This window comes from Schistocerca cancellata, chromosome 8 (genome assembly GCF_023864275.1).
Source record: "Schistocerca cancellata isolate TAMUIC-IGC-003103 chromosome 8, iqSchCanc2.1, whole genome shotgun sequence".
Classification (NCBI taxonomy): domain Eukaryota; kingdom Metazoa; phylum Arthropoda; class Insecta; order Orthoptera; family Acrididae; genus Schistocerca; species Schistocerca cancellata.
This window is the reverse complement of record NC_064633.1, coordinates 260,326,854-260,615,211: the sequence shown is the minus strand read 5'-3', so window position 1 is coordinate 260,615,211 and position 288,358 is coordinate 260,326,854. Positions and strand designations below refer to the sequence as shown.

General features: G+C 41.5%; 1 protein-coding gene and 2 non-coding genes across 3 annotated transcripts; 2 read left to right on the top strand and 1 right to left on the bottom strand.

Annotated features, from left to right (window-relative positions):
- The first annotated feature begins 2,778 nt into the window (after positions 1-2,778).
- Trnar-gcg (transfer RNA arginine (anticodon GCG)) lies at positions 2,779-2,853 on the top strand. Its single transcript has one exon. It is a non-coding gene; the product is annotated as a tRNA-Arg (tRNA).
- A 39,380-nt stretch (positions 2,854-42,233) lies between these two features.
- Trnas-cga (transfer RNA serine (anticodon CGA)) lies at positions 42,234-42,308 on the bottom strand. Its single transcript has one exon. It is a non-coding gene; the product is annotated as a tRNA-Ser (tRNA).
- A 68,251-nt stretch (positions 42,309-110,559) lies between these two features.
- On the top strand, positions 110,560-244,312 carry LOC126094804 (myrosinase 1-like). Its single transcript, XM_049909373.1, has 11 exons — positions 110,560-110,779; positions 128,560-128,693; positions 143,301-143,435; positions 144,198-144,320; positions 162,337-162,520; positions 187,183-187,277; positions 206,502-206,649; positions 216,421-216,569; positions 231,862-231,996; positions 234,125-234,231; positions 244,048-244,312. The coding sequence occupies exons 1-11, from the start codon at positions 110,578-110,580 to the stop codon at positions 244,172-244,174; spliced, it is 1,539 nt and encodes a 512-aa protein (XP_049765330.1). The 5' UTR covers positions 110,560-110,577; the 3' UTR covers positions 244,175-244,312.
- Positions 244,313-288,358: the final 44,046 nt, after the last annotated feature.

Here is a 288,358-nt window from a genome sequence, read left to right as displayed (position 1 = left end):
CCCCTCTGTGTGCGGTGCGAAACTTGGCCACCTGTTGCCTGAAAGTGCGTACGAAGCGTTCTGCTTCTCCATTGGACTGCGGGTGAAATGGAGCACTTTTAGTTGACGAATGCCACTGCGTTCACAAAACTATTCAAAGTCACGTGAAGTGAACAGTGGTCCGTTGTCCAACAAAAGTGCTTCGATGCAAAATATTGAAAGGTGCACTTGATGTGGTAGAGTTCATAAGCACCGTAAATGGGAACTTGCTAAAAAGAGTCTACCACAATGAGCCAACTAGTGTTCCAAAATGGTCCAGCGAAGTCTATGTGCACTCGTTCCCGTGGCAATTGAGTCTTAGGCCAAGCTGCAAATGTCTGTGGCGGAGCGGACTGGTTCTCCGAGTATGCGCGACGCTGTGGCGTCATCTGTTCAATGTTGGCGTTCAAGCGCTTCCAAGTACAGTGCCGGCTGGCGTGGAATGTAGCTCTGAGCACTATGGGACTTAACATCGGAGGTCATCAGTCCCCTAGACTTAGAATTATTAAACTTAACTAACCTAAGGACATCACACACATCCATGCCCAAGGCAGGATTCGAACCTTCGACCGTAACTGCAGCGTGTTCCAGACTGAAGCGACTACAACCGCTCGGTCACAGCGGCCGGCAGTGCCGGAGCGCTGTTTAGTGCAAACAATTTCCCAACGGCCTTGATGAGCAACACTTTGGGAATAAGCACACGCGATTGTCCACTGTCATTTTGAACTAGAATCACACTTTATTGAACTGAAAGGCCACGTAGGGGTGCAAAATATGGGCGCGCAACTTAGTTCGGGATACTGTTAAATGAACGAGGCGAAGACGTACGAATATAATGCAACAAAATCTTGAGGTCTGGGTCTGCTTCTGTGGCCTCTGCGATTTTTTTGTTCTTCAGGGGAAAAAATTCCAGCAATTCGGAGTACTGCGCATCGATTTGGCAACAAGATGCGGCAGATGCATTAAAATTAGATTCTGAGCCAATCGGAAGGCGAGATATGGCGTCTGCATGGCCATGCTTTGCCGTAGGTCTGTCCGTCCCATTAGGTAAATGGTCAGCGCGTTGGAATGCCAAGCACAGGGGCCTGCGTTCGATTCCCGGCTGGGGTGGAGATTTTCTCCCTCATCGACTTTATGTTGTGCTGTCTTCATTTCATCCCCATTGTCGACACGCAAGCCGCCCAATGTGGCGTCGCACTCAATAAGCCCTACACTTGGCGGCCGAAATTCCCGCCTGGGAACTCCCGGCCACTCACGGTATACGACCATTTCCATTCCCATGCCGTAGGTCTGTACACAATTTCATACCGATACTGCGAAAGCAACAGTGTCCAGCGTTGCAATTTTTGAGCAGTGCACGTAGAAACCAGCTTTGACAGATGAAACAAGAACTGTAAAGGCTTATGATCTGTCACTAAATATAACTTGCGACCATACAAATAATGATCGAATTTTGTGACACCATACACAATTGCAAGGATTTCTTTTTCAATTTGAGAATAATTGTACTGAGTTTGAGTTAACAACTTTGAAGCAAATGCGATAGGTGTATCTTACGCGCCAATTCTGTGCGAAAGCACATCGCCGAATCCGTAAGAAGAAGCGTCGACTTGCAAATCTACTGGCTTGGCAGGGTCCAAATGCTTTGAACATCACTAAACAAAGGATTTTTGAGTTTGTGAAATGCGACTTGACAGTCCTTAGACCACACAAAAGGTACATTTTTGCGACGCTAGCGATGCAGTGAAGCCGCGATCTGAGCGGCATTCGGTGTGAACCGAGTGTAGAACGTCATCTTGCCTGTTACTGACTACAGTTCAGGCACATTGCTAGGAACAGGCGGGTAGTTCAGTTTGAAACAAGTCAGTTTTAGAGACGACACTTGAGTCCTGCTCCTGACAACACTCGAAAAAAGAGCACGCAAATTGTCAATGTTTTCCTCTGGTGTACGACCTGAGACAACAATATCGTCAAGCTAGTTTTAACAAAATGGCACTTTTGCAGTCAGCTGTTCCAAGTCAGGTTGAGAAATAGCGGGTGCCGAAGGACTGCCAAAAGGCAAATACTTGCAGCAAACACTTTCTATGATCCTTCGTCCAACGGAATTTAAAAATAGGCATCACTCACATCTATCTTAGAAAAGCAATATCCTACAGCAAGCTTATCCAGAATTTCCTCAGGGCGAAGTAACGGATAAGTGTCAACTAATGTCTGTGGGTGCACTGTAGACTTGAAGTCAACAAAAATGCGAATGCTACCAAAAGGCTTAGGCAAGAAAAGCAGAGGACGTGCCCATAGACTTGCTTGAATTGGAATTATCTTGAAATTCTTTCAATTCACTGGCAACTGTGTCTCGTAAAGCAATGGGAACGGGGTGGGCCCGTAAAACTTAGGCTGCGCATTGTCTTTCAGTGTAACATTTGCTACTAAGTTATTAGCTTTTCAGAATGAGATTTTCACTCTGTAGCGGAGTGTGCGCTGATATGAAACTTCCTGGCAGATTAAAACTGTGTGCCCGACCGAGACTCGAACTCGGGCAAGTGCTCTAACAACTGAGCTACCGAATCACGACTCACGCCCGGTCCTCACAGCTCCACTTCTGCCAGTATCTCGTCTCCTACCTTCCAAACTTTACAGAAGCTCTCCTGCGAACCATGCAGAACTAGCACTCCTGAAAGAAAGGATATTGCGGAGACATGGCTTAGCCACGGCCTGGGGGATGTGGCAGAAGTGGAGCTGTGAGGACCGGGCGTGAGTCGTGCTTCGGTAGCTCAGTTGGTAGAGCACTTGCCTGCGAAATGCAAAGGTCCCGAGTTCGAGTCTCGGTCGGGCGCAAAGTTTTAATCTGCCAGGAAGTTTCACATCAGCGCACACTCCGCTGGAGAGTGAAAATATCATTCTGGAAACATCCCTCAGGCTGTGGCTAAGCCATGTCTCCGCAATATCCTTTCTTTCAGGAGTGCTAGTTCTGCATGGTTCGCAGGAGAGCTTCTGTAAAGTTTGGAAGGTAGGAGACGAGGTACTGGCAGAAGTGGAGCTGTGAGGACCGGGCGTGAGTCGTGCTTCGGTAGCTCAGTTGCGCCGGCACGGTAGCTCAGCGTGTTCGGTCAGTGGGCTGCGTGCTCTCTGTAATAAAAAAACTGAGTCAAAGAATGAACGATGAACTTGAACGGATGTCTTGTGACGTCCGCCCAGACCAAACGCAACGACCAATACCGAACACAATGAATTAAAAAAAAAAAAAAGTTGGTAGAGCACTTGCCTGCGAAAGGCAAAGGTCCTGAGTTCGAGTATCGGTCGGGCACACAGTTTTAATCTGCCAGGATGTTTCTTATTAGCTTTGTAAGTATGCTGTTCAGGTTTTTTATATTGGTAACGCCACATAGCGCTCTGTATGAAAATCACTGACTGTGCTGTGTGCAGTCTGTGGCTGGTTTGCATTGTTGTTGGCTATTGTAGCGTTGGGCAGTTGGCTGTTAACAGCGCGTAGCGTTGCGCAGTTGGAGGTGAGCCGCCAGCAGTGGTGGATGTGGGGAGAGAGACGGCGGAATTTTCAGAGCGGACGGTCTGGACGTGTGTCCATCAGAGACAGTAAATTTGTAATATTGGATATCATGGACTGATATATGACTTTTGAACACTATTAAGGTAAATACATTGTTTGTTCTCTATCAAAATCTTTCTTTTGCTAACTATGCCTATCAGTAGTTAGTGCCTTCAGTAGTTTGAATCTTTTATTTAGCTGGCAGTAGTGGCGCTCGCTGTATTGCAGTAGTTCAAGTAACGAAGATTTTTGTGAGGTAAGTGATTTGTCAAACGTATAGGTTAATTTAGTCAGGGCCATTCTCTTGTTGAAAGTCAGATTGCGTTGCGCTAAAAAAAAATATTGTGTGTCAGTTTAAGCACAGTCATGTATAATTTTTCTAAGGGGACGTTTCAGCTTTTCCCATTCCTCCGGAAAATAGTTCAGGAAATTCTTTAAGCAAGCTAGCTGCATTTATTTTCGCATCAAAAGCCGATATGGAAAGTAAGTGTCTTGGATGCTGAGACCAAACAAATAAAATGCATCTAAACCGAAAATGTTCGCACTGTCTCTCGATTTCTCCTGGTGTGAGATTCGCATGTGGAATGCAAACTACACTTTCCAAGCACTGGAATTTTCTGTCCACTTTAAGTAGTGAAGTGCTTCTGTATTTAGAAAGGCGTGGTGAGCCTAACTGTTCGTACGTGGCGCGTTTAAGCGAGATTACTGAGGCGCCTGTGTCTTACTGAAAGTTAACACGACGGTCAAGAATGCGTAGTAAGACAAATAGTTTGTTAGAATACCGTTGCACAGTGCTACGGCCAAAATGAGGCACACCCTGTTGTGGGTTTCGAAAACAACGTTCACTTCATGTGCACGCGCCTGGTTTTTCTGGTAGCGGGCAAAATTGGCGTGTTTGTGCTATTGCATACAAACTGCTTGGACATGGCCTTTCTTCCACACGTGTAACACGTTGCGTTACGTGATGGGCAGTCTTGTCCTTTATGGCGAGCAAAACATCTAGGGCAAGACTCAGATAGATTCACAGTCCTGTTTACGTGTCGACGTGGCTGTCCGCTCGCGCTGCTGTGTACGCGCTCGCTGTTGTGGTGCGTTGGGGTGATCGCTGGCAAGGGGCGACTCGGCCCGACAAATCGGGTCCTGGTCAAACTTATCGGCCGCTATGACATCCGAATCATATTGCTCTAAGATTTGCAACACCTGAGAAAGTGAAGAAACTACTTCAGGCTCTGTTCCAATATTCTACTATCGGGGACTTTATATATTACAGCGTCTCGAAACATGAGGTCACACTAAAAGTGGCCACAACTACACTTAAATTTACACTTCCCAGTCATGCCCATTAATTCCGTATGCCACGGACGGTACGTCTGTTCCGACTTTTTCTGCAAACGAAAGAACTGGTATCTGGCTGCAGCAACTTGAATTTGCTGGTCAAAATACTTTGTTAAAGCAGCGCTTGCTTCGTCATATCTGAGTTCGTCGGGAGACTCAATTGGGAAAAGCTTTTGTATTAACCTCAACACTGAGGACACTGCAGTCGAAAGAAAGTATTGCAACTTCACAGTACACTGAACGCGATGACCTGCACAATGAGCTTGGAACTGTGTCAGGTATTCGTGCCATTCACCTTTTGTGTCAAACTGCTGAACGTAGGTATGCTGGTCTGCAGCACTTGTTGGGTGTGTTGGTCGGCCTGTTGTGCGGTCGCCGTTGCTTGTACACCCAGAAGTTGTTGTACCGTCGTCAGTAAGGCAGCTATTTGTTGGTTCTGAAACTGGTTCAAATGGCTCTGAGCACTATGGGACTTAACATCTATGGTCATCAGTCCCTAGAACTTAGAACTGCTTAAACCTAACTAACCTAAGGACATAACACAACACCCAGTCAGTTCTGAAACTGAAAAGCTTGTGTTCCGTTACAATGGCCGTCTGCTGCTGTAGCGCGCGGGGTAGCCGTGGCTTACACAAATACATTATAGCGAAAAACAAGCAAACAAAGCCTCTGAAAACAGAAATTTGATTTCTTCTGCGGCTCCCCTCCTAGAATACATGCAAAAACACGGCAGAAAATTTGCAATTAGAAACCCCTGCAATCTGAAACAAGAGAAGCAAGCAAATTCGTCTTCAATGAAACACTCTCGTTGCCACTGTTGCTTTCTCTTTAGTTTCTTATAAGTCGTCTCGTTGTCTCTGTACAGTTGTACCATGGGAAACAAGGAGAAGATGTTGGTTGCTGGCCGGTATCCTCATTCTATAACACAACCTGCACGCAATTAATAACTGAGTTTTTTATTCACAGAGAAAGAGCTACTTTAGTTTCCACGTGCTGTGATACAAGTTCTTTTCTGTATAGTCCACGTAGCCTCAATGCTGTTGAAGTAGAAGTCCGCAATGTTCATTGTGTTGCCTGATTTGGTGCTGGACGCTAAGTTTGTGGCTCCGTCTCGGTGACCCGCTGGAACTCCACGGCGTATAGACTCGAACTAACTGGCGTAACAGGCTCGTACTAACTAGCTGACTAACTCATACGAACTGGCTAAAGTGGCCCTCCGGTGCGCTGCGGCGATCATAAATACTCGCGGCTGAGAGGGAGTCGGCGGCGTGCTTACAGCGAGTCTTGTCGTTGATGTCTGTCGATACTCTCTTAACCTCTATGGCGTGTGGTGCACTGGCGACAGCGGACTCCAGCACAATCTTTCATTGCGATCTTGTTTAATTATATTCTGTAGCCTATACAGACGCGATAATCTCCATTTTTCATATATATATATTTACAGCTACAACAGGGCTAACATATTCAGATGAACTTGGTTCTATTATTTGTTAATTAAGCCTCATCTGGAATAGGCTGTCAACAGCTTATTTATCTTCTGGTGACAATCTTTTGGATCTAATAGGTGTCGGTTGTTGTTTGCTCATAACAATATTCATTCTGGCGTCAGTGGACTTTGTCTTTATTGGGGTGTAACTGGTCATTAAACCTTCGATGTGTCTCTTTGTTTCATCACTAACAGAGATGTCAGTACCTAGTTCTGGTTTGTCTGCTACATTGCAACACATAAGATGAGCTTCCCTTTCTGGCTTCCTAATAGTAACTGCGCCCTTGGTTATTAAAACTTACGCTTGATCCAACAAATCGTTTCCAACTACCATTAATAAACTCATAGTGCCTCTAGAAACCACATAATTATCTGTTGCAATTTTCACAGCATTAATCTCAACAATTCATGTGGAGAGACTACGTTTTTCCCAAATTCTGTCAACACTACACCTGTTTTTTTGCAAACTCGAAGCACCCATAATCTCATAAACACCATGTAGTAATAGATTAAGTTAAATGCCATGGTCAATTATCACCTTCAGCTCTCGGTTAAATATTCACACATTTTTAAATTTACTGTTCATGATACTCTTTTTAACGCCGTTTGCATTCATTGTTGCCTTTTGATGATTCTTGTCCGTCATGCTTTCAGATAAGGTGTCATTTAAATTCTCTGCAATTGAACCATATCTTTCCCTTCCTTTTGACCTGTGACCACCAGCACTACAATTGAAAAACTTTTTGCTTGGATCCCAAGCTGCGTTTTTAGTATTTCTATTACTTGAGTCTTTAGCATCTTTCTTAACAGAGTTTACATTTTCATTGCCGTAACTTTTACTTCTTTTCTGCAATGAATTCGCAGTTCTCTCGTAATGCCTCATTTATTCCTTAAACTCTTTTACACTTTCAGCACCATAAAACAGAAGTTTTGTGCCTGAGCTGCTTCTAGCCCGTCAGTTACATACTGAAATAGTGAGTCGTTATCAGCATGGACACGGCTGGCAATTTCCTTCATTACGAGAAAAAAATTATTAAAACAGGATCTTCCCGTTTCTTCTTTTATCGAGATAGCAATTGGTGGATTTACGCAGAACTTCTTTTCGTCGAATTCTGCCTGCAAAGCTGTCTTCACTGCAACCCACGATGTCAGACCCTTCTCACCCTGAATGATAAGCTTAGCTAAACTCTTAATTAGTTTTTTTTGCGAAAACAAGCACTTACAGCGCTGTTTCCTCGAATTCCGTGATCCACTTTTTAAATAGGTATCCGTCGCCGCTGCTAAATGAGTTAAGAGCACCCTCGACGTCACGGAATGAAAGACAAAATTTAAATTGATCTTGGGAATGCGGTGACAATCTTGTTTCACTTTTATCACCTTGTTGTAAATTTGAATCTTTTTCCGTCTTCTTTTCGAATCAACTCGATCTTTCTTCGCTACTCATTTGAATTGGCTCCTCTTGTTCGGCATCGACATCATTACCATCATCTTCACATTTTACGTCGTTAATTCTCACTGCAAGTTGGTCGATGTTGGACACATAACAACATTTCTCGACAGTCATTTAATTTTTCGTCCGACTATATTTTCAAAATTTATTGCAGATTTATCGCTTCAGAACATGGTGCTTCAATGAATGATTTCTTAGCTTCATGTTCACCAGATAGTGATTGAAAAGTAAAATCTGAAAATTCTCTCAAGCGTTTCCAAATTCTTCTATCATTTGGAAGTGTTTCGAAAATTAATTTAGATAGAGAACTGAGTTTATATTTTTATTTAATTTTTCCACTTCGCCTAACGTTGCCATTTCTAGATTTTTCTTCTTTTTCTTTCGTCGGCTATTTCTCTTTTCGTCACACTTAAAGTTTCTCGTTGCGTCGCTCTGCTACTGCTAATGGTCATTAAAATGTGAATCCTCGTAATAGATATAAAATGACCATATTTACACATCGCAGACAAAATTGCACTCAGGAAAGTTCGTCGTAAACGTTGTAGATTAGGCAACAACAATGCGTTGTCACTCATTGAGTTGATTTGGGACAGAACCCCCAACATCTGTTGGAGAAACGGCTCCACTCGCATGAAGAACTACTTAGTAATATCCCAGTTATAACTTCAGTACTGAACTGCCAGAAGAAACAAAAGAACTTCATGAGCAAATTCGTGTTTTTTCCGTGAATATTGTCTCTAAGCTGATCGTAGGTTGTGCTCCAAAAATGGACAGCATAGAGACAGAAGTGATGACACTTTGCAGCACCTCACCATTATGCTGCAGGACAATGCTCAAGCATTGTGCAAGGTGTTATGGATTTGTTCGACTGATGGGCTGCTAAGTGCTATACCACCTACTGTACTCTCCTGAGTTAAGCCCTCGTGAGTACAACTCGATTTCTAAATTGAAGGAAACACTTCACGACATTCGCTTCAGAACTACAAATTCATCGGGCAATAGACCGTGCCACTCGAACTGTCAACACAACTGGCACTGCTAAGAGTATCCTACGACTTCCACATCGCTTGCAACGGGTTATACACAATGCTGGTGACTACTTTGAAGATCAGTAAAACTTTGAAACATGTATCTATTTTGTACGAGCTGTAAATAAATAGTCGCCACTATTAACGTTCCAAACCTTGTATATATATATATATATATATATATATATATATATATATATATATATATATATATATATATATATATATATATATCAATGCGAAGGACGCTCCTAGTGTGTCTTTAGTCTATGCATGCTTGGAACTGTGCTTTGACATTTACCTTTCAACAGATACTCTTGATACATGAACTAGAACCTGTCCGTGTATGTGAAGTGCTGAACTACCCATGAACAGGTTTTAGGGTCCATGTACACTGCACACAAGCAGCCCACACACAAACTGTTATTAAGAGTCGAAGGGCGCGTCAGCTCTGTGCATTACGACCTGTGCAGCGTCAATCAAGGACTTGCCAAGCCGATTATTGATTTCATGTGTGTATGATGTATCCACTGTTGATTTCAACTGAACAGTGCATGTCATGTGATTAACTTAATAACGAAGCTAAGTGAATGCTTTTGTGCTGGTTACGGACAGCTACAAAATATTACTCGTGGCAATATGTACCGCAAATCACATTATGATCTGCTTCTGAAACAACTCAATATGTCTGTTAATATCAACTAAAGTATTAAATATTGTTTTCCCCGGGTCTACCTGAATTAATTAGGTCAAGTCGTTGAATTTGTGAGCTGCAGTGCTTCTGCCAGTACGGCTAAGATTTATTTTTCGTGTGAACTCCTTATCTGTTGCAGTGGATAACGGTGAACTGTTGCTGGTCCTTACTGAGAGTCCTTTTGCGGGTACCACTTCACTTTCTGGGGTGATTAAAGACCTAACAGCACTGTAACTGACTAAAGTTCTACACTGCTTGCCTTGGTTAAACATATATTGTCTACAAGGAATTATAATGATTGTTATGACTATAATGAATTCAAGGAATTATAATGATTATTATGACTATAATGAATTCACAAATAAGTCATGAAGCTAATAAGTATCGTATTCTGCTCATGATGTAATGTTAGTGACGATTAAATATATTGTTTATATGTTCTGTAAAAGTCAAACAAATATACACTGTATTCGAACATCAACAATAACGAAATTTACATGTTGAAAATTAACCGTGAAACTTAAAAAATTTTGACTGTACAGAAAACAATTACAATAAAAAAATAATCTTTACTCCAAAGTTTAAAATAATCCAAACCCCGGCAGTGCATCTTATATAACGGTTCATAAACACTCTATGTAAACGCTCTTTGCATTGAAAGAGATACCTTCACCATTATAAGACATGATTCAGAACTGCAGTATAGATTTGTTTCACTACCTTTGATATGAGCTGGCCTCATGTATATTCTGTAACTTATAATTTGAAGAACGGCATATAAGTCTGTGTTCCCTAGTCCTCACCTACTTGTTCTGTAAACAAAGGCAATAAAATAAGATCTATACTGTATGTAACAGAAGTCATTGGCCAAAAATATAGACTCATAACAAACAAAATACTGCAAAATGGCAAAAGCCATAGACCATAGATAGCATAGACTGCGCTTGACGTCATTACACTGAAACCAACATCTACGTCACGTGACTCGGAGCAGGATGCCGAATTTCTATTATTACGCACTGTGTGTAGCGGAGCTGACAATTACAGTTTCTCATTTACAGCTGAAATCAAGCATTGATTTTAACAGTTATTACTATTACAAAGGTAGTAGTGCAGTGAACCTTTTTTTATCCGAGATTCGTAATATTAATGCGATGGTTATCGTTTTTTACATGTGGCCATGCCGGCCGCGGTGGTCTCGCGGTTCTAGGCGCGCAGTCCGGAACCGCGCGACTGCTACGGTCGCAGGTTCGAATCCTGCCTCGGGCATGGATGTGTGTGATGTCCTTAGGTTAGTTAGGTTTAAGTAGTTCTAAGTTCCAGGGGACTGATGACCACAGCTGTTAAGTCCCATAGTGCTCAGAGCCATTTGAACCATGTGGCCATGTGAAACGTACGGACAGTTTACAAGCAACAAAATTATAGTTCTTAAGTGAATACTTGTTTTTGTTGCACTGTGAGTCTTTTAGCCCACTGTTTCCACAAAATAGCAGTTTGGCAGGCAACATCACTCAACAAAACTTGTGAAATATTTTGTTGTGCTGGTTTTTACGCAAATTAAGCGTTTATATTTTGTAACTTTCCCACTTAGTGATGCCGATATGTAAAGCAAGTAAAAGGCTGCCAGTTTACGTTAAAAAAAATCTCCCGAGGGAACTTAACCGGTTCACTCAACAAGAGCAGGTTTTGTAGGTATAATTAACAGTCTACATTCATCTTAGTTGTGTATGACGCTGTCAGAAGCTGATCTGCACCACGAAGGACTTTCGCACTGGCATATATAAACTATCTCAGTACTTGTGAGAAGTTTTTTTTAGTGTTATGACAGGTCATGGATTAGCAGAATATCAATACAGGAGTCTGAAGCTGCTTCCAACAGATTTTTGGTACACATTCAGATTGGAGCATTTACTAGTGCTAACTGCTCTGCCACTGTAACAAATAACGACTATGATTACGTATCTCATCCCGTTTCTTATACTTTGTAATTGGCTAGGAAACCGAGCAAAAGGCTGGAATGCCACATTTGGTAAATTTCACCATGTTGTAAAATTGCTAGGACTGGTATCTTGAACAGAAAAAACAGTGGTGTCTTTGCTATTATATCCAATGATCGTGTTTATTTGTGCAAAATGATCCAGAAAGTAGTAGACAAATGTCCATTTTTATACGAAAAATCGTTTTAAGAAATTAGTTACCTCAGCTTTGCAAGACATAAGGAATTATGTTTTCCTTCATCTGCATAAACATGTTTCAAACGGTCCGCCCCTTAATAATCACATTCTTTAACTGAAAAAAGCTGTACACCTTGAGTATTGTAAAATAAGGCTACATGATTAAGTGAGACTCCACAGGAAGAAACTACAGCATGCTGTGAATAGAAGTGTCCAAATCAAAATAGTTTTGTTTAATAATACGTGATTTTGTGATTGTTTTGAAAACAGAATCACATACACATGTGGCGGCACCTACAGCTGCATAAGTCAAGTCACATACAGGTGAACTGTAGTTTTGTGTTTGTTTGTGTGAAGTAAATTAATGAATTTGTGTCCCATTCTGTAAACCTGTAAGCCTTCTCTGTATTTTTCTTAAACTCTGTTGCTGCCAAGTGAGAAATTAATGCTGTATATGTGTTTCAGTGCGTAACTCAGAATAATAGTTTCCAAATTTGTAAGTCTTAAAGATTTATTATCATTTTAATTTTTAAGATAAACTAACTATTTTTTTCTTCTACCTCATCATACAGAGTTTCCACGGCAACAAAAATTGGATTAAATAAAGCTGATTCTGAACGATCTTTTTTAAGTGATATAGCAATAAATTTTCACAGTACAAGGATATACATTTTGCATAAGTGCTGTTTTTCTGTGATAAATTAAGTACTTGTATTATTACCATCAGTACTTCCTTTTTCCTTTTGCGTTAACTGCTGATTTTAAAACTTGGCACCAGGTCAGGCAGTGAAAAGGTTGCCATCAGAAATGTGCTCTCCCTGACACTTTACGAGAAAAAGCTGCCACCTTAACACACATAATATAGACTACTGCAGATACTGAAGTTACGAAAATGATAATATCCTCTTAAAAACTAGGTTGACAGCACTGCTACATGTGTGACAATAGTACTATAGTTCGTTGAATTGTCAAAATCAGTGTTGATTTCATTTATAAACGCCATGTTTACTATTTTAGCATGTCTGCCCCCATTCTTGGGCAGTATGGCATTTCGGTATAAAATTGTTAACTACATGTTTATTTGCTTTGTTATATCTGTAAAGTAATAGGTGATCGATGTTTCACAGCGATACTCTATTCACTTCGTCTACATCGATTTAATGATTCAATTATTTAAACCATGACATGGTAAAATTGCCTGGTGCCCATTAGCGCAATCATCTTTTTTCGGTTTTTTGAGTCTTCGAGAGGCAAGTAGGACGAGCGACGTTGGCACCATTGACTTGAGAAATAATTACGCTAAAACGATAGTGGAAATATTTAAACACATTAATCACGAGGATTTTTATCTTTCCAAAGCAACAATTACGGGATTTTGCTGTCTTGATTGTTTCCTGTTTTATCTCATGACCGAACGATCGGGCCATTTACTGCTCCATCATTAATTATCTCATTATTGACGTCGAGCTTGCGTCTTTTGATAACATTGACCCTTGAGTTTGTTATTTGGTTTTTTCTTTCACGTCATCAGATATTTCACGTGAAGAAGATCAATACCTAGGTTCAGGAGTGTTACGTCAATACTGGCGAGTTGTATCTGAGTAATTGTGTATTATTTCCTGGAGCATGATACGCAAACGTAAGCAAATCAGATATTGAGATTTTCAATTTATATTAGTAAAATTGAATCCAGCCAGTATTTACAAAGATAATTACTTGAAAGGTTATCTTCCATAGTACTTTATGCGATTTCGTTCAATGGGTTAAATTTACTGTAATTTCATCAGTTTCGCTTAACACTACATTTTAAGAGAGGTAGTTTAACGTCTATGGCATCCAACATTTTGGTTATGAGTGTATGGATGTGAAAGATGAGGAGATTGAGTAAGACTTTCGACTTGTGCTTTTACATATCACAGATCATCTTCGTAAGAAAGACATAAATGTATTGACTTTGAAAGTTGCTAATACAGATACGTACCATTCCTATCAATTAAAAAAGTTTTTGAGAGTAACACATGGTAGTCTCATTCATGCTCATCAGTAGGCTGTTGTATGTGAGCACTGTCTGACTTATTTTTATTCCAGAAAGAAAAGATATATGCAAACTTAGATGACTGTGCACAGCATAGCCAACCAACAGTATAATGCGTAGTGAGAAGAATGAGTATGTAAAACTTATGACGTAGCAACAAGCTGAAACGTTTTTTTTAAACTATGCAGGTATAGTATGTGTGTTAGAGACGGTTGCTACTTGCTGTCATAGTAGTAACTCCGGTTCGTATTTCGATGGGGTACATTTAGCCATACTGTTCAGTATAGCCTACTACATACACAGTGGCTATTGTGAGGGAGCACTGAGTTTAAATTGTGCAGCTGTATATAAAGGCTGGGACTGTGAATGCGTTTTCATTATACAATAAAAAGATCGGTATAAGTCAAGACGAATAATTGGCATTTCACATAACAGAGATCTGTCGTAACTGCCGAGAACCATTTAAAGGAGTTGATTTTTAAAAGCAGAGACCTCTGCCACCGTATTGGTGAAAGTCTGAGTGCTGTCCATGCCAGCTGAAATCAGAAATATCAGCATTGTGAGGCCATGTCTTGATGACAAGCAATGTGAACAAACAATAATATATAGTGGTAAAGAAGGTAAAATAAATCAAAGTCAAATTTCTCTGCTGTCATCGAATATGGAAAAATGTAAATCATTAGGAAGAGTATTGCAGTAATGCACCAAGACAGGCGATGCCACATTAAGTTATGATTTATAGATTCACTTACTGTTTTGATGCGTCCCCTCGAAAAGCATGTATCATACGTGAACTCAGATGGACACAAGATAATGAGGACATCTTTTCATGGTGATTGTGAGTTTACCTTAGTCCTTCAGAAAGGAGTTTCCATCGGAGTATGTTTTCACTGGAAGATCATTTACCTTCAATTGAGAAGTTTACATACTTATTAACAGGTGAAACTATAACAGAAAGGGAGTATTAAGAGCCTACCGTGTGTGGATTGTATTCAAGTACAAGATACTAGAAGATTATTCACATCTACAGTATATTTGAAAATTGATGTGCTACTGCTTTCAGCTGGGTTCAAAAACTTTTATGCGCTATGTGTTAAAATGTATGATGCTACTCATCAAATAACTTCACCTCACTTGGCACAGGATGCAAAATACTAGATGAGTATTACAGCTTTTTACTGTCAGTGAACTACTTTAGTTTATCTAAGGAAACATAAGAGGCTCCGTTATTCATTGTTGATACAAACATTTTGTTACAAACAATAGCTCCATGGCTAGTTATTATAAGAAAATTGTCAATTTTCATATTGTATGTGTTGCTATGAATAGCCTTTATAACTGGTCAATGTTACACGCATATCTACATCTGCTTGACTACTCTGAAATTCACAGTTAAGTGCCCAGCAGAGATTTCTTCGTACCATCTTCAGGCCAATCTCTAATGCTTCCACTCTAGAACAGTGCACGAGAAAAACTAACAATCATTCCCTGCGAACTCTGATTTCTCTTATTTTATTGAAATGATGATTTCACCATATGTAGATGGCTGCTTACAAACTATTTTCGAATTTCGAGGAGAAAGTTGGTGTTTGATTTTTCTTGATTCTGCCACAAAAGGCCTCTGTTTTAATGACTGCCACTCAAACTTGCGTGTTGTATCCACGACAAATACCCTATTTCGCGGTAGTACAAAACGAGCTACCCTTCTTGAATTTCTTGATGTCCTCCATAAATACTATCTGATAGTGATCCCACATGACACAAGAAAATTCCAGAAGAGGTTGGGTAAGCGTAGTGTAGGCAATCAGTTTAGTAAACCCGTTACAGCCTCTAAGTGTTCCACCAATCGATCACAGTCTTTGGTTAGCTTTCCCGCAACGTTATATATGTGATTGCTCCAGTTTAAGTTACTTGTAGTTGCAATCCCTAAGTATTAAATGAATCCACAACCTTTAGATTTGTGTAATTTATTGTGTAATAGAAATTTAGCAGATTCTTTTTTGTACTCATGTGGATGACTTCACACGTTGCGTTATCTAGTCAATTGCTAATTTTTGCACCAAATAGATATCTTGTCTAAAGCATTCTGCAATTGATTTTGATCAACTTGCGACTTTGCGGAATGCTAAATGACGGCATCACGTGAAAAGAATTAAGATGGCTGCTCACATTATCTCCTAAACCATTTATGTAGGTTAAGAATATCAGGGTGCCAATAATGCTTCCTTGTGAATCACCAGGTATTACTTATGTTTCACTCGATGGCTTTCTATTAATTACTACAAAGAGTGACCTACCTTACAAGATACAAAGAATCCAGTTGCACAAATGAGATAATATTCCATACCCCCATAATATGATTAGAAATCGCTAGTGAGGAATGGTGGCAGAATCCTTCTGGAAATCTAGAAATACAGAAGTAATTCGTGATCCCCTGTCGATAGCACTCATTACTTCACGTTAATAAAGAGCTAGTCCAAAAGAACGATGTTTCCTTTATCCGTGCTGACTGTTTGTCAATAAATTGTTTTCTTTGACGTAAGTCATAACGTTCGAACACGAAATATTTTCCAGAATCTTATGCAAATCGACGTTAGTGAGATGGGTCTGTAATTCAACGGGCTACACCTGTTTCCTTTCTTGACTCTTGCTGTGACCTGCACAACTTTCCAGTCTTTAGGCACGGATCTTTCAAGTTGACGGTTGTAAATGATTGCTAAGAACGCTGCTTTTTTTCAGTTTATTCTGAAGGGAACCTAATCGGTATACGGTCTAAACCGGAGGACTTGCCTTTATGAAGTAATTTAAGCTGCATCGCTACAATGGGGATATACACTATGTGATCAAAAATATCCGGACACCTGGCTGAAAATGACTTACAAGTTCGTGGCGCCCTCCCTCGCTAATGCTGGAAGTCAATATGGTGTGCAACACCCTTAGGCTTGGTGGCAGCGTCACCGCGAGGACCTTCTGAAGAAAAGGAAGCAGGAGAGGAGACTTGTTTTAGAGAGCGAGCAGATACCAACACAGGAAACAGCCCTTGGATTTCAGTCCACGCCGTGGCGGCACAGTGGCAAAGAGGAAGATCGCAGTGGCCGGATTACTTGCGACATGGCTTGGCTGGCCACACTTTGCTTCAGGGCTATCTGGCTGGTCGTTTACGAAGCAAAATCTGGAGACAACGAGTTTTCCTGTGTGAGTGAGTTGTGAGACATGGCTGTTCTAAGCTGGCTGGATGCCTCCAAATATTATAAGTTAGTGTGGAATGCTGTATTTACATTTGACCGGTGGGTCTGGACATTTTGCACATTATTTGCTTTAAGTTTTCGTGCATCTTGCATTTTGTGCTCAACAGTAACCGAAATATCACTGTAATCACGACTTACATCAGCAAATGTAATGCTCTCTGTACCAGCGACTACCTTAACCAAATCGGTTACACTTACAGGTGTCTCAGAAAATATTATTCGCAAACGGTCATCCGGTCACATCGCTTTTAAGATCTTCTTTCGAAGCTCGCCCTTCATGACCTGAACAATCAGAGCCATTCTGGCCATGCCATTGGAATTTGCTGTATATTCTGTGCTAATGTCTCATTAAGTCACTACACGTAATAGAAATGCTGACTAATTAAATAATTCTGTGGTGTCACCGCCAGACACCACACTTGCTAGGTGGTAGCTTTTAAATCGGCCGCGGTCCGCTAGTATACGACGGACCCGCGTGTCGCCACTGTCAGTAATTGCAGACCGAGCGCCACCACACGGCAGGTCTAGTGAGACGTACTAGCACTCGCCCCAGTTGTATAGCCGACGTTGCTAGCCATGGTTCACTGAGAATTACGCTCTCATTTGCCGAGACGATAGTTAGCATAGCCTTCAGCTACATTTGCTACGACCTAGCAAGGCGCCGTATTCAATTGCTATAATACTTCTGTATCATCAAGAGCAATGTTCTACAAATGTGGATTAAAGTTAAGTATTCCAGAAGCTCCGTACTTTTCTTTATAGCATTCATTACGTATCCTGTTTCAGACCTCACGCCAGCCTGCGTGAGCTTATAGCGTGCATTTCGGCCTCCTCTAAAAACAGTGTTGGCAATTCTGCCGACACTTCGTATTGGCGACGAGTAAAAAAGGGTCTTGTTCTTAATACTTGCTGCACTAATTGACTTGTCATGGCTTCGCCACATTCTCCAGATGTACTGTCCGACTTTTATCGCCTGCAGAATCAGCAGACGCATGCCTTATTGGATGCCCTTGGACAGCTCGTCCAGGGTCAACGTGCAATGCAAACCGATGCGGCAGCCGCCGCTTCACCGCTACCACAGCCACAACATGCTGTTGCACCCCAGTTTCGTCCATACGATGCGGCAATGGAAACATGGACGGAGTGGTCACGCCAATTTGGATTCCATCTCGCCGCCTACAGCATTCAAGGTAATGAGCGGCAGCCTCACTTATTATCGTGTGTCGGTGTCCAGACGTACAGAGTGATAGTGAAATTGTTTCCCCGACACGACGTTGCAACTCTGTCCTACGACGAAATTTTGTCTGCATTGGATGCCTATTTCAAAAAATCAGTTAATGTAGTTGCAAAAAGGTATACGTTCTTTCGTACCAAACGTACTGCCGCTCAGACTAATCAGGAGTGGGTTGCAACTTTGCAAGGCCTTACAAGGGATTGTGCTTTTGAGTGTGAATGTGGACTCCCTTATTCAGATACTATGGTGCGTGATGCAATTGCACAGAAAGTTTCTGATGTTCGCATAAGGGAACAGATTTTGAAACTAGTCAATCCCTCCCTTCAACAAGTGATAGACATATTGGATAGGCAAGACACACTTGACTTTGCTCAGGAATCATTTGAAACTTCGCCAGCCGTGTGTCAAGTTAACCGGCCCGCTGGGCGAGCTGCACGGAACTGTAAACAGCCCTCGCGCCTTTCTGCGCAGCCACGTGTGCCGCGCAAGCACGCAAATGCAAAGAAATCATGCCCGCGGTGTGCTACTAGACATTCGCGTGAGCATTGCCCGTCACGCCAGGCTATTTGCTTTTTCTGTACTAAGAAAGGTCATGTTCAGAGTGTTTGCCAGAAAAAGCTTAGAGCGGACACTCACAACCATTCCAGGCCCTTTGCTTCGCGCCGGAATCGAACCACGAATACTCGGGCTCGTGAACCTTTGCCCATGGACATTCATGTAGTTAATGCCACTCCATCCAGTGCTTCTCTCTCTAACAGTGACTGTGTTCGTCCCACAAAAAGTGTGCGTCGACATCGACGGAAATCCCGTCATGTCGCAGGTGATTCTGTACCAGTGTCAGTTCCCGTTGCACAAAACAGTCGCTCTTGTCGTCAGCACGACGATAAACTTTTTGTAGATTTGGACTTTGACGGACAAGTGATACCATTCCAGCTCGATACCGGAGCTGCAGTTTCATTGCTCAATAAAGACACGTACAAACAACTGGGCGCACCTCCGTTGCGTGCCGCAAATGTTAAGCTAACTACATATTCAGGTCACAAGATCCCTGTGTTAGGACAGTGCAGCCTTCTTGCAACATACAAGGGACAAACAAAACTTGTGCCATTTTATGTGCTTCGTTCTTCTTCTGCGGTGAACTTGTTTGGTTTAGATTTATTTCAGTTGTTTAACTTGTCTACAGTCAATCAGGTCCTATCAGTGAACCAGACTGTGCCTTCAGCCAGTGTTTCTCGTCTCTGTGAAGAATTTGCAGACATTTTTGCACCGGGCCTTGGTTGCGCTAGGAACTATGAAGCACATTTGGAACTGAAAGTCAACGCGCAACTGAATTTTTTCAGAGCGCGCAATGTTCCCCACGCATTGCGTGATGAGGTCGCAAGAACATTAAACGATTTAGAATCACAAGGTGTAATTGAATGTGTGCAGGCTTCTCTCTGGGCTTCACCGTCAGTAATTTTGCAAAAACCTTCCGGAAAATTGAGACTTTGCGTGGACTTCAGGGCAACAGTGAATCCACAACTTGTGACTGCAACTTTTCCTTTACCGCTCCCGGAAGATCTTTTTGACAAACTGTGCCCGGGTAAATATTTTTCAAAGTTGTACCTAGCAGATGCGTACTTGCAAATACTGGTGGACGACGAATCCCAGCGCGTATTGGTGGTTACAACGCATCTTGGTTTGTACCGATTCAAACGACTGCCATTCGGGTGTGCATCCGCCCCTGCATTGTTTCAGCAATATTTACAAACTGTTTGTGCGTCGGTCCCTACTGCTGCAAACTATCTGGACGATATTGTGATCTCCGGAAAGACGGAAAACGAACATTTAGACAATCTCCGAACATTATTTCAGGTCTGGCGACAAAATGGTCTTCGCTTGCGGAAGGACAAATGTGTGTTTTTTGCTCGGGATTTGCCATATCTGGGACATGTACTCAATGCCCAAGGCATACATCCCAGTCCAGAGCACCTTCGTGCCATACAAGACTTGCCTTCGCCGCAGAATTTGAAGCAGCTACAGGGTGTGCTGGGTAAAATAAATTATTACCATCGCTACATCCCCCATGCCTCTTCCATTTCAGCTCCGATTCATCGCTTACGCCGTAAAGGTGTTCCGTTCGTCTGGACGACGGAATGCGAACGCGCCTTTCGCCAGTTGAAATCGGCGTTGCTTCCTAATACTTGCCTTATGCCTTTCGATCCCCAGAAACCCCTTTTGTTGATGGTCGATGCATCAGATTTTGGGATCGGTGCTGTGCTTGCGCACAAAGATGGTTCGCATGGTCGCCCTATTGCCTTTGCGTCCAAATTGCTGTCGTCTGCGCAAGGACATTATTCATAGATAGAGAAAGAAGCTTTGGCTCTCGTATTTGGTGTTACCAAGTTTCATGATTTCTTGTATGGTCGTCACTTTACCATCATCACAGACCACAAACCTTTGACATCACTTTTTCATCCGAACAAGCCTGTACCTCCACGTACAGAGCAGAAATTCATTCGCTGGTCTATTTTCCTCTCGCAGTACCGCTACGATATCTTGTATCGGTCCACTGCTAAGCACGGAAACGCCGATGCGTTGTCCCGTTTGCCTGTTGCCGAGGATAGACCATTCGATTCCTCCGAACTTGCTTGCATGTTCATTGATGCGGAAACCGATGAGGTGGTCGAATCGTTTCCAATTGATTTTCGTCGTGTAGCTACAGCCACAGCTGCAGACCCTGTCCTTGCTACCGTTTTGCGTTTTGTTGCTACGCAATGGCCCTTGTCCAAGTCACGGATCGAGGATCCATTGGTTCGCAGATTTTTGCTCACAAGGAGAGACTTTTTGTACGACTTGGTGTTTTGCTGTTGCGTTCTGATAATGATCAGTCCAGGGTCGTGGTCCCACGTTCGTTACAGTCCTCTGTCTTACAGCTTCTACACCAAGGCCATTGGGGTATAGTGCGAACGAAACAACTTGCTCGTTAGCACTGTACTTGGTTCGGAATCGATGCTGCGATTTCGAATATGTGCTCTTCATGCATGGCGTATGCCGAACAACAATCCGCGCCACCGCGGAAATTCTTTGCATGGCCAAAAGCCACTTCCCCTTGGCAACGCTTACACATAGATTTTGCTGGTCCATTCTGGAATGCTCGATGGTTGGTTGTTGTCGATTCATTCAGTAATTTTCCTTTTGTTGTCAGGATGTGTTCCACGACGTCTTCTGCCACCATCCAAGCGTTGTCCGCTATCTTTTGCATTGAAGGTCCTCCACAGACTATTGTTTCCGACAATGGCCCACAATTCATGTCCGCAGAATTTCAGTCATTCTGCAAGGCCAATGGTATTCAACATCTGACATCCGCGCCGTTTTCGCCTCAGTCAAACGGTGCCGCTGAAAGATTGGTCCGGACTTTCAAGTCACAGATGTTGAAATTGAAAGAGTCGCATTCTCGGGAGGACGCGTTATTGCTCTTTTTGTCCTCGTATCGCTCTCAGCCCCGCGATGGTCGCTCGCCGGCTGCGTTGCTCCATGGTCGTCCTCATCGAACCTTGATGTCTTTGCTGCATCCGCCGCATCAGGTTCCTGTGCAGTGGCAGACACTTGCTTTTGCTCCCGGCGACGTTGTATACTATCGCAACTATCGAGGTTCACGGCGTTGGCTCGCCGGGCGCATTCTTCGCTGCCTAGGCCGCGCGGTGTATTTGGTTTTGGGGGCCTCTGGTGAGGTGCGTAGGCATCTCAATCAGCTGCGCCTCTGTCGTCGCCTGGGCTCTGCCGCTCCCCGTCTGCTTTCAGCGACGGTGCCGTCTGGTCAGCGCCCTGGGGACCCATCTACTGGCTCGCCTCATCCCCAGGTGTTACCGACGCTGCCTTCCATTTTGCCACATGGCGACGCGCAGTTGCCGCCACCGCCTGTTCTCTCGCCGGCGCCGCCCGCAGTGGACGCGTCGCTGCAGCCGCCGGACGCCTCCCTGGGTCACGCGCCGCCGATCGCTTCCCGTGACCAGATGTCCTCCGCCATGGAACTCTTGCCCGCTCCGGACCAGCTGTCGTCTTCGCCAGTCGGGTGCTCCGACTCGATGGAGGTTGACCCTTCGGCCCCTCCTGACTATCTACGGGCGCATACACCTCATGTTGGCGTGAACCCTGGACTAGGTTTCCTGGCGTTTCCTAGCTCCCCTCGGACCGAATGGCCGGATGCGGGTGGCACCGCCTCACTTGTTGTTCGGCTCCCCACCTCATCGCATACGCCATCATGGGGTCCTCCCCACGGCGGGCGGAAGCCTTTTAACCCTTTCCAGCCCAACTTTTATTTACTTGTGGGAAAAAATATTTTTTCGCGTATTTCCCTACATAATGATTGTAATAATATATATTTATAAGAAATTTTGTAATTTTTTTGTTTTTGGAGGGAAATTTGGGATGACTCCATGTGGCATCATTGGGCAGGATTTGTTTCCTTCAGTCAGGTGGTTGGGATGTCACAGTGCTTGGTAATGGAACTTGAATGAATATTTTAATTACACAATTTGATGCAGTTTATTAAAGAAAAAATAGTACATACAATAATGCAACTTGCATTTCATTACAATTTTATGTTTTTTTTTATAGCATTGTACATTTCAAAATCGTACTCAATTCCACTATAACCAGCACGGGCAAAAACTTTTATACCCCACTTGTGTGGTTTGGTTTTTACGTACTATTTCAGGGATGAATGACCTTTGAAAGAAATGATTAATTCATTAGCTGAATGATATTTCTCAGGTTCAATAATTGAAAAACCTTGTTTGATTTTGTCAACAAATGGTCTCACCTTGAACAGTTTGCCATAATTAGGGACCTCTCTTCGTTTCATTTTAGTGTTGTCATTCACATGCAAATAATTTCTTAGCTTATCAAACCTATTTCTAGGCATTGAGCCCGCTATTGGAGAAAATCTTGTAGCCTCTGCCCAGCACATTCTGTAACTAGGCATTTTCACAACACCTGCTAGGATGTTTATCCCTATCTACTTTTCTGTTTCACGTACATTTGTATCTAAGGATGCACCTGTTTTCTGTGTGCAGTATAGATTAGATTGCTCCACTAGGTTCTGGATAATGTCATCACTACACATTGTTCTGAAATACTGCGAAGGTGTCAGTTCATCCTCTGGAGGGTCAGAAAAAACTGCATTACGTAATGTGTCCACTTCTTCAATGTCCTTCATTCTCCACCGAAGATCCTGCTGTGTATCACACTGAATTTTCTGAGCTGAATGACTTGGTGCAAGGCTTGGCTCAGCAAGTAATCTTCAAGCTAAGGGAACATCATCTTCATCATTGGCTTGAGGGTTCAGAATTTCAACCATATCAAGGTCCATTCCTTGAAGAAACTATATATCCAGTGTAGTAGGGTCCTGCTGCCGAGCATTTTCAATCTCTTCCTCCACATCAGACGTATCAAGGTGCAAATCAGATAAATCACCTTCGAGAAGAAGCAATATTTCTTCTTCTGATAATGATTTATGATTGCGAATCATCTGGTAAACAAACCAGGAATGTTTGACTAAAGCAGCAAAAAAAAAAAAAAAAAAAAAAAAACTGGTAAATTATATCAATAAAAATTTTAACATATTAATATTAGTTAGTATAATAAAGCTTCAAAAGAAACTTGAAAATATTAGAGTTACAGATCATGGTAAACTTTAGTCGAAGTTATTGCGTGTACTACATTTGGTAACATAACAAATGCCCAATGATGCCAAATGGAATCACACATGTTTGTGACTTCCAAGCAGAAAATTACCGTAACTAGCATTATTTTCAAACTGTTTACTAGTTAATTTACACTTTCAACAATAATTTATTAGTGCAACTTTTATATTAGTTTGCTTCCTTTACCTTGATATAATATTTTGAAAGTCCTGCTGGATGCACTGTACCGTAGACACCATGCAACAATAATTTTGTCAAGGCATTGTAACCTGGTGCTCTCTGTTTTAGCGAATTCACGGTAGCCAACCTAAGAACAATGAACTTTAAAAAGCCCTGCACACATGTTTATAATCTTTGGACAAATAGTTTGGCATTAGGAAAAAGTTAAAATGATGATGCCATATGGCATCACTGGGCTGGAAAGGGATAATACAACCGTTCGCCGATTTGCGGGGGAGGAATGTGGTGTCACCGCCAACACCACACTTGCTAGGTGGTAGCTTTTAAATCGGCCGCGGTCCGCTAGTATACGACGGACCCGCGTGTCGCCACTGTCAATAATTGCAGACCGAGCGCCACCACACGGCAGGTCTAGTGAGACGTACTAGCACTCGCCCCAGTTGTACAGCCGACGTTGCTAGCCATGGTTCACTGAGAATTACGCTCTCATTTGCCGAGACGATAGTTAGCATAGCCTTCAGCTACATTTGCTACGACCTAGCAAGGCGCCGTATTCAATTGCTATAATACTTCTGTATCATCAAGAGCAATGTTCCACAAATGTGGATTAAAGTTAAATATTCCAGAAGCTACGTACTTTTCTTTATAGCATTCATTACGTATCCTGTTTCAGACCTCACGCCAGCCTGCGTGAGCTTATAGCGTGCATTTCGGCCTCCTCTAAAAACAGTGTTGGCAATTCTGCCGACACTTCAAATTCCTAACCATAATTGATCGTCTATCCCATACAATCCTTACTCTTAACTCCCCTAATGTATCACAGACGAGGGCACTAATCATATCGCTCAACAATCTCAGGAGATGGTGTACAAAATTTATAAAAGTACTCAGTGCTGGAACTTAAGAATATTAGCTTGGTTGTCTAAAGAGGACAGAAAACAACTACAAGCTGACTATTTACTGATTATCAATACCACGAAAAATCGTCAAAAGTGGATTGGCAAAATGATGCCCTATACAAGGTGGTCCATTGATAGTGACCAGGCCAAATATCTCACGAAATGAGCATCAAACGGAAAAACTACAAAGAACGAAATTCGTCTAGCTTGAAGGGGGAAACCAGATGCCATAGGTCAAACGAATATCGACTGCGTTATTTTAAATAGGAACCCCCATTTTTATTACATATTTGTGTAGTACGTAAAGAAATATGAATGTTTTAGTTGGACCACTTTTTTCTCTATGTGATAGATGGCGCTGAATAGTCACAAATTTATAAGTACGTGGTACACGTAACATTCCGCAAGTGCGCGAACAGCAGAACGTGTTGATGGCCGCGGCCAGCCGTCTTCAGGCTGCTGCCGCGGAGTGTAGCGGCAGTGGGGAGTCGTGCGTCGCAGGGTACACCCCAGGTGTTACATGCTTCACACACTGTCCCTGCTGTCGAGACATCTTCGCGGGTACCGGGCGCGGTTGGGTCACCCTCTCCCCAAGGGGAGTGGCGGGTTCAGCGGCGTTCGCGGCGCACGAGGCGGAGGGTCAATGTGGAGGCTGGCCGTGTGGCATCGCCCGCTCTGCCTGTGAGTGGACGTGTGGCTGCTCCTTCAGCAAGGTCCGAGCAGGCACACGGGGGGAGGGGTTTATTAGTTATTGGGAGCTCCAACGTTAGGCGGGGGATGAAGCCCCTTAGGGCAATAGCGGAAAGGTCGGGGAAGAAGGCCAGTGTTCACTCTGTCTGCTTGCTGGAGGGTCTCATCCGAGATGTGGAGGAGGCCCTGCCGGCGGCGATAGAGAGCACTGGGTGCACCCGACTGCAAATTGTTGCTCATGTCGACACCAATGACTCCTGCCGTCTGGGTTCAGAGGTCATCAAATGGCTCTGAGCACTATGGGACTTAGCAGCTATGGTCATCAGTCCCCTAGAACTTAGAACTACTTAAACCTAACTAACCTAAGGACATCACACACATCCACGCCCGAGGCAGGATTCGAACCTGCGACCGTAGCGGTCACGCGGTTCCAGACTGAAGTGCCTAGACCCGCACGGCCACACCGGCCGGCTCAGAGGTCATCCTCAGTTCGTACAGGCGGTTGGCGGAATTGGTGCAGGCGGAAAGCCTCGCTCGCGGGGTGGAATCAGAGCTAACTATTTGTAGTATCGTTCCCAGAACCGATCGCGGTCCTCTGGTTTAGAGCCGAGTGGAAGGCTTCAACCAGAGGCTCAGACGATTCTGCGGAGATCTGGGGTGCAAATTTCTCGACCTCCGCTATCGGATGGAGAAATGTAGGGTCCCCCTGAATAGGTCAGGCCTGCACTACACGCCGGAAGCGGCTAAAAGGGTAGTGGAGTACGTGTGGAGTGCACTTGTGGGTTTTTTAGGTTAGAGAATTCCCTCCCTAGGCCCGACAAGACGCCTCCTGAGACGCGGCAAGGTAGGAATAGGCAAAATGCAACAGGGAATAACAATGTTAATCTGCTAATAGTAAACTGCAGGAGCGTCTATAGAAAGGTCCCAGAACTGCTCTCATTAATAAACGGTCACAACGCCCATATAGTACTAGGGACAGAAAGTTGGCTGAACCCAGACGTAAACAGTAATGAAATCCTAAACTCAGATTGGAATGTATACCCCAGAGACAGGCTGGACAGTGAAGGGGGAGGCGTGTTTATAGCGATAAGAAGTGCAATAGTATCGAAGGAAATTGACGGAGATCCGAAATGTGAAATAATTTGGGTGAAGGTCACGGTTAAAGCAGGCTCAGACATGGTAACTGGATGTCTCTATAGGCCCCCTGGCTCAGCAGCTGTTGTGGCTGAGCACCTGAAGGATACTTCGGATAATATTTCGAGTAGATTTCCCCACCATGTTATAGTTCTGGGTGGAGATTTTAATTTGCCGGATATAGACTGGGAGACTCAAGAGTTCATAACGAGTAGCAGGGACAAAGAATCCAGTGAAATTTTTTTAAGTGCTTTATCTGAAAACTACCTTGAGCAGTTAAATAGAGAACCGACTCGTGGCGATAACATCTTAGACCTTCTGGTGACAAACAGACCCGAACTATTTGAAACAGTTAACGCAGAGCAGGGAATCAGCGATCATAAAGCGGTTACTGCATCGATGATTTCAGCCGTAAATAGAAATATTAAAAAAGGTAGGAAGATTTTTCTGTTTAGCAAAAGTGACAAAAAGCAGATTACAGAGTACCTGACGGCTCAACACAAAAGTTTTGTCTCAAGTACAGATAGTGTTGAGGATCAGTGGACAAAGTTCAAAACCATCGTAAAATATGCGTTAGATGAGTATGTGCAAAGCAAGATCGTAAGAGATGGAAAAGAGTCACCGTGGTACAGCAACCGAGTTAGAAAACTGCTGCGGAAGCAAAGGAAACTTCACAGCAAACATAAACATAGCCAAAGCCTTGCAGACAAACAAAAATTACGCGAAGCGAAATGTAGTGTGAGGAGGGCTATGCGAGAGGCGTTCAATGAATTCGAAAGTAAAGTTGTATGTATTGACTTGGCAGAAAATCCTAAGAAATTTTGGTCTTATGTCAAAGCGGTCGGTGGATCAAAACAAAATGTCCAGACACTCTGTGACCAAAATGGTACTGAAACAGAGGATGACAGACTAAAGGCCGAAATACTAAATGTCTTTTTCCAAAGCTGTTTCACAGAGGAAGACTGCACTGTCGTTCCTTCTCTAGATTGACGCACAGATGACACAATAGTAGATATCGAAATAGACGACAGAGGGATAGAGAAACAACTAATAATCGCTCAAAAGAGGAAAGGCCGCTGGACCTGATGGGATACCAGTTCAATTTTACACAGAGAACGCGAAGGAACTTGCCCCCCTACTTGCAGCGGTGTACCGTAGGTCTCTAGAAGAGCGTAGCGTTCCAAAGGATTGGAAAAGGGCACAGGTCATCCCCGTTTTCAAGAAGGGACGTCGAACAGATGTGCAGAACTATAGACCTATATCTCTAACGTCGATCAGTTGTAGAATTTTGGAACACGTATTATGTTCGAGTATAATGATTTTTCTGGAGACTAGAAATCTGCTCTGTAGGAATCAGCATGGGTTTCGAAAAAGACGGTCGTGTGAAACCCAGCTCGTGTTATTCGTCCACGAGACTCAGAGAGCCATAGACACGGGTTCACAGGTAGATGCCGTGTTTCTTGACTTCCGCAAGGCGTTCGATACAGTTCCCCACAGTCGTTTCATAAACAAAGTAAGAGCATATGGACTATCAGACCAATTGTGTGATTTGATTGAAGATTTCCTAGATAACAGAACGCAGCATGTCATTCTCAATGGAGAGAAGTCTTCCGAAGTAAGAGTGATTTCAGGTGTGCCGCAGGGGAGTGTCGTAGGACCGTTGCTATTCACAATATACATAAATGACCTTGTGGATGACATCGGAAGTTCACTGAGGCTTTTTGCAGATGATGCTGTGGTGTATCGAGAGGTTGTAACAATGGAAAATTGTACTGAAATCCAAGAGGATCTGCAGCGAATTGACGCATGGTGCAGGGAATGGCAATTGAATCTCAATGTAGACAAGTGTAATGTGCTGCGAATACATAGAAAGATAGTTCCCTTATCATTTAGCTACAAAATAGGTCAGCAACTGGAAACAGTTAATTCCATAAATTATCTGGGAGTACGCATTAGGAGTGATATAAAATGGAATGATCACATAAAGTTGATCGTCGGTAAAGCAAATGCCAGACTGAGATTCATTGGAAGAATTCTAAGGAAATGCAATCCGAAAACAAAGGAAGTAGGTTACAGTACGCTTGTTCGCCCACTGCTTGAATACTGCTCAACGGTGTGGGATCCGTACCAGATAGGGTTGATAGAAGAGATAGAGAAGATCCAACGGAGAGCAGCGCGCTTCGTTACAGGATCATTTAGTAATCGCGAAAGCGTTACGGAAATGATAGATAAACTCCAGTGGAAGACTCTGCAGGAGAGACGCTCAGTAGCTCGGTACGGGCTTTTGTTAAAGTTTCGAGAACATACCTTCACCGAAGAGTCAAGCAGTATATTGCTCCCTCCTACGTATATCTCGCTAAGAGACCATGAGGATAAAATCAGAGAGATCAGAGCCCACACAGAAGCATACCGACAATCCTTCTTTCCACGAACAATACGAGACTGGAATAGAAGGGAGAACCGATAGAGATACTCAGGGTACCCTCCGCTACACACCGTCAGGTGGCTTGCGGAGTATGGATGTAGATGTAGATGTATTTGCTTCGTGATACATTACCCGTGTTAAAATGGACCGTTTAACAGTTGCGGAAAAGGTCGATATCGTGTTGATGTATGGCTATTTTGATCAAAATGCCCAACGGGTGTGTGCTATGTATGCTGCTCGGTATCCTGGACGACATCATCCAAGTGTCCAAACTGTTCGCCGGATAGTTAGTTATGTAAGGAAAAAGGAAGTGTTCAGCAACATGTGAAACGTCAACCACGACCTGCAACAAATGATGATGTCCAAGTAGGTGTTTTATCTGCTGTCGAAGCTAATCCGCTCATTAGTAGCAGACAAATTGCGCGAGAATCGGGAATCTCAAATACGTCGGTGTTGAGAACGCTACATCAATATCCATTGCACCCGTACCATATTTCTATGCACCAGGAATTGCATGGCGACGACTTTGTACGTCGTGTACAGTTCTGCTACTGAGCACAAGAGAAATTAGGGGACGATGACAGATTTTTTGCACGCGTTCTGTTTAGCGATGAAGCGTCATTCACCAACAGCGGTAACGTGTACCGGCATAATATGCACTACTGGGCAACGGAAAATCCACGATGGCTGCGACAAGTGGAACATCAGCGACCTTGGCGGGTTAATGTATGGTGCGGCATTATGGGAGGAAGGATAATTCGCCCCCATTTTATCGATGGCAATCTAAATGGTGCAATGTACATTGATTTCCTACGTAATGTTCTACCGATGTTACTACAAGATGTTTTACTGCATGACAGAATGGCGACGTACTTCCAACATGATGGATGTCCGGCACATAGCTCGCGTGCGGTTGAAGCGGTATTGAATAGCATATTTCATGGCAGGTGGATCGGTCGTCGAAGCACCACACCATGGCCCGCACGTTCACCGGGTGTGACGTCCCCGGATTTCTTTCTGTGGAGAAAGTTGAAGGATATTTGCTATCGTGATCCACCGACAACGCCTCACAACATTCGTCAGCGCATTGTCAATGCATGTGCGAACATTACGGAAGGCGAACTACTCGCTGTTGAGAGGAATGTCGTTACACGTATTGCCAAATGCATTGAGGTTGACGGACATCATTTTGAGCATTTATTGTATTACTGAGGTATTTACAGGCAGTCACGCTGTAACAGCATGCGTTCTCAGAAATGATAAGTTCACAAAGGTACATGAATCACATTGGAACAACCGAAAGAAAATGTTCAAAAGTACCTAAGTTCTGTATTTTAAATTAAAAAACCTACCTGTCACCTAGTGTTAGTCTAAAATTGTGAGCCATATGTTTGTGACTATTACAGCGCCATCTATCACAAAGCGAGAAAAGTGTTCCAATTAAAACATTCATGTTTATTTACGTACTACACGAATATGTAATAAAAGATGGCTGTTCCTATTTAAAAAAACATAGTTGATATCCGTTTGACCTATGCTAGGTTTGACCATCTAGCGGGCTAACCATAGCGCCATCTGCTTTCCCCCTTCTAGCTAGACAAGTTTCGTTCTTTGTAGTCTTTTCGTTTGACGCTTATTTCGTGAGATATTTGGCCCGGTCACGATCAATGGACCACCCTGTATACTCACTTACTCTCCCTCACATCCCATTATTAACCTAAACTAACCTCTTCTGTATTTTCATAAGATAATGACTTCTTGCTTACTCCCAAAGGAAGTGGTATCCAATTCTAACGCATTCTGCTTCATCAGTAATCTCACAGTTCTACTCTGGAATTCATTAAAAACGGCAGCCTGAACCTGATTAGTTTCAACGATATAATTTCCCAGATAAGGTTACATCAACGGCTAATTTGCACTTGTACACGCTATATCTGTATATTGGACAGATTGTTAAAATGCACAAACTGAATGTTTTCTCCTACATTCGAGATGGAGGTTGCACAAGCAATTAGGGCGGCACTCGCCTAACCAATATTACCCGCAGTGACAGCAGATACGCCACTGCCTCGCACAGCCGTGCACTCAGCTCAGCGCTACTTCGCTCTCCCGACTGTATGCGTATTGAACATTTGTAATGGAGTTGTTCCTTCTATAAGGACGTTAGTCTCATGACAGCCTTCGGTTCCGTAGTGCACTAGAATACACCTAAAACACACACAAGCACAAACAGACTCTGCCTATAAAAAACATTCTTTTTAAATTGTCTCCAATGATGCTTCATAGAAATGAACTAGTGTCCAAAATTAAAACAACGAACTCAAATTTTGCAAGGTTGTGTATGTTTTGGCACAAAACAGTATAAATAGTGATTGCAAAGCAGCAACAATGTAAAGAACACAGAACGTAACAGCTTCAACACCTACAACGGTAAACAAAAATGTTCTTCGTTTTTTCCAACTTTGCACAAATGTTCCGACAACTGGTTAATGTACTCAGAATGGGGTGGTGACCACCTCTGGCAGCAGTACAGACCTGACAACGTCGGGGTATGCTGTGAATGATGTAATCAGTCTCATGTTGAGGTAACAGCGACCATTCTGCCTGCAGAGCTGCTTGCAACTCTTGGAGAGTAGTTTATGGATGCTGACGTGATGCAACCCGTCTCCCTAGTGCATCCGAGACATTCAAATGGGATTCAAATCGGGAGAAAGAGCAAACCACACAACGTGTGCAATATCTTCCATTTTCAAGAAAACGTCAAAGATCCGTGGTTTATGAGAGCGAGCATCTACGAAGTCTGGGCCCGCACCATCTCGAAACGATCGTACTTAAGGTCCCAAGATCTCGTCACGGTACCTGAAAACAGTTAAAGCTTGCCGATTCACTCCTACCATTTCATAGAGGCATGTTCCAGTGGACAACATTATCCCTGCCCACGCCATTAGGGATCTTCCGCTATTTCTGCCTCTTTCAACAATGTTTAGGTCTATAAATCGTGTTCCACGTTCCCTCCAGATGCGAATCCATCGAGAATCACTCTCCAGATGAAATCGGGACTCATCTGTGAAAAGAGCGTTCGGCAGTCCAGCTAGCATGTTAACGAGTCCACTCTAGACCTTCCCCTTTGTGAAGACGCGTCAGAGGTACACGTATAGCGGTCTCCGACAATAATGTCCACTCTGACAAAGTCTTCTGTACACAGTTTGCCTCGATACACCACGTCCAGTGGATGTTACGGGTTCAGATGCCTGTTAACACGCAAACTAAGACGTTACCTTTTCTTACAGTCAAATAACGGTCCTTTCTTTGTGATGTCACACGTGGTCAGCCCAGCTCTGGTCTTCGGGGTAAAATATCGGTCTGCATAAACTGGCACTATATCCGAGAAACAATAGGACGATTCACATGAAACCATCGGTCCACATCAGTTTCCAACTGTGCAGCTTCTATTCTTCCTACGGCCGTCCACTTCAGAGAGTCTGCTAGGAATCTTCTCAGTACACAATCGTACGGACATCTGTTGACAGCCGGTCGTGGTGGCCGAGCGGTTCTAGGCGCTTCAATCTGGAACCGCGAGACCGCTACGATGGCAGGTTCGAATCCTGCCTCGGGCATGGATGTGTGTTATATCCTTAGGTTAGTTAGGTTTAACTAGTTCTAAGTTCTAAGGGACTAATGACCTCAGAAGTTGAGTCCCGTAGTGCCCAGAGCCATTTGAACCATCTGTTGACAGTTTGGATGATTGTATCATGAATTAGATACAGGACGGAGAGATAGCGGTTTGTTGCTTTAATTTTGGATACCAGTGTAATTAATTCAACCAACTCACAGAGAACCACGCTCTGCAGCCACTGAAATGGTCATAATGCAAGATGCTTGGGGAGTAGCAGGACCAGGTCTTCAAATACACATCATTCGCACCATCAAAACATTGTTTACTTAAGTAAGCCAAAACTGCACTAAGTAAAAATTACAATACAATCAAATGCCAGAAGAAGCCCAGCTAATTTGGCCTTACAATGATGCAAATGTTGGCAGGACTCAAACCCAGATCTTACAGTTTACAATATTGGATGATGCTTTAACAAGATATGGCCAAGTAGCTCAGTGACTAGTACTTCTTAAACATGGAATTAAAATAGATTTAGCAGACACACAGTAACCAGTTCACAAAGTAGATGGCTCCTTCGAGTTCCCCAAACTGACATTTGTACATTGCCTGAAAGCATAAAATAATGTTTCAAGGTATTAATAAATAATTTCATCCCCGCAGATACAACAGGAATGAGTTAAAACAACAGTGCTTTTATGTTACGCCAATAGCTGTTAGCTCTTGAATAGATGACGAAGGGAGCCTAATCAAATAAAATCAAGCAAAGGTAGAGCGCCAAATAAGACAAGTTATAAGAAATCAGCTTACCAAATCATAACATCAAACTCATTCACAAGGAAAGTTCAGACCATATGCATCACCAAAAGCTATTGTCCCGATTCGTACTGGGACATAAATGACAAATAACGAATTTGAACCATAAGACCATAACATTAAATCCCAATCAGCTATCACAAGAACAAATTAATGGGCAGAAGTCATTTAAAATAAAAACTTCAATAATGCAATAGCAATGACGACCAGGTAGAAGGGAACATTTGAAAAAATTGAAAAACAAATAATCGTCAGGAGGACTGATTCAGAGGTCATTAAAGTCAAAACAACCTCCGGTGAAATTAAAAGCTAAGGGTGGGTTGGAGTGGGGTGGGGGTTGGGGGGTAACATTCAGAGTGGAGTGGGAGTTTCACTGTTACGCGCAAAATACAGAGCAGGTATCTGGACATAGGTCATTGAAAGCCTCTATAAGGTGACATGAAAGAAAAAGTAGCTGGAGTTAATATGGATGATTTAATGAATCCAGCATTAGAGTTAGAACTGAAGAGAGCTCCAGAAGACTTGAGATCATGTGAGGCAGAAGGGATTGATGAAATTCCAACGGTATTTTTGATATCATAGGGAAAGTGGCAACCAAACGACTATTCAGATTGGTGTGTAGAATCCATGAGACCGGCAACGTACACTCAGAATTTCGGAAGAATACTATCCATCGTTTCCGAAGACAGAATGAATAGATAAATCCGAAGACAATCTTTCAATCAGATTAACAGCTCATGCATCCAAGCTGCTGACAAGGGTAAGAACGGAAAAGGAAATTCATGATTTGTTAGATGTTGATTAATTTGGCTTTAGGAAAGGTAAAGGTACAAGAGAGACAGTTTTGACGTTGTGCTTGATATTTGAAGCAAAATTTAAGAAACATCAAGGCACTGTGGTAGTAGAGGGAGCTGTAGAAGGCGGATGCACCCACAACAACTTCCTATACTGCTGGAAGATGCAGTGGCTAGCAGCTAATGAACCATGAGATAACGCCATGTCTGATACTGGGCGTTGTACAGACTTACACTATGTGATCAAAAGTATCCGGATACCTGGATGAAAATGACGTACAAGTTCGTGGCGCTCTCCATCAGTAATGCTGGAATTCAATTTGGTGTTGGCCCACTCTCCACTGTCGCAGGCATACGTTTAATCAGGTGCTGGAAGATTTCTTGGGAATGGCACCCTATTCTTCACGGAGTACTGCACTGAGGAAAGGTATCGACGTTGGTTGGTGAGGCCTGGCTCGAAGTCGGCGTTCCAAAACATCCCAAACGTGTACTATAGGATTCAGGGCAGGACTCTGTGCAGGCCAGTCCATTACAGGGATGTTGTTATCGTGTAGCCACTCCGCCACAGGCCGTACGTTATGAACAGGCGCTCAATCGTGTTGAAAGATGCAGTCGCCATCCCCGAATTGCTCTTCAACAGTGGGAAGCCAGAAGGAGCTTAAAACGTTAAGGTAGGCCTGTGCTGTGATAGTGCCACAGAAAACAACAAGATAAAGCCCATCCATGAAAAACACGCCCACATCATAACACCACCGCCTCCGAATTTTACTGTTGGCACTACACACGCTGGCAGATTACGTTCACTGGGCATTCGCCATACCCACACCCTGCCATCGGATCGCCACATTGTGTACCGTGATTCGTCACTCAACTGTTCAATCTTCCAATGTTTAAGCGAGGCGTCTTTTGGCATTTACCAGCGTGATGTGTGTGTGGCTTATGAGCAGCCGCTCGAACATGAAATCCAAGTTTTCTCACCTCCCTCATAACTGTCACAGTACTTGCGGTGGGCCTTGAGCAGTTTGGAATTCCTGTGTGATGGTCTGGACAGGTATCTGCCTACTACACATCACTACTTGCTTCAACTGTCGGCGGTCTCTGTCAGTCAACAGACGAGGTCGGCCTGTACTCTTTTGTGCTGTACGTGTCCCTTCACGTTTCCATTTCACTATCACATAGGACCCAGACATGTTTAGGAGTTTGGAAATCTCGCGTACAGACGTTTGACACAAATGACACTCAATCACCTGACCACGTTCGAAGTCCGCGAGTTCCGCGGAGCGCCCCACAATCTTTAATGTCTACTGAGGTCTCTGACATGGAATAGCTGGCAGTAGGTGGCAGCACAATGCACCTAATATGAAAAACGTATGTTTTTTGTGGTGTCCGGATACTTTTGATCACATAGTGTATTCTGCGTGCAGCATGGTTGGCTGAAGTGTCTCCACGAGCCGTAGTTGAAACAGGGAGAGGTTGATCGACATTAGCCGAGACATTTCAGATGGAAAGTGGAATGCTGAGAAGATGGCAATATGCGCAGTCAACGGTCAGCATGGCGTACTGCCAAGATATCGCTATCTGGGGACCAGACGTATTCTCACTTGGTGGCCAGAGAAGATGTTAATCGCATCCAGATATGGAGAAGAATATTTTTGTTACTGCTGATATATACAGAGAACTAGGATATGCTTTAGTCGCCCGCAGTGTTTTCTTGGCAGCTGACAAGCTGTCTGTTTGAAGTTACTGTGGGGTGGGTGAGTAACGTTATAGTGAAGACAGCCATGGTTACGTATATTCATTACAAAGTGTTCGTTACAAGATACGGTATTGCACAGCGTGGCTATGGGGGCACAAGAGTGTGCTTTTGGCATCGTGTCTTATCTCCACGCTGAGGTTGTGTTCTAACACCGTACCAGAAATATTTCTATATTCTGTTTGTAATCACGCTGAAGGGGTGTTCACCTATTGTACATAGCTATAAGTTTTTTGAATACTGAGTTGCTGTTGACTCGGTAACGTAGGTAACCCTTCTGTATGTAGCATTAGCGAGGTCCTTGGTAGTAGAAGTAGAACCTGTTGTGGTTTCATTCAGTATTGTACTGTGTTTATATGATTACACGGTTGTAACGTACTAGGGCCACAGTGTATGAATATTGAGTTCTGTTTTCTGTTGTTCTTGCTTGGTACCCGTTTGGCTGTCACAGGAGTTGAAACATATTTGTGTTGAATATGTGCTGCATTGCTTATGAAGTTACTTTGCTTATTTTTTGTGTTATTCCAGTTCCTACCTAAACATTAGCTCTGAGAAGAATACCACTGATTTATTACTAAGTAACTAACATGCTACTGATGTCATTGCGTTCACGTGAAAATATTAATGTCGGTAATAAACGTTTTCGTAAAATAATCCAGCTCCTACACAGTCTCCAGCTCAAAACCCACGCCAACAAAAACCTGCGCTACACTCCCCTTCAGAGAATGATAGCCACCCTGTTGTGACTTGGCAAGACAGCCAAGCCACTAGGAGGAGGAAGCCGAAAGGCACGCGTTTAAGCTCACGCAGGCTGGCGTGAGGTCTGGAACAGGACTAGGACTTTTATAGTAGCAAAGAACCATCGCTAGCAAAGTCGGCTGTACAACTGGGGCGAGTGCTAGGAAGTGTCTCTAGACCTGCCGTGTGGCTGCGCTCGGTCTGCAATCACTGACAGTGGCGACACGCGGGTTCGTCGTATACTAGCGGACCGCGGCCGATTTAAAGGCTACCACCTATCAAGTGTGGTGTCTGGCGGTGACACCACACACCCCATAAATTGGATACGTCAGGCACATGATACGACATACGTTCATTCACGGTCACTGAAAGTTTCCTGTAAACTATACAATTGAGCGAATCTTAGAGGCTGGGGTAGGTCTCTGCAAAGACACTGCGTACAGGCAGGTTCACAGCATACTTAAGCACTTAATTATGGCCGGCCGGTGTAGCCGAGAGGTTCTAGGAGCTACATTCTGGAACCGCGTGACCGCTACGGTCGCAGGTTAGAATCCTGCCTCGGGCATGGATGTGTGTGATGTCCTTAGGTTAGTTAGGTTTAAGTAGTTCTACGTTCTAGGGGACTGATGACGTCAGACGTTAAGTCTCATAGTGGTCAGAGCCATCCATCACGTCGACAAGTGGTATAAATTAAAGCACCCTTGTCTGAACCGTAATTAATTTTCTTAATTAACACATTTGGAATGTCAGATTGCAGTAGAATATTCTGCATCTACGTACATACTCCGAAAACCACCGCATTTTGCATGACGGAGGGTACCTTGTTCCATTACTAGTTATTTCTTTTGCTATTACACTCGCAAATTGAGCGACAGAAAAGCGACAGGCTATATGTCTCCGTAAGAGCACTAATTTCTCTCCATGGTTTCCCATTTGAGTTCATGAAGAATCACCGTAATACTTGCTTGTTTATCGAACTGACTGGTAACAAATCTAGCAGCGCGCCTCTGAACTATATCGATGTCTTCCTTTAACTTAATCTGGTGGGGATCCCAAACACTCGAGCAGTACTCAATTCTATACGCGGTCTCCTTTACAGATAGACCAAGCTTTCCTGAAACTATCCCATTAAACTGCAGTTGATCATTCGCCTTCGCTACTTCTATCTTTTAATGCACGTTCCATTTCATAACGCTCCCAATATATTGAGGCAGATTGAACAATGGGTAGAAAATGCTCATGTGAACCGACCACAAGTGAGTTATCTCGATTAAATGAAGAGAGGAAGAAACGAGACACGTCCAGTTACAAGATCAAACAAAGAACACATCAAGCCAATGACAGTTGTGGCGTAGATACAGCAAGAAATACTTTAGTGCAGACGGATAAGATAGCTGTCTAAATAACGGCGACCAGAATGAGGCCATCAAAGGGCCTTCCAGTATAAGCGGTCAGATGATTTACGACAGGGATACGTAGAAGCCAGCCAGGAAGTCTGATATCAGAATGATGCCAAAAGACCATTCATTTGCTAGTTACAGTTTTACCGGTGACATAGCTTTTCACTTAATCCAACAGAAGATGTCGTCACACTTGGCAGTGACCACTCAGTTATTATATTTCCACGTTCAATATATTCCTACTTAGAGGGAATTCTCTATGACCTGTAACGACTGAATGTCTTGTAAAACTGTTTCCGACTACCTGTTTCTCCATCATGTGGTAAGGAAACCGTGAGGTGAAGGTAGTAAGGTAACGGTGTGTGGCTGAGTTAAGTCTTGTAATAAATTTGTTTTGTTGGACGTTAGTGTTTGAAAGTGTCAGAAACTATCTGGACATAAACAGCTGTAACTGATCTAAAATACTGCCATTTAGTGTTAAGAGGGACGGTGCATTAGTTAAAATTGGTACCCAAAACGACAATGTGTTGGTGTAACTTCAAAAAATTCCAGTGTCAATAACAATATTTATTTGTAACCGTTTTCGGCTTTCAAGAATGGTTACGACAGCTTTGTAACATACGAAAATATACCAAATGCGACAATCAAAATAAAACATGAAAGCTACAGACAAAGTAATAATAATGAAATACGTACGGAAAATATTACAGATGTGACATGTGTCATACATGTTTTGAGATAAGGATAACGAGAAATACATGTACTGCCACTAAGATCTAAAGAGATTAGGTAAATCAATTTTAACAAATGTGATCATTAACATGGGGACTGAATGTAACAATGTAGCAAGTAATGTGTAATCTAAAAGGATGGATTTGGCATGTTGTTCTTCTTCGACTCAAATGGACTTTGACTTGTTTTGTTTCCAGCTTATACTTCGCTTGCTATCGATGTTCCACTCAGACCTCATGTTAATATTCTGTTTGGTCACGTTTGTTAAAACTGATTCATCTAATGCCTTGAGAGCTTAGTGGCAGTTCATGTACTTCGCGTTAACTGTATCTCAAAACACGTATGACGCATGATACATCTGTAATCTTTTGCATAACTGTTGGGTTGTTACTACTTCATCAGTAGACTTCATGTTTTAGTTTCACTGCCAAATTTGGTCTATTTCTGTGCGTTATATAGCTGCCGTGGAGATGACTTCTTGACTTATGGGTGGAAAATAAATACTATTATGGGCAACACAATGTCGTCCATTTTTTGAAGTTTGTACGATGTTTGTACAAGCAAAATTTAAGTGGACAACTGGTGATGTAACACAGTCTTATATTCCATGTTTTAGATTTTACGTGAGAATTTCTTGGCTGAAGACACTCGAGCCCATGATGGGGCTTGATTATAGCAAGACGTGCTGCTTTATTCATTGGATGTCTCTTTATCTATAGACCCCACAACTTTTTACAACGAGATGGCCCAGTAGGAATACAGGTTTGTAAAATTCACAGAATATGTTGACAATACACCTAAAAATCTAGACAGAAGAAGACTTCCACTCCTCTGAATCAGATGTTCCAGACTCACTGGAAGTTATCGCAACCTATTTCCTGCTAGAATGACTTCTACGTTGGGCGTAGGTGCAAAATTTCTCTTATGAGACATGAACTGAATTATTAATTACATTTTTAAACGTAGGCTTCAGCGGCCGTTGTCACAGTCATTAAAATTCTTCTGGGTTATGTACCGCAATGCCAGTTATAAAATTCAGCCGTGATACCGAGAGCGTGCAGACAACGGCACCCAGGTTGATGCTGCATTTCTTGACTTCCTGACTTAAATGTGGCATTCGTTACAGATTCACACTGATGTTTAATAGACAGAGCATTACCTTGCAAGTATTGGGCGGGATCTGTGATTTCATCCATAACTTCCTTGGAGTTAGAACGCAACACGTTGTTTTCATGGGAACAAAGTCGACAAACATTGAGGTAATTTCAGGAATAGATTGAAGCCGACTTGATACAGGACGTATCACTCATTGCGAAGCACGCCAGATGTGATATCTGTAGTTGTTGCTGCACGTTCTGAAACGATCTGCCAGATCTCACAGAATGTGCTTGTTCTTGCGGTTGGAAACCGCAGCACTCTCAAGTGGCAGTTGTCGACAGCATCTGAAAAGCTATTCACAAAGTTTGTTTACGGAAATTGACGCTCGTACAACACTTGCGTTAACTCTCTTAGCAGCCGTTGAAGAAGTCCGAAGAATATCGCGAAGGAGATTCTGGACTCGTCGATGGCTTGAACAGCCAATTGTTGGTGGAGGAAAACTACAAACACTGCATAACTATCTGAGATACATACTAGTAGATGTTATTCGCTAATTCAACTGAATTTTCATCACATTTTAATTTAAATCGAATATAGATAAAGCACAGTGTCTATTATCAATTTGCAAATGTGTTATATCCACGTTTTCGATGTTGTACTGGCTAACATCACTCCGAAGTAACGTAATTCATTATACAGGTTTCAAGATAGATATTCGATTCGTAAATTAATTCGAATGGAAGATGAAAATTTTTTGAAACTACTCACCACCATTTAAAAAGATGTTTACCGGCAAGACAATAACATGAGGCAGACGATAAAACCAAGAGAAGGTACATATCTTTCCACAAAGTTTCGCAGCAGCAGAAGTTCCTAGTGAGTTTCCTTTCTGACATAAACTTCCAGTCGTAGCAACATTTCTGACCACCGGGAAAAAGTTTATAGCGTCGCAGTCTGGCTATCTAGCGGTAGAACTGTGTGTACTGACGTTATATAAAAAATCTGTTTGGGCTGCGCTGAAATCCCACCGAGTGCGTATTATTTGTCTCAATCAGGTCAAGCAATTACATGCTCTCCGGCGTATTTAAACACAACTACACTTAGGGATATATCAGTTTCTATTCCGGTATTAATCATAGCTTCAGTACATACAAAACACCAATATCTCCACTAAAGCTTTTCAGTTTACTAGAGCCTAATAGTTCGTAGCAGAGCGATAATTTTTAATCCGGCAAAGAGTACTTATGCACGCCGCGTTCCTTGGACAATCAATGTCGTCGCACAGACAATTATTTACTGAGTACACAATATTGAATGGATCGAAAGAAGTTATTAACGCAGTAATAACACTGAATGCTGGTTTATTGCACTATTTTCACATCCTAACGTTGCCGTAAGGAAGTAACTTTTCCTGTCTGGGTGGAATTAATGACGTATACTTCAGTCCAAGATATTATGCAAATTCCAGAGTCCATTAACCGATTTTTCACAAGTTAATTCTTTTCTCACAATTCGGTTTGAAAGTTTAGTCTCTATATCGGTTCATCATTAATAGTTTCTAACTCTGGGTAATGTCCAGTCTTTTATCGAAAATATTCAGTTTAAGACAATTTCGAATATTTCACTATCTGGATTCTACGTGATATCCTATTTGAAGTTACTGATTTACTTCTTACAAGTTCAGTGCGTCGTAGTAGATCGCAAATCTTTAGCGTTCGAAAAACAATCTCATCGCGCCCACGTATAGGAGCACTCGCTGAGGTACGACTTGTCCCGGCAAACGCTCGCAACAAAGTAACAATACATGGCTCTTTCTTAGGTATTACACACGATTGTCAAAGAGTACTCACAAGGAGTATTCTTTCAGATCGTACGTCCTACTCCGTGATTTCTAATTACGGTACTTTGCGATCTACTATGATTTTATTTTGAAACTAATGGGATTCTATCTTTTTTATTCTTGAATGAAATTTTCACTCTACAGCTGAGTGTGCGCTGATATGAAACTTCCTGGCAGATTGAAGCTGTGTGCCGGACCGAGGCTCGAACTCGGGACCTTTGCCTTTCGCGGGCAAATGCTCTACCAACTGAGCTACCCAAGCACGACTCACGCGCTGTCCTCACAGCGCCATTACCTCGTCTGCTACCATCCAAACTTCACAGAAGCTCTCCTGCTCTTTTTTATTTCTTTCTTTTTCAAAACACTAAGCCTAGGTACTGAATTTCTTTTCTATCTACGTGCTACTATTCAAGGAACATTATTCCAAAAGGAAATTTGCTTTTTTTGTTTTCTTTTTTCATTTGTGAAATTTGGAACTTGATTTTTGGGACTTTTGGGCTTTGGGGTACAATTTTTATATTCTTCATTTTTCGTCCAGAGGAAGCGGCGTTACAAGTTACAGTCGTTGGCCTATGCAACAAGAACTGGAACAAATACGTATTTACAATTCGTAATATCAACTATCACAGATCATATTTCCATCGAATTTATTAAGGAAGTCTCAGGATATCTTACCAAACAAAATAGTGATGGAAAATGGAGGTAGCTAAACGCATAACTGCTACGTTTCTCTTGATAGTTCACTATAATATTAATCACATTGGAGTTTCAATTGAAAAGCAGCGTTTAAATTATATGGTATTCAATTTCTACAAATGTCTAATCGTTGTAACTACAGATGTCATTAATGATGCTTGAGAAAACAAATTGAACTGATGTTTTTCTGCACATTTGTAACTTGTAGAATTGTCACGCGTCCGGACAGGCAGCAAAGACGATTTGTTGAAATCTTCAGGTGGTCCCTAATGACGGCTGCTCTGCTACTGTCGGCCTCTTTTATCCGCCGTTACCCCCTCCACCACTCCTCTCTTATCGCTATCCGTGTGGCCGCCGCGGTGGATGCTGGCGGTGGCTGGCTAGCGGAGCCCGGCTCCGAACGCTGGTCTCCAGTGTCTGCTCTCTCGCTGTCGGCTTTGCACCTCACTGCTTTTCTTTTTCTAGGCTCAGTGCAGACTTCCACGGCTGGCTCAATTGTAGGTCACTATCTTAGGCCACTGCCTTTATTAATCAGACCACCTTGGACATATCTCAATGGCCTTCTCAAGTTGTTGTGGTCCATAGTATGGCCATTTTGTATACTATGGGCAACCACGGCTGGAGCCATGGGAGCAGAGCAGCAGAACTGACAGGAGCGGAGCAGCAGACATCAACGGCCATATGAAGGTGAAAACAAATCTGTTTGTTGAAATATCACTGAGTATTTACGGCGTGACCCGGCTGGCCACCTGAGAACTCTACAACTCAGAAAATATGCATGGAAAACCTCAGATCTGTAGGCGCCCCAGTGGTCCCGGTCGCCTTTGGTGGACTGGAGGCCGAGCGGTGACCTCTCCAGTTGTCAGGATGCTACGAAATGACGGTGGACACGTCAGAAACGCCAAAGAAGCATTATTAATTCATGACACCTTTATTCCGGCCGAGTACAATGTGGCCCGCGTAACACAGGCTGGCTGAGCTTGGTGATATCAACGACCTTCCTCGAGTCTTCGCTGACTCGGAGCGATGACACCAGCTCCGGGCCGCACCAGTCTTGCTAGTGGTGGAATGCCCTGACTTCGGCCGCGCTTGGTTGGCGGCGCCCGGCTGGTCGGCCAGCTCGGCGGCGGACAGGAGGCCGCTGTGCGTAGGAGGCTCCGGGTTGGAGTCCCGGCGCTGTCGGCACGAGAGGCGTTCTCGTAGTGCGGAGTGTACTCTATCCCACCCCGTCTTCTTCCCTGCTCCTCCTGGTGGCTTGTCCCTGGTAGACAGGCGGAAAGGGCTGCAGTCCCCCAGCATCGTCGGCTCACCCGGTTGTGACGGCAGATGCACAGGGCCTAGGCCCCGCACAATCTCGACGATGGCTCACTGATGTGTTCAGCATTGGCGGCGAGTTAGTCTGCCGTGATGTCTGCTAATCCTGGGCTGATGATTGACAGCGGCAGCAGAGAGGACCAGAGCTGGTACTGTCCCCTCATGTCTGCTGCTAGATGGGCCGCCCTTACTGCAACATCTCCTTAATAAAGATTAACATGTCGATCACCGAGCTGAGCGCTATGCAGCGTCCCAGTACACTACTAACTGCAAGTCTAAGTGCGAGTACCTTGTTGCTATCAAAGCTGGCGTATTTAAAGGAAGCACGAGCGACGTTCTGACGTCATGCTCGTTTGTAATGAATGCATTCGTTCCACTTATACTGCTGACTTATCTGTCGTACTCGCCCCTTAGGTGTTCTTGTGACAGAGTTACGTGTTGTTATGACAGACTTACGCGAAGTTGTGAAATGAATTACAGCTGATGCTACACCTCTGTCTTATACTCTACGAAAGTCTCCACCTAACACAAACCCGCGTGCTAAGCAATTCTCTCTCGCCTGTTGTGTGTAACCAGGCCATTGCCCCTGCGTGATGACACATTCCGACGCATGCGCAATCCTCTTAACTCTTGGCTAGCCTACTGTCTCTGGCTCTCGGCATAGGCAACGAAACTTTGACAATATTCCACGTTTCCAGCTCTTTACTATTCCGCCACACTACAGATCTCATATCAAGCACATTTAAGTGGAGGAAATGCTTCAACAGGTGAAGATGTTAGACAAGCTGCAGAAAAGGAAGCAGCGACTACTCTGCTCACTCGCATTCCCGTTTAGATGTCGAAAAGGTTGTTTGATAGCACCTTTCGGCAAGATGTCTCACCACGTAAGAACTGCAGCGGCATTATTCATCACAAGACGAACCAGCCTGAAGCTAGTAACAAAAAGAATCCATTCTACGCTCCACTTCCTGGATACCATTTCGAAAAAACTTTTGCATATCCGTCTTTAGATAGCTTCAGTACTCTCTCCTATCTGATGGGAATAGGTTGATGCTTCCACATGGGCAGAGGTGGAAAACACACGAAGAAGATATACAACCAAACAGACTTCGAAGTATGATTACCTTTCAGCACGACAGAAAACCATGCAAGAACCACTTAAGCGATCTGTGAACAACTTTAGAGGAAGAACGATCAACGATGCAGTGATGTCGGTGCTCGGGACAGGTATCGACTTCGCCTCGACTCTAACATCGCTACCGATTTGGGAATGGTTCAAATGGCTCTGAGCACTATGGGACTCAACATCTGAGGTCATCAGTCCCCTAGAACTTATAACTACTTAAACCTAACTAACCTAAGGACATCACACACATCCATACCCAAGGCAGGATTCGAACCTGCGACCGTAGCAGTCACGCGGTGCCAGACTGAAGAGCCTAGAACCGCTAGGTCACCGCGGCCGGCCCGATTTTGGACATCGTAAGCAATGTAGAACAGGCTACCTAGGCTCTGTCAGCCAATGAAGATGAAGAAATACGCCATGAAACGTGCCGATAGCTCACAAAGGGCGCACCACCGAAGAGCAACATTAAAAAGGTTGAAATAGCGGCCATCCGCGGATTACGTACGATCCTGAGTTAGTCATTCTGCCTATTGATAAAGAAAATGCTACGGTATTACTCTTGCGTTCAGGATACAGGCTAACAAGAAAAAGTATGGACTTCTCGGCGACGCAGTGTACAGGAAGAGTAAAGGTGGTCTGACAAGTTTCCTCCACAGAAAAACCATCTAACTTCTTCGTAGTAACTTCAATGCAAAAACTGTTAAGAATTTTCTGCCAAGAGTTACTGCATCGCCACGACTGTATGAGGTGCCAGTGGTCAAGAAAGAGGCTATTCCACTCAGCCGCTTAATTAGTAATACAGGAGCAACATACTGCTTTGCCAAATACCTGACCTCTCCTGAGTCCATCCACACTTTCAGTCATTTTATATAACTTCTACAAGATATTAGACTGAATGATAGTGACCTGTTCGTGAATTTCGATGTATCGAACTTTAGCAGGGTACCACTATAGGACTCCAAGGAACTGAGAAGCAGCTCGCTTCAGTATACTACCTGTTCGATGCAAATTATTATAAACAGACAGAATGCGTCGACATAGGATGTTCCCAACCATAGACTGTGGCGAATTTGTTCGTGGAGGATTTCGAGGAGACGGCCCGGGAACAAGCACAACCAACTTGTTTATGTCGTTACGTGGGTGGCACATTTGTCATTTGTCCACGTGGACGGGACAGTTTAATTTCTCAGTTAGCTGAATTCGTTGTAGCCTAAGATGCGATTTATCACGGAGGTGGAACAGGACGGCGGCCTCCCATTTTTTGACGTCCTAGTGAAACGGGAACCTGGAGGGAAACAGGGACCCAGCGTGCACAGGAAACCTCCACAACTGTATCTGCATGCCTCCAGCACTCACCACAACTCCCATCGTGAATGAGATTTAAGCACGCTGGTTCACAGAACACGATACATCTGCAGTTAGGACAGCCTTCCAACTGAGCTGAAGCATCTCGAGACGACATTACGGAGAAATGGGCTGCATTTAGACAACAGCAAGAGGAAAAAGAAGTGCGCTTTTCTTCCAGAGAAAGCGGCACGATCGTGGGGCGACGTAATGTTATATTAAATGTGTATTTCGGCCACACCCTGGCACTACTAGGCTCATTGACGGATGATCTAGGCCGGTAAATAACCAAGATTCTACCAAATCTCTTGTCAGTGCAGGAAAGCGTATATTGGGGAAACTGTTGGCACGTTAGAGAGGTGCCGTAAACATAGGCGCCACACTGGATCATGCCTGACCTCCAAATCAGCTCTGGCCAACCATAGTGTGAAATCTGGCCATACTATGGACTCTGGGACTGTGTTATTAAAAAGGCCATTGAAATCAGAGTCCAACATGGTCTAACTAATAGAGATAGAGGCCTAGAACTGTGTCAGGTGTGGAACCCTGTACGGAGCCAAGAAAAAGGAAAGTGTTCCGGTACAATGAGGTCCGCACCCAATAGATATAGTGCGGACACTGGAAAACTGAACCGTGTGTCGCTAGCCCAACCACCGCCAGTGTCCACGCTGGTGGCCACTCTGATAGCAATATGCGGGAAGTGATGGAAGGAGCAACGGCCAACGTAAATAGAATGCTGACAGGAGCGGAGCAGCAGTCATTAGGGACCACCTGAAGACGACAACAAGCCTGTTTTTCTGAAATATTGTCTAGTAATTATCCGGGTGGATACCCGAGTATTCTACAAGACAACTTACTGTTTTAGTACCCAGATTGAATAGTACATACTATTAATCTCAGGTGGATTTGTCTACTTGATGCCAGTGGTGGCTTATGGCAACCAAGTTTCGTTTCATTCATCTGAGGCAGATATAAGCTGATTAAACATATTTGAACTGTAAGTTGAAATACAAGAGCGGTAAAGTGTTTTGCTCGATGTCTACGTACAATCAGCTTAGGTACCCGTATGTGCATTAGCTGACAGTAAAATGCCGCTGCTCGGAAGGCTGGAACGAGCCGCCTAGTGCCATGTTATATCACGACAATCATGAAGGGCGTAGCGATCTTCATGCTGGATGCGTGTCACGGCCAACAGATTCGGCGCGCAAGATGTGAATGTAATAAAACACCAGTTATCCTGAGATTAGGCAAAAGCCAAATCCTGTCTCCGTGAAACTGGAAGTAATCAAATTATCCATCAGATTTCTGCGACTCACTAAGTCTACTGGTCAGGGACTTCGTCGAAGCTCGGAGACTACCTGAGTATTACTGTCCATCTTACGGAAAAATCCATTCACTTCAGACTACAGTAAGTGAGGAATGAACAGATGAAGCTTTCTAAAATTTCTGACTGATATGTAGCTGTAAGGACGGTTAATGCCAACATTTTCAAAACTTCCTCTGCTTTGGGTTTTAATACCTCTGTTCTTTTCTCTCTCTGTTAAAATCGCGTTAAGACCAGTCGTAACAAATGTTGTTCTGAGAACATGCCAGCTGTTGCTGGCGTTCAACTAATACCCTCTTTACACTGTCTTTTTGAGAGATAGACTTCCTAGGCTATCCCTAATCGCTGCTTCCCTTGGAGAGCCGAACAGTTGAATTCTAGCACCTGTTTGGTGGTGTGAAGAGGTCTCTGACGTTCCGTTAGGCTCAACTGCTTGAGGTCATTCCACACTGTAGTGTAGTATTCGTCATCAAACGTAATCTGTTTGTAAGCAGCTTCTGCTAACTGGACTTACTCCGAACACAAGCAATTATTTTTCTTCTCATGTCACCTTCTTTGCTGGAAGATCACGAAATTTTTCCATAGTCAATTAAGAAAAATTCTTGACATTACCACGGACCAAATCTCCTTTAAATTCTGTCAGTCAATCTACACGCTGAAGGGATTACAAGATGGACAGTGCCCTTTCTGTATATTTCTGTACAATCGTCAAGAGATGATTAATGATATAGAAATAGAAATATCGGAATTTATTGGGAATCATTCTTGGAAGTGTGCACAAAGGGCACATGTGAAAAACAATTTTCTCAAAAGTCAAGCATCTGATTTTGTTTCCTCATCTGATACACGGTATTGGCCTGATGCAAATGTTTAAAACAGCAAACAAGCAGCTAGTACGAAAAAGACTTACGCTTCGTGGATAGGGAAGTATAAGTCATGTTATATGGCTTTCTTTATTTACTTCCAAGACCGGTTAAAATTGTGCATTTCTTATCATTTACGTATAAGTCATGTTATATGGCTTTCTTTATTTACTTCCAAGACCGGTTAAAATTGTGCATTTCTTATCATTTCTCGTATTTTCGGTATACAAGCGCTCTCAGCCGTTGTCCCACAGGCAAATTCTTCAAGTATTACTTTAAGCAGTTGTACAGTCGTGAACAAAACGAGCGAGACCCCTCGCCTTTTCGTTATGCTGATCCGCACGGCTTTAAAGTCTGCTACACAGCATAACAGGCAAGGCGACGAAGTGCTACCAACATACTATGCACAGGCGTGAAATTGACAAACTATCTGAACTCTTTTAGGCTGTTTTCAATAATCTGTAAGACTATATTAATGCTGATTAGTGTGTTAAATACAACACGTAAATATAAGACAGAACTGAAAAAAGAAACGCTGATTGGTATGAACTGTACCAATAAAAATGAATTTCAACTTATCGAGATAACATAACTGTTTTAGTAAGACAAAGAACCCCTGATCGTTACGAATTAGCAAAATATTATCCGCATTCGGCCGCGAAACGGTCTGTGTCAACGTTCAGACCAGTCATACTGGATTACCGTTGCTGACCTACCATGAAAGTGTGCAAATTTAGCAATGCGTGAAGATTCATAACGAAATTCAGTTAAAAATCATTGAGTGCCACACTTAAGTCAATTCCATTATTGACAGAAGCGGAAAAAGTAGGGAGTAACAAGTATGAAATTCTACAAGAGTGTCATATTGACATGCACAGGGCGCCAGTACAGAATAAAGGTAGCGATAAAACGTATTGGGGGTGCGAGAATTTCTTAAAATTGCTTTACTGATATTCTACCTGCCTCCATCGAGATTAGAACCGAAAACAAACCAGACCTTCCTTTCACTATGCTAGCAGACAACCCAGGCAACCAGCCCTCTATTATTACCCCAGACATGAATAAGCCGGCAATTTCGCAATGAAAATCGTAAAATGATCTGCAGATTCTGTAGCATAGAGCTTTCTGGGCACAAAAACATGAATTTCCTTCCTTTATGTCACCGCTTATTTGACAATCATTCGGGATGTTTATCGAAATAGCAAAATACTGTTATCAGAGAGTAAATTTAGTAGGATTTTTCTGCACCACCCCAGGAAATAAACGGCTACACAGCTGTCAAGCGTATTCTACACTGTTTCGAATTCTCCACTAGACTCGCCACAGCTGGAAAACGTTCATTACCCTAAGTGTTTCTTAAGATAGCTAGCAATGGGAATGTTCGCACTTCTAAACAGCGGTAGCATTAATACTGGGATGTGAATTACCACGTGTATAGGCAAATGGATTCTATTTGCGTACAGTTTTAGACATAAAAACTGACCGCCGGCCGGCCGCCACAGAGAGTAAGTTCGAGTCTATTCACTTAACGTGGGCAATAAAACTGACCGGTCATCTGCACAATCTGGCAACACTGTAAGATGCGGAAGTGTTAGGAGGAAGTGTTGTCTACTTCCGAGATGTTCTCGGATTGTGTGAGCCCTGGTCTAGTGCTAGACGGCACGGTAGCTCAGCGTGTTCGGTCAGAGAGCCGGTTGGCCTCTGTAATAAAAAAAACTGAGTAGAAGGATCAACCACAGAACTTGAACAGAATGTCTTGCGACGTCTGCAACGACCAAACACAACGATCAATGATGAACACAAAAAAAGTGGTAATCGTCATGCATTCTAAGCTTATGGTCGCCTGTTCGCGTCCAACAATTTTTTTTTTTTTTACCACACTTCGGTCTAAAGTTATGAGTCTGATTGAGCATCGAAGATAATTCGCTTAACATTCTACCCACCAGCAATAACAAGTATTCCAGAAACAACTCCCCACGACAGCTCGTGGCTGCGCCGCGATCAGAACAGCTTACGCTCGAGCGTTTCCTCGCGCTGCAGCGGCTACCGGCCACCGGCCAGACGCCACCCGCCGCCTGAAATCCGGCGCCGCCCATGTGAACGCGGCGCCACGCTGTCAGTGTATGTATCAACTGTGTTTGAAGCGAGTGCTTTTGGTAAAAATACGCCAGAAAAAGATATTCGTGTTTCAAAAAAGATCGTTCTGGCATGAATGATTTTCCGCATTAAGGAAGTCTCGACTACTGATATATGTGATAGATTACCATTTAACCATCATGCGACATTTGCATTCAGCAGGCAAAGTTCAGGAGTCTGGTGTAGGAGTACTGCATGCTCTAATTCGAAACAACAAAAATCAACGGAGTGACTATTACTGAACATCATCAGGTCACTCATCGAGCATTCCTATGCAGTACTGTTACTGGTGACGTGTTATGATGCCTTTATCGTTAACTTCCTAAGGAGAAATGAAAGGCTGAGCCCCACCAAAAGACGTAAACTCGAGGAAAGAGTAGTGTGAACATAATACACTCCTGGAAATTGAAATAAGAACACCGTGAATTCATTGTCCCAGGAAGGGGAAACTTTATTGACACATTCCTGGGGTCAGATACATCACATGATCACACTGACAGAACCACAGGCACATAGACACAGGCAACAGAGCATGCACAATGTCGGCACTAGTACGTGTATATCCACCTTTCGCAGCAATGCAGGCTGATATTCTCCCATGGAGACGATCGTAGAGATGCTGGATGTAGTCCTGTGGAACGGCTTGCCATGCCATTTCCACCTGGCGCCTCAGTTGGACCAGCGTTCGTGCTGGACGTGCAGACCGCGTGCGACGACGCTTCATCCAGTCCCAAACATGCTCAATGGGGGACAGATCCGGAGATCTTGCTGGCCAGGGTAGTTGACTTACACCTTCTAGAGCACGTTGGGTGGCACGGGATACATGCGGACGTGCATTGTCCTGTTGGAACAGCAAGTTCCCTTGCCGGTCTAGGAATGGTAGAACGATGGGTTCGATGACGGTTTGGATGTACCGTGCACTATTCAGTGTCCCCTCGACGATCACTAGTGGTGTACGGCCAGTGTAGGAGATCGCTCCCCACACCATGATGCCGGGTGTTGGCCCTGTGTGCCTCGGTCGTATGCAGTCCTGATTGTGGCGCTCACCTGCACGGCGCCAAACACGCATACGACCATCATTGGCACCAAGGCAGAAGCGACTCTCATCGCTGAAGACGACACGTCTCCATTCGTCCCTCCATTCACGCCTGTCGCGACACCACTGGAGGCGGGCTGCACGATGTTGGGGCGTGAGCGGAAGACGGCCTAACGGTGTGCGGGGCCGTAGCCCAGCTTCATGGAGACGGTTGCGAATGGTCCTCGCCGATACCCCAGGAGCAACAGTGTCCCTAATTTGCTGGGAAGTGGCGGTGCGGTCCCCTACGGCACTGCGTAGGATCCTACGGTCTTGGCGTGCATCCGTGCGTCGCTGCGGTCCGGTCCCAGGTCGACGGGCACGTGCACCTTCGCCGACCACTGGCGACAACATCGATATACTGGGGAGACCTCATGCCCCACGTGTTGAGCAATTCGGCGGTACGTCCACTCGGCCTCCCGCATGCCCACTATACGCCCTCGCTCAAAGTCCGTCAACTGCACATACGGTTCACGTCCAAGCTGTCGCGGCATGCTACCAGTGTTAAAGACTGCGATGGAGCACCGTATGCCACGGCAAACTGGCTGACACCGACGGTGGCGGTGCACAAATGCTGCGCAGCTAGCGCCATTCGACGGCCAACACCGCGGTTCCTGGTGTGTCCGCTGTGCCGTGCGTGTGATCATTGCTTGTACAGCCCTCTCGCAGTGTCCGGAGCAAGTATGGTGGGTCTGACACACCGGTGTCAATGTGTTCTTTTTTCCATTTCCAGGAGTGTATTTTACATCTGAAAAATCCAAAAGTGTGTTTTGGGCTACGAATTCTGCCCCCCAGGGTGTGTGCAACACAGATGGAATTTTTTGCCAACAACTCAGACACCTTTCGGTCGCAGTGTAAGAAAATCGAGCAACAAAACTACATCACCTGTGCTACTGCATGATAACGCTCTATGTTGATTTGAGAAACAAAACTATCCAGGAAATTGATAGGAAAGTCGTCTCTCAGGCACTTGTATTGATAGGGAAGTCCTCTCTCAAGCACTTGTCCTTCTCGTCATATATTTGTAAAATTTTACCTTTCCCGCTCTTGATCGATCAACCGTCAAGGCAATTCATTTCTAGACGAAAATACTCTTAAAACTACTCTGGTTTAATGACATCGCTAGAACCAGTAGGTTTCTACAGGCGTAGAATTTGTAAACAACTTTAGCATTGTAAGATCGTTTTAGATATCGTGAAAGAAAATTCTGCTGCTGATTAATTTCTCTTTGATAATTACTGTTGCGTTTAGTAAACTAATGGAAATGCAATTAAAATATTCACTGTAGTAATAGAAATTAAATTCAGCTTACTACAGAAACATCACGACGGCAGTCTATCTTAATAAAGCATTAAGTGTCTGTGAGACGATTGAGCCTATTTTAACACGAATTAGTAGGATATTACCGACTTTTGACTTCGAAAAGATCTGTATTTATTTCATTTCCTCTACCATTCGTTGTTGTTGTTGTGGTCTTCAGTCCTGAGACTGGTTTGATGCAGCTCTCCATGCTACTCTATCCTGTGCAAGCTTCTTCATCTCCCAGTATCTACTGCAACCTACATCCTTCTGAATCTGCTTAGTGTATTCATCTCTTGGTCTCCCTCTACGATTTTTACCCTCCACACTGCCCTCCAATGCTAAATTTGTGATCCCTTGATGCCTCAAAACATGTCCTACCAACCGATCCCTTCTTCTAGTCAAGTTGTGCCACAAACTTCTCTTCTCCCCAATCCTATTCAATACCTCCTCATTAGTTACGTGATCTACCCACCTTATCTTCAGCATTCTTCTGTAGCACCACATTTCGAAAGCTTCTATTCTCTTCTTGTCCAAACTAGTTATCGTCCATGTTTCACTTCCATACAAGGCTACACTCCATACAAATACTTTCAGAAATGACTTCCTGACACTTAAATCTATACTCGATGTTAACAAATTCCTCTTCTTGAGAAACGCTTTCCTTGCCATTGCCAGTCTACATTTTATATCCTCTCTACTTCGACCATCATCGGTTATTTTACTCCCTAAATAGCAAAACACCTTTACTACTTTAAGTGTCTCATTTCCTAATCTAATTCCCTCAGCATCACCCGACTTAATTTGACTACATTCCATTATCCTCGTTTTGCTTTTGTTGATGTTCATCTTATATCCTCCTATCAAGACACTGTCCATTCCGTTCAACTGCTCTTCCAAGTCCTTTGCTGTCTCTGACAGAATTACAATGTCATCGGCGAACCTCAAAGTTTTTACTTCTTCTCCATGAATTTTAATACCTACTCCGAATTTTTCTTTTGTTTCCTTTACTGCTTGCTCAATATACAGATTGAATAACATCGGGGAGAGGCTACAACCCTGTCTTACTCCTTTCCCAACCACTGCTTCCCTTTCATGCCCCTCGACTCTTATAACTGCCATCTGGTTTCTGTACAAACTGTAAATAGCCTTTCGCTCCCTGTATTTTACCCCTGCCACCTTCAGAATTTGAAAGAGAGTATTCCAGTTAACATTGTCAAAAGCTTTCTCTAAGTCTACAAATGCTAGAAACGTAGGTTTGCCTTTTCTTAATCTTTCTTCTAAGATAAGTCGTAAGGTCAGTATTGCCTCACGTGTTCCAACATTTCTACGGAATCCAAACTGATCTTCCCCGAGGTCGGCTTCTACAAGTTTTTCCATTCGTCTGTAAAGAATTCGCGTTAGTATTTTGCAGCTGTGACTTATTAAACTGATAGTTCGGTAATTTTCACATCTGTCAACACCTGCTTTCTTTGGGATTGGAATTATTATATTCTTCTTGAAGTCTGAGGGTATTTCGCCTGTTTCATACATCTTGCTCACCAGATGGTAGAGTTTTGTCATGACTGGCTCTCCCGAGGCCATCAGTAGTTCAAATGGAATGTTGTCTACTCCCGGGGCCTTGTTTCGACTCAGGTCTTTCAGTGCTCTGTCAAACTCTTCACGCAGTATCTTATCTCCCATTTCGTCTTCATCTACATCCTCTTCCATTTCCATAATATTGTCCTCAAGTACATCGTCCTTGTATAAACCCTCTATATACTCCTTCCACCTTTCTGCCTTCCCTTCTTTGCTTAGAACTGGGTTGCCATCTGAGCTCTTGATATTCATACAAGTGGTTCTCTTCTCTCCAAAGGTCTCTTTAATTTTCCTGTAGGCAGTATCTATCTTACCCCTAGTGAGACAAGCCTCTACATCCTTACATTTGTCCTCTAGCCATCCCTGCTTAGCCATTTTGCACTTCCTGTCGATATCATTTTTGAGACGTCTGTATTCCTTTTTGCCTGCTTCATTTACTGCATTTTTGTATTTTCTCCTTTCATCAATTAAATTCAATATTTCTTCTGTTACCCAAGGATTTCTATTAGCCCTCGTCTTTTTACCTACTTGATCCTCTGCTGCCTTCACTACTTCATCCCTCAGAGCTACCCATTCTTCTTCTACTGTATTTCTTTCCCCCATTCCTGTCAATTGTTCCCTTATGCTCTCCCTGAAACTCTGTACAACCTCGGGTTCTTTAAGTTTATCCAGGTCCCATCTCCTTAAATGCCCACCTTTTTGCAGTTTCTTCAGTTTCAATCTGCAGTTCATAACCAATAGATTGTGGTCAGAATCCACATCTGCCCCAGGAAATGTCTTACAATTTAAAACCTGGTTCCTAAATCTCTGTCTTACCATTATATAATCTATCTGATACCTACTAGTATCTCCAGGATTCTTCCAGGTATACAACCTTCTTTTATAACACGAATTAGTAGGATATTACCGACTTTTGACTTCGAAAAGATCTGTATTTATTTCATTTCCTCTACCATTCGTAAGTATTATAAAAATGTGACTATTCATAGATAAAATTATGTATGCACAACAATATGTCGGCAGAGAACAAAAGTGGCATTATGAATTTGGCAGTACCGTAAGGTTTTCGCTCCGACACTAAGAGCTACTGAAAGTAGCGAGACGAATTTTGCTCGAGCGTTGTCTTACGATTCCCTTATTGAGTTTTTATCAGCCTGCTTGTAGCTGTGCTACAAAAGAATTAAAAATCTGGCTTTCAGCGAGTCTCGAAAGGCGAACGAAAGCAGCTTGCGCCTGTTAGCTAAGCATGTTACCTGCGAACTTGTTTTTCCTAAAGTGGGAAGACATCATTTTGTGGTTGAATTGTTGGCAAATGTCAGTCAGACGTGTGCCGTTGGTCTAAGCGTTTCGGTGTGTTGAATTTATACCAAAGATTTTTCTACAGGTTTTTTTCTGTCCCAAATAGAGAGTTGAAGTCTCCCATTAGTATTTTCACGTCATCTTGGTGAATTTTGCTCATAGCATTTTCGAGTGTGTTCAAGAATTTTTCGACATTTTCGGTGTTTTTCTTATTTTCGATGTTGGTGGGGACACGTGCATTGATGAGTGTATATTTTTTACTGGGGCTCTGAATGAGCATAGTCATAACTCGCTTGTTGATGGGCCGGCCGCGGTGGCCGAGCGGTTCTAGGCGCTTCAGTTCGGAACCGCGCGACTGCTACGGTCGAAGGTTCGAATCCAGCCTCGGGCATGGATGTGTGTGATGTCCTTAGGATAGTGAGGTTTAAGTAGTTCTAAGTTATAGGGGACTGATGAACTCCGCTGTTAAGTCGCAGCCGGCCGCGGTGGTCTAGCGGTTCTAGGCGCTCAGTCCGGAACCGCGCGACTGCTACGGTCGCAGGTTCGAATCCTGCTTCGGGCATGTATGTGTGTGATGTCCTTAGGCTAGTTAGGTTTAAGTAGTTCTAAGTTCTAGGGGACTGATGACCATAGATGTTAAGTCCCATAGTGCTCAGAGCCATTTGAACCTTTTGATTGTTGATGGGTGTGATTTCTTTGACAGAGTTGATGATAGATCTGTGTTCGAGAAATGCAATGCCGAAGATTGGTACGCCTTTCGCTACCTTTTGTTGTATTTTGCTCTTGAAGATGCAATGGTTTCCCTAATGCAAGGTTTCATTGTTAGTTAGTCGTGGTTCTTGAGGAGCAAGGATGAGAATTTTTTATCGGTGGATTTCTTTTGTGAGATTATTTAGTTTTCGTGTGTGGATCAATGTATCGATGTTTACTTTTAAATGCATGTTTCTTGCTTGTAGGGAAATTTGCCAGAGATCTTCGATATTCTCTGCCGTGCTAACCTGGACTCCCCAGAATCCGAAAATCCAACTGCCGCCTGTCGACAGCCGGTTTGTGTACCACCTGGGGTAAAGTTGGCTTTGCTTGCATAGTTCTTGTTTGCTTGTGTTTCATTGGTTTGGGTTGGGTGATACCAGGTCCGGACAGGACCAGAGGGTGTTGAAGGCTTTGAAAGCAAATATTTTCAGCCAAGCTCATTGAGCTAACAGACGGTGACCAGAGTAGCGGTGATTTTCACTCAGACGTGTCTGGATTTTGGGTTCAACGGATTTAGTAGCCGTTCAGGATTGTGTTAGTATTTGGTTCACCCCTAGTATCTGATTTCCTCGGTACCACACATATGCGGGAGGGTTTCCCCTATCCGCCACACGGGATTATTATTATTATTATTATTATTATTATTATTGTCATTATGTCATCAGCAAATCCGATATGGTGTATCTTCCCACCACTGAAATCGATGTGTATTGTTCGATTCAGTATTTCCATCACGTAAATGTGGGTTATAATTACGTTACATTGCTGCTAGTAGACATATTTCTCACTTTTTCTTAGACAGTTGTTACCTGCTACTCCATCATAGGAATTTATGTGCGCAGTATTATTGCAATACAGACGTTCAAATTATCCGATTTCTGTAATTTCATTTCGATACCAGATAGTTCTAATTGGATTCAGCCAGGCAGTCTTAATGTGGACATCCGGCTACGACTCTCATCATATGATAGACTGGGTAAATCACATTCTTAATCGGACTGTTGAATATAGATCACTTATCTATGACAGGGCCTGAATTCGTAAACACTGTGGAAAATAATAATCCAATGTGCTTATTACAAATACGTAATTTAAATATAAATATGTGAACTAACGAGTTAGCAGTTTATTTACAGGAGCAGAGCCCCATCCATCATAGCAGAGCAGTGCGAGATTGGTTTCAGGGCCAAGAGAGGATAAAGCTGCTGCCGTTTGTTCCACGATCATCAAACATCAACCAGATAGAGAATTTGTGGGCAGAGGTAACAAGGCCATTGCCACGTGGATCTACAAAAGGAAGCGACCTTTGGACAAATATAGAAAACATATGTTGGGAAGTAAACCATCACGCTAAACTGTCGACGACTAATGAAATCAATTCCCCTACGCCTTCGAGAAATCTTACGTAATGATCGTGGATGGGTTGGTTACTAAAAGTATAAAAAATGTTCAAATGTGTGTGAAATCTTATGGGACTCAACTGCTAATGTCATCAGTACCTAAGCTTACACACTACTTAACCTAAATTACCCTAAGGACAAACACACATACTCATGCCCGAGGGAGGACTCGAACCTCCGCCGGGATCAGCCACGCAGCCCATGACTGCAGCGCCCCAGACCGCTCGGCTAATCCCGCGCGGCTACTAAAAGTATACACGTCCACAAAACCCATGTGGACAATTGTCTGATAATCGGTCAAGCTTTGCTTTGTCGCAGCTCTTTAGCATACAAGTACATTTACTTTCAGGCTCCTCTTTAAATCTCTTGCGATGCAAGGTAATTGAAAAAACTCATCCACTCGACGCCAACTGAGGAACTGACTGGTGCATGTGTTGTTCAACACGCAATAGTTGTCACCCTCACTGGAATCAATGACTGTCTGTGTGTGTGTGTGTGTGTGTGTGTGTGTGCGCGTTTTCTTGTTCGTGCACAATCTGAATCAATACTATTAACATTAGAGAGACAACCAACAATGAATAATTCATCAAATATGACTGTAAAGTATTTTAATGCGATGGGAAGTTACAAACTGAATTTTCAACCAACCCACGTCCTGCATTTTACGTTAAGTAAGATTTATTAACTCCATAGTATCGTTAGCAGATACAGTGCGCTCTTGTTGTCGAGGCTCGCGACAAGCGCAGCGATCAGCAGTGCCCAATGCCGCCGCGATTTGTTTATGTTGGCTGAGCGTGGACACTGCAGCAGACGCTTCACCATAAACAGAAAGAAATCACCTTGGCTCTGACCGCAGTGAGCGGATATCACTGCCTGCGTGTTCTTAAAGTAACCAACGTGAGACTCTACTCACAGGTGCCATGGAGCAATTGCAACGGGTATCATGTCATTAGTCATCAGAATATTAACCAGTGATGAAATGTCCATTCTATTTGAATCCCAAGAAAATAGCAACCTTCTCACAAACGAATGTGAGGTGTTATCAAAATTTATCCAACATACAAAAATTAACTGCAGGGCTTTCATGTATGCAGTAGTAGCACACAAGGAAATATTATGTCTTGGAAGCGTATATTTCATTTCCTCTTCTCATATTAACGCGCCCGCATCTCGTGGTCGTGCGGTAGCGTTCTCGCTTCCCACGCTCGGGTTCCTGGGTTCGATTCCCGGCGGGGTCAGGGATTTTCTCTGCCTCGTGATGGCTGGGTGTTGTGTGATGTCCTTAGGTTAGTTAGGTTTAAGTAGTTCTAAGTTCTAGGGGACTGATGACCATAGATGTTAAGTCCAATAGTGCTCAGAGCCATTTGAGCCATTTTTATTAACGCCCTTGTTTTAGTATGAAGTGGGAAAATAAACACGAAAAACTTAAGTTCCTGAGAAGCATATAAGTCATTTCCTCTTCTCATATCATAACTTTTGTTTTAGTATGAGGTAAAAAAAACAGTTTACGGTTCTGAAACATAAAATGACACCAGATTTTTATCGTAGGCGCTATCGGAAACGCAAAAAGCTGGGAGCTGTCCATTATTTTGTCCAGAAGTCTGTTTCCTTTCATGCATTACTCACGCTAGGAGATTCTTATTTAAGGACTTGTGGGCATCAAGTTCTTCAGCAGAACAAGCCTTATGTTATTGTGCTAATTACGGCATGGAAAAAATGCAATAAAGACGAGTTCCCCTGGAGCACATGTCTGTATTCAGCAATGACCGCCAGCTGCCACAACACTTCACAGAATCCTTGCGGCAGGTAACACAACTGTGCGTACACTTCAGATTTCATTCAGTAAGACGTCAGGAGATTCAAGTCGTATTCAATCCAGAATGAGGTGTTATTAAAGTAGTTGAACGTTCTAGCAATTGACTTACTTTGACTTAATTCTTAATTCCTTTGGCCCCTATGGGGGCATAGGGCATCCAGGAGAACTCGCCATCCGTCTCTGTCTTTGGCCATTTGCCTCAATTCTGCCCAGGTCTTGCCAACTCTTTTTGCTTCCCCTTCCACTGTCCTCTTCCATGTGCCCCTTGGTCTTCCTCTCTTCCTTGTTCCCTGGGGATTCCATTCCAATGCTTTTTTCTCGATGGCTCCATCTGGTTTTCTCAAGGTGTGCCCCAACCAGCCCCACTTTCTCTCTCGTATCTGGTCTGCTATAGGTATCTGGTTTGTTATTCGCCAGAGCTCCTCATTACATATTTTTTCTGGCCACCAGATATTCATGATGCGTCGAAGACATCTATTTATGAAGCTTTGTAACTGGGTTGTTATCTTTTTATCCATTTTCCAGCTTTCACTGGCGTACAGAAGGACGGCCTTCACATTTGTATTAAAAATACGGATTTTTGTTTTGTATGTGATATTTATATTTTTCCATATTGGATACAATTGTATGAAGGCAGCATTTGCCTTTTTAATGCGGTTTTTCACGTCATCTCCAGCTCCGCCTTCTTCCGCCACTACACTACCCAGATACAGGAATGAGTTGACAGTCTCCACTCGCTGCTCACCTATTAACAGGGGCATCTCCATGTTACCTGAATTTACTCTCATTTCCTTTGTTTTGCCTGTATTTATCTTGAGGCCAGCAGTCTCTGCTTCTTCTTTCAGCAAGCTTAATTTAGCTTGCATATCAGTCAGCCTTGGAGCTAATAAAACTATGTCGTCTGCAAAATCCAAATCCTCCAGACGTTCGTGGATCCCCCACTGGATTCCTCGTCTCCTGCCTGCTGTGACTCTTCTCATAACAGAGTCTAGAATGAGTAGAAAAAGTGTTGGTGACAAAATGCAACCCTGCCGGACTCCAGTTGTTACTTTTATGGGCTCTGTCATATTTCCCTTGTGGAGTATGCAGCATTCGTAGCCATCATATAGATCTTTTATGATGTTTAAGATCTTCTGTGGTATGCCATACTTCCGCAACACCTGCCAGAGCACTTTATGTTTCACGGAATCGAAGGCCTTTTGAAAATCAATGAATGCCAGGTACATGGTTGCTTGGAATTCTTTGCTTTGCTCTAAGATGATCCTAAGAGTGTTAATAAGATCAACACAGCTGCGTTGTGCCCTAAAACCGGCCTGTTCTTTACGCAGTCGCTTTTCAAGGGATTCTTTAATTCTGTTTAAAATAATTCTGGTGAGGACCTTACTGGGCACTGACAACAATGTAATACCACGCCAGTTGTTACAGTCTGACAAATTTCCCTTTTTTGGGAGCTTTACCACCAAGCCATTTTTCCACTCCTTTGGAGATTTCTCTTCAAGCCAAATATGCTTCAGCAAAGGATGGAGCATTTTAACAGTACTTTCAGTATCGGCTTTTAAGAGCTCCGGTGCTATGTTGTCTACGCCTGGAGCCTTTGTATTTTTTAGTGTTTTCAAGGCAATCCTAATTTCGTCCATTGTGGGGCACTGCAAATTTATATTTTGGTCTTCTTCGACTTCCTCTGGAACATCTCGTACTTGTTTCTCTTGGTTGTCTTCACAATTTAACAGTTCCCTGAAGTGCTCCTCCCATCTCTGTAGCTGTGCCTGTTGAGTTGTAAGCATCACACCATTCTTGTTCTTAACTGGTCCTTCATGTCTGAAGTTCTTCATTGACAACCATTTGGTAATGTTGTAGAGGTCTTTCATATTTCCTTGTCTTGCTGCCTCTTCTGCTAATTTTGCTTGCTCATCTATCCATTTCCTTTTATCTTGACGTAGCAATGTTTTCACTTTTTTGTTTGCCTCCATGTATTCTTTATGCGCTTCGCTCTTCTGCGCTCTTGTCTTACAAAAATTTAACTTAAGTTTTAGTTCTTTCCTGTGGCTGATTTCATTCCACGTAGCATCGGAGATCCATCCCTTCCTTTGATGTGCCTTAAATTCTAGGATTTTTTCTCCCACATCTAAATAACAGTTCTTGATTTTTTGCCAGCACGTTTCAATTCCCTCTTCCATAAAGTTTTCTTCAGAGAGGACCTGGAATCTGTTTTGTAGTTCAAGGGCAAATGTTTCTTTGATCTGTTGGTCTTTTAATCTTGCCACCTCTATTTTCTTGCTCCTATGATTGAGCTTGGTTCTATTTGCCACTATCTTCAGTCTGAATTCCTCCAAAACTAAGTGGTGGTCACTTCCAACGTCTGCCCCTCTTCTATTTCTGACATCTAACAGTGAGTGTCGGAACTTCCGACTTATGACTATGTGGTCTATTTGATTTTCGGTAACGTGGTCTGGAGAAACCCATGTTATCTTATGGCAGTTACGATGTGGAAACAATGTGCCTCCAATGACTAGGTCATGTTGAGCGCATGTATCTATCAACAGTTCACCATTTACATTCCTGATCCCCATGCCATGCACGCCCATGATATGTTCAAGCCCTTCATTTTCTGAACCAACTTTTGCGTTCAAATCACCCATTAAAATTTTTATGTCCCTAGAATTTATCTGTCTAAGAACTCCGTTAAGCTCTGTATAAAATGCATCTTTTAATTCTCCTTTAGCTATTTCAGTAGGTGCATAGCATTGAATTACAGTGACATATCGCACATTTGTTTTAAAGCGTGCGGTTATTATCCGTTCTGAGACTGGTTTCCACTCCAGTAAGCTCTTCTTGCTGCTTTTAGATAGTAAGAGCCCTACACCATTCTTGTGCATCGCGTCCTCACCGGTCTGACCCGCATACAGCAACACTCCACGATTTTGTGTTTGGAATTCCCCAGATTCTGGCCACCTTACTTCCCTTAGTCCCAATATATCCAGTCGATAGTTCTCCATCTCTTTTTCAACTTGTCTTAGCCTTCCTGCCTCTCTCAACGTCCTTACATTCCAAAAACCGATACAGGTTTTCCTTTTCAGGCCAAAGGTCATATCCTTAAGATCCATCCGGCTGTTTCTCCTTTTAGTTTCTGCGATATGTGTTTTTTGGTGGTGCGGGTTATCAGCCCACAGCCCCCGAGTGTCCTTGTGGGGCTGCCACCTCATGGCCTGGACACCTGCCAAGGTTTTATTTCAGGGCCTTACCCCTTAGATAGCTTGTCTTCACCACGACTACAAAACGCTATCCATCCCTTCGCAGAAAGGCCTATGTGCATCAACGTTGTTCTGGTTTCCAAGGATCTTCCGCTGTCCACATTAGGGGACTGTGTCTGCTGCCACACAATCACAAGGAGGAAAAGGAAATGAAGGGAATGTATAGGATGGGACAGAACAGAATAGGATAGGACAGGACACTAGACGGGACGTTGTGAGACACACTTTGTCTGGATCCTCTATGGAGACCTGTCCGGCTTGGGAGGCCCTGCCGGTAGTTACACCACCGCCGGCATAGCCCTCCACTTCATTGGATCACACAAACCCCCTCGCCCACACGGACAGTGTTTCGTTAAGGCGGTGTCTCCTGAGGGGGTTCTAGCAATTACACTTCTATAATTCCCATATGAGTATTCCGATAGCCAAAAGAACCCGTTAGTGCGGAACCATCTGGAACAGCATTAACATCAAACTGCAAGAACTTGAGACAATATGTGGACTCTTCTCTTCGCTAGGTGACCTATTACTGACATTTATGATTCTCTCCGTCCTAGGCGTAATGGAAATGGAACTTAAGAGGCGCTTTCCGCTATTCTTGACAAACATGAGAATCTTGTAATCACTGCGAGTTACAACTGCGTGATGATAATGGTTCAGGTTGTCAGTAGTTGTGGTGGTGTTACGCTGTCAAACTGCTTACAGCAACGTTAATGGTGGTGCACATAATTTAGCGCTGACTACCTACTCAAGTAAAGATAGTGTTGTGGCGTCGTCGCTTGTCTTCATTTGGCCTCAGCTTGAGTAATCCGATTTAACGAACATAGTACTACATTCGCGGGCGGCTAATGATACAGTATGACTACAGAGATCATCGTGCGGGTATTACATTAATTCTGCAATGAATTGCTTAAAAAATATTACCCTCAGCTATGCAGCTGGAATGACTCATTACTCTATGTTGCACTTGGTTAAGTGATCAGTTCGCTGCAATCCTGCTTCTACTGTTTGTAAATACTTGTATACTTCAAAAATGGTTCAAATGGCTCTGAGCGCTATGGGACGTAACGTCTGAGGTGGTCAGTCCGCTAGAACTTACAACTACTTAAACCTAACTAACCTAAGGACATCAGACACATCCATGTCCGGGACTGGAGACGAACCTGAGACCGTAGCTCTCGCGCGGTTCCAGACTGTAGCGCCTAGAACCGCTCGGCCACCCTGGCCGTCATACTTGTATACTGACCATTCGTTATTTGACTAAATACGATCTACAGTCTAATTCGCACGTATATGGCATGGGTTAGCTCCGGCATGAAGGTATGACTAAGGATTGGATGCCGTTGGAGTCCCGTTATTTTGATGGCAAGACAAATGTTCGCAAATCGCCTCTATTGCCTCAAAAAACAATTGCATCTTAAATATCGAAGGACCGACGTCCACACTGTCACAGCCCGTTGAAATACAGCAACCGACTGAGCTTCGAACCCAGACCTGCTGCTTACTAGAGTTTGAGAAGACTTTCAGCACCACGTAGGCGGGGTCGAAAATCCGAGGCCTGGCCACAATGCCTCCCCCATACCTGTCACTGAGCAGCTGCATTATTCACATGTATTCCACGTTTGCACTCATATATTCCTTTAAATTGTTGAACAAAATTGAAGTAGTAATTAAGGTAAAATAAATTACAGATTGTCGCCTCCAATGGCGTGCGTTCCTTGTGGAACATAACTTATAACAGTGTACAGGGTGACGGAAAAATAAATAACAAACATTCATTCAGAAATATATTCACAATTTAAGTTATTATGCACTGGATGCATATGAGGTCTGTAAGGAAGTCATATATTTTTCAACAAATGGAAGAAGTTTCGGAGCCGGAGGGGGTTTGCCAAATTAGAACAGTTCTGATTTTAGAACCAACGTAAAAGAATACTCCAGGAATAAAAAAAGTGAAAGAATAGTATTCTGCTTCTAATCAATAAAACTGTCCTCCTCTTTGTAGCCCACATAAAGCAATAGATAAAAAAAATTTTAAACCATTCTTTATATTTTTTATTCTTCTTCAGCTTAAAATGTTCTTCTGCAATATAAAACATGCACTCTTCTAAGTTCTAAGTTTTGTTTATTACGACGTAAAACACAAACTGTCCCAGAAGCCACGAATAACTGTTATTCTTAGCGGACGGGTAACATTTCCAGTCGGGTTGTAAAGCTTCAGTTATCGGTATATGACTTTCTGCGGTTCTGTTGATAGTGCTAATTTCTTCCTAGTTACGTTCCAAATTCTGATTCTATTTTCACATAAGAAGGTGTGCGCTGCAGTTTCTACAAGCCCACATTTGTCGCAGTATGAAGATGGTCTCAATTTGATTTTTCATAATCGTTCCGCTGTGGGTATGATTTCGTTTACAACGTGCACCATACGGTACTGACTCTAGTTGGTATAATTTTATTGTTGATATTTTTCCAGACGTTCCTCCAGTTTTTTGTAGGTTAATTCACCGGAATTGATTTGTGTAGACGATGTCTGGTAATATAATCACAGACGGTTCTAGTGTTGGTGGAAGTCTTATACAGCTCCAATCGCCATAGTACTTTCGGACGTAATCTAGACTGGCGTGCTACATTAACAGGAGCGTTCCTATCTCCAGGATCTAACGAGGCGAACAGAAGTTTCGTTATGCCTGTCTTAGTGACGTGTATTAGTTTAAAAGCACGTCTTTAATTCCAAGTCCTCTGTTTTACCTCTGCAATGTCGCCGTGTGGAAGGGTACTTTGAAGATATTTTGTTTCCACACATACGAAGATGCTACAGCTAATATTTTATGTGCAGTAACCTGCAAACTTTGTCCTTGCAGTATCGGTAAGACTGCTGCGACGTGATAAATTTTGCTAAGTATGTAGGTATTTATAAACTGAACTTTCTGCAGTCAGTCTAATGATCGCATGTCATGGGCCTTCAACAAGGTTCCGATGACTTTAAGTTTCCACTCCCAATTGTTCGTGGCCATGCGCTTGAGATTCGCCCTTAATCACAATCCGAGTTGTAGTCTCTCTTCAGTTACATCTAACCAGTGCACACCTATTGCACTATTGTAAGAACCTTCATGCAGTATTTTGGATTTAAAATTTTGTAAATTTGTGGTGAGAACTTATGGGACCAAGTAAGCTTACTTTTTTCATAGTTCCACACAAGTTCTTCCTGTTTTCTCGATTGATCTGTGTTCAGTTTTTCAAGGCCTATCCACTGTGCCATCTTATAACTAAATCTGAGGGGGTTGCGATGGGGATGTTCCCTCGTTAGTGGTATTGTGTGTTGGTGGCGTTGCCAGTTTACATACTGTGCATATAACACACAATAAATGTGTTGGATGCCTCCTGTAATCAGTTTACTTGAAAAACGTTTGTTGTCATCGTAATTTATGTAACTGGCTCTCCGACTTCCAATTTGACAATTTGTGGAAAAATTGTTTACCTTGCTAGTCCTAGTTTCAAACATTGTCTGACAGAAAACGTAGGCATGATGGAGTCAGTAAAAGCAATTATTCGCTATTATAGCAAACTTTTGAATCCACTGAACACTTGAATTCTCTATATTGATTCTGAGAGTTTTGTTATTTCTCTTGTTATTTACTGTCTCAATGTCATCCGTGAGAATAAAATTAAAGGCAGTTGGATTGGGTTTCTGATCTATAAACTATGATTTAATATTCTGCGCTGCTAAATAAAGTTTGAAGGTTATATTCTTTACGTAAAACAGAGTATCGGTTTCCGTCCTAGGATTGACGATAAACTTCAGAAAAACAATTACAGAATAGTGGCATATCGATTATGGCTCCTCACCATCAACAATAGTTGTTACCCATAGTTTCGTATTTGCTATTTTACCGTCGTTACCCTTTAGAGACCAACCTGATCTTTCCACAATGCCATTTTTGACTTGCTTCTTAATTTGTCCTATAACTACAGATTTGTTGGAAATATTAACTGTTAAATACGCTATTACACAAATTAAAACCTTCCAGTTATTCTTCATATCTTGAAACTTACTACCGTTGACTTTCACTGAAGAAAAGATACATGATAATAAAATGAAATTAAAGATTAGAATGTCAAAGCATAGTGTGAATGGTTAAAATGAAATGAACTAAAAATCATCTTGTCTAAAACACGTTACTCTTCCAGAGAACTTCGGCATCTCTCAACATTTTTTACACCTCTGATGTTTAGCCACATGTGGACAAATAGTGGGTTTCATGATGCAGCACTGTTTAGCCGTCACAAAATAAAGCCTCAAAAATCAGTAAATAAAACTATTCTTCTACTGTTGCTCCGAATCGCATATACCAACCGCCCTCTGCTGCGACAACGACTCAAAGTCTATTGGGTATTTGATTTTTCTCTGCTTTTTCGGGCCTCTTTACCTATCCTTCTAGCCCAACCTTTGGTCTCCAATTACGCCTTCATCGGCGAGCTTCTCCTCAATATTTTTCATTTGTGCTGAATTGTTTTGTACCCTTCTTGCATATACACGTGTGTCATGTATTTTTTAGAGACTGCATGAATATATAAGGTGTGTATTTCTTCTCTTGTCAAATTAAATATTACATATCTTACTGTGAATTAATTTGTTTGTCCACATTCCACTTACTGCGTTTCCTTGAAATTATATAAAATATACGTGTGTAAATAAAGAAAAACACTTGAAACAGCTGTTGCAGCTGATTGGTGAAGGGCTGGAAAAAAAAACACCTCCGCTGATGCTGCTTAGTATCGCGTATAGCCTCCTTCGGCTTCCCAACAGCTCGAAGTCTGTTGGGCATTGAGCCCTCAACACGAGTCACATAACTAGGAGATTCAAGTAACTCATTCCAAGCGTCATGAATCACATCAGAAAGCTGTCGGCTAGTCGACGGTGACTGCCCCTTTTCTCGTATTACTCTGACCATTTCTGCCCAAATATTCTCAATGGGATTCAAGTCAGCTCCTTTAGGTGGCCATTCCATTACAGTAATATTACTGTGGTCGTCGAACCACCTCTTAACCACACGTGCCATATCAATAGGCGAGCGATCTTGTTGGAACATGATCTGATCATCGCCAAATCTTGCTGTCACAAAAGGCAAAATCACGTTCTCCACAATTGATATGTAATTGCGCGCATCGAATCTTCATTCCACTTCCCACAGGAGCCCACACCCTTCGGCCGACATCCATGCCCATGCCGTTACCGACTCCCTGCCACTCCTTCAGCAACTGTAATATATTTTTGATTATACCTAGCACCTTTAGGCCGGTAAACAAGTACTTTTCCGGTTGATGCCGTAGAGAAAACTTTTTCGTTCGTGAAAATCACTCGCCTCCAAAACTGAAGAGGTTTTGTCTACATTTTCAGCAGCATAAGCAAGGCGAGCTTGTCTGTGGGAAACAGTCAATGTCTCTTTCACAGCAGCGCTTCTTGCTCTCACTCCACCTTCCCTTAGACGACGAGTGACGGTCTTATTGCTAACATTGAGACCCAAAGTCTGCTGAATTTGTCGTGCGTTGACAAATGGGTGGTTCTCACTGAAAAGGCGTATCTGCTGATCCTGAGCTGCTGTTGTTTTGCGGCGACGGCCATGAGGCCTCCCATTCAGGTTACCACTCTCTTCCTTTCGTCTGATGCACCTGGCTACCGTCGACTTTGGAAGACCCATAGTTCTTGCTGTATAGCCATTTGAAGATCCCTCTGCATGGAGTGCTATTATACAGCCCTTGTCTTCCTCAGCCTGATGGGCCATTTAGCGTTGACTGAATGATTCGTCGCGGTTAATATCTGCTGCGGAAACAGCGCTAGTAGGAAACAGACTGCCTCCTCCACGACGGCAGCCACAACGCAGTGGCCAAGTATGTGTAACACGGAAATCGATGGCATAAACGAGAGGTCGCAAGCCCGTACCCGTGTCATTACATAGTGGAGCAACTTAGAATCTGTAATTTTTCTCAGAAGGGACTGGTCCATTCTTGTCATGTCTTATCCTGATAAATATTACATCAAATGAAATGTTTACGTTTTGCGTATGCGGCAGGCCTAAAGTAAGAAACATTTCTGAAATATATGAGGCAACCTGAAGAACACTTCGTGAATTTTAGCTGTAGAAGGTTGCCTTATAAGAAGGAAAACGTGTTTATCCTCGCTCGCCGTGTTTCCAAGTGGCGCAGTTTACTCTGAGGCATACATAATTCTCGCCAGGCGTAAGAAGCGACTCTACTAACGAGGGGAAGTCGCCAGGTGTCATAGGCTGATTGTCCGGAAACTTTGCTCAGTGAAGGAGAGGACAAAATAAGCGAACATGTGTTTCGACTTATGAGCAGACACTCGACCGTTTCCGAGAAAACGACGGTTAAAGTTATCAACGCGCTCTTGCTATAGTGTAGATACCTTCTGCAGCTGAGAACGTAATTGAAGCGGTGGCTCAGTGGCTATCGTCGTTCCTTCTTAACTTTGATTCCCGTGTTCGAGACCATATTGGGTTTTTTTATTATTATTTTTTCGTGCCTCTCTATCAGAATTAACTACGAATGTTTTTTCTAATTTATGTTGAAATAATGTTGTCATTATTCGCCAATTAACTTTATGTGTAATTAATGAATTAAAAAAATAATAAACGAATGAGACAAGCTGATCTAAAATCATCTGGTCTGCCTCACGTATAGTTATATCCAAATGGTTTATAAATGTTAATCTACATCAGATCCGATGATGGCACCTTTAGTGTGTTGAAACCGGTTACCCAGTAAACAGTATTTAAGCGATCTTGGCTTCTGAATTATTTCTACAACAGAGTGATCGCCCCAGTACGCACTATGTGTTCCCGTTTTAACTTATTTCTTTACACAGTAAATTAACTGACGAATAACGACAACAGTGTTTCAACATAAATTGGAATAAACATTCGTAGATAATTCAGAGAGCGAGGGGAGGGGGGGGGGAGGAAAAATTGGGTTTCGAACTCGCAGCGCAAAGTTCCGAAGTCGCTATGGTAGCCGCAGAGCCACCGCTTCAGTTGAATCCTTACCCGCTAAGCAACACCGCATTGAAAACTTTGACCGTCGTTTTCTCAGAAGCGGTAGAGTGTAAGCAGATAAGCCGAGACACGTGTTCGCTTATTTTGTCCCCTCTTTCACTGAGCGAAGTTTCAGCAAGATCGGGGTATGACACTTGGCGTGTCCCGTCGTAAGTGGCGTGCGTTGGGATTCAGTAGACAGATTGCGTCCACTTTCCTCGACTACTCATTGACATGTTTGGAAACTTTCTTTCTTGTAGTGGCACTTTGCATTATGAGGGCTGATTTTCCTGATAACGATCTACTAATGGACTTTGCTCCTAATTTACGTTACTGTGTAGTAGACCTACTGCAACTACTTAAACCGGTAATGTTTGTTTATTTGGATACTCCGCTTCTTAGTTGCTACATTTCGCTACAATATTTTCCTTAGTTTCAAAACGGCAAGTTAAGATGACCACTGCAACTTGGTATCATCAGTAACAATTTAATACTTTGAAACAGTTATATGTGGTGTAGGAGGAGTGTACTCTGTTGAATGAGGAATACATTAAACACGAAAGCTGCGTCCAATAACAATAATTAACTTGGCTCTGAGCACTATGGGACTCAACTGCTGTGGTCATAAGTCCCCTAGAACTTAGAACTACTTAAACCTAACTAACCTAAGGACAGCACACACAACACCCAGCCATCACGAGGCAGAGAAAATCCCTGACCCCGCCGGGAATCGAACCCGGGAACCCGGGCGTGGGAAGCGAGAACGCTACCGCACGACCACGAGATGCGGGCAATAATTAACTTCCGGTTACATGACAAAACACAAGTCGAAGCACTGTCAGTTCATCTCAGTACCCAGTAAAACTCATACTGGAACGATCGAAAACATACTTTTGTGGGGAAGGCAAACGAATGACTGCGGTTTATTGGCCGCACACTAAGAATACGCAACAGGCCAACTGTAAACACTACCTACACTACGTTTGTCCGTCCACTGCTATAATATCCTTGACAGACGTGATTGACTGTGCACGCAAAACCGTCCAAGGAACGGTAGCACGATTTGTAATGTCACGAAACAGGGGAGAGAGGGTCCCAGATTTGATAATCGAGTTGGGGTAATATTCATGAAAACAAAAGCATTTTTCGTTGCTGCAAGATCTTTTCACGAAATTTCAATCACCAACATCTGCTCTGAATGCCAAAACATTATTTCCTCGGGAACTTACACAGGAAGAAACCACAGTAATAATGTAATTCAAGGCTCGCAAGAAAAGATTTAAGTGGTCCTTTTTCCCGCACACTGTTAATGAGTGGGACGGTAGAGAAATAGTCCGAACCTTCTTTCAGGCACGTAAGTCTGGATTGCAAAGAAATCTTGTTGATGTAGTCATGTAGATGTAACAACGAAATTATGTTGTAATTGCGACATGTGACTTTCATTTGATTTGAACAACGAGGTTGTTTGCTGTTTATTTACTTTTTGTTCATTAGTTTCAGCCATATACGAACACCTAGGCGCGTTAAATTTGTATTAAAATAAAGTGTGATGCATGGACCAATAACAATAAATTCTTACCTACTTGTTATGGTACTGCAATGTCTGCCAGCGTCTTCAGAAGTGGATATCGCATACGACGTTCCTAGGGTGTTTATAAATGGATATTGCAGACGACTTAGAACAAAGTTTGAATGTAGCTTCGTAAAAGTTCCGTGATCAAACGATCTGAGTTGCTGGCGAATACAGTTTATCCTCATTAGACTATATATTATCATTATACATGAGGTGAATAGGGTTCCGCCGACTTAGAACAAAGTTTGAAGTAGCTTCGCAAAAGTTCCGTGATCAAACGATCTGAGTTGCTGGCGAATACAGTTTATCCTCATTAGACTATATATTATCATTATACATGAGGTGAATAGGGTTCCGCCGGGTGCTGTGGCCGAGCGGTTCCAGGCGCTTCAATCACGAACCGCACGGCTACTTCAGTAGCAGGCTGGAATCCTACCTCGGGCATAGATGTCTGTGATGTCCTTAGGCTAGCTAGGTTTAAGTAGTTCTAGGTCTAGGGGCTGATGACATAATCAGTTTGGTCGCATAGTTCTTGAAGCCATTTTTCGACCTTTCGCGTAAATTTTCTTTACATAAACGGCCGTATCTTTAGATTGCGTTGACATAGAAGCTCACTTTCTTACACCACCAAGGGACCGGTTACCCCAAGAAGTGCGATGCATTTCCGCTTATTAAGTCCACCCGTTCAGGAGGTAAACGGGTTTTAAAGGTTGGGTAGACCGATAGACGGTCAAGAAAGTGAGACTTGTAGGGTTCCGTTTTTACCGGTTTAGGTGACGAAATCCTAACAACAAAAACAGCTACGACAGCTACTGAAGATGAGGGCCGCATAAATAACACCCCCTACTCTTTATTCGAAATGTTCTAGTTGTAGTCGATACATCAGCATATTAATCGTAGCTACTCTTTCGATCCAAATCATGTTTACAGGAATGCAAATAGAATCCATTTGCCTATACACGTGCTAATTCACATCCCAGTATTAATGCCACCGCGTTTTAGAAGTGCGAACTTACCCATTGCTAGCTAGCTTAAGAAACACTTAGGCTAATGAACGTTTTCCGGCTGTGGCGAGTCTAGTGGAGAATTCGAAACAGTGTAGAATATGTTTGGCAGCTATGTAGCCGTTTATTTCCTGGGGTGGTGCAGAAAAATCCTACTAAATTTACTCTCTAATAACAGTATTTTGCTATTTCGATAAACATCCCGAATGATTGTCAAATAAGCGGCGACATAAAGGAAGGAAATTCATGTTTTTGTGCCCAGAAAGCTCTATGCTACAGAATCTGCAGATCATTTTACGATTTTCATTGCGAAATTGCCGGCTTATTCATGTCTGGGGTAATAATAGAGGGCTGTTTGCCTGGGTTGTCTGCTAGCATAGTGAAAGGAAGGTCTGGTTTGGTTTCGGTTCTAATCTCGATGGAGGCAGGTAGAATATCAGTAAAGCAATTTTAAGAAATTCTCGCGCCCCCAATACGTTTTATCGCTACCTTTATTCTGTACTGGCGCCCTGTGCATGTCAATATGACACTCTTGTAGAATTTCATACTTGTTACTCCCTACTTTTTCCGCTTCTGTCAATAATGGAATTGACTTAAGTGTGGCACTCAATGATTTTTAACTGAATTTCGTTATGAATCTTCACGCATTGCTAAATTTGCACACTTTCATGGTAGGTCAGCAACGGTAATCCAGTATGACTGGTCTGAACGTTGACACAGACGGTTTCGCGGCCGAATGCGGATAATATTTTGCTAATTCGTAAGGATCAGGGGTTCTTTGTCTTACTAAAACAGTTATGTTATCTCGATAAGTTGAAATTCATTTTTATTGGTACAGTTCATACCAATTAGCGTTTCTTTTTTCAGTTCTGTTTTATATTTACGTGTTGTATTTAACACACTAATCAGCATTAATATAGTCTTACAAATTATTGAAAACAGTCTAAAAACGTTCAGATAGTTTGTCAATTTCACGCCTGTGTATAGTATGTTGGTAGCACTTCGTCGCCTTGCTTGTTATGCTCTGTAGCAGACTTTAAAGCCGTGCGGATCAGCATAACGAAAAGGCGAGGGGTCTCGCTCGTTTTGTCCACGACTGTGCATGACACTTTTTCTTGCGGGAAAGATTTCTTCCAACCAATGTAAACAGATCATAAAACGGTTAGCAAAGTACGACAGTGCAGTGTATCCTGACTGTCAGCGGAGAACCTAATCAGATAAGACAGATTAACTTAAGTGTTTATAACCCTGACAGTAGCACGGTCGTCAATAACAGAGCGATAACGCGTAATGGCTGAACATTCCACATGTCGAGAGGACAGATTTGTCAAAAACATTTTCAACTGGAAAGTATTGTTTAGACAGGAAGCTATTTTGACATGCGTACCGGATCGACTTTAATCATAAACCTCGAACGACCGAGTATAAAAAAGATTATGTTCGATAGTTATTTTCTGGTGCTACATCCTACTTCTGACAGCAACTGGCTTTCCGAGAATCGCCCGAAGATTAGCGAATTCGTTTGGAAGCAGCACAACTTCACAAAGCCATGGATGAACGTGTGAAATCAGCTGAGCAATATGGAAGTGAAAATAATATTTCAAGTATATCTCAGTAACGGAGGCATAAAACAAACTTTTCTTCGTTTTGGATCGTCATCAGGAAGACAGACAGCTTAATGTTTCTTAACGTAGGCACACCAGGATCTGTACCTCAGTTGTTTTATTCTTCAGTTGTTAAAGGAAAGTCGAAACGTCCTGTTTTTTAAAAAGGAATTTTGGTAAATAGCTTGTCGAATATATATAAATTTCCAATAAGAGTAAATTATTTTCATAATTCTGAAAGCATACCAAAGTCTGTTGAAAACAGTACGTCTCCAAACTGAAAATAAACAGCACTTAGAGATAATTCACGGTATTTCAGATATGCTTATTAACACTGTATTGATAAGGCTTTTTCAGTTAGTAACTTTTCAGGTACATCTAGTGAATAGCAGGCCCAGACTAAGATAAAAGCCAGACGACTTCCTGTTTTTCTCTTTTCGCAAATTATTTCTCCATCTGGTACAAGTTAACTGGGTATCTGAAACCTTGTTAATGCTCCATAGAATGACAATACCCTTTCATTTTCCTCTTCCCGCAACGCTGCATTGTATAGTTTGTGAACTCCTTCGGTGAAGCTATCGTTTCATTACTTTTCTCCTTGACTTCTCTGACATCCATTCTAAGAATACTTCTTGTCTGTAAATGATTTGCTGTAAAACATTTCCTTTCAGCAGGGATGTGTTGCTGTTTTGCAATGATGATGTAATATCAGTACAGCGGATTTTTATTTTCCATTTCTCTAGTATACCACATTCTTTCTTTCACTAGTCTTACCTGTGTTGTAACATGTCTTCAGAACATCTTGGGGTCTTATGTGGACAGATATATTCAATTTTGATTTTGATAGTCTGGATGATCTCTTGGAATGATTCCGTTCCTAGAATTTCCTGTAATTTAAGCTGCCACTCTACAGCAGATAGTGCTGTCTGAAAAGCCTTTAATTTTTTCTTATTTATGACCATTTTGTGAATACATAATTAGAATGCCAGGAAAGAGGTGGTTCATTATTAACTCTGTTTGTATAAGGTTCGACGACTAGTCGAACTTCATTGGGTCAACTACAGTTGCTACAATCCTTGCTGTGGTGGTACCAGAATGGTGGAGGAATGGTTGGTTTGCCTGATTAGCTTTCTTGTATTCCTGTATTTTAAGTGATTTTCTATGTGCTTTTATTATAGCCTTTATTCTTTCATTGACATATCATGTTCCATAATTTTCATTCCTCTGAAGAAGTCAAGATATTCATTAACGGACAGAAGGAGGAACTATAGGCTGTTCATGTAAAGCGTACAAATAACAAACAATGATAGGGGAAAGCAGTTGGTTTGAAAAAAAAAAAAAAAAAACAGGGAAGCATTTAGTGATTTTCTATGTGTTTTTATTATAGCCTTTATTCTTTCATTGACATATCATGTTCCATAATTTTCATTCCTCTGAAGAAGTCAAGATATTCATTAACGGACAGAAGGAGCAACTATAGGCTGTTCATGTAAAGCGTACAAATAACAAACAATGATAGGGGAAAGCAGTTGGTTTGAAACAAAAAAAAAAAAACAGGGAAGCATTTAGGCAACTCCATGCTAAGCAATTAGACAACCTTACACGTTTGAGATCATAATCACACTCTGCAGTAGTTACAAACTCGTTAATGTGTGCAATAGTGTGAACTGGAAAGTGCTGATAACTCTGATAAAATGTGGGAGTTGCTAGTAAGGTACTCTTTTAATTTGATCTGTATATCTTTGGATTTACGATTTTCTACTTGATGTGTTTCAGTGACATATTAGATTTTTTAGTGAATGTGCGCTAGCAACTGTTTCTCTGTTTCCACTTAATGTATCTCTGGAATGTTTTAAGAGGAAGTTGTATTGTAAGAATACGCTTATGGTGAGTCATTTAATTCTCACGTTGTGTGTGTCGTTAGTACATTTATTCCTATTGTTCGTGTTGTAAATTATCTGTGAATGGTTTAACTGCGTCAGCATCTGTGATTCTGAGTAATTCTACTTTCTCTCTTCTTTAGCTAAACATCACTGATGAAGATGCTTAAATGGTGCCTTATGACCATCATCGCCAGATAAACCACTTACTATGGAGTTTCATGAGAGGCACATTTTTCATGAGAAAGAGCTGAAATAAGAGTAAATTACCAATCACTGTTGCTATTGGCCTTTATTAGTCAGGGTTATAAATATGGGAAAGAAATCAAAGTTTTACGATAGTGCCATTTACCAATACATTCAGTATGGCACATACAATGATACGAATGCGTGTCTGTTCTTTCGAACGTCCCCAAAAGGACAGACACCATGCAGAATCCGCAGCTGTGAAAAATTATATGTAAGTTGAAGGGAGATCACTGCTGTCAGTTGCAGTGGGACCTTAAGCGGAATGAGCGGCGACGAGCGAAAATGTATACTGGGCCGAGACTCGAACCCGGGATATCCTGCTTACCAGGTAGGTGTGGTAACTACTACGCCATCCAGGGCACAGTGTTCTGGTACCCGCGCGGACTATTTCGGCACGCCTCACAGCCGATCCTCATTCCCACCGATCACCACCTACCCGCAGTCCCTCGATCGGGTGAGGCGTGCCGAAATAGTCCGCGCGGGTACCAGAACACTGTGCCCTGGATGGCGTAGTAGTTACCACATCTACCTGGTAAGCAGAAGATCCCGGGTTCGAGTCCTGGTTTAGTACACATTTTCGCTCATCGTCGCTCATTCCGCTTAATGTCGCGCAGCCGCTGATAACAGTGACCCCCTTCAATCTACACATACAATGTGTTCCTAGTTATTGCTACTAAGTACTGTTAGTACTCTAATTACCTGGTGTCCAGTCTGTGCTCGTAACTGAAAGTGACATCATTGGTCGTTACGTTCCACTACAAGTTTGTGTTCTGGGAGAATTACAAGAAGTTATGTAATTACCTCTTGATCCTGGTTTACTGTATACTGCTGAAAAACTAAACTTTTTGCTTAATGTTGGATGAGTGTTGTGTTATAAAACGCATTTGGGTTTCTAGTATTCAAGAAATTAAAATATTTTGTCTGAATTTTAATTGTGTTCTGATTTAAAGACATAGCTATGTTTGTACAAGGGATCAAACAGTTCAGTATCTTGTAAGGCGTCAGACGTTTCGTAAAGGTCTACTGATTTATATTGTCCAGTAACTTTTCGTTCGCTGTGTGGCCCGAAAACGTGTGGTATTCCTCATCGTTCCTACCAGAGTTCTGAGTTCCCAGGAGTTTTTTTTTTTTCGAAGATCAAAGGATCATTTTGGACAACAATTATTGTACACATTTCTACAGAATCTTTTAGGTGATTTATACAAACATAGCTATTTCCGAAACCATTTTGAACATTAACTACCTTTGAAACTAATTTTAATGAACGTAGGATGAAAAAATGAGGTAAGTGCATTATTATGAAATTAATAGTACCTGACAGAATTTTCAGTTAAAGATATGAAAGTCACGAGAACGTTTCGTGTTTAAAGTTTCTACAGGCATAGAAAATTAGGGAAACAAAAGAGCTTTGTCGTGTTTTCTGGTTTAACGAACGTTATTTCAGGAGATGCAAAATTCCATCAAATAATATGGGTTCCTTGGGCATTCAGAACATTTTGAAGGATAAGTGGAGACGAAAATTTACTAAAATGACGGCGAAAATGGATCCGTGTTGCTTGATTTGAAGAGGGAAACGCCTATCTGTCCCTTTCAGACCCGATATTTCTTCTGGAGGCAACAAAATTTTTCTTGATGTGGTAATGCTCTTAGCTGATTTTTTAAAAATGGTTTCAGACCGTGGTTTATACAAAAATATGTACCCATTTTCAAAACATACTTCGTACACTTGGCTTCATTTTTTGACTGCAAAAAAGTTAAATCCACGAAACGGGAGAGAAAAAACGAAATTAAATTTTTTTCTGGAGCATTAGTGACATTCGGGTAAGGGGTGAGAAAGAAGAGGAAGTGGGAGAATACAAGGTCTACCTGTCAGGAGTCAAAGCAGGAATAGCACAATGGGGTGTAGGGCTTTACATCAGGAAAGAAATGGAACCCAGCGTAGTTGCAATAAGGTATGTAAACGAACGACTGATGTGGATAGATTTGACAGTGTCTAGCAAGAAAATTAGGATTGTGTCAGTATATTCGCATTGTGAAGGGACAGATCAAGATAAGATGGATAGTTTTTATGAGGCACTCAGTGATGTAGTTGATAGAGTAAAGGACAATGACAGTGTTCTGCTCATAGGTGATTTTAACGCCAGGATTGGAAATCGAACAGAAGGGTATGAAAAGGTTATGGGTAAATTTGGAGAGGATATGGAGGCCAACAGGAACGGGAAACAACTCTTGGATTTCTGTGCCAGTATGGGCTTAGTAATCACAAACTCCTTTTTTAAACATAAGAACATTCACCGGTATACTTGGGAAGGCAGGGGAACCAGATCTGTCATTGATTATATAATAACAGATCAGGAATTCAGGAAGGCTGTGAGGGACACACGTGTATTCAGGGGATTCTTTGATGACACTGATCATTATTTAATCTGCAGTGAAACTGGGATTGTGAGGCCGAAAGTGTAGGAGGTCAAGTCCATATGTAGGAGGATAAGAGTGGAGAAACTTCAGGATAAGGAAATCAGGCACAAGTACATAACAGCGATCTCAGAAAGGTACCAGTTAGTTGAATGTAGTCAATTACAGTCATTGGAAAAGGAATGGACAAGGTACAGGGACACAGTACTAGAAGTGGCTAAAGAATGTCTTGGAACAGTAGTGTGTAAAAGTAGGATGAAGCAAACAGCTTGGTGGAATGATACAGTCAAGGCAGCCTGTAAAAGGAAAAAGAAGGCGTATCAAAAATGGCTACATACCAGAACCCGGGTAGACAGAGAAAGTTATGTTGAAGAAAGAAACAAAGCCAAACACATAATTGCAGCATCCAAGAAGAAATCGTGGGAAGACTTTGCAAACAGGTTGGAGACTATGGGTCAAGCTGCTGGAAAACCATTCTGGAGTGTAATTAGCAGTCTTCGAAAGGGAGGTAGGAAGGAAATGACAAGTATTTTGGACAGGTCAGGAAAACTGCTGGTGAACCCTGTGGATGCCTTGGGCAGATGGAGGGAATAGTTTGAAGAGTTGCTCAATGTAGGTGAAAATGCGAACAGTTATGTTTCAGATTTCGAGGTAGAATGGGATAGGAATGATGATGGAAATAGGATCACATTTGAGGAAGTGGAAAAAATTGTCAATAGATTGCAGTGCAATAAAGCGGCTGGGGTGGATGAAATTAAGTCGGAACTCATCAAATACAGTGGAATGTCAGGTCTTAAATGGCTACACAGGGTAATTTAAATGGCCTGGGAGTCGGGACAGGTTCCATCAGACTGGACAAAAGCAGTAATCACACCAATCTATAAACATGGAAACAGAAAAGATTGTAACAACTACAGAGGTATCTCTTTAATCAGCGTTGTGGGTAAAATCTTCTCAGGTATTGTTGAAAGGAAAGTGCGAGTATTAGTTGAGGACAAACTGGATGAAAATCAGTGTGGGTTTAGGCCTCTTAGAGGTTGTCAGGACCAGATCTTTAGCTTACGGCAAATAATGGAGAAGTGTTATGAGTGGAACAGGGAATTGTATCTATGCTTTATAGATCTAGAAAAGGCATATGACCGGGTTCCGAGGAGGAAGTTATTGTCGGTTCTACAAGATTATGGAATAGGAGGCAAACTTTTGCAAGCAATTAAAGGTCTTTACATGGATACTCAGGCAGCAGTTAGAGTTGACGGTAAATTGAGTTCATGGTTCAGAGTAGTTTCAGGGGTAAGACAAGGCTGCAACCTGTCTCCCCTGTTGTTCATATTATTTATGGATCATATGTTGAAAACAATAGACTGGCTGGGTGAGATTAAGATATGTGAACACAAAATAAGCAGTCTTGCATATGCGGATGACTTAGTTGTGATGGAAGACTCGATTGAAAGTTTGCAAAGTAATATTTCAGAGCTAGATCAGAAATGTAAGGACTATGGTATGAAGATTAGCATCTCCAAAACAAAAGTAATGTCAGTGGGAAAGAAATATAAACGGATTGAGTGCCAAATAGGAGGAACAAAGTTAGAACAGGTGGACGGTTTCAGGTACTTAGGATGCATATTCTCACAGGATGGCAACATAGTGAAAGAACTGGAAGCGAGGTGTAGCAAAGCTAATGCAGTGAGCGCTCAGCTACGATCTACTCTCTTGTGCAAGAAGGAAGTCAGTACCAAGACTAAGTTATCTGTGCACCGTTCAATCTTTCGACCAACTTTGTTGTATGGGAGCGAAAGCTGGGTGGATTCAGGTTACCTTATCAACAAGGTTGAGGTTACGGATATGAAAGTAGCTAGGATGATTGCAGGTACTAGTAGATGGGAACAATGGCAGGAGGGTGTCCACAATGAGGAAATCAAAGAAAAACTGGGAATGAACTTTATAGATGTAGCAGTCAGGGCGAACAGGCTTAGATGGTGGGGTCATGTTACACGCATGGGAGAAGCAAGGTTACCCAAGAGACTCATGGATTCAGCAGTAGAGGGTAGGAGGAGTCGGGGCAGACCGAGGAGAAGGTACTTGGATTCGGTTAAGAATGATTTTGAAGTAATATGTTTAACATCAGAAGAGGCACCAATGTTAGCACTGAATAGGGGATCATGGAGGAACTGTATAAGGGGGGCTATGCTCCAGACTGAACGCTGAAAGGCATAATCAGTCATCAAATGATGACGATGATGATGATGATGAGTCCAAAAGATGAGTATTTGCAGTAAATTGTCAGAAAAAATTTACATGGTCGCACAAATCGTAGAAAAGTTTTGTTCCGTTATTTTACGGAATGGAAAAAAATTTCTTTGGTTTAATTACAAGATTATTTAGGAGAAAGAAGCACGAGTAAACTGATAGAGTTTCAGATCAGAAACTAGCGGTGTAGGACGTAGCACCCTACATGGCCGTCAGTAATGGAGATTCGTATCATGATACCGTCTCTTAACAGTCTGATGCAATACCTGACGTCCTGTGAGCTCTTCGATCGTCGAATTCCGTTCTGGAGCACCAGTCTGCTTTCAACTGCAGGTGGTGGTTTAAGTCGGCGCTAAAGAAGTGTGTGGCTTTGGATAGGAAGAGATTTCTCTACTTTCTGGCAGCTACCTGAAGCGGTAAGGACTGCCGGTCTTGAGTGTCAGATGTTGGTGGAACTCGCCATCTGTAGTATCGTCGACAGAACTGACAGAGCCGAGGGCAGGTCTGAATCAGAGGCTCAGACGGTTCTGTGACCGTGTAAGTTGCAGATTCGTCGACTTGCACCACTGGGTGGTCGGTTTCCGGGTTCCGTTTAACAAGTCAGGGGTACGCTATACACAAGATGCAGCTACACAGGTGGGACGGGTGTGTGTGAAGGGGACTGTGAGTACTTGTTAGAAAGTCTCGCGAAACTACAGAATGGGTTTCCATCTAAAAGGCTGCAGGGCAAACACATGAAGGTAGACCTAACAACAATCTGTATTGTAGTTGTATATTGTCGTAGTTATGTTGGGAAACAACCAGAGCTCCAAGCGCTAATAAGAAAACACTGACGCTCAAATCGTTGTAAGTATGGAAAACCAGCTGAAGCCTGAAGTAAGTTCAGAGGAAATTTTTACGAAGGACCTAATCGTGTTCAGAAAGGACAGATTCAGTACTGTTGGTGGTAGAGTGTTATTTACTGTCAGAAGTAATTTATCTTGTAGCGGAAATTGGTTCCTCTCACCGACCCTCCTACTCAGATGATACAGTTGCTGAACAGTTCAAAGAAAACTTGAGTCTCACTGCAAATACGTACCCCCGTCATACAATTATAGTAGATGGTGACTTCAGTCAACGTCCGATATGTTGGCGAAAACCACACATCAAGAAAAGTTTTGCACCAACTCGATTCCGACAGTTCCGCAACCTGCGCAGAAAATTGGAATAGAGATCAACATAAACATCATTTCCGCTTTTTTTATTGCTCATGAAAACCACACATCTCATGTAGTACCACAATACTGCGAGACCTTCAGTGGTGATACCTCTAATACCCAGTAGCACATCCTCTGGCATTGATGCATGCCTGTATTCATAGTGGCATACTACCCATAAATTCATCAAGGCACTGTTGGTCCAAATTGTCCCACTTCTCAACGACGATTCGACGTAGATCCCTCAGTGGTTGGAGGATCACGTCGTCCGTAAACAGCCCTTTTCAATCTATCCCAGGCATGTTCGATAGGGTTCATGTCTGAGGAACATGCTGGTCCCTCTAGTCGAGCGATGTCGTTATCCTGAAGAAGTCATTCACAAGATGTGCAGGATTGGGGTGCGAACTGTCGTCCATAAAGACGAATGCCTCGCCAATATGCTGCCGATATGGTTGCACTATCGGTCGGAGGATAGCATTTACGTATCGTATAGCCGTTACGGCGCCTGTCATGACCACCAGCGGCGTACGTCGGCCCCACACAATGCCATTACAAACCAGCTGGGAACCTCCTCCATGCTGCACTCGCTGGACAGTGTGTCTAAGGCGTTCAGCATGACCGGGTTGCCGTCAAATACGTCTCCGACGATTGTCTGGTTAAAGACATATGCGACACTCATCGGTGAAGAGAACGTGATGCCAATCCTGAGCGGTCCATTCGACATGTTGTTGGGGCCATCTTTACCGCACTGCATGGGGTCTGGTTGCAAAGATGGACCTCTCCATGGACGTCGGGAGTGAAGTTGCGCATCATGCAGCCTATTGCGCACAGTTTGAGTCGTAACACGACGTCCTGTGGCTGCACGAAAAGTATTTTTCAACATGGTGGCGTTGGTGTCAGGGTTCCTCCGAGCCATAATTCGTAGGCAGCGGCCATCCACTGCAGTAGCAGCCCTTGGGTGGCCTGAGCAAGGCACGTCATCGACGGTTCCTGTCCCTCTGTATCTCCTCCATGTCCGAACAACATCGCTTTGGTTCACTCCGAGACGCCTGGGCACTTCCCTTGTTGAGAGCCCTTCCTGACACAATGCGGACGCGATCGAACCGCGGTATATAATGGTTTAACTACAGACAACACGAGCCGTGTACCTCCTTCCTGTTGGAATGACTGGAACTAATCGTCTGTCGGACCCCCTCCGTCAAATGGGCACTGCTCATGCCTGGTTGTTTACATCTTTGGGCGGGTTTAGTGACATCTTAAATAGTCAAAGGGACTGTGTCTGTGATACAATATCCACAGTCAACGACTATCTTCAGGAATTCTGGGAACCGGGGTGATGCAAAATTTTTTTGATGTGTGTAGTTTAAGATCGGTGGAACCGGGGTGACGCAAAATTTTTTTGATGTGTGTAATTTAAGATCGGTGGCAGTCATAAAAAGTCATCCGAAATTATAACGAATGCTTTCCCAAATCTTATTTTGAACAATTAGATCAGGAGCCCACTGGAAGTGTAAATTGTTGCGAAAACATACTTCACCTCTAGGCAGCAAACAGTCCTGAGGAAATAGGGAGCATCCTAACAGATACAGGGAGTAGTGACCACGAGGTTGTAGCGGGAGGGAATACCGTAACTTCCAAACCCATAAAAAATAAATATTTAAAAATGTCAGATAAAAATTAGCTTGACGCGTTCCTAAGTGACGATCTCTACTCCTTCCAGTCTGACTTTGTAAGCGTAGATCAGATGTGTTTGAATCAAAAGACATATTATAGATGGCAGTTGATATGTACCATCTAAATTAAAAAGAGGTGATACTGATCCCCCACGGTACAGAAAACAGGTCAGAACACTGTTGCAAAGGCAACGTGAAACGTATGACAAATTTTAAAGGATGAAACATCGCCAAGATTGGCAAAGTCTTACAGAATCTTTAAATTAAGCGCGAACTTCAGTGCAAGATGTTTATAATAGTTTCTAGAAGGAAACTTTGTTGAGAAATCTGGCAGAAAACCCAAAGAGATTCTCGTCGTATGTGAATTTCACCAGCAACAAGACACAATCAGTACCCTCACTGAGCGATAACAATGATGGAGTTACTAAACACAGTTTTCTGAAATTCCTTCACAAAAGAAGACGGAGTAAATATTCTAGAATCCGAATCGAGAGCAACTGCCAGCATATATAGTGAGAAATAGGTATCTTCAGTGTGGCGAAGAAGCTTAAACCAATTAATAAAGACAAGGCCTCTGATCGAGACTATACACGAGTCAGGTTCCTTTCATAGTATAACTTCATCCTTAGCAATCATATACAACTGCTAGCTCGTAGTAAGATCCGTATCCAAAGACTGGAACATTATACAAGTCACACCAGTAACTAAGAAAGAAAACAGGAGCAATCGGCTGAATTACGGACTCATGTAACTAACGGTGATTTGGAGTAGGAGTTTGGAACATTTACTGGTTCGAACATTATGAATTACTTCTCAGAAAATGATTTGTCCACAAAAAGTCAACATTGATTCAGAAGACTCCGTTCTTGTGAAGTACAGCCAGCTCTTTATTCTCACGAAGAAATGAGCGTTATCGAAGCAGGACGTAAAAATGATTCCCTGTTTTTAGATATCCGGGAGACTTTTGACACCGTTTTTCACAAGCGATTTTTAATCAAATTGTTTGCTTATGGAGTGTCGTTTGAGCTGTGTGACCGGATTCGTGACTTCCTATCACAAAGGTCACTTTTCGTAACACTTGCCAGAAAGTCATCGAGTAAAACAGAAGTGATATATGTTCTCTGCTGTTCCTGATCTACATAAATGATTTAGGATGCAACCTGAGCAGCCCTTTTAAATTGATTGCCTATAATGCTGTCATTTACGATTTTGTAAAGTCATCAGATGATCAAAACGAGTTTCAAAATTATTTATACAAGATAACTGTACGGTGCGAAAAGGCTCTAAATAATGCAAAGTGTGAAGCCATCCAGATGAGTACCAACAGAAATTCGCTGAAGTTTCGGTTACACGATAAATCGCAGAAATCTGAAGGCTGTAAATTCACCTAAGTATTTAAGGATTACAATTAAGAATAATTGAAATTCGCACGATCACATAAATAATTTTGTGGGGCTAGCAAACCAAGATTGAGATTTATTGACAGAACACTTAGAAAATACAACAGGGCTACTCGTCTTTGGATTTGCAGCTCTTGTATTTTTTCGTGTTTGTAGTTACATAAATATTGCATATAGATTCCACCTTCTATGCAAAAACATTGTTTTTTCTTGTTACCAAAAGATGTTTCGGCACCTCTGTGCCATCATCAGTAGTTTTGTTCTCTGAAAACTTGATTTAACATTATATGGTTTTGCAGGACCATTTTGTCACCGTGTTTTGCAAAGTGGAAAGCAGTTTGCAAATCCAAAATTACACGAAGTGTGTGTGTGTGTGTGTGTGTGTGTGTGTGTGTGTGTGTGTGTGCAGTGTCCTCAGAACACGATAGACGACGGATCAGTCACAATAAAATATCAGTGCAGGACACCATACAGATGATTCTGCAAAGCCATATAAGATAAAATCACGTTTTCAACTGACAAAACCAACTGATGATGGCACAGAGGTGCCGAAACATGTTTTGGTAACAACAAGAATACCGTGTTTTTGCATAAAAGGCGGAACCTATCTACAATAATTGCAACAGGTCTACTAAAGAGACTGTTCACACTACACTTGTCCAACCTCTTCTGCAGTACTGCTGTGCGGTGCAGGATCCGCATCAGTAACGATTGACGGAGGGCATCGAAAAGGTCTGAAGAAGGGCACCTCGATTTGTATTATCGTGAAATAGGGGATTTGAATATGACTTGGTGTGGCAATCATTGAAGACAAAGTCGTTTTTCGTTGCAGAAGGACTTTCACTTAGCTGCGAATTGCAGAGTCATCTTGCAGACGTACGTAGATATAGAAGTAAGTTGTCTTTCTTGGCATGATGGATGTTCACACTGCTGTTTCGTGACGTTTTTAATTCATCCCTGCTAGTGCTTTACGTTCAATTGATGTGCTACAATCTATTAGAGTGCGGCGTGATCATGGTAAATGTGTGCATATTTGCAAACAGCGTCACTAGTGACCTTACGATCGGTACCGAAATAGTCACAATAACAATAAACCTGCACGAGACATCAGGGTGATGTGTGTACATTACTGTCCTATTTATTTTGTAGATATGAATATGTCTTACACATATCTTGCAGCTGAATTCTGTTTTTTTAACTAGACACGTTTTACTTAATTGTTGTAGGTAATTTCAGTTGTCTCATGAGTAAACATTAGCTACTGCAATCATTTGCTTAACGATAAAATTTTATTTCGCGGGGTTTGGTTTGGATATTGAAATGAAGTGAGATATTGAGAAATCACATGCAAATTTCACGACATTCCAATCACCAACTTTCTCCTCCGAATGCGAAAATATTTTGTTGACACCGACTTACATAGGGAGGAACGATCACAAAGATAAAATACGGGAAATCAGAGCTCGTACGGAAAGATATAGGTGTTGATTCTTCCCACGCGCTATACGAGATTGGAATAACAGAGAATTGTGAAGGTGGTTCGATGAACCCTCTGCCAGGCACTTGCATGTGATTTGCAGAGTATCCATGTAGATGTAGATGTAGAAATCACCATGAGATCACACGACGTTGGCTGCCAAAATGCAGTGAATTCAAGGAGTTTTATGCAAATGAAACAAATTAATGATAGAGTTGAAACATGTAACATTTATTTTATTACCATAATATTAATAAAATACAAATCTCTGGGCCGATCAGATTGGGCACATACACAATGCAGTAATTAGCATATGATAGCTGGATATTGGATCATCTCACCACTTGACGTAGTCACTCTATACATGAAGGTGTGTGTGACAGGTGAGAGGTCATCGCGACGCATCCAGCATATCGACCTGGTGTGGCGGCGGATTCACAGCTAGCAGCTTTCCTCTTCCGTCTTCAGCTTCCTCGAGGCAACGTCCCAGCGCGGATGGCGAGCAACAGTTCGGTATTAATTTTCCTCAGGTAGTTCGCTTGACGGCCGACTAAGCGTTCGACCTACGTCTACACCTACACGATGCAAACCATTGTGAGGTGCATGGCAGAGGGAACGTCCCGTTGTATCTGTTATAAGGACTTTTACCCGTTTTCGGAGCTGGGAAGTACGAGTTTTTCAACACCTCTGTGCATGATGAGATTAAACTAATTTTGTCTTCACAGTTCCTCCGAGAGTGATGATTTTGGTGCTGCAGTATAATCCTAGAGTCGTCATTCTGTAAGTAGTCTTCAGGAGTCTGTCAATTCAGTTCTTTCAGCATCTCCATGACACTCCCCCACAGGTCAGAAAAACCAGTTCTATTGGGTACGGGTCCCACACACTTGAAAAATGTTCTACGATAGTTCTCACGAGTGATTTGTAACCAATATCTTTTATAGTATTCTACTAATAAACCGAAGTCGGCTACCACCTTTACGCACGGCTGAGCGTATGTGATCGTTCCATTTGATGTCCCTACAACGTGTTACACCCAGATATTTGCATCAATTGCCCGGTTCCAACTTCGACTCTGGTATTATAGTCATAAGATACAAAGTTACTTCGTTTTGTGAAACGCGCAGATTTACAGTTCTGAACATTTCGAGTAAGATGCCAATCGTTACACCACTTTGAAATCTTATCAAGATCTGACTATTTGTGCAGTTTCTTTCAGACTATACTTCACTATGGATAACTGTATCATCGGCGAAAAATCTGAGTTTACTATTAATGCTGTCCGCAACGTCATTAATGAGCAACGTGAAAACAAGGGCCCCAACAGGCTTCTTACGTTTGTTAATGTCTCTCCATAAAAATAACATACTGTGTCCTCTCCAAAGAGAAATCCTCAATCCAGCCACAAATTTCGCTTGATACCCTGTGGGGTCTCGTTTGTGGTTGTTGCTGTATGAAACTCAACTGTCTTGCTGTCAGAACTGGAAACTGCCGCCAATGAGCGAGGCGGGTGGCTACAGCCAGGAGATTTCTTCCACTCTATGACATGATTCTGGAATTGACAAATAAAAGACTCTGAACATAGGCACAGTGCGAAAACGCTATCTCTCTCGAAAAACAAAGAATGACTCATTGAGAAGATGGTGTGGTATCTATAGTTCCTATGCCACAGCGTAGGTGCACGCTCGTAGGATGGCACTACCTGAGCGGACCAACTACGCCGACTTAAGTATGCCATTGTGAAGCCCCTGAACAAAAAGGGCGATAAAACTGAATTAACTACCAACATATCTCAATGCTGACAGCTTTATCTAAAATTCCAGAAAAGGTAATAGATGCAAGAATTACTGACCATTTAATGAAGAATGGAGTCACACCAAAAGCCAATTTGGCTTTCAAAAGGGCCGTCAACACAAGATGCAATCTATGCACTTGCAAATGAAGTCCTAGAAACCCTTAATGAGAAAATGCTAGCACTTGGTGTCTTCTGTGATTTGTCTAAAGCGTTTGACTACGTTGATCACCAGATTTTAGTAGGAATAAGTTGTATTGCAGGCAGTTGGCTACAATCTTATTTCCAAGACAGAAAACAAAAAGTTGTCTTGAATAGTTCCATTATATGTGGAGTGCCACAGGGTTCAATTCTTGGGCCACTATTATTCCTAATTTTTATAAATGATCTACCATCATGTACAAGCCTGCTGTGTAAATTTACATTATTTGCTGATATACCAGAATTTTTATGAGCAGTAGAACTGATAGTAAACTTGAGGAATCCATCAATCACATACTCTCAGATGTGGTTAATTGGTTCAAGGTGAATGGTCTCTCATTAAATTGCAGTAAGACCAGCTTTATTCAGTTCTGTACAAAAACAGAAAGAGAGAGATATATAAGTGTGACATGTGGTAATCATCCAGTAGAAAGAACAAAATTTCTTGGAGTGCACAATCACAAGAAAATGAACTGGTCTTCGCATATTATAGATCTCTGTAAGAGGCTTAGCTCTGCTACATATGCTTTACTGGTTGTCACTACGTTTGTTGAACCCAACACTGCAAAAGTGGCATGCTATGGCTATTTTCATTCACTCATTGAATTTGGCATTATTTTTTGGGGCAACCAGCCATTAGCAAGGGGAATGTTCAATTTCTCAGCAGCAAGCTTTAAGAGTTACATGTGGGTTGCGCCCAAAAGACTCATGTAGAAATAGCTTTCGAAAACGTAAAATACACACAACTACATGCCAATATATTTTTTCTCTCATGTGTTTTGTCTCTAAAAATATAGGGAAATTTCAACAAAACAGTAATTATCATGAGCATACCAAATGAAGGAAGAATGACATACACAGCAAGCATGGAAATTTGAGTTTGGCACAAAAGGGTGCCACTACACTGGAACAAAACTCTTCAATGTTCTTCCACCTCAAATAACGGCAGAGATTAATAACAAGAGAAAGTTTAAGAAAGCACTAAAAATATTTCTGCTAGAAAAATCTTTTTTTGTCTAGATGAATTTTTAAGTAAATAAATTGTAAAATTTTAATAATGGAACCAAAAATGTTATTTAACTTGAGCTCTGTACCCGTTTGTTCTCTATATCTGTTTTTTCTGTGGTGCTTTAATTATTCTAAGAAAATATGTATAGTCTATTTTCTGTATTGCTGCTCGAAGAATTTACTGTATAAATTTTTATATAATTATGTACTCAGATGTCTGTATAGACTATAAGATTATCACATTGTATTTGTAAAAAACTGACTATTACCACGTCCTTGTGAACCGAACACAGATGGACCTATGGAACAGGTAAAAAATTAATCAAATCAAATAAGTCTGACTGTTAGTCTTCTTTCGCTTATGCACGTTTAATTTTTGATCTCTTTTTCCCATCTCTTATGCAGGATAATGCCATATCTTTACTTGCTCTTTAATTTTGTTCGACTCCACTATAGAACATAAATGTACTCACATATTTATTATCTATCATTTTTGTTTTCGTTTCTGTGGTTGCTTCAGCCTCAATATTCATGTGTTTCAGTGTATTTCCTAGTTCTATCTCTTTCTAAAATTCCTCTGACATTCCAGGTTGCTAATTTTATGCATCCATTGATACAATTCAGTTGCTCCTTTTTCATAGCTTTGTTATTTTTCTATAATTTTACTAAAGTTATTGATTCTGTGAGCTGTGTTTCTTTTTTTTATACAGTGGTTGGCATCTGTTTGCTCAGCTAATTATGCTCATTAGAGTTCATGCATCTTCATTTTCTCGCAGCAAATGTGCTCTAGAATGATTTCCATTTCAGATTGAGAGTGGGATAGTCACATCTTGCCACATAGCCTGCAGTGTTAAATAAAACCCATTTAAACTCCAAGTGAGAGGTTTTTCATTCCTGTAGCTCTGGTTATGTTTCATAGGAAGATATGGTTGACCACATAGGCAATTGGTTAGCCAATCAGATATTTGGTTTCAAAGATGCATTCCACACCAGCAAACTGAGGGTAAGTGGAGTCTGCCAAACTAGGTGGGCATGGGAAGGTGAAGGAGAAAAGGCACAAAACAAATTGGACAACAGGCATTAGTACAGAGGACAATTCTCTTCCTGGATGAGAGTGGAATTACTACAAAACTATGAGGACATACACGAAAAGAATTAACAGAACTCAAGCCAACTTTATGATGTTCGATTGTGAATTTTGTAAAAGTTTTGTTAGTTCAAATTTGTAATAGAACCACTATAATTGACACAGCCAGAAGGTAAACCCAGTGTCTTTAAATAGTATCGTCCACGCTATTTTGAAATCGTATCAATATTCAGTAGTGCACCCATGAGCTCATAAGACTGCAAATTCACCCGCTTTGTGAATAAGCGACTTTTGATGGTGGTGTGGTTAAGGGAGGTAGGACGTCAAACGGGATGACTTGGAGCAGGAGAGGTACTACAGGACATTTTAATTTCCTCTGTCTATACGTTTACAAATAAATTTATAAAACTTTTCCAGCATGTCCAGGAAGGATCCGGGATTCACACTCATAGCAGTGCAAGTTCAAAAACGTAACAAAATAGTTTTTTCTTATATCTGAAATTTCATCAGTTTTTCGCTTATTATTGACTGCATTTGTTCCTATAGGTACACTTTTCTTCACAACTAGGAGAGATTTTTTGATGAGTTTTACACAGCATACGAACCATAGTTACAGTTGTATGAAACTCTAGAATTTTCCAAATCTATTAAAAACTGTGGTAAAAATTGAGATAATTAATTATAAAATTTGAGTTTTTTCTAAACATGAAGTTTAAAATGTAACAGCTTATTCATTTTTTCATAAATTAAATAAATTCTAGAGTTCCATACACCTGTAAGTATGGTTTGTATGCTGTGCAAAACTCATCGAAGAGTCTCTCCTATTTATGAAGAAAAGTGTACCCATAGCATCAAATTCTGCCAACAGTAACTGAAAAAAATGATGAAATTTCACATGTAAAAAAAAATTATTTCGTCATGTTAGTGAACTTCCACTGCTATGAGTGTGAAACCTGAATCCTTGCTGGTCATGCTGACATAGTTTTATAAATTTATTTGTAAAAGTATAGACAGTAGAAATTAAAATGTCCTGTGGTACCTCTCCTGCTCCAAGTCGGCCCGTTTGACGTCCTACCCCCCACTTAAGATGCAGCGGTACCCCGCGACGATAGAGACGTTCATTTGTCACCTGCAGAACACTGAGAACAGTGGAGACATCCGGTGGCAACAACGTGAAGTCCACACCACTCGCGTGAGGCGTCATAAGACGGCCGCTAACTCACGTCATGGCGACAGTTTAAGTCGACCAGATAATTCAGGTAATACCCACCCAAGCGCTCACGAAGCGACGTTTACAAATACCTGAGATCCCTCTAAACATCAACAAAATTCACTGACGACGGAACTCTGAGACTAACCATGATGCATATCTTGCGGCTCCTTACATGTACATCCTTCAGTCAACCGTGTGCTCACAGGACTTGGTTCGCAATTAGCAGCGTCTGTTTGTACTGAAACATAAGAATTTCACACATTCGACAGGGAATGTGTCCACTTTTGTCTGTTCAGTACATATTGTTTCTTCATTTATCGATAGAGTCATACAGTAGCATCTCAGGAGTATAAATTCTGAGTGTTCACAAATTTTTAGATTCAGGTAAATTTGAGAGGATGAAATTAATAGCATCTGCTGAGTAACAGTTATGTTTATCAACAAGTTTATACAACTACCAGCACTGCCAATAATAATAACAATAACAGTAATAATAATAATAAGAACATGCATAACCTATCTGACAAAACGTTTTTGTGGAATTTCGTTGTTTTGTACATAATTAAGTACACTTTAAGGCAATGACGAAATAATGAGTAAACTTCCAGAACTCTCCCTTTCGCATTTTTGTCTAGGTGGGAATTTTCGTTCATTCTCAATTTTTAAGACAAATGTACAAGATCCCTAACAGATGAATAGTTCACGAATTTACTTCCAGGCTGCACCCACACAACAACTTGTGCTAACTGTGCACTTCTACTTAAATGTTCGCTTGTAGTCACGCTTATTTGATTTGGTCACTCTCTCAATCAAAATATCTGTTATTGGAGGCCCAAGCTGCTTTGTGGCTAACTTTTTCTGGAAATTTACGTTTCTGTTCCCAGAATGATATTGTCACTATGCAGTGGAGTTTGCGCTGATATGAAACTTCCTGGTAGATTAAAGCTATGAGCCGGATGGAGATTCGAGCTCAAGGCCTTTGCCTTCTGCAGGTGACTGAGCTATCTAAGCACGACTCACGACCCATCCGCCGCTTTCTGTTAGCATTTAAAATGGATTCAACGTTGTTGATGTTCACAATGCACACGAAGGCCGATTCCTGCACAGTAAACAACTGACTCCAAACACAAAGTGCCGTTTTGCGGAAATGATTAAACTCAAGTAGTAATGTCTACCAACATGGTCAACTGCGCTGAGATCTATAAGGATCTGAAGCACACAGCCGTCTATCCCACATTTAAGTGAATATCACAGAAACTAGTGATATAGATTTTCGTGAATTTTCATATATACAATGTGGGCCTACAGCACAGATAAACCTGACTCACAATAAGATCAACAAATTTCAGAGGCATGAATAAGTGCTACAATCTCACAATCGACTGTCATGTGCCTTAGGCCCTTATAATTCTCAACACCTTAAATGGATTACTGTATGATAAAATTCATAACTTAATATACTATAACTCATTCAGAAATCCACAGAATAGGTTAACTGCCAGTACAACTATAACATATACTGACGTCCGATCTAATTCTACTACAGCATATAGTGAGTGAATTAGCATATCTGGTGAGTGTGCTCTCATCTTGCAGGATGAATACGTAGCGAACGGTGATGAAAGTCTACTGCAGTGTGCTAACACCTGATGGTACAAGTATAAACTTCTAGCTGAGTGGCAAGCGCTAGCTGTGCACATCATGAACAGTGCAAGTTGTTTATCAAATCCGTATGTATTTCGCCGTAAGGAAATTACGTCACGCTAGTTGTGCATGTGCAAAAGCTCCTTAAAACGTGTGCAACTAAAGGTGATGTCAAGTTTCACAGATACTAGAGGAGCAGTAGTGCTGTAGATTTAAGTACCATATTTTTCAGATTGCAGCTTCTATGTTACATCTAACAGCATTCAAAGTACCAATCAATCCGAAAGGTGTCGAAAGTTTGGGTGTTCGCATGCTCTTACACAGCAGCCGCCACTGCAGTCAGCTGAATAACGGTTTACTGACAAAACAGTTTACACGTCATGGCTCACTGTACATAAACGTCACTAAAGTGTTGACTGTTGAAGACAGTCCCAACATGTTAGTGGTTACACAAACATTCAAAAATGTCTGTGTTCACACAAACATTTACCATCGAACACAGTACTTGGTTCATTATTCACTAAAATACTGTCTTAAAATAAAATCAAAAGTATAGTATTGAAATATCTCAAGAACAACGTTTGTGTGCCTATCTCGAGTAACAAGTCAAGAAATTGAGTTTATGCTAACTGACAATTTAACATTATGTGCATATACACTACATATCCCCGCTTGTACTGTGTAATGTAATGCAAGTAATCACCTTGCTGCTGAATTAAATATGAATGGAATTCCCTACCTCAATCAAATCACAACATCGAGACTCCAGCAATGACCACACTCTTCACAGACCTCTAGATAGAACTACATTGAGAACATACGAGTATCCAGTTGCTAGACCAGGACAAGGGTGTAATGCTACGAAAAATTATTATGACAATAATCTGACTTCATTACAATGAGCTGGGAAAAGTGACTGCGAGAATTAAGCCGACAGCCTGCAATCCCGTGAATTAATGACGAACCCATGAAATTAATGCTATAACGGACCAACACTTTCGGGTAATTGAAATAAGTGATGAAAAGTTTTCCTGATGTCCCTCTTATCTGCGATAAAGTATCCGTTCCGAAGAAGAAGTTAAATAAAAAAAAAGTAGTCGGTTGTAAATAAATTGTTATTGCGCGACTACTTTTATGAAATAACGATGGAAAGAATTACGAGAAATGAAAAAAATTGCAAAGTAATTAGGGAAATTTCAAATAATGAAGTTAAATGCTCTTTAGATTGTAACGGTTATAGAAAACGGTTGCCATCTATCGGTGAGAGCGAGCAATATCAATTTCGAAAAGTGTGTATTATTAATTCAAGACAATCAGACGGGAAAGGGCGCAACAGCACTGACCCGAGCTCAGGATCCAAAATCACAGTTACCAACATGAAATAAAATTAATCTAATCGTGAAATCAGTAAAGCAAATTGCGCTGAGTACATGCAGTGGACTGATGATTCTTTGCCACTCAGTCACAACTTGCGTAACAAATACCTTGGCGCAGTCTTCTGTTAATATTTCTACTATCGTAATCGCCCTTAAATAAATATTTTCTACTAAGCAAAATGTGTCTTATTAGTGTTTAACTTTCATTAAATAACTATAGATTAACTTTTGTATATCATTGTTACGTATTTTGTGTTACAGCATAAAGTCAAGAGCCGGCACGCCAATCGGGAACGACAGGGAAGAGCAGGCTGTGAGAGGAAGTCAGCCAGTCAGCCAGTCGCGTGCTGACCGGATCGTCCACCAGAAGGACAACGCGACAGACAGCAGTGGCCCCTATGTGAAGAGGACCTAAGCACTGCGACCGACTGATGGCAGCCCAGTTCAACAGCAGCTTCAAGACTAGCGACTTCTGTAGCAGCATCAACGCTAGTCACTTCGCTTGTACTCTCTATGTAGCACAGGCTTGGGATTGTCAATACTGAAGAACATTGATTATTTTGTATGTCGTCCTTTGCTTGCGACACATCTGTGTAATTGTCGAAGTTAAGTATTGTAATTGTTCATATTGTAATAAAACTCATTAATACGAGTTTGATTGTTTGTCTAGCGAACTGAGTATGCAAGTTTCCTAGACACTATAAGATTGACGACGAGGCTGGACGTAACATTTTGGAAATGAGAGCAGAAATTATTGATCTTACAAAGAAAGTAAACATTCTCATCTACACTGAACTTTATAAACTCACTGAAATTACTTTTTGATAATCACTGAACATTAATACTGTTTTATTAAGTGAAGATCTCGCTGAGCAACCTAGTCCATTGTCTTTAACTATCATTCTGGCTTATTTTTTTAAGTTTTGATATATTCCACTCTTTTAAACAAATCATTAAAATTAAATTAGCTCCGAAATCATTGTCTCTTTATCATTAACAGTGATACTCGGTTTTAATTAATATGGCCGAGCGATTCTAGGCGCTACAGTCTGGAGCCGCGCGACAGCTACGGTCGCAGGTTCGAATCCTGCCTCGGGCATGGATGTGTGTGATGTCCTTAGGTTAGTTACGTTTAAGTAGTTCTAAGTTCTAGGGGACTGATGACCTCAGAAGTTAAGTTCCATAGTGCTCAGAGCCATTTGACCCATTTTTTGTGTTTTCGGCCGTATGTAAACAGTGAGATCGTCAATATATTGTATTTTTACTGTTTTCCAAGAGCCTCGTGGACCTCATCACTGAGAATAAATTGGCGATGGTGCTATCATGACGTTGTCTCAAGTATAGGTGGCCAGAACAGAAGGCAGTCCTAATGTCCCTCTGGCCTATGTCTATTCCTTCCAGGCACTCGATAGTCAAACAGTCAGTTACCAGGAACAAATGCTCCAACTTCATTTCCTTTATTTCAATTTGTTACAGGACTTGCCACTTCGCTGGTTCAGATCTGATGCTACTTGTGCCCACGAATCTGCGCTTGTTCACTGGGAACTTTGGTATTTTGGTGCACACAAATTCTTGTAAAGAAATCCACCGACAAACTTTGTCCATGATTACTGTTACCAGTAATCTGCCAACCTTTGCATGTACTTCAGGTTCAAAGTTCTTTGCACCATCATTGTCTTCGACGCACAATGTATCCCGCATTTCTGAACCGTGGATGTAATGTATTAAATTAACTGTTGTGTCAGTCATACTCCTACCATCCTCTACGACCGAAGTGGTAGGTCTAGAGCTGGTCATATTTAGTTTTCCGGTCGGCTTTTAGCGTCAGGATGCAACTCTACTATTGCCGTGCACTGATTCCAGCCATTTGAAAGGCGGTGATCCCTTACTCAGCGTTGTGATGATCTTTATAACCAGGCAAGTAACGAACATTACACCTATTTGTAAACGAGTCGTGTGCGCTTTGTTACAGTAGCTAGAGCTACAGTTGTTGTGAGCACATGTATCATGTGCATCTGTCTGAATTAGATAAACATCATCAATCACTGACAAAAAGCTTGGCCTTCTGGTGCATTAAGAAGTTTTTCTATAACATGCTTGGAAAGTTTAGCCTTGAGTTTTCTAGAACATTCTGTCAGATACGGCCTCATCCCAGTATTTCGTTTTTGATCCTCCCCCATTCCCATGCTATTAAAGAGATTGAGATAAGACCCACCTAGATCTCTCCCTCAAGGAACCATGTTAATGAAACTGTATGCGATAGAGTTAATAAACGCAATATTTTCGGCTCAGCAATAGATCAATGTGTGGTGGTAATTATACAGATCCATTATTTATTAACAGGGATGACAAGCTATGAAATGAAATTCACAGGTGCCAACAATAATAATAAACACGAAAATTGTCCTGTCTGAAGGGTGTCCCAGCTGTGTGTGGAACTCTGTTCCTATCGAGCGTAAAATACGAAGGGATTCTGCTGCAATCAGAGTCCGAAGTGTCCTCTCTGCAAGTGGAGCATGAAGTCAGAGAAGAATCGGAAGTGTTGAAAAAGTCCGAACAATGAAAAAATTAAGCACATGGAGCTTCTAACAACCCTACCACAACAAAGGTCAAAATTTAATGATTGTGGTGTTGCTCACGCTGCTAAATACTGCATTTTCTGGCAACAACTAAGTTATTATGTGGCAGGTATCACTAGAGCACAGTTAATACAGTCATTTCATTTAATAATGAATAAACTAGGCACTCATATTTTCGTGTTTCCCACGCTGGTCTCGTTGTAAAATCATGGCTCAATCGTCGAAAATTTAGGTGGTAATCATTCCAAGCTCGGATGCAAAGAGGCCTTGGTTTTATTCTACTATATTCAAAAGTTTTGTAGATGCGCTTCACAAACCATTCTTGAAGATTACACTTCTGCTGGACAATGGTGATGTAAAAAAATAATCAGCACTCCGAATTTAAGTTACACTTTCTTTTAATTGCTTGTATTGCAATATCACGTGACGCACAAACATCACTTCACAATACAAAACGTACTTGAAAACATCTTCCTCAGTGTTAAAGTTCACATTTTATAAGCCGACTACGTTATGCGTCTTTCCAACATGACGTCCAAGACATGACCTTCTCAAGGTCCGACTCTCTAACGACAAGCTAACTAATAATCGCTTACGCGCCCAAAAATCAGAGTTACAATTTCGTCAAAGATCATAGTGACAAAAGAAAGAATACACATAAGAATAATATCAATGGAACATAAACATTTCGATGTATCAAAGTACCTCTACATTAATGAAATCAAATCTGAATGTTGTCTCAGAAATATGTTAACTACTTTTCAGAAATACAGTAGAATATTGCTGGTATCGAGAGGTTCAGGTGAGGTGCCGTAAAGATTGCGTAATTCAAGTAGCATTACAAGCTGTACACCCAGAACCATGGCAAAAAGCCTGAGCTCCCAATCAACTGTGCTGGAATCCATATCCAAGAAGCTTGCATCTAAAAATTTTACGTCACAATACTCCATCCAATCCATTTGTCTTATTTTTGGCGCCTTGGGTGTGCTGTTTTATACCTTGGGAATATAAAAGGAGATAAAAAGAGGGAATACGTTGCGATACATGCCAAACAGGCGGTTGAAGCGTGTGACCACCATTCCCACGGACTGTCGATGTCTTTTATAAAGTTTTCGAGATCGATATCTCTCCTAGAAAGTTTCCTCTTAAAAATGGCAGAAAAACTGGTAATGTTATTTAGAAGATCTCCTTCCACCAGAGAAACGTTTTGCAGATGTTAATAGCAGCAAAAATTTTAGTTGACTGCATTTCGTTAAACTCTCTCTCCAGGAAGCGAGCATCGGACAATGGCTGGCTACCTTCCCTAGGAAATTTGTCTTAAGAATGTCTCAAAAAACTGGCCACGTTATTTAAAGAATCCTGTTTTCACCGGAGAGCCGTTTCGATTACGTTCATAGCAGTAAAAAAGTTATAAGAGTGTGTCTGGCTGAGAATGTCTCCCCAGGAAACGGGCACAGCACAGTCGCCTGTTATCTCCAGCATCAAATTTCCCTTACGTGAATCAAGCACCAGTGACTGACTCTTCCCCTAACTCCCAAACCAGGGGTGGGGGGCGGGGGGGGGGGGGTTGGCATGGTTCTACTGCTAAACTTCTCTGTTTGCTCCTTGGCTGACATACTATACATTATTCGTGATGTACCATACTTGATACGTGCAGAGGAAGGAATCACTTACCAAATCACTGTAGATGTACTTCAAATGGAAATATATACACATTTCCACAATGTCCCCGATTCTAGTTTAATTTAATGAAAATGTGGTTAATTTGCATATAAAAGTGTATTGCAGAGTGAAAAGAGATTATGCACATTGCTTTGGCGCTTTTCAATGGATTTTTCGAAATACTTCCTGAGACTCCGATGTATCCCACTGCATGTCTCAAGCTTGGAGACTCCTTTCCATAGCCTTTCTTGGATGTCTCACAAACAGCACTTTGCCAGAAGTAGGGTATTGCAGAGGCCGACCTTTACCAGCCTGGAAACTCTTACTAATGGAGAGCAAGGACCTGTGCAGTCTGGTTAGATGCAATAACACAATATTCAAAATTATTCCATTTATCACCGAAAATACATGTAATTGTTAATTATTTTGTGTCGAGATGTGGCAACATAATTCAGAGAAGTATTCGCTGAATCCAAAAGCGGACTCACTGCTGCCAAGGACACTGCATCAGCCTGGACTAGAAGTCGATGACACCGCGATGCGGCGGCCTCAGCACCCGCTGGCGAGACAGGCACGCTCTGTCAGTAGCTCTGCTTGGAGTTGGCTGTGACCACTACGTCCGTGTTTTCATTCAGACGCCATTTCTTGGGGTACTCAATTTCTCGCAGGTCTCTGCCCACGTTGTCCACTCAGGTGGACCGTAATGTCTGATGCCGTGTAGTCGTGTTGAATGCTGAACCTGGTCCACTGGTATGGTAGGCTATCAGGCCCTGGAGACGCTGGAGTTTAGGTCAGCTTCTGCTCTGGTCTGGAGTTGTGTTGGTCGACTCTCGGACTACCCGTCAGCACTGGTTGCTATGCTGATGTCAGTACTGGATACTCGACACCATCAGCCTTGGCTCCGGATCGCTGATCGTCTCAAAGAGCAGCAAGTACAAACCACTCCTAGAAAAATGTCATACGCAAGATGATACTATACCATAACCAAGGAATCGAATGTGAATGACATGAACGCCATTGATGCTACTGGTTGAGGGGTGGATAATTTCTGTCGCTGAGGAGAGGCTATAACGTCTTTCGTAATGATCGAATTGATTCCGCTCTTTCCGAGTCGTCAGCGGTCTTCAATTCCATCACATTTTCTTAATCAATTTCTTACAGGGTCTTTCCTGCTTATTCAAATTCTTTCTAGATGTTGTGCATCCTTATGTGATATTACGGGAGTAACAAAGGCAGTTCAGTGCGCACTGTTCTATTTTCTGCTGAGATGCTCGCAGTCTATCTTAGGAATGTCAGAGTGGCTGCTTACCAACCTGCGACACTCCCACTTGACTGAGTAACTTGGATTGCTCGAACTTTTTTTAAAAAATTACTCTCATGTTTCCTTACTAATTTTGAAGCATAGCAGCATTGTTCCACAGCTTCTGTGGCCCATGACGCTGTGTCTCCCTGATATGTCCACTGACAGAACGGATGGGTTATTGTTCATTCCATGAAGCTGGCAGTACGCTACGAAAGTCCCGTTTTGAAAGTAATAGGAATAACTGATGTTTTGCCGGTTAGGATTTGTTAAATAGCCAACTCCGCAAAATGCTCTCGTGTGGTAACGAATTTACCGGTACCGGCTGTGTATCGAGTCGGTGCACCACATTCTAGGTGTGGGCAGACATTGTATCTGTCGGTCTGCTCTGTCTAGCTTGCTGTGTTGTTGCCCAGCTCGAGCAGTTGTTAACGGTGCACTCTTGAATCAATGAAAAATGTCATTGTAAACCATTACTCATTTTAGGCATGCCTTCATCTACATCTACATCTACATCCACATGACTACTCTGCAATTCACATTTAAGTGCTTGGCAGAGTGATCATTGAACCACAATCATACTATCTCTCTACCATTCCACTCCCGAACAGCGCGCGGGAAAAACGAACACCTAAACCTTTCTGTTCGAGCTCTGATTTCTCTTATTTTATTTAGATGATCATTCCTACCCATGTAGGTTGGGCTGAACAAAATATTTTCGCATTCGGAAGAGAAAGTTGGTGACTGAAATTTCGTAAATAGATCTCGCCGCGACGAAAAACGTCTTTGCTGTAATGACTTACATCCCAATTCGCGTATCATATCTGCCACACTCTCTCCCCTACTACGTGATAATACAAAACGAGCTGCCCTTTTTTGCACCCTTTCGATGTCCTCCGTCAATCCCACCTGGTAACGATCCCACACCGCGCAGCAATATTCTAACAGAGGACGAACGAGTGTAGTGTAAGCTGTCTCTTTAGTGGACTTGTTGCATCTTCTAAGTGTCCTGCCAATGAAACGCAACCTTTGGCTCGCCTTCCCCACAATATTATCTATGTGCTCTTTCCAACTGAAGTTGTTCGTAATTTTAACACCCAGGTACTTAGTTGAATTGACAGCCTTGAGAACTGTACTATTTATTGAGTAATCAAATTCCAACGGATTTCTTTTGGAACTCATGTGGATCACCTCACACTTTTCGTTATTTAGCGTCAACTGCCACCTGCCACACCATACAGCAATCTTTTCTAAATCGCTTTGCAACTGATACTGGTCTTCGGATGACCTTACTAGACGGTAAATTACAGCATCATCTGCGAACAACCTAAGAGAACTGCTTAGATTGTCACCCAGGTCATTTATATAGATCAGGAACAGCAGAGGTCCCAGGAAGCTTCCCTGGGGAACACCTGATATCACTTCAGTTTTACTCGATGATTTGCCGTCTTTTACTAGGAACTGCGACCTTCCTGACAGAAAATCACGAATCCAGTCGCACAACTGAGACGATACCCCATAGGCCCGCAGCTTGATTTGAAGTCGCTCGTGAGGAACGGTGTCAAAAGCTTTTCGGAAATCTAGAAATACGGAATCAACTTGAGATCCCCTGTCGATAGCGGCCATTACTTCGTGCGAAAAAAGAGCTAGCTGCGTTGCACAAGAACTATGTTGTCTGAAACCATGCTGATTTCATATCAATAGATCGTTCCCTTCGAGGTGATTCATAATGTTTGAATACAGTAAATGCTCCAAAACCCTTCTGCAAACCGACGTCAATGATACAGGTCTGTAGTTAGATGGATTACTCCTACTACCCTTCTTAAACACTGGTGCGACCTGCGCAATTTTCCGGTCTGCCTTGCTTAAGCCCAGTAATTTCGTGTACTATGTAGTCGTGCCATGTCGTTATCTCCCTCTTTACAGATAGCTGGACGCTCTGCGAGCTCAGTAAAGTCATCATCTTCCTTCTTTAAAGCTTGGATATTGTTGTTCATCATTTCATCAGTACACCTCTCGGTATCCTCACTGTAAAAGGCGAATATCCTTGACGATTCTGTATTCTTTTTCTTCAGATGTCCACTGTATATTTTCGGTAAATGCGTAGTGTGCTGTTGTTTGTTGAGTGATAAACTGTTAATGTTCATGTGCTAAACGTTTAATTCCTTCAGACAGTTCCTTATGGGATGTTACCTGTGCATTCAACATTCGGCCTAAAGAGGTTTCTGTTTCAAATAGATTGGCATTAATCTGTTTGGCCATATTCTTGCCGTACGTCATGGCCAAGCGGTTCTAGGCGCTTCAGTCCGGAACCGCGCGACTGCTATTGTCGCAGGTTGGAATCCTGCCTCGGGAATGGATGTGTGTGACGTCCTTAGGTTGGTTTGGTTTAATTAGTTCTAATTTCTAGGGGACTGATGACCTCAAATGTTAAGTCCCATAGTGCTCAGAGCCATTTTTGAGCCATATTCTTAGTTTCGGTATGATATCTTTTTACTGCCATCAGAATGAGCGTTAGATTCTACGAATTTTGTTAACAACAAATCTCTTTGAGTAACTGGATAACCAGTTGCTCCTCCAATGTATCATGCTGTTCAGTTTCACTATCAGAATTCCCATCATTATTGGCACAGACATCAACATACTGATCAGAAAAAGCATTTCTATTTTATTTACTGTAACGAGTGCTGGAACTGCGTAAGCAGGTTGGATTGACTTTTTTGGCTGAGGTACCTTCCTGGAAGTCGTAGTCTTCGTAAAAAGTTTTATTTTGTATTTGGCTTTCGGTTTCCTTCTGACCTTTCGCGTCTCTAACACAGTTTTTGTATGAGCATACCACTCATTATGCATGAAACAGATAAACAATGAAGCATTTGTTGATGAAACAATACAGTAATACAGTATTTGTAAACATACAAGAAATATTTCCTACAACAACAAAAGAAGATTTATTCCGCAGTCACTACTGTGGTACCTCTAATACTTCGCAGAATGACGCAGGTTGCACTCGAGACACAAAAATGTTAAGTACAGCACTTATAGTGACTGCTATAACGAAAAGACTTAGATGTTGAAATTTACTTTTGCATTTTTGATTAAAAAATTGCTCTCCCTTAGTGAAAATGTTAATCTTTATCAGAAGTTACTACTCACTGCCAACTTCACAATATAACACAATAAAAGACCAATTAATATATAAAACCGCATTGTCCATGTAGCCCCATCAGTACTCTAGCACAGCAAGCACAAACTTGTTGTGTGATGCTGAGAGAAAAAATTGGATGATAATCTAAAAGAGCTTAAATCAGTCAGCGGTAGAAACTGCGTCTTTACTTGTGGTCTATTAATTATTTTCTATGGCCTACACTAGATATAGCATATTCAAATCACTGTTTGAGGTGGATCGGGTACTACATTGCTCATAAATAGTTCTGCTTTCATCACACACAACAGAAGTTCCCCTTCTCAGTATTCAGGTCGCTGCTTAAAGGTAAGCAATGTTCATAGTTTTTATCGTGCATGGTGTAATTCGTTGTCCACTGCTCGCATTCTAATTTCAGTCTACATACAAGTGAATCACTCAACCTAGCATTGTACGTTTTTATTGACAATCTATGGATACAACTCGAAAATACTTATATTGCATTCTCAGACTATAACCTTTAAGATTGCTACACAAATCACACATGACTGAGACTACACATATGATTAAATAAACTTAACATAATACTGTTAATACACTGATAGCCTATAGAGCCGAATTAATAATGTGGCACCTCTGGTCCTGAGCCATCTTATGTAGAGCCTTGCTTGGAAGTTCACACACCACTAGGCCTTGTGTACCAAGAGTAGACAGTACAAAGTGCAGTGTATCTTTTATTCATTCCATTACATGACAAGATAACTTCTACCAAGGCTCCATTACGCTTGCAATTAACATTCAGAACGAAAACATATATCGAATTTATATTAACCTGCAGAAAGAAGTCCAACAAATTGATCAATGCATATTTAATTTTTCAGTTGGTGAGCAACATGTGTTACATGGCTGTTATGCTCGATTAGTTTAACAGTAAATAACTTTATTAACAATTTCACTTTCTACTCATTTAAGTAACATAGACAACTTGTTTGCTGACAGCACAGAAAATAGATCTGTCATTTGTATTGCTTAAAATTCTATCATATATTAAATGAAAAGATAACTATCTAGTCACTGTTCCATAGAAATGGTTTCCCTGTAAAGAGTGAATGAAATTATTATTGTATCTATTTACACTGAACTATGTTCTGAGTTCAGTTTGCCTTCCAGGATGAACAATGTTGTCGTTTACCAAAATTCATCAATATACATATTGAAAATAGTCCACTAAAAAGATCAAAAATATAACTTTTGCAACCACAAAAAGCTATAAATTATTTTCAGTTCTTCCACTTAGGAAAAAGCAGAAGTTACCACTGACACGTATACTTCTTTCTGACTACATATACATTTTTTACAGTGAACACATGTTACTGTAAAGCATTTCTTTTCCAGTGCCTACTCTCCTCATTTCTCACACTGCAGTAAAATGTTCAGATTCATAAAATGTGCAGAGTCACTGTGAAGTAGAAACTTTCTGCACATATATGCATAATTATCGATACACACAGAAACAAAACAGTAAAGACGAATATTTTCACATCCTGGTAGACAGCTACAAAACAAGACAGGAAGAATCTTCTCACACCCTAGTGAGGGTACAATTCCTCGATTGTGTGACTTCCAGGGCAGGGCAGATAAGTAAATAAGCTCCAGCATGTGGTATCCTCGTAATTTTGTATGGACTTATATACAACAGTTCCATTTCTTATTTTTCTTAAGTTGGCGCCTGTTTATATTCCAGTTCAGAATCTTCCAAATCTCTTTGTTGACAACTTATCTTTTGCCCACAGAATGGGAGATTTCATGTGGGATAACATTAAGGCTGCATTTATAACGTAAGTTTCTACAAGGCCTGTCATCTAAGAGATCTGAATACTATAGTAAAATACTTGTTAACTCATGGCACTGTTTACTGCTTAAATATGCAGACTCATTTATTTTCTCAAAAACTTGTTCCTTAATATAGGAAATGTAGTTAGTTCAGGCTGCTGCCTGTTTGTATAATTAGTGTCTCGAAGAATTATCACTATTTTTATTCCTCAGCAATAATCACGATAGCCAACATCAGTATCCAGTACCTTCACAGTCACCTCTAAACCATCAAGTCAGAAGCATCATTTCCCTGAAGACCATTTGATTCTTGCAATCCTTTCCTCAAGAAACTGCATGTCCAATATGTAGTCAACCATAAAAAAATCAACAACTATGAATGTGCTTTGCGTCTCTGTGTTTCTAAGTGCAGCAGGTAGATGAGCTTGGAATTTTACAATATAAGATCTGGTGCCCACAGCTCCTAGAACCTCGTAGCTGATGATGGCAAGGCTGGTACCAGTACACCCTCTCCTACACTCTTAAACAAATCAGTGGAGACTACATAACAACCGAGACAGTATCTAATGTTATTAATGTAAATCTATCAGAACTGGCCACACCGTGATCAAAGCAACGCTGCACAATTGATATATTACCAGCGATGACCAATGCTACTGTGTAACATCGGATTAAAATCTGGAGCACATTTTGCACTATTGCCCAGAAAGAAAATTCTGATTCATATCATTTTATTTTATCTTATGTCAAGTTAATTGTATGTTCTTTTAAAACATGGATCTGTAAGCCAAACGATAAATAAATAGTCACATTGTTGCCTCATATGCAGTAACTGCTGATTGTGACTCTGCATCGCCAATCATTACAGTGAATTACATCAGAACAAATACCTTCTGTATGTCATTCCCATTGTCATTACATATCAAGTTAATTGATTTGCCATGACCCATGCTACACTCTATGACCATTTTTGGGGCATAGTGAGGTTATAACTAGTTTTCATGTTTAAGTGTAGACAGTGAATTGCCTTTGTCAAAATGGCTCTGAGCACTATGAGACTCAACATCTTAGGTCATAAGTCCCCTAGAACTTAGAACTACTTAAACCTAACTAACCTAAGGACATCACACACACCCACGCCCGAGGCAGGATTCGAACCTGCGACCGTAGCAGTCCCGCGGTTCCGGACTCCAGCGCCAGAACCGCTAGACCACCGCGGCCGGCCAATTGCCTTTGTCCTTCACATTTCTGTCAGGAGATTTATGCCAGTTTTGGTCAGTTTGATGATCTTGTTGTCGGTTCTGGCACTGACTAAGACAACTATTAATTGCATAAACAGGGCTGTACCTATTATCTTGGGATCTGTTTTGAGATCTGTTGACATAATTATTGAACTCTCTCCTGGTACATTATGTTTCATGGTATGATTTGCATGATGAATCTCATCTGAAGTCTGATTACTATTGTTATTATTGATATTCAGATTATTTGTCCCTGCTTGCGCATATTCATGAATCGGAGCAATGGAAGCAAGTAGAGAGATGAATTCCTTAAGATTTTCTTAGAGTACATTGATTAATTATTTACATGTTTTGGCAATTTTGCCTTTGTTAGTCCTAATACATTACACTTAGACCCGGGGTCATCTTAGTATCTTGTTATGTTGATACATTTTTCGAATATTTCCGCTTGGCACCCTGATGACCTCGAAATGGTTCTAGCTTAAAAGCTCCTTCCAGAGTCATTTCTGTATTTCCATAGACTAATACTGTTATGATTATATGAGCCTAAATAAAAATCTAAAAACGTCCATTCCTCACTACTAGAATAATAAATAACAGCACGTATTACCACATTCAACGACCACCAACAATACGTGATAACTAACTTTGTCAAAAACCGTCTACCATCATCTGCCTTTATTGTTTTCATGATGTACAGCTTTCTCTGTCGAGAGGCACAACAATTACAAAATAAATCACTTATCTACAATAAATATTGCTTACTACTTCCAGGCTGAATTTCGTACTATTCCAAGAGAACAAGTTGGTACCAAAAATACGGCACAGGAATTAATAAAATTTCCAAAAATGCTGTCGACTTCCACAGACGAAGGTTGTTCTTCTCTCAATGTGCCAAACTTCCATTCTCTCTTTGGTAGACTTTCTCCACTCAGAATACTATTTTACCATGAAACCAATAAATTGAACAAATTTTCAGTGACTAGCAACTAGCCCTATTAAAGTCGCCAGTTACAATGTGCAACGTATTAGGAAATAAAGAAAAGATCTAATGTTTGATTTTATAGTCTGCTGAGTTTAGTTGCAAGCCATAATCTTTGAAATAAATCACAAAGTTGCAGATTCGAGAATATGCCAAAAGGAAGTGAGTATTAAACGACTCAGCTAATTGTAGCATTAGATAGATACAGAAATCCATGACATATTCTAATTCTTCTGCTTACTATTTAAATATTGAAGTAGACAGGACAGGGATCTTGGCTTGACCGGCGGATCGCGAGGATGGAATAAACCTTTATAAAACACTCCTCATTTTCAAAGTGTGCTGCGGTCTGTAGAGATGCTTGGCAGTTGAGATTGAGCAGGTCCTTCAGTATATTGTAACAGGATGCATGCTGTTGGTCTGAATGTGTTTCTGGCTGTGAAGTGAAAAGGGGGTACCCTCCAGAAGGTTCACCTATTTATGAGTATGTTCAGAAAGGTTTAGAGGGCATCGCAGGTGCTCTGAAATTCGTCATGAAATTTGATAACAGAATGCTGCTGGTTAAAACAGCTAATTCCCAGCAAGTCATCAATCTTCAGAACGCCAAGTGCCTTGAGGAATATGCTATAGAAATGGACCTCCAAAATGCCTTGAACTATAGTAAAGGTGTCGTGACCTGTAGAGAACTCGTCAACATTCCCAAGGAGGAACTGAAGGATGAACTGGCTTAGGAAGAGATAGTTGACGTGCAGAATATACTAAAAAATGTGGATGGGGATCTCATAAAACCCGATTCCTTCATCCTTAGCGTCATTAGCACGAGACTTCCACAGCATATCTAGGCAGGTTTCCTTCGCCTAAGCATCCGGCCATATGGCCCTAACTCAATGCGCTGTTTTAAAGGCCAGCGCTTTGGGCACACCACCTTAGGAGCTAAGGGTGAAGACACATGTAGCAAATGTGGCGTTGGCTGCTCCTTCCCTCCAAAGTGTGTAAATTACTCTGGGTATCATCCTGTCTAGAGTCGGGATTGCAGTGTCTTTCTTGAAGAATGGAAGGTACAGGAGATTACGACATAAAAACTAATCCCATATGGAGAGACCAAGAAGATGTACAACATCCTGCAGCCCCCATATTCACTACATCTCTTGCTTCAGTTCTTAAAAGCCTATTTAGACAGCCTACACTTCTACACAAACGGAGGTTACTAGTATCAGCAGTAGTTCCTGCGCATGTCGAGCTGCAGTTGTTTCAGATCCCGTAGCCCTCCCACTAACGTCAGTTCACGCTGTTCAGTTAGCTGCCAGCGCTGTGATTTTCATATCATCTGTTGTTGATCCTTAGTGGGCATTCCTTATCGTATTTTCCATGACTATTAAAGAGCACTGGTGAGACCACACTTCCTTGTCGAACCTTTCGGTCATTTCTAAACAATTCTAACTTTTTATTACATCTGTTATAACAGAATTTAGGCATATATTGTACACGTTTCTGATTCTGAGTTGCATTCCTTTTCACAATCCCAATCTGTTCAGACCTTGTGCTATCTCTTCCCTTCTAACGGGTTTATAAGACTCTTTTTGTGTCTATGAATGCAACTGTGATGTCTTTCCCAAATTCCTGTCTCATTTCTAGAACGAGTCTGACTACATGTGATATACACAGTTCATCTTCAAAGTCTAAATGCCGGCCGGAGTGGCCGAGCGGTTCTAGGCGCTTCAGTCTGGAGCCGTGCGACCGCTACGGTCGCAGGTTCGAATCCTATCTCGGGCATGGGTGTGTGTGATGTCCTTAGGTTAGTTAGGTTTAAGTAGTTCTAAGTTCTAGGGGACTGATGACCTCAGAAGTTAATCCCATAGTGCTTAGAGCCATTTAGACCATTTTTGAACCAAGTCTAAATCCTTGTTGTTGTTCTCTTAATTGTGGTTCTATTTTGTTCCTGATTTTCTGTTAAATTATCTTTTTATAAATCTTCATTCACCGGCGCGGTAGTGCTACTCCTCTGTAGTTCTCACACAGTGCCCTGTTCAATCATCAGGAATCTTTCCATGTGTCCATAATATCATCATTATTCTACACAACCACTGAATTCTGGCGGTCCAGCGTCTTTGATCATTCCCACTGCGAAGTCACTTACTCCAGGAGCTTTCCATTCGGATTTCTGATACAGCTTTCTCGACATCCAAAACCCACTCGCTCTTTTTGTTTCCTCGGTGATGGTGTTAATTTTTTGGCTTCCCTCTATCTCGTTGCTTATATTTATTTCACGTTGTCCTTCGTATCGTATCGAAAAACCCTAATCTTTCAAACACTTGACTTTATCGCTTTCCACTAATTAGTGGCGAAGCGATATATGCCGAGATAAACGGCTGACAATTACCTTTGCAGAGGGCGAATTCTAAAAGAAACTGTAGCGTTCAGTTGCAAGGCAGACATCATGTTATCCAAACGGGTAGTGTTGCTGCTAACTGCATGCCTGGCCTTGGTGGCAGAAAGCGCGCTGGGGGCAGCGACAGCTGGAACCCACCGCCCCCACCTCCGCCTCCCACGTGCGGGGGCCGTCAACCAGTTCCCTGACGGCTTCATGCTGGGAGCAGCCACGGCCTCCTACCAGATCGAGGGCGGATGGGACGCCGACGGTGAGTGGCGGACGCAGTAGTGAGAGAGCGTGATTTCCGCACGCTCGTGCATGTGTCTCGTAATCTTCTCCTTTAGTTTAACATGTAACTTTTCGACATCGCTAAAGGTATCACAAAATGAAAAGAAAATTTCAGCGCTAACGTATGAGGATGGAGAGAGGAGGGGATGGCTGCGGAAATCTTTTAAAGAACTCGGCGTTAGGGGTTCTCCCTTGCCTCCAGGTAATTTGTACGCACCTACCTAGCGCGTATAATGTATTTCCAGCCGTTAATACACCATAGTTTACAAGGCATCGATGCTGTTGTCGATTTATGTATTAAATTGTTTTCGTAGATGGGGACGGAACGTCCGTGAATAGTTTTACAGATCGACCATCGCCTCTCGGACCGAAAGCCTTGACTGATTTAAAGACCGACACTGATTCATTCTTTGTATCTCGAATTAAGACAAGTTTTGATAAGTCAATTCCGCAGTTTACATCAACAATCAACTTTTAATTGTGCTTAGCCGATCAGTGTGAACTACATTCGCCTTCTCGACGGAGGAAAATGAGGGAAATACAAAATCATCTTTTTATTAACGTACATAGCAAACACGAAAAGGTAGAGAAAGAATGAGAGCATATTGAAAGGGTAATTCAATATGTAAAGGGAGATGAAGATCTAATGGTTATGGGGGTTTGGAATGCGGGTGTACGGGAAGGAGCAGAAGAAAGGGACGAATATAGGCTTCGTAGTAAGAATGAGAGAGGAGAAAGACTAATTGAGTTCTGCAATAAATTTCACCTACTGACAGCGAACACTCTATTCAAGCAACACAAGGGGAAGAGGTATACTTGGAAGATATGTGGGAAGGTTCTACTTATATTACTTCATAGTCAGACAGAGATTCCGAAATCAGATGTCGCATTAGAAGACGAATCCAGGACTAGATACAGACTCCGAGCACAAGTTACTAACGACAAAGAGTAGGCTGAAACCATGAAGAATGAATATGCAAAGAAAAATTACGGAAGTACTAAGGAATGAAGAGATATGAGAGAAAATCTCTGAGGCTATATATATGATAATAAATAACTCAGTAAGCGTCTCCGTTGGAGGGAACTGGTCATTTCTAAAAAGAGCAATCACAGAAGTTGGAAACAAAAATGTACTTACAAGGAAGAGAGGAAATATTTCAGTTGATCGACGAAAGAAGCACGTATAAATATTTATTATGGAGATTCAGAAACATAGAAATACGAAACATAGAAATACAAGTCACTTAGGTGTGAAATGAGTAGTATGTGCAGGGCACCTAAGAAGAAATGGCTGTATGAAAAATGTGAAGAAAGCGAAAAATAAATGACTGTCGGAAGGACTGACTCAGCATACAGAACAGTCAAAAGAACCCTTGACATAATTAAAAGCAAGCGCAGTAAGAAGAGTGCAATGAGAATTTCATTGTTAAATGCAGTCAGGTGAAAAGAGATACCAGATAGCGTTATGGAAAACGAAACAGGAGTCGAAGGGGAAGAGATAGGTTATCCAGTATTCGAATCAAAATTTAAAAGACCTTTAGATGACTTAAGATCAAATAAGGCGGAAGGGATACGTAATATCCAATCGGAATTTCTAAAATCACTGGGGGAAGTGGCGACAATACGACTACGCAAGTAGGTACGCAGAATGTATGAGACCGGGGACATGCCATGAGACCTTTGAAAAAAACTCATCCACACTTTTCTGGAGATGACAAGAGCCGTAAAGTGCGAGAATTAGCACAAAATCAGCTTAACAGCTCACGCATCCACGTAGCTGAGAAGAAAAATATACGTACAGAAGAATGGAAAAGGAAACTGTCAGATGAAGATCAATTTGGGTTTAGGTAAGGAAAGGACGTAGGCTGCAAATGCTACTCTGAGATGAAAAGGTTGACACTGGAGAGGAATTCGTCATGGACTGCATCAAACCAGTCCGATGACTGATGCGTTAAAAACAAAAAAGAAAGCCACGCCAAATCAGTCGGAAGACTAAGGGTTCGACAAAAAGAGGAATGGAAATACAGGAATCGCAGCAGATACAGCGACTATCGAACCTGATGCAGAGAAAACAGCACCGGTGGCTCACATCGTAGTCTTTGTCTCTCCCTACTAATTTCTCCGTCTACTACTCCATCTCCAGCATGACGTAACAGATGTCACACCAGCCTGTCACTACTTCTGGTATCAGTCTTCCGCAGACGACATTTCTCATATAATCATTTGGCACACGTACCACATACTGTCTGGAAAGAGTCGCTATGGGTGTAAGAACCAGCTACGTACCAAATACCAAAGGGGTGGGGCGGGGGGGGAGGGGGGTGAGAAAGAAGTGTATGACGTCTTGAACACTGGGCTCCATAAAAACAAAGAAGCTGCAGTGTGAAATTCGGCAGAGATATACGCGAAGTATATTTACAAATATGTATGAAATATTCCCAGTTAAGGTTTCATCCGCAATAACAATAAACAAGGTACAATGTCAGACATTCAGATTTGTTGGAATTATTTATGTTCAGGACGCTGATATTTCAGAAAACCAGTTCAAACTATAATGCTGGCTTCTTTACTGGGGGTAATTAAATTTGATAATATTCTATGGTTTTAAGATTTTAAACAGGGTAGTCAGCATTACTCAGTTGGCTGCAAGACAATAATTATTGCTCATATGGCTAAATAATTCCAAATGATGTATCATTAAGTGAAGTATTTCATGTAGGGCAAACCAGAATTTTTCGTATGCGATATATTTCTTACCAGGCGCACGGGTAGTCAATGCCAGATATTGTCATTGGTAAGGGAGGAGAAGCTTGGTGATACAAAACCGTATTAATATGACATTTCAGTGCAATGGAGTGATTAAATGAATGACAGCGATAGTAATTGGACTTCGCTAACAACATTAAATTGCAGGTTTGAGTTGTAAATACAGAAAAACTTACACGATAGCGCACTGATGGAGCGCGATGGGTGCGTCACAAAACCGTCCCTCTCCAACTTATTTAACAGGCTGAAAACATATACAAAAAGCTTTAGTTAGTGGACTGCATTAGTAATCATCTTTCTACTAAATTAAATGAAAAATAAAACATTTTGAACATTTCAGTTTTGTTTCAGTATAAGATTACGACAAAAAAATAGTATAGGGCCCTTCCCTGCGACGATCAGAGCAGAAGGGAGGAGAAAACAAAGCATTGCACTCCACCCTTTACAAAACCAACCAAGACTCAAAATTTACAAAGAGATATTAATTACAAATGTAAATTCTATATTCGATAAAAATTTGCTTCGCTGACTTTAGCAAAATCTAAAAATTCGTTACACATACTCTTAGCATACATTATTCAAAAACGAAAAATGTTGCATGTTCTAAAGTTTTGCTATTGCATTGTGCATAAAAATTTGAAAAACCTATGAAACAATAACAACTGAAAACAAACGAACTTTTTCCATTAATATTCTTTATGATTTATTACTTTTTCGAGTTCCATACCTTCAAAGTCGGCGAAGTCGCAAAGAGGAGCCGTGATTTGCCTCCTGACACAGTGCCCGGGACGTATATACAGTTCCCATACATTTTTAGCACTTACGAAACATTGCCAGTTTCGCTAGTATATATAGTCGTTTTCCCTCCGCTCCAGCAAAGGGAATGACTAGGAGTAGTGCATGATAACCTCCACCACGCACTGAATGATGGTTTGCGTAGTATCTATGTAGATGTAAAATCGAAAATACCAGTTTTACTGACAGATTTCTTAGTCTGGCCCAGTCTACCTCATTAATGTGTCGACATACACGAAGTAGTTAGTTTTAAACTAGTGGGACCCTGACTAATAACATAGACGTAACGTAACGCAGACGTATAGTTTTTTCAGTAACTGTAAAATTTTACAATTAATGAGAAGTGTGGGCTCTGTCGTAGGTTTGTGAGTAGTGGGTTACGGTGTGGGATTTGTTCAAAGTATTTTCATTGGGGGAATGAATTGCGGACGCCAGTGGTCATTTGAGTGAGTTCCTCTCCTGGGAATGCAGAATCTGTAGTAGAAATAAGTTGATAGCGGAGCAGGAGCGTAAGATCTGTGCCCTTCAGGTGCAGTTACAACGCGCAAAGGAGGAACTAGATAGGTTGAGGAGGATGAAGGGTGGTGGGGAATGGGAACTGACAGTTGGCAAGAAGGCAACTAGGAAGATGAGGTATTCAGACAGTTTTACTTTGCGTATATGCAATAGATTTGACCAACTGTCAGAGTTGAGTGGAGAGGAGCCTCGAGTAGCTGTAGATGTGGTGAACATGCAGCAATTAGGAGGCCTAGGTTGGTTGCAATGTCTAACAGAAAGAAGAAGGTTCTGCTGCCAGGTAGTTCTCACGGTAGAGGTGTGGGGCGGCAGTTGCAGGAAGTAAGTACCAGGTCACCAGCATTGTGAAATCTAGTGCATGATTCGCTCAAGTGACTGACAGCATAGGGGAGTTATGTAGGAATTTTATGAAGGAGGATCAGGTAGTGATAGTGGGTGGAGCAGGGAACAGTCTTGATAGGGAAGGGGAACATGAAGTAAATGGTGACTTGGTATAGATAACAACTCAAACTGGTGCACTATTGTGCATTTCGTGCAACTGTTTCAGTGTAATGTACAGCCTCACTTAATGCAACTGTTAGGCATGTTAACATGGGACTGGGGAGGGCGCCGATTGCAGATGGCATGGGTCACATCTCGGTGGTGCCAGCTGGGTCTATCAGTAGATCAGGTTTCACTAGGCATGGCCTGCACCTCAATAGGTATGGGAAGGGGAGGCTGGCTAAGCTTATAGGTATAGTGTAGTGGGTGGTGGTGGTGGTGGTGGTGTCACTGATAGAAAAATTCCTGTATTAGTTGGTGTTAGAGCTGCTCCTTTTTTAGATTGAAGTCAGCTGTTTGGTATACCTGCTTAAAGGAAGTCACTCTAACTGAGGGCTCACCTTCCAAGGATGTAATGTTTCCAAGTAGAGAAGGAATTAGCATATTTCATCAAAATGTAAGAGGTATTAAAGTTAGTGAACTGCTTATAGATGTTGACTCTGAAATTATTGGTATATCAGAGCACCACTTAAATAATTTGACGATTCAGAGGTTTCCTTTACCAGGCTACGGATTAGCTGGTTGTTTCTCAAGGAGTTCCTTGCGAGGTGGGAGAGGCCGATGTACCTAAAAAACAGTATTCCATTTGAGTCCATAGCCGTATCACAACACTGCACTGAACAGATATTTGAATGTTGTGCAGGGGCAGTTGAATTTAGTGAAACTAAACTTATAATTGTTGTTTTTTGTAGGTCCCCTAACTCCAACTTCAGAGCATTTCTGCGCAAGCTAGAGAGGGTTCTTGATTCACTTTGTAGGCAGTGCCAGAAATTAGTTATATGTGGTGACTTCAATACTAATTTTGTATATAATGGTGTAACAAAAAGGATGTTAGTAGATCTCCTAAATTCATATGATCTGATGTAGACTCGGTTTTTTCCAACTAGGGTGCAGAGGAACGGTAGCACAGCCACAGACAATATTTTTATTCATTCTTCATTACTAGGTGGGCATACTGTTAGTAAAAGCGTGAATGGCCTTTCAGACCATGATGCACAAGTTTTAACACTGAAAGGCTTTTGTACTCAAACCAATGTCATATTTAATTACTACAAACTATGCAGGAAAGTTAATCCAACAGCAACAGAGAGGCTTTTAAACCTTGTCAAGGAACAAGAGTGGTAGGATGTTTATAGTGCCGATAACATAGATGATTAATAAAATGCTTGCCTTAACACATTTCTCATGCTCTTGGAGAGTTACTTCCCATTAGAACTTCTAAACGGAGTACTAGCAGTAATACGCAGCCCAGGTGGCTGACTAGTGGGATAAGGATATCTTGTAGAACAAAGCGGGAAAAATTTTAGAAGTATTCACAATCAAGCTACAGTAGCTCATTATAAATAGTATTTTAAGGTGCTTAAAAATGTTATTATGAAGGGAAAAGTATGTGGTATGCAAATAGAATAGCTAATTCACAGGATAAAATTAAAACTATATGGTCAACCGCAAAGTAAGTGTCTGGTCAGCAGCACGAGGTCGACGATATAAAGTCAGTTCGCAGTAAAAATATTTCTGTTACTGATAAATCAGATATATGTACAGTATTTAACAATCATTTTCTAGGCATTGCTTGTGAATTAAGTAAAAATTCAGTTTCTACAGGAAATGGTATAACTTTTTTGGCAAATGCCTTTCCGAGATTGATGTCTGAAATACTCTTCTGTGATACAGACAAGAGGGAGACTGAGTCAATAATTAAAGCACTGAAGACCAAGGACTCTCGTGGTTATGATGGAGTGTCTAGCAGAATATTAAAGTACTGTGTTCCACATGTTAGCCCGTATTTAGCCATGTTCGTAATTTTTCCTTACGGAATGGTCAGTTTCCCGAGCAATTAAAGTACTCAGTAGTAAAGCCGCTTTATAACAAGGGAGAAAGTGATAATGTAGATAATTTTAGTCCTATTTCTATGCCACCAGTGTTTGCAAAAGGCTGTGTATGTAAGCATAATTGATCATTTTATATCACACGATTTGCTATCAAAGATACAGTTCGGCTTTAGTAGTCGTTTAACAACTGAATATGCTATATTCTCTTTTCTTTGTGAGTTACTGGATGGGCTAAACAAAAGGTTTCAAACGCTTGGCATATTTTTTTATTTAACTGAGGCATTTGATTGTGTTGATCACAAAATATTGTTCCAGAAGTTGGACCATAATGGAATACGGGCAGTAGCTCACAATTGGTTCACCTCTTACTTTAGAAACAGGCAGCAAAAGGTCATGATGTGGGGGTCTGAGTGGGGTACTGTCAAGTGGAGGGTGACCCAGGGATCAGTGTTGGGGACACTCCTGTTTCTTATTTATATAAATGTTATGCTCACTAGTACTACAGATAACTGTAAAATATTTCTGTTTGCTGATGACACTAGCTTGGTAGTAAAGGATGTTGTGTGCAACATTGGCTCGGTTTCAAATAGTGCAATATATGACCTAAGTTCATGGCTTGTAGAAAGTAAACTAACGGTAAATCACAGTAAGACTCTGTTTTTACAGTTTCTAACGCAGAATCCAACAAAAACTGACGTTTTAATTTCACAGAACAGGCATATGATTAGTGAAACTATTTAGTTCAAACTTCTAGGTGTTCAGATAGATAGTAAGCTGTCGTGGAAATCCCACGTTCAGGATCTTGTTCAAACATTTAATACTGCCATTTCTACTATTTGAATGGTATCAGAAGTGAGTGATCGTTCGACGCGAAAATTAATCTACTTTGCTTATTTTCATTCGCTTATGTCGTTTGGTATTACATTTTGGGGTAACTCTTCCCATTCTAAAAGGATATTTTTGGCTCAGAAACAGACGATTCGGGTAATAAGTGGTGTAAGTTCACGAACCTCTTGTCGACCCCTGTTGACGTGTCTGAGTATTCTGACATTGGCCTCTCATTTATACAGGGTGTTACAAAAAGGTACGGCCAAACTTTCAGGAAACATTCCTCACAAACAAATAAAGAAAAGATGTTATTTGGACATGTGTCCGGAAACGCTTAATTTCCATGTTAGAGCTCATTTTAGTTTCGTACTTCCTCGATTCACCGCCAGTTGGCCCAATTGAAGGAAGGTAATGTTGACTTCGGTGCTTGTGTTGACATGCGACTCACTGCTCTTCAGTACTAGCATCAAGCACATCAGTACGTAGCATCAACAGGTTAGTGTTCATCACGAACGTGGTTTTGCAGTCAGTGCAATGTTTACAAATGCGGAGTTGGCAGATGCCCATTTGATGTATGGATTAGCACGGGGCAATAGCCGTGGCGCGGTACGTTTGTATCGAGACAGATTTCCAGAACGAAGGTGTCCCGGCAGGAAGACGTTCGAAGCAATTGATCGGCGTCTTACGGAGCACGGAACATTTCAGCCTATGACTCGCGACTGGGGAAGACCTAGAACGACGAGGACACCTGCAATGGACGAGGCAATTCTTCGTGCAGTTGACGATAACCCTAATGTCAGCGTCAGAGAAGTTGCTGCTGTACAAGGTAACGTTGACCACGTCACCGTATGGAGAGTGCTACGGGAGAACCAATTGTTTCCGTACCATGTACAGCGTGTGCAGGCACTATCAGCAGCTGATTGGCCTCCACGGTAGACTTCTGCGAATGGTTCATCCAACAATGTGTCAATCCTCATTTCAGTGCAAATGTCCTCTTTACGGATGAGGCTTCACTCCAACGTGATCAAATTGTAAATTTTCACAATCAACATGTGTGAGCTGACGAGAATCCGCACGCAATTGTGCAATCACGTCATCAACACAGATTTTCTGTGAACATTTGGGCAGGCATTTTTGGCGATGTCTTGATTGGGCCCCATGTTCTTCCACCTAAGCTCAATGGAGCACGTTATCGTGATTTCATACGGGATACTCTACCTGTGCTGCTAGAACATGTGCCTTTACAAGTACGACACAACATGTGGTTCATGCACGATGGAGCTCGTGCACATTTCAGTCGAAGTGTTCGTACGCTTCTCAACAACAGATTCGGTGACCGATGGATTGGTAGAGGCGGACCAATTCCATGGCCACCACCACCACGCTCTCCTGACCTCAACCCTCTTGACTTTCATTTATGGGGGCATTTGAAAGCTCTTGTCTACGCAACCCCGGTACCAAAGATAGAGACTCTTCGAGCTCGTATTGTGGACGGCTGTGATACAATACGCCATTCTCCAGGGTTGCATCAGCGCATCAGGGATTCCATGCGACGGAGGGTGGATGCATGTATACTCGCTAACGGAGGACATTTTGAACATTTCCTGTAACAAAGTGTTTGAAGTCACGCTGGTACGTTCTGTTGCTGTGTGTTTCCATTCCATGATTAATGTGATTTGAAGAGAAGTAATAAAATGAGCTCTAACATGTCCACATAACATATTTTCTTTCTTTGTGTGTGAGGAATGTTTCCGGAAAGTTTGGCCGTACCTTTTTGTAACTCCTTATATATATATATATATATATATATATATATATATATATATATATATATACAGGGTGGGTCACCTAACGTTACCGCTGGATATATTTCGTAAAACGCATCAAATAGTGACGAACCGATTCCACAGACCGAACGTGAGGAGAGGGGTTATTGTAATTGTTTAATACAAACCATACAAAAATGCACGGAAGTATGTTTTTAACACAAACCTACGTTTTTTTAAAATGGAACCACGTTAGTTTTGTTAGCACATCTGAACATATAAACAAATATGTAATCAGTGCCGTTTGTTGCACTGTAAAATGTTAATTATGTCCAGAGATATTGTAACCTAAAGTTGACGCTTGAGTACCAGTCCTCCGCTGACATTTCTTGTTAACAATATTAGCTTATTCCCAAGAATAAGCAGCTTTCCCTCGGTTAATACTTTGCAGAAATCAAACCTGCATTTGCATCGGACTTCCTTAACCATTGTGCAAAAAGGTGTGCAGTATACTGCTGCATCCATTTTCCAGAAGGTACCACTCGAATTCAAAAATCTCAGCAGTAATCCACGCGCTTTCAAATCGAAACTGAAGAGTTACCTCATGGGTCACTCCTTTTATTCTGTCCAAGAGTTCCTTGAAAAATTAAGCTGATTCTTACTGTATTGTTGATTGCGTTTGCTTAAACTTATGGAGTGACTTTTTTCTGGTTCATAAACATTTACTTTTATCTGTTATTACTTTAATGTTGTAATTTCATGTACTGACACTTTCCATAACCTCGAAAATTTGATCCTCAATTTGGTCCTACGGATCTTGACGTGTAAATAAATAAAAAATAAAAATATTTATAGACAATACCCAGGTTGAAACAATTATTATGTACCTAGTAGCGAATGGACTATTTGATCATGGTGCACGATTAATCGAAATAAACAATATTTCACATTATAGCTCTGAGGAGCTTCTTACAAAGCAGTGAGGCATATGAATGAGAAGTAGATGCAATATTGAAGAGTAAGTAAAAAGGGGTGGTATGGTACAAAGGTCTATATGCGTACTAGAATGCAAAAGGGAGCTAACTCACAAATTGTTACTTAATGAGTTATTGATATATAAAGGGCCTTCAAATGAAACTCGGTCACTAGTGTAAAGTAACGATAATGATTTTATTATCTCAAAAATGTAGTTATACACTGTACACATATTCAACAATAGTCGCCAAAGCTGTTGGCACATTTATCGCATTGCGAAGCTATCCGATTGATTCCACCCTTGAAGAAGCTGGTAGGCTGCTGTCGAATCCAGGCCTGGGTCCCGTCACACACTTAGTCATCCGATGGGAATTGATTTCCGCGAATGGCTTGTTTTAGAGGGCCAAACACATGAAAGTCACACGGTGAAAGATCAGGACTATACGATGGATGTTCCAGCGGTTTCCACTGAAACTGCTGCAAGGTCGTCTTCACCGCATTGGCCGTGTGTGGGCGGGCATTATCATGCACGAGGATAACACCATTGGGCAACGTGCCCCGGCGTTTCGACTTTATGGATCGTCTAAGGTTCTGTGAAGTGGTTTGATAACACTGGACATTGATGGTGGTTCCCCGTTCCAGGAACCCGACAAGCAGTTGGCCCTTGTGGTCGAAAAAGAAGCACATCATGACCTCACCAGAACTGGTGTGCACGTCCTTTGATTTCTTTGGAGGTGGTGAAGTCGCATGTTTCCACTGCTTGCTCTAGCGCTTGCTTTCCGATTCAAAATGGTGTGATGACACGATGATCCTGTCCTGGACGAGCACCGTCTTCCAGTGACTCGCGACTCTGAAGGAATCGTTTGCACCATTCCGCAACACCTGAAGGACTCAGACTGTACTCACCGTATCCAGCTTTCATCCGTCGATAAATTTCACGGCCTCCAACTCTCTCCGCCGCCAAAAATCGAATCACTACTCGTTGTTCCTGCTTATTCGCCTGCATGTTCTGTAGCGGGCTGTAACTTGTGTGACCACCTTCTCTCCGACGTGAAACCACACTGGCGCTATGCAACATAAAACGCGGTCGGGTCAGTCTCTCTACCAATAGCTGGCGCCACCATACCCGCAGTTACGTGGTGCCATCTTACGTCTAAGGCAAAGGTAGACGCACTGACCAGGTTTCATTTGAATGAACCTCATATTTAGATACTCTTATTATGCGTTTATTTTCCCATAAGATATTAACAGTTATTATCCATTTACACTCTCCCACTGTACAGAAGAAAGATTTTCGAATATTTTCAACTCCCAGTTTCGCAGTACAAGAGGGAGCTAAGCGAAATGGCACAATTAGGGAAGCTAGCGGTAGCCAACAGCGATCGCTCCTGCAGTCACATGTTTTAGTGTTGACAACAAGGCTGAAGGTGAAGATTATTCTCTGCCTAGCGCTTCTGAGAAATCTAGGAAATTTGCAAGAAATGAAGATAAATGGGAGAAAAGAAAAACAACAGTACGAAACTAGACTGCGGGAGTTGTACAACTAACAATGCTGTTCCAGCGAGGAAACAAGGTGGTGGATGCGACCGTACTGGAAGTCTGTCAAAGCTAACCCCAGTTAGTGTAATTATTATACATTTGCGGTAAATGACAAGGAAACTATAATTACTGAGTTTCATAAATTAGGAAACTATAATCTACTAAATGTTTTTTTGTGTGTTCTTGTGTCTGTTAAAGCATGAAAATTTTATCAATAGAAATAAAAGATAGTTACCTTATACATATCACGCAAAGAATGCAAATGGCGGCTTAGTAAGCGTTTGAGATAAAATATTTTGTGACATGTTTCCGATATCCAGGAATCATTTATCTACCGCCAGAGCAGCGAGAGTAAACAAACGAAAATTTGTGGTGAAATACCTAATGACATTATCCTGGTAAGAAGTCCAACGACGCAGAAATGTTAGAGGATGAAGCCTGTAAATCTGTTTCTCACGTTGTCCAAAGAGGAAAATATTGAAAACAAAAATAAGAGTTTATCAATTTAGAAAATGGAGTAAAATAGCATCCAAAGCGATTCCCTTTGTGCAGGAGTTATTATACTAGGAGGAGATAGATAAGAGGATCTATACGAACTGCGAAATCTGTGACATTAATGTCAAAAGGAATGGTTTGCTCAGTGTCGGATATAACACATAAATATTAGTGTCAGCAAGAAAATTTAATATGAATTTCAAGATGTCTCCTACTGACAGATGTAACGTGTATAATGCGTGGATATCCAAACAGCATGATATAATATCTCTAGATGTTAGCCTGCATCAAACTGGAGCCACAGATGCTTAGAATCTGAATCAGTACCACGCTGAATGCCGCAAAGAAGATTCAGACATTTCTTTAATAATTATTGATTTGCAGAAAGCTCTTCCAACACCAAAGACAACTTTTGAAGTTGTTTCTATTTGAGAAAACTTCGGGTGTACCACTATGGTATACGCCTGTGTATTAATAGCGGTTATGTGTATGTGGCCTGAAAACATGACTGCAAAAGGTGCTTCAGGAACCGTTTCCTATTTGCTTAAATATCTAAGTGTCCCGAAAAACACAACTCTCAGCGCAGAACGAGAACAACACATTGTACCCGACGTAAATTTTGATTCCATAGAGCCACGCGGTATTAGCCGAGCGGTATAAGGCGCTGTAGTCATGGAATGTGCAGCTGGTCCCGGCGGAGGTTCAAGTCCTCCCTCGGGCATGGGTGTGTGTGTTTGTCATTAGGATAATTTAGGTTAAGTAGTGTTTAAGCTTAAGGACTGACGACTTTAGCAGTTCAGTCCCATAAGATTTCACACATATTTGAACATTTGATTCCATAGAACATTGTTACCTGTTTCCTGGACATATATTTTTGTCTTCTGAGAGAGATCTTGATGTTATCAAGAAAGGTTTTAGGGAAATTAGGCCGGCAGCTGTGGCCGAGTGGTTCTAGGCGCTTCAGTTCGGAACCGCGCTTCTGCTAAGGTCGCAGGTTCGAATCCTGCCTCGGGCATGGATGTGTGTGATGTCCTTAGGTTAGTTAGGTTTAAGTCGTTCTAAGTGTAGGGGACTGATGACCTCAGATGTTAAGTCCCATAGTACTTAGAGCCATTTGAACATTTTTGAGGAAAGCTATCTCTGTCTTTACTCCAGAGGACTGGCACAAACTGGCAGGAAACGCTCAAGTGAATAACCCTTACATTTGCAGGGAATGACCAAAGATTATTTTCAGGATTTACAGGTAGCAACTGCAAATCCAGCTAAGAAACAGACGTGAACATCCGGGAAAAAGATGAGTCCCATTTTATGCAAATTAAAGATAACTGCTCTCCCTCGGTTCTTTGGGAGGAAGTTGAGGTTTTGAACAAAACTACTTGTCGACCTCGGAAACATAGCACATCAACAGATTTCAACCCCATCACAGCGATTCACGTTTATAAAATGCGGAGCGCTTATATTCTGAAGGCAGGAAGACCGCTGATGCAGAACACAAGGACCTGATGTCCCTGCTCCCTTGCATCCCTGAAAACCATCATGCAGTGTACTGTGCCCTTCAACCAGACATTCAGTGGAAAGAAAGAGGAGGAGGAGGATGAAGACGATGAAAATGAGTGTAGGTTTCTATGTTACACAGTTGCTTAGAGTCGATGTGGCTTGAATATCAGACAGTATTAGTAATCCATAAATGTAAAAAAGATATATATGTTAAAGCAAATCTGAACCTAACTGCGTTCTAAAACAAACAATAGGTGAAAAATGGACTGTACTAAAAATAACTCTTTCTTAAATATTTTTTCAGTTTTGGCGATTTGCAGCTGAAATTTTTCTGATAAATACTGCATATTTCAAGGCGATGAAGACAAACGCAAAACGTTTATTTGGGCTAGCCTTCGATTGCATTCTGGTACACATACAGAATCAAATGCTGTTGTCAAATTTAATTTATTCCGTAGCAGTTTTGTGTCAATAGGCGAAAGTAGCTTTCCTAAAATAAACTATCTAGAAAATAATTTAAAAAGGAAGTAAGCTATGGATAACCAAGGGAATTAAATGTCTGTATGTCCATCCTTTTGCTTGAAGGTTTGAGGAAATTCGGCCATTCATTTAGTAGTAAAATGGAACACCTTCATCCGTCCACATGATTGTATTTATTACATGGCTACTACCAGTACTTTTGCTTGAAGGTTTGAGGAAATTCGGCCATTCATTTAGTAGTAAAATGGAACACCTTCATCCGTCCACATGATTGTATTTATTACATGGCTACTACCAGTTTCGGTGCTTCAATGCACCATCTTCAGGCCTTAACTGTCACTGAGGGAGTTAACTCCGATTGTATACACCAGTCATCAGGTCATCACTGGCCAACATCTATGAAGTGGTTTCCGCAGACTACCTGTAAAAACTAGGTTGTGTCTAGCCATCAACTACCAAGTAGTTGGAGAGGTAGTATCATTGTTGTAGTTAGACGCGAGTACCAGTTCATAGATGTTGGCCACTGTTGACTGGTGTATACGATTGGAGTTAAACCCCACAGCGTCAGTCACGGCCTGAAGATCGTGCACTGAAGCACCGAAACTAGTAGCTATATAGTCCGCCGCTCGTGGTCTCGCGGTAGCGTTCTCGCTTCCCGAGCACGGGGTCCCGGGTTCGATTCCCGGCGGGGTCAGGGATTTTCACCTGCCTCGAGATGACTGGGTGTTTGTGTTGTCCTCATCATTTCATCATCATCCAGGAAAGTGGCGAAATTGGACTGAGCAAAGATTGGGTAATTGTACGGGCGCTGATAACCACGCAGTTGAGCGCCCCACAAACCAAACATCATCATCATCATCTAGTAGCTATATAATAAATAATATCATAAGGACGGTTGTAGGTGTTTCATTTTATTGCGTAGGGGTATTAAAATGTCTTGTATGGAAAAGAGGGAAATTTATATTAAGACCAGAATAAATCAAGAACAAACATGACTTGCATACTACAAGACATACCAAATTATGTAATAAATTGCAAAAAACCGTGGTAGTTGCAATATTAATTTCTTTATTGATGACTAGTTTCGAGCCTAAGCTTATTATCTTAGTGGATGATTTGATAATGAGCTTAGACTCTAAACTAGTCATCAATAAACAAAATTAATATCGCAATTTTAAAATTTTTTTGCAACTTGTTGTATAATTTGGTATATAGGACATTACCAAAAGGCAGAGAGGACAGACAGTCAGTGAACAAGACTGCATAACAATTAAACTAAATTACAATGTTCTGACTATTAATTCGCAGGTTTCAAACGCTTTTAGCAATCACTCTCTACAAGTAACAGTATAAATGGTTTTAAATTTTCAGTTGAAGTAGCAAGAGAATATACCAAAAATGTTATTCCAGAAAACTTTAAGCAATTATAAGTGGTTTCAAGATCCTTGAATGAAATTAACAGAATTATAAAAATTCTGAAAAACAAAGGCTCATATGGTGGTGATGGAATTTCAAACAGAATTGTGAGAAGTTTTTCAAACTCTGTATATAATGCCCTTAGTAACATATGTAATTAGTCACTAGCACAGGGACTTTTTCCAGACTGGGTAAATTATGCAATTGTTATGCCTCTTTGTAAGAAATTTGACAAGAAAAACTTAATAAATTATCGACCAGTTTCCTTACTGAAACCTTTTTCTAATATACTCGAAAAGCATAAATCTCTCAAATATATACGGACAATTTGCTTAGCACATCATAGTTTGGATTCAACAAGGGTTACATAACTAAAAATGCTATTTACACACACACATACATGAAATTTTACAAGCCTTAAATAATAAAATGTTGCCATTTGATACCTTTTGTGATGTTTCTAAGGCATTTGATTGTGTAGATCATATTACACTCTAAGGAAAACTTAAACTTTATGGAACTGATGGCTTAACGAACAAATAGTTCGTACCATACTTCACAAACAAAATGCGAATAGTTATGCTGAATAATTCAGACATTGTTTGAAAGTTAGAAAATTTTAGTGGTGGTAGAAATCACAAAGGGAGTCCCGCAGGGTTATATTTAGGATCCATTCTTGTTCCTTATATGTGTGAATGAGTTCCACTTAACATTCAGCAAACAAAATTGGTACTTTTTGCAGGTGATATAACGTTATGACACGTCTCATTACAGAGAAAACAACAAAAGAGGTATCTAATGATGTTTTACAAAGAATTATTAAGTTGTTCTCTGAAAATGGATTCTCCCTAAATTTTAAAAAGAAAATACACTATATTTAGTTCTGCACAACAGTCATACCAAAAATTGATGTAGAAGATGAGCAGTAAATAGTGTAGAATGGTCCTTTCTTTTTGGATGTACATAGTGATGAAAACTTGAACTGAAACCCTGAAGCCCTGTTTCTGGGATTCTCAGACAATTTACTTCATTTACTTTAGCTCCTCGTGTAATAGATAGTCTCGAAAACTATGGAATCAATCTTCTGACGTATTTTGCATATTTACACTGAGTAATGTCTTATCTAATAATTTTGTGGGGTAACCCATCGCTTACAAATAAGCGAGGGTTGAACAAAAGCGAACAGTAAGCGTTACATGTGGCGTTCACCTGCGTTCGTCATGTAGCAATCTCTGCAAAGAGTTATGCAATTTAACCGCAGTAACACTAAACATATATTCGCTAATGAAATTCGTCGCAAATAATCAATTAAAATTTGAAAATAATTGTGTTGTCCATACCTACAACAATATAGGAAAACATGACTAATTACTGAAGGTGTCAGTAGCCCAGAAAGGCGTTCAATATGTAGCAACAAAAATGTCTGATCCTTTGCCCAATAGCATGCCTGACGGGGAGGAAAGAAAATTTTAAATTATAACCTGAAACTATATCTCTTGGGCAACTCCTTCCTTGCCATTGGAAAAATTTCTATTTCGATATTGGCAGGCAATGAAAGAAAGTAGGAATAAAAAATAATGTGTTGATGTTAATACTAATCATATACCATTTAAACCTGTAAACTGACTAGTTCCACATAATTTACACAAAAGAATAGTTCGAATGGTCTATGGAATACGTAACTAATTGTCTGTAAGTTATGATTAAGCAAATGACTGACGTTAACAACGGCTTGCACTACGAAATTAAAGGTGATGCTTAGGTTACATGTACGAGGGGAACCTATTAAGTCAAGTTTCTAGTTTAACAAGAGAATATTGACATTAAGCGGCTATTGCGAGACCCAGGTATTTACAAGCTCCTCCAGAAAAGGAACTGAACTAGGAACTCCTTAGAATAAATCGCCAACGTGTTACTGGACATGGGAATCTTCGCAGTCCCGCTTTTAAAGCTAATTCACCTGCCAACCATTGCACTATCACGTAGCCGAGGTGGCGTGGCGTGGGGTGTATGGTATAGTTGGCATAAAGGACGATAAAAACTCTCAATGCAGCGAGAGTGTGAACGTACGTCGATGGAACCGGACTGGCGGTGGCACAAAAAACACATTCGTTCTACCTATTTGTCTGCCTGTGCCTTCAGAAAGCATATTGGTATATTTAACACAAATTACTTATTTCTGAGATTTTAATTATTTTATTCAGTTTGTTTCCAACAGTAGTAATCAATCGTCGTATTCTCCCTCACAGAGAGGGATATCTCTGAATGACAGCTGCTTGTTTGACATCTTTGATCTAGGCTTTCGCATTTTACAGGCAAGGGGGAGAATATATGGGATCGGATGTTGCACGAACATCCTGAGTATGGCACCAACGGCGACAACGGGGATGTGGCCTGCGACTCGTACCACAAGTACGCGGAAGACGTACAGGCTCTGAAGAATCTGAATGTGAGTATGGAGAAAAATCTGCAGCAGCTTGCTTCACCCCTTGTCTTGACGTCAAATACTGTCGCGCACATATACATAACACCATGATTATGTGTAGAGTTGAACACTTCAACCACATTAATTATTTTTCCAGAAATAATTCGAACCGCTATAATTTAGTATACAATATTTTGTTTTGATGGGTCGTAAACGACGCAATATAATGTCAGTATGTGTTTAGCACATAATATTGGAATTACAAACAACTTAGAACACATAACAGCAGTTTCAAAATTATAACCGTGAAGTCACAGGGCATCTGGAACTGTAGAGCATGATTCGGCCTTTAAACAGCAGGGCTCACTAATCTCTCGCGTCTGGTGAGCGGGTTATCCGCGTGTGAATATCCATCGACTTGTCGATTCACTAGCAATCGTTGATTAGCTTGTTTGACATTTCTTCCAATATGATCTTAAAGTTGACTGTTATATTTAAATTGCTCTACTATATTATGCTTGCCGTTACCTGTCAATGAAACAATTTGACATGTCGTGTATTTTGTATCACGTTTTAAATGTCAGTTGTATGAAAAGCTGTATTCACACAAAGCTCTTCTGTCTTTCGTCCTTACTGCCATCTGCTGATACCTGTGTCACTTAATGTCCGATATTTAACCAACGAATCTTCTCATCTTAAACCAGTTCGCCTTGCGCCTAAATAGATTCACGATGCTTGAAATGTAATTTCGGGAAATATTTAACCTATTTTGTGTATCCCTTAATGTAGTTGTAGCCTTCAATTCAATATTTGCCATTTTTTACATGTAGCTCATTCTACACTTCACATTCCTGGAAGATATCTCCAGCTTATTTCTAATACCCTTTTAATTTGTATAATTAATTCATATCTCGTAAACAGTCTTTTAAGACATTCTTTCACTTTATACTGAGCTGTACTTGATAACTGCCTTGGTGTTAAAAATCGGTCGTGTGTAAGAGAGAAACTGGTGATACAATTCTGTACAAACTAAAACCTTTCCTCCAGACATCAGAAGATGAAATTTAGCAGTAACTATTGAATTAGGGTTTATTTTCGAGATATGCGCTCTAAATGGGGGCGTCTTTGCATTTTACGAGAAGCTTTCTAATTGTTGATACGTTTTGTGTGCCGTTCTGGACAGCTGCTTGCCTCTTTCCTGTTCTCATGCTGATGAATAGCAAAATTACAGCTACATATCGTTAATGAAAACCAAAGTGAAAACTATACCCTGAGGTGAAATAAGTCATGGGATACCTCCTAATATCGTGCCGGACATCCTCTTTCCCGGCGTAGTGCTGCAGGGACTCAACAACTCATGGGAAGTCCCCTTCAGAAATACTGAGCTTTGCTACCTCTATAGCCGTCCATAATTGCGAAAAAGTCGTGGGTGCAGCATTTTGCGCACGAATTGACCTCTCTATCATGTCCCATATATGTTAGATTAGAATCGTGACGGGAGATCTCGGTGACTAAATCTTTCGCTCGAATTGACCCAAATTTTCTTCAAACAAATCGCGAACAATTGTGGCCCACTGTAATCCGTAAAAATACCATCGTTGTTTGTGAACATGAAGCTCTGAATGGCTGAAAAAGGCCTTTAGTTAGCCGAACATAACCATTTTCAGTCAATGATCCGTTCAGTTGGACCAGAGGACCCAGTCCATTCCAGGTGAACACAGTCCACTCCATTATGGACTCACCACTAAATTGCGCAATGCCTTGTCGACAACTTGGGTCCATGGCTTGGTAGGGGTCTGCGCCACAGCCTAATCTACTATAGGCTCTTACCAACTAAAATCTGGACTCATCTGACCAGGCCACAGTGTTCCACTCGGCTAGGGTCCAACCGGTATGGTCATAAGCCCAGGAGAGGCTCTGCATACGATTTGGCAGGCGACTAGCGCGTGTTTTGGCGTTCTCGTAAAGATAAGTCATTTTGATTATAAAACATATAGATTAGTACTGATTACGTCGTAAATAGGTGTATTAGTGTGCCTTTTAAGTGTGCCATCAAATATTTCATTTTTCTTTACGTAATATAGCAGAAAACGCGAAAAGACCGTACAGTCGTATTTTCTGTTTACGTTCTGCTGCAGCAAATCTATAGAATTTCATTTAGTTGTTCCTTGCTCTCTCCAGCAATTTAACTTGGCGTATCTCTTCATTATTTAACTAGCATTTCCGGAAAGTAGCGTAAAGTTTAAGTTGTTGTTTCAGAAACTTTGCACTTTTGTTTTTGTTTACACACAGTTGCGTATAGGCCAAATTTGTGTAACCATATTTTCGTTTTTATCTGTAATTTAACTGAATTATTCTTCATAAACTATTACGTTTATCATGAGTGAAAAGTGCCTGACTTGCCGTAGAATTGTTAGGTCGGGGCTTTAGTGTGATGGGTGCTGTAGTTTTTTCCATGTGCGTGACTGTAGTGGCGTGGGAATACGGGAAGTAAATGAGACTCATCAGTCGTTTTGTAGGATTTGTAGTAGAGATAGGAAGATACTAGAACAGGAGGGGAAAATTGCCGCCCTTGAGGCTGAGTTAGACAAGGCCAGGGGAGATCTTGACAGGTTAAGGAGGGAGAAGGGTAAAGAGAGGTGGGAAGTGGAAACAGGCAACAGGAGGAACAGGCCTAGAACCTTGTCTGACAGCTTCATGGTGAATGTGGAAAATAGATTTGACCTGTTGCTTCAGTTAGAAGCTGGTGATCCTCAAGCAGTTGCAGGTGTAGACAAGGCACAACAAACTTTCAGCAGCAAATTGAAAAGAAAGAATGTAGGGAAATCAGTAAAGAGAAAGAAAGTGTTGTTGTTAGGTAGTTCCCATGGAAGAGGTGTTGGCCAACTTTTGCAGGATGAACTAGGATCAGAATACCAGGTCACCAATTGTTTTAAACCTAGTGCTGGTCTGGAGCAGGTGAGAGAGGATTTAGGATCACTTTGCAAAGATTTCACTAAGGAAGATACCGTGGTTATGGTGGGGTGGGGTAGGTAACAGCATTGACAGAGATCCTGGGTACAGTATAGAGTGTGACCTGGCGAAGATTGCATCGGCATTGAAACATACTAGTGTTGAGTTTGTATCTGTTTTTGGGGACCATGACCGACCTCATTTGAACTCTTCTGTCGGGAGAGTTAATTTGGAGCTGGAACGGCTGCTCATGTCGGGTGCAGGGTCACACATTGGTGTGGTTCCTGTTGATTCTCTCAGTAGGTGGGATTATACTAGGCATGGCCTTCACCTCAACGGAAAGGGGAAGGGTAAACTGGCTGGGGAAATAGCAGGAAAATTAAAGGGGGAGGCACTGTCATGAGTGGTAAAATACCAGTGGTTATAGGGTTCAGAAAAGACCCTTTTTTAGGGTAGGGAGGACAGAAAAATTTTAAGAGAGGTTAGAACTGAGACAAACCTTGAGTTTGAGAAATAAATCAAAAAACATAATTCCAGCTTACTACATCAACATAAAAAGCCATTGGTTAAGAATTTTCAACAGTCAGCAGATGTTTTAACTTTACCCAATTTTAACTCAGTCAATGTGAAATGTCAGCTATCTTTATTGCATCAAAATATTCGAGGTCTGAGAAATAAAATTAATGAATTAACTATCTGCATAGATGAATTAGAGTCTTCAAACCCAGCTGACATAAGCTGGCTCTCTGAACATCATGTGACCACTGATATAGAACTTTTAAGTGTTACAGGGTTTAGGTTAGCATCTCACTTTTGTAGATCAGAAATGGAGAAAGGAGGAGTTGCCACATTCATCAGGAACTGTCATAAATTTAAGAACATAGACATTCATAAATTTTGCCTAGAACAGCATATGGAAGCATGTGCAACAGAATTAGAATTTCACAAAAAATCCTTCATAGTATTAAGTGTATATCGAGCACCTGCAGGTAACTTTAATCTGTTTTTAAACCACCTTGAAGCTGTACTGGCCCATTTAACAACCAAAAACAAAGGAATAGTGGTTGCTGGTGATTTCCATGTAGATTTCCTTAAATACTCTCCCAATAAGAACTTATTTGAGTTAGTAACAGTATCATACAACATAATTCCCACTGTAAAATTCCCTACTAGGACAGCCACTTGCTCACAAACAGCCATTGATAACATCTTTATAGAAAAGGCCAATGAACAAAATTATATTACAAAACCAATAGTCAATGGCCTCTCAGACCATGACATGCAGTGCCTTCTGTTAAATGTTAATACTGAACAGGATATAAAATCTGTTAAATCTGAGCTCAAGAGGGTAATCAGTAAGCCAAAGCTGATTATTTTAGGACATGCCTCAGAGACATTCACTGGACTGATGTTTACAGTGCTCATGGCATGAATGAAAAATATAACACTTTTGTTAATAAAGTGCTTACCTTATTCGAACACTGCTTTCCCCCAAAACTCACCAAGGTTACAGCAAAGTCTGCAAAGCAGCCATGGATTACTCGAGGAATAGGGGTATCTTGTAAAACAAAAACAAAACTGTATCTGTCAATCCGAAACATTTCCAATGTTGATGCTACAGCACATTATAAGAAATACTGCAAAATATGAAAGACTGTAATACGGATGTCAAAGAAAATATATTACAAGGAAAAGATAGTCATATCAGGTATCAAAATAAAGAGAATATGGGATATAGTGAAGGAGGAGACCAGTAGAACCAGACATGAAGAGGAACAAATAGCATTAAGAGTAAATGATACATTGGTGACAGAAGTGTATAGTGTTGCAGAACTTTTTAACAAACATTTTATAACTGCTACTGAAAAGATGGGGTTGTCAGGTTCGGTAGATGCTGCTATGGAATACCTCAGACCAGACGGTACAAGTAACTTCCATAATATGAATTTGACCCTCACTACCCCAACAGAAATAATGTCCATCATCAAATCTTTAAAATCAAAAACATCTAGTGGTTATGATGAAATATCAACAAAGTTAATTAATGAATGTGATTCTGAGCTAAGTAACATATTAAGCTATCTGTGTAACCAGTCGTTTATCAGTGGAATATTTCCTGAATGGCTGAAATATGTTGAAGTTAAGCCACTGTTTAAGAAGGGAGACAAAGAAATAGCATCAAATTTATGTCCAAATTCACTGTTGCCAGCATTCTCAAAAATTTTCGAAAAAGTAATGTACAGTCGGCTTTATAACCATCTTATCTCAAATAACATCCTGTCAAACTCACAGTCCGGATTTCTAAAACGTTCTGATATTGAGAAGGCTATCTACACTTACAGTGAAAATGTGCTTAATTCACTAGACAAAAAATTGCAGGCAACTGGTATATTTTGTGATTTGTCAAAGGCATATGACTGTGTAAATCACAATATCCTTTTAAGGAAATTAGAATATTATAGTGTAACAGGAAATGCTGCAAAATGGATCAAATCTTATATCTCTGGAAGGAAACAAGGGTGTTATTAGGAAAGAGACATGTATCAAGCTATCAGGCATCATCCAACTGGGAACTAATTACATGTGGGGTCCCACAAGGTTCCATTTTGGTGCCCTTGCTTTTTCTTGTATATATCAATGACATTTCATCAGTAACATTACCAGATGCCATGTTTGTTTTGTTTGCTGATGATACAAACATTGCAATAAATAATAAATCAAGTATAGTCTTAGAAAGATCAGCCAATAAAATATTTGTGGACATTAATCACTGGTTCCTAGCCAATTCTTTGTCACTAAACTTTGAAAAAACACACTACATTCAGTTCAGAACTTGTAAGGGGTGTCCCACGTGTGTATGTCTAACATACAATGACAAGAAGATAGGAGAAGTGGACAGTGTTGAAGTCTTGGGATTACAGCTTGATGATAAATTCAACTGGGAGGAGCACACCACGGAACTGCTGAAGCGTCTTAACAAATCTCTGTTTGCAATGCGAATTTTGTCAGACACAAGGGGTATAAAAATGAAAAAGCTGGCATACTATGCTTACTTTCATTCCATAATGTCATATGGGATTATTTTTTTGGGGTAATTCATCAAGCCAAGCTAAAGTTTTCTGGGCATAAAAACGTGCAGTAAGAGGTATATGTGGTATGAACTCAAGAACATCCTGCAGAAGCCTGTTTAGGGAACTAGGGATACTAACTACTGCTTCCCAATATATTTATTCCTTAATGAAATTTATCATAAAAAATTTTCAAACCAACAGCTCAATTCGTGGAATCAATACTAGAAATAAGAATAATCTTCACAAGGATTTAAAGTCACTTAGTCTTGTACAAAAAGGTGTGCTTTATTCAGGAACACACATTTTCAATAACTTGCCAGCAGCCATAAAAAGCTTAACAACCAATGAAATTCAGTTTAAGAGAAGCCTAAAGGATTTATTGGTGGCCAACTCCTTCTACTCCATTGATGAATTTCTCAGTAAAACCAACTGATTTGTACATAAGTACAATATAACTTCTGCACAATTTCAGTGCAATAATTTGTTCATTGAAAATTTGTGTGTGTGTGTGTGTAAGTACAATCTAACTTCTGCACCATTTCAGTGCAGTAATGTGTTCATTGTAAATAAGTATTATAGTAGTTGTATTACATGTTTATTACCTTATAAATAAATAAAAACCTTTTTTATTTTCAATTCAGTGCATTAGTATTTGTAAAATGAGTCTTTCATATAGTGTTCATTAAAAAATGATGATCATTCCACTTGGGACCTGTGGAATGGTACATTAGCTTATTTGTTCTAGTTGTAAATATTTGTCATTTATTGTTGTTTTTCTGACATGTTCCACATCCTGGAGGACCTCCTCACCACGGATCAATTGGAATGAAAGTAAATCTAATCTAATATAGTGCTGGTAGCAAAGACATTCGTGTCGGCCGTCAGGTGCCATAGCCAATTAATGCCAAATTTCGCCATGCTCTTCTAAAGGATACGTTCGTCGTAAGTCCTGCATTGATTTCTGCGGTTATTTCACGCATCACTGCTTGTCTGTTAGCACTGACAACTCTACGCAAACGTCGCTGCTGTCGGTCGTTATGTGAAGGCTGTCAGCCACTGTGTTGTTCATCGTAGCAACTGATCTGAAACTTGGTATACGTGGCACACTCCTGATACTGTGGATCTCAAAATATTCAGTTCCCTAACGATTTTCGAAATGTAATATCCCATGCGTCTAGCTCCAACTACCATTCCGCGTTCAAAGTCTTTTAATTCCAATAGTGCGCCCATTATCACGTCGGAAACCTTTTAACGTGAATCACCTGAGCACAAATGACAGCTCCGCCAATGCTCTCCCCTTTCATACCTTGTGTATGTCATACTACCGTCATTTGTATATGTGCAATCCGCTGTAGCATAACTTTTGTCATATCAGTGTGTATTGCAAATGAAGGTGGAATTAGGTTCGGTGCTTTCAATAACATTAACTAGAAAGTTAAACTTACAGATATTTCGAGAAAATGTCTGGTGAATTCGGAGGTATTGTTTCTAAGAAAAATGCAGTAGTTCTAATTGGAAAGACTAATGATAACACCAGGCAATATATCTGAGATAAAGTAAGTGCAAAGAAAATGTATAGTATGTTACACTAGTAAAACTGAATCGAATGTCATTCAAGCACAAAATAAATTTGATCTATAGACATTAAATCGGAAAACGAAATAACGGCGTACTGAAAATAAAAAATGAGGTTAAGGAACTGTGAGGAACACACTTGGTCCTGTATTTTACGTGCTCACTTGATACCCAAAGACCAACAAACGTAAAACAAATGTGGTCAGTTGGCTTAGAGACACCAAGTAGTTTGTGCACCGAACAGTGACCAAATAATGATGGCTATAGTAGTTTCATGGACTCCACAAGATTCACAAACGGTGGGAAGCCATCCAGAGCCGTGACTATTCTGTCACTGTACACAGAATTTGGACGTAGCCTTGTGCATGACGTACTTACCTCCCTCATTTGTGTTCCATGTGAGAGCGGTAGCATTATGGACTGGTGGCAAGTGTGTTCAATGGCTAAAAATTGTTTCTTCCCTCATTGTCTGCATGCAGTTATATTCAGCTGTTGGATTCACATTTTACTGAAGGTATAATCCGTCTTTATGATGCTATAGGCGAACAAATGCAGATACCGTCAATATCTCTCACGTGAGTATACCTATACCACTCTCCTAGGTGATGCCCTAATGGCATGCATGAACTATCCGCCGTTCAAGAGTAAGGATGCATGTAAATAAGAGGCTAGTGTTGTATAGGTAAAAGGAATTGTAAACTGCTCTCTTGTTATTCAATAACTATGTACCAAAGACATCTCAAGAGTAAAATTGTTGGGTCTACTCTTCTACGGAATTCTAACATTCATTAACAGACAGCTGAAGTTCAATTTCTAAAGACGAACACTTCTCATAGCTGCAGCTGAACCGAACATTTCAAAGCAATATACAAAATTATCGACGATCTGTGTTAGAAGAAGGGAGGCTAGCTGTGGGTCTTTGGGATCACACTAGTACCTGTGGGATCTGTCTCCTGCTATCAAGAGAAGTACGCTTTCGGCCGACAACTCCATCACCGCAAAAACACAATAAACAATACAAACAACAGCTCGCGCGGGAAAAACATCACATTGCGGCAAAGTGACTGCACTATGTCTATCATCGAAGCCAGCTCCGCAGTGGAGAGAAAGCGAACTTCCTTTGATGGTTCGCACTAAAACCGACGCCCAGCGGATCACAAGCGAACACTTGCGAAATTCACTCTAACACAAACGTTTACACTAAAGAGAATTCACGTCCGCTGTTGCGCGTTGCGTTTGCTTGAGTTCGCCTCGGTGTCAATGTTTAAGGGATCGGTCGGGTGGGGGAGGAAGTGAGGGGGGGAAAGGACTCAGTTTTTGCAGTCGTACTGTTATCCATTAATTAAAGAATATGCCAATTTGCGCAGAAAGGTACACAAGTTTCAGTGAGTGTTGTGATATGACACTCAGAAGACTGGTGGAGGCTGGGCGAACGACATTTACCAGTGTGGGTTGTAATTTTTCCTTGCGGATGGCTACAAACAGACGATCTAGCCACGTGGATGGTGGCACAAACAGGTGCGGTAGCAAAGGTTACAGATCATTTATAAATTCGTATTCTGTATCAGAAAGTCAGCATCGAGATCTGATGATGGCGAACGGCCAAAACGGCCGAAACTATTCACAAAATACTCCGTTTCTAGAATGAATATTATAGAGAACTGTTAAAAATGATAGCTGCCTTTTGCTCAGGATTTACGATTTATATTGACAGGAAATTCTTCGTTCAACAACTTTTAAATTGTCATTGTAATTATAGGAAAGGAGACGAGACTATCAGGTCACGTCAAGTTCGTTACAGATTGAGCACAGACGTGGACTGCAGAAAGAAACCGACTGTGACCATTCCAAACGAACCACTCCAAAATTCTCCCTTAACCACATTACGTACTCCACAAAAAATTGAAACTGATTGCCCATCCAGGTTTTAAACGGTAACCCTGCCGAATGCGTGTCCGGTGCCGTAGCGATGCACCACTTCTCCCGTTGAATCCGTAGGAATGACGCAGTCAGATGAGGATCCGCACCATTTATCGTGGAAGGACTATTCACGTGTGTGGACCCTGGAGCCATTCTCACATAATCCATTCGGTACATGGTTCACAATTCTTTATTTACTGCACAACAATTTATCTTCTATCACAGTCTAGGGGGTATAACGTAGTTTTCCACTTAAATTTCTTTCGGCCTTCCAAACATTAGAACCGCTACTTATAATTCAGGTATATTATCCGACCAAAGTCTGCAGACACCTTTTACTGGCCACCCACCCGGATAGACTTGCATGTTAAAGCACTGCTTCCGGGACGGGGAGGTGCGTAAGGCCCGGAGGGAATCTGCCTTGCGGTTTAACGGCGAGAATCATTGGTCCGATCTGCCTGGATGTATTTTTTAGGCGGTTCCCCACAATCCAGTAGGTGAATACCGTAATGGCAGCGAAGTGCCGTCTCAGTTAGAGGATTCAAAAAATCCGGAAAACTTTTGCTCACTTTCACATCGATGGCACTTCACGCCGATAGCTAGCGTAGACGTATTCCATCCTGCTGCATACAGGATCGCGACAGGAAGGACATAGGACCAAATCCGCTAATAACCACGCCCACGCTGCGTCGATGCGGAGCAAAGGCACTAGGAAAAGAAGAAGGAAAAAAGGAAAAAAGGATACGACGTGGGCCCACCCTTCGCCTTTATGACAGCTTAATCTCTGCTTTCAAACAGGTGTCTGAATGGCTGTGGAGGGATGGCACGACAGTCTTCCTCGAGAGCCGAAAACAGAGAATGTAGTCATGAATGTTGTGGTCTGGGCCGAAGTCGACCTTCTAACTAACCGTAAAGTGTTCCATTTGGTTCAGGTCTTGAGTCTGGCCAGGCAGTCGATATCAGGAATGTCACTGCCCGCTGTTTTGCAACATGGTGCACTGTCATGCTGATATAAGTAATCGTTATCTCAGAACTGTTTGTCTAACGTACGCAGCACACAATGCTGTAACAAGTGTCACTTCCTTCAGCGTCTAGCGTTTACTTAAGCGAAATAAGGGAATCACACCATAACCACGAAAAGTACCCTCATACTGTAGCACCACTTCCTTTGGACGTCACTGTTTCACTGCACATAACAGTAGGCCACTTTCTTCCGATGTTGGCCACACTGTAACTCTTCCGTGGGGTTGCAGCAAGGTGTAACGTGATTTATCACTTCAAATCACTCGTTTGCTGCCATATACTTCCCAGTGGATTTGCTCTTTCCACCTTCCCAAACGTTACTTATCGCTTAATAAGTGAGCTGCTCATAAATTGTAGCCCATTGCTTGTCAACCCACAACGCACGGTCCTTGTGATAGCTGCACTGCTGGTAACTCTTTGGAGCTCACGATTTATTTGATCGTTTACAACGACACTACGCACTTCCCGACCATCCCTGTCCGTTTGTGCTATGATGTCTGTATGGTCTTGGTTTAGCTGTGAGTCTTCCTCCGCGTTTCGACTTCACAATCATATCAGCAACAGTTTCCGACATATTTGTGTTACTCGCGTCACACCCAATGACTAGTCCACGCTCGAAGTTGCTGAGCTGTCATATTGGACCCATTTGCTGTTACTGCTTCTGTACTGCTGACACAATACACCCGTCTCCTTTCATACGTGTCCACCTCTAGTGACGTCTAGTCGCCATTTCCGCATTATATCAGGATATCCGGATACTTCTGACAGAGAGTGTAGCTCCTCAGTATCATGAAGCTGAGTGTCCCTTGTTTCAATCCACCTATCATGGAAAAATCGCTTGCAGAACCAGGAACTGGTCCTCGGCTTCTGTGCATTCACAGCTCAACTACGAAGGCGAAAGATAGTATTGCTACTGTTAACAAATTTACACAGGTGTTTGAGCTAAATCCGTGTATCTCACGTAACAGTAATTATGAGCTTATTGAAAGGAACAGTTAAAGTGCCTCCTAATTCTCCTGCGTACCCCTGATATTTTACAAACGATTCAAGACACAGCAAAAATGTTTCCGTCAAGTGACTAGTATTTTCAGTGTAAGTAATACCGTTAACAGAGATTGGTAGGGGGTGGGGGACGAAACCGACAGTCCTCATTGTATAAGCTCTTGTTCTGCACTGTCTTCGATTATGGCAGCATCGTCTACGGCAACGCGGCGAAATCAACTTGGCTTAAACTCGATGTCCTCCATCATAGGGTGCTTCGTTTTGTTCTCGGAGCCATGAAATCAACATCCACAAACGTAACGTTGGTGGAAGCGACTGCAATGCCGCTCTCCATACGTCGGCAGGTGTTCTCCCTGGAGGCGGCGATTCAGCTATGGGGGCCCACGAAGACACCTCGCAGATGAAGGACAAACCGAACCCCCTTACTATTTCACAGCTATGAGGGGTGGTGACATCTTTTACCGCTACTTCTTACAAGACTCGAAACTCCCTTGCTTTCGCTTTCTATATCGCAGTCCCGGTGTCGTACTTCTCATCTGATTTCAGAACGGGGACGAACATTAAGCAAGACTTGCAACACTTTCTTACCCGACGATGGTCACAGTGTACTTGCATCTATACGGATGCCTCTAAAGTGAGGCTGAAGTGGGTTACGGCTCATTTAGCCTCTTTAGCGACATATACGAAATGTTTTCACTGCCGCCTGAACAGCCTATCTACACGGCGGTGTTACTGGCTATCAGGGGCAATTTACTATGGCACGCAAACTTTCCGGCTCGTATTGATTCTCACTGTCTCCCAAAGTGTGTTGCGGAAACTACGAGCCGGTGTTTGGCAAACAGACTAACAGAAATGTCTTAGTGGCCATAACAGGCGCACGGACATTGGACACTCAATGGCCATGAAAGCTGTTTATCACGACTGAAACTGTCAATGGCACGTATCCCAACACTTTAAGGGCGGCCACCTGACGACCATACAACCGGACGTCTCTTCGCGACCAGGTTCAAATGGCGCTGAGCACTATGGGACTCAACATCTGAGGTCATTAGTCCCCTACAACTTAGAACAACTTAAACCTAACTGACCTAATGATATCACAAACATCCATGCCCGAGGCAGGATTCGAACCTGCGACCGTAGCGGTCGCGCTGTTCCAGACTGAAGCGCCTAGAACCGCTCGGCGACACCGGCCGGCCTCACGACCAGGGTTCACCTCGATGAAGCTTAGTAGGCGCCATGTGACCTCTCTCATCCACATGCGGCTGGCACACGGGTTTTACCCCACCCACCTCTACCGGTTGAAAATCATCGCTTCTAAACACTGTGATCAGGACAAAACGACGGTAGTGGAACTCGACCACGTCATAGTGACATGTACTAAGTACTCGGCAACATAGGCGGTCTTCCACAGAAAACTGGTTGCGAGGCGCTATCTCCTCCATTCAAGTGTAACGGCTTCACTTCGCTGGTTTGATGTATGTAGATATCAGCTGCTCGCGAAATATTTAAAAGACGCCAGTAGCCAACTCTAAACTGAAAACTGTGTGGGTCTTTTCCTCTCATGGAATTACCTCGGTTCGAAAACCAGAACGTCTGTTTGTGTTTTTACATTATATTAAGAACTTATCTTTGTAAACGACACCGTTGTCCAGGTTTAAATTATGAGTTGGTGTGGATGTCATCTTCCTTTGGAACTGGCCCGGTTCGAACCCTGGAACGTAATTTTGCGTTTTTAGATTTATATAACGAAATTACCTTTCTCCTTCACACTCTTATCATTGTTCTGTTGTGAAAATTGCACTAATGTTAAGATGAAATTGCTGCTGGCAGTTTGGTGTTCATGTTTTTATTTTACGACACTTTTGTGACTATTGTATGGTCTCTGCTGAAATAAAAAATTTTTAACTGGTAGATATCGAAGCAGTTGTAGTTTTCTAAGGAGAACGATGAAATTTGTGACACCATTGTGTACATCTTAAAAGAGAGCCTCACGAATGTTTGCATTGAAACATTTCTTGTAAATGCAGGGAAGTTTTCTGGAGATGAATTTGAATCACGCCCCGGCAGAACACAATATTTGCACAGTTTAAGCGATAAGACAGGCAATCATATGATAGTCTGGTAGCGTCACATTTTCAGTGTTTTCTCTTTTCTCTCTGCTATTTTTCCGAGAAGTTACAACTCTGAGTAACGCAAACAAACACATAACCAAGAACGCCATTTCAAAGTATAAAGGATGCAAAGAAAAAATATATTGTTTTTCGTACAAAAAATCTCAAGAGATAAAACTTACTAATACAAACACCAATTTTCGTCCCTTTGCGTACGCCACTATAACTTTTCGTAAACCTTGTTTCGATGTTTTTAACCACTGTCCACATTACATGGGACACCCATTTCATATAAATGGAAATTGCGAAACGAGTATCTAGTGGACAAAAGCTCTGAAATAAATACAACTGGGAAACGTCAGCATGTGGTCGAAGTTCCGAACTTTAAAAGACCGACAAATTACGCATGTTCATCTGATCATTTAGAGACGCTGAACGCCTCGTACCAAATGAGAAATAAAACTGGTGAAATGAAGAAGTGTCTCGAAGGCATATGCGACTACGATTCATGTAGTTTCTGCAATATGAGCTGATCGCGGAATGGTTTGAATGAGGGGTCTGCATGCATGATGGCACCATTGGATTGAAGAATATTCGTACGCTGGTTGACCTTTCGGCGGATGAAAGGGATAAACAGATCATGTATGGCATATCGCATAGGCTGGCCGTGTATTGCAGTACCGATGGCGATCACTTTAACTATAATCTCCGCTCTGACTCTCTTCGTGTCTTTGAGGTGCCTCGGAAACTCATTTACTGCTACGGTGGTATACATTTGCGCTGAATTCAACAATTTCAATTTACCTGAAAATCTTAGAATTGCAGTAGACTTGGGATCTAAAAGAGTGGACGGAAGTCTTCGGGTCAATAACTTTAATCAGTCTTGTAGTTATACTAATAACTTAGAGTTAACGAAAATATATGACTGCTGTTGGTTTCGGAGTAACACACATTATATTTTTATTCTGTTCCAGGCAAATGTGTATCGTTTCTCTATTTCTTGGGCTCGAATTTTGCCAAATGGCGATACAGATGTGATTAATCAGGCAGGTCTCGATTACTACAACAGCCTCATCGATCTGCTGCTGGAAAATGAGATCCAACCGCTGGTGAGTACTTGAACTTATTTCAATACAATCCAAAGGAACTGTAGTTCGAAGTGATTGCCACCTGGCGGTTATACATTTCTACCCCGACTTGACACCTTTTTGTCGACATGCACGTTGAATTATTACGTTGCTGTGAAGCTAGAATAAGGCTGTATCCTCTCATTTGTAATGTTACGAACGAACATTTGCTGGAAAAATTATTTTTTACATGGTGTTATTTTTGTTGTCACGGAATATATTTATGGTGTTAGGGTACGGTTATTTTATTAAAGTGGAAAAAAAAACTGCAACGTTATAAGCGAAGTTCACAGCAACATGTACATCATTGGCGTTCTTTGATTGTTATATAATTCCATTTCTCACAACACGAGTTCTCTATAAGGATTTCGACTAACTGACAAAATGAACACTGATAATACCTTCAGGAAATACATTGCTCTCATACCACAAATTTTCGGAACTTGTAGTTCCACAACGTTAGGAAAGTTATATATTACGATTTTTCGTAATTATAAATTTCCGTAGAAATGGGGAGATGCCAGTTGAGACATCTTTTAGATCTCACTGTTAATTACCTTCATTTTCCTTGGAGGGTGTTGCGCAGATTTTTCCTTCAATTTGTCTAAGGGCTGAGTTCATGAACACTGGTGTGCTTTGATACACTGGTACCGATGTTTTGTTTACTGTCATTTCCCCCATCGGAAAGCTACGTGAATGAAGAACGCCGAGGAAAGACCTGCGCCATGTACGTTTCTTTTGCAGGTGACGATGTACCACTGGGATCTTCCTCAAGCGCTGCAGTACATTGGTGGATGGCCAAATCCAATTCTGGCAGACTACTTCGTCGAGTACGCAAGAGTGCTCTTCGAGAACTTTGGCGATAGGGTGAGTGTAACGAGAGAAAACTAATGAATAACCATTTGATTCGTCATGATCAACGTTGTTGCTACACATACTGTTAATATAGTTAAAAATACTACAGATTTTGTGTGAATAAACGATTTGTATTTCGACTGTGAAAGTTAGCAACGGTTATACCATTATCATCAGGTGCGAAATATCTTTATTATAACTTTTGCCTGAAAAATACCAGAGATTTCGTATAGTATCATGCTATCGTGCATAAAAGAAATCGGTAGTATTTTCAACTAACAACGACGTTAAATATATCTTCTAACTAATGGTTATGTTCTTCGTATATCCATAACTGGAATGGACGATTTGGGACGTCAGCTGGTATAATATATGTTAAAATTGTCGAAATTCCTCCAAATGTATTAAGGTGTTGATTTTATTGGCGACTAGTTTCGATGTTGTTACAACATCATCTTCAGGCCCATACTAGTTGACACCAACCGTGTGTGTCTAACACTAGTAGTCAGTGGTGAGTTCCTACCGGCCTTCCGCGTGGAACACAACTATCTCACCACTGACTACTAGTGTTAGACACATACAGTTGCTGTCAACAAGTATGGGCCTGAAGATGATGTTGTAACATCATCGAAAATAGTCGCCAATAAAACCAACACCTTAATACAGCTGCAGGAATTTCGTCATTTTTTAACATATAATGGTTGTGTTGTTGCCACCGGAATCTATTTTGAGTCTGCAACCCGGGCAATCATAAAAGGTGGGATTATTAGTATTTGGGAGTTTCAATGTAAGGCGCGTTATGGGGCCCCTTAGGGACAAGGTTGCCAAAGACGGGAATAAAGCCAATGTGCACTCCGTTTGCATACCGGATGGTCATTCCAGACTTGGAAAGGGTCCTTGCGGATGCCGTGAAGAGCACAGGGAGCAGCCAACTGCAGGTGGTGCCTCACAACAGTACCAATGATGCGTGTCGTTTTGGATCGGAAGAGATTCTATCTGACTTTTAGCAACTAAAAGAAGTAGTAAAAGCTAACTCTCTTGCTTGCGAGATGAAAGCAGAGCTCATCATTTGCAGCATAGTCGACAGGACCGATTGCGGACCTTTGGTACGGAGCCGAGTGGAAGATTTCAGCCAGAGGATCAAACGGTTCTGAGACCGAGTAAACTACAGATTTCTCGACTTACACCATGGGGTGGTTGGGTTTCGGTTTCTGCGTAATAGTTCAGGAGTCCACTACACGCAAGAGGCGGCTATACGGGTAGCAGGGGCTGTGTGGTGTTGACTGGGCGGCTTTTTAGGTTAGACGGTCTCGGTGAGATACAAAAACGGTATCAGTCTCAAAGGATGCAGTTCGAACATAGGAGGAAGGTACATACAGGAAATATCGGTATAAGGGTTGTAAATTGTCGTAGCTGTGTTGAGAAAGTACCAGAGCTCCAAGCGATGATAGAAAGCGCTGATGCTCAAATCGTTATAGGCATTGAACGCTCGAGGTAAGCTCAGTCGAAGTTTTAGCGAAGAACATGCCAGTGTTCCAAAAGGACAGGCTAAACACAGTTGGTGGTGGGGCGTTTCTTGCTGCTAGAAGTAGCTTGTCTTGTAGCGAAATTGGAGCAGATAGTTCCTGTGAATCTGTATGGGGAGAGGTCATTCTTGGCAACCGGAATAAAATAATAATTCGATTCTTTTACCGACTCCCAACTCAGATGGTACAATTGCTGAAAGTTTCAAAGAAAACTTGAGTATAATTTCAAACACGTATCCGACTCACACAATTATACGTAGTTTGTGGTGACTTTCATTTACCCTCGATATGTTGGCGAAAATACATGTTTAAATCCGGAGACACGCATAAAACATCATCCGAAATTGTGCTAAACGCATTCTCTGAAAGTTATTGCGAGGAGTTAGTTCATTAGCCCACGCAAATAGTAAACGGTTGTGAAAACACACTTGATCTCTTCGCAACAAATAATCCTGAACTAATAATGATCATCAAAACGGATACAAGGATTATGTGAACACAGGGTTGTCGTAGCAAAACGCAACATTGTAACCCCCAAATCCTCCAAAAATAAGCGAAAAATATACCTGTTCAGAAAAACAGATAAAAATCACTTGCGCCTTCCTGTGAGACAATCTGCACTCCTTTCAAATTAACAATATAAGTGTAGACTAGATGTCGAAGAAATAATATCGACAACAATTGAAAGAGTTATATCAAATAGATTAAGAAACGACGGAGCTGATCCCACTTGCTACACAAAACGGGTCAGAGCACTGTTGCAGAAACATCCAAAAAAGCATTCAAAATTTAAACGAATGCAAAATCTCCAGGACTGGTGATCTTTTATAGAAGCTCGTAATTTAGAGCGGATATCAATGCGACACGCTTACAATAGTTTCCACAAAGAAACCTTATCTCGAAGCCTGGCAGAAAATCCAAAGCGATTCTGGTCGTATGTGAAGTATGCTAGAGGCAAGGCACAGACAATGCCTTCTCTGCGCGATAGGAATGGAAATACTATCGACGACAGTGCGGTGAAAGCAGAGTTTCTAAACACACCCTTCCGAAATTCCTTCACCATAGAAGATGAAGTAAATATTCCAAAATTTGTATCAATAACTGCTGCCAACATGAGTATCTTGGAAGTAGATATCCTCGGAGTAGTGAAGCAACTTAAATCACTTAGTAAAAGCAAGTCTTCTGGTCCAGACTCTATACAATTTAAGTTCCTTTCAGAGTATACTGATGCAATAGTCACATACTTAACAAACAAATACAATCCCTCGCTCAGCGTTAGATCCGAATTTAAAAACGGGAAAGTTGCACAAGTCACACCAGTATTCAAGAAAGGTAGTAAGAGTAAGCCACTGAATTATAGGCCCACATCATTAACGTCGATATGCAGCAGCATTTTGGAACACATGTTGTGTTCGGACATTACGAATTATAAGAGAACGGTCTATTGACACACAGTCAACACGGATTTAGAAAACACCGTTCTTGCGAAACCCAACTAGCTCTTTGTACACACGAAGTGTTAAGTGCTATTGACATGGTATTTGAAACTGATTCTGTTTTTCTAGATTTCCAAAAGGCTTTTGACGCTGTACCATACTAGGGGCTTGTAATGAAATTGCGTACCTATGGAGTATTATATCAGTTATGTGACTGATTCGTGTTTTCCTGTCAGAGAGGTCACAGTTCGTAGTAACTGACGGAAGATTATCAATTAAAACAGAACTGATTTCTGGCCTTCCCCAAGGTTAAGCTATAGGCCCTCTGCTATTCCTTATCTACATAAACGATTTAGGAGACAATCTTAGCAGCCGTTTTAAGTTGTTTGCAGATGATGATGTCGTTTATCATCTAGTAAACTCATCAGAAGATAAAAACGAATTGCAAAACGATTTAGGAAAGATATCTGTATGGTGCGAAAATAGGTAATTGACCCCAAATTACGAAAGGAGTGAGGTTATTCACAAGAGTGCTACAAGGACTCCTTTAAACGTCGATTACACGATAAATCAGTTCAATCTCAAAGCCGTAAATTCGACTAAATATCTATGAATTGCAAGAATTATTTTAAATGGAATGAACATGTAGAAAATGTGGTGAAGGCAAACCATTTTATTGGCAGAACACTTAGAAAATGTAACAGATCTACTAAATAGACAGCTTACACTACGCTTGCCCTTCCTCTTTTGGAGTTCTGCTGCGCGGTCTGGCATCCTTACCAGATACGACTAACAGAGTACACCGAGAAAGTTCAACGAAGAACAGCACGTTTTGTATTACCGCGAAATAGGGGACACAGTGTCACGGACAAGATACAGGCGGGCTTTGGGATGGACATCATTAAAACAAGGGCGTTCTCTGTTGCGGAGGAATCTCTTCACGGAATTTCAGTCAGCAACTTTCTCTTCCGAATGCAAAACACTTTGTTGACGCCGACGTACACAGGAAAGAACGATCATCACAGTAAAATAAGGGAAGTTATAGGTCGCACGGAAAGACATAGGTGTTCCGATTTTTTCGCGCTGTTGGAGGGTGGAATAACAGAGAATTATTGTGAAGGTGGGTCGATGAACCCTCTGCCAGACACTTAAGTGTGATTTGCAGAGTATCCATGTAGATGTAGATGTAGATCTAGAATCATCAGGCTCGGACCGCCGAGTATTCCTCTGCTGCGCCAGCCTCGCACCGTATGTCCTCCATTATTTGCTGAATGTATTCCAATCCCTGTCTTCCCCAACAGTTTTTACCCCATGCAGCTCCCTATAGTACCTTGGTAGTTAGTCCCTGATCTGTTAACACGTGTTCTATCGTTCTTTCACTCCTTCTTGTAAGAGTTTTTCATTTATTCCTTTCCTCGCCAGTTCTGCGCAAAACCTCCTCATTCCTTTCCTTATCATTCCACCTTAGTTTCGTATAGCGCTCCACGCGTACGTTCTCAGAAATTTCTTTTTCAATTTAAATCCTGTGGTGGATACTAGTAGACTTCCTTTGGCCAAGAAAGCCCTTTTTACCAGCCCTTGTTCCGACCGTCATGAGTTATTTCGCTGCCTAGGTAGCAGGCTTCCTCAGTTTCATCTACTTCGTGATCACCTATCCTGATGTTAAGTTTCTCTCTTTTCTCATTTCTGCTTCACCTCGGTACTTTCGTTTTTCTTCGATTTACTCTCAGTCCATATTCTGTACTCATTAGACTAATCATTCCATTCACGAAATCCTATAACTGCTTTTCATTTTCACTGAGGACAGAAATGTTATCAGCGAATCTTATCATTCATATCCTTTCACGTCGCCGGCCGATGTGGCCGCGTGGTTCTAGGCGCTGCAGTCTGGAACCGAGCGACCGCTACGGTCGCAGGTTGGAATCCTGCCTCGGGCATGGATGTGTCTGATGTCCTTAGGTTACTTAGGTTTAATTCGTTCTAAGTTCTAGGCGACTGATGACCTCAGAAGTTAAGTCGCATAGTGCTCATAGCCATTTGAACCATTTATCCTTTCACCTTGAATTTTAATTCCACTCCTGAACCTTTCTCTTATTTCCATAATCTCTGCTTCCATGTATAGATTGAACAAGAGGGACGAAAGACTGTCTCCCTGCCTTAGATCCTTTTTAATGTGAGCACTTCGTTCTTGGTCTTTCGCTCTTATTTTTCCCTCTTGTCTTGTGTATGTATTACACATTTACCGTCTTTACCTACAGCTTACACGTATTTTTCTCATAATTTCGAGCATCCTCACTCATTTGATGCTTTAGAATGCTTTTTGCTACTCGACAAATCCTAAGTACGACTCTTGACATGTCTTTATTCTTGCTTTCATTATAAGCCGCATAGTCAGAATTGCGTATCTGGTGCCGTTGCCGTTCCTGAAGCCAAACTAATCGTCATCTAACTCATTAGTGGCCAAGTTTCAACAAGTGTCTCCCTCTACATCTACAGCTGTTTTGTTATATCTCTTGAAGATCAAGAATAGAAAAATAATAGTCGAAATGTTTCTTCAAGGTGAGTTTCTTACTCCGTTCATGGTTTCACCAACGAAATTCCCCGAGAAAACCTGCATTTTTCATAAACAAAAATCCTTTGACTGTCTTAAAAATTCGTAGTGTTTTCAATAGGACATCGACAAGTCTCACTTAAATACTCAACGATGTTCTGTTGAATCAGTTATTCCTCGAGAGTACATCTTTGTTTCGATATACACTATCTGATCAAAAGTATCCGGACACCCCCGAAAACATACGTTTTTCATATTAGATGCGTTTTGCTGCCACCTACTGCCAGGTACTTCATATCAGCGGGACCTGAGTAATCATTAGAAATCGGGACAGGGAAGAACGGGGCGCTCCGCGGAACTTACGGACTTCGAACTTGGTTAGGTGATTGGATGTCACTTGTGTCATACGTTTGTTTGCGAGATTTCCTCACTCCTAATCATCCATAGGTCCATTGTTTCCGATGTGCTAGTGAAGTGGAAACGTGAAGTGACACGTACAGCACAAAAGCCTACAGGCCGACCTCGTCTGTTGACTGACAGAAACCCTCGTCTGTTGACTGACAGAAACCGTCGACAGTTGAAGAGGGTTGTAATGTGTAATAGGCAGACATCTATCCAGACCACCACACAGGAATTCCAAACTGCATCAGGATCCACAACAAGTACTATGACAGTTAGGTGGGAGGTGAGAAAACTTGGATTTCATGGTCGAGTGGCTGCTCATAGGCCACACATCACGCCAGTAAATGTCAAACGACGTCTCGCTTGGTGTAAGGAGCGTAAACATTGGACAATTGAACAGTGGAAAAACGTTGTGTGGAATCACGGTACACAATGTGGCGATCCGATGGCAGGGTGTAGTTATGGCGAATGGCCGGTGAACGTCATCTGCCCGTGAATGTAGTGCCAACAGTAAAATTCGGAGTCGGTGGTGTTATGGTGTGGTCGTGTTTTTCATGGAGGGGGTTTGCACCCCTTGTTGTTTTGCGTGGTACTATCACAGCACTGATCTACATTGATGTTTTAAGCACCTTCTTGCTTCCCACTGTTGAAGAGCAAGTCGGGGATGGCGATTGCATCTTTCAACACGATCGAGCATGTGTTCATAATGCACGGCCTGTGGCGGAGTGGTTACACGACAATAACATCCCTGTAATGGACTGGCCTACACAGAGTCCTGACCTGAATCTTATAGAACACCTTTTGGATGTTTTGGAACGCCGACTTCGTGCCACTCCTCACCGACCAACACCGATACCTCTCCTCAGTGCAGCATTCCGTGAACGATGGGCTGCCATTCCCCACGAAACCTTCCAGCTCCTGATTGAACGTATGCCTGCGAGAGTGGAAGCCGTGAAGCCCTCACAAAGCTAAGACTGGGCCAACACCATATTGAATTCCAGAATTACCGATGGAGGCCGCCACGAACTTGTAAGTCGTTTTCAGCCAGGTGTCCGGATACTTTTGATCACACAGTGTAGCTAACACAGCATGATATACTCGACAATAACTAAAAGTGAAATTGCAAAATCTCTAAAAAAGGCTCAACATACGTGGTTGTCTTCTGAGGCAAGGTCACAGAACTATTTACTAGCACGTCACTGAAACGACGTTCTAGGAGTGGCCGATGGATAGATCTATGCCCATTTTCGCGTGACCTCGTAGAGAAACTTATAGCAGAAACGAAAACACATTGTAATCGAAATAAAAACGAAGTAGTCGAAAGTAGAACGGAAAGAAATGGCAATAACTAACAATCAAACGACTGTACTTAACTATATGACTGCAAAAACTGTATTACTGTCAAACCTAAAGCCTACCCAAGACCAGCAGTTCTGGTGAACAAATTTGCCAACATAATCTCCAACAAATTCAAGTTACATTGTTATGCATACGTAACAGCCACAAAATAACATTACAGCCGAATTAGATTTCGGATTTTAATAAAGTTTGGCAAAGGCAAATGAAGCTTGAACTTCAAGGTTACTTAGAAACTGCTACGTCAAAACACTTTGCCACTTTGTCCACATCGAGATTGGTGTGGGAACGTGAGTACAGATGTCCGTCAGATCAGTACCAAACCTCCGATATAGTTTGTGCTGTGAGACCTGAGTTTCTCATTGTATATACAATTTCAAACAACTTACGGGTATTCATCCAGGTAATATTTTCAGCGATCGCCGATATTTCGGCGGGAGTTCACCTCGCCATTTTCAAGGCAAACTGCAACGGACAGGTGAAATGTAACTTCAAGATGGGGCAGCTCAACTGGCAAAGTCTCAGCGTCGGAAACGACATGTGCTCTGTGTACCAAGGTACGAAGTACCCCTTCACGCTAAGCCGAATGGTGACAACTATTAGTCTGTAAATACAAGTCAGTGTGAGTAGGTTTCCTGTAGACTGCATGTCCCAATGATCCATCGTCGTTTCTCCTAACCAAAACGTCAAGAATGGCAAGACAACCATCCTCTTCACCCCCATCGCAAAACTAATGTTAGGGTGGATCGAGTTCAGATGTTCTAGAAAGGCATTCAAATTTTCCGTAACATGAAGCCAAACAAGAAAAGTATCGTCAACATATCGGAAGAAACAGGCGGTTTGAAAGGCGCCGACTCCAATGCACGTTCCTCGAAGTCCTCCATAAACAAATTTTCGATCACAGGAGACAACGGACTACCCATCGCAACTCCATTTGTCTGCTCGTAATACTCATCACTGAATAAAAAGTAAGTGGATGTCAACACATGCCGAAAGACATTAATTAATTCACCACCAAACCTAACGTCAGTTTGCGTAAGGCGGGTACATATCGCATTCCTTGTAGCTGTGGCGTGGCATATATTGGTCAAACTATCAGGACCGTGGAGGACCGATGTACTGAGTATAAACAGCTCACACGATTACCAGCAGCCAAGTAGATCTGCTATTGCCGAACATTGTTTGGATACTGGTCATCCCATGCTATACAACAACACCGAGATATTGGCATGCACGTCCAGTTATTGGGACAGTGTTATTAAGGAGGCAGTTGAGACTAAATTAGCGAGCAACCTTGTAAATAGGGATGGAGGTTTTTCTTTGAACTCTGTTTGGAATCCTGCTCTCTCCCTTGTCAAAAAAACAGAGTAACAGAATTAATGTTACCTCACCTGCTAGTTCGTAGTCTCACTATCGATATCTCTGACTACGGTCATCTTTGGTGGCACTAGTGTTCAGTGTGTGTTATCTTTCCTGCATCAGTCTAAGAACCGAGGCTTTAAATTTGCCTGTACTTCGCCTGTCCGTTGCAGTTTGCTTTGATGATGGTGGGGTGTACTCCCGCCGAAGTACAGGCGGTCGCTGAAAATATTAGGTGGATTAATACCTGTAAGTTGTTTGGTAATAGTTTGTGCTATCTGCTGTCGTCAGGAGAAGATGCGTAATGGTAAGTCGTAAGTAACACATGAATTACGGAGCAAAGAGTAAAGTGTGGAGTTCCCGTAGAGATGTTAATAAAGCGTTAGTTTGTTGTAGGAAGGGTCCCATATTCTTGTCCTCGTCATGCCAGTTTTTGTACTGTAGTACGTATGAAATTGTTATATGAGACAGAATGTTCCTCACATGTAAAAAGCCCGTTAGGAGTTTTAAATCTGTGTTCTATTGGCAGCTCGAATTCGCTTGGTTTATTTGAAAGTACGAAAACTGTAGAGTACATTTGTGTTTTCACAGAATAAAAAATGAACAGTCGGAACAGGTGGATAAAGAAACAACTTGACGCAAGTGCAGAAGTGGTAATAGTGATTGTAATTTACAGGTTGGATGCTCAAATATGGGATTCATAAAACGTGCTTGATATTCGAAAGCAATTTGTTCACACGCTCCTTTGAAGGCAACCACTATTGCGAAACTTTTGTTCTCAATCCGCGACAATGTGCACGTGTGGTGGTGTTTGCAATGATTTCTGAAAGTTATGTACTTATTATTGTTGCTGTTGGTTTGTTTATTATTAGTATTATTGTTTTTATTATGTTATTATTATTATTATTACTATTAGTACTTCCGCACGTGTGATGCAACTGTTTCTTTACTCTTCTCTTCAGATTGTTTGTTTATTATGTAAAACTACAGCTGTACTCTACAGGTCTGATACTGTCAAATAAACGAAGCGAAAGCAGACTGTGAATAGAACACTGCAATAAACTCCTAACAGTCTTTTTACATGGTAGGAACATTTTGTCAAATATAAAATTTCACTCGTACAACAGTAGAAAACCTGGGATGGTTCGACAAACTAAGCTCTACCGACTTCCCCAGGGAGGTCTATACGACAGACGCTCGCAGTTAATGCTTTTCCTGTGCGCTGTAGGCCAGATGTTATTTGTTACTTACTATTACGCACCTTTATCTGGACGACAGTACATAGTACAAACTACATCGGTGTTTTGGTTGATACCGTATCGATTTACAATGTTTGCTACATTTCCGACTGTCTGACATTTGAAGGTCTGGGTGTAAGGAAAACACGCAGGCGTAGCAGAAACGAATGAGAAATAATTCTATAGATGTCACAAACCAAAATGGCGAAATTCACTGACGTAAGCGACTCTGAGAAAGAGCAGATTGTGACTGCCTAGCGACTGGGAACAAGCATGTCGCAAACGGCGAAGCCGGCAGGGTATTCGCGTTGTACTGAGCAGCCATGGACAATGTCTTAGTCACGAATAGGTGACAACGTGTTGGATGTCCTCGCCTCTTCACAGAATGTGAAGATCAGAGGGTTACCCGTTATGTAAAGCAAGAAACAGGGCGAACCGTAGTACTCTGGAGCAGGAGGCTCCACAGGAGACGACCCATACGCGAACGGACGTAGACTTAATGACTTCCTGACTATATGAGTGGACATATGGTCATCGAGGTTGGACTGTGGACCGGTGGAAACTTGTCGCCCCGTAGGATGAATCACGTTTCTTCTTAGACCAGTTTGATGGTCTTTCCCGGATACCCATTCATCAAGGCAAACGACTGCTCGTAACACACATCGATTGTGCTTGCAGTTTCTCACTGAGTATTACAAAGATCGTCCTGAATCAATCATTCAACATTTTGCCTGCTGTCACAGGACGTCCAACTCTTTGTTTGTCACGCAGGTCAGATGTTCCCGCCTTATCATATTTGAACTTACTCGCCCAAAGACGCACAGTACTCACATCAACACAATCACCATAAATTGCTTTCATTCTCTGTTGAATCTCCTTTGGGATGACACCTTCCGCTGTCAAGAATTCAATGACTACGCGTTGCTTAAATAGCATTGACCGACCGTCGGCGCAATATTCCAAACTTTACACTGTAACAACACAACCGTTCAATGCTAAGGCTTTCCGCCAACTGGAGCTGTAGAGAAGAGGCTACAGAACAAACTAGTACCTGTCGCATACCAATGTTGCCAACTGTTAAAGAGTTACGAGGGTGGAGGAATTTTTTTCAGTCAGCCCTCTTATATAAGAGTGAACAGGCGGTTATTATCATACCATTATCCGTGAAAATTAATCCCGTCATGTATTTACGAAACAGACTTTTAATAAAGGTTAATTATTATAACGTTCAATACATTAGAGAAAGAAAGTTGTCTGGCATCATCAGTGTTCAATGTGTCAAGGAAGGAGACTAAAATGGTGTTATTCATGGGAAAATAATTGGAACGACAACACGAATAAGAAGGCGTACAGTTACTAGTTCAACGAACAGTAAGTAGCCTCGACATTTTAAGTATTTGGGCTATGAAACGGTTATCAGTATGATTACGACTTACAATAGATGCACAGTTTTCAAGCGATATGCGGAGCTGAAAACAGTGCAACTGGAGTATGTAGGCTACTAGCTTTCTGTTTGCCTGTATTCACAGACACGTCCACACACATACACACACACACACACACACACACACACACACACACACACACACACACACATAAGGTGCTTTCTGTATGCCCACATGGGACACCATTCTATTGTCGCATCAATAACCCCTCCCCCCCCCCCCACTCCCCCCCCCCCCACATCCACGTACTGTTCCTGTGGAGTGCATCTTCATTGGGCCAAACATATGGAAGTCGTAAGGTGCTAAACCCGAGCTATAGGATCGATGAAGAAGATCAGTCGACGTAGTTTTAGATGACGAAGAAGAGTCCAATGAAGTTTTGTGAGCTCCTCTTAGGTGCGCATACTTGTGTGAGGCCTTACGTTGTTATGGAAAAGTTTGTTTACATATTTGTAGCGACGGCCACACTGCACGAGGTAAAGCTGTGTGCGGCCTGCCGACACGAGGAAGAACGGACAGTTCGCGTGACCTTGTTGAAATGATGGCAGACAGCTTTCCCAACGACTCACCGTGCTTTTGTTCACTGCCAGGTCTCCGTAGACATTCTGCAAGCGCCTATGAACCTCAGCAGCGCCCTGGTTTTCCGCCAACAGAAACTCAATGACAGTTCTCTTGTTTTAACGCATCTCCGCTACACACGCCATTTTGAAGACTACATATAGCTATAGCGCCTCCACGTATCGGAAATTCATGAAACTACAGGGGCTGAAGTGGAAATATTACACGATGTTCCAAAACCCCGAAAATGTCTCCCAGTGCAGCGGAGAAGTTTGACATTTGAGTCAAATGCGCCTATGACCTTCCTCTGTAAAGCTGCCAAAGCGTGGCGTCCTGCGACGTCACACACGGGCTAGACGACACGCCAAATGGAAAGGTGTCTATATAACCGAAAAAAAAGGCGATAACTCAGAAGTTCATGTCGGGTGTAAGATGGGTTAATGATGTCACATCGGCACCAAAGTTCACCACAAATCTGCCCAATGTCACCGTGGACTTGTTAACCGATTGAAGAAAGTTGCCGCCAGGCGTGGCCGAGCGGTTCTAGGCGCTTCAGTCTGGAAACGCGCGACGCTACGGTCGCTGGTTCGATTCCTGCCTCGAGCATGGATGTTTGTGACGTGCTTAGGTTAGTTAGGTTTAAGTAGTTCTAAGTTCTAGCGGACTGATGACCTCAGATGTTAAGTGCCATAGTGCTCAGAGGCATTTCAACCATTTTTTGAAGATAGTCACACCCCCTCTCAGGCACATTTCATCTCTTCTTTTGACGCCTCTGCAGTGGAGGTCAGAACCGCGACGCCAGGGTTGAAATTCCCCGAGGTTTCGTAATTGGTGGCCGATGAAAACATTTCTGACGCACTGGCGCTCAGAATCGACACGAAAAGGCCTAAGGCCGTCAACGAAACGACCGCTTCCCCTCGGGCGTTGATTCCCACATGCATTGTTTCACGTGCAGGGGGAGCTTTCCGAACCACAGGTACTGTTGCCCGAAAGATAGGAGGTGGTTGACCATAGTCAACTACAGCAGCAGATGAGAGCTACGTTGTACAACAGGAAAACAACGTCTGTAATTGCAACCACTCTTAATGGGACTGCAAGGCACGCATTGTTACGTTGCACAGAGCCATAGCAACTGCAATGGGTTGTCTCTGCCCGACGACCAGTTCGTTGACACCTCCACGTCGAAGGCACCGATCTGATGACGCCAAGAGCATACGGACTGGACCAATGAGAGGCCGCCCTTATGATTTTATTTTACTTCGTCGCTACCAATTTCGACGCTTCATTGCGTCATCTTAAGGCTGTATTGATGCGGTACAGGTTGATACGATCCCCATGCATAATCTATCAGTTGCCAGCATTACTGGATTCGCAGATAATCTGAAACTTACGTGTCAGCACTCCAACCGTCAACTGTTGACAGTTGATGGTTCAAATGGTTCAAATGGCTCTGAGCACTATGGGACTTAACGTCTATGGTCATCAGTCCCCTAGAACTTAGAACTACTTAAACCTAACTGACCTAAGGACAGCACACAACACCCAGCCATCACGAGGCAGAGAAAATCCCTGAGCCCGCCGGGAGTCGAACCGAATTGACAGTTGATGGTTGGAGTGCTGACACGTAAGTGATGGGTTATGAATGGGGATCGTATCAACTTGTACCGCATCAATACAGCCTTAAGATGACGCAATGAAGCGTCGAAACTGGTAGCGACGAAGTAAAATAAAATCATAAGGGCGGCTGTAGGTGTTTTTATTTTTTGTCCTTACCCATCTGCGTCCTTTCAGGGGAACATTTGGCCATGCATTCATTTTTATGCATGACAGTTCGCGACCGCATCGAAACCCTAGGTTGCATAAAGCGAAAATTCGGCGTACTGACTGACTTCTCGGTCGCACGACTTAAACCCTATCCAGCACGTGTGGGGTGCGTTGGGAAGACGTATTGCTGTACATCCGACATTCACCAAACGCCATCCAGTACTTACCAGTCATGCTGGTGGAGGAATGGGATGACCTACCAAAATAGTCCTTTTTTAATCTTGTGGAGAGCATGGGAGCACGTTGCAGAACTTGCATTTCCACCCGTGGCAATCACAAATCCTATTAAGAACTATGTCCCGCCTTTTGTAATGTCCATATGACCGTGGTAAATCGCGATGACTTCCGTATAATTATTGTGTTTAGATAGAAGTGTCATTTCTCTTCGTATCACTGCGAATTTCTTTCGGTTACCTTCTGTATTCTGCTGTAGCAGTCATTTCCGTGTATGGTTCAAGATTCACCAAGTTATGTTACTTGGCAGAAATACGTAATGTGGAAGTTACTTACTTGGTTGTGATACACCATGGTTAAGTTACTTTCGTCCGTAAGTTTGCTCGCAGTGTAGTTTCATGTGGTCGTGCCACAATTGATCGCTCCAGTCGGATACTAACCGATATTTCATAGTTGTTCCAGTGATCCAGCACCTGTACTGCAATCGAATAATTGTGTCTCATTCCACGTATTTATGCGGAAGAGATTTGATTCCGCCGGAGCTAAATTACCAATCCGCACACCAAGCTTTGATTCTACACACAGTGAACAAATAGGCCCTACAACATCGTTAATTTTCTGTCTGACGATTTTGCCTCTTAAAGGACGACATTTGTATTCAATCGGTAAGCAACTCCGGTATTTATTAAGTTTGAATTGCCTTTACTAAGCGACAGTGCGGGATTGTACCGCGTAATATTCCGAAAAAACACATCTACTAGGAGATCTTTCACTGCGGACCTGAGCATCTCATAGACGAACAATGCGGGCTGAGTTGCGAAAAATCTCTACATGAGAATCCGTGTAGATTCTATATAGAACATCTGCGTTCTCCAAACGGTCAACATACGTCAGGAGATGAAGTGTGCCATGTACTTTGACATATATTTCTATATACTTCAGAGACCCCTGCGCCCCACTAGCACTGTCAGAGTTAGAGCTGCGCAAACGCGTTAAATTCCAGCTACGTGCTAAGTCATCGAATCATTGGTAGTAAAACTGACTCTGTTTGGTTAAGGAAAAAATATTTCTATAGATATCTCCAAAGGACGCTATTTCCAGTGCATTTAATAATTCTTCTAATGCACCTTTACAATTACAGAGCCTGGGAAAAATTTTAATTACCAAGGAAGACTGCCTATGTCCCCCTTCCCTGCCCCCCCCCCCTCAATTGGCTGGCTTGGCTCTGAGCACTATGCGACTTAACTTCTGAGGTCACCAGTCGCCTAGAACTTAGAACTAATTAAACCTAACTAACCTAAGGACATCACACAGATCCATGCCCGAGGCAGGATTCGAACCTGCGACCGGAGCGGTCGCTCGGCTCCAGACTGTAGCGCCTAGAACCGCATGGCCACTCCGGCCGGCCCCACGATTGGTTTACCGATCTATGCCTTTTAGTATTATGTGCTTGGTTCATTGTCCTCTACGCGCCATTTTCGTTTGAACCTATAATAAACACCCTGTATAAGGTGCCTCAAGACCATGCGAAAAGTCACAGAAATTAGAGCTCACTCTAAGGCAGGGGTCTCCAAACTAGGGCCCGCGTGCCGAAACTGGCCCGCGAGGGCCGGCAAACCGGCCCGCGTTAGGTGGCCGGACATCCCCGCTATCCGGCCCGCCAAATGTTTGAGGTGGTACCTATACTGTCATGTAGAAGGGAAAAGGAAGCGAGGAAGGAAGAGGTTCCAGATACGGATGACATGATGGACGGTACAACATACAGCAGCCTTAAGAAGGAAGCAATGGATCGCAGAAAATGGAGAGGCAAAGGACCTGCTAATATAGCAGATAACTGATGATGATGACCTATACTGCCAACAATTGAGTTTCGAAGCCTATCGCGACCAATACACGGCGACATTGTCGGAGCTCTATCTTTACAAAGCGGAAGGTCATGGTTAAACTTGTGGCTATCCACAATAAACAGACAGACCATTCTCCGTGCGATAGTGAAAAAAAAAACGGTTAACAGACTAGTTTGGCGAAAACATTTTAAATAAAAAAATTCTTTGCATTTTATTCTACTCACAAGTCTGGTGCAAGTCTTTGAAATGGACGCCACTTCGGCGACTAGCCTTAGTAATCAATCGTTATGGAAGATGCTTCTTAAGCGAGGTTTCACTTTCTTTTGATTACGTTTTAAAATACATACAGAATGTGGAGTGACATACTTTTTTGTCGGTAAAATTCGCCAGAATAAAATACGCCAGAATTTCGGTTAGGTGCGTCCACCAATCAAAATTACACTCCTGGAAATGGAAAAAAGAACACATTGACACCGGTGTGTCAGACCCACCATACTTGCTCGGGACACTGCGAGAGGGCTGTACAAGCAATGATCACACGCACGCCACAGCGGACACACCAGGAACCGCGGTGTTGGCCGTCGAATGGCGCTAGCTGCGCAGCATTTGTGCACCGCCGCCGTCAGTGTCAGCCAGTTTGCCGTGGCATACGGAGCTCCATTGCAGTCTTTAACACTGGTAGCATGCCGCGACAGCGTGGACGTGAACCGTATGTGCAGTTGACGGACTTTGAGCGAGGGCGTATAGTGGGCATGCGGGAGGCCGGGTGGACGTACCGCCGAATTGCTCAACACGTGGGGCGTGAGGTCTCCACAGTACATCGATGTTGTCGCCAGTGGTCGGCGGAAGGTGCACGTGCCCGTCGACCTGGGACCGGACAGCAGCGACGCACGGATGCACGCCAAGACCGTAGGATCCTACGCAGTGCCGTAGGGGACCGCACCGCCACTTCCCAGCAAATTAGGGACACTGTTGCTCCTGGGGTATCGGCGAGGACCATTCGCAACCGTCTCCATGAAGCTGGGCTACGGTCCCGCACACCGTTAGGCCGTCTTCCGCTCACGCCCCAACATCGTCCAGCCCGCCTCCAGTGGTGTCGCGACAGGCGTGAATGGAGGGACGAATGGAGACGTGTCGTCTTCAGCGATGAGAGTCGCTTCTGCCTTGGTGCCAATGATGGTCGTATGCGTGTTTGGCGCCGTGCAGGTGAGCGCCACAATCAGGACTGCATACGACCGAGGCACACAGGGCCAACACCCGGCATCATGGTGTGGGGAGCGATCTCCTAGACTGGCCGTACACCACTGGTGATCGTCGAGGGGACACTGAATAGTGCACGGTACATCCAAACCGTCATCGAACCCATCGTTCTACCATTCCTAGACCGGCAAGGGAAGTTGCTGTTCCAACAGGACAATGCACGTCCGCATGTATCCCGTGCCACCCAACGTGCTCTAGAAGGTGTAAGTCAACTACCCTGGCCAGCAAGATCTCCGGATCTGTCCCCCATTGAGCATGTTTGGGACTGGATGAAGCGTCGTCTCACGCGGTCTGCACGTCCAGCACGAACGCTGGTCCAACTGAGGCGCCAGGTGGAAATGGCATGGCAGGCCGTTCCACAGGACTACATCCAGCAGCATCTCTACGATCGTCTCCATGGGAGAATAGCAGCCTGCATTGCTGCGAAAGGTGGATATACACTGTACTAGTGCCGACATTGTGCATGCTCTGTTGCCTGTGTCTATGTGCCTGTGGTTCTGTCAGTGTGATCATGTGATCTATCTGACCCCAGGAATGTGTCAATAAAGTTTCCCCTTCCTGGGACAATGAATTCACGGTGTTCTTATTTCAATTTCCAGGAGTGTATATAATTAAATAAAAATCTTAGTTCGTTTCAGTGCTAGCTATTTCCACAACCTTAGATTTTTGCGATTTCATCTTTCCTTTAGCATTACATTACGGTGATCATGGAGTGCTATGGTGCTTTAATCCCACTAGGTAGATCTTGGCCCTTATGACTTCGTGGAGGAGTCAATGTGGCCCGCGGACTAAAAAGTTTGGAGACTCCTGCTCTAAGGCATACCGAAGGTCATTCATTCCACGCAAAAATCACGAACGAAACAGGAACAGGAGTAAATAATGGTAGTATGAGAAGTACCGACACAAGATATCGTAAGGGCTGCCGCAGAAGTGTTCGGCTGAAGATTGTGAAAACATGTAAAAATGGTGTCTATCTTCACGAAAGTATGAGGTGCTGGAAGGAGCTGTTGGTCAGCGTACATACGTCGCAGAATCTGTGTCTTTTCGTGCAGGTGAAATTCTGGATAACTTTCAACGAGCCTGCGGCGGTAGTGAGCGGCTACGCGTCCGCTGGGCGGGCAGCACCCAGTCTACCGGCTCCTGGCATCGGAGACTACTTGGCCGCCCACACCATCATCAAGGCGCATGCGCGGGTCTACCATTTGTACCAGGAGCAGTACAAGGCGTCGCAGCAAGGTGGGTTCTCTTAGATAATATACAGCGTTATGGCTGAGAGGATGGAGGGCCGCACTAAGGGGTTGGCAAGATAGGTTTCCTCTAAGGCCACAGCCACAGAGAAGCTCCGATAGCTAAGCGAAAAGTAAAAAATAAAAAATAAGCAAGAAAATAAGGGAGTTTAATAATTAACCAGGAGAGGCTGATAAATTCTCCTATACCTCGTGTTCTTATCATTTGCGTACGAGCTTTCCACCCGGCCCGATATTATAAAGACACGCTATTGCAACAACATCATTTCACAGAGGCATTTATCGCCAATATAGCATAATTAAGAAACGACTACTACTGAACAATCGCTAAATTAGTTTATGCGGGACAATGTGCTTGTTTCCTATAGCTGCTGCCTAACCATCTCGATCATGTTAAACAAAAGACTTCTAGGAGTTACTTTGTAATGTGCAATGTTTGTGGCTTACTTATTCTAGGATTGAATACAACTGTGTAAGTTGAAATGGCATGTTTAATGTCGCAATATTAGCACAAAAATACATGCTTTTACACAGTTTTCAATGTGACAACAAAAAACAGTTGTCAGGGTAACGCATCTCATCGTCATCAAAAATTGAAATAATCCTAAACACAACAATATTAAATATTAACTCTCATAAGGTTAAATTATCCTAAACACAACAATATTAAAGATTAACTAGAAGTTTCTTTACAAAATTGTTCCTACACTTACGTTATGATGTTGGTCAGTTCTACAAAAATTGTCCGATTCTGGTTCAAAGGTCGGTACTATTTTTAAGATGACAATCAACTCTACAGTGGATGGTTAGTTATGTGAGCAAAAGATTAACCAAGATCACTCGACTTTACAGTGGACGCAAGCTGGAGAACCAACAAATTTATGCCTCTGCACACGGTATTTACCTTAAGCTGCAATGAGTTGTCGTCTGCTAGGCGCTCTCTTCCGCTGAAATTCCTTTAAACTAATTACACCTTTGATGAATTTTCCAGCAGAAACTTTCCCTAAGTTTCTTGTTATGTGAGAGAACATGTACTCATCCCTAGCCTTAGAATGTGGCGATATACACCGCACATGGTTGTAGCAGTGTACATATTATAATGCCCTCTCAGTTCTTGCAAGAACAATTAACTAATTGTCTGGTTCATTTCTCCACAGTTGGAGCTAAATGGTGCTACAGCTAATTTCTAGCTGGATATCAGCTGCTGTGAACGCAGTTGTAATTTTTCCTCCTATCTATGTAATTATGTAGTTCTCAATTCGTTCGAGCAATCAATCATTCATGATATGAAACACAGTCATAGCTCAGTCACTCAAAATGGTTCAGAAATTTTACTCGTTAGAATGATATCAGGCGATGATTCTTCTTCTCTAGAGGCTCGTTCTTTGCGGCAGTCTGCTAATCTGTACAAATAAAATGCCTCGTAATTTTGGGAGCGTTGTATAATCAGTCGGGAAACCTCAGATCAAGAGGATATTTGGCTTTGATGAAGTTTAACCTTCCGAAGAAGTGATGGAGCTCTTGGATTATGAAATGCAGGTTCGTATCCAGTCTTTCGGAAGTTCCCTTCTGATTAACAACTACGCAATATATCGATGAATATCATTAATTCTCAAATGTCAAATACACACCTTTTGTATGAAGGAGCAATATATATGCATATTTCCCTTTTAATCGTACACTTTCGTATCAGTTATCTTTTGTCATAAATCTCAATATTCAGATTGTTGTTGTGGTCTTCAGTCCTGAGACTGGTTTGATGCAGCTCTCCATGCTACTCTATCCTGTGCAAGCTTCTTCATCTCCCAGTACCTACTGCAACCTACATCCTTCTGAATCTGCTTAGTGTATTCATCTCTTGGTCTCCCTCTACTATTTTTACCCTCCACGCTGCCCTCCAATGCTAAATTTGTGATCCCTCGATGCCTCAGAACATGTCCTACCAACCGATCCCTTCTTCTAGTCAAGTTGTGCCACAAACTTCTCTTCTCCCCAATCCTATTCAATACCTCCTCATTAGTTCCGTGATCTACCCACCTTATCTTCAGCATTCTTCTGTAGCACCACATTTCGAAAGCTTCTATTCTCTTCTTGTCCAAACTAGTTATCGTCCATGTCTCACTTCCATACATGGCTACACTCCATACAAATACTTTCAGAAACGACTTCCTGACACCTAAATCTATATTCGATGTTAACAAATTTCTCTTCTTGAGAAACGCTTTCCTTGCCATTGCCAGTCTACATTTTATATCCTCTCTACTTCGACCATCATCGGTTATTTTACTCCCTAAATAGCAAAACTCCTTTACTACTTTAAATGTCTCATTTCCTAATCTAATTCCCTCAGCATCACCCGACTTAATTTGACTACATTCCATTATCCTCGTTTTGCTTTTGTTGATGTTCATCTTATATCCTCTTTTCAAGACACTGTCCATTCCGTTCAACTGCTCTTCCAAGTCCTTTGCTGTCTCTGACAGAATTACAAAGTCATCGGCGAACCTCAAAGTTTTTACTTCTTCTCCATGAATTTTAATACCTACTCCGAATTTTTCTTTTGTTTCCTTTACTGCTTGCTCAATATACAGATTGAATAACATCGGGGAGAGGCTGCAACCCTGTCTCACTCCTTTCCCAACCACTGCTTCCCTTTCATGCCCCTCGACTCTTATAACTGCCATCTGATTTCTGTACAAATTGTAAATAGCCTTTCGCTCCCTGTATTTTACCCCTGCCACCTTCAGAATTTGAAAGAGAGTATTCCAGTCAACATTGTCAAAAGCTTTCTCTAAGTCTACAAATGCTAGAAACGTAGGTTTGCCTTTTCTTAATCTTTCTTCCAAGATAAGTCGTAAGGTCAGTATTGCCTCACGTGTTCCAACATTTCTACTGAATCCAAACTGATCTTCCCCGAGGTCGGCTTCTACCAGTTTTTCCATTCGTCTGTAAAGAATTCGCGTTAGTATTTTGCAGCTGTGACTTATTAAACTGATAGTTCGGTAACTTTCACATCTGTCAACACCTGCTTTCTTTGGGATTGGAATTATTATATTCTTCTTGAAGTCTGAGGGTATTTCGCCTGTCTCATACATCGTGCTCACCAGATGGTAGAGTTTTGTCATGACTGGCTCTCCTGAGGCCATCAGTAGTTCTAATGGAATGTTGTCTACTCCCGGGGCCTTGTTTTGACTCAGGTCTTTCAGTGCTCTGTCAAACTCTTCACGCATTCTTCAAACCATGCTCAGGCTAATCGGCACGAAGACAATATTGGAAGCTTTTTTCTTCTAACCACCACCAGAGAGAGTACTACAAAGAATAATTATGCGCTCATGGCATAGCTATTGTATGAAACTACTTTGGGCATGGAATCTGCGAGTATGAAGATAGAAAATTAGTAAACGTCATTCAAGTGTAGAATTGTATCAGAATAATTCATCGAATATAAAGAGATATTACACAGTGTTCACACAAATGACTCCTCTGCATCGTACAGAGCGTTATGTGCTCCGTTTTGTACTTGACGCCATTTCAGAGAAGAGCCCACGAAGATTTCCGTCTTGTCTTACTCATAGCCGAACTGTATCCCCATGTGGGTTCTCTCGTTCTTCATGTCACGGCTTTTTTCGATCAATAGGAGCGTTCCTCCTATTTTGTGGAAACTCTCTCCGCCAATGGCTAGTTCCCTACCATTAAATTGCATCGAAACGTTGGCTCTTTTCTCTTTCCTAGCGCGTTTCCGCCAATCGGACGTCTTGTGCCCGTTACAGACGCCTAAATGCGTACATTGACTCTCTCACACGTGTAGCACTCGCTGGACATGTGATCGAAAATGCGTCACTGTCTTGTTTCTTATCCACTTGGAATTCCGAAACGCAGTTTCCTAAAAGCTTCCTTTCTTGTCCTCCGTCAGATGTGGCGTTATACTCGCTCTTCCCGTCCGAGTCACCTAGTCGGTCGTTGACTTTCTGCCTGGGACTCCCCTGTAAGTGGTTTCTGTGGTACCCCCTACAGCGCATTCTTGCCTCTGCTCGTCCCTCTGAAATTCCAAACTAAAACGCCTCTCGCTGCTTGTTTCACCTTCACTCAAACATGCATTATAGGAACGGTGTGTTAATTACCGTCGATTGAGTGTCATCCATTTTTTGCATTACATACTGCTAGGCAAATTTTCTCATTAATTAGGTGTCATATTCACCTTCCGTTTATAATGTATAAAGCTTTCATGTAAGGTGTGAATCGGACCTTCATTTATTCTGCCACCTTACAACTTCGATAGATCATTGCAGCATGATCTCAAAGATACTGTAGGCAATCGGGTGCAGAAGCAAATATGCTGTTTGAATGGAAGTTTCCGATTTCTCGGGATTTCTGCGAACTGAGGACTGAAATGTTACTCGGTCAAAGAAAAAAAAAATTTCTATTGCTCCCAAGTTTCAGTGGTATAATGCGACGTGATTTGTTGTGTAAATAAAAAAAATCAACAATAAGCCTTCTTCAGCTGATTGTTAGTTGTTACTTGTTGCATCTATAGGTAACTACGGTAACTGATCAAAAATATCCCTACACATATTAGAGGCAGTAATGTGAGTCACATGCGGACGCTTTCAAGTAGATGTCTAGATTCCTGTAGAGGACTGGCAGCCCATCCTTCTTCAAAAGCTGAAACCAGGGGACCACACCTTAACCATGAAAAGCAACCCCATGCCGTAACACCGCCTCCACTGTACCACTTGGCTATGCGCCTGATGGCAGACAGGGTTCTACAGGTATTCGCCAAACGCAAAACTTTTCATCGGATTGCCACAGTGTATAGCGTAAGTAATCACTTCAAATCACACTTTCCAGTCATCCGCTGTCCTGTGGCGTCGCACGTTACATCAACTCAGGCGTCGCTCAGTATATACTAAGCTTATGAAGGGCTGCTCAGCACAATGAATTTACACGTTACTTAAGTTTATGGTAGTAACTGAACGTTTTCCAGAATTAATTATGACTTGCTAAGTGCCGTAGTTTGACTCTTTATAATATCAGGATTTGGTTTAACATGATCATCCGTATGTTAGTCTAAATGAGAATAGAGCCGACTACAAATTAAACGTATTGTGTTGATTGAAAATTTAAGTTCTAGAAGAATTTCTAACGCTTACCTGTTAACCAAAATCCACAGAGTTCCATAAGCTAAACGGATCAACAACGATTTGGCAAACTCGAAATTCTCGAACTTGAGATGGTAATTTTGTTATAGTAAGCGGAATGTTTTGTGCTGCTTGTCTTCTACAACTTCCGAACTATCTCGTAGTAGGGCCATTGAAGACGTCGGCTGTAAACAGTAGTAAGTGACAAGTTGGTTGTTTTGAGAAACTGCGCAGTAAAGACTCAATAAAATCTCATAAATAAGGTATGTGTACGAAATACCTTCTATTTCATACACATCCAATACGATTTTTTATTTAGATACGACCTTTTCAAATATTTCTAGAACAACGACATTTTTAAAATCGAAAATTCTGTTTTAAGTATTATTCTTAAAATAAGTCAATTGTACTTACCACTGTTTGCGCGTCAGCTTGCGGCCTTGACCTCCTGCCTTGCAATGAGTGTTAGAAAAGTTAAAGACAAATGCCGAGATGGATCCTTTAAAAGAGCTTTATTCTCCGTCCCTCTCTAATCGGATGGGACCAATAACCTCGAAGTTAGGTCCCGTCTCTCAAATCAACCAACTAACCAACCAACCAACTTGTTGGACGAGTTAGCGAAAATTTCAATGAAACGAATGCCCCTAGCTGCATACAGGCGTTGATATAAGTCAATGGGGACAGTTGAAAATGTGTGCCCCGACCGGGACTCGAACCCAGGATCTCCTGCTTGCATGTCAGACGCTCTATCCACCTTTTCTTCATTTTGTTCGTTGTTGATCGTTGTGCTTGGTCGTTGCGGACGTCTCATGGCATCCGGTCAAGTTCGTTTGTTGATCCTTCCACTCAGTTTTTACTACAGAGGCCGACCATTCCATCTGAGCCGCCGAGCACACAGAGGATTGTGCGAGTCGAGGGATTTATCTTTGGCACGCCTCCCGCGAGACCCACATTCCCTACTTATTGGTTCCGCGCTATATTCATAGTGCCCCTGCCCATTATACACATTACTAGCAACTTTTTGCCGATTCCCGTAAGACTTCTGGCACTGTTTGTATATCCGCACAGAAGAAGATTGTCCAATGGCTGGTGAGCTTTGACTCTCTCTCTCTCTCTCTCTCTCTCTATATATATATATATATATATATATATATATATATATATATATATATATATATATAAGATCAGGATATATATGAAGAAGGTATCTGTTCTTTCGGACATGTCCAAAGAAACAGATACCGTCTTCATATATATATATATATATATATATATATATATATATATATATATATATATATAGAGTTAGCGAAACATTACTGTGAAACCTCTCAAAAACATAAATTAGGAAATTTCGATTTCTTTCAGTTTACGATACTAAGAATTGCATTACCAATTTTTATAACAACAAAGTAACAACTACCTCAAAAGGTGATCAATGATTGAGCACAGTTTAAAACTAATTTTACTGTCGTCTTATTATGCAACGTTAAGGAAGCAACGTTAAGGAAGCCCTTCATAACTCTCTGATTTGTTTCTAAATCTAGTTGTTAATAATTTATGATGGACAAACTTATGATAGATTGAGCTCTCGTATCTATAAGTATGAGAGGTTGAGCTCTCATATCTGTAAGTATACATTTATATATTCTTTTCGTACAATTCAATGTACATTTTAACCACGTGTTTTAGATGGTTTAGTAAAGTTCATACTCTGGAGACTACATAAAAAAAGGACGGTGCTTAACGTTTCTGCCATCACACAGTCACGTAAACTCATGTAGAGTATGCTAAGGCACATATTTTTGTTTACTTACTTAATTCAAATGGCTCAAATGGCTCTGAGCACTATGGGACTCAACTGCTGAGGTCATTAGTCCCCTAGAACTTAGAACTAGTTAAACCTAACTAACCTAAGGACATCACAAACATCAATGCCCGAGGCAGGATTCGAACCTGCGACCGTAGCGGTCTTGCGGTTCCAGACTGCAGCGCCTTTAACCGCACGGCCACTTCGGCCGGCTTACTTACTTAATTGACTATTCACATTCACCTGATAAATAACAAGTCTGGAAGCGGATTTGCGTTCAGGAACGTAACACACTTTATTAACATTTTACAACTTTAGTCTTCATGTCTACATATTTGCAGCTCTCTGCCACCAGAGGGCTCCGAAATGTAGAGTGAAAGTCACTGGTGTGTAACGTAACTATATCGGTGCGTGAGAAACATCGTGCTGCAATTTAGTTTCGGATTCGAAGAGTTCGTCCGTACATGGAGCACCGTATTCCTCATCATAATGGTTTCAGACCACACCCGAGCGCTGAGACATATGTAACAATCCGCTGCCTCGGGTTCAATGTCATCGGTCAGCCTCCGTACATTACGGACTTGGCCCCAGCCGATTTCCACATCTTCATGAATACATTCAAGGACATAACATTGATAGTGATGAATTGGTGAAAGCAGAGTTGAGTCTGTGGCTGTGTCAACAAAGTCAAATATTCTACTGTGGCAGTATCAACAAACAGATCTCTCGTTGTGACAAATGTGTTCAGTGGCAGGGTGACTACGTTGAGAGAGTAGTGCTTAGGGATGGCAAATAAAGATATAGAATGTTAATAACGTCTTTCTTGTTTAAAAAACTTTAAGAGTTTTCACGTAAAAGTTCAGAGGCATTAGTTTCCAGCACGCAATCGTACTAAGTTCTACAATGAGTAACAAGGATTTTCTCACTAACTGTCTCTAACCATTGTTTACAGCCAAGGCCTTCAATTGTACGGCTCCCAACCTACTAGCGTTTGTCAAACGTCTGATGCAATTTCTGTGAAACTCTGTGCCCACTTCATCTGTCAAGTATCTCCTGAGGCTACCCCCGTCGGAGGTTCGAATTTTCCTTCGGGCATGGGTGTGTGTGTGTGTTGCCCTTAGCGTAAGTCAGATTAAGTAGTATGCAAGCCTAGGGACTGATGACCTCAGCAGTTTGGTCCCATAGTCCTTACCACAAATTTTCTGCAGGCAATACCGGAACCGTAGACATACACTACACTTAGACTACACAGATACAGACATCGATATATAGACAGCAATAAGAGACGAACAACAATGGGCACAATTAAACGCATTGACGAACAGTATTTCAAAAACAACACATTAAGAGTACATGCTAACACGACATAACAGACATGCTTATGCGCAATTTAACAACTATCTCTAGAAGGTGGACAGCGATACCCACAGTGACAGCGAAAACAGTGACAATGAGGAGGAACAGGAGGAGGAGGCCGAGATGTAACAGTATACAGGGTGAGTCACCTAACGTTACCGCTGGATATATTTCGTAAACCACATTAAATACTGACGAACCGATTCCACAAACCGAACGTGAGGAGAGGGGCTAGTGTAATTGTTTAATACAAACCATACAAAAATGCACGGAAGTATGTTTTTTAACACAAACCTACGTTTTTTTAAATGGAACCCCGTTAGTTTTCTTAGCACATCTGAACATATAAACAAATACGTAATCAGTGCCGTTTGTTGTATTGTAAAATGTTAATTACATCCGGAGATATTGCAACCTAAAGCTGACGCTTGAAACCTCCGACGTTCAGTTGCATGTTGTAACAAATACGGGCCACGGTCGGCGAGCAGCATCTGCAGGGACATGTTTACGATGACGACCGTGTTTACGAGTGTGGCTGAAGTGGCCCGCGTCTCGTGGTCGTGCGGTAGCGTTCTCGCTTCCCACGCCCGGGTTCCCGGGTTCGATTCCCGGCGGGGTCAGGGATTTTCTCTGCCTCGTGATGGCTGGGTGTTGTGTGCTGTCCTTAGGTTAGTTAGGTTTAAGTAGTTCTAAGTTCTAGGGGACTTATGACCACAGCAGTTGAGTCCCATAGTGCTCAGAGCCATTTGAACCATTTGGCTGTAGTGCACTGTTGTGGTTTGGTCTAGCTGTCGCATAGTGTAGTGTTGTAGGAACTGTGACCATGGTGTATTCGAACTCTGAAAAGGCGGACATGATACTCATCTATGGCGAGTGTCGACGAAATGCAGCTGAAGTCTGCAGGGTGTATGCAGAACGGTACCCGGACAGAGAGCATCCACCGTGCCGCACATTGCAAAACGTCTACCGCCAACTGTATGCAACGGGTATGGTCGTAGCACGCAAACGGGTCCGTAACAGACCCTTCACAGGAGAAGCGGGTGCAGTTGGTGTGTTAGCAGCAGTTGCCATGAACCCACACATGAGTAAACGGGACATTGCGAGAGCCGGTGGGCTGAGTCAAAGTAGTGTCATGCGCATACTGCATCGTCACCGCTTTCACCCGTTTCATGTGTAGCTACATCAGCAATTACATGGTGATGACTTTAATTATCGTGTGCAATTCTGTCAATAGGCATTAACAGAGAATGCGTTGCAGTTCTACCTGTTTACCGATGAAGCGGATTTCACAAACCACGGGGCAGTAAATCTACGGAACATGCATTACCGGTCCGTGGACAATCCTCGCTGGCTCAGACAGGTAGAGCGACAGCGACCGTGGACTGTAAATGTATGGTGCGGAATCATTGGCGACCACCTCATTGGTCCTCACTTCATTGCAGATGCCCAAACAGCTGCAACATACATCGCGTTTCTACGGAATGATCTGCCAACGTTGCTCGAAAATGTCCCATTGGAAACGCGTAGACGTATGTGGTATCAGCATGTGAACTTGCACATTTCCGCAATTAACACTAGGCTGACCCTTGACAGGATGTTCGACGGGCGTTTCATAGGACGTGGAGGACGCATAAATTGGCCAGCCCGTTCTCCTGATCTTACACCTCTGGACTTCTTTCTGTGGGGTACGTTAAAGGAGAATGTGTACCGTGATGTGCCTACAACCCCAGAGGATATGAAACAACGTATTGTGGCAGCCTGCGGCGACAGTACACCAGATGTACTGCGGCGTGTACGACATTCATTACGCCAGAGATTGCCATTGTGTGCAGCAAATGATGGCCACCACATTGAACATCTATTGGCCTGACATGTCGGGACACACTCTATTCCACTCCGTAATTGAAAACGGAAACCACGTGTGTAAGTGACCTCAACCCTCATGGTAATGTACATGTGAGTCAGTGAAAAAGACCAATAAAAAGGTGTTAGCATGTGGACGTAACGTGGTGTTCCAGTCTCTTCTGTACCTAAGGTACATTTTACAGTGCAACAAACGGCACTGATTACGTATTTGTTTATATGTTCAGATGTGCTAACAAAACTAACGGTGTTCCTTTTAAATATACGTAGGTTTGTGTTAAAAAACATAGTTCCGTGCATTTTTTTTATGGTTTGTATTAACCAATTACACTAGCCCCTCTCCTCACGTTCGGTCTGTGGAATCGGTTCGTCAGTATTTGATGTGGTTTACGACATATATCCAGCGGTAACGTTAGGTGACTCACCCTGTATAAGCATTAGGTGCTGGCGATATAGTCAAGGAATCACCAAATCCTGTACACTGATGGACACCTGAAGTTAACACATTGGCTGGATAAGCAATACTATTTCTCTATTAATAACTATTTGTTTGTGTTTGTGTGTGTTTGTGTGTGTGTGTGTGTGTGTGTGTGTGTGTGTGGGTGGGTGGGTGGGTGGGTGGGTGCGCGTCTGTTTCTGTGTGTGTGTGACTGGCCGTCAACTGCTCGAAGAAATCATTCCGAGGTATTCACCGTCAGAAACATTCGGTGATGGTACTAATAAGTCTCTCCTCTATCCATCGTCTTTTTATATTATTCTTAAAAAACAACAAAATTTTATTTTTTTTCAACCTTAAATTACACTTATTCTGAAAAGTATTATTCTTTGTAAATGTTGTAGATAAAACAAAAGAAAACTGCAAAAAGATGAAAAACGAAAATCATGAGATGTACGACCTGCTTTAAAAAATCAGGTAACATGTCTATAATTTGGCAATAAATAAATAAATAAAATAAAATTACCACAAATTTCCATTTCAAGTATCCCACTCCACACTAGCGCTCAAAACTGTATAATTCTTCTGATTCTGTTAGTACCGACATCTGGGATAATGTTCTCCATAAATACCTGTGACTTCCCAATCATACCACATCATTTAGTCATAACTGAATACTGTCTCACTTTATTTTTATTCAGGATTTGAGTACAGGACTACACACGTAGCTATGCTTGGCTATGATCAGCCGAGAGCCATTTGGTATACGAAAAGGCTTGGTAAACAAGTTGTAACGTCCCCTTAGAAAAATTATTGAATTACTGTGCTGATAAATCTCTTACATTATTTGATTTTCAAACAGCTGAGCAGAACTAAACGCACTCAGACATTTCGCTCTTTACCTATTCCGATCAACACTAAACTGACACACAATATCTTTAGCGCAACGCATTCTGACTTTCAAAAATGCCTACAATAGAATGGCCCTGACTAACATTAACCTATACCTTTCACAAATCACTTACCTCACCAAAAACCTTCGTTACTCAAACTACTGCAATACAGCGAGCGCCAATACTGCTAGCTAAATAAAAGATTCAAACTACTGAAGGCACTAACTACTGATAGGCATAGTTAGCAAATGAAAGATTTTGATAGAGAACAAACAATGTATTTACCTTAATAATGTTCAAAAGTCATAATATACACTCCTGGAAATGGAAAAAAGAACACATTGACACCGGTGTGTCAGACCCACCATACTTGCTCCTGGCACTGCGAGAGGGCTGTACAAGCAATGACCACACGCACGGCACAGCGGACACACCAGGAACAGCGGTGTTGGCCGTCGAATGGCGCTAGCTGCGCAGCATTTGTGCACCGCCACCGTCAGTGTCAGCCAGTTTGCCGTGGCATACGGAGCTCCAACGCAGTCCTTAACACTGGTAGCATGCCGCGACAGCGTGGACGTGAACCGTATGTGCAGTTGACGGACTTTGAGCGAGGGCGTATAGTGGGCATGCGGGAGGCCGGGTGGACGTAACGCCGAATTGCTCAACACGTGGGGCGTGAGGTCTCCACAGCACATCGATGTTGTCGCCAGTGGTCGGCGGAAGGTGCACGTGCCCGTCGACCTGGGACCGGACCGCAGCGACGCACGGATGCATGCCAAGACCGTAGGATCCTACGCAGTGCCGTAGGGGACCGCACCGCCACTTCCCAGCAAATTAGGGACACTGTTGCTCCTGGGGTATCGGCGAGGACCATTCGCAACCGTCTCCATGAAGCTGGGCTACGGTCCCGCACACCGTTAGGCCGTCTTCCGCTCACGCCCCAACATCGTGCAGCCCGCCTCCAGTGGTGTCGCGACAGGCGTGAATGGAGGGACGAATGGAGACGTGTCGTCTTCAGCGATGAGAGTCGCTTCTGCCTTGGTGCCAATGATGGTCGTATGCGTGTTTGGCGCCGTGCAGGTGAGCGCCACAATCAGGACTGCATACGACCGAGGCACACAGGGCCAACACCCGGCATCATGGTGTGGGGAGCGATCTCCTACACTGGCCGTACACCACTGGTGATCGTCGAGGGGACACTGAATAGTGCACAGTACATCCAAACCGTCATCGAACCCATCGTTCTACCATTCCTAGACCGGCAAGGGAACTTGCTGTTCCAACAGGACAATGCACGTCCGCATGTATCCCGTGCCACCCAACGTGCTCTAGAAGGTGTAAGTCAACTACCCTGGCCAGCAAGGTCTCCGGATCTGTCCCCCATTGAGCATGTTTGGGACTGGATGAAGCGTCGTCTCACGCGGTCTGCACGTCCAGCACGAACGCTGGTCCAACTGAGGCGCCAGGTGGAAATGGCATGGCAAGCCGTTCCACAGGACTACATCCAGCATCTCTACGATCGTCTCCATGGGAGAATAGCAGCCTGCATTGCTGCGAAAGGTGGATATACACTGTACTAGTGCCGACATTGTGCATGCTCTGTTGCCTGTGTCTATGTGCCTGTGGTTCTGTCAGTGTGATCATGTGATGTATCTGACCCCAGGAATGTGTCAATAAAGTTTCCCCTTCCTGGGACAATGAATTCACGGTGTTCTTATTTCAATTTCCAGGAGTGTATATAGCAGTTCATGACATCCAGTCTTACAAATTCCAAAACTCCGCCATTTCTCTCCCCACATCCACAACTGCTGGCGGATCACCTCCAACTGCGCAACGCTATGCTCTGTTAACATCCAACTGCCCAACGCTACAATAGCGAACAACAATGCAAAACAGCCACAGACTGCACACAGCACAGCCAGTGATTTTCATACAGAGCGCTACGTGGCGTTAGCAATGAGAAAACCTAAACAGCCTACTTACATAGCCCCCAGGCTCCCCACAAAAAATTTTACAAATTTTTTTGGGCACTGGCCAATACATATTTGGTAAAATTTTTCACAATTACAATAACAAAGAAATCAAATGCACACATTTACTGATACAATGTTGATCAAAAGCTAAAATTTTCTCACAGTCCGTAAAGACAGTCCTGATCGTTCATCACAGTAAAATTGCAGTGTTTTTTTTTCTCAAAGTCTGAGCAGTAAAAGAGAATGCACATGGAAGTAGTGGATTTCCATGCAGTCTTGAAGAAGTAGTGTTGTCCTTCCAACGGAAAGACAGTGCTGACTCTTGACATGCAGACAGCTAATGGGCCACAACAGAGCAAACCCACAGCAGAGTCAGTCGAAGTTGAAGAATATTGGTAGGTAGGTCATCACAGAGCAGACCCACTGTAGTCGTGGTAGAGTGTATGGTATTGGTGGGCCACCATAGGTGCAGACCCACTGCAGTCCTTGTAGAAATAATGGTATTGGTGGGCCATCAAAGATGCAGACCCACTGTAGTCTTTGTAGAGACGGCCAGCAACCATCTGTTGCGACTGTGCGGGTGCAAAATCACCATCGAAGAGTCTTGTGGAGAATATAGCAAGTCCATAAACCACTCACAAACAACTTACAAATTTTTTGGATATGTCCTTAGAACCACCAATGCTGTTAATCAGTCCCTTGCTGAATTATTAACACACGTCCAAACACTAACAGTCCTCTTTTTTTCACATATTGTGCATATACTATGACCAACAGAAATATGTGCAGTGAATTGAATGCTTACAAGTTACTTAATTTGATGAACTGGTGTCAATTACAATTTTATAACATAAGAATACAATAACAAAGGTACAAAATACATCATTAAAGAACACAACAATACAGATAACATTTGTAGTAATAGGGGCTTTACAAAAGAATAGAAATAAACATATACATCAGTGTTACAATCACTATGACATAAGTAAATAAATAAATGATCAGAATAACTTTTGAAACATCAAATTCACACATGAGCATTAAAACAAAACAGAATAAATAATGTCTAAACATCTTTACAAAGTAAATAACATATTATCAGAAAAATTCTACAACATAACTCTCATCAGATAAACACATAAAGACAGGAAGAACACAAATACCCAAGGGTACACAAACACATAGTGGGATAACACAAGAGGAAAGGGCAGGGTTTGTTTTCAGTGTAACATTTGGTACTGCAGTCCAACCCAAAACTTCATTCCATAGATCTTTCGTCTTATTTCAACATTTGTTTCCACCAAAACATCCTATCCAAGCATGCTTTCTGTATTTGTATGTTCACATATTTCTTACCTCATTATTTATTTTCCATTATCTTACCTCATCATTTATTTCCAAGAAAATCCTACCTAAACTTGATGTCTCTAAACCCTACGTTTTTGTTCATATCCTCTTTCAAAATACTTTTTTGGCCAAACCATTTTCTTATAGCTTCTCAATGCATTTCTTCCAATTCATCATAGTTAGTTTCTTATATAGTCTACCCCCTCTTAAGCTAACTTAAATCTACTGAGCTCAGATGCGAAACTAAGGGACGAGGCAATGCAGCAGCACAAAACAATTAACACAAACATCAATGACAAAAGTGCAAATTAGCAGAGCAAGCAGCATTATAGAAATTAGCAAAGCAAATACAATATTACAACTAATATAAGGCAATGCGCAACAAACAAGAAAAATAAATCCGTAGTAAAACTGGCTTAACAGAGTAATACAAAGTCAAATTCAGTAACATTATGTCTGGCAAACAGCAGCAGCAAATGCAATAACTTATATCTAAACATGACAAAGCTCAAGTAGAAAACATATTACAGTAAAAATGGCCATGTCTAATACCTATGTCAGATCTTAACACTAGAGTGATGAATCACAAAAACTTACTCTGCAAGAAAGTTACCAAGTCATTAAAAAATTATTTATGCAATTCCTGTGAAGGAAAATGTCTTTTTGTGGTCCTTTGTCTTTTTTTTTTTTTTTAAGTGGAACATAAAGTTATTATTTACTGGATCTGTAGGCATAAAATATCTATATTAATATATTTTATTCTAACCAATGCTGCAGTGCAGCTAGAAACTAGATATTAAACAAAATGAGCAATCTCTCAACTACAAAGACAATAGATATAAAATGTTTCTCATCATTTCATTAGGCATTTTAGCGAATATCATAAATTACGAGCTCCACAGTGTGATCATATGTTTTCAAGTTTGAGCGTGTCATATTTGCGATGCTTTCTACAAAGAAATGTCAATAGCGAGGATAATGGCCTCTTTTTTTCTTCACCTGTGCCTCTCTAAGGCTCACGCTAATGGATTTTTCCAGGCGACTGTCGCGCAGCTGGGTGCCCATGACGCATTACGTGAAGGTGGTCACCTAACTTTCTTACCGAAATATTTACGACACCAGTTTGCACTACTGTGACTGTCTCATATAAAATTTCACAGGTTGAGAATTTGCGTTACAAATGTGTAGAAACAAAATCCTTTAAATATAATAGTGTCAAAAAAATTTTCGTCGGCATTGTGATACATTCACGCTTTTACACACATTTCATAGCTCTTAAAGTACGATTCTCAACTTATTGATCGTAAATATACCTCAACAGCATAATACACATCGTCATCGTAATAATAACATCATAACAGACCAATCACAAGTCAGAATTGTCGCAGCTTCTTTCAATAATTTCAAGACCTTCAATAAAGTCATCTACTTCAAACGTACTTCAAAAATCATGATCCCTTACCAAATACATCATTCAAAGCTCTCATAGTATCACAATGGTTCCAAAAAAGTATGAACAGTTCACACAGTACAGACAAAATACAATTTAATAAGTGTGAAGTTATCCAACTGTGTAGTTGCATAAACATGTGTCACTGACGTAGTAAAAAAATGTTTTTCTCTTTCAGTTAAATGATCAGATAGCTGTGTAATTATGTGTTAGAGAAATATGGTACCGATGTGTAAAGTTGTATAAGCAAATACCATATTAACTAGGGCTCCTTGTGCTTGCCAAACACATGGTACACAAAGTAAGCGTGTACCCCCTGAGGATTAATGTAATTATACCCTCAGGTGTTACAGATTACAGCAATGGAATGAAATGTATCAGGGAAAACCTTTGTATCATTGTAATTCAAAAATCTTTAAAAATAAATGTATTAAGTACAAAAGTAATCACTCAAATACGTGTCTTTTAGCGCTAAATGTGCGTCTTGCTGTAAGATAATTCTGTGGAAGTGTCGTAGTTATCGTCCTCCGAAATCTAAGTTCTGCAGAAGTCAATGTACTTACCTCATCATAAACAAAAGTGAAATGCTATGCGTATAGATATCGTAGTTAATATGTACATTACTGTGATCAAGAAAGTACTACACTGTAACGTATTGTTGTGCTACAAAAAAAGCTGTCTCATTGTAGCTATACCACAAATGTTACTACTAAAACATGTTCTACTTTCCAGAAGAATTCAAAAAAACTGAGCAGATATAAAGCAGATACAGCACAAAAGCAACAATGTAAATAGTGTCACACATTAGTAGCGTCGTGATATAATCGTGTAGCTGTCAAAGAAACCAAATACTAAGTCATCTTTGATCTCACAAAAACTACTTCAAATAATGAATGTCTTTTCAAGTAAACCAAAATGTTGCATTAAAATCTCATTAGCAGTATATGTTCTGAAACGTCCCCTTAGAAAAATTATACAGGACTGTGCTTAAACTGACACACAATATTTTTAGCGCAACGCAATCTAAGTTTCAAAAATACCTACAAAAGAATGGCCCTGACTAACATTAACCTATACGTTTCACAAATCACTTACCTTACCAAAAATCTTCATTACTCGAACTACTGCAATACAGCGAGCACCACTACTGCCAGCTAAATAAAAGATTCAAACTACGGAAGGCACTAACTACTGATAGGCATAGTTAGCAAATGAAAGATTTTGATAGAGAACAAACAATGTATTTACCTTAATAGTGTTGAAAAAACATAATATACATAGCAGTTCATAATATCCAGTATTACAAATTTCAAAACTCTGCCATCTCTCTCCCCACATCCACCACTGCTGGCGGCTCACCTCCAACTGCGCAACGCTACGAGCTGTTCACATCCAGCTGCCCAACACTACAATGGCTGACAACAATGCAAACTGGCCACAGACTGCACACAGCACAGCCAGTGATTTTCATACAGAGCGCTACGTAACGTTGCCAATAAGAAAACCTAAACAGCCTACTTACATAGCCCCCATGCTCCCCACAAAAAATTTTACAAATGGTTTTGGGCACTGGCCAATACAGATTTCAAACAAATTTTTCATAATTACAATAACAAAGAAATCAAATACACACACTTATCAATACAATGTTGGTCAAAAGCTAAAATTTTCTCACAGTCCATAAAGACAGTCCTGATCATTTATCACAGTAAACTTACAATGTTTTTTTTCTCAAAGTCTGAGTAGTAAAAGAGAATGCACACGGAAGTAGTGGATTTCCATGCAGTCTTGAAGAAGTAGTGTTGTCCTTCCAACGGAAAGACAGTGCTGACTCTTGACATGCTGACAGGTAATGGGCCACAACAGAGCAAACCCACAGCAGAGTCATTCGACGTTATGAAGAAGATTGGTAGGTAGGTCATCACAGAGTAGACCCACTGTAGTCCTGGTAGAGATTACGGTATTGGTGGGCCACCAGAGGTGCAGACCCACAGCAGTCCTTGTAGAAATAATGGTATTGGAGAGTCATCAAAGGTGTAGACCCACTGTAGTCCTTGTAGAGATGGCCAGCAGCCATCTGTTGTGACTGTGCAGGTGCACAATCACCATTGAAGAGTCTTGCGGATAATATAGCAAGTCCATAACCACCACTTGTGCGCTCACAAAGTTTTTGGAATTGTCCTTAGAACCAGCAATGCTGTTATCCAGTCCCTTGCTAAATTATTAACACACGTGCAAACACTATCAGTCCCTACTTCTCACATGTTGTCCATATACCATGACCAACAGAAACGTGTGCAGTGAAATGTAACTTACAAGTTACTTAATTTGATGAACTGGTGTCAATTACAATTTTATAACATAAAAAATACAATAACAAAGGTACAAAATACATCATTAAAACATCATAATACAGATAACATTTGTAGTAATAGGGGCTTTACAAAAGAATAGAAATAACATATACATCAGTGTTACAGGAATTATGACGTGAGTACATACATAAAAGATCAGAATAACTTTTGAAACATCAACTTTACACATGAGCATTAAAACAGAACAGGATAAATAATGTCTAAACATCTTTCAAAGAAAACAACATATTATCAGAAAAATTCTACAACACAGCTCTCATCAGCTAAAAACATAAAGACAGGAAAAAGACAAATAAACAAGGGTACATAAACACATAGTGTGATAAGACAAAAGGAAAGGACAGGGTTTGTTTTACTGCAGTATTTTGCATGGAGATCTCCCTTCGTTCAACATTATTCACAAAATGTCCTATCTAAGCCTGCTTTCTGTATTCTGTTCACATCCTCTTTCAAAAATAGTTTTTCTCCACTGTACACTACTTTTTTTTGGCCAAACCATTTTCTTATATATTCTCAATGCATTTCTTCCAATTCATCATAGTTAGTTTCTTATATAGTCTACCCCCTCTTAAGCTAACTTAAATCTACTGAGCTCAGATATATATACTAAGGGACAAGGCAATGCAGCAGCACAAAACAATTAACGCAAACAGCAATGAAAAAAATGCAGATTTGCAAAGCAAGCAGCATTATAGAAATTAGCAAAGCAATTGCAATATTACAACTAATATAAGGCAATGTGCAGCAAACAAGAAAAATAAATCAGTAGTAAACTGGCTTAGAAGAGTAACACAAAGTCAAATTCAGTAACACTATGCCTGCCAAACAGCTTTGAAACGTCCCCTTTGAAAAATTATACAGGACTGTGCTTAAACTGACACACAATATTTTTAGCGCAACGCAATCTGACTTTCAAAAATACCTACAAAAGAATGGCCCTGACTAACATTAACCTATACGTTTCACAAATCACTTACCTCACCAAAAATCTTCATTACTCGAACTACTGCAATACAGCGAGCGCCACTACTGCCAGCTAAATAAAAGATTCAAACTACGGAAGGCACTAACTACTGATAGGCATAGTTAGCAAATGAAAGATTTTGATAGAGAACAAACAATGTAATTACCTTAATAGTGTTGAAAAATCATTATATACATAGCAGTTCATAATATCCAGTATTACAAATTTCAAAACTCTGCCATCTCTCTCCCCACATCCACCACTGCTGGCGGCTCACCTCCAACTGTGCAACGCTACGCGCCGTTCACATCCAGCTGCCCAACACTACAATGGCTGACAAGAATGGAAATGGAAATGAGCGTTTGGCGTCATTGGCCGGGAGGCCCCTCGCGGGGCAGGTCCGGCCGCCTAGGCGCAGGTCTTATTACATTCGGCGCCACATTGGGCGACCTGCACGCCGGATGGGGATGAAATGATGATGAACACAACACAACACCCAGTCCCTGAGCGGAGAAAATCTCCGACCCAGCCGGGAATCGAACCCGGGCCCGGAGGACGGCAATCCGTCACGCTGACCACTCAGCTACTGGGGCGGACGCTGACAACAATGCAAACTGGCCACAGACTGCACACAGCACAGCCAGTGATTTTCATACAGAGCGCTACATAACGTTGCCAATAAGAAAACCTAAACAGCCTACTTACAGTTCTAAGTATGTAAGCCTTATAGTCTTTACATAATCGTGCAACTAACAAGCAAGAATGTACATGCACAGTAACACTGTGTCATCTGTTCACTATAACAATTCATTCGTAATTTCTGTTTAAATATGTTCTCTTGGTTCTTGACTGGATATTTAACTTCAAACATTGTTGCATGTTAACAGTCTGCCAAAGCATACTAGTAACGTGAAGTGAAAAGTTTTATGGCAAAGACAAAGTTAAAAAGCAGATTATCTCCCAATAAACGGTTTTACATGTGAAATGTGGTGCAATCTTTTATCCTTTCTAGTGCACAGACTTTCAACTTCAAAGCAGTTATCATGGTGTATACGTTGGTAAGGAATGATAAAATTTTTCTCAAGGTTAGTGTGTATGTTACTTTTCTCTGAGCCAGTCAGCGCACGTGGCTGCCTGTGGTGCGAGTCATTGTCTGTCTCTTTGTTGGCGCGCGTCGTTATAGGGATTTGGAGACCTAACTTCTACAAATTCACCTTGTCGAGAGGGTCCTGCCCTCTTTGAATCCCGCCAGTTCTGAATTCAGGTTCGTCGTAATGATTATATCGTCTGTCGTCATGTCGGTAGTTCCTATAGTTTCTTTCTTGTCGGTTAAGTGGTGGATAATTTCTCCCTGAATTATCACTGCACAGTGGACCGTTGCATCTGAAGTTATTCTGTCTCCTGTGACAATAATAGTTCTGGTTGCCATATTGTCTGTTTCTATTATGTCTCTGTCATATTCATTACTACGGAAATGCGATCTTTCTCTGTAACTATTACTACTCTGCCAACGGTTGTCATATGGGTGGTGTCTGTTTGGTCACGATTTACGTTGTAAGAATAGCCTTGTCGTGTCCAGTTATTATTTCTTTCATTGCGGAATTGCGCCAGATGTGACCTGTAATTGTTGTGTTCCTGTTTTCGCGTTCCGGGATTGTCAGTGTCAATTTCTAATTCTTGTAAGAGTCCCAGAAAAGCTTCACTGTCGTCTTTGCAACGTCCTGCCAAAATAATATGTCGTAAATGTACAGGCAGTTTGATTAAGCAAATGCGGATGAGTTCTGAGAGGCTGTATGGGTTTGAAAGATACTGATTCTTGTGCAACATGTCTTCAAAATATTTCACAAGACTGGAAAATTCAGATCGTTCGAAATGTTTCATCATTATGATGCTATGTTTTTCTCGGTCTTGTGTGGCTTGAGACCAATATGCTGAGAGGAAGGCATGGTAAAATTCTCCTTCACTGTGGCAATCGTGAATGACCGATCGCATTCTTACAGCTGGTTCATTCTCTAAGTAGCCACACATAAATTCTAATATGTGCTCTAATGACCAGTTGGGAGGAAAACAATGAGAGAATTGATGGAGCCATGCTTGTTGATGAATGTCGTTGGCAGAATTCTTAAATGTTTTGAATTTACGTGTAGTAATGAACAGCTTATAGTCAAAATCATCATGTCGGCGAGTTGCATGTCGGTCATTGTTACGTCGTTTCGGCGGTTCCATCTCAAAATTCGGTGTTACTTGCCAATTTCTTTCATAATTTCCGAAGTGCCCTGTGTTATTATTTTGTGGCTGTTCCGTATTTCTAAGTCCCTCTTCCCGTATTGGAGCGCGAGTGTCCTCTGAAATACGTAATTCTTGTATAACCTGTGTCAGCTGATCTTGTACTTCCCGGATTTCTCTTTGGTGTTGCGTATTAATTTGATTCTAATTTTGTTTAAATTTCCTAATTTGTTCGTACTCTTCTGTGTCATTAAAGACTACCGGTTTTGTGTCATTCAGATTATCATCTACCTTCGTAGATAAATTGTTTAGCTGATCCGAAAGTTCAACTACTTTCTCTGATAATGAACTAATTTCCTCCATGTGTCTTTCTGAACCAATTTTCAGAGTATCTACTGTGTCCTTTAAGTATTCCTGAGTTTTTGCAAGTTGCGTAACCGAATCGGTAGATGCAACTAAGTCAATTTTAGCTTGCAAGGTCTCATGGTTTTCATTAACAATAGTTTGCAGTTCTTTTATGGCTGCTTCGTGATTCTGTAATGCATTTTCATGCCGCAAAAAAATAGGTTGAAAATGCTCACAAATTTGTGTTTTTACGTCATTCCAGACTTTTTGACATTTCGATTCAATGTTATGTAACTCAGTAGTTAAATCTTCACGTGTTTGTTCAAGTGTGGTTTCTAACTTTTGAAGATTTTGTTACATTATGTCTAGCTTCTGAAGCTTTTGCTGTGTTTGTCTATGATTTTGTTCCATTTGTTGCATTAATTGCAATAATAATGTATCAGTGTCTGGAATCTGTCTCTCTATGCTTTTTGGCAGTGCATTTTCACCGGCAACATTCACATTTTGACAAGCAGAAAATGTGTCTTGACTCATTTGAGAAAACAGTGAGGACCCAAAACCTGAGGCTACAGTATTTGCAATATTGTGTTCTGTCATTTAGGATTCCTGAGCCGAGCTGTTGCCGACCGATCGATCGATAATGCTTCCCTGTTCACTAATTATTTCACTGCCTACACCATTATTTGCAGCCCGCTCCATTTCCCTATGCACAATTACCAAATTACTACTTTGAACATTAGTGAATTCATTACTCGGCGGCGCTAACACACTGCTTTCATCTTCACTGTCATTTCTCAGTTTACTTTGTAGCCTAGTATTACGTTTTTCACACGCCATTATTGTCACAATATTTCACACGACATCCCAGAAAACCACAATTTGAAGAGCAAAATAACGAAACACATTAACATAGCATTGAAAATAATATCTAGTTTTTTGCAAGCGCAGCTGCGAAATACTTGGTGCAAATCTACATGCATGGCATAACTGTTTTGCTGTACAACAATGAAAAACTACAATTACAAAGGAAATTCTCTCTATAATTACGTGCTAGCAATAAACAAAAGCTACACTAATTACACAAACTACAAGAAAAAATCAGAAGATTCCAGTGAGGTATCCTCTGCTAAGGGTCGACATATATAACGTCCCCTTAGAAAAATTATTGAACTACTGTGCTGATAAACCTCTTACATTATTTGATTTTCAAACAGCTGAGCAGAACTGAACGCACTCAGACATTTCGCTCTTTACCTATTCTGATCAACACTAAACTGACACACAATATTTTTAGCGCAACGCAATCTGACTTTCAAAAATCCCTACAAAACAATGGCCCTGACTAACATTAACCTATACCTTTCACAAATCACTTACCTCACAAAAATCTTCGTTACTCGAACTACTGCAATACAGCGAGCGCCATTACTGCCAGCTAAATAAAAGATTCAAACTATGGAAGGCACTAACTACTGATTGGCATAGTTAGCAAATGAAAGATTTTGATAGAGAACAAACAATGTATTTACCTTAATAGTGTTCAAAAGTCATAGTATATATAGCAGTTCATGACATCCAGTCTTACAAATTTCAAAACTCCGCCATTTCTCTCCCCACATCCACCACTGCTGGCGGCTCACCTCCAACTGCGCAACGCTATGCGCTGTTAACAGCCAACTGCCCAACGCTACAATAGCGAACAACAATGCAAAACAACCACATACTGCACACAGCGCAGCCAGTGATTTTCATACAGAGCGCTACGTGGCGTTAGCAATGAGAAAACCTAAACAGCCTACTTACAAAGTGAGTGGCAGTGTAATCATTTGTGATTCAAAAGTTTGATTTCTTGTTGATTTTGTGTCACGTGACTGTAAAACGTAGATTTCCTAAGGATGCCACACAGTTCCCACAATTTAATATTACCTGGAAGCTAAACATACTTCCAGGAAGCAGCGGATTCGTAATATATTGCGCAATGTATGTCTTGCTGGTATTGGGACGCAGACATTAATTTGGATAACAAAACAATTAACTTGTCCCTTTTTTAAGATTCTGGATTCATGCAGGTGATTTATAATTTCGATTCGGCCATCCAGCATTATGTTTCTTGCGCTTTCTCTTAACCACTTCAGACGACCGCCGGGATGGTGTCTGTTAGGCGCCAGAGATCCTTCGTTGATGATGGCGATGTCTACGAGATGTTACAAGCTAATGTTACACCTTCAGTTTCAAAGGTCGAACAACATTATATGAGAAAACCATTATTTGCACAACTTTCCAACAATCTCTAATAATTTAGCCAGGAACTGGTGCATGAGCAGTTCCCTGACTTTTAATACACTGATCTGTCGAACTCAGGTTAATTTGAGTCTTATTGTCTAGGCGGAAACGACGACGTCTTGTACAGGCAGTACATTTACTTTGTCGAAGTATTATTTTGAACCAAAGTAACATCTGGCTTGGATATTGCAGGTTACGTGGGCATCACACTGAATAGTGCTTGGAACGAACCAGCCTCCAACTCAACTGAAGACATAGAAGCTGCAGAACGTGCTCGTCAATTCGAGGTACAGTGTGTTCGCTTTCAACATCCAATACTTCAAGCTGAGCGTTTCATGATTCGTTCCTATTTGAGATACTAGTTTATTTTTTGGATATCCGTGAGTCGGGGATAAGGGTCCTATTACTATTCTAAGGTTTTTCTGGAAACCAATCCATGTAGAGAAGCTATGGCTATTTCATGATATTAAAATGGAATCTGACTGCAATGATCCTAGGTCGTTGGGAAGGAGTTTGATTTTGTGAGTTGAAAATCACCCACAAAGTCGTACTATTTTTGACGTTTATCTCGAAGATCATAAGTTATGTATCAAAACGTAAAATTTTATGAACCCTAAGATTTGTCTAAGCAGCATTAAAGGCATTTAGAAACAGTGCTGTTTGAAGCTTTTCCGACGGAATAACAGCTTACAACGTTCTCGAGCTTCGCGCTCTATAATGTTGTAGAACCTGCTAGATATTTCAGCGATGCAGCAGCTTGTCATCTTCAGGTGCGACTATGGAGCCCCGACCTAACCGCTGGCAAAATATTGCTTATTTAAGTCTACAGGCAGTTGTCATTGAAGGTAAAACATTATCGGCTGCTACGCCGCGCCATCTTCCTTCTATAAAATTAACGTTTCTACCCTCTGCTGAGATCTGCTTCAGGATCTTGTGGTGTCCATGGTTAGCTGAACACTGTCAAATACCCGTGCCGTTTTCTCTCAAAAAAATGGAGTTATGTCGCGCTTACGCTGAAGACGTGGGTTTATTGGGTAAGTTACTGTGGCTACCATTGGCGGGCCATCATAGTTGGATAAAAAGGGAGTTCTGCGGTTAGGCTGAAGAAGTCTTCTTCATTTAAATTCTTGTTGGGGCCATGGCTGCGCCAGCGTTATTGAACAGAGGTGGAACGGGCAGAGCAAAAGAGGAGAAATGTTTGCCAAAAATGTTTCTGTCCACAGAATTGACTCCTTGGGAGTTACATGTGTTGCTTTCACACCGCATCCACGTGCCCACATCCTTGATGGCAAGAAGTCACTGAGCCGGAAGCCTATAGCCGTCTTCCTATTGAAAATACATCAGTTCTTGGAAGTATGTTCTCGACCTTTTCTTCTATAAATGTTGGTTTCCTCTATCAACATATGTACATTGTAGAAATCAAGATCAAGGCTGATATTATCCTGATGTTCCATTTTGCTTTAAATGCGTGCGGCGTTCGTGTTCTTTAATACGTTAATTTACAGTCCTTTCAATGTCGCCTGTGTAGACCCTACTCCCTGCCACAGCCACAACTCATTTCATAGACTCCCGCAATGTTGATGCTTCCGTTTTGCGACGGAAAAGTATTGTATTTTGTTTTCACTGAAAAAAAAGTCTGTGTATCATTTTTTCCGTAAAATTCTGCTAATGCGGCCAATTAACCCAGAAACAAACAGAAAAGTAACAGCGCCAGAAAGAGGCTCCTCGTCCTTCCTGTTAGCATTACAAATATTTCCATGGAACAACTATCGTAGCCTCCACTCGCATCTTTAAGAAAACCAACTCTGTTTCGAGGCTTTTTTTGTCACTAATACGAAAGACACGTGAAGACGGACTTCAGCACTGCTGGCTTCTGGGCTGGGTGCTGATACGAAATGGCATCCCAGTACTTATTTTCATTAGCAGGTTGGTATACACTCTGTTTCCTATTGTCAGATCTTCCACATACCAACACACCTAGGAACGGAAGAGCGACATCACTCTCAGCCTACAAGGTGAAGTTGATTTTGAGCTGAATCTCATTTAAGAAATATGGGATGTGAGAAGCTCTTTTTTGGTGTGTGATCATATAACAAATAAGTCATCTACAAAGCGGAGCTTAGAGAAGGCTTTAGTGTTGCTTAAAATGGCGACAAGGAAGAACCCATAAAAACAGCATCAAATTGTTCTTAAAACTGTCCTTCAAATTTAAAGTAGCTATATCGAAGATAGAATTAAATCACGTCACAGAAATCTGTAGCACCTTCCTTCCCTGTGATCTCCATTGTACCTGATACCAGAATACTAGTAAACAAAGATTCACATCAAAGCTTAGAAGCATGTCACTAGTGGATATCTTCACCGTGTGTAAATGTTGTAAAAAATGTATTAAACCTCTGACAAAAGTACACTCACGTTAAGAAAAAAAACAGTACACCTTAAACGAGTAGAGACAGGACAAGCAAATCTACTGGACATGTCTATTGGTATGTTCGGCAGAAACGATTAGCATTTGAACCATGGCGACCCGCAGGTTCAAGGTCAAGATCGATATGGCGAGGTGCCGGCCGAAGTGGTCGTGCGGTTCTAGGCGCTGCAGTCTGGAACCGCGAGACCGCTACGGCAGCAGGTTCGAATCCTGCCTCGGGCATGGATGTGTGTGATGTCCTTAGGTTAGTTAGGTTTAACTAGTTCTAAGTTCTAGGGGACTAATGACCTCAGAAGTTGAGTCCCATAGTGCTCAGAGCCATTTGATATGGCGGGGCAACAGCACCTACCGATAAAACCTGCCTGCAGCTCTCGTTGTCGCTATAAATCGAAAGTAATGGATCAGTGTGACTTGAGCAGAGTGTGGGATGCCTCGCAGACGTATGCGTGGACCGTACCGTAAAGTCAGTGAGTTTGAAAGCGGGCGCATTATTGGCGTCAGAGAATGTAACGCATCCATCCGGGAAATTGCTGTTCTTGTGGGACGAAGTGTTTCGGCAATCCAACGAACTTGTGCACAATGGTTTACCGACCATCACAGAACACAACGAGATGGGTCAGGTCGCACCACCCAGACCACGCTCCGACAAGATCGACACCTCATCCACATGGCATTGCAGGAGCCATCTGCGTCCTCCTCGGATCCGGTGCAACAGTGGAACAGTGTAACACATCGCACAGCATCAAGGGTGACAGCCCGTCGCCGTTTATTACGTGCGCGTCGTCCACTTCTCCGCCTACCTTTGACGAATGTGCAGAAACATGCTAGTTGGCAACGCTGTATGGAACGACGTCACTGGGGACAGGAATGGCAATAGATATGTTTTTTGATGAATGCAGGTTAATGCAGGTTCCGTTTGTTTGAAAATGACGGACACATTTTGAGTCGCCGCAGACAGGAGGAGTGGCATCACAGTGACAGAATTCGCACAAGACATACAGTGCCAACTCAAGGCCGTATGGTGTGGAGTGCTATTGAGTACAGCCACAAATCACCGTTGGCGCATGTTCAGGACACTCTGACTAGTGTGACCTATGTGAATGACATCCTGCGACCCGTAGCCATACTCTTTCTGCACGACAGCCTAGGCGCCATTTTTCAACAAGACAATGCGCGACCATATGTTGCTGCATGAACATGCGTTTCTTGGTGTTATACGATGTCAGTCTTTTGTCCTGGCCCACTAGATTACCAGACGTGTCACCAGTCGAAAATGTGTAGGATATGGTGAAACGATGACCTCAGCGCTGTAACCCAACACCAGCCACCAGGTAAATGCAGCATGGATGGCTATACCACAGGTCGCTATTCGCACCATATACGCGTCGATCTCATCTGCATGGAAAAAGTTACCAGGGCCCATGACGGACCCAGCTGCTACTAGGCAACAAGGCACATGCTGAAACTAGGTGACTGAAATCCTTATCATTTCTGCAAAACATAGCAGTGTACGTGTCCTGTGAATATGTACGTCCTATCTCTAATCCTTCAAGGTGTTCCGTTTTTTTTTCTGAACGTGAGTATATTCATTTTTGCAACTACATGTCTAAGTTCTTCGGTTAAATTATTTGGTAAAAAGTACATTGACAAGTTAGTTCCATTCACTGTCTGTCTCGGCAGACACACTTCTTTATGTATCATTGGTAGATCAAGCATTTAGGATGAGAAAGGTATTTGGAGCCTTAGATTATTGGGAGTAGAGCTATCCATTTTGAAGCCTGATAAGAGATTTTTTTATTTTGAGAACAGTTCTGGGCGTCGGGTCGTTTTTTAACGTTACATTCAATATATGGCTTCTCTGTTGAACCCTTTGGGAGAGAATGTGAATAACGATTCGAAACTCGGAAGACTGTGCACGTCGACTCATGTAACTGGCGTATTACTGAGTTTCTACGTAGTCTATTCAGACGAGTGCCTTTTGTTCGATACAATATGTGATCATGTATACAAAGCTGGAAGGGAATAATACACTTCTCTTAAAACATGTGATCACTTTCATCTATTTTTACTCAATAAATAATATATATAGCCAATATGTTGCCTAAAGTTTACTGTAATAAGCCTTGGCCAGGTTTCGATACCCCCGTGGGTATCTTCTTCAGAAGGAGTAAAGTCAACTAGAGTGTTTTAAACACATTACAAAATATACATCCAAAATGGCCAGTACATTACAAAAGTGATTTGAAGTACAGTATACAGAAGAACTGAAACACTCAAATAGCAGAAATCATAGAGTAAGTCCTTCACAAAAACAGCAAGAATTACTCCACAAGTAGACTTAACGTGCGGCAGCTGTTTACGATGCCAAGTAAAAGTAGCGCCGAGCACCTCACCTGCTTGGCTCTAGTAGTGTGATAAGTTCTCAAAGGATGAAATACGTAATTGAAGCAGTAATACATCAGTATATTATACATTTAAGGGTTTGATAGAACAAATTGTATTTAGTTCTAAGCAAGGACATTGTTAGTGGGAATACGAAAGGAGTAAAATAATATTTCAAAATAATGACTACGGCAATGTGTAGCAAAACTTAATAAAATTGTTAGTTATAAAATATGTGCTAATGAAAAATAATAAAGAATAAACTAGAGCAGAATTTAAAACAAGATATTACAATATGCTAATAAGAAGAGTATTCTTGACGTAAAACCTGCATATCCCATATATTTGATAATGAAATGCAAAATACGCTAAGTGAAGAGAAAAACAAACCATGCTATTGCGAGCGACGGCTTCAGAGTGTTAAAGGAACTTATTTTTCTCAGCGACAGTAGTTCATTTAAAATGCCGACATCTGTACTGATCATATGTGCAAAGATCTCAAGTTCTGCCGAGACATCAAACTGGCACCCTTTCTTCTCTCTATGTAGAATCATCATTTCGTCTACTCCTTCTTGATTATGTCCCATCACTAGTAAATGCTCCGCGAAAGCTGAATTATGAACATATTTACCCCTCTATTCTAACAGGTGTTCCTTGTATCTTAACTTAAATGGCCTACCGATCTGTCCAGCGTATAACACCAGACATATACCGCAAGCCGTTTCGTAAACTGCAGAGCTACGTAAAGGTTCATTTGATGCTTTTAAATTATGGATTAAATTTTTTCTTGAACTGTCGTTTGTGGCGAAAGCAACGTCATGTCCATATCTCTTAATCAACAGATGCTGAATCCTATACGATACGTTACCTAAATAAGCGATTGAAATAAATTTTCCTTTATCATTATCCGCATTTTTATTGTCACCTAAAAGTAGTGACTATTTTATTAGTTTAAGCTTCGTAGCTTCTTCTCACTAATGAGGGCTCATAATCGTGATTACAGGCTACTGTCTTGATTAAATTAATTTCTTTTTTTAGCTGGTGAAAAAGATGTGACTACAGCACGACGAATAGCTGAACGAAAGAAAGCTGTATTATGGGACTGTGGATGCATCGAATCAGAAGGTGCGATTTGATCGAGAGTTGTTGCTTCACGTAAAATGTAAAAAGCATTTCTATCATCAATTATGGTCCAATTTAAAGCCAAAATTTAGTTCACGATTTGAATTTTGCAATTCGCAAGTGAAACTAATTTTCTCATGAAGATTATTAAATATTTCAAAGAGTTGCTCTGCTCCATCATTCCATGGCATATAATTAAAATATCACGCACGTACTTCAAAACTGGACTGAATGGCAAATACTGCAGAAGCATAACGTTTAACAGTTTTTCTCCTAATGAATTTATAAAAAAAACGCCTTATAGAATGTCCGCTAACGGATTACCCATTGCAAGACCATCTGCTTACTGAAACTTTTTCATTAAAAATCGAAGAATGGTACTTAACCACCACTTTTAGTAACCGCATAAGATAGGTAGTTTGTTCATCTGTTACATCTGTTTTATAACCATGCAGGTTTTGTTCCACGATTTCACACTTGTTTGAACTGGTACGTTATTGTACTAGTTAGTAATACCGAAAACTATCAATTTTGTCTCTTTGTTACATTACAAAATTTTAGTTTTGCTCAACAAGCTGATTGTTGCCGTCTGTTTTGAAAACTTTGATTTTTTAATCATTCCGTGAAGAAACCAGGCTAATAAGTGGTAACCACTGCTACTGCTGTTTACGTTCAGTAGAAATGGAGAGCTTTTTTATGGAACTTCAAATCAGGGCGTAGCTTAGGAGCCTATGGGTTCAAGTTAATCAATCGTTCCCTTTAAACAGGCTTTACCAGATATCTGGCGTCACCTACACCACAGATTGTTACTTTTCGTGAGGTGGAAGTCGGCTAGTCGTACAATTCACAAAGATCATTTTCTGCAAATATTTTAATGTTTTGATGACATATTCACTTTTACTGGCAACATCTACAGCGATATATACAGAAGACTTTGTTATAAGGCCTTCGTTTTGCTTAGGTTCTACATTAATATTATTAATTAGCTTGCCACACTTACATGTATGTTGTACTGATGTATTACTGCTTCAGTTACGTATTTCATACGACTGAAGACTTTATTACACTACCAGCGCCCAGGACAAGTTTTACTTGGCACTGTAAGTACGAAAGTCATTTGAGAGCTCCTGATGTCGTGTCGGATCTTCCGGCGTAGTGAAGCAGCTCGACGTGTTATGAACTCAGCAAGTCGTTGTTCCAACGACCTCTGCAGAAACATTGAGCCGTGCTGCCTCTCTAGCTGTCCATAATTGTGAAAGTTTTGCCAGTGTAGGACTTTGTGCACGAACTGACCTCGCGACTATGCCCCATAAATGCTCGATGGAATACATGTCGAGCAATATGGATGGCCAAATCATTCGCTCAAAATTGTCGAGAGTTGTCTTTAAACCAACCGTGAGCAACTGTGGTCCAATGATATGGCGCATTGTCATCCATAAAAGTTACATCGTTATCCGACTGCAAATGGTCTCGAAATAGCCGAATACAGCCATTACATATCAGTGATCGATTCAGTTGGACTAGAGGATCCAGTCCATTCAAAAACGTAAACGCACCCAGACAATCAGGAAGCGCCCACCAGCTTGCACAGTGCCTCGTTCACAACTTGGGTCCATGACTTCGTGGTCTGCCCCACACTCGAGCCCTACTATCAGCTTTTACCAACTGTAATCGGGAATCTGACAAAGTCATGGTTTTCCAGTCGTCTAGGGTCCAACCGATACGAGCCCAGGAGAGGAGCTGCAAGCAGTGTCGTGCTATTAGCATGGGCACTCGCGTTGGTCATGTGCTGCCATAGCCCATTAACGCCGAATTTCACAGCACTATACTAACTTGTACTGTCATCGTAGGTCCCAAACCATTTCTGCGGTCATTTCACGCAGTGGTGTTTGTCTGGTAGCACTGACAATGCTACGCAAACACCGCTGTTCTCGGTAATGCATGATACGTGATATTCTCGGCGGTCTCTAGACACTGTGGGTCTAGGAAGATGGAATTCCCTAACAATTTCCGAAATGGAATGTCCCATGCACCTAGCTCTAACTACCAATTCGCACCCGTCGTGTGACCATAATCACGTCGAAAATCGTTTCACATGAATCACTTGAGTTCAAATTACAGCTCCACTAACGCACTGCTCTTTTATACCATGTGTTCGCGACACTAGCGCCTTCCTTGTGTGTGCTTACTGCTAGCCTATTACTTTTGTCATTTCAGTGTAGTTGCCGTACATTTAGTTCAGCGTTTGTTCTTATAGTAAGCTGTATCTTTGGAGTAATTCTTGCTGTTTTCATGAAAAATTTAATCGAAAATTTCTCCTATTTCACTTAAGCATCTCAGTTCATTACGTCGGCTTATAATTTTAATGTACTTTTAGTTACTCAAGTAGAATTTCATTTCTTATGAAGCACTTATCCCTAGAGGTAATGAAACCTGGTCAAGACTTGTTAGAGTAAGCTTTATCCAATCGATTTGCTGTATACATCATTTACTGAAAGTCTAATTACGATTGCGACAGTCAGCAATGTTCAAAATTATGGTATTTTTTATTCACTATTTTGAACAAACTGATAAGGCAGCTACATCAACTGTTATTTGCGAGATATGTACATGGTGTCTTCGTGGTAGTACACGTAAGCTCTCTCCATCCTCGTATTTCTGTCAGAATGAATGTGGAGAAAAATAGAGATTTTCTTTTTCTGTGTTTCATGTTTCGCTCGTCTTTGGATTACAGAGTCCATCGTACAAAAAAAAAAAAAAACCAATTACGTGTATTTAGTATTTAATAGTTATTATATGTCAATATCCAAACCAACGGGCGGTGTACCGGTTGATTGAGTAAAAGGTGTTTGAAACTGTGAGAGCTTAGCAGCAGATCTTACTCATTTCTTCCCTTTATTTGATCAGAACGGGTGCTCTGGGAAGGAGATTCGCTCTCCTTTTCGATCAGCATCATTCAAACTTCATAAGCAGCCAGACATTACGGAGAACCTGACTAGAATTTTGACGGCGTGTTCTTAATGGTCGACTTGACGAATGGGTGTCTCAGTCACTGTGAAGATGACACGATCCAGTATTATGAAATATTTTTATTCACAACAGTCACTGATGGCAAATATTCGTTTATTCAATTACAGATATATTCCAATGTTATAAAAACGTACGTAATGGTATGTTAACATGTGTAATAAACGGTGTCATAGTATACATGGACTAGAAAGTAAGCAAACATATATTTCTTCGTTAAATTAACGGAGAGGGCTATTAAAATATGTAGCTATAAATGGCACTGTCACGTGGAGAAAAATATTAACAAAACAGTAACCCTATGTGTCCAATAGTGTCGAGTCGTCGCTTGCGTACTGTGGTTATAGAATCGGAGAAACAGCTGAGCGGTCGCTAGATGTTGTTGGCCGAATACAGTTGGCAACATTGTAATACAAAGAGATAATGAAGAATACAGGTGACGAAACATTATTACCAACGTAGACTACAATATGCCGGTTTTACCCACTGCCCCTAAGGGAAGTCTATTGTATCTCTTAGAAGAGATAGAGATTTATGGGAACAGTAAACGTCACCCCTTTGAACTTCTCAATGAACAGAATTAATTTGGGCCCAATGTCTATTTTTCGTCACATGACAAGCTGTTATAAGTACTATACACTGGTAGATCTCTGCCCCTCCTCTTGTCACCCACATTAATCTTGGCTTAGTTTCTGCGTATCTGTTGTGCCCGCAGCCTTTTCATTGGGTTTCGATACGCAGCTTTCAAGTCGCTTATTTGTCTAATGTACATGTCACAGTCCACCCCCAAGGCAATAGCTTTTATAATCTTAACGATAGGACATTACCATACTCGTGTTGAGCCTTGCAGCGTTTGTTACTTCCATTCCTCATAATGTTCATTTTCATTACCTCTTGGCCCTGTGACGACACCGATTCCTCAGATCAATTCTTGGTATGCCCTCTGGACCTGCGACATCTTTGTCTGTTGAAAAGTTGCTATCAATTAGGTTCATTGTACTGCATTTGGTTAGTACAATTACTTGCAGCTAAACCTTCAGAATTAAAACAAATACTTCCCTTTTGACTGATCCCTTTTAACTGAGTCTTATTTATTCAATTTAGTTGGACGCAGGCGCAGTCTAAGATTACATTTCTAACGCCGTTGCAAACTGTATTCGGCCAACAATGTCTATTGGCCATGTCTCATAGGCTGTTTGCAGCAGCGTTATAGGCACAGTACGCAAGCGACAGCCCAAAATTACATGACACGTGTTGCTTTCGTTGTAGTGATTTTACTTCATGAGACAATGTCACTTAATTGCTTCACGAAGACAGGTACGTTTGCTAACTTTCCAGTTTGTGTTTACTGGGTGAAGAAAAATGTCACACTTAATAGTCGGAATTCTATTCCCATTACAGATTAAAGACAAAAACTTACCTACCAAAATCAGATAGGGTCCATTTTGAAAACACGTGTATGACAACGAGGAGCTGGCAAATTTGTCACACCGTGCAGGACATCTGGCTGTAAGACCCGTCGTAGCTACCTGAATGGACTACTGGGACATCAAATCCACATCTGCTATGAAGTTGTGGTTCGAATCCTCGTCGGGTTCCTAATGTATTTTTTAAACGTCCTTTCCAAAGTTTTATTAGCAGCATACAATTTTGTCACTAGACGATAAATTAGCATTCGACGACTACAGTTCTGTGAATGACTTCTGCACCAAGTGGAGTGTAACGAACGTTTTATACACAAAGAGACATGGACTACTTCTAGCCGGCCGGTGTGGCCGTGCGGTTCTAAGCGCTTCAGTCTGGAACCGCGTTACCGCTACGGTCGCAGGTTCGAATCCTGCCTCGGGCATGGATGTGTGTGCTGTCCTTAGGTTAGTTAGGTTTAAGTAGTTCTACGTTCTAGGGGACTGATGACCACAGATGTTAAGTCCCATAGTGCTCAGAGCCATTTGAATCATTTTTGACTACTTCTAGCTCCACTCGTGAAGGCATTTTCAACCTCCACAACAGCCATTATTGGTCGGAGCACAACCACCACACTTTCGGGTAAACCTGTGGGCTGGAGGCGTTGAAGGACTCTCTTTGCGCCTTTATCTATTGCCAGAGAAGTTGAATACGCCTCTGTATCGTACGTTTCTTTGCAATACTTTGCTTGACGGGTTATAAAACGTGCAACTTTTGGGCGGTCTCAGCATGTTGATGCAGCGCCACATTCTGGAACGAATTTGTATAACTATGTAAATGAAGCATTTACAGGGAAGAAGATTTGTACTGGAGGTCTAGTGTCCTGGCCTCCACGTTCTCCAGCCCTTAATCGTCTTCATTTTTATTAGTGGGGGCATTCTAAAGAACAAGTTTATAGTATTCCAACCCTGGACGTACATGACCTAATAGCTCGTGTGGATGCCGCTTTGGCAAAGGTGGATGCAGGTGTGTTGCGTCCTTCAAAGTATGATGCAGCGAGTGGGGAAGTATTTGCAATTGGAAGATGGTCGCTTTCAACATACTTTCTAAAGTGAACGTTGCTCGTACGTGTACGTGCTGGCCCTGTGAGCATAAGCCAGGACGTCTAACGTACAAAATGGAATTATTCTGCGTAGCACAATGTGCAGTCTAGTGTAGCCTACCTACTGTGTTCTTTGTACCACTGCTTGATGTAACTTTATTCACTATTATTTTCTACTGGCTTTATTTGTGTCATATTCGAAAGGAAGTGGTCGTTTACGTCTGTAAAACGTTCATATTATGTCTTACTGTTTAAACAAAGGTAACAGTAACAGAAAGAAATACGCAAGATACCACATTGTTGAGGTGTAATCTGGGTACAGTTTTATGCTTTAACTGTAAAAAAAAAAAGAGTTTTGGCGCTAATGCGTCTCGAACATAGGCGACTCTGCGCATCCGATCCTTGTGGTATTGCATCGTCTCACTAAGCTAATACATCAACCGCGGTAGCCGTTAAGAGTTCATCGTACCTGTTGTTGGCCACGCTGTAGGCCGTTACGGTGTCGCCAAAGCCCCAATTTGGAATAGCATTTCGATTTAACCTACTGGTAGAACTAAGTTTTGCTACATATACGAGGTGCGACAATAAAGTAATGAGACTGATTTTCCTTGCAGATGTGGCAACCCTGCAGGCTTGCATAGCCACAATATCTTTGACGTAGTCTATAAGCTGCTTCTAGTCAAAGCCGCTCATCGATGCATCTGCTCAGTCGTGAATTGTGCTGTAATACGTTAACATGTGGTTGTGTCTCTCGTCACGGAAATGGAACCGCATAATATTGCGCAACGGTATGCCATTTATTTTTGCGTTAAATTGGGTGAAAACGTGACGACAACTTATGGTAAACTTCATAAGGCTGTTGGAGAGGAGGTTATGTCAAGAGCTCAAGTTTTCGTTGGCATAAAATGTTTAGTGAAGGCAGAACGAATGTTAGAGATGAAGACCGCAGTGGATGACCATCAACTTCACAGATGGATGTCAAGTAGGCCAGGGTGCGTAAACTTGTATGATCTGATTGAAGATGATTGCAGACGAACTGAAAATCAATCGATAAACGGTTCGTCTGATAATAACTGAAGATCTTGGTATGAGAAAGATTTTTGCAAAAATGGTCTCTGTCAATACAGCAATTTTTAACCTCAAAACAAATTTCAATACTACCACAGCCACCTTATTCACCAGATATCGCTCCGTGCGACTTTTTTCTATTTCCAAGAGACAAAACGGCGGTCAAGGGACACCATTTTCAAACAACGCAAGATGTCCAAAAAGCTGTGAGGGTGTCTTGGAGGGTATTACGGAAAATGAGTTCCAGAAATGTTACCATCAATGGCAGAAGCACTGGAACTACTTTGAAGGAGACAACACTAAACTTGACTAAAACGGTAAGCAACCTTTTTTTCACATCAGTCTCTTTACTTTATTGTCGCACCTCGTATTTTCGTCTTGAACTCGGATGAGGAATCGCATGCCTACCGCTTACGACATTGCTAGCTTACCATTAGCTAGCTTACCATTGTGTACGTTTTTATAACTTAAACACATTTCTATATTTTGATTAGTATGTAGCTGATCCAAACTAGCGTAATTGAATAAGCGAATATTTGTAATCAGTGACTGTTGTGGTTTAACAAGATTCTTAAAAAACTACCAATTTATATGTGTCTTCCGTCCTCTAACACGAGTACAACCGATTCTGAGTTCCGATCTCGGTCTAAAGAGATTACTAATAAAGAAGATGTCTTGGCATTGGACAGACAAGTCACACAAATACAGAGACACTGCAATGAATATAGGCATCACACCAAGCTACATAAGGAAAAAAAATTGCCGTTCCTGACAACTGTTGTGACTGAGACAGGGTATAAATCACGGAGAGACCAAGAACTTCTCGTCCAGCTCCATCTACTGAGAATACCTCATTAAAGAAGGGGTCGATGTACTTGTAGCAAACTTCTTATTCTACACAGGCATAGGATTTCAGCTTATTAGACCATGGGAAGCAGCATTCATGTCACAAAAACTTCTTCATCACTCGTAAGGAAACAAATGCAACAAGGTCACTCCTAGGGGAGCTCACTCCTACGGAGACTCCTTTGTTGTGCAGATGGCTGTGTGTCAATGCCCCCTGCGATCATATTATTGTCCCGTCTCATAATACCTGCGCTTTTCTAGCGAACCATCCGAGCGAGGTAGCGCAGCTATCAGTACACTGGACTCGAATTCTGGAGGACGGTAGGTCAAATACTAATCCTGCAATCTACATTTAGGTTTTTCTTCATGTTCCTAAATCGCCCCATGCAAGTGGCAAAGTGTTTCCTTTGTAACGAACACTACCGATTTCCTTTCCCATGCTCCACCTGTAAACGAGCTTGTTGTCGATGTGACGTTAAATTCTAAATCTTCCTTCCTCCTTCCCTCCTTACTATAGCCAATGTCTGAGTATTATTTATCAAGTAACTAATATCGATTTTGTGAAATTCACTTCTAAAGTTTTCGCAATTTATTTCGACGTGTAACTGAGAAACAGTCGATGACAGACGTATTTTATTTTTGGTACAGGTGTCTGTTGTACTATTTATTTGATCGTAGTGATTAAGAGTTAAACGACAAGATAGTTTCAGCGTTTTTGTCATTATCAATCGAACCTTTGCAGATGGGAACAACACAGTTCCAGTTCCCTATGTCTATTTTAGTTCCCGTGCCTACGTACGGCATCTTATGCATACGTCTTAGCTGATATGTCGCGGTACATACTGCATCTTTGAGCGAATGTGTCAGTTGTTACGGTCACATTATTTATATGTACTGTTACTTATGCGCTCTTGGTAAAATTATTTTTGGCAGGATTTTGACAGCTCTGGATCCAGCAATGCCGTTCTTTTGCATTACAAATCGTATTTTGTGGAAAGTCAGTGATAACGTTCATTCGTTCAATTCTTAGAGATAGTATTTCGTGTTTTTAAGCGAAATGTAGTGTGAAGAGAGCTATGCGAGAGGCGTTCAATGAATTCGAAAGTAAAGTTCTATGTACTGACTTGGCAGAAAATCCTAAGAAATTTTGGTCTTATGTCAAAGCGGTAGGTGGATCAAAACAAAATGTCCAGACACTCTGTGACCAAAATGGTACTGAAACAGAAGATGACAGACTAAAGGCCGAAATACTAAATGTCTTTTTCAAAAAGTTGTTTCACAGAGGAAGATTGCACTGTAGTTCCTTCTCTAGATTGTCGCACAGATGACAAAATGGTAGATATCGAAATAGACGACAGAGGGATAGAGAAACAATTAAAATCGCTCAAAAGAGGAAAGGCCTCTGGACCTGATGGGATACCAGTTCAATTTTACACAGAGTACGCGAAGGAACTTGCCCCCCTTCTTGCAGCGGTGTACCGTAGGTCTCTAGAAGAGCGTAGCGTTCCAAAGGATTGGAAAAGGGCGCAGGTCATCCCCGTTTTCAAGAAGGGACGTCGAACAGCTGTGCAGAACTATAGACCTATATCTCTAACGTCGATCAGTTGTAGAATTTTGGAACACGTATTGTGTTCGAGTATAATGACTTTTCTGGAGACTAGAAATCTACTCTGTAGGAATCAGCATGGGTTTCGAAAAAGACGGTCATGTGAAACCCAGCTCGCGCTATTCGTCCACGAGACTCAGAGGGCCATAGACACGGGTTCACAGGTAGATGCCGTGTTTCTTGACTTCCGCAAGGCGTTCGATACAGTTCCCCACAGTCGTTTATTGAACAAAGTAAGAGCATATGGACTATCAGACCAATTGTGTGATTGGATTGAGGAGTTCCTAGATGACAGGACGCAGCATGTTATTCTCAATGGAGAGAAGTCTTCCGAAGTTAGAGTAATTTCGGATGTGCCGCAGGGGAGTGTCATAGGACCGTTGCTATTCACAATATACATAAATGACCTGGTGGATGACATCGGAAGTTCACTGAGGCTTTTTGCAGATGATGCTGTGGTGTATCGAGAGGTTGTAACAATGGAAAATTGTACTGAAATGCAGGAGGATCTGCAGCGAATTGACGCATGGTGCAGGGAATGGCAACTGAATCTCAATGTAGACAAGTGTAATGTGCTGCGAATACACAGAAAGATAGATCCTTTATCATTTAGCTACAAAATAGCAGGTCAGCAACTGGAAGCAGTTAATACCATAAATTATCTGGGAGTACGCATTAGGAGTGATTTAAAATGGAATGATCATATAATGTTGATTGTCGGTAAAGCAGATGCCAGACTGAGATTCATTGGAAGAATCCTAAGGAAATGCAATCCGAAAACAAAGGAAGTAGGTTACAGTACACTTGTTCGCCCACTGCTTGAATACTGCTCAGCAGTGTGGGATCCGTACCAGATAGGGTTGACACAAGACATAGAGAAGATCCAACGGAGAGCAGCGCGCTTCGTTACAGGATCATTTAGTAATCGCGAAAGCGTTACGGAGATGATAGATAAACTCCAGTGGAAGACTCTGCAGGAGAGACGCTCAGTAGCTCGGTACGGGCTTTTGTCAAAGTTTCGAGAACATACCTTCACCGAAGAGTCAAGCAGTATATTGCTCCCTCCTACGTATATCTCGCGAAGAGACCATGAGGATAAAATCAGAGAGATTAGAGCCCACACAGAGGCATACCGACAATCCTTTTTTCCACGAACAATACGAGACTGGAATAGAAGGGACAACCGATAGAGGTACTGAAGGTACCCTCCGCCACACACCGTCAGGTGGCTTGCGGAGTATGGATGTAGATGTAGATGTAGATGTACCATACATAAATAACAAACGTTGTATTGTTTGGTGTTTGTCGTGATGATTTACCATGAAACGTCCCCATTGAAAAATTGTACACGACTGAGCTTAAACTGACACACAATATTTTTAGCGCAGCGCAATCTGACTATCAAAAATCCCTACAAAAGAATGGCCCTGACTAACATTAACCTATACCCTTCACAAGTCACTTACCTCACCAAAAATCTTCGTTCCTCGAACTACTGCAATACAGCGAGAGCCACTACTGCCAGCTAAATAAAAGATTCAAACTACTGAAGGCACTAACTACTGATAGGCATAGTTAGCAAATGAAAGATTTTAATAGAGAACAAACAATGTATTTACCTTAATAATCATAATATATATAGCAGTTCATGACATCCATACAAATTTCAAAACTCCGCCATCTCTCTCCCCACATCCACCACTGCTGGCGGCTCACCTCCAACTGCGCAACGCTACGCGCTGTTCACATCCAGCTGCCGCTGCCCAGCACTACAATGGCAGACAACAATGCAAACTAACCACAGACTGCACACAGCGCAGCCAGTGATTTTCATACAGAGCGCTACGTGGCGTTACCATTAAAAAAACCTAAACAGCCTACTTACAACCATTTTTCCAATATAATCTCAGGAAAATTTTTCAGCCATTTTTTATGTTCAAAATCTGTTTGTTAATTAAGGATGTCCTCTTGACAGTGGCAAAAAACGCGGAAACGAGCTCGTGCTGTAACTTTGTAATTACTACGAGTAAGTAAATCAATGTAGAGCAGCATCGTATTCCGAAAATAAAACATGTTGCTACGTGTAAATTAAAGATTGAGGGGGAAGAAAGGAAAGGAATTACTGATGCATCAAGACAGTATGCGGAATCAGCCGTGACGAGTAAAAAGTCTGTACCGGACCAGGACTTGACCCCGGATCTCCTGCTTACTAGGCAGGTGCATTAACCACTGCGCCATCCGGGACACCGTTTTAGCACATCAGCGCGGAATATTTCGGCACACGTGACTGCCGTTCCACATTCCCACCGAGCGCCACCCATCCACAGTCCCTTTCCATTTCATCCATGCTCTCTACTCGGAGATTCCCGCAGGAGGTCGGAAGCATTTGTGCATCTGCACTGAAGAAGGTGGATCTATTGTCCATCTAGGCGAATCAGTTATATAACTGCTTGGTGGCTGTTCTTTCGGACATGTGATACAATGCAGCATCAGAATAAGGCTGAACGTCCGTATTAGATTATGTCACGACCAGCACTGTAAGTTCGTATACTGAAAGAAACAGCTTCTTCGTCCTTCTTTGAAATAAACTGGAATTGTAGTTCTATCCAGAACAGTCGCTACTTTCAGTGGATTTATGAACTATTCTCAGCGGTGAATGGTAAAATATGTGCCTGTCAGTATTAATGAGGTAAAATGGATTTAAATTGAAGACCTATTACCGATTCCACGAAATCAGAGGAAAGTCAGGTAAATCTAAAATAATAATGTTTATCAAATACTCCGCAGTGTAACTGTCGTAGCGGTGAGATTACATCTCATTATACTGAACTGGACGTTTCATTCTAAAGGTTAAGGTGATTTCACAGTTTCGATAACTTTAAGTTAATTTCGTCATGACATATGAAGTTCTGTGATCGGTCGCATTCGAAATAATGTTCCCATCGTAATGTGATGTGTTCCAGCGTTTCCGATATTATAGCGACCCAGAATAAATCCGGGCAACAACTCTGGAAATTTTATTTTCACAAGTCCGTCTTGATCACACAGATTTCTTTACACTTTATTACCGGTTTCGGCTTACCACCATCTTCAGATCGTTAAAACATGTACTCTCATGTTTAACTTGACGATGATTTTTTCACCAGACTATTTTAACGATCTGAAGATGGTGGTAAGCCGGAACCGGTAATAAAGTGTAAAGAAATCTGTGTGATCAAAACGAAATGGTTCAAATGGCTCTGAGCACTATGCGACTTAACTTCTGCGGTCATCAGTCGCCTAGAACTTAGAACTAATTAAAGCTAACTAACCTAAGGACATCTCACACATCCATGCCCGAGGCAGGATTCGAACCTGCGACCGTAGCGGTCGCTCGGTTCCAAACTGCAGCGCCTAGAACCGTACGGCCACTGCGGTCGGCTGATCAAAACGGACTTGTGAAAATAAAAGTGCCAAAAATAAAATGATTGCGGACTCATTTACAGACTTCATTAGTTCAATTGATAACTCTGCAAATGTTGCAAAATCAAAATATATGATCAAAAAGTCAGTATAAATTTGAAAACTTAATAAACCACGGAATATTGTAGACAGAGAGGTAAAAATTGACACACATGCTTGGAATGACATGAGGTTTTATTAGAAAAAAAAAACCACCCCACATGGCTAGACGCGTAAAAGATCTCTTGAGCACGTCGTTTGGTGATGATCGTGTGCTCAGCCGCCGGCCGATGTGGCCGTGCGGTTAAAGGCGCTTCAGTCCGGCACCGCGTGACCGCTACGGTCGCAGGTTCGAATCCTGCCTCGGGCATGGATGTGTGTGATGTCCTTAGGTTAGTTAGGTTTAATTAGTTCTAAGTTCTAGGCGACTGATGACCTCAGAAGTTGAGTCGCATAGTGCTCAGAGCCATTTTTTTTGTGCTCAGCCGCCACTTTCGTCATGCTTGGCCTCCCAGGTCCACAGACCTCAGTCCGTGCGATTATTGGCTTTGAGGTTACCTGAAGTCGCAACTGTACCGTGATCGACGAACATCTCTAGGGATGCTGAAAGACAACAGCTGACGCCAATGCCTCACCATAACTCCGGACATGCTTTACAGTGCTGTTCACAAAATTATTCCTCGACTACAGTTATTCTGAGGAATGATGGTGGACATATTGAGCATTTCCTGTAAAGAACATCATCTTTGCTTTCTCTTACTTAGTTATGCTAATGATTGCTATTCCTATCAGATGAAGCGCCATCTGTCGGACATTTTTTGAACTTCTGTATTTTTTTTGGTTCTAATAAAACCCCATATCATTCCAAGCATGTGTGTCAATTTGGACCTCTCTATCTACATTATTCCGTGATTTATTCAGTTTTCAAATTTATACTGACTTTTTGATCACCCGGCATTAATATATATTTATATATTAATATGTATTTATTAATATATTTATTACTTTGCCAGCACAGTTGCTCTTCACTTATGCTGTGTCCTGGCTCACTTGATGATATTGAGGTGTGTCTCTTTGCCCCTCAGGTTGGAATCTACGCGCACCCCATCTTCAGTGAGGAGGGTGACTACCCTCCGGTGATGCGGCAGAGGGTGGACGCCAATAGTGCAGCAGAGGGAAGACCACGCTCCCGGCTGCCCTCCTTCACCAGTGAGGAAGTCGCTTACATCAGGGGTGAGTGTGCACTTGGGAGCCCCGTTTGCGGAGCACACAGTGACACTGTGTGCCGGAGCTTACTTTCTGCCATTCCTTTGCAGGAGAATATTTCTCAAAGAGCAAGTGTCAGCAAATCGCCACTACACATGAAGAATTGTCCATTGCAGGTCCAAGTTAACTGTAACTAAAACAGGTATAAAGGATCTGAACTGTAGAAAGTGTAGTCAAACTTTTACTTATCTTTTTTAAACATAAATCCCCCTTACATTTTTGTTGGTTTGTTTGCTGGTAGATTGTACTCTCTCATCACAGTGCCGTGGCACAACAACAAAATATATGAGCCGACTGATAAGGTGGAGTTTCATAAGGCAATTCGTTTTCTGGATTTGAACGGAAATATCACTGAAGAAATCCATGCTAACACGCTCTAAGCGAAGAATAGTGTGTTTACTGAATGGAAAGTCGGCTGTTGTCCATGATCCAGAATTCTGTGCACATGCGCAAAGTATGCCATATGAAATCGAGTAAACAGCTGTGTCTGAAGCCAAAGGCGAAAGGATACTTTCTGTATGTTTAATTAATTATGGATTTTAGCTGCTGGGCTTACCTACAAGTAAACAGTTGTTTGAAGCACTGTTAAAGTTCGAAGTATATAACCAGCAGTAATAACAGAAAAAACTACCCAGGAGAGTACCGAACGTTTACCACAAAGTGCCTGACAGCCGATTTTCTTGTTATAAACAATAAAAGCTCACTGAATTGTAAAAATAGTGTGTGTAAATGAAGCAAAGCAACATCAATTCCTAAAGTTAATTTTACTTCCTTTAAAAAGTAGAAACGTCTTCGATACAAAAGTTTTATGGGTTTAGTACCGCGTCATAATGTATAAAACTACTGTTGCTGGAGAAAAACCAACGTTTCGGCCACTGTTGCAGCGGCCTTCCTCTGGGTCTACTGGTAAGTTCTAGCTATGCAGTGTCCCTTGTATTTTGTTGTTACTGTTCACTGCGCATGCCATTACGTGATAATTTTAAAAGGATAGATCCTTTTATTAGTCACTTAAGGAAGAAGGAGAGGTAATTTGTTGTGGTAAGGTCTTATGGGACCAAACTGCTGAGGTCACCGGTCCCTAAGCCTACACACTACTTAATCTATTAAACTAACTTAAGCTATGGACAACACACACATACACATGCCCGAGGCACGACTCGAATCTTCGACGGGGGGAGCCGCAGGGACCGTGACAAGGCGCCCTAGTAGGTGAGGGAACTTTATTTTAGTAGATTATTGCGGTGGAGGGAGAGCGTTACCTCTGTTGTCTATTGGCACTTGTGTTATGTGCCATGCCTGGTGGTGAACGTCGAATGAGAAGTTGGCTCCTATTTTTCAAATGCTGGACGTCGGCGTCGCGGCGGCAGTTACTCGCCGGTAGTACTCGCGCCTCATGTTGACAGTGCGGTCTGTTGGTCTCTGATTGCTGGCAGCCAAGATGGGGCCAGCCTGATTCCTTCCTCTCTATTCATATTCTATCCGCCCCCGGTAGCTGAGTGGAAGCCGGCACGGTAGCTCAGCGTGTTCGGTCAGAGGGCTGCGTGCTCTGTGTATTAAAAAAAAATGAGTCAAAGAATCAACTATCAACTTGAACGGATGTCTTGTGACGTCAGCCCAGACCAAACGCAACGAACAATATCGAACAAAAAGAATTTAAAAAAATGGTGGTCAGCGTGACAGAATGTCAATCCTAAGCGCCCGGGTTCGATTTGCGGCCGAATCGGAGATTTTCTCCGCTAACGGACTGGGTGTTGTGTTGTCCTAATCATCATCATTTCATCCCCATCGACTCGCAAGCTACCGAAGTGGCGTCAAATGGGAAGACGTGCGTCCGGCGAACGGTCTACCCGACGGGAGGCCCTAGTCACACTTTTCCAGTTTTATTCATATTCTTAGAGTGTTTAAGTATTTCGATGGCCTCTCTGGTTTTGCGTTTCGTCTTAACCAGTTGCTTGGACAACTCACAGGCTTCGCTGAATTTTATTTCTTTACCGCAATCTTGCTGATGTTCTGCCACTGCAGATTTGTTGTGTTGCCCGAGACGAATATAGCGCTCGTGTTACCTAATGCGTGTTGCTATTGGCCTGCCACTCTCGCCGTTGTATGCCTCTCCACATTCGCATTCCACCTTGTACACGCCTGCAGTGTGTAATGCTTCCACCTTGTCCCTAGTGGAGCCTAGCACGTCCTGGATCCTGCGACCGACTACTGTAGAAGGCAGGCTACACCCCAACCCAGTGAAGGTGTTGGCCTATTCGAAATGGTTCAAATGGCTCTGAGCACTATGGGACTTAACATCTGTGGTCATCAGTCCCCTAGAACTTAGAACTACCTAAACCTAACGAACCTAAGGACATCACACAACACCTAGTCATCACGAGGCAGAGAAAATCCCTGACCCCGCCGGGAATCGAACCCGGGAACCCGGGCGTGGGAAGCGAGAACCCTTCCGCACGACCACGAGCTGCGGACTGGCCTATTCGGTCAGTAACATTTTTCACATAAGGTAAGTGCACTGTTGGCTGCAGTTTCTCTGTTTCTTGCTCATCTTATATTCATCGAGAGGGCTGTGTGGATCGATTTATGGCTGTAGCCATTGGCTAGAAATCAGTGGGCACAGAAAAAGGCCGCTGGAACTGTGGCCGAAACGTTGGTTTTTCTCCAGCAGCAGTAGTTTTATACATTATGACGCGGTACCATACCCAGAAAACTTTTATGTCGACTGACTGACCGCGGAAGCCTACGAAGTTTTAGAAAGGACTTGTTTCGCACTTGCGCGTTTTCTTCACTACTGTTCACATTGAGGTGTACATTGGGGTGGTGATATGCACTTATACAGTTGACGACTGTATCGCGCACACAAGTTGTAAAAGGGCAGTGCATTGTTGGAGCTGTCGTTTGTACTGAGGTGATGCACGTGATAAGGTTTCCGACGTGATTATGGCTCCATGACGGGTATTAACATACTTAGAACACGGAATGCTAGTTGGAGCCAGACGTGTCGGACATTCAATTTCGGAAATTGTTAGGGAATTGAATAATCCGAGATTCACAGTGTCAAGAGCGTGCCGAGAACACTAAATTTCAGACATAACCACACACCACGGACTGCACAGTGACCGACGGCATTAATTTAACGGCGTTCCCCAAAGGAGTGTTATAGGCCCTCTATTGTTCCTGATCGATATTAACGACATAGGAGACAATCTGAGTAGCCGTCTTAGTTTGTTTTCAGATGATTTAGCGTCTTGTAAAGTCATCAGGTGATCAAAACGACTTGCAAAGTGATTTAGATAAGATTATGGTGCGAAAAGTGGCAATTGACCCTGAGTAAGGAAAAGTGTAAGTTATTAACATGAGTACTAAAAGAAATCAGCTAACTTTCGATTACGCGATAAGTCACACAAATCTGAAGACGGTAAATTCAGCTAAATACTTAGCGATTACAAAGACAAATAACCTAAACTGGAACGATCACATAGATAATATTGTGGGTAGAGCAAACCAAAGACTGCGATTCATTGGCAGAACACTTAGAGGGTGCAACAGGTCTACTAAATAGACTGCTTACACCACGCTTCTCCGCCCTATTCTGGAGTATTCCTGTGTGGTGTGGGGGCGCATCAGATGGGACTGACGGTTGGGTGATCATCACGATGAAATAAGAGAAATCAGGGCTCGCGCAGAAAAATTTAAGTGCTCGTTTTTCCCGCATGCCGTTCGAGAGTGGATCGGTAGAGAGACAGCTTGAAGGTGGTTCATTGAACCCTCTGCCAGGCACTTTATTGTGAATAGCAGAGTAATCACGTAGATGTAGATGTAGATGAGAGCAGCGGCGTTTGCGGAGAGTTGTCAATGCTAACGGACAAGCAACACTACGTGAAACAACCGCAGAAATCAATTTGGGACGTACGACGAACGTAAGCCTTAGGTCAGTAGGGTGAAATTTTGTTTTAACGAGCTGTGGTAGAGGATAACCAACGCGAATGCTTTCCTTTGCGAAAAGGATGACAAAGCCTCCATCGCCTGTACTGGGCTGTTGACAGTACTGGTTGGACCCTAGACGACTGGGAAACCGTGACCTGGCCAGATTAGTCCCGTTTTCAGTTGGTAAGAGCTGTGTCACCTGGCGGTGGCTCCATAATGGTGTGGGCTGTGTTTACTTAAATGGACTGAGTCATCTAGTTCAACTGCACTGATCATTGACTGGAACTGGTTACGTTCGGATACTTGGTCACCATTGACTTCGTGTTACAACACAACGATGGAATTTTTATGGATGACAATGCGCTACGTCACAGAAGAACATACTGTTCGACTTGAATTCCATAGATCATTTATGCGAGATAAAATCCTGCTCTGCCAACCCTTTCGCAGTTTATGGACGGCCATAGAGGCAACGTGGCTCATTATTTCTGCAAGATACTTCCAACGACATGTTGTTGTACCACATCGGGCAAAAAAAAAAAAAAAAAAAAAGTCCGACGTAGTATTAGGAGACATCTAATGACTTTTGTCACCTCATTGTACAACATCTCTCAATCGATTCGAGGAAACTAATTGATACAAGAAATTGATTTTTTTCGAATCTTATAGTTTCATACCACAGCTCAATGATTAAGTATCTATTTTTACGATATTGGTCATTGTTCATAGGATACTTAATTTCCACTAGACGATAAATTAGCATTCGACGACTATAGTTCTGTGAATGACTTCTGCACCAAGTGGAGTGTAACGAACGTTTTATACACGAAGAGACATGGACTACTTCTAGCCGGCCGGTGTGGCCGTGCAGTTCTAGTCGCTTCAGTCTGGAACCGCGTGACCGCTCCGGTCGCAGGTTCGAATCCTGCCTCGGGCATGGCCGTGTGTGATGTCCTTAGGTTAGTTAGGTTTAAGTAGTTCTAAGTTCTAGGGGACTGATGACCACAGCAGTTAAGTCCCATAGTGCTCAGAGCCATTTGAACCATACTTAATTTCCTAGTAATCTCCTGCATAAAATGTGGAGGGTTTGGAGTGAAAAATGTGGTCGCTGGCTACTTTACGTCTGGTTTATTTTAACTGATGTGCTGCTTGGTACTAAATGCAGCTAACGCTTCGAAATTGTTTTTGAAGTTGGAAGGAAAGCGAAATCCCACTACAATATGGAGAAGATATGAAGTTAATTTATTTGATCTCACTGCCTGTCGGTGTCACATACCTGCACCTCAGTCGTGAATAGTTCGTGCAATTCGACGTACGTTTAGTGATCGCAATTTATTGTTGTACTTACTGCAGCAAGAAAATGATGAAGAACAGGACACTCCACACCGAATATTACATGTTGGGAAAGCTGAAACATACATAAAATTTAAGGGCAAAGCTGGACAAAAGTTTATGGGAGACACTTGTCAGTCATTTATTAAACCAATATAAATCACTTTACATAATATCTCATGGCGAAGTTTTAGGCCTGGGTCTATTTCGAAACATTTCTGTAAATTAAATTTCAATGCAGTCTGTTGTTTTCATTTAAAGTAAGACCTATGCTAGTTCGAAGTAAATTTGCTAACTGCGAATATTGTGGCACCAGCTGCATTAGTTACAGATATACTACCTAATAGAGACGTATTAAAATTTGTGCCGGACCACGAATCGAAACCGATACTTATAGCGAACGGCCGCCTTCACCACTTCGGCTACCCCTGCACCCCAGTTTATTTCGTACTAACACTTCGCCGTCCGCACGTCTCGTGCAGATTTATTCGCTTGGCGTTGGCAGCGCTAATTCGGATCACTCGGCTTGTCGCCGGCCGCTTGTCACCTTTCCGTCGATGACAAGCTTCAAACACATTCGCTTTTGTGCGCTTTAATTTTTCCGGAAATCTTCCATTTTGCCGTATCGTTCCACAAACACGAATTTTCTTTTCAAGTAACATCTCTGCAAGTTCTATACTGTTATAATAATTATCCATGTAGAGGTGATGCCACTTTCCATAAGAAGGTGTCAATAGTTCCACCACTGTTTTTGCTAAAGGTTGTTCAGCACCGGAATATATCTTGAATGAGGAAACGTATCCCTCGAATCCCTCGAGTCACACAGCATCCGAATGAGTATGTCATATTTCGTAATTTTCGACGGATTGTAAACTTTAAAATTTAACTTTCCATGCCACGGTATCATTCCTTCATCAACTGAGATGTTTTGACTTGGATTAAACGTTTCTTTAAACATTTTGGAAAAATAATCAACTACAAATTGCACTTTGAGAAGCCAGTCGGCATTATCCGGTTTATTGTTATCGTCGAAAAAGTGTAAAAATGATAATATTTGTCTGAATCGGTTGCGGAACATCGTTTTGCGAAATATCGGTGGGTCTATCAACGGATTGCCAGTTCCCATAAGGATAGCAAGCCCAAACCATTTCTAAGTCCAGGTCCTGTAATTGTCGACAAATTTGGCATTTTTTAAATCCAGTTTCCTTCTATTGCAATTTTGACTGCAATACTTGTTAGTTTCGTTGCTAATATATTCAAATAGATCGTTCCCATTATATAATTCTACGATATCCACGACGCTCTGTGTATCTTTAGGAAATATGTGTGGACTCGGAGATCCTCCAAATTTATTATTGGTCGTCAGTAAATCATAGTTTGTCTTCTTTCTCTGATTCATCGGAATCAGTTGGCAATTGTAGCATTCGCCGGATTCTTCTTGGACGAAATTCACTATCTTCCGACGATTCTGCTTCACTTTCATTTTTTTGATATCCAATGTCTTCTTCCCAATTGGCCAAGTTTCCTGGAACGTCAGACAAATCCGCGCATTCATCGTAAATAATCATATCGTCTCTTTCGTCTCCCATGATTGAAAGTGCATAAGTAGTTATAAAAAAAAAAAAGTTGTTGACGTGTGTAACTTATTGTTACCCAAATAAACCCCCAACAGGATGAAAAAGATATTACAGCGCTGTCACCGGCCACTGGGCAATACTGTGCTCACAGCACCACTGTGGTGTCGCCAGCCGCTGAGCGGTACTATGCTCACGACACCACTGTGGTGTCGCCGGATGGCAAAGTGTTAACTTCGGACGGATATCAATCGTTATTAATAATTGTTCATCCAGACATGCAAGTAAATAATACTTGGGTGCTATTTTCAGGTTGAAAACATGAATGAAAATTCCAGCTCTGATACAAACACAGTAGCTCCTGCTAAGTGTCCCATAACGGTTCTTTCAATCGGAAGTTGATTTATCGGCGTGAAACCCCAGAAAAGAAAAATTAAGCAGTAAAACAAAAGTATTGCAAAGAAAAAAAACGACATATCTTAAACAAGTTGCTTCATTGTCATCTTAAAAGCAGCGGTAGTTTATAGCTTGCACAAGTGACCTAAAATTAATTTAAGAGGTTATGCGATAAACTTTCAGCTAAAGATTTGTCACAACTTGTATCATCAGCGTTTCCTGTAGTAAAAGTTTTATGTATTCGGCTAGGTTACTTTCGCTTCGTAAGAATGTCCATTTCGAGCTGTAGTACTAAACATCTATCGTTTGGCGTGTACTCGGTTTCAGTACAGAGTCGAGCGCAACGGTTGGCTTCATACGGATCAAAGGGGCCGGCCTCTGCTTCAATCTCTGTGTATTGTCTATTCTGTGGCGAAAACATCTGGCAACAATGCTCCATCTTGCGACACACTGGTTAGACGGCGCACACGCTTCTAGTGTGGCCAAACAAGACTGAATGACAAAAAAAGGAAGTGAGAAACCGTGCCTCACTCAAGAAGCAGGGATCGCGAGGAAAGTTCAGATTCTAATGCGGGAAGACCGGCGTATCAGGTAACAGTGGAAAATCAGTCGTTCATCAGTTTTTAACATCATAGGTCCATATTTGACAAATAAACTGTTTCCAGCTGTGTAGGAACAAGACGGGTTTCGTGATATCAGACCACATCCTCAGGCTTACATACGCAGTTAAAACATTGAGCCTGTAAGTGGGAAGAAGGGGGACCAGACCTTCTCTAAATAGATTGCTGTTGTCCACGGTAAGCAGAGCGTCAGGAAAAAATTCACTAGTTGAGAAAACTGACATGTTAAAACCACCCTAACATCATCATATCAGGAAAGAGCGGAGGGCACACCTCCAACCGCGTCTCAGATTTTTGATTGTTGAGTTTTATTCGTGGCGCTCTGCTTATTGTGGGTGACAGCAGTTTATTTAGAGGACGTTGAGTCCCTCTTCATTCCACCTTGTTGACTTAATGTTTTAGCAACGTACGTACAACCGAGGATGTAATTAGATAACACTAAGCAGGTCACGTTCCCGTAAATAAAGGTTCATATACAGCTGGAAATGGTTTATTTGTCAAATGTGGATTACTTCCGATACAACAGTCGACTTGGGCAGCTTTACAAGGGAAGAAATGTCCGTGATGGATTTGTTACGGAGATGACATACAATGACTAGTCCACGTCACCAAGCTCTGCTGACTGACCCATCCTGCTCTTACTATTTGTGTACTGAATACGCTGTACTCCCTGCCTCTTTAATAATGGCGAGTCCGCCTCCCGTGACATCTACTTGTCATTTCTGCATCACGTAGGGATACACAGATACTTATTACCAGAAAGTGTGTAGGAAACAGTTCCATGCGGTATCTTCGTAAGTTCTGTTCCTGTTTCCTCTGCTGATTGTAATGCGAAGTGTCTTAGAAAATGAGTCGCCATGCCGAAAATAGTGTTTCTTCTTCTACATGAGAGGATTGTCTCCTGACCTTTTTATTAGACGCATCATCTAGGCCTTCTCGCCCACACCACAACCACGCCCAACCCAATCTTTGATGGGTACAATCTAGTAAGTGAACCTTTGGTTTATGGTTTTACGTTTCTTAAGACAGTCTAATAACCAATTGCAGTTTGTTGTTTATTTTCGGACTGTAATGACTGGAAGACCCTGAACACTCAAAGAAGAACGTTTATCTGTATAAGTTAAAATTCATCTCAGCAGAAGATACTAGTCAGGTGTCATGGAAAGTGTGCGCCCCCATTATATTTTCTTTTCGTGACTAGTAACTGTCATTGAATAGGTCATTACCTTCACCTTGAGAATGTCCATTTGACAATGTATTGATGATAAAGCCATTTGTTCGAAACGGTGTCTGCCGAAACTTTCTTCATTTGATACAGACTGAAACGTATTTTGATTTGAAGCGTAAACACAACACATAACGATAAACTTAAGATACATCACAAATTATCTTAATTGAAATAGTAAATAACTTCAAGATATTGGCAAATTATTTGTGGCGTTGTTCCTAGTACTGCTTAGTACATAAGTATCCTGCGTCTTTTCTTTCTAATCCAATAGTCGTATAGTATTTATGCCTCCATAGTAATGGAATTATATGTAAATTCATCAAGAGTTTGTATTTCGAGCTCGACATGGCGGAAAACTGGTTACTATGAGTTTTTAAGGGCCAACATATTTTTAACAAAATAGTGCAATGTTACATGCTTTAGTCTTCACACTGTGAGTGACCCTTACCCACTTTTCGTAAGCGATTCATGTTAACAGCTAAAATCTAGTGCCAGCTTGCTAGCACAGAAGGATGATGCTGATAATTTCCATAATATGCTGCAGATTAATATGGGTCTCTCTCGCGTAGATGTTACAAGGGGTATTCGTAAAGCCCTTCAACGATTCTTCTCGTACTTTGGAGAACCAGCATATTGTGAAGACTCTATGACCGTGTTGCAGGGACGTCGGATTTCTTCGGCGTCAATCATTATTCTTCGGTACTGTCGACGTCAGGTGAGACTGGAACCATTCCATCTAAGGAACACGACGCTGGCGTCATCAGCTACAGCTTTGACTCTTATCCTCAAGCGGCGAGTAGCTGGCTGCAGGTGAGACAACTTCCCATGTTCTTCCAGCTAGATCGGGGGACTACATTTGGCTTTCTTTCTTAGAATGGGAGTAAGCTTTTAATCTCTTCAGGTTACGAGAGGATGGTGTTTGGTCAACTGGACGACACGCAGTACATAACTGTGACATAAGGCTCTACTCTTGATCAAAAGAAGTGGGTAGCGACATTGCAGTAACGTTGAAACAAAGGAATTCCAGTACTATTAGCTCTGCTGATCCGAAAATTGAGTTTACTTGTTTCTTAGTTTGACACGTATGCAGTTCTTTCTTTTATTTCAGGACGAAAAGCATGAAATGTAGGGTTTAGCGTCCCGTCCACGGGAAGGTGATCAGAAATGGACCAGCAAGAAGAAGCCAGCCAGACACTTTTAATTGAAACGAGCCATCCTGGCTTTCACTTCATCAGTTTAGGGACGACAGCAGTCGCTAATCCTGCAAGATGTTAAGAAGATTTGAAGCGAACTGTCGCGGAATGGGAGTCGATTGTGTATCAGCGACTTGTTTGATGACGTCAACTGTTATTATTCTCAGCTGTTTGGTTGCGATGTGATTCTTTCGCGCTATCTTCCTCATCGATTTCTTAGCCACCATTGCTCTCAGTACCTCTCGTCGCATAACAGATACCTACCACCTTTTCATACGAACTGTGCAAGATGTGATACATTTCGCATCTACTCTGCGCAGAACAATTGAAGAATCACTTTTTCGAAACCACCTAATTGTTTTCCATTGCGACGTCCAAGTATCATATTCAACTCAAAGGTGCATACAAGCTGCCAGGTAATGGCGCTAAAGCGTGGCGCCCTGCGACGTTACTGTCTGGCTCGCCGACGCTTCGAACAGCAATGTTTCAACATCTGCCAAAAACCCCAGAGCTCAGAAGATATTGTGAGGTGTAAGGTGGGCTAAGGATGTCGCAATGGCATCAAATTACGCCACAACTCTGCCCAATGCCACCATGAATGTGTCAAACGATGGGAAGTCGTCGCACTCCCTCTTCCCACGTATCACCCCCCCCCCCCTTTTTTTCCACGCCTCCACGATGCGGGTTATAACAGCAAGTCCAAGCGTTGAAATCAAGCGTTTTTCTTATGGGTGGCCAAGCAGAAACATTCCAGACACATTTCCACTCAGAATCGACCCGAAAAGGACGCGGGTGGTTGCATAAATGGCATCAATGGAACCACACCTTCCCTTGAGGCACTGATTTCAATACATTTCACGGTCTAAAACGACAGATCGCAGTGCAGTGAGCACCAGGACGCCGTTCTTGACAATCTTTAACACTGCAAACTCCACACGAACGCTTCAGCCCCTCTCTGAGGCCAACAACTCCACTGGACGTAATCGGAACCGTTTGGAGTGCAGTGCGACTTCAATTTTTGCGCTGGTGTACAGTGTGGTACTACTAGGAACCGTTAAAAACCATTCTATGAAATTTCAACTCAATCCGACGCAACAAAAGTTGTTGTTGTTGTTGTGGTCTTCAGTCCTGAGACTGGTTTGATGCAGCTCTCCATGCTACTCTATCCTGTGCAAGCTTCTTCATCTCCCAGTACCTACTGCAACCTACATCTTTCTGAATCTGCTTAGTGTATTCATCTCTTGGTCTCCCTCTACGATTGTTACCCTCCACGCTGCCCTCCAGTACTAAATTGGTGATCCCTCGATGTCTCAGAACATGTCCTACCAACCGATCCCTTTTTCTAGTCAAGTTGTGCCACATGCTCCTCTTCTCCCCAATTCTATTCAATACCTCCTCATTAGTTATGTGATATACCCATCTAATCTTCAGCATTCTTCTGTGGCACCACATTTCAAAAGCTTCTATTCTCTTCTTGTCCAAACTATTTATCGTCCATGTTTCACTCCCATACATGGCTACACTCTATACAAATACTTTCAGAAACGACTTCCTGACGCTTAAATCTATACTCGATATTAACAAATTTCTCTTCTTCAGGAACGCTTTCCTTGCCATTGCCAGTCTACATTTTATATCCTTTCGGCCATCATCAGTTATTTTGCTCCCCAAATAGCAAAGCTCCTCTACTGCTTTAAGTGTCTCATTTCCTAATCTAATTCCCTCAGCATCACCCGACTTAATTCGACTACATTCCATAATCATCGTTTTGCTTTTGTTGATGTTCATCTTATACCCTCCTTTCAAGACACTGTCCATTCCGTTCAATTGCTCTTCCAAGTCCTTTGCTGTCTCTGACAGAATTACAATGTCATCGGCGAACCTCAAAGTTTTTATTTCTTCTCCATGGATTTTAATACCTACTGCGAATTTTTCTTTTGTTTTCTTTACTGATTGCTCAATAAACATATTGAATGACATCGCGGAGAGGCTACAACCCTGTCTCACTCTCTTCCCAACCACTGCTTCCCTGTCATGTCCCTCGACTATTATAACTGCCACCTGGTTTCTGTACAAATTGCAAATAGCCTTTCGCTCCCTGTATTTAACCCCTGCCACCTTCAGAATTTGAAAGAGAGTATTCCAGTCAACATTGTCAAAAGCTTTCTCTAAGTCTACAAATGCTAGAAACGTAGGTTTTCCATTCCTTAATTTATCTTTTAAGATAAGTCGTAGGGTCAGTATTGCCTCACGTGTTCCGCTATTACTACGGAATCCAACAGATCTTCCTCGAGGTCGGCTTCTACCTGTTTTTCCATTCGTCTGTAAGGAATTCGCGTTAGTATTTTGCAGCCGTGACTTATTAAACTGAAAGATCGGTAATTTTCACATCTATCAGCACCTCTTTTCTTTGGGATTGGAATTATTATATTCTTCATGGAGTCTGAGGGTATTTCGCTTGTCTCATACATCTTGGTCACCAGATGGTTGTCAGGACTGGCTCTCCAAAGACTGTCGGTAGTTCTAATGGAATGTTGTTCACTCCCAGGGCCTTGTTTCGACTCAAGTCTTTTAGTGCTCTGTCAAACTCTTCACGCAGTATCATATCTCCCATTTCATCTACATCCTCTTCCATTCCCATAATGTTGTCGTCAAGTACATCGCCCTTGTATAGACCCTCTATATACTTCTTTCACCTTTCTGGTTTCTCTTCTTTGCTTAGAACAGTATTTCCATCTGAGCTCTTGATATTCATCCAAGTGGTTCTCTTTTCCCCAAAGGTTTCTTTAATTTTCCTCTATGCAGTATCTATCTAACCCCTACTGAGATAAGCCTCTACATCGTTACATTTGTCCACTAACCATTCCTGCTTAGCCATTTTGCACTTCCTGTCGATCTCATTTTTGAGACGTTTGTATTCCTTTTTGCCGGCTTCATTTACTGCATTTTTATATTTTTTCTTTCATCAATTAAATTCAATATTTCTTCTGTTAGCCAAGGATTTCTACTAGCCCTCGTCTTTTTACCTACTTGATCCTCTGCTGCCTTTACTACTTCATCCCTCAAAGCTACCCGTTCTTCTTCTACTGTATTACTTTCCCCCATTCCTTTCAATCGTTCCCTAATGATCTCCCTGAAACTCTGTTTATCCAGATCCCATCTCCTTAAATTCCCACCTTTTAACAGTTTCTTCAGTTTTAATCTACAGTTCATAACCAATAGATTGTGGTCAGAGCAAACACCTGCCCCTGGCAATATCTCACAATTTAACACCTGGTTCCTAAATCTCTGTTTTACCATTATATAATGTATCTGATACCTTCTAGTATATCCAGGCGTCTTCCATGTATATATCCTTCTTTCATGATTCTTGAACCAAGTGTTAGCTATGATCAAATTATACTCTGTGCAAAATTCTAGGCTGATTCCTCTTTCATTTCTTACCGCCAATCGATATTTACTTACTATGTTTCCTTCTCTCCATTTTCCTACTATCGTTTCCAGTCACCTATGACTATTAAATTTTCGTCTCCCTTCACTATCTGAATAATTTCTTTTATCTCATCATACATACCATCAATTTCTTCGTCATCTGCAGAGATAGTTGGCATATAAACTTGTACTACTGTAGTAGGCGTGGGCTTCGTGTCTATCTTGGCCACAATAATGTGTTCACTATGCTGTGTGGAGTAGCTTACCCGCATTCCTGTTTATTCATTATTAAACCTGCACCTGTATTACTCCTATTTGATTTTGTATTTGTAACCCTTTATTCACCTGACCAAAGGTCTTGTTCCTCCTGCCACCGTACTTCACTAATCCTCACTATATCTAACTTTAACTTATCCATTTCCCTTTTTAAATTTTCTAACCTACCTTCCTGGTTAAGGAATCTGACATTCCTCCAGAATATTTTACCCAGGAGGACGCCATCATCATTTAACCATACAGTAAAGCCTCATGCCTTCGTGAAAAATTATCGCTGTAGTTTCCCCTTGCTTTCAGCCGCTCGCAGTACCAGCACAGCAAGGCCGTTTTGGTTAGTGTTACAAGGCCAGATCAGGCAATCATCCAGACTGTTGCCCCTGCAACTACTGAAAAGGCTGCTGCCCCTCTTCAGGAACAAAACGTTTGTCTGGCCTCTCAAGAGATACCCCTTCGTTGTGGTTGCACCCACAGTACGGCTATCTGTATCGCTGAGGCATGCAAGCCTCCCCACCAAAGGCAAGGTCCATGGTTAATGAGGGGGGGGGACTTTATTATAGTTGTTATATAGTTCAAACCATTTACGAAGTTCTAAAATTTATGCAGATATGTTCCTTCTTCAATATATATCTTAATTTGTTCATGAACACGTAGGGGAGGAGGGGGGTTATTTACGGGAAATGACATGTTTCTCGATGAATGGATAATTCATTAAGGATTCAGGGTACTTTTCCGGCTCAATATTATGTAAAAATCAACACCTATTTCTTTGGGGCACTGTTTATAATGTATATGTTTTACAGATTTTTTGTTGATATCAGGTAATGCAGCACACCTTATAAACAAATTAGAAGTATTTTGAATTTTGTTGAACCTGATTAGTGCTATTAAAAGAAACTACAAAGAAATTGATGGAATTTTTTTTTTCCAAAATGCTTTCTGAAATGGACGTACCATTTAATCCAATGTTATACATTTGAAAGAGACCAAATTTTTACCAGGTGTGCATGACATGATGGCTGAGGTACTAGACCTATTTAATTCCTCGTATTATGTATATTACAAGGATAAAAATATCACATCTTACAATTAAATTTTTATAATTTTTGTCCTAATAAAAATCTTATTTTTTTCTGTAATTTAGTTGATTCTGGAATAAAGCTTAGGTGTACTACATAAGTATCGACTATTGTAAGTTACAAAAAAATAAATAGAGAAATGCTTTATAAACTTTACGAAATATTTTTACCTGAGTTCTGAAAAGTACAACTTGCAGGAAATTGCGAATGAAGATATGAGTCCAATTAAACTGTGCCTCAGAACATTCCTGAAGCGTAGATAAAGACTACGCAGTATTTCTTCAACTTCAAGCTTCCTATTGGCGTTCCTTTTAGCAGGTCTTGCTTTTTGGTAAGTTGAAGAGCGAATCTTTCAGCTACATGCAGCGTTTGTCTGTCACACGAAAGCAATTGGTCATCCATATTAGAGCCACATTTTATGCTTAAATTTCTCAGGACTTCCAACCTTCCTATCACTCCATCACTGAAACATATCACTGCATCTAGTACAACAACTTTTAACGTATTTAATCTTACAAAAACGTTCTTGGGAAATCTTTGCCATATGCAATGGTTGAAACTTTCATTTGTATACTGAGTGCCCCCAGGAAATATTTACTAAGCAAAACAGGGTTACTCGGGTCTCTAGAAATTGGTTTTATTTCATTCATAACAGGCTCTGGAAGAGGAAGCTTATGATGGTATATTTGACTACTTTTTTTTGCTTTTTGGTAACCACACAAAAAACCCGCATCTTTAGGGCAAAGTCCATGAACACGGTGGTCATCTGTGGAAAACTTATGAAAGTAGGTGGCCCATACAGCTTTTCTCATTGCAGTAACATCATTCAGAGGTGCAGTTCGTCTAATGGCCAGTCCATAATAACCGTGAAGAAGGTCTATTTCAGTTTCTGTCAATCTGCCTCGGCCAGACAGAGATTTTCATCAGACAGCAACTTTCCTTTCATTTCTTTTCGTATCTTCCTCAATCTAGCACCCATTCTCTTTTGCACATGTCCACAACACTCCAGTTTTGTTACCAAGTTATCGCCATAAATATTGAACTCATTAATTTTATTGAGAGCTTTAGAGTCCCCATCGCCTAGGTACTTCGTATATCTAACATTATAAACGAACACCGACCTTTGAAAGATTTTTAGAGCTCCATCACACTCCATACCTCCACTGTAACCATCAACAATAATTCTTAGGACACCGATGTTCAATATGTCCGTCAGTGTTACCATGGCAGGTGTGGCAGTGCTTAGATACGCACTCAAAATCATAAATTTTTCCGTTCTCCAGAGAAATAGCACTTACAACGGCATTCAAGGAACAATGTCCTCAGCGTTGCCATGTCCCATCAAGTGCAACAGCAATGTCCCTACACGCTTCATAGATGCTTTCGACACAACCGCCAAGGAAACGAAAAGTATTTTTATGAATTTGATGAGCTTACTGGGAGGAGGAGGAAGGTCCATCAAACCACAAAACGTTTGAGCAGCCTTTTCTCCTTTCCCTGTTGCACGCATTGTATACACTAACTTCAAATTCACATCATATGAATTATGCACAATGTTTGAAGTCATTTTCTAGACAGACTTATTGCAACTAATTTTGACGCTAAACCCTTCCTGCTACTTTGTTGTTCAGTTATTTCCAGACAGCCTACAGCATCACATTGTTTACATTTCGCCACTTCCTTTATCAAAGAAGATAAGATGCCCACATCAACAATAATGAATCCGTCATTGTTAGCACAAAAATTTCAACCACCAGGAGGCGTGCCATGTGGGAGTTTCTTCCCTGAAGAACTGAAACATAGGTTACTTTCAATAGTGTGGCTTGCTTTGTTTGTGAACTGGTTACCACGGAATTTCCTTTTAATAAATTTCTTGATGCGTGGCATAGGTCGTATTTATTGCATACTAAAGGATATGTACTTCCACAAATATATGTAGCACTTGGGCAACAAACGTTCAGTAACACGTGAAGAAACCGCTTCAGCGAAACAAAAGTAATACTAGCAAATATAATCATTTACAGACACTAGAAACCTGCACTGTTACCAACATATGCAATGAATAATACGTATAATCGCTGGAAACAGAAGGTTCACAGTTCTTTTCGAAATAATACTGGTTTCTGTAATAGAAATAAAGGGGGCGTGACGGCATACATGACCGTAACTTTAAAATTTGATATATATATATATATATATATATATATATATATATATATATATATATATATATATATATATAGGATGAGTCACCTAACGTTACCGCTGGATATATTTCGTAAACCACATCAAATACTGACGAACCGATTCCACAGACCTAACGTGAGGAGAGGGGCTAGTGTAATTGTTTAATACAAACCATACAAAAATGCACGGAAGTATGTTTTTTAACACACACCTAGGTTTTTTTAAATGGCACCCCGTTAGTTTTGTTAGCACATCTGAACATATAAACAAATACGTAATCAGTGCCGTTTGTTGCATTGTAAAATGTTAATTACATCCGGAGATATTGTAACCTAAAGTTGACGCTTGAGTACCACTCCTCCGCTATTCGATCGTGTGTATCGGAGAGCACTGCAACATGCATCGCGTTTCTACAAAATAATCTGCCAACGTTGCTCGAAAATGTCCCACTGGAAACGCGTCGACGTATGTGGTATCAGCATGATGGTGCACCTGCACATTCCGCAATTAACACTAGGCTGACTCTTGACAGGATGTTCGACGGGCGTTTCATAGGACGTGGAGGACGCATAAATTGGCCAGCCCGTTCTCCTGATCTTACACCTCTGGACTTCTTTCTGTGGGGTACGTTAAAGGAGAGTGTGTACCGTGATGTGCCTACAACCCCAGAGGATATGAAACAACGTATTGTGGCAGCCTGCGGCGACATTTCACCAGATGTACTGCGGCGTGTACGACATTCATTACGCCAGAGATTGCAATTGTGTGCAGCAAATGATGGCCACCACATTGAACATCTATTGGCCTGACATGTTGGGACACAATCTATTCCACACCGTAATTGAAAACGGAAACCACGTGTGTACGTGTACCTCACCCCTCATGGTAATGTACATGTGCGTCAGTGAAAAAGACCAATAAAAAGGTGTTAGCATGTGGACGTAATGTGCTGTTCCAGTCTCTTCTGTACCTAAGGTCCATCACCGTTCCCTTTGAATCCCTACGTAATTCGGTGCTCTCCGATACAGACGATCGAACAGCGGAGGAGTGGTACTCAAGCGTCAACTTTAGGTTACAATATCTCCGGATGTAATTAACATTTTACAATGCAACAAACGGCACTGATTACGTATTTATTTATATGTTCAGATGTGCTAACAAAACTAACGGGGTGCCATTTAAGAAAAACGTAGGTTTGTGTTAAAAAACATACTTCCGTGCATTTTTGTATGGTTTGTGTTAGACAATTACACTAGCCCCTCTCCTCACGTTCGGTCTGTGGAATCGGTTCGTCAGTATTTGATGTGTTTTACGAAATATATCCAGCGGTAATGTTATTTGACTCACCCTGTATATGTCATTTTTCATTTGAAACCCTATAATGTATATATCATTGTAATCAGGAAAGACTATATAATTTAATAAAGATTTATAAGTACCCTGTATCCTTAACCCTTTAGGGATGCCTCGCTCTTTCGTTTTCTACTGGACGTACGTTAGGCATCAGGAACTGCCATTGAGACGGATTTTATTAATTAGCTGCATTAACCTGTCACACGAGCTGTTTCAACTGAGTTTCGCTTAACTGAAAATAACTGCACCGAATAATTTCAATATTCGAGAGCCATGTTCAACATTGCTGAAGGCCAGTTTGCAGGCACTCTCTTCCGGACTTCGCTACACATTCCGGACTTTACCATTTCTTGTTCTTAAGGTGGTGCTTGTATTAACGAGAGCTCTTCTACCAGAAATTTCAACAGGAAGAAACACACACATACGTGTTCTGGTTATTAGACAGACTGCCACATTAAATTCTACTTTTGATTTAAAATTTGCTTACCGATTGCTTAGCGGTCAAGCGTTTCAGTTTTACCGTGGAACAATGAACATTTCGCTGTATTAGCTATATCGGAAGTAGATTTATTCATAGTGTTCCGTAGAGGTCATCAAGAAGCAAAACATTAAGATACTTGTCAAAAAAGACTAGTACGTCTTAGAGACTAGTACATCTTATAAGAAACTGAAAGATGAAAAAGACATTTACACATTATTAGCAAGGATGGAGATGCGCTTACTAATCAATAAAGACACAGCTCAGGTCGATTACTATAATATTAATGACAGTATTAAAGTGAGCAAGAAATTTGAGCACTTACGTTCTGCAAGACGTGAGACAAGAGTATTAAGAAGACGGCTATACGGAGATTCCCAAGAAGACTATATTACTTACAGATGAAAAGCGAAATTTAATGATAGATACATTCAGTACAACGATATGAGTTAAACAGAACCTCAGAATGATTAGATCTCTGACCATACATTGATTTATTAGACTGTGAGCCGAACAACTTCCAATACAAACCTTTTTAATCCCGTTTGTAGTTCTGTATATATTTCCAAAAACAGTTTTATATGTCTCGCCCTGTATTCTTTGTATGTTTTCCCGGTAGTTACTCTCTTTGGTAGTCAACTGCATGGCTGTATACCTTGTGTAGACGGAACTGTTTTCTTTACACCTACGTTGTCGACATACGGTCAGAAGGGAGTTATATTTCAGCACCTTATGTTCCCACTTCTGTGTGACTTGTTTTGTTCTTCATTGCAAGTATTGTTGGAAACTGCTGAATACAATGTTTATATTTTCCTAGAACATCCTGATTTATATCGTATTTATTTTTTTTTACAGCTTTGTCTGATGATGATGTATAAACTGTCACTAAATTAATTTGCGACGAAAACTTTTCACAATTCATTGCATGCCAGTTCTGACTGGTCGCCTACCTCATGGATGGAAGCGTATCTCTGTCAAGTGAAGAAATCTCTGCTCTCAGGACACTTTATGACGTAAATAAAAGGAAGATTCAAGAGTGGGATTAAATTTCATAGTGAAAGGATATGAATGATAAGATTTGCTGATGGCATTGCTATCTTCAGCGAAACTGAGCACGAAGCACGAGATCTGTTGATTGGAATGAAAAGTCTACTGAGCGCACAGTATGGATTGAGAGCGAACGAAATTAAGCCGAAAGTAATGAGGCGTAGAAGGAATGAGGTCTGAACGTAGAGTCTGGAATCACGAAGTAGATAAAGGGAAGAAATTCAGCTACATTTGAAGCAAAATTTTCGGGTTACGGACTAAGCAAAGAAGAGAGCTAGAAGAGAATGGAAGCAATTGAGTAGTGGAGGTATAGAAGTATGTTGAAAGTTAAATTGATTGATAAGGAACTACATCTGCCTTGTGGTGTGTGGCGGAGGGTACTCTGTGTACAACTGCCGCGTCCACCCTATCCTGTTGCAGTCGCGAATAGTTCGCGGGAAGAACAATTGCCAGTAAGCGTTCGTGTGCGCTCGAATCTCTCCAATTTTGTCTTTACGACCCTTCCGTGAGATATACCCTAGGTGGAAGTAATGTATTTTTGTCGACTCGTCTAGAAACTTATGCTCTCAAAAGTTTGAAAGTAACCCACACTGTCATGCAGAACGCCCCTTTCGCAGCGTCTGCCACTAGTGTTGGTTGATCATCTCTGTTACGCTTTCGTGCTTACTAAACGCACCTGTCACGAAACGCACTGCTCTTCTACGGATTCTCTCAGTTTTCTCTGTCAGTCCTATCTAGTACGGTTGTCTGACTGGAGGGCAAGTATTGGTCGAACCAAAGCTATGTAAGCTACCTCCTTTGTTGACGGATTAAATTTCCTGAGGATTCTTCCAATGAATCTTTGTCTGACGCCTGCCTTTCCTGCTATTAGTTACGAGAATTTTTACCGAAAAATAAACGAGAAGAAGAACTCGAAGAAACACTGACAAGAAAAAGGAATACGATGATAGAACATCACGGTATCACATTTTCTGATTGTACCTTCTGTTAAACGTATGTACAGAAAGTTTAGAGCACATGATGAATCACCACAAATGACGCTATCTGCTACTAAACCTGACATCAAAGTTCCTAACGCTCCTAGACATCTTAGTTCCCAAGTCGCTGCTCCTATCGTTCCTGCAGTACGTTACCATATGGCGGTGGACGTAGCGATTTCAGACATTCAGACCAGAATTGTGTACTGCACGTGACACACCACTTGCCTAGCTTCAGTCGCGCTGTTTCTACTGTGAGAATCTTCAGTATACCACGTCCATCTGGCTCCCTCTCTGCCGGCAGCCATCTCTTGGACAGTCTACTGAATAATCCTAAAACCATCACCTCCAGCAATTTGGACACAATCCATAGTTCCACACCTGCAGGGATGGTAATAACATTTAATGAGAGACTGGGTTGAATGGTACAGACAGCCACATATAATGCAAAAACGACATGATCAGCTTTCATGTTATATTTTCGTTGATTTATGTAATATAACTTTACTGACAGCTATCAGCTGGTGGTTTTCTGACCAGTGTTTATGCTACTCTAGTATACACTATCATTTATACCAGGGCCGGCCAGAAATTCTGCACGCGTGCGGTGCTCTTGCACATGTGCAACTTCCGGGTCACAGCGTGCACGCCGCAGCCGTCAGCGTTCATGTAGTGCATGTTTCTACGCACAGATGTCGCTCCTCTGTTACACAAAGTGCGTTATCGACACCTCGTATGTATATCACAACCTGGGCTGTAACTGTAAGACCTGTTGCTTCATCGAGCGCAACAGAGAAAGCAACAAAGTATTTAGCCTTTTTTTATTAGCTGCCTGTGCAGATCGCCGGCCATAGCACTGATACGTCTTGTCACTGTTTGTTTCGATAGACTGATTTCTTGAAACCTGCTAACGTTCGTGGGACACACTAGTTCTGCAGCATCAATAAGACACCCTTTCACAAACTCCCCTTCGGAAAAGGGTTTCCCAGATTGTGCAATTCTTAATGCGATTTTAAAACTTGCTCGCAGTGAAGATTTAGCGTGGTTGCCATTCTGGAAAATTGAAAACAGTACATTGTACAGCGTACAGTAAAACAGACATAAATGTAACAAAAGAAACTAAGAGTTCAAGAAGTATCAGTTACTTTGAAGTACAGTAAAATCGAGTTGATGTGTCTCATCCATTTTCTGAAGGACATTTAATTTTGCTTGCCGTTCTTCACTGTTGAGTACACTACACTCCTCTTTGTGATACGTATTGTAATGTCTTTCAATTGAAAACATACTCTGGACGCCTATTATTAGGCGGCACGGCAAACACTGTGAGTTTTCACCAATTGCTACAAAAAAGAGTTGCAGTTCCCAGTCATTTTTAAACGACTGAGAACATAGATCTCCCGTCCATTGCTTTTTCACAGTACTTGCCATTTCTCAGTACTTCTCTGTTACGGTTACGGTCACCAGGCGTAAACGAGACTGGATATGTTGCGCTCTTGCTTGTACCACAGGGAAGTGGAGCCGCCGCCGTTAATTTACGACACATGTCTAATAACATATGTTGCTGTCGCTCACTGTCGCACACGTGCGCACATGTGCAGCACTTCCGCACGTCTGCACACTGTGCAGCGTTTGGCCGGCCCTGATTTATACACTGTCCAGTCACATTAATATGATCACCGTCCATGTACGAGGTCAGCATGAAATAACCACTCACAGTCGGCATGTGACAGCACTGGCAATGGAGTGTGTATAAAGCATGTCGGGATAGGTGCGGCGTGGGGGGGGGGGGGGGGGGGACGCCGCAAAATGTAAAACTGTTCAGTAGTTGTCGTAATGTGGAAACGGAGCGATCTATCTGACGTCCAAAAGGGCATGACAATTGACTTACGGGCCAAGTGTGGAAGCATTCCGAAGCGATTAAGTTTGTGTAGTGTTCGCGTGCTGCCATGCTTAAAGTATACCGTGCGGTGCGGTGCGTGCCAAAATGACACATCCGAAACTGGCGCCGACACAGCTGTAGTACAGCACGGGCCATCGGGCCATAGACGAAAGTGGTGAACGACGGCTGCGAAAATCAGACTGGCGAACAGGCGTGCAACTGTTGAGGAACGGACCGCCCAGATGAACCAAGAGGCTACCAAGAGTGTCTCCTCAACGACCGTTCAGCAGAAGTTGCTGCGTTGGGCCTCCGCAGCAGGCGCTTGGTTCGTGCACCCATGCTGTCTACTGTTCATCGGCGACAAAGGCTGGAATTTGCGCATCAGTACCACCATTGGATTGGTTGGTTGGTTTGGGGAAGGAGACCAGACAGCGAGGTCATCGGTCTCATCGGATTAGGGAAGGACGGGGAAGGAAGTCGGCCGTGCCCTTTGAAAGGAACCATCCCGGCATTTGCCTGGAGCGATTTAGGGAAATCACGGAAAACCTAAATCAGGATGGCCGGACGCGGGATTGAACCGTCGTCCTCCCGAATGCGAGTCCAGTGTCTAACCACTGCGCCACCTCGCTCGGGTACCACCATTGGAAGTTCACTGAGTGGCAACAGGTGTGGTTTCAAGATGAATCACGTTTTATGTTGCATCAGACAGAAAGCAGACATCCTGCAACAATTGTCAGAACGATCCAAGTCGGCGGAAGGAGCGTTATGGTCTGCGGATTTTTGTCGTGGAATTCCCTGTATGATTTAGTTATTCTGTAAGGCACAATGGATCAGAAAAAGTATGCATCTATCCAGAATGAGATTTTCACTCTGCAGCGGAGTGTGCGCTGATATGAAACTTCCTGGAAGATTAAAACTGTGTGCCGGACCGAGACTCGAACTCGGGACCTTTGCCTTTCGCGGGCAAGTGCTCTACCCACTGAGCTACCCAAGCACGACTCACGGCCCGTCCTCACAGCTTTACTCCTACCAGTATCTCGTCTCCTACATTCCATAATCTCATTCTGGAAACATCCCCCAGGCTGTGGCTATCTCCGCAATATCCTTTCTTCCAGGAGTGCTAGTTCTGCAAGGTTCGCAGGAGAGCTTCTGTAAAGTTTGGAAGGTAGGAGACGAGGTACTGGCAGAAGTAAAGCTGTGAGGACGGGCCGTGAGTCGTGCTTGGGTAGCTCAGTTGGTAGAGCACTTACCCGCGAAAGGCAAAGGTCCCGAGTTCGAGTCTCGGTCCGGCACACATTTTTAATCTGCCAGGAAGTTTCATATGCATCTATCCTTGGGGACCATGTCAACAAGTACATTCAGTTTGTTCTTCCTCGGTACGATGGCATCTAGTAGCTGGACAATGAATATCTCAAACAACTTTTAGTGTACGTGCCTGGTTCTAAGAGTACCAGGGTAGGTTTACCATATTCTCCTGGTCACAAAACTCCCAGGGTTTAAACCCAATCGAGAATCTGTGGGACCATCTCGATTGGGCTGTTCATGCCATATATCCTCAACTGAGAAACTTAGAGGAGCTAGTCAAGGCTCTGAAGTCGGCATGGTTCGACATCCCTGCCGATAACTCCCAGAACTTCGTTAACTCTCTTCCTGCTCGTCTCGGGCTGCAAAGGGTGGTTATTGACGACTTTGATGGGTAGTCCCGTTAATGTGACTGGACAGCGTATATATGCTCTCTGTCCTTCAAACTATAAAGGTGGGAAAATTATGAAGCACTCAACTTTGAGTGGGTAGTGATATACGAGTGGAAATGAGAACTACGGTACTTTCTTGCTGTTTGTTTCTAGTTACTACGTCGTTGCTTATCGTTGGGATATTGTATGGAAGACGCCGCTGTGAAGTCAAGAAGCGTTTTGGCAATTCGCCGCATTTTAGGAATACGTTTGCAGATTGGGTAGACCATCTCATTCCGGAATTTATTTTTTACAAATCCTAGTGAAATTCAGCAAATCACGTGTCTTGTTACATTTACTCTTTACTGATAGGCTGCGTTATTGGATGAATGATCCCGTTCACAAGTCCCTTTAGTACAGCCCTTAATAACTCTGTCAACACTAGGTACACCTGGCTGCCTTTCATTGAATAGCGTGACATTTTTGATCTTTCGAACATAAGCGATATAAATCTTTCTGTACATCCAACAGGTAATCCCATGGGGATTCCGTAAACTTCTGAACTGGATTGCTGCTGAGTACCCGGAATACCCCATAATCGTGACAGAGAACGGCTACTCGGACTGGGGCGAACTGGATGACAAAAATCGTACGGACTACTACACGGTGAGTATATAGCTGTCGTTACGTTTGTATAATCAGAGATGAGGCTCCGATAACTGTACACTTGCAGACAAGTACAATGGAACTGCTACAACTAATTATCACGTTAATGACAGTTCAAAATGATACTTTCATAGGATTTTTTTTTTAAAATACGATTTTAATACTAACTGTGTTAAGTACTAAAACTATTTGTGTTTGGCTACTGTCATGAGGCGTGCCTATGAAGGTACTAGGCATTAAAGTAGTGTTTTGTTCGTTCTGAGATAGAGGTTTCTTCGAGTAACTATAGCAATATCTAAGTGCATGGTGGTGCTGGTGTGCTTGTGTGTGTGTGTGTGTGTGTGTGTGTGTGTGTGTGGTCTGAAAGTGCTTTATGTTTGCTGTGCACCATTTGTTAAATGTTTCATCTTCACTTCCAAATGCGTTCGTAAATTATAGTTTTGAGGAAACGGTCAACAGAAGAGGTACATTTGAGGAATGACCATCCAGCAGTCAGGGTGACCATCGAGACTTTCAATCGCAGCCGGCCGAAGTGGCCGTGCGGTTAAAGGCGCTGCAGTCTGGAACCGCAAGACCGCTACGGTCGCAGGTTCGAATCCTGCCTCGGGCATGGATGTTTGTGATGTCCTTAGATTAGTTAGGTTTAACTAGTTCTAAGTTCTAGGGGACTAATGACCTCAGCAGTTGAGTTCCAAAGTGCTCAGAGCCATTTGAACCATTTTTCAATCGCAGCGGCTCATTAGCTCGTTTTATTCCACATAAAACGATTTCAACCAAAAAATTCTGTTTCGTATCCTCCCAATTAAATCCTTGGAGTTGTCGAGTGAATACTTTGTGTGCTGTCTCATCTAACCGATTGCTGAAAGTTTCAATGTATGACCTTTAGATTGCCCACTGTTACGGAGTTGTCTGTTAACTGTCAATACGATTACTGTCATTTGTTTTGAGTGAGTGCTGACTATGCACATCTGGCGTACAAAAAGGTGGAGTTCCATAAACACAATCCGCAAAAAATTGCAGCAAAATGTTAGTGACTTCTTAAAACAGCATGCGGATCGCTGCTGAGCGCTACTGACGGAACAGAACTGGTCCGAGTCTCTGATGATCCATCATGGACATGGGACATCGGCTGGTCAAGTAATTATCAAGGATGTTCGTCAACATCCGTGGTAATTTATTTTATTTTATTTTGACTGCCAGTTTCGACATTCCACTATACCATCTCCAGGCACAATATGCATCTCTCAAAAATAAACGATATTGTCATACAGTGCCATATATTCCTGGAGGTCGTGATTTCAAAACTTAAAAACGCAGAACAATCAATCAGTATACAAAGTGCTTTATTCCAAGAATTGATTGCAATAAGTTGGTCGTTAAAAGATGCTAAGAGAAAGCCAAAGGGGACGAGCTTCACGCTTTCTCAGTGACTATTTCAAACCCTCACGGGAAATGCTGCTGTCAGTTAATACAGGTCAATGTCAACCATTTTTCTAGGGATGATTGCGAAGGAAACTTACATTTGGTGCACATACGAACTCGAGTGCCTAGCAAATAACCATTGTTCACAGCAGCGCGTAAAGCTGCCTACTTCAGAGGGCCAAATAACACAGAAGCTGGACAAAAGCAGACTGGCGGCGCGTAGTGTGGCCTCTTTTAAAATGGTGCAAGGCATTGAGTGCATCGACCCTCTACGAGTTGTCTACCCCACAGAGCGTGGAATAACTCCATTAAATTGTCGAAGCGTATAGGTCACGTCGGCAATTTGAAAGGGATTGGTAGCTCATCTTGAGACTGAAGTGGTACGCACAAACATGGGAAAATTATCTGAAACCCCTGCGAGCACAGCCTGGAGAGTCTTTGGCCACGCTTCTGCCGAAAAAACAGTCCATTGTGTTTTACACTGCATCATATTCACATGTCGGTAATATTTTACTGTATAATGTTCTTGAGTGAAAGAAATTGGGCGTTGCATCTTCGTACTGTTATTGCAAGGTAAACCAGTTCCTAATGACTAATTCATAGGCTGTATTAGTAGCATTTTTACCACTTGTCTTTTCTCATTTGAGATAGTAATGTTGTGGCAATGAGTAAATTTTAAAATATTTATTTGTGCATGGTTTTTCAGAGCTACTTAGCAGAAATGCTTAAAGCAATCAACATTGATGGCAACAACGTGATTGGCTACACGGCTTGGAGTCTCCTTGATAACCTCGAGTGGACTCATGGCTTTACGTAAGTAGTAAATCATACTTGAGATATGGCCATGGTAATTCTGTTACAACGCTTTTGTCTTTATCTCTCTTGCTACTCAATGTGTTTGTGAGGAAGTTGGAGTGCGTGTCGCATGAAGGGAGTAACCCCTTCACACCACCTGCTTAAATCAAGTCTGCTCCTTCTCCATTCTATGAATTTTGGTATAGATTCTAAGCAAAGGCAAAGAAAGAAACTCCAGACGTAGGAATAGGGTTTCCAGAAGAACGGTAGGACACACAAGAAGAGGCAGGAAAACAAATATTGGAATAAGGACGGAAGTACAAAGAATAATTCTTTATTGTGAGACCTGCAGCATGTTACATTACGACATTATGCAGAGAATTGGCAGGCAGTATGCTGCTCGATATTTTATTTTAATATACAAGCTTATTTCCGATTTATTGCCTTCATCAGTACGTATCCTCACGTTGTAGACTGATATACACTCCTGGAAATGGAAAAAAGAACACATTGACACCGGTGTGTCAGACCCACCATACTTGCTCCGGACACTGTGAGAGGGCTGTACAAGCAATGATCACACGCACGGCACAGCGGACACACCAGGAACCGCGGTGTTGGCCGTCGAATGGCGCTAGCTGCGCAGCAGTTGTGCACCGCCGCCGTCAGTGTCAGCCAGTTTGCCGTGGCATACGGAGCTCCATCGCAGTCTTTAACACTGGTAGCATGCCGCGACAGCGTGGACGTGAACCGTATGTGCAGTTGACGGACTTTGAGCGAGGGCGTGTAGTGGGCATGCGGGAGGCCGGGTGGACGTACCGCCGAATTGCTCAACACGTGAGGCGTGAGGTCTCCACAGTACATCGATGTTGTCGCCAGTGGTCGGCGGAAGGTGCACGTGCCCGTCGACCTGGGACCGGACCGCAGCGACGCACGGATGCACGCCAAGACCGTAGGATCCTACGCAGTGCCGTAGGGGACCGCACCGCCACTTCCCAGCAAATTAGGGACACTGTTGCTCCTGGGGTATCGGCGAGGACCATTCGCAACCGTCTCCATGAAGCTGGGCTACGGTCCCGCACACCGTTAGGCCGTCTTCCGCTCACGCCCCAACATCGTGCAGCCCGCCTCCAGTGGTGTCGCGACAGGCGTGCATGGAGGGACGAATGGAGACGTGTCGTCTTCAGCGATGAGAGTCGCTTCTGCCTTGGTGCCAATGATGGTCGTATGCGTGTTTGGCGCCGTGCAGGTGAGCGCCACAATCAGGACTGCATACTACCGAGGCACACAGGGCCAACACCCGGCATCATGGTGTGGGGAGCGATCTCCTACACTGGCCGTACACCACTGGTGATCGTCGAGGGGACACTGAATAGTGCACGGTACATCCAAACCGTCATCGAACCCATCATTCTACCATTCCTAGACCGGCAAGGGAACTTGCTATTCCAACAGGACAATGCACGTCCGCATGTATCCCGTGCCACCCAACGTGCTCTAGAATGTGTAAGTCAACTACCCTGGCCAGCAAGATCTCCGGATCTGTCCCCCATTGAGCATGTTTGGGACTGGATGAAGCGTCGTCTCACGCGGTCTGCACGTCCAGCACGAACGCTGGTCCAACTGAGGCGCCAGGTGGAAATGGCATGGCAAGCCGTTCCACAGGACTACATCCAGCATCTCTACGATCGTCTCCATGGGAGAATAGCAGTCTGCATTGCTGCGAAAGGTGGATATACACTGTACTAGTGCCGACATTGTGCATGCTCTGTTGCCTGTGTCTATGTGCCTGTGGTTCTGTCAGTGTGATCATGTGATGTATCTGACCCCAGGAATGTGTCAATAAAGTTTCCCCTTCCTTGGACAATGAATTCACGGTGTTCTTATTTCAATTTCCAGGAGTGTATGTCAACTCAGAGTAAACTATTTCTCGTGCTTGTAGCTGTTGGCTGCAATATTTCATTCAGTGACCGTTTCAAGCTGTTGGATAATTTGCTGCCGTACGTATATTAAAATATGTATTTATTATCTAACAGTTATAGAAAACAAGTTTCATATCTAGTTGTTTGCTTAAAGGTACTTCTGTTGTTCCGCGTCGTGTAACAGCACTACTTTCAAAAGTGGGAAAATGGTATGGAATTAGGATAAAAGTAAGCAACATCAAAATGAAGAAAACATCATGGTTCCGCCAAATAATCATTGCAAGCGCAGTCCATACAGAAAATTAAATAGTTGAAGTACTTAACAAGTTTGGTGACGGAAAATGCAAACTGTGTTGAAATAAGTTGAATGTGTATGGGTAAAATAGCTTTGGAAAACAGGAATGGTATTTTGATTACAAACAATATTTCAGTAGAACTAAGAAAGATATTTGGAAAGAGTTTTATCTGGAGAGTAATGTTATATGGCTGCTAAACATGGGCGGTTAAAATGCAAGAAATAAGGTTCTAGCGAAAAATGCTAAAAATGAAATGGACTGATATACTGAGTCAGTAAACACTTTAAAAAGGCAGGAAAGGAAACAGGAATAAGAGAAATCATGAGAACAAGAAAAATACTTTTGGTGGTGAGTATGTATTGAGAAGACATTTTCTCATTTAAAGATTCGGCAAAAGAGAAATTACAGCGAAAAGAGAGAAAGAAAGAAGATGGTTTGTAAAGGTGAATAACATAAATAATGAATAGTATGAAGGCTTTCACGACCGGATGACATATCTTCTGGTAAACCCTCCAGGATGTAAGGTCATGGTCCATGAAACTCTTCAGCTCCTAATGTTTCGTCCAGGGCTGCGCTGGACATCTTCAGAGGGGTTTTTCTCCTCCGGTGAGTCGGCAGGACTCTCTGAAGATGTCCAGCGCAGCTCTGGACGAAACGTTACGAGCTGAAGAGTTTCATGGACCACGACCTTACATCCTGGAAGGTTTACCAGAAGATATAAATAATGAAGTTACGAATAGATTAGTCAAGATGTATGGGACTGAGGAAGGTGAAGAGCGTGTACAAGTACTGAGGAAGATGGAGACTGGTACCTGCGGAATGGCAATAATTGTTCCATTGGTTAATCAGTAACACAAGTTATGTTAATGAGAAACACACACGCACACTTACTTATGTCAGCCCTTCCGTATTAATGTCACCCCCAGAAATATTGAAAAAACCACATACTATACTCTGATTAGAACTATTTATTATCTGACCTTTGTCACATGGCCCAATAGCATTGTAACGTCGAGGGCGAAAGGATTCACCGCTCATCTTACTCGGAAATGACGTCAAAATGACATGTACGCATCCAGCATCACATTTACAGTAAGCGAAGTGTGACATTGACGCCAACTGCTCCCATGCGATTATGGATCCTCGGGAATCGCAGAAACACAGGCTACATCGTGTGATCAAAAGTATCCGGACACCTGGCTGAAAATGGCTTACAAATTCGAGGCGCCCTCCTTCGGTAATGCTGGAATTCAATATGGTGCTGGCCCACCCTTAACCTTGATGACAGCTTCCACTCTCGCAGCACACGTTAATCAGGTGCTGGAAGGTTTCTTGGGGAATGGCAGACCTTTCATTACGTAGTGCTGCATTGAGGAGAGGTATCGAAGGCCTGGCACGAAGTTGGCGTTCCAAAACATCCCAAAGGTGTTCCATGTGATTCAGGTCAGGACTCTGTGCAGGCCAGTCCATTACAGGGATGTTATTGTCGTGTAACTAATCCGCCACAGGCCGTGTTTTATGAACAGGTACTCGATCGTGTTCAAAAATGCAATCGCCATCCCCGAATTGCTCTTTAACAGTGGGAAGCAATAAGGTGCTTAAAACATCAATGTAGGCCTGTGCTGTGATAGCGCCACGCAAAACAACAGGCGGTGCAAGCCCCCTCCATTAAAAACCTGACCACACCATAACACCACCGCCTCCGAATTTTACTGTTGGCACTACACACGCTGGCACATGACGCTCACGGGCATTCGCCATACCCACGTCCTGCCATCGGATCGCCACATTGTGACCGGGATTCGTCACTCACTCAACGTTTTCCCACTGTTCAATCGTCCAATTTTTACGCTCCTTACACCAAGCGAGGCGTCGTTTGGCATTTACTGGCCTGATGTGTGGCTAGGAGTAGCCGCTCGACCATGAAATCCAAGTTTTCTCAGGTGTCTGCCTATTACACAATACGACCCTCTTCAACTGCCAGTGGTCTCTGTCAGTCAACAGACGAGGTCGGCCTGTATGTTTTTGTGCTGTACGTATCCCTTCACGTTTCCACTTCACTATCACATCGGAAACAGTGGACCTAGGGATGATTAAGAGTGTGGAAATCTCGCGTACTGACTTATTACACAAGTGACACTCTTATCACCTGACCACGTTCGAACTCCGTGAGTTCCGCGGAGCGCCGCATTCTGCTCTCTCACGATGTGTAATGACTACTGAGACCGCTTATATGGAGTACCTGGCAGTGGGTGGCAGCACAATGCATCTAATATAAAAACGCACGATTTGGCGACATCTGGATACTTTTGATCACATTGTGTAAAAGTTCATTTCGCAGCAATGTAAGCTGTCGTCTTAGATTCACGCCTAGTCACAACCTCTGAAATATCAACATATTGCGAACCAAACAGCTAAATATTTGTAACAACGAAGAACATACATTTTACTATTACTCATTTCACTGCAGCAATGTAAGCTGTCCTATTAGGTTCCTGCCTGACCACAACCTAGGAAAACGCGATATATCGGGAAATAAATAATTTGTGATAAGTGAGGAATACAAAAGTCATTACTGGGCGTTCCCTTGCAGTAATTTCAATCTTCGTTTTCTAATCGAATGGAGACACAAAACCGAAGGGACAATTTCTGAGAGAGCGCACCATCCCTGGCGGGCCGCTTGAATTTACACGCGCAACGGCCTGATAAGCTAACTTCAATTCTAATTAACTAGGAAACGGCGCAACGTATAGATTTTAATTATTTCTCAGGCAATCTACCCTTCAACACCCTTACAAGCTTTTCGGACTGTTTCTGACCACCCTGTATAGTGTGCTATTGGTGTTGTCGTTGGTTTGCTGTCGAATTTAATGGGAATCGCCGAACCGTTGATACGGATTCACTCTCTACCCCGTATTCCTATTCATGATGAATCCGACTCCGTTACACCGTCCTCTGCTATCATTGTTATTAACTTATATTCGTATCTTCAGAAACCCTTATCATCTTACAATTTGACTTCACTAACCTCCATCGTATCTAGATTGAAACTTTTCATTTCCCTCTGCAAATTTTCTAGCATCCCTACCACGCGCCAGCTTATAGAATGTTACCCTTTTCTTGCTTATTTAACTTTTTTTCCCATGATCGCTTTCCATTGGCAGTCCCTTCCAGGATATTCGAATGCAGAACTAATACGAAATATTTGTCAACGGAAAGATCATCAGGACGCTTTTTCAGGTACAGCCCACAATTTTCAGTGACTGACTTCGGACCCTGTACTCAGAACGTGTTGATTTCCAGTCAAAGACAATACCACTAAGCCGCTGTTCGATTACATCATACAACTAATTGAGGACGTTAGATGTAAGTGGTACTATGAGATGAAGAAGTTTACACTGGAGATGATATTGTGTCAGGTCGGCTCAAACCGAAGGAGTGACGAATACTCAAAGGAAAGTCTGAATGTTAGAATGGATATGTAATACATGTCCTTGCTAAAGGACACTTTCAACACTGGCCGAAACGTTGGTTTCATAAATAGAGGATACAAGATGACTTGGACAGGATTTGTGATTTGTGTAAAGAATGGCAGCTAACCCTAAATATAGATAAATGTAAATTAATGCAGATGAAGAGGAAATAGAATCCCATAATGTTTGAATACTCCATTAGTAGTGTAGCGCTTGACACAGTCACGTCGATTAAATATTTGGGCGTAACATTGCAGAGCGATATGAAGTGGAAGAAGCATGTAATGGCAGTTGTGGGGAAGGCAGATAGTCGTCTTCGGTTCATTGGTAGTATTTTGGGAAGATGTGGTTCATCTGTAAAGGAGACCGCTTATAAAACACTAATACGACCTATTCTTGAGTACTGCTCGAGCGTTTGGGATCCCTGTTAGGTCGGATTGAGGGAGGACATGGAAGCAATTCAGAAGCGGGCTGCTAGATTTGTTACTGATAGGCAATTATAAGAGTCGAGGGACATGAAAGGGAAGCAGTGGTTGCTAAGGGAGTGAGACATGGTTGTAGCCTCTCCCCGATACTATTCAATCTGTATATTGAGCAAGCAGTAAAGCAAACAAAAGAAAGGTTCGGAGTATGTATTAAAATCCATGGAGAAGAAATAAAAAGTTTGAGGTTCGCCGATGACACTGTAATTCTGTCAGAGACAGCAAAGGACTTGGCAGAGCAGTTGAACGGAATGATTAGTGTCTTGAAAGGAGGGTATAAGATGAACATCAACAAAGCAAAACGAGGGTAATGGAATGTAATCGAATGAAGTCGGGTGATGCTGATGGAATTAGATTAGGAAATGAGACACTTAAAGTAGTAAAGGAGTTTTACTACTTGGGGAGCAAAATAACTGATGATGGTCGAAGTAGAGAGGATATAAAATGTAGACTGGCAATGGCAAGGAAAGCGTTTCTGAAGAAGAGAAATTTGTTTACATCGAGTATTGATTTAAGTGTCAGGAAGTCGTTTCTGAAAGTATCTGTATGGAGTGTAGCCATGTATGGGAGTGAAACATGTACGATAAATAGTTTAGACAAGAAGAGAATAGAAGCTTTCGAAATATGGTGCTACAGAAGAATGCCGAAGATGGGTAGATCACATAACTAATGAGGAGGTATTGAAGAGATGTGGGGAGAAGAGGAGTTTGTGGCACAACTTGACTAGAAGAAGGGATCGGTTGGTAGGACATGTTCTGAGGCATCAAGGGATCACCAATTTAGTACTGGAGGGCAGCGTGGAGGGTAAAAATCGTAGAGGGAGACCAAGGGATGAATACACTAAGTAGATACAGAAGGATGTAGGTTGCAGTAGGTACTGTGAGATGAAGAAGCTTGCACAGGATAGAGTAGCATGGAGAGCTGCATCAAACCAGGTCAGGACTGAAGATCACAACAACAACAACAACAGGTTTGATCATCACGCGAGTGTTACGGAAATGCTTCAGGAACTCAGTTGGGAGTCTCTGGAGGAAAGGAGGCGTTCTTTTCGTGAATCGCTACTGAGAAAATTTAGAGAACCAGCATTTGAGGCTGACTGCAGTACAATTTTACTGCCGCCAAATCGCATTTCGCTGAAAGACCACAAAGATAAGATAAGAGAGATTAGCGCTCGTACACAGGCATATAGACAGTCATTTTTCCCTCGTTCTGTTTGGGAGTGGAACAGGGAGAGAAGATGCTAGTTGTGGTACGAGGTACCTTCCGCCAAGCACCGTATGGTAGACTGCGGAGTATGTATGTAGATGTAGATGAAAGAGCATTACAACGCGGTCACATACCCAGAAGCATATAACTGATGAGAACTAATGGTATAAACAATCATGCGGCTGTTATAGAACGCAGCGGTTCAGCAGTTAAAGAAAAAATTAGTTATCTGTGCGTATTGTGTCCAGTGAGAATGAAAAAAGTTGCATCACAGTTACAGATCATCAACATCATCATCAGAGGTCATTAAATTTCCATAATTATGTTGTTTGTTCTGTACTGTATCAGAGTAAATGAAAATGTTTTAATGTACCGTTTTTTTATCTATCACGTTATTTGAAGCCATAATATTTGCTTCGATATTTTAGTTATACACGGTGAGTGACTAACTATTGCCACCAAGAATAGCTCCGAAAGTTTTTATTTTTTTATACTGGGATGCTGTAGTTTTCTGATAGCTGCTATCGAGACGAATCCAATGACGTGTAACAGTAAGGTCTTTGAAGGTCAACGAAGGTCACAAAGGTGCCGTGAACGTCCATTTACATAAGTTGTTAGAAGTGATGACCATTGGTATAAATGCAGTGCTACAGTCTTCTGATCATGGATTGAGTGGTATTCCTTATCACATCGGCACTTATCGAAGCATATACTGTGACAATTCTCTCTCGCTTATCTTCAGGTGTAGTTGGAACGTATTTAAAAACAATATTTTTTACGAATCCCCACAAGAAAAAATTCAGAGGCGTCAAGTCTGGCGAACGAGCCGGCCACGACCCGTCTTCTCCGCGTCCAGTCCAAAGATTTGGGAATTGTCTCTGCATCTCATTTGTAGCCAACAGCGAAAAATGTGCCGGACACCCGTCGTGTTGATACCACATTCGTTTCTTGATCCTAAAGTTATTTCTTCCGGTAACAGACCTAATTTTCCTTGCAGGAATGTGGTGTACTTCCTACCATTAATATTTTGTTCGATGAAACAGGGGCCTATCAATCTGTCGTCCAGAATCCCACACCATACATTCGCCGTCCATGGTTTTTGGTGTGCAACTTGACGCAGACAACATGGATTTTCAGTTTCCCAATAGCGCATGTTATGGATATTAACATTTTCATGGTTCCTGAATGTCGCCTCGTGAATAAATAAAATCAAATTAATAAATGTGTCGTTCCTCTGAATCTGAAGTTGAGCCCATCGGCAGAATTCAGTGCGACGCATACAATCCGTACCAGTTAATTCTTGGCGGAGTCTGATATGGTAAAGATGATATTTATGACGATGCAGAACACGAACAACACTACTCTGACTCATGCCAGGGTCCCTTGCGATTTGACGCGAACTAACACAAGGATCTCGAACCACAGTGGCAAGAGTACCAATTTCCGTTTCCTCGTTAGTAACTTTCCTTTGGCGGATATGTTTCCGAAGCGTTAAAGATCCAGTTGTTCTCAATTTATCATACACATATTTAAATGTACGACGTGTAGGGTGAGTATGTTGAGGATATCTTTCAGCGTATAAGTCTCTAGCTCTCACTGAACTTCGTTGGCATTCTCCGTAAATGAGAATCATATCAGCTTGTTCTACGTAGCAATACATCATTCACATTCGCTTGATGCGACGATACTAGTTTTACGGTTCCTAAACAGTTGAAAGGTTTTTACATGTCAATGGCGCGTTAGATGGATACGCCGTATTCAACGAATATTTTCTTTTAGCACGATATGCAAGAGAGTATTGTTAGAGCATGTGCTTCGATAGATGTCGAAATGATAAGGAATACCGCTCAATCCATGATAAGAAGATTGCAGCACTGCATTGATACCAATGGTCATCACTTCGAACATCTTCTGTAAATGGACGTTCATGCCACCTTTGTGACCTTCGTTGACCTTCAAAGACCTTACTGTTAAACGTAATTGGATTCGTCTCGATAGCCGCTATCAGAAAATAAATACCAAACTATAGCATCCCATTAAAAAAAAAGTTGACCTTCACATATCCGACGCGACCCAACCTAGCAACAAAAGCTAGCGTCATATAATGGCCCCGTTGTCCCATGCAACTTTTGTCTCACAAACTTTTGAGCTCCTGTCATACTTCTGGAGCTATTCTCGGTGGCAATAGTTAGTGACTCACCCTGTTTCTTTCATCATCTTTTTACATGATGAAGGTACGATTATTATTTCTGGGTCTGTTTCCAGGAATATTCAGTTGGTCCAAATGATATAAGTTGACAACTCACACAAATAATATTCAGCTATATCTGAGACATAAGGGCGAAGGCACTGTGTGTTCAAAGGTTGTGACTGAATGTAAATATAGAAACGATAATGATCTGTTGGGCGATACGTTTACTTTGAAATTACTAATGTTGCCTTTACTTTTTTTCAGCATAAAATTCGGCCTCTATCAGGTCGACTTCAACGATCCCGAAAGGCCCAGGACGGCGAAGGATTCAGTGCAGACAATGGCTCAGATATACGCTAGCAAAGAATTGCCTATAGAATACTTCGAGTGATAACACCTTTCATGGTTTATGTAGAAAGACATCTTTGTCCAGCAATAATGAATAATGCATATACGGTTTTCTTCTATATGTGACTACAAACATTACATATTTTCAACATAAAATAATGTTGCCCGGCTGTTCTTTTATCTGTCTTATCGTTTATGATTTTTATGGCATGTTTCCAGAGTTGCTTCAGCAACGAATGCATCATATGTATGAGTGCACGCTTAATGTTCTATGAGGCTTACCGTTGTAATTGTCCATTGATTTGAAAATGCAACTGAAATAACTGAAGACCTACTGCCCTTAAGGCTGAAAACGACATATCGCAGCCTGTAGTGTGAAGTCTCAGACAGTGTGGCGTACGTAGCATGTCACATGATTAACATGTTTGAGGTATGCACGAAGAGACTTCAGAAAGTAAGTTACAAGTGATTATGAGAGGGCAGATAGCCTTTATTAACTATTGCACCACACTTTAAGCTGCCTAATACATTTCAGCATTGTCATCGAGTCACTGCGAATAACAGTCGGAACATTCTAACAATGGTTACTATTTCTTGACGACGGAAATCCGCTCGTTGGTCACGGAGCCACTTGAGGACCGCTCTGTGAACGTTCTCGTCGTTGAAAAACCTCTTTCTCCAACCCCCCCCCCCCTTCAACCAACATAAGCATCATCCAAGTCTGTGCTGCCTTGGTCAAATTCCAGTACAGCTGGATGCGACGTTGCATTTGGTCCATATACCCTCAAAATTTTACGGTGAGTATGTGTGCAGTTTAGAAGTTTCTCCCTGTAAGAGTCGTACTGTCTTGCATATTTCAGCTTTGGAGTACGCGTAGTTCCTCCATCATTTCACTGCCGACTGTGTAGGACCTGTTACCTGTATCGAAACAGTAGCCTACTCTGTCTGCAGGAAATCCAGAACATGTACTCTCTTCTGACAAGGCGCCACTCCTGTTGCGCAATGATCTTAACGTTATACGACAAGTGAAACTTACTTCCTGAAGGCCCGTCGTAACTTATGACAGCTGTATCTTTACTGCAAAAACATTCGCAGACCCGTTACTTATGAATATTAAGATATGAACCATAAAGCAGCAGCTTGTCTCGAATCACCAAATCCAGTATTGTAAGCAAACGTGTGTTGCTTGTGATACGAAGAAACATAAAATTTCTAAAATGTGTCTTTCACTGTGTTCTGAAACTTCTAAGCACACTATAATTGTGAGCCTCATCAGAACTCAAACCTAGAACTCTGCCTTTCTAGGGCAGTAATCTCACCGGAAGCTATCACTACACGGAGATGGAGAAGGGTAACAGCAGATCTAAGACTGTGAGGACGGTTTCTTAGTCATAGGATTTTATAGGAAATTCATTGACATTATCAACTTACGCGTTCGAAATGTTTACACCCGCTCAAGATGAAATATAATGTAGCAGAGTAGAAAAAGTTACAGAATCTCCTCCATCAGAATTTTCCGTTTTTGGATTTCCTCTATAAAGACTACAGAGCTCACTCGTTGGATGCTGATCTACAGGGTGAAGATACTAGAAGAGTCGTACTCGGATGACCGCAGTCTAATTTTAAAATATGATTCAGGTGAGCTCAGCACAACAGACGTTCTGAACGCATACAAAAATTCCAACGGAGCCAAAATTAACGAGGACCAAAGACGCGCCAGAGCCAAAATTAATATGACGTTGGACCCAATTCTCTATCTCTGGACACCCATGACTTCATAGAGTGAGCAAAAATACATTTAAATGACGATAACTAAAGGGAATCCTACGTAAGTATTAAGATTTAATTGCATGACAAAGATACAATCATTTAAAATGACATTCAGGAGCTAAAACATCCGAAGTCTATATAGACTACAAATAGCTTATTGAATTAATGCGTACGTATTTTTTGGGTTGAATCGTGTAGGTGTTGTCCTGCCTATAACTGAAAATTAAGCAAGTGTAGCAACTCTGTGGATTGTGCATTATTATTATTATTTATTATTATTGTTATTATTTTGCCAACAAAACCACCTAATATATCCGAGGGTGAGTGGGGTTGAGAAATCCACACCAACATTGGATAACAGTTCTCTTCCAACAAACTAAGACACTAAGGGAAAGTGCTGGGGACATTGCGGAAAAGATCTTGCAAATGTATCAGCCACCAGATTTAATATCACCGATTTATACTGGACCCAATCTGAGAAACAAGGGGATTCTGTTGGTTGCTCAGTTGTTTTTCCATATCGTGTCCTCAAGGTCCGACTGCCTCAGACTTTTACTGTCTTTGATGCAGAATTGTTTGCGGTCTTGCGGGCACTGGAGCACATGAGACATTCTTCCTCTCCTAAATTTCTTGTCTGTTCCGATTCACTCAGTGCCCTTCACTCATTGCAACGTTTGTATTTTCCAGACCATCCAGGATGCCCTCCTCCGACTACAGCGACTGGGGAAGGTTGTAGCTTTCTGCTGGGTTCCAGGGCATATCGGCATTGCTAGGAATGAAAGGGCAGATCTCGCAGCCAAGGAGGCGTGTCTCGCCCCACAAGTGTCTCAGTGTGCTATCCCCTTGCACGCACTCACCTCGCTGTTGAGTTCACGGGTCATGCGTCGGTGGGAGGATGAGTGGCTGGAAGTGACTGACAATAAGCTCCGTATAGTCAAGCCCACAACGCGTGTGTGGTGCACTTCCTTTCAGCCCCATCGACGGGACGAGGTTCTCCTCACTCGGCTTCGAATAGGCCACAGCCCTATGACGCATGGCTTCCTCCTCCGGCGAGAGGACCCTCCAATGTGTGGTGCTTGCGGCGTCCAGGTCACTGTGCGCCACGTTTTATTGGATTGCGTTTTATTTTGTGACCAGCGGGTAGCGGGTGACTTGCCAGCGGACCTGCCATCTCTTTTAGGCAACACTCGGACGAATATGGTTAAAGTTTTAAAGTTCTGTGCCCTGTCAAATGTTTTTACAAAGATTTTAGGGAGAGGATTTTAATTTGCTCACTGTGTGACAAGCTCGCCCATATTTTATGTAAGTGGCCAGCCAATAACAATTTCCTGTGACATTCTTGTTGCTATGTTTCCCCTTTCCTTAGGTTTTACTTTCTTATGTAGCATTTTCCTTCTTTTCCTGCTTTCTTTGAGTGTGTGCTTTAGTTTTCTTAGGTCTGTCCACATTCGTTCCTTTTAATGTGTGTCAGGGCGCTGATGACCTCGATGTTGAGCGCCCATAAGCCCCAACACACCACCACCACCACCACTGAATATGCTACACAGTATAGCAAACATGGGTGTGGACATATTTCGTCAGTAAGTATGATAAGCTCTGAGACTTTCCTACAGACTTTCGTACTGTTAGATAAGGCTGTATTTACGTTTTCTTTCTCTAATCTGAACGAATAAAGCATTCTATAACTAGTAGGGTTGACATTCTTCCCTCCAGAAATCAGTACGTAATTTTTATCAGACTGTGGTGAGGGTATATTCATGTGTAAAAACTACGTGTGCATCATGTGAGTTTTTACTCCCTACTAGGCCCTTCTTGTGCATAACTGACGCCTGGACTATCAATGTGTTCCTATAACTCTCCACCGTATAGTAGGTGTCGAAAACTCCGCATCGAGTAACATCAGAGAGCTGTCTGAGCCTCTATTTTAAGTTCTGCAACCAGGACCAAACCGAAGCATTATGGGATAGACGGGTTGAGTATGGTTTTATGTCAATGATGTTATTTTTCTTGAAAAATTACGAAGTTTTTTGGAGCGTTTCTTGGATACGATTACTACTGTATTACCGTTATCTGCTTTGAATACTGTCATGCTGTCTCATTCTATTCTTTCACAAATGATACTGATATTTTCGTTTTCCTTGTTGTGGAATTTATTGATTATTGTTAATAATTTTGGAGGTTTTTCTGGTAATTTCGTCCTGTTCCACATTAGTAATTTAACTTCTCTACCCCTAGAATTGAAGTTAAATTAATATGACTGAATAATATCTAGTTATTTGAAAGGAAACTTTTGGGTGAGAGAAGTCGCTTCCCCAACACTTTTACACAATTATCTCGCACTCTTCTATGTATACAGTTAATTACTCCTACTGGAATAAAAGCTCTGTGGCTCTGCAGAATTTCGGCGATAGTCGACTAATTCGTAATCAGAGGCACGTCGTACGCCGTGGGGAAGCCGTCATGGGTGCTATGACGTGCTCACTCTGCAGCATGAGAATCAGTGTCTAAGTTGTGTATCAAATTCGATGAAGTCCAGAGATTAATCTCTTAAAATAGAGGATAAACGACCGCGGTGCAGGCTCTACTGATTTCTCAAGATACAAAGTTTGTTCGATTTATGACACACCAAATAATGTACCGAGCCACAAACAAGGGAGAAGTTAAAATTGCGAAAGAACTGAACGTACCTTTTCCAGTAATGAAATTATGATTTCCATAAACGATCTTCCTAGCTACATTCCAGTAAACATCCTCTTGTATGAAATTACAGGTTATCAGAAATAATCGTATTTCATTTCATATCAAGATGGCAGCTTACAACAACGCCGCTAATTACAATTCCACTGCGATCCTACTCTCGGCAATTCTCAGTCAGGAGTAGTCAGTGCACTGTACATGCAATGTTCCACGTACGATCCACAGAGTTTTTACATTACGAGTCAGAGATAATTTGTCTCTTGCAGTTATAAGGAGTCTTTGAGCCATATAAATTACTTGCGCGGAGGACCAAGGAAATCCTTGAAATATATATCTGCATTCCTTACTGTTTCTCTATATTCGGAATACAGCAATGGAAGATCATAATATATTCGGGCCTTCCCATTAGGGAGCCTTATTCCTTAGTGAAACCATGAGAAACCTCGAAATGCAGACCCTCAACCTTCACTCATTCGCGATATTTGGATAAGATGGATACTGAGATTCTGAAAATTATCATCTAAAAATCACCGTAAGTTTTTTAAAACGTTAACCAATTTCGTTTGATCAAGCGCATGAATGTTCATATTACTAATAGAGAATAAACTATAGTTCAGTGAACAACAATAACAATCTGCTAACTTGAATAGACGGAGTCGTTGATGATTGATGGAGTTTGTTGACAGATGGATACTGGACGCTGACTGGAACTATTGGAGATGGTTGCAAGACGAATCTTGCAGGAATCAGGAACCAGGTTGTAGAGAAGTGGGATGACCTCGAACATCACGGCACCAGACAGGACCAATAGGCGACATGAAACAATTTCAAACACTGCATGAATCGGAGATCTTTACTTTATACACTGCAAAAGAGCGGGTTAGTAGCACATTTCTCCATCGGATCCTTCATGAATTCAGTAGATTCGGAAGAGGTTTGATCCACTGCAGTGTTCACTGTATAGCGATAGATTTTATCTATTTTAACTAAGTATTTCCAAAGTAAATCACTGCTCATGATCAATTCATTACATACAGGGTTTCTTGGACTACATGAAGTCAGATGATTATTAAGTACTTTTTCTTATACCACATAACTCGACATCACGAATTTTTCGTTTGAGCCGATATTCAAGAAAGATCATGCTTCATTTCAGGAATCCTCTCTGTGAATCGATATCACATTATCATTCTTCATAGTGAGACAAGACAATTTTTTCTATATCCAAAGTGAATAATCCACTATGGAAATGCTTCCAACGAAGACTATAAATCACCTTGCCTTCGCACCACTTCTATGCTTTCATCATGTATTTCTCTATTAAACACCTATGCCTTCTAAATTTCTTTTCAGACCACATCTGAACATGAATTCAATGTAGAGCACATAGATAAATTAATTCCTCTTACTTTCATGATCATTTGAAATCAAATAAATCAAACCAACACAATCCTGAAAGTAAAATTCATTACGGTCAGGAACCATCAGAACAAACCCAATCTACATCTTACATACCAACCAACTTGCAAACCACGCTAAATGGCAAGAATGCAGCAAAATTTAACTTTTCATTATCGATGATTCCTGCAAATCCTAGCTGTCATAACCCTTTTTTCTGATCCTGGCCTTCTCAGTGAGATTAACCAGTACTTGTCTAATTTTATCTTCACAAGATATATTTACATATACATATATATTCCGCTAGCCACCAAGCGGTGTGTGGCGGAGGGCACTATTCGCGCCAAAGTCAAATTCCCCCCCCCCTGTTCTACTCGCGGATCACGCGAGGGAAAAACGACTGTCTGGGAGCCTCAGTACGAGCTCTAATTTCCCTTATCTTTGAATGGTGATAATTGCGCGATTTGAAAGTTGGTGGTAGCAATATGTGCTCTAGATCCTCCGTGAAGATCGTATTTTGGAATTTAGTGAGCAGCCCCTTCCGTTTAGCGCTTCATCTATCTACAAGTGTGCCCCACTTCAAATTTTCTATGAGATTTGTAACGCTCTCGAGATGGCTAAATGTACCAGTCACGAAACTTGCCGCTCTTCTTTGGACTTCCTCAATCTCTTGAATCAGACCCAACTGGTAAGGGTCCCATAGAGATGAACAGTACTCTAGGACTGGACGAACTAAAGTATTGTAAGCAATTTCCTTTGTTGAAGGACTGCAACGCTTCAGGATTCTACCAATAAACCGCAATCTAGAGTTCGCCTTACCCGTTGCTTGTGCAGTCTGATGGTTCCATTTGAGATCATTTTGAATAGTCACACCCAGATACTTGACGGATGTTACCGCTTCCAAAGACTGGACATTTATTTTGTACTCCTACATTAATGTGGATTTTCGCTTTGTTACACGCAGTAGGTTACACTTACTAATACTGAGAGATAACTAAGAGTCATTACACCATGCATTTATTTTCTGCAAATCCTCTCTGATTTGTTCACAGCTTTCATGTGATACTACTTTCCTCTAGACTACAGCATCATCGGCAAACAGTCTAATGCCGCTGTCAACACCATCAACCAGATCGTTTATGTAAATTGTAAAAAGCTGCGGAGCTAGTACGCTGCCCTGGGCACACCTGATGTTACGCTTGCTTCTGTTGAAGTCTCCCCATTCAGGACGACATACTGCTTTCCGTCTGTTAGAACACTATCTATCCAACCGCATATGACATCGGATAGACCGTAAACGCGCACTTTTTGGAGCAAGCGACAGTGCGGAATTGAGTCGAACGCCTTTCGAAAGTCGAGAAATATTGCATCAACGTGGGAGCCGGTATCTAGAGCCTGTTGTATATCATGCACAAAGAGGACCAGCTGTGTCTCGCATGACCGCTGATTCCTAAAACCGTGCTGGTTTCTAGAGATGAGCTTCTCAGAGTCTAGAAAGATCATTACGTCTGAACACAAAATATGTTCCATGAGTCTACAACAAATCGATGTCAGTGAAATTGGCCGGTAATTATGTGTATCATATTTTCTACCCTTTTTATTGATTGCTATGACCTGAGCCTTCTTCCAGTCCTGTGGAACTTTCCGCTGTTCCAGTGACCTCTGATAGATGATAGCTAAGAATGGTGCTGTATTTGTAGCATAGTCAACATAAAACCTCACGGGGATACCGTCTGGGCCAGATGCCTTCCTGGCTTCTAAGGATATTAAATGTTTTACAATCCCAGGTACACTAAACACTATGTCAGCCATCCTTGCGTTTGTTTGATAATTGAAAGGGGGAATGGGGCTGCAGTCCACTATCGTGAACGGTTTTTGAAAGCTTGGTTTAGAATTTCGGCCTTCTGTTTATCATCATCTGTTACATTACCCGTACTGTCAGCAAGAGAAGGTATTTAACTATTTGTAGCGTTCATAGATTTTACTTACGACCAAACTTTTTTTGAGTTTATTTTTAGAATCTACAGATAAAGTATTTCTTTCAAATTCGTTAGAAGAATCTCTCATTGACCTCTTGACAGCTGCTTTCATTTCGCATAATTTCTGTTTGTCAGCAGGGAAGTAACTACGTTTAAATGACTGTGCAAAATTCTCTGCTTTCTCAGCAACTTCCTAATATTTTTGGAGAACTAAGGTGGATCCTTTCACTCCTCTACATTTTTGTTAAGCACTTATTTCTCTAACAGATGGTGGGCAATAACATTAAATTCCGACCAATTATGCTCAATGTCTTTGTGTTCTGCGGTGAATGCTTGGAGCTGACTATGAAGACATTCATTAATGATAGTTTTATTTGCTTTCCCTAACAAGAAAATTCTACGCTGGTTTTTTTTTGTGTAACTTCCACTGACATAGAAGCCACAACGACATTACGGTCGCTAATACCTTCTTCTAGATTAACTTCCTCAAAAAGATCAGTTCTGTTTGTCGCCAAGATATCTAGTATGTTCCCATCTCGAGTTGGTTTTCTAACCAACTGCTCAAGGTTGTATGTTGAGAGCGCTCCAAGAATAGCTTCACGCGAGTCTTTGCTTCTGCCCCCTGTGATAAAAGTAATTTTCCCACTCAATGGACGCCAGATTAAAGTCTCCACCTGTAACTAATGGGTAATTTGGATTTGGTTCAGGTGGCTCTAAGCACTATGGGACTTAACATCTGAGGTCATCAGTCCCCTGGACTTACAACTACTTAAACCTAAATAACCTAAGGACATCACACCACACACATCCTTGCCCCAGGCAGGATTCGATCCTGCGACCGTAGCAGCAGCGCTGTTCCGGACTGAAGCGCCTAAAATCTTTCGGCCACAACGGCCAGCATAATTGCGATATTTATTTCCTATGTACTCAAGACGTTCCCTGAAACGTTCTGCGACGTTTGTTGCGGATGCTGGTGGTCTATAAAAACATTCTAATACAATTGTCACTCCTTGTCTATAAAAACATTCTAATACAATGGTCACTCCTTGTCTGATTGACAGCTTTATCCAGACTATTTCACAGTCCAACCCAGTATCGATCTCAACTGCGTTTAAATATGTTTTAACTGCCATGAACACACCACCTCCCATAGCATCAGTCCTATCCTTCCGAAACATTGTCCAATCCGAGTTCAAAAAATTTCACTGCTATTTATGTCTGGTTTCAACCAGCTTTTGGTACCTAATACAATATTGGCATTACTACTGTTTATTTAGGAGAGTAACTCGGGGATCTTGCTACAGCCACTTCGACAATTTACTTACATGAGATCTATCATATTTAAATCCTTTGGAATGGCCTGTTTAGGAGAACAAAAAATTTTTACAGTTAGTACACCCACATCAGTGTCATGAACTGGTAATTTTTCAGGCCAACAGTTTGTTTCCCATTGGGAGGAACCTAATCTAAAAAAAAAAAAAAAAAAAATGTGCACACCACAAGTACTGTGCTACCCATGTAGCTGCGTCCTGTGTGTAGTGCACGTCTAATCTATCGAGGTGCTTCCTACAACCCTCCTTCTCATAGCGTAGGTCGAGGAATCTACAACCATTCTCGTCACAGTGTCGACATAGCCTCCAGTTTAGATTCTCCACTCGACCCCAAACCAGAGGACCACGGTCCACCCTGGAAATCATCAGCTTGGATTCCACTAATCGAGAGATGGAGGCCACCTTCGCCAATTTAGCCAGCCGTCTAAAGGACCCAATGATTCTTCGGAACCCAAACGACTGGCATCGTTTGTGCCGACATGTGCAACAATCTGCAGCTGGCAGCACCCCGCACTCTCGATAGCCGCTGGAAGAACGTCTTCCACATCCCAGACAAGGCTCCCCGGCAAGCACACTGAGTCAACGTCGGACTTCTTTCCCGCCCTAGCCGCTATGTTCCTGAGGGGCTCCATGACCCACCTAACATTGGAGCTCCGAATAACTAACAAACCCCTATCCCCATGTACCTGTCCAGACCTTGCTAAAGGAGCGGCCACTATCCTGGCAGAAGGTGCATTCTCATCCGGCTCAGTCTCCCCCCCCCAGCATCAGATAGCACACTGAATCTATTAGCAAAGTGCATGGGATTTGGCAGGAGCCTGCATCCTCCATGCAACCTTCACCTTGACGCTCGATACCTCGACACAGTCCGCCACGCACACTGAGGTGAGAGTGGACTGTTCGGCTCAGTCGCACCTGAGGTCGGCTGAGTGACAGAGAGCTGTGAATCCCCCCTCCCCTCCTCCTGCACATCTAGTACAGCAGAGGCTGCCCCAGGCACCCGATCCTCATCGCACCTCAATGTGGCACTCTGGAGCCTGTTGACTGTGGCCAACAAAGCTTCTAGCTGCATTTGGACTGTGGCCAACTTCTCCTGTATCCGCACACAGCAGACACAGTCGCTATCCATGATGTGATTTACTATAAGAAACTTAAGGAAAACTACTGCGATACAAGATTAACAGCTACACTCTAGTTGGCAGAATGGACTCTCAACAAGAAAAATAGTAAAATGTATGATAGATGCTAGATCTGGTGCTTATTTTCCCGCTGGGGGCTTTCTAGTGAATACTAAAGAAAAAAACAGTGACCTACAGTAAACTTCTAGGGGCTATCTAGTGAATATTACAAAAGAATTAAACGGTAACCTACAGTAAGCTACGCCTACTGATTATCCCTCGTATTTATAATGTAAACAAACGTTTACATACACGTGAAAATGAACTAATAAAGCTATAAAAACTGCTACCTTCAATATATCGAGTCTAAATGACACGAATAAACTTAAATGCCAAGTATTGTACACTGACAGATGCAGGTACAAAACAAAACCTTTAGCTAACAATAAGAGTTCCGAATGCAAAGCACAAACACGAACTCTACTTTATAGGAACCTCTGGGCTTACAGTATAAGATCACTAAAGCCCCCAACAAGTTAAAGAATTTAAGCAGACGGCGAGGTGAGTTTTAGCTTTCTGCTATGTAAAACGCATGTAAGAAGGACTCAGAAGTTATATTATAACACTGATTTACTTAGATATTGTACTGTAGCATTAATTTACCACTATTTTACCTTTATTTAACTGTTAACGCTCGCAGGTTGCGCTGGTCAAACGTATACAAGTAAGGTTAGAATTCGTTGTCAGTATCACGTTTCCTAATAAAACGTAAATGACACTAATAAACGTGAATACTGAGTATTGTACACTAACTTAAACTGATAAACCCTCGTATTTATAACGTAAACAAACGTTTACGTACACGCGAAAAATGACGTAATAAAACGTATAAAAACTGCTACCTTCAATGTATCTAGTCTAAATGAGACTAATAAGTGTAAATCCTCAGTGTTGTACACCGACTTGATCGATAGTTCCGCGTATTTAAAGTCAGTTATAGATGTAAACGAACGTTTGTTCACACGCGAAACTGTCCTAAACAGAAACTTCGCTTTTCCTATTCAGATGCAAATAAAAACTGAAACCGTCAATTTATCAAGTTTATCTGACACTAATGCACGTAAATACTATAGAATATACAGCAAAAATAATTAATTACTAGCTAAATTACTTATCTCGTAACACAGCAATCGAAAAGCGCTTGCAGCCGGCGTCAGGGCACCTTTCGGTATTTTATCTACTCATTCACTTCTTTTTTTTCTTCTAAACATCAGTTCAGCAGGCGTGAATTTGATTGGGGAGTGAAGTAAGTTGTTCATAATTTTCGCAAATTCTTGCAGATATTCTACTCACGCAGTCTGCCTAGCGTAACAATAAGTTGTCATGAATCTATTTAATTCGCAGAATACAGGCTTAATTGGATTAGCTTCAGGGAGATAGTGTGAAGTTAGCACCTGTTTTATCCACGGTTGTGTTAAAGTAATTCTCCACTTGTAACAAGTAAAATTCGACACATTAACTGACAAAAGCGCTTCAGGCTCTCCAACCTTTGGAACATAGTCATTAACTAACCTGTTTATGTTTGGGCGATTCGTGGTTGTCTTCAACAAATAATGTTTTACATAGTAAAAATGTCTAAAAATACCGCTGTATATATTGAACCCCTCCTCTAGTCCGGCGTAATGGACCAAAAAGGTCGACTGATACTAAGGCAAGAGGTTTTTCCGGAAGAACTGAATGGAGCACGTCCCTTCGTCCTCGGTTGTTGGGCTCCGCTTTCTGACATAGTACAATTTGCTTCAACTCATGCTACACTTTTCTAAAGACGTTGAGAAAATAACAGTTGGTATTTTGCTTTGCTGCACATTCCAGTACATCAAAGTGTCCCCATGCATAATGGATATGGCAGATTAACTTTCTTTCGCACTCCTGTGGTATACACACACACCAATTGTTCACATATTCACCTCTTCTATAGAATAAGACATTAATCACCAGTCTGTACAACTGATCAGTTCTCAGTTGATCTGATTGCCCTAGTTTTTTCGAATCTGACTCCAGCATGAGTCTACCTGTTGAAGAGTGGCCATATCTTTACACAACTTTGAGTAATGTCCTCGACGTGTTGGTCTTCCATAAGCAACACTGCGAACTCAGATGATTCTTCATCGTCACATACTTCTGGCGTCAAACCTTCTGGCACAAGTGATAAGGGTTTAGCAATAATATTATCACGACCACTTATGTGAACTATCTGAAAGTTATATTCTTGCAAAACAGGGGTCCACAGGGCTAACCTCGCATGCAGCAGTTTAGAAGTTTGCAGGAAACTCAGAGACTGACGGTCACAATAAACGGTGTTCTTGATCCATATAAATAATAACGACTTTTTTTAAATACCCAGATCACCGCTAGTGCCTCATGCTCTGTAGTTGCATAGGCTCTTTCACAATTCGGCATTACTCGACATGCAAATGTAATTGGACAGAAGGTTAGCTCACCATCTATGATCCTAGCTTGAAACAAACACACACCTAACCCAACATCTGATGAATCCATTAATAATCCAAATTCTAGTGATATATCAGGGTGGACGAAGGTAGACGAGTTCACAAGTGCGTTTTTAATGTTATTGTACGTTTGTGACATTCATTGGTCCATACCCAGGGCACCTTCTTTTCGAGCAGATTTAACAGTAGTTCAGCATTCATGGATTGATCAGGAATAAATCTGCAGAAGAATGAAGCTAAACCCAGAAATCCTTTCAGCTAATTTTCGCTTCATCTAGAGGAATTCCTTTCACATCTATAAGCTGTCCAAAAGGCCTAATTCTTTCTAAGACAAAACGAGACTTAACAAGTTGGCTGTGGCGCCTGCAACTCTGAATATAGCCAAGATTCTTGTTAGTACTGCGATACGTTCATCCCAGATGTTAGTGGCTATTAATAGATCAATCACAAACATAGGAATCCACCTTCTTAATGCAAGTTCTAGAAAATAATCCGATGCAGAAATGAAAATTCCTAAGCTAATATTCAATCAAAATTGCTCCTGCCAGCATAAACAAATGTAGTATATTTTCTAGATACCTCATCGAGCTTTATTTGCCAGTACAAATAATCAAAGGCACATTGAATTTTCAAGCCATGGAGTTTCTGGAAGAGTTCATCACTATTTTCTTGATGAGTCCTCACAAGAAGAATAATTTTATTTCATGCGCATCTAAGACCAGTCTCACGTTTCTTCTGGGCTTAGGAAACATGAGCAATGGCCTGCAGTATGGAGTAGTCGTTGGTTTTATCAGATCCCACTATAGCATCGATTGATTTCCTCTTCTACAGGTTCCTGAAGAGGCCAGGCGACCAGATAGAAGCCATGATGGTATGTCCAGTGTAGAATAACATCAAGATACATATCCTTTGATGATTCTGGGTTTTTCTTAAAAAACAACAATAAGATAATAGGAGACTTGACAATTGATTGTTCTGTTCGTCAGTGAGGTACACAGTTTCCTTTGGTTTCTTGCTTACTTGATTGAAAATGTTGACACCTTCATTGCGTTCAGGGAAAACATTCTTCGGCGTTTATTATTTGTGATGATCAACCTTATGAAGGCAGCACGTCAGTATTTCTCATGTACTCCTTCTTTGCTTATCGAGTCACCCACTACGAAAGCACCGTTGATCCAAAATTTCGCTTTCTCCGCTGAGAGGTCAATGCTTCCATCCCTCTGTTGTATGCCACTAATGCCCACGATACAGTCCACTATCAATTTTTCAACAATTGGGAATGCGCATGTAGTTGCTGCACTTTCCAAATTCAGTTTCAGTTGTGTCGACATCCTGACACTTGTGGATCTAATTGCGTCTGCATCCGGATGCTTTTGGATTTTGTACTCATTGCTCCTGTAATTCTACGGTTCTCCACTGACAATAGTTGTAGTTTTGCTTTGTGCAAAAGCTTTTTGAACAAAGCGCTTGATATCACATTAGTGAAAGCTCCTATGTCTAATGTTACAGTGATGGAGTTCCTTCAACTATAGCAAGGATTTCTGACACTGGCACGAAACGATAAACCCTGTCACCCTGATAAATACCCTCACACAATTCCTCCGATAATTTCTTCCCATCGTTATACCGTAGCACCTGGAAGTACTGGTTGTAGCCCCTATTTTAATCCCTTACCATGTCTCTGGGCCTCGAGGTGGTGACGATTAGATTGTTGGATGCGCATCACTGCCACTATTTTCGCCGCCTGTTAACTCCGTAATTACTGGCGTCTGCAGGTGCCAGTCTCCTGTCATAGATTGCGACTGATTCTGTTGTTGCTGTTACGGAAAGTTGTTGTACCAAAACTGGCTACTTGATGGTTATTAGTTATTGGGTTGGACACGATTGTACCTCTGATCGCCTCTATTACATTTGTTTCTGGCCAGTCGGTAGCCTCTACCATTTCCATTTCCACTGTTTTTCTTTCAACTACCGTTTGGGTTACCATTTGGTACATTGCTTGGATTTGCTTTATCCATGTGATTGGTTCTTTGTCCATTACTGCCATTTCCATGGACACTGGGTTAGTGATTGACACTATTATACCTATTATTCTACCCTGGCGTGGAGTTCAGGTCTTTTTGAATCAGGTCGATCAAATGTAGCAAAGATAAAAATTCGTACAAATTTTCGTCTGGTACATTAACAAGCTGATATCTGATACTGACTGGTAATCTAGCATTTAATGTTCTCAATATATTCTGTTGTGGTAATGGATCGTCCCAGTAGCGACATTTATTAAAATATTTTTCGAAGTACTTTCTTAACGCTCCTTGCTTTAATGAGAATTGCTGAGGATAAAATACTCCTTGGCGGAACCTTTGTTGAATTCTACGCGACCAGTATGTTGCTAAGAATACCTGTTCAAATTCATCGTTAAGTTCGACAAGATTCGCATTCGTCGGTTGCCGACAGTGCACCTTCGCCCCTGAATACAACCTGATTCAAAACTCGTCTTCTGTGTATGAGTCCAGTTGCTTGGAAAAGCTCACTTGAAGCTTCTCACGAACACTACGGGATGTACCGTCCTCTTATCTGGATTAAATATCTGAAATTGCCGATACTTGAGCATTTTATCTTCGATAGTAGGTGTAGAATATCTGTACTGGCTCTTAGCGTCTTTTTGTGGATTATATTGGGGATTATAGTATAGCGAATACACGTTAGGATTTCCGAAGCTGGAAGTTTGTTGTCGTGGTGCTTCATATAACTTTCCTGAAGCTCGCCCCTCGAAACTCTTCATGCTTTCCTTTGGTCATCTTATTAGATTGCTCGGCTTTCTCCTTCCAAACTTGGAACCTAGTGTCTTCACCTCTTCTAATCCTTTCTTAAAGAAATTCTCTTCTGGCTATTCATCTGGGGGATAAGGATGAGACAGCAGATTTTACTCCATTTGTTATTGCCTGATTCAGCTACCGCTCTTTCGCTCTTGCCCGGTTATCGATGTCCTCCGAAAAGTAACGCTAAGCTGTACCCCAAAATTTTCTTTGACTCTTTCTGTCCTGAGGAAATATCCTGCTCTGTTTTTCAGAGGCTAGCAACCGTTTCTTCTATCTGATTCTGTCGATACATAACTTCACTGATAGTATCAAAAAATGACTCTGAGCACTATGGGACTTAACTTCTAAGGTCATCAATCCCATAGAACATAGACTACTTAAACCTAACTAACCTAAGGACATCACACACATCCATGCCCGAGGCAGGTTTCTATCCTGCGGCCGTAGCGGTCGAGCGGTTCCAGATTGTAGCGCCTAGAACTGCTGGGCCACCCCTGCCGGCCACTGATAGTATCACCTATCTTTTCGATCTCTATTGGAAATTTATCTTGAGACTGTCTCAATTCTAGTAACTCATTCGATATGGCCTCTTGCTATCTGATAAGACAGCTATCATCTCTTGCACTTCGTTTTGGTTTTGCATGATCAGCGGAATTAAGCGAACCTGTGTCCGGATTTTACACAGCGCTTGTGTCATCTTATCGACTTGAATTTTCATATCTTTTTGCTCTTGTGCCACGTTTTACTGTGATTCTGTCATGGTTGACTGCGCTTGCTCTATATGAGACTTATTATGAGATAGCAAACTAAGCTTCTGCGTAGTTACAGCGAGGGGGGTCAATCGCGGGGCTGGGAATCTAGCCAGATCCTGCGCGGCGGCTATTGGGTTATCTGTAGCGTCCGTCGTGTTAGCTGACTGCATTTCGCTTTCTTGTTCCACTTGCATTTTATCAAATGGTTCAAATGGCTCTGAGCACTATGGGACTTAACATCTATGGTCATCAGTCCCCTAGAACTTAGAACTACTTAAACCTAACGAACCTAAGGACAGCACACAACACCCAGTCAACACGAGGCAGAGAAAATCCCTGACCCCGCCGGGAATCGAGCCCGGGAAGCCGGGCGCGGGAAGCGAGAGCGCTACCGCACGACCACGAGCTGCGGACACTTGCATTTTAAACTGCGCAGGAGTTAAAAGCATGAAATGCAACCAACAGCTCCGTAAACTCTACTTTTCGGATTAACACGCTCAATAAATGTAGTCACTATTTCACACGCAATTAAAATATCGTAGCACTTCACAAACTACCGCTATAGAAGAGACGAGGTACTGGCAGAAGTAAAGCTGTGAGGACGGGGCGTGAGTCATGCTTGGGTAGCTCAGTCGGCCGGCACGGTAGCTCAGCGTGTTCAGTCAGAGAGCCGGTTGCCCTCTGTAATTAAAAAACTGAGTGGAAGGATCAACAAAACGAACTTGGATGGGTGTCATTGTGACGTCCGCAACGACCAACAAGGCAAAGGTCCCTAGTTCGGGTCTCGGCACTGCACACAGTTTTAATCTGCCAGGAATTTTCATACAGCTATAGAAGTTTGTTTACAGAATGACAGCGAAAATGTAAACACTACCACAACCAAGATGGTGGCATAAAACATACAGAAAAATAATTGATTAGAGGCCTTGACTTTATATGTTGTCTACCGTAGAGTTTCTGGTCTGAAATTCGCATGTGACGGACCTGCGTAATCTGCACCCAATGTCGTTCCGTTGTGGCATGGAACAGATGCACGCGAATATTATACACAGGGTCCTGGCCTAAACGGTAACCAATGTAACTTCTCTCCCCCTGAAACTGAAGTTAAATTAACGTGACTGAATAATATCTAGTTACTTGAATGGAAGCTTTTGGGCGAGAGAAGTTGCTTCCCCAACATTTTTACGTAATTATCTTCCACTCTTGCAGGTATAAAACAAATTAATGTACCTGCAATAAAACCTCTGTGGGTCTGCAGAATTCCAGCAATCCTTGACGCTGCAAATTGTTAAATAGCCCCTCACCACGGCGTCTCCAGACTCTAATCCGAACATCGTGGTAGTTATAACGGATCTTTTACGTTGGGATAAATTTATTTTATTTTTTTAGATGTTTTCGTAATGCAACGTCATTGCGTTTTCTGTTGTTAAAACAAGTCGTTTGTGTTCCGTTCTGCTGTTCGGTCATGCGCGTATCTGAAAGGAATTAATTCGGGGACTAGAATAAACTTTCACATAATAGTTACGATTCGATGTTCCGACAAAAGGGGTTAACGTCAGTGTTAATTTGAATTGTGGGCGACAGGATTTGTTTTGACAGATACGTGAAAACAGACGTAACGAAAGTTGTTCGCATATCATCCTTGAACGTGACTTTTTATTTAATTAACGACTGCGGCCTCATTAAAAGCTATTATCTCATGATTAGGATCAATCCCTCTTTCCTCCTAGATAGTGATCATTCATTAACATTTACGTCATCAGAAAAAGGATTATTAATAAAAGTGATGTTAAATGGCAATTACGTGTTATTCCGTTAGTGTGGAACCGACGTAATATCTCTGAAATGACATTGATATATAATTTGTGTTAAATACTGAACTGAGATAGGAAGTAAATTGAAATTAGTGAACATTTGATGCTGAGACTACAGAAGCAAAAGCGCTTAAGTTTTCTCTTCTCTAAAATGGCAAAATAGGTACGAACTTTAACTCAATAGTCGACATTATGTATTGCAAAGACATTAGCATTTCATACATATTTTGACGACGCACTGTTAAACAAAGGAACGTTGAGTCTCTGTACGAGTAATAAAATTAAATCTAAAAACATAATTTATAACGGCGAACTCCGCTTTAACAAACTGTATTGCGTGTCGTCATCGGGCAATAACTGCTCAAACCTGGAGACTTGTGTGGTGAAATTAGAAGTCGGGCATATAAAACAAACTTAAAAATCCATTCAAGCTACAGTGGAGTCGGTACAACATGACGTGGGCAGTTATATAGTGCATGCACAATCGGGAATCGTCGGTAGAACCAACGTCGTTCCATTCGCTTGTTCATATCCGTCGTTTATCGCACCATTGCCGGGGGTAAACGCCTTTCAACGCAGCAGTGGACTCCTTGAGACAGTCCCCTCTGCTGCAAACGATGTCCAGTGGTACTCGCGCACACTGCTTGTTACGCAAAAGACCTCATTTGTTGTGATATGGTTCGTGATGCGGCAGAGCGATCCATCACTGCCATGCGCACAATACTCCTGCCATCACGTGTTGTGGTGCAACGAGCTGAGTGGAATCGGTCCCGTCGGTCATCGTTCCCTGCTGCATCGAACGATTACAGATCCGCTTCACAGCTGCTTGGTTCCGTCCGACACGATCTCCGATTTCTCTACAGGATAATCCACAATTCCTGCAGGCAAGTCGAACGCCGAAACGTTTTCGAAAGACGCTCGCTGCCTTTTTACGAGGCATACTGAAGCTACCGCACTAATGAACAGTTGTAGTATATCCACACGCCGTCTGTTCCCTCTTTAAGTATCGCTTACAGGAGCGCTACTAGCGCTCGTGATGTGCGCCTGCACTGTAATGATAATCATGTGCGTCTCTCGTCGCCGGTAACGCATGATGCAAATTTCATCTGATTTGGAAGCTTGCTTCAGTTCATTGGGTCTTAGGTGGCCAGCAATGTATCTATCTAGGTTAGCAAAAAGGTCCTCGACTAAACGCTAAGCATAGTCATTAGCAACAGAAGCGTATTTTCATGTTGTCAGTTCTTGTTCTATTTTTTTAGCGTCCAGTGGTAACGTTGATATTCTGTGTAACATTGTATTTAGATATGCCGTCTTATAACGCGCTGTATGACTTGAAGAAGCGGTAATAACAAATATCTGTATTATCTATTTCCTAAATATGCCGAAAGTATGCTTACTGTTTTGTTTCTTAATTTTATATCTAAGTAGTCGATATTGGTAAGCTATCTTTATCGATGATCAACAGAGTAGACGCATGATTGTTGCCAAGATTTGTCACAAGTTTATGTATCGACTAGATCCTTAGATGATGAGCATAGAGAAAGCAGACGAAAATTTAATTCTGTGGGTACTGGAATTCAGTAGTAATATAAGAAGGTGACGGAAAACAAAGCGTGGGTGAAAGGAATGAAAAGGGCAGTTGCCTGATAGAATTTCACACAGAGTATAATTTAATTGTTGCTAAAACTTGGTTTAAGAATCATGAGGTAAATTTGTATACGTGGAAGAACCCCAGAGATAACGCAAGGTTGCTGAAAGAATATGTAATTGTATGACGATGATTAAAAAACCAGATTTATCCAGGGCCAGATGAGGAATCAGACGTCGACGTCTCATAACAGAACAGAAGGTCGGAGGCTGTCCCGCTCTGTGAAACAGGAGAGGTGGCAATAACTTATTGCCTATGAACTACAGATTAAAGCCAAAGAAATTTGAGAAAACTAAGAAATTAAGGAAAAGGGGACTGAAAAAGCTGAAAGAACCAGAGGTTGTTGAGAATCGCAATGGGACCTTTATGCAAAGCCTGAAAGGAAAAAGGAAAGGAATACAATAGAAAATGAAGGCAGCAGATGGTCAGGTATGCAAAAAGATGAGGCGCAGTAGAAATCCTTGGATGGTACGGGATACTGAATTTAAATGACGGAAGGAGAAAGTGTAAAAATAAAGCAGGGACCACGGAATAGAGACGTATAATAAATATGACTGAAATGGCCTAGCATGAACGGTTAAAAAACAAATGTAAATCTCTAAAAGCAGTATGACTAGCGGAAAGACAGACTTTTCGAGAAAAGTGATGCACCTGTATGAAAAATCAATAGTTAAGACCGCAAGCCATTACGAAGAAAGGAAAGTCGGAACATCAGAAGAACCATGCACAGAGAAGGACAATACGAAGGAATTAAATTAAAAGACATAAGTATGGAAACCGAAGGAGAAGTAAGTGAGGATGTAAAGGAAGACACAACACTGGGAGAAGGGTTCGGCAGAGTAGTGGTGATCTGTTTCTTCTTGGGAGAACATTCCATTAGCTGCGAGAGATATATGAGTCAGATGAAATGAAATATTTCAAGAAGACTCCAGTTCCAAAGAATGCAAGTCCTGACCATTATAAATATTACCAAACTATCAATGACGTAAGGGGTGGTTGCAAAATACCTATGCGAATTATTTACAGAGTGGAAAGATTGGTAAAACCCGACCTCGGGGAAGATCTGGATTCTGGAAAAATGTAAGAACACGCGACTCATCCTAAAAGTTAAGTTGAAGAAAGACAAACCTACATTCACAGTACTTCTAGAGTTAAAGCGTTTGTTTTGACTGGAGTGCTTGGCTTGAAATTATGAAGGGATACAATAAGGGATGCGAAAGTTTATCTGCAATTTGTAGGTAAACCAGATTGTAGCTGTAAGTTTCATACAGCACGAAAGGGATGCAGCGGTTGAGAAGATAGTGAGATAGGGTTCCAATTTGTCCCAGATTTTGTTAAGTCTGCATGTTGAAAACCAATAAAAGAAACCAAAGGGACGTTTTGAAAAGGTATTAAAGGTCAGCGAGAAGAAACAATAACTTTGAAGCTTGCCGATTTAATTGCAATTCTAACAGGAACGCAAAATACTTCGAAAATCAATTGAGCGCAATTGATAGTGTCTTGGAGAGAAGTTATAAGATGGACATCAGTAAAAGTGAAACAAGGGTAATGGAATGTGGTCGAATTAAATCCGACAATGCTGTAGGAATTAGATCACTAAATAAGACACGAATAGCAGTAAATAGGTTTTGCTATTGGGGCAGCAAAATAACTTGTTATGGTTAAAATAGAGAGGATAACAAACTGCAGACTGACAATAGCAAGAAAAGTGTGTCTAAAAGAGGAGAGTGTTAAAATGTGATATATATTCAAGCGTTAACATGTCTGTTCTGAAGGTATTCGTCTCAAGTGAAACATTGCATGGAAGTGAAATTTGGACAATAAACAGTTCGGACAAGAGAAGAATAGAAACTTTTCAGATGTGTTACTACAGAAGATTACTGAAAATTATATATTACATGGGTAGATTGGGTAATTAATGAAGAGATACTGAATATAATTGAGGAAAAAGGTGTATACGCCACACTGGGACTGAAAGAAGGGATAAGAGTATAGAAGACATCCTATGGCATCAGGTGGTGGAGTAAGTATGTAATATAAGAATGATAGAGGTGGAGCAAGGATTCACCACAGTAAGCAGGTGTACCTGGATGCCGGTTCCATCAGTTATGCAATGACGAAGAGTCCTGTCCAGAATGGTATGGAGAGCTGCATCAAACCAGTCCTCAGACTGAAGACCGCAACAGTACTGTTGCATATGTAATATCATTTTGCTGTTTCAGTTTTTAAGTCTGTAGCTATCTTCCGTCTGCAGTCAATAGTTCTTTCTTCGTCTGCAAAGCACACATTACTTTGATATAGATGTAGTGAAAGATTGTCACGTAGCATTGACCATATGGTGGACTTTCAAGTCTGAAATACCTCTCAAGCAAACAGAGAAGACAGGTAGGTTTAAAGGATCTTCTATATCATTCTAGTATTCTATCCAATTCTATCCATATCTGTTGCCTGAGCTAACAAGTAATCAGACTGAATTCATGTCGACCATTTGCAAGATTTCCAGACGAACCTAGACATCATAGTGTGTCTTATTTATGACTGACACACTCTCATGAACAAAATATGACAAAAATCTGTGCCAAACGTAGGCCATAGCTAGGACCACCATTTATTCTAAACATTACGAATATTAGAATAACTAACTGTCCTATATGTGATATTTACCAGTTTCGCATATTTGTGATAAACAGTTGTACTCCTTCACCTAGTGACATTTCTGCACTTTAATCCCATTATGAGACACTTACGTTTTTAGTCTGAAGATTTCAGTAAAAACCATACAGCTGTCGTGCTGCTATGGTATTGGTAATGAAGCCGTAAGTATAAAGACTAACATTAGCACTGACTTAACAACTTAACAACAGACAACAGACTGCCACATGGAAATCATGTGAGTAAATACAACAAGTATAAGGCTTTATAAAAATTTAAACTTAATATGAACAATATTTCCCACGTAGGTTTGATTCACTTTTCTTTATAAAGATTATAGTATGATGTAGTAAACAATATACAATGACGTAATGAAGTAATTAATCGCGTTTATTAGTCGACTGGAATGTTCCAACTATAAGCGTTAGCCACTGGTTATGTGTTCTGCTATCGCACATCTTACTGATACGTAGTCTGCTCCAGGTCAGACGTTCTAGGCGCCTCACAGACATGACAATGCTAATGTCTAAAAAATATCACTAGATGTACGTGTACGAAACAAACATAGTGATTTGAGGCAAATAGTGTGTCATACGATTGTACAGGCACTTCTAATTCAGTCACTAATATACAGCCACTAGAAGAGTGCATAAAACTACGCTCGTGTACCACAAATATTTACATCCCTGACGGAATATCATATACTAGATGCCACCAGCCGCTGGATATTTCTTTACCAACAGTTCTGAATCAACGAAACGCGCCTTATCACCTTTCGTAACATTTGTGGCCCACCACAACCTATATTAAGTCTTTATCTAAATGCCTGTCTCCCACTTATCTGAGTGTGCCACTTGTTTGCTACGTATTCCAGCTTTAAAAAACATTTGCTAGCGTCACTCTCAGTCACCATACAAAGTATGACGAATTGCTCTGGGAAGTTACGCAGTGATTCTGACTTCCGAGGCTTTAGGAGTTGTATGTTAGTTGTCCTGACTAATGTTGAATATCGCTAGCAGTTTCCGTTCCATATCAGACGGAAAAGTTGCCTATACTTCATCTTCAAATACGTCAGGAAAATGAAGCAACGGTACATCTGATTAGGCTTGGTGAAGATAACAAACGCTATTTTCGTTTCTTCTTGATAGAAGAATCACTTTGCTTTTTAAAAGCTTGTGGGTGAACATTCTTTCGGCGAATGTTTTGTAGCTAATTCCGCTGACTATTAATGAAGTCAAAAGAGTTGATGATATTAATATCTTTGGAAAAACAAGAACAAGAATGTTCTTTACGGTATTTTTAGTTGAGAGATCGTTCATCTGCGTCCAGATCGTACAAGAATGTCCAACATAATCCTAGAGAGGAAGAAACGGTAATGCAGTTTCCAGTCTCATTTCTTTAATATAGTTCCATATTTTCAACTTTACCATATCTCCTTGAGGAAGGCCACAATTTTACAAAGAGTAGATGTTGTTCAAAACAATGTGACGTGCAACAGACGAAGTACAGAGCGCTATAGCGTGTACGAATTCGATATCATTTCTAAGCCGCGGTTTTACGCATGCGCCGTGCGAGCAATGAAATATGTATACCACTGACTTGCGTGAGTCCATCATGATGGACCACAAAATGTGACGGCAGCATATAATAACAGACAATTGATCCAATTTGTAATGACACCATCGAGATCTCCGTTTCGATTGTTGGGACACCTATGGAATTCATCTGATTTACTGTAGAGGATAGCCTTTGCTGTGTGGAGAACTATGCGTATACCTTTTTTTCGCGTCGACGGAAAGTTGTAACCTCCCCACAGATAAATACTATTTATAATAACCTCCCAAAAGTAAAAAAATATAATTATAACATTGACATTTAGCGTAACCTCCCAATAAATAAATTCCGTAACCTCACAATAAAAATGTGACTAACCTCCCAATAAAAAATGTGACTCATATGTAACCTTACAATAATTTTCTGACTGTGAATGTAAACTGGTAAATTTTGGACATCAGCAGTGCTGCGTCATGGCCCTGAAAGATCATTTTGAATAAACTGAAAATTCTTACCTCAATGAAGTCGCCGGATAACGCGTATATATTGCTCCTTTAAGAAATTTTTCTGGCACAGCCCAGTGCAATGCTGGCCGACAGATTTGTCATGTATAAAAATAAACAACTGATTTTTCTTTACTGTAATCAGGATGACCATGGATTGAAGAAATTAGTAAAATCTTTAAATTGAGTTGAATGATTGTCAAAAGTTAATGTTTATAAGAAAGATTATTATTAAGAGATTTCTTTTTAAAAGCGTTTACATGGGTTTTGATATAACAAAACTACATATGCGTGAGGCTGCTTTTACCTTATACTACAACACTCAGGGACCGCCATCGCTCCACACGACCAGCCCAGCCAACACAATACACCAGACTGCTCACAACTACTTACTCCTACTGTCACACAGTTGCTACTGCATACAACACTGCTCTCTGGTACGATATTCTCTGATAACTTACATGTCGCAGGCAGCGTGTGAGCAAAGAGTCGAAATTACATCTGCTTGAGTGCGCTAGCAAAAAATTCCTTAGTCATGGACCTCTTACATAATCCTCCACTGGGGGGAGGGGCAAAATAATATATTTAGTTAACTAAGTCTACAGTCACAGTGTACACACACACACACACACACACACACACACACACACACACACACATATATATATATATATATATATATATATATATAAACATTATTGATAAATAATATGAGTACAGAACATATTAAGAAATGAAATAGGGTGCACACGCACTGAGTACAAAATATATTAACAAATGACATAAAGTGCACTGTAAAACTCTTTAACATTTTTACATGAATTAAACATATCAAGGAGTGAAATAAAGTGCACTCGCACTGTAAAAGTCTTTAGCATTTTTACATGAATTAAACATACCAAGGAGTGAAATAAAGTGCACACGCACTGTAAAATTCTTTAGCATTTTTACATGAATTAAACATATCAAGGAGTGAAATAAAGTGCACACACACTGAGTACAAAATATATTAACAAATGGCATAACGTACACACGCACTGTGAAACTATTTAGCATTTTTACATGAATTAAACATATCGAGGAGTGAAATACAGTGCACACGCACTATAAAAGTCTTTAGCATTTTACATGAATTAAATGTAAAGGAGTGGAATAAAGTGCACATGCACTGCACAAGTCATTAGCATATGTACATGAATTAAAAACATCAAGGAGTGAAATAAAGTATACACGCACTGTAGAAGTCTTTAGCATCTTTACATGAACTAGGAAAGGAATGGGAAGGGTAGCATCATGGTTGTAGCACAGTGGGTTGCACATAGCTGCACTGAAAGTCCATATCTTTCTATAGATGCACAACACCAAGTGAGACAATCTAAAGTTCTCTTCCCTGAAGTATTTATCAGTGTAGCCAAGACACTGAAATGTTGTATTAATATTGTATGTTATCATTTTGGTAGTACATCAGGTACACCAAACAGTAGGACCGTAATGACATCTCCTTCGGTCAGAGTGATGGACAGCTTGATGTCAACACCACATTCTGGTAGAATCCATACTCTTACATCAAAGTAGAATTAGTGCAAAAACCAAATATAGTGCTCCATGATCATGAGGATGGACAGGACATACGGATATTGCAGTAATTGCTGGTAATTAGGTCAGAAGGTGAAAGATACATTAAGTCTTATGCTAGTCATCATTCAGAATTACACTAGTGTATCAAGCGATCTGAATAATTATTGGCATTCACTGGATATTTACATAGCATTGAAGTAGTATGTTTGGAGTATTACAGAACATTATTCATAAGCCATCTCATTACAGGAATTATTGGCGTAGCATTTATGCATAAGTCATCTCATTACAGTAATTATTGGCATTAATTTATGCAGTATGACAAAACATCATTCATAAGTCATCTCATTACAGTACTCATTAGCATCATAGGCTAGTCACAAGGCATTCATTATGCATTATTCAGAAGTCATCATTCAAAACACGAGTTATTGCATGTAGCATCAAGCTGCTAGTGTTTATATATGATATCATGTAAGTGAAATAACACATATTTAAAATGTAAGACATTTTAACTATTACTCAAGGTCTGTAGTCCAATATTACGTAGATATAATGGTTTCAATACATCAGAGAAATCTGCATTATATTTAGGGCTAGAAATATATCTTAAACTGGTACCATTATTTAGTTGTATACTGGTAATGGTTGGGACTGGTAATAAATTTTTTTGTGCTAGCAATGCACTGCGTTGGGATCGATAACTAATTGCTGGGGCATGAAAATATTTGCTTTTGACTTATTGCTGGAAATAAGGAATAATAACATCATTCGTAATGAGTCAGCTGCAGCAAAGTACAGTATATGTGATCACATTCATAAGTGTTACACACAACTTGGTAAAAAAAATGCAAGTACTAGAACAGGTTTAATAACTAACTGCTTATAGCATATTAATATCATGAAAAGTTTCTCCTGAAAAAAATACAAAATGGATTACTGAGCTGAAAGAAAAAATGTATATTATGCTGAAAAGTAGTAAATTTCGAATTAACAGGTAATGAAATGTGTCCTTAATATGTATGTACTCTAGCTGTCTTTCCCAAAACACTCAGTCATTATACAGGATGATTCAAAAAGAATACCACAACTTTAGGAATTTAAAACTCTGCAACGACAAAAGGCAGAGCTAAGCACTATCTGTCGGCGAATTAAGGGAGCTATAAAGTTTCATTTAGTTGTACATTTGTTCGCTTGAGGCGCTGTTGACTAGGCGTCAGCGTCAGTTGATGCTAAGATGACGACCGCTCAACAGAAAGCTTTTTGTGTTACTGAGTACGGCAGAAGTGAATCGACGTTGATATTAACAGTTTACAGAGAATGGGTGTTTGTGCAAAGGGAAAAGTTCTGGACGGCCGAGAACGAGTGATGAAAATGTAGCACGCATCCAGCAAGCATTTGTTCGCAGCCCAGGAACAAGAAGCACAACAATTCATATTTCAGCAGGATGGAGCGCCACCACATTGGCACTTATCTGTCCGTAACTACCCGAACGTCAACTACCCGAGGCCATGGATCGGCCCCCAGGCAGCCCGTGACAGAGCACTTCATCACTGGCCTCCATGAAGCCCTGTTCTTACCACCTGCGATTTTTTCTTATGGGGGTATGTTAAGGATATGGTGTTTCGGCCACCTCTCCCAGCCACCATTGATGATTTGAAACGAGAAATAACAGCAGCTATCCAAACTGTTATGCCTGATATGCTACAGAGAGTGTGGAACGAGTTGGAGTATCGGGTTGATATTGCTCGAGTGTATGGAGGGGGCCATATTGAACAACCCTGAACTTGTTTTTGAGTGAAAAAAACCTTTTTAAATACTCTTTGTAATGATGTATAACAGAAGGTTATATTATGTTTCTTTCATTAAATACACATTTTTAAAGTTGTGGTATTCTTTTTGAATCACCCTGTACTATGCGACACAAGACATACTGTGAAAAGGAACTGCAACAAATACTTTAATAACTACATAGCATTTCTTAACTAACAGATAATATATAAACTTCATCACTATCATCATCTGCAAAGAAAAATGTCACTATTGTAGAACAAAAGCAAACTGGTGCTTTTCATTTATTATTGCAAAGAAAACCTTCATTATTCATATTACCATATTCTTCATACAACTATTCTTCATTATTTATTATCATCAGCAAAAAATAGACACTATATTTTTCATTATTCATATTCATATTACCATTCTCCTAATACAACTATTCATTATCATTCATTACTTCATATATAATAGAGTTTTATACTTCTTGCATATTTCATCACTAAAATTAACACGTGTAGTTCTGTCGGACAGCCTGCATCAATCGCCTCGTATTCTGAAAGAAAAATATTTTTTTAAGACTGCTATTATACAGTGTGTATAGTATATTCTTGTTAATGCTTGTTAATTCTGATCCAGTTACTCTTCATGACAAGGTATTGCATTTTCTTTCATTCATTCCGATGGTGAAATTTCCATTTCATAGTAAACCGCTATGGTTTGTTTGATTTATTTCTTTTACACGGTATTGCTTTCTGAAAATGATGAATATGGATTAATATCTTGTATTTAAATCATATACCCATTAAATGAAAACTTGTTTCTAGTGATATGACTAAGCAAACAGCATAGCATGGCAGAAAACGTATTAGGTAACACCACTGACAATTTTCAAGTACAAAAATGTACACACAGTATCATATCGCAGTGGCAAAAAATAAAATCTAGAATAGTCAAGTTATTGAGATATCATAAGGAAAAATGTCAAAGTCAACTGGTGTTTGTTATATCGTAAAGATTTCGTAGTGCATACAGCCAAAAATTATACTTTCGATAGCAAAACTATCATACATACACAAAAAAATGGAAAATGTTCACGGTCTGATACATAATGACTAGAAAAGTTGGAAGTAGGCTGTTTATGTTTTCTTATCGGCAACGTTACGTAGCGCTCGGTATGAAAATCACTGGCTGTGCTGAGTGCAGTCTGTAGCTAGTTTGCATTGTTGTCTGCCATTGTAGTGTTGGGCAGCGGCAGCTGGATGTGAACAGAGCATAGCGTTGCGCAGTTGGAGGTGAGCCGCCAGCAGAGGTGGATGTGGGGAGAGATATGGCGGAGACTTGTAATTTTTAAGACTGGATGGCATATATATTATGATTATTAAGGTAAATACATTGTTTGTTCTCTGTTAAAATCTTTCACTTGCTAACTATGCTTATCAGTATTTAGTGCCTTCAGTAGTTTGAATCTTTTATTTAGCTGGCAGTAGTGACGCTCGCTGTATTGCAGTAGTTCGAGTAATGAAGGTTTTTGTGAGGTAAGTGATTTGTGAAAGGTATAGTTTAATGTTAGTCAGGGCCATTCTTTTGTAGGGATTTTTGAAAGTCAGATTGCGTTGCGCTAAAAATATTGTGTGTCAGTTTAAGCACAGTCCTGTATAATTTTTCTAAGGGGAAGTTTCATATGTCGACCCTTAGCCGAGGATACCTCACTGGAATCTTCTGATTTTTTCTTGTACTTTGTGTAATTAGTGTAGATTTTGTTTATTGCTATTGCGTAATTGTAGAGAGAATCTCCTTTGTAGTTGCAGTCTTTCATTGTTGTACAGTAAAACAGTTGTGGCATGCATGTAGATTTGCACCAAGTATTTCGCAGCTGCGCTTGCAATTAACTAGATATTATTTTCAGTGCTATATTAATGTGTTCCCCTATTTTTGCTCTTCAAATTGTGTTTTTGTGTGTTGTCGTGTGAAATATTGTGACAATAATGGCGTGTGAAAAACGTAACACTAGGCTCCAAAGTAAACTGAGAAATGACAGTGAAGTCGAAAGCAGTGTCTTAACGCCACCATGTAATGAATTAACTAATATTCAAAGTAGTAATTTGGTAACTGTGCATAGGGAAATGGAGCGGGCGTCAAATAATGGTGTAGACAGTGAAACGGGTAGTAAAAAGGGAAGCATTATCGATCGATCGGTCGGCAACAGTTCGCATCAGGAATCGGGAATGACAGAACACAATATTGCAAATACTGTAGACTCAGGTTTTGGGTTCTCACCGTTTTCTCAAATGAGTCAAGACACATTTTTCGCTTGTCAAAATGTGAATATTGCCGGTGCAAATTCACTGCCGAAAAGCACTGAGGAACATGTTTCAGACACTAGTGCATTGTTATTACAATTAATGCAACAAATGGGACAAAAGCTTCAAAAGTTAGACACAATGGAACAAAATCAGAGACAAACACAGCAACAGTTAGACACAATGGAACAAAATCAGAGACAAACACAGCAACAGTTAGGCACAATGGAACAAAATCTTCAAAAGTTAGACACAATGGAACAAAAGCTTCAAAAGTTAGACTCAGTGGAACATAAGCTTGAACAAACACGTGAAAATTTAACTACTGAGTTACATAACATTGAATCGAAATGTCAAAAAGTCTGTAATGATGTAAAAACACAAATCTGTGAGCATTTTCAACCTATTTTTTCGTGGCATGAAAATGCATTACAGAATCACGAAGCAGCCATAAAAGAACTCCAAACTATTGTTCATGAAAATCACGACACCTTGCAAGCTAAAATTGACTCAGTTGCATCTGCCGATTCGGTTACGCCACTTGCAAAAACTCAAGAAATCTTAAAGGACACAGTAGATACGATTTCAACACAAATGGACACTCTGAAACTTGGTTCAGAAAAACACACTGAGGAAATAAGTACACTATCGGAGAAAGTAGCCGAACTTTCGGATCAGTTCACTAACTTATCTGCAAAGGTAGATGATGATCTGAATGACACAAGACCTGTAGCCATCACTGACACAGAAGAGTGCAAACAAATTAGGACATTCAAACAAAATCAGAATCAAATTAATACGCAACACCAAAGAGAAATCCGGGAAGTACAAGATAAGCTGACACAGGCAATACAAAAATTACGTATTTCAGAGGCCACTCGCGCTCCAATACGGGAAGAGGGACATAGAAATACGGAAAAGCCGCAAAATAATAACTCAGGGCACTTCGGAAATTATGAAAGAAATTGGCAAGGTACACCGAATTTTGAGATGGAACCGCCGACACGGCGTAACAATGACTGATATGCTACTCGCCGACACGATGATTTTGACTATAAGCTGTTCATTACTACACGTAAATTCAAAACATTTAAGAATTCTGCCAACGACATTCATCCACAAGCGTGGCTCCATCAATTCTCTCATTGTTTTCCTCCCAACTTGTCATTGGAGCACAGGTTAGAATTTATGTGTGGCTACTTGGAGAATGAACCAGCTGTAAGAATGCGATCGGTCATTCACGATTGTCACAGTGAAGGAGAATTTTACCATGCGTTCCTCTCAGCATATTGGTCTCAAGCTACACAAGACCGAGTAAAACATAGCATCATAATGATGAAACATTTCGAACAATCTGAATTTTCCAGTCTTGTGAAATATTTTGAAGACATGTTGCACAAGAACCAGTACCTGTCAAACCCATACAGCCCCTCAGAACTCATACCATTTGCTTAATCAAATTACCTGAACATTTACGACATATTATTTTGGCAGGACGTTGCAAAGACGACATTGAAGCTTTTCAGGTACTGTTACAAGAACTGGAAACTGACACTGACAATCGCGGAACGCGAAAACAGGAGCACAACAATTACAGATCACATCCGTCACAATTCCGCGATGACAGAAATAATATACGACAAGGCTATTCTTTCAATGTAAATCGTCACCGACACAGACACCAACCGTATGACAACCGTTGGCAGAGTAGTAATAATTACAGGGAAAGATCACCTCTCCGCGGTAATGACTATCACAGTGACAATCAGAGAAACAGACAATATGGGAACCAAAATAATTATTATCAAGGGAGACAGAATAACTTTAGACGCAATGGTCCAGAGTGCAGTTACGACTCGGGGAGAAATTCTCCACCACGTGACCGACAAGAAAGAAACTATGGAATCTACCGACATGACGACAGACAATATGATCGTAACGACAGACCTGAACTGCATCAGAACTGGCGGGATTTAAACAGGGCAGGGCCCTCTCATCATGATGAATTTGTAGAAGTTAGGTCTCCAAATCCCAATAACGACGCGCGCCAACAAAGAGACAATAGGCAATGACTCACACCGCTGGCAGCCACAAAATGTACTTATGAAACTGACGACGCAGCTGCCGTAGCTAGTAATTACGTAAAAATGGAAGACATTAGGGACATCTTAGTCCAGGAACAAGACGTAAAACATAACAACATTGCATATCCTGTGATTCACATTACTGTAAATGACGTAAAATTTACGGCAGTACTTGACTCTGGCAGTCCCATTTCAGTAATTAGTGAAACAGCTTTTAGCAAATGCAACAAATCGAACGATTGCCCCACACTTCCGTTTCGTAAGAATAAATTACAAGGTGCAATCTTTGGAAAAAGTGTAGATGTACGCCAACAAACCAATTTAGAATTCTTTTGCCAAAGCCACAGCTTCTATATGAACTTTCTTATTGTTCCATTATTGTCGATGGAAATTATACTGGGAGTAGACTTTTTGAATGAATACAAAGCATTCTTAAGCTTTCACGATGCTGAAATAAGTTTAGAGAAAGAAGGTAAGTCAATAGCTTTGAAATTTGAAGACTGGCTCTCAAACCATGATGAGGAAATTAATCGGCTTTACCTTCTGTTAGACAACAGTTCGGAATTTTCTACGGAACTAGACACTAACAGTCACTCTGCAAGTACTGACAGGGATGATATCGACGGCGTATTTGAAACTAATGAGTTAATTCAGAATAAAATTGAAACAGTTGAGAATTGTAATGACACTGATAGGCAGGACCTTTTTGTGATTTTACAAGCACATTCCACGGTTTTTACTCACAAAACAGGAACAATCAAGGGATTTCAATACCAATTTCGTGTTCGTGAGCATACTAAATTTTGTGTTAGACCATACGTAAATCCAGCACATTATCGGGACCATGTTAGAACAGAAATACAATCTATGCTTGATGAGGGCATTATTGAGCCTGCAGTAAGCTCATACAACAATCCGTTACATGTTGTTGAGAAGAAAAATGGATCGATCAGGCTTGTCTTAGATTAGAGACAAATCAATACTATCATTATTCCTGAAACAGACAGGCCGCAGACAATGGAAGAACTTCTTCAAAATGTTAATGGTGTAAAAGTGTTGTCTTCCATTGATCTCAGATCCAGCTTTTATCAGATCGAACTTCATCCAGAATGTAGAAAATACACAGCTTTACTTTGTTTCGGCGTTTGTTATCAGTTTCGCAAACTTCCTCTTGGTTTGAACATTTCTTCGGCAGCATTCATTCGCGGGCTAAATTCCATATTACCTGAGTTCTTAAAACGTCACATCACCTTATATGTGGACGATATTCTAATAGCAGAAGCTTCATGGGAACAACATAACCGCATCCTCAACAGTTTGTTACGTATTTTTGTAGAATCTGGAATTACAGTTAACTTGGAAAAGTCTGAATTCGGTAGGTCAAAGGTGAGGTTTTTGGGACATATTATTTCTTCTGAAGGCATTCAGCCGGATCCTGAAAAGTTAGAAGCAATCAGAGCCATTCCAGTTCCATCCACAAAAAAACAAGTCCGCAGTTTTCTAGGTCTCGCAAAATTTTTACCGTCGTTTTCTGAATATGCAAATTCTAGTTACACCAAAACTTTGTTCTCTCACTGGAAAAAATACTATTTGGAACTGGGACGAACAACCACAGTTGGAATTCAATTCTTTGAAAGAATCGCTACTTAACGCACCAATACTAGCTCATCCAGATCTGTCACAAGATTTCTGCCTTAGCACGGGTTCTTCCAAAGTCGGTCTTAGTGCCCATTTATTTCAAGAAGCCATAGAAGATGACATTACTGTTCAGAAAACCATTGCTTTTGCTAGCCGAGTGCTAACAAAATCGGAAAAAAATTATTCCGTTACTGAATTAGAAGCTTTAGCTATCGTTTGGGCATTTAACAAATTCCGTTTCTTTCTTTCTGGCAAGCACGTAAAAGTATACAGTGATCATCGTGCGTTACAATTTCTTATGTCTTCAAAATTAAATCATGACAGGTTAAAACGTTGGGCATTGTTTCTGCAAGAATTCCGCTTCACAATAGTCTACATTCCCGGCAAGGAGAACATTGTTGCGGACGCGCTGTCACGCGCACCGGCTGGGCTTGAGAAAAGTAACACAGAAGGCAACCTTGAAAAGTCGCCTTTGAAAACTTCATCACCACATCTTTAAAGGACATTGCTCATGAACAAGATAAAGATCCGATTTGGAAAGACATCAAAAGTAAATGGCATGAAAAGACACACACTCAGATTCGGCATTATTACCTGGTTAGAAACAACATACTCTTCAAACGCTGCACTGTTGATGACAAGCTATGGGTACTTTGCATTCCAGACGATTTTGTTAATAAGCTCATTTGGTACATTCATTTCAGCTATGCACATTTTGGCCCACGAAAATGTTATCATATTTTTCGAACGACTTGTTATTTTAACAATATGGAAAAGCGAAATCAAAGAGTCTTGCCTATTTGTAAACTCTGTCAAAAGGCGAAACCATCTACTATCTCACATCGTGCTCCATTGTTTCCTATTATTCCTTCTAAATTAAAAGAATTTGCTGCTGTTGATCTCTTGGGACCGCTTGTCAGAACATCTAATGGATTTTCGTATGTTCTAGTCCCTGTTGAACTTACTTCAAAATTTGTTTCTTTCACACCGTTACGTAATGCCACTGGACGGTCTGTATCCAACGTCTTTGTTAAAAATTTCTTACATGAAGTTGGACACGTCAGTAAAGTCATTTCAGATAACGGATCGCAATTCAGATCTGCTGTTTGGTCACGCATGCTTCGGAACCATAAAATCAAACCTGTTTTTATTTCATTGTACTCACCACATTGTAACCCGTCTGAAAGGATTATGAAAGAAATCAATAAGCTTTGCAGACTTTATTGTCTCAGAAAGCATCAGCATTAGGACAGATATTTACACTTATTTCAAAACGTGCTGAATGAAATGCCTCATGACTCCACTGCTTTACCACCTACTCTTGTACTGAAGAATGAAGAACCACCGAACAGAATCAGAGAGCTTGTACCTTTCCTGAATACACGTAAACTTCGACACAAAGACATAATTGATTTGGCTCTTAAAAATATAAAATCTGCAGCAGACAAAAGGAGAAAACTACACGGTAAAGCAAATGCAAACAAATTATATATTGGTCAGAAAGTTCTCATTAAAGCTCATTCATTGTCACATAAGAAGAAACACTTGAGTCACAAATTCTTTCTAGTTTACAATCGACCTTACAGAATCCGACGTATACCACATGATAATTGCGTTGAAGATGAAACTCTGCGTACTAGGAAGAGTAAAGGTTTACACCACATTTCACATGTAAAACCGTTTATTGAAAGATAATCTGCTTTTTAACTTTGCCTTTGCCATAAAACGTTTCGCTTCACGTTACTAGTATGCTTTAGAAACTGTTACCATGCAACAATGTTTGAAGTTAAATATCCAGTCAAGAACCAAGAGAACTTATTTAAACAGAAATTACGAATGCATTGTTATTGTGAACAGACGACACAGTGTTATTGTGTGTGTACATTCTTGCTTGTTAGTTGCACGATTACGTAACGACTATAAGGCTCACATACTCAAACATTAACCAGTACTGCTAATGAGATTTTAATGCAACATTTTGGCTTACTTGAAAATACATTCTGAATTAAAGTACTTTCTGAGAGATACCAGATGACACAGTGGTTAGTTTATGTGACAGCTACACGATTATATCACGACGTTACTAATGAGCGACAATTTACAATGTTGCTTTTGAGGTGTATCTGTTTTATATCTGCACAGTTTTTCTGAATTATTCTGGAAAGTAAAACATGTTTTAGTAGTAACTTTTGTGGTATAGCTACAAGGAGACAGCCTTTTCCGTAGCACAACAATACGTTACAGCACAGTACTTTCATCATCACAACAAAAGTGTAATAACTAAGACATCTCTACGCAAAGCATTTCACTTTTGTTTATCATGAGGTAAGTGCATTGGCTTCTGCAGAACTTAGCTTTCGCAGGAAAATAACTACAACACTTCCACAGAGATTATCTTACGACAAGATGCACATTTAGCGCTACAGGACACGGATTTCAGTGATTAATTTTGTACTTAAAACATTTATTTTTAAAGATTTTTGAATTACAAAGAAAGTTTTCCGTGATACATTTCATTCCATTGCTGTAATCTGTAACACCTGAGGGTATAATTACATTAATCCTCAGGGGGGTACACATTTACTTTGTGTATCATGTGTTTGGCAAGCACAAGGAGCCCTAGCTAATATGGTATTTGCTTATACAACTTTACACATCGGTACCATATTCCTCTAACACATAAATTACATAGCTATCTGATCATTTAACTGAGAGAGACAAACTTTTTTACTATGTCAGTGACAGATGTTTACGCAATTACACAATTGGATAACTTCACACTTATGAAATTGTATTTTGTCTGTACTTTGTGAACTGTTCATATTTTTTTGGACCCATTGTGATATTATGAGAGCTTTGCATGATATATTTGGTATGGGATCACGAGTTTTAAAGTATGTTTGCGGCAGATGACACTTTTGACATGAGCAGAGAATTTTTTTTAGGTTTTGAAATTATTGGAGGAAGCTACGACGATTTTGAGAGTTGACTGAGGTGTTATGATGTTATTACTACGATGACTATGTGTATTATGCTGTTGCGGTATGTTTATGATCAATAAGCTGATGCTATATGAGTTATTTGATTATGCTACGTATCTGTTATGATGAAATATTGAAGAAGTCTCGACGAAGAAGGTAAGGAATAATGAGTAGTGGTTAGGGACTCTGGTTTGTGAAAAAGGTTGTTGGAAACCAAGAATCGTACTTTAAGAGTTATGAAATGTGTGTAAATGCGTGAATGTATCACAATGCCGGCGAAAATTTTTTGGACAATGTTATATTCATAGAATTTTGTTTCTACACATTTGCAACGCAAATTCTTGACCTGTGAAATATTTTTATATGAGACTGTCACTGTAGCGGAAACTGCTGTCGTAAATATTTCCGTAAGAAAGTTAATGCGTCGTGGACACCCAGCTGCATCAGACGCCTGGAGAAAAAGCCATTAGGGTGTGCCTTTTCAGAGGCACAGGTAGAAAAAAAATGGAGTCCATTATCCTCCCTATTGACATTCCTATGTAGAAAGCATCGTAAATACGACACGCTCATTAATTGGAAACATTCTTACATCTGCACACCTGATTATGACAAGTATCTTTCTATGAGAGTTGAGAGATTTTTTACTACCTTATGAAATGCCATATGGCTAATGCATGATGTTTCATGCCTTCCTTTGTACATATTTGCTCATTTTCTTTAATATCTAGTTTCTAGCTGCACTGCAGCATTGGTTAAAATAAAATTTAATAGATGTACTAATATAAATATTTTATGCCTACAGATCCAGTAAATAATTTTATGATCTATTCAAAAAAACGAAGGAGCATAAAAAGACATTTCCCTTCACAGGAATTGCATATGGAATTTTCTTTTCAACTACTTGGTAATTTTTTTTTGTAGAATAACTTCTTGTGGTGCACCACTTTAATTACATAGACATTAAGATGTGAATATACATTTCCCTTGTCTGCATTGTTGTCTTTAGTGTAATGTTTTTTTTATTTTTTTTGCTTGAGCTATGCCATGTTTAGATATAAGTTATTTCATTTGCTGCTGCTGTTTGCCAGGCATAGTGTTACTGAATTTGACTTTGTGTTACTCTGCTAAGCCAGTTTACTACTGATTTATTTTTCTTGTTTGCTGCACAGTGCCTTATATTAGTTGTAATATTGCATTTGCTTTGCCTATTTAAATTTTTTGTCATTGATGTTTGTGTTAATTGTTTTGTGCTGCTGCATTGCCTCATCCCTTAGTATATATATCTGAGCTCAGTAGATTTAAGTTAGCTTAAGAGGGGGTAGACTATATAAGAAACTAACTATGATGGATTGGAAGAAATGCATTGAGAAGCTATAAGAAAATGGTTTGGCCAAAAAAGTAGTGTACAGTGAAGAAAAACTATTTTTGAAAGAGGGTATGAACAGAATACAGAAAGCATGCTTGGATAGGATGTTTTTGGTGGAAACAAATGTCGAAATAAGACGAAAGATCTATGGAATGAAGTTTTGGGTTGGACTGCAGTACCAAATGTTACATTGAAAACGAACCCTGTCCTTTCCTTTTGTGTTATCCCACTATGTGTTTGTGTTCCCTTGTGTATTTGTTTTCTTCCTGTCTCTGTGTAGTTTCATAGAATTTTTTCTTCTTCTAATACTAAGCTACATTCACTATGATGAGGAATACTGTTATCCTCAAATATAATTGGCCTTAATAATATGTTATTTACCTTGTAAATGTGCTTAGACATTATTTATTCTGTTTTGTTTTAATGCTCATGTGTGAAGTTGATCTTTCGAAAGTTATTCTGATCTTTTATGTATGTACTCATGTCGTAATTCCTGTAACACTGATGTATATGTTATTTCGATTCTTTTGTAAAGCCTGTACTACAAATATTATCTGTATTGTTATGTTTTTAATGATGTATTTTGTACCTTTGTAATTGTATTCTCATGTTATAATATTGTAATTGACAGCAGTTCATCAAATTAAGTAACTTGTGAGTTACATTTCACTGCACACATTTCTGTTGGTCATAGTATGTACACAATATGTGAAAAAAAGAGGACTGATAGTGTTTGCATGTGTGTTAATAATTCAGCAAGGGGCTGGATAACAGCATTGCTGGTTCAAAGGACATTTCAAAAAACAAAATTTGTGAGTGCACAGGTGGTGGTTATGGACTTGCTATATTATCCGCAAGACTCTTCAATGGTGATTGTGCACCTGCACAGTCACAACAGATGGCTGCTGGCCATCTCTACAAGGACTACAGTGGGTCTACACCTTTGATGACCCACCAATACCATTATTTCTACAAGGACTACAGTGGGTCTACACCTTTGCTGACTCACCATTACCATTATTTCTACAAGGACTGCAGTGGGTCTGCACCTCTGGTGGCCCACCAGTACCGTAACCTCTACCAGGACTACAGTGGGTCTACTCTGTGATGACCTACCTACCAATATTCTTCAAAACGTCGAATGACTCTGCTGTGGGTTTGCTCTGTTGTGGCCCATTACCAGTCAGCATGTCAAGAGTCAGCACTGTTTTTCCGTTGGAAGGACAACACTACTTCTTCAAGACTGCATGGAAATCCACTACTTCCGTGTGCATTGTCTTTTACTGCTCAGACTTTGAGAAAAGAAACGGCAGTTTCACTGTGATGAATGATCAGGACTGTCTTTATGGACTGTGAGAAAATTTTAGCTTTTGACCAACATTGTATCAATAAGTGTGTGCATTTGATATCTTTGTTATTGTAATTATGAAACATTTTATCAAATCATTATTGGCCACTGCCCAAAACAATTTGTAAAATTTTTTTTGTGGGGAGCATGGGGGCTATGTAAGTAGGCTGTTTATGTTTTCTTATCGGCAACGTTACGTAGCGCTCGGTATGAAAATCACTGGCTGTGCTGTGTGCAGTCTGTAGCTAGTTTGCATTGTTAACTAGCATTGTAGTGTTGGGCAGCGGCAGCTGGATGTGAACAGCGCGTAGCGTTGCGCAGTTGGAGGTGAGCCGCCAGCAGTGGTGGATGTGGTGAGAGAGATGGCGGAGACTTGTAATTTGTCATGAACTGCTATATATATTATGACTATTAAGGTAAATACATTGTTTGTTCTCTATTAAAATCTTTCATTTGCTAACTATGCCTATCAGTAGTTACTGCCTTCAGTAGTTAGAATCTTTTATTTAGCTGGCAGTATTGGCGCTCGCTGTATTGCAGTAGTTCGAGTAATGAATATTTGTGTGAGGAAAGTAATTCATGAAAGGTATAGTTTAATGTTAGTCAGGGCCATTCTTTTGTAGGGATTTTTGAAAGTCAGATTGCGTTGCGCTAAAAATATTGTGTGTCAGTTTAAGCACAGTCCTGTATAATTTTTCTAAGGGGAAGTTTCAAAGTGACCTGCTAACCTTACCTTGCCGGGCATTTGCCAAGAAAAAATATGATCATCATCAGTAAGCAGGCGCTCTGCGGCACGTTTGATGTTGTTCAGCGCAATGTCAATTATTTCATGGTGGCGTATTCGACGAGATGTAGGAAATGATACTAATTCTTTAATTTTGTTAGTTGGTTCAACATTTTTCAATACAACAGTCGGAGATAGCATAGTAGATTTATTTGGTATGGAATTAATTACATCCTGGAATGAGAGTATGTGTGTATCCCAATCAATATGTTTTTTATGGCAGTTTATTCTACATAGTTTACCAATTTCTTTCATTAGACGTTCACAAGAGTTCGAAGAAGCGTGATACCTGGAAATGTTTCTATCTCGTAACATACGTGTCCATATCGCAGATCGAAATTGTGGTCCCTTGTCAGAAATTACTTTCAATACATGCCCTACATGAAATAGAAAATGTTTTACAAATGCATTCGAAATAGATCTAGCAGTAGCTTTGCGTAACGGAGTGAAGGTAACAAATTTCGAAGTGAGTTCAACAGCGACAAAGATGTAACAAAAACTTCTACTACATCTGGGAATCGGTCCCAAACTGTCTACAGCGGCCATGTGTCTCAATTTAATGGGTACAATGGGATGTAACGGAGGAATATGTGAAGTCGTGTCTGATTTAGCTTTCTGGCAGATTTTACATGACGCTAAACTCGTCGAATACGTTTCTCCCTGTTAGCAAAATAACAGTTCTGTCTCAGTATAGGAAAACATTTTCTGGCTCCATAATGTGCGTAACTTAAATGAGTATACCAAATTAATTTGTTAACAAGCTCGTCAGGAATACATAATAACCAGTTGTTGCTGTGAGGTTGAGAGCGGCGAAACAATGTTCTTGCGTACAGTATAATGGTTTCTAATCGTAAAGTTATTCCTATCTTGCCAAAATTAATTTTTCATATGGTGTCTTTGCTCTGCTCTTGTGCTATGTCTCGTAATGACGACGAAATGAAATTTTCAAATGCAACTTGTTGAATATACATGACGCTAAAATTTATTTGGCAGAAGTTGTTTGCGATGTCTTGCTGGTTGTTGCTGAGAGAACGGGATAGTGCGTCTGCTAAAATATTTTGTGTACCGGGAATGTGAACAACTGTAAAATTAAATTCCTGTAAATAAAGTTTCCATCTGCTTAACCTGTCATGTATAAATCGAGCGGAAAGTAAAAACTGTATAGCTCTATGATCTGTGTAAACGGTAGTACGTCTTCCATAAAGAAAATGCCTAAATCTGGTAAATGCCCATACAACACATAATGTTTCAAGTTCTGTAACAGAATAATTGCATTCAGCAGGTGACAGAATGCGACTTGCAATGGCAGTGTTTTTAATTACTGTAGTACCGTCTTCTTCAATTTCCTGAAAAATGAGTACGCCCTAAAGCGGTGTTAGAGCTGTCGGTGGCGATGCAAAAATTTCTGGTAGGTTCTGGGTGTGATAAAAGAGGTGCATTCAACAAGGCATGTTTCTAATTAACAAACTCAGACTGTGCTTGGCTATCCCAGGGCCAAATAGGGTTTTTAGCCATCAATTGGCATAATTTAGAGGTGTCTAAAGCAGAGTAATGAATAAATATACGGAAAAAGTTAATTAATCTAAGAAAGCTGCGTAGTTGTTTCTTCGTCATTGGAAAAGTAATGGCTCGTAAAGCTTGAAGTTTTTCCGGGTCAGGAGGAATGCTTTCTGCTGAAAGTACATGTCCAAGAAGTTTTATAAAAGTTTTGCCAAAGTGTGATTTGCTAAGATTAACTGTAAGTCCTTGTGCACGAAAAGTTTGCAACAGTTGTTCAAGAATCAAATTGTGTTTCTGACCAGATAGCTTCTGCAATAAGGATGTCGTCTACATACGTTGTGATTCTGTCTCTAAGCTCTGTCGGAAGTATAGTATTCAAACCGCAAATAAATGCTGCTGAAGAAATTGTTAGACCGAACGGTAATTTGCAAAATTGATAACAATCACCAAAACAGAGAAATGCTGTGTACTTCCTGCATTTCGGATGGAGCTGAATTTGCCAAAATTCCGATTTCAAATCTAATGTGGAATAAATAGCAGTACCATGAAATTTCTGTAAAAGTTCTTCTAGTGTCCGTGGGCGATCTGTTTCATTAATAATAATGTCGTTGACATGACGCGAATCAAGCACGAGGCGAAGTGAGCCATCCTTTTTCTTAACAATATGGAGCGGGTTTATGTACGGACTAACTGCCGGTTCAATAATACCTTGGTCAATCATAGCTTGTAATTCTTTCTTGACTTGTTCTCTGTGAATATATGGAGTGGGATAATGTTTGGCTTTAAACGTGTCGTGTTGTTTAACTTGAAATTCATAGATAAAACCGGACATAGTACCAGGGACGTTGTCAAAAACTGGAGCTTGCTGTAAAATAATATTGCGTAGTTGAGTACGTTCGTCATCTGTATTTGCACTGCTCTGTTTAACCTTATCAGAAATCATTTGTATAACGTCATAGTCGGCTTCGTCTGGTGTATTGTAGTTGTGAACATACGTATCTGTGAACAATGTGGAATGACAGTCTATGTTACTCGATGTCGAAATGACCACTGTTCGATTAATTGCTTGTTCTTCTGCAGATAAAGCGTGCTGAAATTCTAATGACAGTTGTACATTTTCATCCTTTAACATTAAATAGGAATTTTGAAAGTCAATAATTCCGTCGTGTTTTACCAAAAAATTCGTACCTAAAAAACGTCTGTTGTCAATAAGGGAACAATCCAAAAATTTGAGTGGAACGTATGACCTGCAATACAAAATGATAAGTGTGTCTGTGATTTTATATGTACTGCTTTACCAGATACTGCTCCTTTTACTTTAGTTTCGCCTAATGGTAACGTAGGATAAGTATTCTCTCTGTTACATTCGTTAAGTTCCTTTATTTATAACTGACATATGCGATCCTGGATCGATTACTGCTGAAAATGTGTGATGAACCGATCTTTACTTCAAAGACAGGGTGGGAAATGTTTTTTTTGAATAAATGGTTTTTCATGCAAAAGTGTGTCTCAGATGTTGTCAAAAGTAATAACATTTTCGTGAACAAGATTGTGTGTGTCAAAAGTAGTGCTTACGTTGCTGGAAGATGCGACCTGTACTGTATCTAGTCAGATTCTTTCTGACGTGCTGTTATTTGCGGGAGGCTGCTGTGGTATATCGACTATTTGTACTGTTCTGTTATTTCTTCCTGACGTATTAGGTTCGGGTTGATACCGACTACCTGGTTCATTCATGATAATCTGGATGATTCTGCTGCTGATAAGACCGACTGTTACGCTGAAAACTGTGCTCATTACTTTTACGTCCGTCATGATAGTCATTACTATACGGCGCGTTACGATAGGAGTTGAAATGATGTGTCTTCTGTACGTAGTAATTTCCTTGTTGCTGTGCGTTACTATTTGCTGACGCTATACGTGTAGGCGGCGAAACATTAATCTTGGTTGACTTTGCACATTACATTGTTGGTTAGGTATGCTAACCGGCTGGTTTTGTTGCTGTTGTGGGGAAAACCTTCTATTGTTGCCAAAATATGTTTGCTGTTGCTGATAATTATGACGAAACTGATGATTAAAATTTTGACACTTATTAAAATTATACTTGTAGTTCGGGAGTGTCTAATGAAAATTGTAACTTTCAAGTAAAACTTGTCATATCAGGTTTTCTTTACTCACTCTTAATCCTAGATAGATCGATAGTTGAAGAGCTGTTTTGATAGATATAAAGGATAGTAAAAGAGAAGGCAGCAGTGCAGAAAACTAAAGATGAAATAGCACTACTATGGCTCGGGGCCCTGTGCACGCTACGGCACATATTCATCGAA

Excerpts from the sequence above, each read along its gene's own strand:
- LOC126094804 (XM_049909373.1), top strand. The coding sequence starts at position 110,578 with ATGTTATCCAAACGGGTAGTGTTGCTGCTAACTGCATGCCTGGCCTTG. Across the intron at positions 110,780-128,559 it reads GGGCGGATGGGACGCCGACG|GCAAGGGGGAGAATATATGG; the intron begins GTGAGTGGCGGA and ends CGCATTTTACAG. Across the intron at positions 187,278-206,501 it reads AACGTGCTCGTCAATTCGAG|GTTGGAATCTACGCGCACCC; the intron begins GTACAGTGTGTT and ends TTTGCCCCTCAG.